Here is a 288,358-nt window from a genome sequence, read left to right as displayed (position 1 = left end):
CTGGAGTTGTGTACATAAGGAAGCTGAAAAACTGCAGAAGTTCATTGAGAGAGAAGGCTGGAGGAAGTTTCTTTGCAGCTAGCTATGGCCAAATGTTAATACCTATGGTGCAGGTCCTACAGCTTCATGTAGTATATATTGTTCAGGTTTCAAGCCCAGCAGAACTGAGCTATAATGAGAATTTGGGTTTAGTTAGTGATTATAGCTTTTCCCATTGATTTATTAGTAATAGAAGTATTAGTCACCTGTAGCAGTTGTATTTTAAGTACTGCTTTTCAGCTTTCTCAAAGTAATCTCATGTTTCCTTGTGAGACAAACAGTTCCTACCAAGGATGTGGATCATTCTAGTTGTAGATAGCTATTCCTTTCAGCTTTGTATTAGGGATCCTTGTTTGAGATGCATCTGAGTGCTTGTGAAACAGATGAACTTCCATCTTACTTAGGTCAAAATTTGGTTGATTAGATTGGCAGGATGTTTTCCAGATGCTGGTGCTTCCATATTGGCATTACAATTAAACTGGACTGAGCAGTATACTGAGATTTTTCTGAAGAGAATGACATCAAGTTCTGTAATTTACAACAGCAAGCAGTGGTGGGTTCTTACATGGTTAAATAAACCCAACCTTTCAAAGCTGAAGGGGTTAACTCCTTTTTTTGTTGTACAGAATTCAAAGAAGCTTTTTCACTATTTGACAAGGATGGTGATGGCACTATAACTACAAAGGAGTTGGGGACAGTGATGAGATCGCTTGGTCAGAACCCCACAGAAGCAGAGCTACAGGATATGATCAATGAAGTAGATGCTGATGGTAAGGTTTTACTAATAACTAATGCAGTAACATGTCTAAAACTTGTTTTTATTAACAAAGTAACTGTCTTGCAGGCAATGGCACAATTGACTTTCCAGAGTTTCTGACAATGATGGCAAGAAAAATGAAGGATACAGATAGTGAAGAAGAAATTAGAGAAGCGTTCCGTGTGTTTGACAAGGTACTAAAATATTTACCTTAAATATTTGTTAATGAAGGCTCAGTGACTTCTAAGGAGCTTCCTCACTGAATTGAGAGGTATCTGCAATCCTGTGATCTAGAACCTCTAGGTTACCTAAAAACCCTGAAGTTCAAGTCTACTCTGGTCACCTGAGCATCAAAGGAGTCATCATGATAGTGAATGGTACTATTACACAGTCACTTGCTATGATACTAAAATACTTTTACAAGAATGGCAGGGAAATTGTTTAAATATTCTTAAAATGGTTCTCTTTCATAATATCAACACTTCGATATCTAGTGTCCCAGCTAGGATGTTATGCCTAAAAGTGGTTTCTGAAGGCCTTGTGGCTTTGTGCTGTCTGCCATCAATCAGGTGAATGAGCAGCCTGTGTTGTAAGAAATGGTGCTGGAACCAGTCAGTCACATGACTGAATAGGCATCTGTCACCTAAAAAGGCTTCAGAAGGTGCTGATTGCTTTGTCAGTGATCTCTACATACCTTGGATAGGACAGCCAGAGTAAAATGTGTTGGATAAGTTATTTTTAAAATGTCTTTTTAAGACTTAAGATCCTGAAAAATACCAAAGGTATGCTTACAGCTTCTGTTCGCTTTGTGCAGGTGCTAGTGTCTAAAGCTGTGTTAACTCCTTGATGTCCAACTTGCTCTACAATACTCTTAACCTACAGTTAAGTCACTAGGCCATAGGCAAGTCTATTCCAGTCTTCCTTTTTCTCCTCCCAGGATGGCAATGGTTACATTAGTGCTGCAGAACTCCGTCATGTGATGACAAATCTTGGAGAGAAGCTAACAGATGAAGAAGTTGATGAAATGATTAGGGAAGCAGACATTGATGGTGATGGTCAAGTAAACTATGAAGGTAAGGAGTTGTTAACATATTCTTTTTGCGTAGCGCTTTCCATGCCAGTGATTGTGTTGATGTTGATAGCCAAACCAAATTTAAACAGCGCAATGTTCAGATGAGATCTTCTCAACGCTTAGTGTTCCTTTAAGCTAATGTCTTTTAGTTTGTACACTTTGTACCTCTAAATAGCTTTAACCTTGAGTGCATTAATACCTTTGTGCCAAAGGCAAAAAATAACTATTCAGCTGTGTAAGAAATAACTTTCTAAATCTAATGATGTCTAATGACCATTAGAATAAGGAAGCTAGCTGAGATGTTCACGTACTGTTTTGTTCACTAATGAGCATTGATCTGAATGTAGGAAGTCACTCATTTTTCATTAATTCTCTTAAAATTTCCAGTTCAAGGGGGAAGGCTCCTAAAATACCCAGAAGACTTACTAAATGATTTCACACAAATTGGGTGCAGCATTTGCTTATTTTCATTTCCTCCTTTCTTCCTGGTATTGAAACTTGAATGAAGTCATGCAAGCAGGAGGAGTTCTGTTAGACAATTACTTGCAGCTCAGAAGGACTAGGCTTGGTTTCATTTTAACTTTCTGAGCATCTTACAGAAAGGACCTGGGGTGTTTTCAGGCAATACATTTACTGTTCCTGAGGGGTAGGTGTGGTTTCCTTTTAAGGCCTTTTCTGGTTGTGGCCTCAGGATGAGCACTCATCTGCAAGTGAAAGGCATTTTTATGAGCAAGGCTACTGCCTCATAACTGTACTTGCAGATAGACTGTTCAGAGGCTGGTACTAGAGAGGGCAGACATCCCTCTTCTTTCCAATTGCTCTTTTGAAACTTCAGCAACCAGTTAACTCCTCATAGATTCCTGGTTTCTTTTTGTTATTGTACCTAAAATTATAGTTCAGCAAGATGAGTGAAAAATCCTATTTTGTGGGATCTAACTTTCGTTTTGCTATGAATAAACAGTGATTCAGTTGCTTAAAGCTGGCCAGGTGAGATAGGAACACCTTGTGCTCTTCTGCTTTGAAAAACAAAAAAAAATAGAAACCTCTGCAGTGTCTTGGTTGTACACCTACTTAACTGATGGACACTTCAGCACAATTTCTACTGATCTTAGTCATTCTTGGGTATCATGTCCTTGTCTGTATGTCAGTGGGCAGGAGGACCCTGTGAAGTTTCATTCTTTGGAAGTAAGACAGTTCTCCAGTTTGAGGGACCAGCTCTTTTTGATAAAAGTAGAGGCATTTTGCCATTAAGACTAGGAGGAGTTTAAGATGTGATTGGTGGCTAAAGGGTACTGTCTTGAAGATGCTCTTTTGAATATAACCAGAAGTGTAGTATTGAAAATGTTAGCACTAGTAAGGCAGGTCACTTCTCAGATCTTGCAGTTCAGATTTTTCTTTGAATAACTCATGCAATTCTTTCCTTTTGCAGAGTTTGTACAAATGATGACAGCGAAGTGAAGACGTTGTACAGAATGTGTTAAATTTCTTGTACAAAATTGTTTATTTGCCTTTTCTCTGTTTGTAACTTATCTGTAAAAGGTTTTTCCCTTACTGTCAAAAGAATATGCATGTATAGTAATTAGAAGGCCATTCCTCCATGTTTTTCTCCTTTATCTTACTGTCATTGTTCTGATTTTTGGAAAATTGATCTAAGTAACAAATGTTGCATGTGGCTTACTCTGGATATTTAAGCCCTTCTGCACATCTGAAGTTAGATGGAGTTGGTTAACTGAGGGAACATCTGGGTTACCTGTTTTTAAAAAAAGTAGCTTTCTTTAGGAGATGTAGGTATGACTAGTGTTACAAGTTACATAAAGTAAGCTAGGGTTTACCATGCATTAGCAATTCCTTAGTTAAAGTGACATGCTGGTTCTATTTCTCCAGTATATAAAGGAGCTTATTCCGCTTTCTGTGATGGAGGATAAGGACTCTTGCAGCTAACTGCAGGATAAAACCATGTGACTAGTATATACACATGTGGCTAATGCACTGTAAAAATCATTCTCCTGGCTTGCTTCACAGTAACTTGTTTGTGGCCATACCTGTAACATGTTGTTGAAATGTGGAGTCTTAACATTGTGGACGATTGACAGTCAACAATATGAAACTTAAGTTGCACTAATGCAAAACGGGTGATTTATCCAGGTACTCGTACACAAGTTTTTTTTGTACTGCTGGTCCTGTACCAGAAAACATTTTCTCCTCTTGTTACTATGCTTTTTAAACTTTGTTTAGCCACTTATTTTAAAAAATCTGCTTCTGGCACGATTTGCCTCAAATCCATTCCAAGTTGTATATTTGTTTTCCAATAAAAAAATTACAATTTACCCATACTGTTTCAATGTATCCTTGAATTATTTACAAGAATTGTTCAATACCGTTGCTGCTCTGTGTTTCAGTATGTAGCAGTTTGGTTTGCTTATGCAAATGATTGGCTGTCTTAAAATAGCTTGGAAGGTGAAAACTTAGTCCTTAAACTCTGGCCCTTAATAGTATTGTTGACTTGAAGAAGCTTTCTTACTAGTAGTTTAAAATGTATTTTACAGTCTTGTGTGGAGCTCGGTGCTTCAATAAACTTACCGTAGTGACTGGCTATGCCCACTATCTGTAGACATTGTGAACTGGATGTTGACCTAGTTCAATAGTTGACCTAAAATTAAAATTCCTTGTTCAGACAACTAAACCTGTTTGCTTTCTTTTAATTATTTTGGAGTTTATTCCATGTCAGCTGCTACATGGGGGTAACTTAGTCTCACACCTGGACTTTACTGGAGCTCATGTCTGAGTTGCCATTCAGGATGCAGTCACTTCAAAGTACAGAAGGAAGACATTTTCTTACTGATAGCTAATGTGCATGATTGTGCTTCTAGCACTGATTTTTGTCAAGGTTTAGTTTCTTTTTAAGTGGAAAACAAGCCTGGTTTTAACCAAGGACAAATCCAAGACTCAGAAGAATGCCAGGGGCTGTTTGTGCCCTTTGCTTCTAGTCCTGACAAGAGCTGACTGGTGTTACATAGGCAGCTATATGGTTATCTTGTCTGGGGATTCTGGTTGCCTTTAAGTGTTGGCCCCTGCATCTGGTCACACTCACTGGTCCCAACAGAGCAGTTACCTAATGCTTTAAAACTGTTTTAATAATCTGAGATATTTATAATTACAGTGAAGGTGTAAAACTAGAACAGCTGATGAACCTGGATTCAGAAACACTTGATCAAATGCTTGTAGTCATAAATCTCAAAGTCATGTTTGAATTGCTGGGATCAGAATTCCTTAGAATTGTTGCTTGTGCACTGGCACTCTGATTCAGGAAGCTTACACAGTCTAAATGTTCTAGCAGTTAGGGTCTGCCCTCTACAAAATGAGTGACCAGACAAACATTTGCTGTCCAGTCTTCATCCTGTGGCCTAGGAGCTAGTGGATGAAACATAGGTGCTTAAACTGGCACAGAATGAGAATTTTGTAGAACCATCAGAAGAACCATGTGAAATCCTGAATTGCAGGAGCATTGGAAGTCTCATTTTTAGAGGTAAGTAACACAGACAAGGATCTGACAAGAATTTGTATTTACCAGTCTTGTGCCTCGAGTTTCAGTAGGCTGGGAATTGCACATCCATCCAGAGTCTTCTGCTCCAACTCAGCGTGCATGTGGAAGCATCTGACTAGTGCAGAAAGGTCTTCTCCGCTATGGAAGACTGCCTTGGCTGAGATAATTCCCTTTCATAAAAGGAATGAATGAAGAATGGGTGGCAAGGCCACCTTTATTTACTGCGTTTTAGCTGCTCACTGATGAGAGTGTCTAAGTCACAGGAAAAGCTGCTGGTTTTGTTTAGTGTGTCTGATGCTGTTAATTAAATGAAATGCCTGATGTCTAGGTTGATACTGAAATCTTATAACTTTGTTTACATAATGTTTAACTGCAGAATGGTAACTTTTTAGTATCATTCCAGTACTTCCAGTACTTTCTGCTGGTGGAAGAATGTCTCCTGAGGCACAGTCGGTGAAGCAGTGTGGAAGTTCATGACAGCAGTCACTAAACTTGAACCTTTTGACTGAGGTCACTTGCAAGTACTTTTGCTATTCTGAAATAGGTAGTTCTTGGGTCATTCTAAGTATGTAGGAGTACTTTATAACTGTAAGTTAGAGCTTCTGGTAGCTTGCTAAGATACAATCCCTCATTGTGCCTGTTAAATATGGTGGAGGTTCTTATTCTATATGGTAATAGTAAGAACAAGTAGTACAACATTGCAGTAAAACACCTGGTGGTGCTGTTCTAAAATTGGGGATAAGGTGGGAGATGTGCCTGAAGATTGCTGTTATCTTAATTTATAGGCTTAGGGGGAGATCCTGTCAATGTGTACAAAACCCTGATGGGAGGGAATGAAGACAGCTAGATTCATCTCAGTGGTGCCCACTGGCAGGATGAGGCAGTGGGCACATTAGAAAGATGATCTATTTGTACAGAAGGAAAGACTTTTTTACTATGAGGGTGTTCAAACACAGGTTGTGGAGCCTATGCAGATCCAGAACCTGGCTGAGGATGTGCTGGGCAAGTGGCTTTAGATGGCCCTGCTTGGGTAGGGAGTTGGACTAAGTGATCTCAAGAGGTCCCTTCTGACCTAACTGATCTGTGAAGTGAAAGCATCCCTGCCAGCTTCTACGTGTGCCATGGTGTGCAACAGTGTCTTCATGTGGTGGTCCTTCCCAGTGAAGGAAGATATGCAAGTCTACATTGAGCCTCATAAATTTTAAAGGATGTCTCTTAACTTGACCTACTAGTGTTGGATGTCACCAAGCAGGATTATAGAAGATGCTGTGTACCTCAAGGCTGTGAGCTGTCCTGAAAATACTACTTCCCTAATCACTTGTAACTGTGGAATTTTGGTGGGGAAATGTATCACTGGATGAGGAATAGTAGCTGGGTGGCCCCTTTCAGGCACTGTTTGGTAACATCCTGGACAATAAGCAGCAAAATGACTGTATTCTTATTTATATCATTTATTATATGACTATACTGTGTTTCTTGGGCAGAAACAGTCCAGTTAAGAGAGAAGCTGTGTTGAACTGTTTTACTGTTGTGTAGGTAAGGGAAGCTTCCATAGTTCAGAATTGTCATTGCTGGCCATTTCCAGTGGGGGTGGGTGAAAACACTAGGGAGGCTTCCAAAATTCTCCTTGGTCCACTGAATTTAAAGCCAGTCTTCCACTGAAGTCTTCATGTTGTAGTGGATACTGAAGAAAGTTTAATTCAGAGCCAGTCTGTCGAGAGATAGACTTTTCAGCTAAAAATAGTTTAGCAAAGAATATCTGTAAAAATACATCTTGAAAAGCCATATTCCCCCCCCCAAGTCCAAGTGAGAAAAGTAGGTATTTGAGATGACTGTGTATATGAATACACTGGGGTTTTCTGGTCCAACTATAAAAATAGGTCACGTTCAGCCAAAAGGGACAACACTGAAAAACTTGGTTACTGCATAACCAATCTACGCTTAACTTTGAAAAGGAGATAGATTCTTCATTCGGACAGAGGGAACTGATTTGGGAGCTTGTTGGAGTAAGTGTATTTTTATATCGGCATTTCTTCAGTCACCTTTTTCCCTACTTACACCTACCTACACAGGCTTAACTGTTCTCACACTGCATCCACTCCAGTGTCTGATTTTGCAAAGTGTTCTTCCTCTCTAAGAACAGTCGCAGTTTGTCAGGTATCTGTTTACTCTGGTTTTGAAGAATTGAGTCTGGTATCTGTGTATTCATACGTTAAAAAAAATGGATTTTTAGGAGCTTACACTACATTTACAAAGAAAAAAGTAAATATTGGGGTGGGGATGAGGACCTCTAATTTTCTGGTGTCCCTAAGAGCAGGTCTAATGCCAAGTGGCAGTACTTGAAATTCATACCTAGCTGCTCCTTAGGAAAATACTTCCTATGGCTTTTTTTAATATGATGTATGGAGAAGATGGCATTTATTTCAGTGTCTCTAAACTTGAGTCCTGAATACTGTTTCAGAAATTGCGGACAGATTTAGTCCAACTGGAATACCTTAAGGTGAGATTCATCAAAAGATGCAGGTCACTTAATGGGAACAGCTTAAAGATGGGGCATATTCACTGCAAAACTCTGATTGGATGATACAGTGCAGTAATTCCTGCGCTTCAGAGCACTATGCAAAGTTTCAGTAGGCTATGGAAGAATGCCTCTGCATTTTACTGGATGCTTTGTGTATCAGAATCTGAGAATGGTTTGGGCTGGAAGGGGCTTTAAGGATCATCCAGTTCCACCCCCCCAGGAAAGAAAAGGGACAGGAGAAAGAGGATGAAAGAATACAAATCGGGAGAATAATGTGGGAGGAAAAGGTGAGTTTGATGTAAGCATCCAATAATTGAAGCAAGACAAAGCCTGACACTGTTCCTGGAATTCCTGCCTTGCTTCTTCAGGTTGGTTTCAAATGGTGTCTGAGTTCACTGATATGTTTCTAGTGCCCCACCACAGCTAGGATATTCAGATTGTTCCAGCTGCATAATTCTAATTTACCTTTAGGCAGGCATGTATGTGCTCGGAAGTTAAACTTCCTTATTGATAAACCAGTACTTCCATTAGTAGTAATGGAGGCCTTGATCAGCCAACAATAGTGGCTCTCCCTCAGCCACCCCTCTTGTAGCTACTGAGATAGCCACCATCTTGTGCTGCTGGCTGGCTCCTTTCATGACAAGGCAAACTGACACGTATTCCTCTTCCTTCTGGGTCTGATAAGTTCAGATCAGTTGCTGCATGTATCATTGCAGCAGTATGTCCCTGGTCCTGGGGTACCTTCTTGAAAGGCTTTCTGGCAGTCAGAAAAATGCCACTAATGGTCCTTGAGGGAAGGAATTTCTTCGAGCTTTCTACGTTGGCAGGATTGTAGAAAAGCTGTTTGTTTCTGGAGTGAGAGCTTTTGAATTTATTTGTTTCTTAAACCCAACTAAATGAGTTCTTTCACATAGCTATGATAACTGATATTGAAACAAAAAGCAAGGAAAGATTTGTCTCTTGCCCTGCCCCCAATCTGTTATTAATTGTGAAGCATTAAGTGATTAGTAACACCAGGCAGGCTGTGGGGTTTCTCAGATCCCTCTCTTTCTGAAGTATTCTAAAGCATCTGACTACCATAAACGTATTATTCTCCTAAACATCCACTGTCTTTCTAATATTAACTAAACTTTGAAAGCCTTCGAAAGACTTCTGATGCTCCCTGTGTCTAAAGTATAATTGCTCTTTTGTTGCTGCCAAATCATTCACATTGAACAGGAAAACCATAATTCAAGGTCTACTCTAAAGGTCTGTGGTCAGTGTAGTCTTTACATTGACTCAAAAGGCCTTGAATATGCTTAGAAGTAAAGCTGCTTAATGGATTAGAATGTGTGAAAACTTCCAGTAATTTGGAGTTGATTCACAAAGCAGTGTAATGTTAGATGATTTTTTCTTTTTTTTTAAGTTGGTAGAATTAAGATGGATTTAATTCTGTTTTCAACTCTGAGAATAAGAGGCGTTTTTCCATGCAATTAATATTGGCATTTATTTATTTGCATTACATTGAAAAGGCTGCCAAGACAGCGCTTAGGGGATTGTCTTCTATTGCCTTTCCCTGTGAGGAGGCCATCCCACCAGGTATGTTGACAGGCAAGTTTGCAAGATCACCTGAAAACAAGAGCAAACGAGCACTTTGAGCAATTCTTCCTGTTTTAATCATCTGTTATTCTACCAGTGGGACAAGTTCTCTTCATTTTCTGAAATGGGCTGTGATGCCCAGGTTAAACAGGCAGGGAAGTTAAGCCTCTCTGCCAGTATTTCCATTCCATTGTAGCATCCTATCTGGATTTCTGCAGGCAGTGGCTTCCCTAAAACCTTTTAAAATCCTGTGGTTCTTTACTGGGTTTTGGAAGAAATGCTACCAAAAAAATCTCATTTACTTCTGGCAGCTGTTTCTTTCCCTTGAATTTGCCTGTTTTAACCTTCCCTAAGGAAGCATTAGCTAGGGAGACATATCTCGTGCCCTGAAGAGATCTCCACGTGATCCAAGCTGGAGGTCCCTTGCAGAATGGCTCAAACTGCTGTGCTGTAGTTTCATCATTTATCTGGCATAAATTGGACTTGAGGGTGGGTTTTATTGCTATGGTTCTGATAAATTCTCTTTGGCTACTGAAAAGAGGTATAAAATACTTGTTTTATTAGAGAGTAATCTTCACTATGAAAGCAATGAAATCAGGGGAGATTATATGGGGGCAGAAGGTTTCATATTCACGGTCCTTGCTTTCTTGGCTGCTTCTATCTAAAGCCTGCCTGCCAGGTTAGCAGTTAAAAAGGTAAAAAACAGTCATTTGCTTGTGAAGCAGATTGGAAGCATCTACATCAATCCCAAAACCTTATTCCTCATCTGCATCCGAGAGAAAAGCACCTCCTTGCAATCTGTGAAGTGTAGGCACGCTGCTATTGAGGTAACTTGCTAAATAGTCTTAAGCAAACTGGTGGTTTTCAGAGAACATCTGATGCAATTACATTTTATATCAGAAGCATGGGGAAAGTGCATCCAGTATTCAAATGTATGTTTGTTTCTTCAGCCCTCACCCAAGCACCTAGCCAAAGTAGGATGCTTTCACCAAAAGTGCTGATAGTTATATCCGTTCAATGTTGGCACAGTAGGATGAAAGGAGTTGTATAAATGGTATCTGCTACTTCAGCTGCCCTTTGTTTCCTCAAAGGGGAGAAGCAGAGACCCTACCTTGCCAATCATGCTGAAGGGCAAAATTTCACTGCTAGTATACCTCTGGGGAATGCTCTGGAGCCTTTCCAGACAAGAGGTTTCTCTTAGCTTGTAAACATGTCCTTAGCGCTGGGTGGATCAGCTATTTCAGTAATTTTCATCAGAATCTCCCCTCTCCTATTTCTAGTAATTTCACTGGTGAAATACTGGTTTGTGCTTTCTTAACTTGTAACTAAAATACGGGCAAATTGAAATGAGAGTTTACATTTCCAGTATGCCTGCAGACAATAAACTGCACAAGGAAATCAACTTGCATCCCTAAGCAGCCAGTGCTAATAGGAGGTAGTTAGGTAGTGTGAGATCTTCCTCGAGAAACCTGGCTCAGCTGAGTGAAGCCCACCCACAGTTTTAAAGGAGAAGGGAGAGCATCTATCTAACCCAAAAGTCAGCATCTTGCTACCAAGTGCTTCTATGTACTTTCTTCCTGCTTCTGTAGATTTGATAGGAGAAATAACATGCTTAAAGCACCATGAAGAAGTACCAGTGCCTGATGCTTTGAAGACAAGGTGTTTCTTGAATACGTAGGAGAGAGAAACAATAGCTGCGACTTGCTTTCAGAATGTAAGTGGGTGAAGGCTCTAGGGATCGCTGTTCTGTAGGTAATACATGACCCGTATTGTCTACTTCGCCTGAGCGTTAAAATATGTTCCTCAGAATATCTTGCTTCTGTGTTTTCACACTTTTCATGTACAAAAAATATGTATTTTTTTTTATTCCCCTCAGGCAAAATTTGATTTGTGTAGTCCAAGATCCACATTTTTACATACTCATCCCATTTCCTTAGTTCTTACCACCAGTCTCCCCTTTGTGGATGCAAGCAATCCCAATATGAACTTGCACATAACTTCATCTTGCTAACAGAGCTACTCTTCTCTGCTCAAAAGTTGTCTTCTCTGTACCCTGTTGGGCAGTACTTTTGTCCTGAATCTCTGGGCTTGAGATAGCATGGGGAACAGGAGACTGTGTAGTATGATAGGTACCCAGCAACAAAGCTTTGCACCTCTTGAACAGAGGTTTTTATCTCTTCAGGGAAGCTTAGAAACCTGTTCAGGGCACCTGCAGAGAACCTTGGAATATAGCCCATGTAAACCTGTTGCCAGGCAGAAAACAGCTCTAGTTTAGATGCTTAATACTGCTCGTGATACCTGTATATGATAATTCCCTCATGGGGAGGGCCCATCTTCTCTGCCCCCAAAGCACATCCTAGCCAGGAAGCCCTGTTCCAGACTTGCTCTTTAGCACAGGAACCTCAGTGATGTGGGATGAAAAGTGGCACATGAACTTTAAACCATTCAGTCAAGCTACCCTGCAGAAACAACTATGACAATCCCAAGCTCAAATTAACTTACTGAAGAGGTTTTAGGATTTTGCCACCTATATCTTTTTTTTTTTCCTTGAAAATGTATTTTTTATCCTATTTTTCCCCGAATGTCCTCCACTATTCAGAGCATTTCTGTGAGATTATTCACTGTGGAAAAGCGTTGAAGCCTCAGGTTGATGGGGAGCTGTGCTTAGACGTGATCGGAACCTTGAATGATACCTGTGCAAAACAATGTGCCATACTTGTGAGTCAGGTTCTACCTTCAGTTCCACCATACTGTTCTCTGTGGTGTGGGAGTACGAGAAGAATCAGCAGCTTGAAGGTCCTCTCATCCTCCTGTCTGTGCTGACTTTTCCTTCCAGCTACAGCAGGATGCTAAGTCCTCAGCTCTTTCAGCTCCCGGATTTGCATGTAAGTAAATGAGATGAAAATTACATGATAGAAAACTGATTTATGTATCCCAACATTGAAGCACACCTGTGACTGCCATTTATATGCTTCAACCAAAGGCCACTGAAATCTCCTATTAATTTCAGTGGTATCTGGATCAAGCCCTTGGTATCTTGACCATCTGGGGGGTAGGTCCCGATACAACACATTTTTATTGATATGCTTAGTTCCATCCCCATTTAATAAAGCATTTAAGTGTGTGATTAACGTCAGTAAGATGTTGAAGCCTGTGCTGAAAGTCAAGCATGAACTCAGCTGCATTTACACTAGAGTGTCTGGGAAGAAAAAAGGCTGTCTGCTTATGCAGACACACAGTCCTAGTAGATACCATTGTGGTGACAGATCTTTCAGGCTAGAGCTGCCTAAAATCCAGCCACTTTGAGGAAGAAATAACCCACTCTGGCTTGTTTGTGCTCAGTCATGTAAGCAGGTCCTCCATTTCACAGTAAACTTGGTTATGCTGCCTGAGGGCATTCATAATGAAAACCAGCTATTTTTGAAGTGAAAACTGATAGAAACTATTGAAGTAAAAACCCAACCCAGAAACAGTGCCCGCAGTGCCTAAACTCACCATAATTCCTTCTGTCTCAATGTCCAAGCAGTTTGTTTTGTTCTGCTATCAGGAGGTCCTCAAAAATGTACTTCATTCCAGTAAGTACCATGCAAATGAGTATTTCCACTAATAAAATATGCATGGCCATCTGAAATGCAAAACGCACATAAATTGCCCCGTGTTTTTGAGGTGCAGGAGCTGGATGTATGGCCTGAGCACATGTGAAGTACTTCAAATCAGCTTAGCCCTCTGGACACCAGCTCAGCTGCGGTGATGAGGGGCTGCCTCACTTGAGCAGACTCATGCTGATAGACTAGAGATACTGGAAAATGGGATCCAGTGAATCTCTGTGCTGCCTTAAGGACCCCAGCTGTTGGCTGATGGTCTTGTCTTGGAGGTTCCTCCCTTCCACGGCAAAGCTAGCAGAACAAAATGTGTGCTCTGCTCAGGTGCTTTATTGCTGCAGTCCTTATCTATTGCTTATTGCTCCTTACTTCAAACTGCAGGTGAAGCAAAATCAAAACTAAACCTATAGACTTTGCACTGAAGCTGTTGAGGCACTATTTTATCTTCTTTTTACTTCACAGTGAGTATTATATGGAAGTAGGAACTCTCTATTGCAGAAAGGCACAATGTGCTCATCTATTACCGCACCAACAATCAACAGTAACTTCATCTAAACCAGTGCCTGAGTCCCTGTTACCCTCATGACCATTTATTCCTCTGCCTGTGGCCTCTGTAGCACACCAGCTTGTAAGCAGTTTGTGAAGAACTGTATTGCAGGAATTGTCTTTTTAATGGCAACAAGGCTGCTGCTGGAAGAAAGGTGACACATCTGGTCACGGTCACAGGATTTTGGCCAAGATGTCTTCAGAAGGCTACGGAACCACTTCAGCTTGCTCTTTGTGATTAGTCAATCCTGAAGGCCCTTTATGGTATGCAGAGTGAAAAGCAATGTATACTGCTGCTATTGCCAACCATCCTCTAAGAAATAGACAAGATACAAAGCATTTATTTATTCCCTTGTAAGGGTTTAAAAGAACTAAGAGTATCTGCCACATGTAGAAGGAGGTGTGTTTTGGCTGTGCGGCTAAGACAGATTCAGACTGTAGATGAGCCAAAGTACGAATATTTCAGTAGCTGAAAGCAGGAGTGAGTGCATTGGATGCATATTATGCCTGTGTGGTAGAAAAAATGATTTCTAAAATTCCTCTCTTGCTTAGATTACAATTCCATGAAATTCTAAATGCCTTCAGCCCTTTCAGTATTGAGGCTGATGCCAGTGGCTTCAGGAGCAGCGTGACTTCTGTAGCACAATTCCTGATTTACTGCAAGAGAGTAAACTCAAGGCCACTGCAGCTCCGTTTTACTGTCACTCAATATATTCTGGATGTTGTTTATGAGAGTGCCAGCTATTGCTGCACAGGCAATACCAACCCTTGTAACTCTGAGCGAGCTACGCTTCCCGTCTGAAGGGCCCTCTAGCCACACAGCTTGCAGTAGAACAACAAAAAAGCCAGTTTGATGTATCCTCACTGAGGACTGCTCAAGACTCTGCCACTGGACTGTTACCAAAGGGGCAATCACGGAGTCGCTGAGACTGAAAAGCTGTTTTCCCTGACTGAATTTGCTGAATCGGACATGGGAGTGTTACTGCAGTCCGGTTCTTCCGGCAGGACTAGACGATGGGCCGTGCTGAGCAGCTGGGAATCAGTGAAGTCTCCAGTCAGTGCCACGCTTCACAACCGAACATCTGTCATGGCCTGAGCACGGCACCTTAAGGGCATCCCTCCATGATCTTCTGTGGGACAGCTTGGGTTTTCTCTGCCCACATCCCAAGCAGGTGCAGGCTCCAGGCTGGAGAGGAGCCGAGCAGCCGTGTTAGGGCGGCGATAAGCATGAGTTAATGCTCCCAGCCTCCCAGCAGGATTACTGCATCAGGTTTGGCACTCTGCTGATGGGGACTACGCTCCTGGCTCCAAGTGGCTCATGTCCGGGAGACGTGGCTCAGCGGAACCAGCATACAACAGGTAGGATCTGTGGGACAGGCAGCCAAAGTATTGCTTGACCCAAGCGCTTCACCTCCCACGCCCCAGCGTGCTGTGGACTGTAAATCTGATTCCCAAGTACTTAATTCCCCTCATTCACTTGGTAGGGTTGATAGGCACCTAACTCCGCGTTGTGGATGGCAGCATTGCTTTTACTTTGAGGTATGGCATTAGTGAGCGTTATGACATCCAACATGGACGAGGCTGTGAGTATATCTGTGTGTTATTTTAGATCTTCCCTAATGAGCATCATTTGATTTTTAAATCGTATTTTATTAGGAAATGTGTTTAGGGGTCTGTTAATCTAGCTGACACCCAAACCTGCAGCAATTTGTTACACCACCAGTAAATCTGGTGCTTTAACTATGGAATGCCAGCTCTCGCTCCTCTGTTGTGAAGCGAACGCAGAGTCATTGCTGGTTTCTATTTTTGCATGAAAATGATTCACAATGTAGAATGTACTGTACTACAAAAGGGATGGAAGAAAATAGTTCCATGATATATGTTGAGAGACAGAAGCAATGGCTTGCTGCTGTGATTCACGCTTGTACTGCCCAGGCATTCCAAAAATGGCTTTCTTCACAATTAGCCACAAAATCTGTAAACCATAAAAGGAAAACCATTGGTCTAACAGCAAGTGATCCTGGCTGGCTGCTTGAAATGAAGGAAGGCGATAATTCAGAGGGCAGGTGAAACGTCAAAACGCACTGGACATCTTCTGCTGATCAACTTCATAACCAAGCAGCCCAAACTGGCAGTCTTTGCTCTTACACTGAAAAGACTTGCTGTGCTTCAAAGATCAATATGGTCTGATGAGAACCCATCACTGATGCTTATAAATAGCTTAATTATGGCATCAGTGCCCTGGGCACAGCCACTTGTTGAGGACAAGGGTACCAAAGGGATGGCTGAACTGCAGCCCTGCTCCTCGGGCGAGTTGAGGGGCTGCTGCCCACATCCTCCCCATGGAACAGGCTTGGCAGAAAGAAGGCAGTGAGTAGGCTGAGCCCTGGCAGATTGCTCTTCCCCCAGCACAGCTGAAAAGCCAAAACAACACTGCAGAGAGCACTCAGCTGGATGTCAGCTGAAAGAGGAAAACGTGGGTGTTGCTTCCCTCAACACGTCTGCGGTTTTGGGACCCCCTTGAGCTTGGCATAATCGGGTACATCTCAAGGACAACGTGCCCCTTCCAAGGCCTTTTATGAGATCTGAGGATCTGCTGTCTGTGGCTGGAAGCTTGGAGGTGGGGTGAACTCCAGCTATAGCAGACAATGACCTTCTTATAATTTATAAGCAGGATATTTATTAACACACGCTTCCAGGGAGCCTTTGACAGGCACTTGGGAATGACTCCAGGAAAATACATATGCACAAATATAAGTACAGAAGCTCCTGCTGGAAAAGGCAATTTATTACAGCTGCTAATGTCCTTTTTTAAAACCAGAACCAGCAGCGATAATGCTTGTATACATTTTGCCCTCTGATTGCCAGGAATTCACACCTAACTCAGCCATGGTCTTGCCTGTATTTCTCACTGTAGGCAGGTCTTTTTCCTTTTGGGGGCTGAATCTTTTTGCTGATCTCAAGGTACTGGTAATTTATAGATGATAGCTAATAGAAATGAGCAAAGTTGGGTTGTTTTTTTTTATCCTGCAAACCAAATGATTTGTGCTTTATCTGCCACATTCGTTTCAGAAGGAAAGGGATCTTTAAGAAGTAAAATAAACGCTGAGGAATGGTACTGATGTTTATTGGAAAGTACAGCAAAGGACTGTATTAGTACCAATTGTCACGGGACAGACTTTGTCAGTTAAGTAAATACTAACCTTTGATTTGAAAATCCTTTAGGATCTCATTAACTGTTCCATGCCAGGTGGCCTGTTGTTGTAGGAGAGCCTTTCTAAGTAAACAGCAACTCTTAAATGAGTTATACCTCCTGCTATTGTACAGTGGTTTGCAACAAATGATCTGCAGCACCCTTTAGAACTGCACTTGCAGCCTTGGAATTTCAGCCTGAACCTGGTGTGCTTTATTGACAGACCTGCTGGTATGGAGAACAGCTTTACATCTACTGTTTATCTTGCTACGTAACTGTTCTGTGCCAGAAGCATTCTTGTTTGACCTCAAGCTAGCTGCTAGTTATATATGATCAGGTTTTTGATCATATACCCTAAGTAATCCCATAAGCAACTGCTCCCCTTCGAAATTTCATCATTATAATGATGATACAATCTGATGCACTCATGCAGTGCCGCTGTCAATGGGGACTACCTTTTCAGTTGCATGAATTCACATCCTGTGAATGGCTTAAAATACAGTTACAGTCAGGAAAAGGGTTTTGTAAAAGCAATGTCTCTGTGCTCTATATTAATTCTGAATTATAAACATAGCAGAATATACACAAGTCCTACTTTCCAGAGGTATTTTTTTATCCGGGTATTAACTGTCAGGAGAAAGCTCTATGCTGTTAACACTCATGTCTATTGCTAAGTGTCAGCTTCTCCACATATAAGAGTATCTTTTTTGTCACCTCCATATTTCCAACATTCACTGTGTTTTCAACATTCAAAGTGGTTTTAATAGTGATGATCCTGGAGATCTGTAATTGTCAGGATTAAAGACTCCTCTTTGTTGTTTTTTTGGGGGTTGTTTTGGTTTTGGGGTTTTCTTCCCTGGAGTCCTGACCATGAAGAAAACACCTTTCCCATCAATCACCTTTTCTTAACTAAGCATCCCTAAGTCAAGTTTGCTAAGCTTACAGATAAGGGCCCCATCTTTTGTTAGCTGTTAGGAAGCCACAGCAGTTCTCAGTTTATCTCGGTGAGAAGATCACAGGCCTCCAAACCCCATTTGGTTATGCTTTTCCCCTTCCCCACTGTCAATCACTGAAAGCCTAACCAGTTCTCTCAATCTGCCTTGTTTCAGGACAGCCTTGCAGTTGATGATGAGAGTCAGAACCAGCATGATCCCAGAGGTGGAGGCTGACACCATCCAGAAGGCTGCTGGCTTCATCTTCTACCTTCAGCCCCCTCTTCCCTTCCCCGTAGTTATGACAGGTTATAGCTGTCATACTTGTGAGGTTTCTGCCTCAAGCATTTCTGCAAAGCTTTGAAGCTTGTCTTTGTAGTGCTCAGTCACTGCAGTGTTTGCTTCACCCCTTCAGTGGTACATTGGCTTGTGGTTTACATCTGTGACTGTCTTCCTTCAGTAGCTCTGCTGCTTACTTTCCCCAACACACCAGAAACTTGAGTTCAGCAGGAAACCTTCTTACTCTTCCTCATTCTAAAAGCAGAAAGTAATTTGTCTCCCCCGTAGCCTTGCCTGACCAATCGGTCTTCTATTTGATGAAGGAGAAAACACAAATAATTTCAGAGCCATTCCCACATGGCATGACAACATCCAGACAAGTGGATTTGTTTGTATTTCCCTCTGACCAGAGTATTTGACTGTGCCAAATGTATCTACAAATGTCTCTTGCAGCATAGGAGCACCATAGCAAACCTTGCCACTTCTCTGGGAGGCTGCTGCAAGCCTGTTTCTATCTGCAGCTATTGGGAGTGGTATTAAAGTGCTTGTACCTTCTTTCTTATATCTCTTTTACAGCATACTTCATAGTTATTATGAACTATCAGCAACTGAATCCTTGTCCTAGAATAATAACCCGTCAATGGAATGGTTGTAGAATGGGAATGGCAGTATTTGTAATGACAGGGTGCGGCATGTGCTGGCTAGCTTGTAGGCTGGCACATGCTTTACCTACTACCACAGCCAGCTGAGGTCAAAATGCTTCAAGAGCCAAGAGAAATCTATTAATATAATTTTAAATACTGTGGCTAATATCCAGGTAAGGAGAGCCTCAAGAAGGTATCTAAAGAAGCAAAATGCTTTATTTCCCATCTATTATAAAATCTAATAATCTGCTTTTATGTGTAGTCCTTTGAATGGTCACTGAGTCAGAATCGGTGTGGTCTACCTGCTGTGCAAGTAATGGTAACTGTGCATGAGAGATCTGCCAAAACTCTGGTCTGTTTTGGAGAGCTGACTTTTCAGAATGCTTTTCATTCATAAGCCTTCTTTTCTTTGTCATCTGCCACCTGCACCATGCTTTTCCCATATTGCTTTTTCTTTTATCCTCTTCTCTGTCTTGTCCATAGTATTGTTCTTAGCTTGATACTCATTTTTATTTCAAACATACCAACTTTGGTCTATCTGATCTCTTATTCTAAATAATGGACATGAGACAAATTATGACAAAAAGCTAGGGAAAATGCTGCTGAAGTTTAAGAAAGCAATCCAGTAAGCTTGCTTCTTGTGTTTATTGTATTTTGTATTTCACTATTTGTCATAAAGGTGTTCTTTAGGATACGGGAGTCTGAGCTTTCCATCCTAAACGATAGTAGTATCTGATGGCATGTTCAGATACTCAAACTGATGAAGGCTATCTCTTTGTTATGCTGCAAAGGGAAGACATCATGGAATTTTTTTACTGTGCACCTCGTGGCATATCAGATTTAAATGGGTATTACGTGGTTCCTGAATTGGCCTTAAATCATCTACATGCTGCCAATGAGCATTTTCTTAACAGCTGATCTTTCCTTTAGTTAATTACTTAATGCTCCATCCCTGGCAGTGTTCAAAGCCAGGTTGGATGAAGCCTTGGGTGACATGGTTTAGTGCGAGGTGTCCCTGCCCATGGCAGGGGGGTGGGAACTGGGTGATCTTAAGGTCCTTTCTAACCCTAACTATTCTATGGTTCTAAATGTCAAAATGTGATGGCTGAGCAAAATGCCTTGTTACCTGCACGAGCCTGAACTTCACAATCATTGTCTGTAGACAAACAGAAAGAAGCAGTACATGAAAAAACATGAGATGTTGTGACCGCACAAAAGCTTCATTTTTATGCCTACCTAAAGCTGACAATCAAAAATAAGGGAGGGGAGCAGGGAGAATTAATCAATATACGTTACCCTACCTCATGGCTCTGAACAGGCTTAGGCTGGACCACAGCTGTTAAAGACCAAGTTGGGTGATTTGTGGTGGGTTTTGTTTTGTTAGTCTTTTTTTCTTTTCTGGAGACAAATTTGACAAGCCTTTTATGGAAGATTCTAACTCAAAATTGGCTTGTGGAAGTTTCTGAGGCTTTTTTAGCGGAGTGTTCCAAAATCCACTTGGTTTGTGCAGCAAAATGTATGTTTTCATTCAAGACGGGTGTCATAACCTAAAGCTTCTGGAGATGCAGGCACAGCTGTTATAATTGACCCCTATTACCTACATCTGCTATGGCTATAAAGTTGTTATTTGGTTTTGGTTTGGAACGGGATTGAGGATTGAATAATCCATTAAAAAATGTAGACTCCAGCTCCCTTCTCAGTAAAAAAACATTACATGGCTATTAGAAAGAAATACAAAGAAAATGCATTACAGAATATGCTAGGGCTATTTTCGGTGTTTTTTCTCCCCACAGAGTTGTGATACATTTTCTTAATGGCTGAGATCAACTTCCTAATATAACTAGGAATGCCTTTTCTGGATTGCTTTTGATTGCTTTGATTGCAGAAATCTCAAGTTTGGCCTTAAAAATTAGATGGGAATGTGTAGATGAAAGTTTGATTTATGGAGTAGCTTATGGTCTGTGTCTACAAATAAGTGATAAGGATAGGACTTCAGTGTGGTGTCAGGAAGAACTCCCCTAAATACCACTCCTAGTTAGCTCTCCACTAACCCTGAAATGGGTTGCCCAGGGAGGTTGTGAATGCTCCATCCCTGGAGGTGTTCAAGGCCAGGTTGGACAGAGCCTTGGGTGGCATGGTTTAGTGTGAGGTGTCCCTGCCCACGGCAGGGGGGGTTGGAACTGAATGATCTTAAGGTCCTTTCAAACCCTAACTATTCTATGGTCCTGTATAACAGGAGATGCTGAAATAATGGGAGAGTTTTATACTCGCAAAATGTGAGTATAACTCCCTGGAGAGGGAGAAGCAAGAAAGTAACATAATAATGGTCTATAGCCTCACCAGTCATTCACAACACCAAGGGGGGAAACTGAGGTAAAGGTTTATTGTCCGCAGTGCTGTAAGCAGTCATGTTTTCCTATGATTTTACATAAAACCAAGAGTTTATTTATCAGTCTTTCAGTCCTTTTCCCTCAATCTAACTTCTTTACTTGTTGGAGGGAAGCATGGCCTGTCTTGGGAGTTCAGGGACGATATTTTCTTTTCCAATGCCCCAAGCAAGTGTTTCAACTGGTAACAAAGGACAGTTGAAACTTTTGTTTCCTTTTGTTGCTAATTATACCTAAGAAAACAGTTGCATTTACTGTTTATAAGTAGCAAGTTATTCTGTGCAATCTGAATGCAGTCTAAACAATGATGAAATATTTAGAAATTACTTGGTGGTGATGCACCAGCAGATACTGGAGTTCTCAGCTTCCTGTTTACATTACAGCATCCATTTGTAACGCCTGATAATGTATTTGCTGTGGCATTGGCATTATTATCTGCATCGGTTAAAATGAGTGTTAATTTATGATCAACTGAGATTGGAATATTGTTCCACAGCACTGAATTATTCACAACAAGGAATGTTCCGTTAATCAATCTAAGAGACTAAAGGATTTAGGGAGGAAAAAAAAGAGTGTTTAGGTACCTAGAGAGGCTAATAGTGTTCTTGGGCTCTTTTTTTAAGTCCTGGCATACAGTGAGCTACTCACTGCTGAAGTGTCTTCTAAATACCCTCTTATTCTGAAACCAGTACTCATAAGAAGTTTCTTCCTTGGGCATTGGTTTCTTTTAAAGTGCTTGCATCAGTAAAAAGCCATAAGTAATATGGAGGGCTCAACAATTAGGGTATTCTTTTAAAGAGCTAGTTGGGAATTAGAGACTTCTGAACTAAGAAACAACTATCTCCTTTTACTTCTGGAAATGATAATTCGGCATATAGGCTGCAGAATGCTTTTCCTCGGCTACATGCTCTTTCTATGAGCTGCACTGAGGATGTGCTGGTTGTGCAGCACTCTGTAAAGCCAGGAAACTGAATGCATGAAGCAAAAACTCTGCCAGGGTCTGTGCTCATTCCTTACTGCTTGACTGGGACCATATTGCAGTTTCTCAGAGCTATTAGGCATGCTGTTTATTTAAAAGGATGAGATGGCAACAAACAAACTTTCAGTGTGTTGAGATGATTCACATCACAGCTACTAGTGCCCAAAATAGCGAGCTACATATGTTAAAGAATACAATTGAAGGGCATTTACCTAACTCCAAATGGCTTTTGCTGTTGGTGGGCAACGTAAGGTCCGTGATTCACCCACCACACTTATTCACTGTGGCTAATAACTGGAGGAGCTTCCCACAGAAGCAGATGTGTAATGTCGACTTTAATAGATCCTTGCCCAAGCCTACCCTTTTCCATGACGTGAGGGCTATCTCCTAGTATCTCTGCCTCATGACAACTCTGATGGCTTCATTGTGAATGAAACATGGGATATTATGAAAGCCTGACTCCACCAAAGATAGTGATGAAATACACATTGTGTGAGGTGAGGATATCACCTTCAAGGTCTCATTCTGCTCAGCTCTGGCAACTGAGAGATGAGGATCATGGCACCAGTGTCTTCTCGTGTCCTCACTCGGTGAACAGGGTGAAATGCTTGCCAGCCAAACTGACAGCAGTCTTGAATGCAGAGGGTACTTCTTTATGTCTTTGAGTCTCAGGTGCTTTCTGTCGGCTTACACAACCTGTCTCTTTTATACCTCAGGCTGAATCCTGCTTTCAACCAAGTATTTCCACCAAGTCAGTGGGAGCTCCAATCCCTGCTTCCAATCTGACAGGATAGGGTTATGAAAGCAAATCTTGCAACCACTGCAGTGAGACATGCAGAAGAAGTGCCAAGTTCTGCCTAGCTGACTTTCCACTGTATAGTGAGGGAGGCTGTGTATGCCCCTTGGGAGGGCTTACATTAATTTGGCAGAGCAAAACACCTGGCGCAGGATTCCTGCTGCCTGCAGCTCACTTGCTAGATAGGCCTTGCAGTGCTGTGACTCAGCTGGTTTTATTTGTGGCAGAACTGTAAATATCTGGGCTACCAGGCAGGAGAAGCTACACGAGAAGCTTTGAGCTCAGCAGGCTTAGGAACCTGAAGCTGCCACTGTGTTCAGGCACATAAGCCCCTGTGTAAATTCGATTCAGATTTGACTCCTAGCTGGGGTTGTTCATCCCCTCTGTGAATGAATCCACCTTATTTGGGTAGCCAGTATAGGTTTAGAGGACTAATAATAGACACACACACACACACCCCAGGTTAGGAAACTTCGACCTCAAATTTTATTTAGGATGTAGGACTTTTATGCAAATTGCAGCACAGAGTGTGTGTGTGTGTGGGAAATGCAACATCTGGTCTGTGTTTATAGCTTCTTTTCTAATGCACGGTGGCAAATCCATTTAACTAAGCTGTACAGAAACAGCATCACTTCTGCTTAATTATAAATCTGTTGCATATCATTTTGGTCTTTGAAAATGAAGATGGATAAACAGACTTACCTCTAATCTATATTGATCTCTATCAAGTGATGAACAGATGATGAACTTAAACCATCCAGTTCTATGCCGTTCCCCATGCATCTCCCATCTGTACAGACATGGAAAGATGTTTATTGTAACTAAGACCAAACACTTCAAGTAAACGATTATTGTAGTAAGTTTAAAAAATAATAAAGACAAGAAAAAAAGGTAAAGAGCAAAACCACACACGAGAAAATGTCTTTCCATACTGCCAAGGTCATTTGATGTCAGGATACAGAGGAAATATGGTCGTCATTTTGAATAATGGGTGGTGTTCTTCCTTTTAGCAAAATGCATGAAGGTGAGCATACTGCTTTATATCTATGTGCTTGTTTCCTCACAGATGGGGACAATAGCTCTCTGAAATGGATCTGAGAACACTCTAAAAGCAGCTGGCTTGTTTTTGTCCTGGTACTGTGTTAGTCAGAAGCAGCAATCACTAATCTTCCCTGTCCATCACTAGATCAGGAAGGAGAAGTGATAACATTCAAACATGCTGTTACGGGAGGCAAATGATGCCCATCATGAACTGCAAAGGCTAAACCTTAATTCCTCAGGGGAAGATCCTTGCTGGATTAGGTTTATAAATATCTTGAAATGGTACCTTGAAATTCCTGTCTCCAGGAAAGCATTTAGGGGATGAAGAACCCCTTGTTAGGATAGTGGAATTTCAGTTCCAGAGCAGTATGTGACCCGGTTGGCACTTGTGATTCCTGTAATCCATAACTCACACCTGCCTAGATTTGGGGGAAAAATATCTTTATTTCATCTTTCTACTCATCACTTTTCTGATGTAACTTCTACATAAAGTTATCTGAACAGCAAGCAACTTAACGCAGTGACCATAGGGATATTCATCCAGAGATGATAAAACTCAGTCACAATGGGCTTAGGGCTACTTAGCCAATTGTGAGAAGGAAATATGAACAAGGGCAAGACTGGTTTCAGTTTACCCAAGTGTAGGAACAATGAAGTCTTCCTTATCAGCTATGCCTTAAATTCTCACAGGTGTCATGATATTCTGGCTAGCCCTGGGGCCAATTAGCATGTGCTGTACCCTGCACTTCTGAATGGCCCTTTGTTTGATGAATGTTATTTAGAAAACTACAAAATGCAGCACAATGATTCTCTCTCCAGGGACAAGAATCATCGCAGTACATTTATTTCTTCCTTGAAGAAGGAAATATATCCACAGCTTTTCTTTCTTCTTAATTTCTGAAGCTGCAGGAGATTGTTATCTTACTTCAATGTCCTATTCCAATTACACTCTGTTTTATAATCCTATAAAATTCAAGCTAACATGAAAAATCCTTATATACCTATATAGACCTAGGAGTGTTATATGTATAAGGCTTTGCACATTTAAAACCAAGCAGTTTAAAAAGAAATCCAACGTCGTTTATTTGTGCTTGCTTACTTGCGTTACTTTTCAGCTTGGATAATGACAATTAGGTGGTTTATGATTATTTCCCACTGAATTTCTCTCCAGGCTCCCTGTGCACAGCTCTTCAGTGGATCGGTGGTTGCAAATCCTGCGGGGAAAAAGTTTATTTCTCTGTTGGAAGATAGTTTCTTTTGGAATTGTTTTAAATTGTTGCTACCTCTTGATCAGTCCTGTTTTTTTTTTTTCACAGACTCATTAACATTTTGGCCCTGGTACTGTAATAGATCCAGGCAAACCCTGGATCTGGCTTGGAAATCCTTGTGATGCCAAAGAATTAAATCCCGCACCCACCGAGTTCCAGGAGTGAGGAATTGAGTAAAAGAGCAGAAGTTTAAAAATACACGTAACTGAAGTAAGAATTTGTGCTTACTGAGTTATCCAAGAGCCCAGGAATCCCAGCCTGGTGCATTGCTCTCATACAGAGTGATTGCTGTGCTCCCTTGGCACATAACGCACCACGGTCCGGTCACTAGTTCTGCCAAGAAGGTGCCAAATGGGTGCTTGCTTCTTAAAATTAGCACATTCTTATCCTGGATCTCAAACTTAGCCCTTGATTTTGTGGAGATCGGTGCCTGCACTTGGGCAACACGTTTCTTCCTTTGGTGTTTTGGCTTCCCTACCCATCTGGAGGGATAACAACACGTTTTCTCACCTGGGATAAGCGAGGCGGTGGTTGGGAGTAACTGCAAACAAAGAGGGAGTTACGGGCCATGAGTTTCAGGACAAGGAAAAGTATTCAGGGAAGGGAGGAAGCAACTGAAAAATTCCTTTACAAGAACAGAGCATCCCTCTGGCAGGACAAGTAGAGATAAACCTCATGACAAGGAACTGAAAGTTAATCAGAAAAGAAAGCTCTAGAGGTAAGGGGATGTTGTTCTTGATAGAAGAAGGTGCAAATACTGGAAGTTTTATTTTCTAGCCCGATTTTAGGTCAAAGTATAATTCAAGGTATTGACTTCAGTGGGAATATTTGTGCTCAGAGAGACGTGTGTGTTACATATCTGTTGAGGAAGCGGCTCTGGCAGGAGTGGTGCACTGTGCTGGGCAACATCGCTAAAGTGCTCCTTCTCCAGTGCTTACAATTGCTTACAGCTTCCTGAACCTTCATGTGCTGAGCTGAACTCTTCCAGATGGTTTCCTTTTGAAACTGGTTTCATGCATGTGGGCTCGAGGGGAAACCAGTTCAGCCATTTAAAATCAGGAATGGCCTTTCTTTCCACGTGCTGGCTCTAACCATTTCAGAAATGCTTTCTAACCCAAGTTGTTTTCAGTTAGAGGTCAGCCTTGCAAGGTGTAAGAACCATCTTTCCTGAGACTTGTAGGACTGAACACATCATAGAGATGTAAAGTTCTCCTTTTATAGTTATCTTTTGGTTTTTACTAGTTTTCTTGAGGTAGTCTTAAAAAGTCATAATGCCTTTTTCATAAGATGATGCAGTGTGCTGTGTTCCCACTTAGGTGAAGTAATTAACTGGGCAAGGAAAATTAACTGGGCCAAGCTTCCTAAACCAGGGTATATAAGCTCCCAATGTATTTAAATCATCACCGTTGCTTTTGCTAAAATTTAATAATCTTACATCTGTGGATTTCTTCTCTATGTGAGGCTGAGCAAAGTCTTGGAAAACCTTGCATTAACAGAGAGGGATTGGTAGGACAAGGTATGTCTTTGCTGATGGCAAGCAAGACCTTCCCAGAGGTGTTTTATTTATGTGGTTCCTGGTAATAATAGAATCATAGAATGGTTTGGGTTGGAAAGGACCTTAAGATCATCAAGTTCCAACCTCCCTGCCATGCTCAGGGACACCTCACACTAAACCATGCCACCCAAGGCTCTGTCCAACCTGGTCTTGAACACTGCCAGGGATGGAGCATTCACAACCTCCCTGGGCAACCCATTCCAGTGCCTCACCACCCTAACAGGAAAGAATTTCCTCCTTATATCCAATCTAAACTTCCCCTGTTTAAGTTGTAACCCATTACCCCTTGTCCTATCACTGCAGTCCCTAATGAAGAGTCCCTCCCCAGCATCCTTATAGGCCCCTCTCAGATACTGGAAGGCTGCTATGAGGTCTCCATGGAGACTTCTCTGATCCTCAGGCAGGAAAAGCTTTTCACAAAGTGCTGTGGCTGAGACTCACTCAGGAGATGCTGAACTGCTTTTGAGAGGCTGTAAAAAGTTCTGCTCTTCATTTGGTGGTCAAACCTCTCTGGTGGCTCTGGTGTCCTGTGTATGCCCGCCTCATCTGCTGACTGGTGCTAGTGGTGCTTGTACTAGTGTGCTGTGCTAGGAAATTGCCTGGCTGCTGAGATAACATCCCTTCTTGTCTCAGCTGATGCTTTGTATCCTTCTCTTCTCTTAGCAGTGGTGAAAATGACCCGTATCAGCCTGGTACTCCAGTGAAATGGCAAGAACTTGGATGCCGCAGCATGGTGTGTCCTTGGGCCGCCATCCAAAGGGTGCTGAGATGCCCTTGGGAGCAGAAAGGTGAGTGTGGCCAGCGTTTGTGTTGTGAAACAGCCATGGCATCACAGAAACGTCTCTCCCTTATTCCATGTCTCTATCACAGCTTTCCTAAATCTTCTTACCCCTGGAGTTCCTCTTGGCTGGTGTGGTGCTTTCCACCTAGCCAGGAGTGCAGGTGGGTCCCCCGATACACCCAAGGGGAAAAGAATGTTGTTGTGTGTTGTTTCTTTCCCTTATGGAAAGACACAGCAGGAGGAGGGTGGAGCAGATGGGTGTACCTGCTCAAAGGAGAGTAAGGACAAATGGAGAAACATAGGTGTGGGAGAGTTTATGAACCCTTATCAGGCTTCATAAACCTCTCTTATTGAGGCACATCAAAGCAGAAAGCTTTGATATCTTCTGGTTTTGCTTGCTTTAGGAAGACTTCAGAAGAGTTGGGGAATCCCTGAGCAGACTCATCCCCAGTATCAGGTGGGACTGGTAAATGCTCCTGTCCCTGGGATGAACAATGTCTTTACAGCCTGTGGCATATCTGTAGTGGTGTTAGTGGTCCTGGTAATCAGTAACTAAGGGTATGAGATAAAATAGAGTGGTTTACTGCACCTAAGCACATGAGAGCCATTTTAGACACTGAAATTAATGTGGTCTAGAGCATATCAACTGGTTCTGCCTGTGCCCTGCTTGCAGGCTTGCAGCACAAAGGGAAGGGGCAAGGGAAGGCACTTGCTGCTGGGTTCTACATGCTTCCTGGCTGTTCTGTGTCAGTATTAAGGGAACACAACTTGTATTTCAGCCCCCCATTCTCTGTTGGCAAGCTCAGGAATTGCTTAGGTCGTAAACACTGGGAGAAAGGCTCCTGTGGCTTTACAGCTCCTAGCTCAGAGGGAATCCGATCTCGGATCAGACTTTGGACTTTCTTGAAATCTGAATGGTTCTAAAGGTCGCTGCTCCTGTGGAGGTTGGGAGCAGCATGCACCCAAAGGAGGGGGAGAGCTTAGGCAGCCATCTGCTTCTGTGTTGTGCGCACTTGTAGCATGCCGGCTTCCTGACACCAACCCACCAACCCCAGTTTATGTTAATCCCTGTAAGTAATAGATTGCTCCGCGCTCCCTCTAAATGCTTGGGACAAAGTGCATGTAGCACAGTCTGATTACACGCACGTGGCCTTCTAGGCAGATAAATTATATGCCTTTCCTTAGCATTGGGAAGTGCAGAGGTTTCTTGATGTGCTTTTACTGCACCATGTCAGATCTGCCAACCAAGCTGCCGATAGGACAGGTCTGCCCAGGGAAACTTGTGCTCCTCATGCTAGTCCAGGAAAGGCATGGAGTCCCAGTGGTGCAGCCAACCTGACCTTTTCCTTGCTTACAGGGGTGTTAGCTAGGTGAGCCCTCTCTGTGGTCAGCAGTGAGTTAGCACTGCCAGAGGGGAGAGGAGATCCAAGCATATGCTCCCTGCCTGCTGCTTAGTGCAGCATCCAGCATCCCACTGCTGTCCTTTCTCTCACGTGTCCTTGTGCTTGACTTAGTTTTCTAGGAAAGGTCCTAAGTAAGATCCCAGTTCTGAAGCCCTCCAACCACTCTGCTTGCCCCAGTGTGGAGAAGTCAGTAGTTTGCATGCTCGTGCCCTACCACTGACACTCCAGCTATTGTCCACCAAAGACTTGTGTCAGGTTCAGGGCTAGCCTTTGCTCTCAGGTTACTGTGAAAGGATCTGATTTAATGAGTCTCTGAGAAGCGGTTACACTGTCCTCTCCTTTCTGAATGGAAGGAAAAGACTGATGAATAACTCAACCCTGCAACCTGATCTGGTTTTTGCCACCCATTGTGTTTCTGCTGGTGTAACCCTGGGGTTCCCCTTCGAGTGGGTGACGTGGTTCTGCTGTTTCCTTATCTCCCCTTTGAAAACAAACCTCGTGGTCTGTGATACTGGAATTTCCACTGTGTTGTGGAAAAAAACATCCTCTAATGGGTTTAAAATAAACAGGTATTTATATGAAACAGTAGTGCTCAGTAGAAATGGTGCCTGTGAGCATGGTACATTCAACCTCCCTGTGTTGCTGTTTGTCTGAACATGACTCCCATTGTACTGGCACAGCTGCGTGGCAGGTAGCAGGCGACGCATGGCTGAGTTTTCTTTATAGATGCTTTCAAATATTTATCTGCAGGAGATAATGGCAGAGCTGTTTCCTCTTGTCGTCAGAATTTCAGAAAGGGATTTAATCCCCCCTGCTCCTTGTGCTTACAGAGCCCTGACAAAAATGGGTTGGTCCAGCTGGCACAGGACCCTTTCTTCCCCTCTGCCCCCTGCAGGGATGTGCTCTGTTTTAGGCTAGCAGCATACCAGCAAAGTATCTATGTTTGGAAACTCAGTTGAATCTGCTTTTCTGGGCTACAGAGCACAATCAATGAGATCTAACAAGGGCTCCCTGCCCTTTCTCCTTTTCTGTGTTCCTCCATTCCCCCTTTTAACTGGTGAGAAAGTGAGCGAAGCTGGAGGATGTGCATTTCTGACTCCAGTGCGAGATGTAGGTGCCCAGCGAGCACCAGAACCGAGCACTGATTTCACTCTTGCCAGCATTGCCGTTGATGTGAGCACATCTTAAGATAATGCAGACCAAACTGCAGCTTCTAAGGGCTTACAACTTAAAAAGGGTCTCAAAAGAATCGTTTAAAACCTGGATTAAAACCTTAAAAGCTGCTGCAAGTCTGATATATTGCTCAGTTTTAAGTCAGCGCTGAGATGCCATTTACAATAGGGCTGTCCACAGGGACTGCCTTAACATGCTGCTTGTTGCTGTTTACTGCTTCATATTTCCTCCAGTCTGAAGGTCTTCCGTTCCTTTGCTGTAGCTCTGACCATGCATTAAGTGTTTTATTGTGTCTTAGGAAGTACCCAGCACTGTGGCAGCCAGAGCACCAGTGTGCCTGGCCTTTGAGATAATGATGGTGTGACAGGCTATGTGCTAACGAAGATAAGGATCTCATAGGGTTGCCTTCTGCCTCCCCAAGCCCTCGGGGTGATGATGTAAGCGCTTATAACAGTGTGAAATATAGTCCAGCAATCATTGTGAAACTGGGAGAAAACCTTATGCTGAACAACCTGTCGCCCTGCTTCTCACTCTGCCCTTCTTGCAAGGTGCTGTGATGCTGGTGCACAGGGGACAGGGTGTGCGCAGTGAAGCACAGCGATGTGCGTATTGCTGTGCTGTGATACACCACACATACACCCCCCTGTTTTCATACAGCATGCGAGAAGAGGGGCTGCAGCTTCCTCACCTGCATGCCTGCACACCAAAGCTGGGTGTTTCACAGCTGCCGCCAACCCTGTATTCAATGCACTTCACCCCTGCTCTAGGCAGGATCATAGACTCATAGAACAGTTTGGATTGTAAGGGACCTGCAAAGCTCATCCAGTCCAACCCACTGCAATGAGCAGGGACATCTTCAACTGGATGATGAACCACATCCAGCCGGCCTTGAGTGTTTCCATGGATGGGGCATCCACCACCTCTCTGTTCAGCCTGCGCTGGTGTTTTACCACCCTCAGTGTAAGGAATTTCTTCCTCACATCCAGCCTGAATCTCCTCTCTTTCAGTTTAAAACCATCACCTCTCATACTAGTGCAACAGGCTCTGCTGAAAAGTCTTTCCCTGCTGTTAGGAAAGTGATTTTTCCCCCCTGAGCCCAGACATGAAGTAACAGAAACTCTGCAAAGGAAAGGATCCTTTAGCTGCAGAGAGCCACTGTGATCTCTCCCCAGGACACAATCGCCATACAGATGAGTGTTACGTTTGCATGGTGGCTTGTAGTGGTAAAGTACTGACGACTGGAAGGGAAACAAGTCCTCTGTAATGTAACTGAGAGTGCAACCTTGGACTGCAGGCTGCAGTCCAGTTTGAGGTACAGTGCTGGTGTTAAGCTTTGCCCTATTAACCGCTTGATAGAACAGGCGGGTTGGTAGATATCAAGATGGTATCTAAAGTCATGGTTAGGATGGGGTGGGGTTCTTTTTCCACAACAGGGCTGTTCATTAGTATGTGCACACATAGCAGCGTGTCAGGGGGACACCTAATGCTTGCTGGATCAACGTGTACATAGCTCCTCTTCATGTGGCAGGAGCAGCCACAGAGCTGCAACGCACTGAGTCCTGCTGGGTGCTGGTCCCTCTGCAACCTACTTGGTATGCAAAAATACCTTTCTGCAGTGAAAAGGCTTTGATTCACCCAGGTCGAGATCACTTTATTAGCACTGCAAAAACACCAAGAGCCTATACAGCTGATTGATAACCTCCTGCTCAGCTTGATCATCTGCCACATATGTGATGCTAGCAGAGATAATGTGGAAAGGTGTGTTTATTGCTTTGCACTTAGCAGATATGGATATGCCTGTCAGTTTCACAAACATGTCCTTGGTTAAAGGCTGTTGCTAAGCAATAGTCTAAGATAAGGAATACATACAAATCCCCACATGCTCAGTTTTGGGTCTAGAGGCACTCGTAGGAGAGAGGTTTAGCAACACCCTGCTCTTGTCCAGAGCACCCAAAAGAAATGTTAATCTTTGTTAGACTGAGAACAGTGTTAAATTGCAAGGTACTGCAGTATGTCCCCCTCCTGCAGCCAGCTGCAGGGCAGAATAAACAGGTCAGAGGAGTAACCAGCTGTATTCCCCGTCTGAGGTGACAAGGTACAGAGAAAGGACAACTCCTTCTACCTGTGCCTTTATTTATGGCACACTTTTGCACAGGGAGAGAGACAGAACTTTATGCTTTTTATCCTTCTTTCTGCTTCTGTGCATGCCACTTGTATGGTCCTGGTAGCCAGAAGACACCTCGGTAGCACATCTGTCGCCCACATTGCCTCCTGCCCATCAGCCAGTGAGTCGCTTCACAAGCAGAGGGGAGCTCTCCAGTGGTGGTTCTCTGCTGCTCATGTCTCGTGGGTCACATCGCAGACTTGGCCTGGTGTTTACCTAAAATTGGACCTACTGCATTCTCCACCTGCCCTATAGCTTTAAGCCATGCAGTTTCCATTTGTGCCCCCTGGGCAGTTTTCTCTGCTTTCCAGCCCGCCTTTGGTGGACCCATGCAACGCTGCAAGGGCAGGAGGCGAGCCCCATCCCTGCATCTCGGCAGAAGCCTCATGGAAAGCCTTCTTGTTTTCTGCTCTCCCTGTTTTCCCAGTGCCTGTGAGGGAAAAGCTAGTAGCTGCAGGAGCTTGGCAGCAGCTGTGGGCTCGAGCTGAACTGACACGTTGGGTGCAAATGGAGTCATGAAGTATATGTGGCAGTGTGATGCATATTAAAGCGATTTGCAGGGTAATGTTTCCCTGACTATATTCTTAGTAACAGAAAGCAGCGATCTTCCCACCTTAGCTGCAGGCACGTTGCAACACCCACCAAAGAGGCTGTCAGAAGCTGGATGCAGGGCTGGCTCCAGAAGACCTTCACAGCCTGGGTTTACAAAGGCTTTACATGGCCAGCCTGTGCCCTGCAACTCTGCTCTAAACCCACAAGCAAGCACATGCTGTCTCCTGCTCCTGGCTCTCAGTGGCATGTATAAAAACATGCCCAAGGAATGACTGCGTTCCCTTAGGAATAAGGAAGGACCAGCCTAGCTAAAACGAGAGGAGAAAGTTTCATGTCCATGCAGTTACCAACTCTTTATTTGGGAAAGCAGACTGCTTGCCTGGTGCTTCTCGGACCTTTGGCATAACACTAAAATGACCTTCGCACAAACCTTCTCCAGCTGCTTCCCAGAGGAGAAGACAGATGTTTTATTTTCTTTCCATCAGCTCTTGCTTCAGAGCAGGGGCTTAAAGACTGGGCTGCAGCTGCCCTCTCCAGTGAGGCCACAAGTGAAGCAACTGCACATTGGCTGGGGAGATGTTAACCCCTTGCTCTGCAGGGAGGGTCACTAAAACACCAGCTGGCGAGAGCTCTAGGAGCTTCCCAAATGTAGGTCCTAAAGCAAGGGGTCTTCCTTCTCTGCTGTCCTTTCCAGGCCTGAGAGCTCTGAAGCTCTGACCGTGGGATTGCCTTCTCCTCTCTCCCAGTGTGCTAGCACAGAAGGTGTGCGTTGGGCTGGGAGGAACTGGGAAGAAGGAAAAGCAGCTCTTTTCTTTTGGTATATCTGCATGGTTTCCCCAAAGCCTGCTGCCAGACACTGGCAACATAATCTTCTGCCTGTGGCCTTGCTTTGCGAGCTTCCCTTTCACAGAATCACAGCGTGGTTGAGGTTTGAATGTGCGTCTGGAAACCGCCAGGTCTAACCCTGCTCACCAGGCAGGGGGCAATCAGAGCAGCTTGCTGTCTGATGGGATTTTGTGTATTTCTATGGGCGTCCGTTCCTCAGCCTCTATGGGGAATCCGCTCCTGTGCTTCAGCACCCTCACCAAAGCAAGTTAGGTTTCATGGAATTTCAATGGAATTTCTGATATTTCACTACTGCCATCAAATCCTCCTCTGAGCCAGGCCAGGAGTTCCTGCTGTCAGGTATCTGCTCAGAGAAGGAAGCACTGTCTTCCTTCATGCGCTCTTTCTGGGATGCTACATTTGTTCCCATGTCAACCAGCTGCACTTGTCTCTTCCAAGCCGAAGGAAGTGGCAGAAACCAACCTCCTCTTGGTTTCCAATACATCTGAAAGTCTGCTGAGATGTTTCTTACAGATGTATGAAGTCATAAGTGCAAAACCTAACTTGAAACACAAGCTCATCTACTTAGTATGTGCTTTACAGCTTCCAGTGATGGCGCTCTGGACCACCATTGTGCTTTGCTGCTGATGTGAATGAAAGCATCTTGAGGCTGTGTCCTACCTTTTCTGTAAGTAACTTTTTAACCTGATAAGAATATTGTTATCATATAGCCTCTAAAGCCCCAAAACACAAATACCTGGGCTGCTGTAGCAAACATGGCAAGAGCTTTCCTGCGTATTGTCCTTGGAGGGTTTGATCATGGAGGTTACTTTTGTTATACTAAATTTGACTAAATCTATCTCCAATTTTCCTGTCTCTACATCAAATGTTACATGTTCAGGAGCCTAGAATGGCATCTGCTGCCAGTCATGTTAACTGAGAGGAGCACAAGACACTGGAGCGTCTAGTTTCTCATCACTTACGGGATGGATAAAAGTATCTGTTGTACTGACTAGTCCATCAAATATGAATGATGCAGATAGGGTGGCTGTTTACACGCAGCCTTCTATTTTAGTTAAATGGAGAAACACGCACAGGGGAGTGTTTCAGCTTTGTGGATAGAAAACACTGGCGGTGCTTTTTGTTGCGTCTTTTCCTTTCCCCAGTGACAATTAGTGCTCAGGGCTGCCCAGGTTGTGGCTGGGAGAGGATGAGCTCTGCCTCTAGGATGAAGATCAGGATATTGTTAGTTAGCCAACCAAACCTCACGAAACCAAAGATGAGGTGCTTGTCCCCCTTTATCATTCTAATTTTACCCAAATACTCGTCTCTTTTGTACTGTGTTAACATAAGCATTTACAAAGCCTGTCCCTCTGGAGGATGACAGCAATTGTTTTGCTTAATGGTTAATGGCTTCCTCTCCCTCTGGACTCTGTGCCAGTGCATATTGTAATGAACAAGCTCTGGAAGAATATTATAACCTCACTTCATCTATTAGGACACTTTACATGGAAATCTATTTTGCACTGCCATGAATTATATAAGCACACAAATTAAAGATACATACGCAATAACTGCTTGCAGAGCGCATTGTCTGCAGCAAACTCATTAGGCGAATGAATTACTCTGTAGAAAATCACTTAACCTTTGTGGATTTCCTGGTACTGTGTTTATTAATGCCCTTGCTTTGTTTTGAAGTGATTTCTCTGGGTTATCTGAAAACATGCTCCAGGTTTGAAAATTAATGTACGACATTAAGGGTTCCTCTGGACATACTAATTATAGAGAACGCAGAATGAGAGGTCTCGTTCTGCTTTCCTGCATCCGTGGATAGAAGAGTCCAGATGCGTCTCCCTGTGCAAAGACTTTGGAATCAGATCCAAATGGTGCAGGGCTAAACTCCTTCAGAGAAGGAAAAGAAAGAAGGGCCTTGGTTTCCATGGGCAAACGTTGATTACAAGCAGAAAGCTTCACTGAATGGCCTTTCTCAGGGGTTGTGCACAGGGCTCAGTGGCTAATGTTTTGCTTTGGAAAATATTTCTCCAACAGCAAATGGAGATGAGGGGAAAATAGCAGACTAACTTTCTGGCAAAGGTCTACTTTGGTTGGAAAAACAATGCTCCACATGCACATGCTGCTGCCGGGAAGGCTGCTAGCAGCAATACGGCAGCTCTAGTAATTCTGCAAGTAGTAAAAGCAGGATGCATCAGGAATAGCACACTTGGGACAGAGTAACCCCCTCAGAAGTACTGCGGCAGGAAGCAGCGTGTGTGCAGAGACCTGCACCGGTTAGATATTTGCAGTGGCGAAGCATCACTGAAGCTGTATATAGTGTTTTTGCAATAACAAAAGATAGTGATTAGTCACTGAAAACATGAAGTGACCTCGGTAACCCCCGTTCTGACTCGCCCTGTGCCAAGACGGCCTGTTCTGTTTGTTGGGAGAGCTCGGGAGAAGCTGCTGCAGATGCATGTCAGGGTGACTCACTCTCCATCTCGCTGCCGAGTGCATGGACGTGTGGTGCTGTGCAATGAAGGCAATGGAAAAACCTGGTTTGGTAGGTCTCAAGTCCGTAGCCTTATTTCAGGAACATAGTAACGGAAATGAAAGCAGGCAGGGACACTGATGACTACTGGAGCAGACTGACATCATTACTTAAATCTGTTGTATTTGGGATTTGTGGGTTTGATTTCGCTGCTGTGGCACAGAGTTGCTTCTACATTTGCTGGAGAAGTACATATTGCTGTATGCATGCTATGTCATGCTTGTGTCTTCTATAGCTGTAATTATAGCCCTGCAGAGCAAGTCAGTAGAGAGCAAAGGTTATTGACTTCCCCTGATACGCTCCAGGTGATACTAATACAAATAGAATAAAACCTTGGCCTTGAGTGGAAAGCTTCACTGAAAGGTTGCATGCAATAATTAAACCTATCATACAAGCCATGTCATACTGAAATGGATTGACAAGCAGTATTAACCTGACTGAAACTCCTGACAGGTCTGAAGCCCTGGCACTGACTGAAAAGGCTGGCATGGGGTGGGATGGGGGAGAGTGGTTCTGAGGACAAACATGCTCTAGCTGGCAGCATACTCAAGTCTTGCAATTACTTAACTATAGAGTAAGAAAAATAAAATCTGATTTTTGCTGCTTCTGCAGATCAGCATCATCTACTGCTTTCTCACTTGCATGTTGTGAATTTGGTATGAAATAGTTGTGGCAGGGAAAGGAGGGCTGGATACTGGGGGGTTTGCTGATACTCCCTGTAAGGTAAGTAGAAGACCTAGAAGGGAGCAGGAGGAGGAATCAATGTGGTGGAGAGAGAAGGATCTGAATTCCTGCAGTTTTGTGGTCTGGTATTTCCACCTTAGAAAAGGAACAGCTTGTCAGAAACTGCTAATTTAGATAGGTTATGGATCAACAGACTTCACTCTTATGAAATAAGTGAACAGTCCTATTTATTGCTGGAGGTTATAAGTTAACCCTGCATCTTGGGATTGTAAGATTTCTCAAGAGCAAATCAAAGTGTTTCACACATGGGCTGAACAACTGAAGTATCTGGTCTGTAAAGGCTCCTGATCCAAACACTGGAATTTGCAAAGACAGGTGAAGCAAGGTTACTTATTTCTGGTGGAGACTTACAGGAACATGGCTTGTATTTGGATTTTTCCTCCTAGGAGAGGCAAGGAAAAGATGATATTACAGTAGATTAGTGGTGTATTGTACTGTTTTGTAAGAACAGCCAATGAATTTTGGAACTGTACTTTCTAGTGAAACCAAAACAGATCTGATTTCGAAACCAACTTCATTGCCCTGGAGCTATATTACAATGGTTTGTAAGCTGAAACTAGAAAATAACTTTGTGTATCTGATCAGCATTATCTGATCACAAATGAGAATTTCCTAACTACAGCTGTGGAATTCAACTCTTTAACAGAAAATGCTTCCTGGACACTGAACGTCTCTTTGTGTTTTAGGTTTTGCATCATGAAGTTACAGGACCCACTGTATGTTCATGAAGTTTTCTATTTTCATAGTAGATTGGTAACAACATCTTTCTCCCATGTGGGATGACTGGAAGCACAGCTGCTTAGTTAGCGTTTTAGCTTTCCTGGTAATAGTTATGTACATACATGGATTCGAGTGGACAGACTCAAATCCATTGATTAAATGTTCAGAGATAAAAGCTGAAGATGTTTTTCAATGCTCTAAGAAAGACAGCCATTATTCTCTAACTTATTAGTGAATGGTGAGCCCACAGCGATGAATCCTCTAACTGCTCTTTTGCAAACCATGGATGCTCCTTGTTTTAACAGATGATTTGGGGTGGGGGGTTTGTTTTCTCTGAAAGCTCTTCAACATGCACACATTCTCATCTCCCACTTCACTCTTCTAAACGCAATCATCTCTGTGCATGATTGACCTAAGTGATCACTATGGTTTCCAATTCAATTCAGGTCCCCAAAGACGTCTTTTAATTAAGAAGCTCTAATAGAATCTCAGAGAAAACTCCTAAGTCCCCAGTCTTCAGGCTGTGAGCTACAGGTCCCAGGAGTGTCTGTGGCCAACTAGTACAGGACCCTTTCCTTTTGGAAAGGTCATATCCTATGCAGAAGTTTGGATTAGTAAATCTTACAGATGTAGACATCCCATGGAAAATTCCTATGGATCACATAAGGCTGCAAAGCGCTGTAGTAGGCTGCTATTCAGCAGCAAGTAGTGACTGAGGGAGGGCGAGCTGCAAGCAGGAGCACACAGACATGTCTCGGTGTGAAGCTCTATCTACAGTTTGTGTAAGGTACTTGCCCAATTTGTTTAAGAACTAATTTTTACCTAGAGTGTGTCTGAGCCAGCCGCAGACTTTAACCACCATCACCTGAACTGCAGATGTGTGCATGGGTGGGATTTCTGAAGTACTTGGGGTTCGTCTGTAATCATAGAACCATGGAATGGTTTGGGTTGAGACCTTAAAGCTCATCCAGTTCCAGCCCCCCTGCCATCGGCAGGGACACCTTCCACTAGACCAGGTTGCTCCAAGCCCCATCCAACCTGGCCTTGAACACTGCCAGGGATGGGGCAGCCACAGCTTCTCTGGGCACCCTGTGCCAGCTCCTCAGCATGCTCACATTAAAGAATCCTTTCCCAATATCTAGTCTAAATCTATGTTCTTACAGCTTAAACCCATTCCCCCTTGTCCTATCACTACAAGCCCTTATAAAAAGCCCCTCTCCAGGTTTCCTGTAGCCCCTTTAGGCACTGGAGCTGCTTTAAGGTCTCCCCTTAAGAAGCCTTCTCTTCTTCAGGCTGAACCAGCCCAGCTGTCCCGGTGGGACAACTCCACTGTGTGTGTACACATGAGTGCAGAGCAGCGTGTGCTGGTGTTCACCCAACAGCTCGTACTCATCTCCAGGGAACAACCTGTGCTGGCTGGACTGCAGATGCAGCGTTTGGTAAGTGTTGTGCAGAAGCACTTGAGAATGCTTTGACACTCCAGCATTAGCCATGTGTGAGAACAAGAAGTGGGGCTGGAAAACATTGCTAAGCCTTTTCGACTATGGTATTTGCTGGAAAGCAAAGTTCCAGAAAACTGGAGCCACTTATAAACTTGAGATAACTTTGGTGAACAGTTCTTGGCTGGCAGACAAAAAGGAAAATTTAAGTGTTCTGTGTAGATTGTTTCAGGACTAAACATCTTGAATTTCTGTTTCAAAACACTCTCCCTTCTGGCAATTCTCTCAGAACTTCTGGTCATATAAATCTGAGTTACTGAAGACACGACCTGAGGACTCCTGTCAGAACAATGTTTTGTTTAATTGGAGGTTTTTAAGCTCTTTATTTAGTAGGAAATTTCTGAAGTTTCCCTTTGGAACGTAGCTTGAAACGAGTTCTGTTCTTTTCCAGCTTATTGTATAGCCGGCTGAACAGAAAGCACTTTGCATGTAACCATGAGGAGACGATGGGAAAAGAAAGGAAATAACTCAAAGCCTTGGGTGGGATAAGTCACAGCAGCCCTCCGAGACCAGACCCGGACCACATGTGCAGAAGCACCTGTACCTTTCCGTACCTTGTAGCTGCAGCAAGGCATGTCTAATGTGAGCCACTGTAGATTTATAGAAGTCGTATGTACTGCATTAATTCATGAGTGGAAACTTCCCTTAGCTCCATAGAAGAAACCTGAAAAGGGGGGTTGCAGGAGGACCGCACCACGCTGTGACTACAGCGTGGTGGTCACTGGTGGGAGGCAGACGGTAGAAAGGAGCAAATCCCAAGCCACAGTAATTTAACCAGTTCTGCACAGAAAAACACCCCTCTCTTGGCTCCACTGCAGACTTGCTTTTCCATCTGGTGAAAAATGAGGATGAGCTACTTCCCTTGCTACCGTCTGAGAAACACTTTAATACCCTCCAAGGAGAGGTAAGAGCAGCATCATTATAAGTGGGAAATGAATTGCTCTCTTGCTGGATTTAACAGCTTCCTGTTTTGGGAATCTGAGACACCATCTCACATTTCTGTTTGTTGTCAGGCTAGAAGAAGTGACTCCAAGGCTGCAAAGCCTCTGGTGGGGCAGTGGTTCATTTGCTAATTGTCTCTGCCAGACAATGCCATTTACACTGAGCACAAAATCACCTCTAACCTCCACTGACCAGAAAATCATTATATCCTTGAACTCCCATCCTTCAAAAACAGGACCCAGCATTGCAAGCAGGGGCTGCGTGTGTCAGCTCCTCTGACAGGTCAACAAAACACAGGAGTGCTTATACACATCCCTGTTTCCAGACCTAATTATGGTACCGTAAGCAACTCCATTATGAAAAAGCTGTCTGATTTGTCATACATAATGTAATGAACCTTTTGCTCCAAGGACCGCGCTGTCCTTTGGGAGGTGATGGGAGCTGGGCGCAGGATTGGCATCACTATAAGCACACTGTGGAAGGGTCTGGCCCCCCTGCTCTCAGGCTGGGTTGGGGGCTCTGATTGTGGCACAGGGCAGAGGCAGCACTAAGGTCCAGAGAGGGCTTTGCAGGCAGGAGGCTGGAGAGGGGCTGCTCTACGTTTGCTCTTACTGTCACAGATTGGGGTTTTTTATATGTTTCTGTCAAAAGCTGGTGAAGCTGGGTTTTGCCTCTCTGAGAGCTTTTCAGTAGAGAAAATGTCTCCTCTTTTAGAGTTTTCACTGCTCATTTGCTTTTTTAGGACATGTTACAATGCTTGCCATTATTGCTGTATAAATTTGAGATGCTCTGCCTGCCTGCTTCTCTTCCTCCATCAGCTGGATAATTACATCAGTTCTAAATGGGATCAGATGTGAAAATGGCATTCAGTTGGAATGACCTGTAAGGTTTCTGTCCTCCATAATTTAATACCTGCTTAACTTGGAACACGCAGGAAACCTTTGGATGTTGCTCTTCAGTTGGGGACGGTTTTGGCTGTGTTATGCTGCTCTTTGTTTTGGAGACAACGCAGCAGAGGACACTGGCTTGACCGTCACAGCTCAGTTAAATGCCACAGTGACTGCTAATGGCAACAGAATAAGCCAGTGATACGTAGGTTTAATTTCCCAACACCAGTCTTTAAAGGTTACATGTGTGTTCTTTCTTTATTTCAAAGACTGGTTCAGGCACATCTGACTGGGATGTGACACCTCCGGAGGGATGCGGTTAAAGACAGGCAACGTCAGCAATGCTGCTTTGGTGAATCCCCAAAAGCCTGACAGCCAGAGCCTGCGATGGAGGTGAGCACCTGGGCAGAACCAATGCTTCCCAGCTCTTCCCTTACTGTTCATGGGGTCGCTAAATATCTGGGAATCACATGAGGCATGAATATACTGTATCTATCTGAGTTGGTTTTACTCATTTTGCAGCACAAAGACAGAAGTGGAGGTGTGAATAAATTATTAAAAATTATATAGAATATATATTATTAAAAATCATTAAATTATTCCTAATGGCCTTTCAAGAACATCATGTTAGGATTACCACTGAAATATTACTTGGTTCTGTGCAAGGCAAGAAGTGATTCTGAATTGAGTGGAGTACCCTAATGATCTGGAGCTCCTCCCAGCAAAAAAGAGGGTTAAAAAGGCTTATTTTCTTCCTATTTAAATGGAAAGGGAATATTAAACCCCTGTGTGATGCAGAGAGGGTAGCAGGCAGTGTACCATTAGGATGGAAGCAAAGATGTGAATGGTCTCTCCTGAGCAGTGAAGTTCCCCAGTTTTCATTGGGATTCAGTGGTATTCCTCCACTTGGGCTCCTGCACAGAGGGGCAGTGGCAGCCTTCTTCCTCCCTCCTCACCTCCAGCCACCCCACAGAAACCCCACACCACTGTTTCACTTCTCTGTATCATGGGAAAGGGTGGGGGGAAAGTCAGAGCTAGTGTTTTGTTTGCTTTAATTTCCAGTTTTTAAGGCTTTGTCCTAACAGCTGAAGGGCTTAATTCTGCTACTGCTGCAGCAGAACCTTGTTCTGCTTGAGTTATACTGAACACACTCGTACACGAGTCACAGTCGGGAAGGAATTCTCTCCTTTCATACTCTCATTTGAGTATGAAATTAAAGGGCCGGCTTTTTAAGAAGGCCCTTTTGAAGCTTGCCCCGAAAGATTAATGTACAAGTGCAAAGAATGCTCTGGAAGCTCTTCAATGGAGACATTTCATTCCCAAATAACCACAGGAGTACTGTTTGCAGCAATAAGATGATTTAATGGCGTTGTGGCCACAAGAAGGTGAGTCCCTTAACTTGATGGCATAGTATTTGCATATTACCTCCGCGTTAGAGTTTCTCACACTACCTTTGTTTATTTTTACTGGAGGAAGCACAAGAAAAGCACGATGCTCACTTAAATCTCCGCAAATCCAAACATTTGAAGCTACATTACTCCTCTTTCCTGGCTCTGTTCCTCTCTGAAAGCACGCCACTTGCATGCTCACTCTCCTTTTTCCCATGAACTACAGGGTGTAGGCCAAAATACCCTTTGCAACTGGTAACTTGCTAGGCAGAGTAGGTTCCAGTTAATACAACAAACGGTCATTTCATAATGCTTGAAGTATCTGTGGCATGATTATATTAAAAGTCCTGAAATTGGCAGGAAATACGAGGAGCATTTTTTGTTTTTCACAGGGTCAATTTTATTCATCTGCTGGAAACTTCTTACCATGACAAAAAAAATTCAGTTACACGGAAAACTGATTCCAACTGGATTAATGGTATTCAAGTGGCAGGTAGGAAACACTTGGATGTGTGATGCTGAGAACTTCTCTGTGTACCAGCTTGGGGAGGTTCTGGCCTGTATCACCGCAGGCTGCATCACCGTGGTGTCATGTCCCTGTCAGTGGTTTTAGCTCCAGGCTGGACTGCATTTCTATGGGGAAACTGTGAGGGTGGTGAGGCACTGGAATGGGTTGCCCAGGGAGGTTGTGAATGCTCCATCCCAAGCATTCAAGGCCAGGTTGGACAGAGCCTTGGGTGACATGGTTTAGTGTGAGGTGTCTCTGCCCATGGCAGGGGGTTGGAACTGGATGATCTTAAGGTCCTTTCCAACCCTAACTGTTCTATGACTCTATGAAATGAGCTGGACCTTCTCGCATCCAGTGCCTTGGGAACCTGCCTTGGTTTGCTGGAGCTGAAGGCACGAGCCAGGTCATGGAAGGCAAAGTTGGAGGAACCATCATCCTGGCAGCTGCTGGGTCAATGATTCTTCCTCCTGCCAACATCACCAAACCAATGGGTGTTTCAGCTTCTCATTTCTAACAGAACAACTCTCTAGCTGGCCATGCACTGATAACCTTTAGCACTGAACCACAACTTCACAGCAGGGAGACCATCACCCGGCGCCAGGGCTAGGGAACAGGCAGGGACTGTTTAAGCCAGCTCGAGTGAGGAGGTGCTGGTGGGCACCCAGACGGGCACTGCAGTTGTCCCTTTGGGCATAAAGCAGCTCTCCTTTGCCACATACGGCAGAGGCATCTCAGCTGCACACGCTCCTTGAACAACTGTCAAATACACCTGTAATACAATTCGGTCAGAGGCAGTTACCGCTGCAGCGCGGTGGCTCTGGCAAGCCTTGCTCTCCTAGGCTGAACTGTAACTATCAAATCTCTGTTGGTTTGGCTGAAAAAAGATCACGGCAGTGATGTCTTTTCACTAAAGAGGGCTGTTTCCCACTCTACTGTCATTAAAGTGAAACATAAACTAGCCAAAGTCTGTCTTCACCAAAACTCTCCGAACATGGAACGTTTTGGGGGGATAAAATAATTCTAACTGCAGCAGTCAGTGCTGTGCCTACTTTGGTACCCAGCCAGTGAATTTTAAAGTAAACACCCTCCAGGACTGTTCTCCATTTGGATTTATTAGTCATTACCAAGAAAAGATAATTAGCACTTCTGAAGCATTGTGATATTCAGTAGCATGAACTGTTTCCCATAGAAACGGACCGGGGTACTCGTGCAGTGCAGGAATACGGCAGCTCCGTTGGACTCCCTGTACAGAACGAGTACACTGGTGGGCAGATCCTCAGCTGGAGGAAATGCTCATACTACCAACAGCTCCAGTGGAGCTAATGACAGTTTATATGGGGTAAGGCAGGGAGAGGAGTTGCTCCCTGGCCTCATAGGCTTCTCTTTCTGTACCCTGGAGGCACAGCCATTTTGGTTACAATAGACAAACCTTCTTGTGGGTCAAAGGCAACAGCAAACACTACTCCTCTACTGCACAATAGGAGAATAGAAAGTAATTACTTTTCTTTCCTGTGCACAAAAAAGAAAATAGCCTTGTGGTGGAACAAGAGGATCCTGGGTGTAAACCAGCATCCTTAAGGCAACGATGCCTTTTTCTCTTTCTAAACTAAGAAAACTCTGTTGGACTCAAGTCAGTGCTAAAACCTGCAGAACTGGTTTTTCACTTATTGTTCCCCTCGCTTCCATTACTTACAATCATTGGTAATAATCATATGAGGGATCGGATGTAAATCTTATGTTTAGTCTCAAACCCTGAACGTTAAGCATGCCAGGCTCCCTGCTATGCAAAGAAGTATTACCCACTGAGTTCAAGGAAGTAGGTCTTTAGATTTATTAGTGTTGCTGTTTAAACAAATAACTACAATGCATAGGCTTGTCCAAAGTAGTTGTCCTTGTTTTTCTCTAACTGGAAGCATGACCAAAATCTGTGCTGAATAACAGAGGTAGCATGTAAGCTTGGAAACGAAGGCCTCTGTTTTGAGGAGCACTAATAACAAATGTAGCTAGAGGATTTACCCTGAAATACTTGCAAGTCTGCAACAACCACTCTTTTGCACTGTACAGGGGGGTTTAGGCCAGTGTAACACCTCTCCAGCCAACAGGTACTTTGTATACTCTGGGAAGCATGCAGCAAATCTTGGGGTTGAGTACAGTATGGATCCAAAATAGTTTGCAATTGATGCAGGGGCTGTGCTGTGCTGTGCCGGTAAATGGGTACCTTACCAATGTCACGCCTATTGATGCTGATGGCATTTACTCATGTCAGTCTTCCTTGCCACACCTGAGGCAGAGGCTCTTAGGATTGCAATTCCAAAGCCAGTAATGACTGTTAATACACACAAAATCCACGGGACCACCCTGCCAACATCCCACAGGCTGATGCACTCAAAGTACTTGTGCACGTCTGCGCCTCTCCTAGCAGGATGACTGCTGTGGCAAGTCCGATTATCACCAAGGTGAAGCGATGGCAACAAATGTGATGGGCTGCTGGTTGTTTACCAGCTACGCTTGCAGAAGTAAATGGGTCTGTGAGTGTTTGCTTTTCAGCTGCTGCTGGGAAACAGGCACCCTCCTGCCAGGTCACAGGCCAGCTACGTTACAGGCCTCGTAACGCGGTTCCTTGGTTGCAGAGGTGGATGCATAGCTGGTACTCAAATAGCTCTCCGGATGCATAGCTTGTACTCAAATAGCTGTCCAGTACACAGAAGTTGCTAAGGCAGTGCTTTACAGGAATACGTTGCACAAGAAAGCAGTGATGTCAGACCACACTGACTCTCCCACCCTGGGAACCACAACAAATATCGGAATATAATATCTATATATTTATATATATAGATCTACTTAAGTAATTGTCAGACTGCATCCCACTGTGAGCTGAGTTTAAAACACCTGGGTAACAATTTCCAAACTTTGTCAACAACAACATCTCTCCTTCCCACTTTCCCACCTGCAGTGCAGAGCAAGCCGACCTCATAGCATCCTCCACAGTAAAATGAGTCTCTGCTGCATCTTTCTGTCTTCATGAAACTCATTTAATTCTGATACTTTAACACCTACTTCTTTCTCTGCTGCTGGTGCTGCTGCAAAGGAGAAATGTGGCCAGTAACACTGTCTCCTTGGAAACCTGCCTCTGGCCTAAAAAGCCCGATTTGGTGCCTGTGTGACACTGGAAAACCAGAGCCCCTGAAAGGGCTGAGCACCTTTCACAGCAGTAGTGCTTTCACTCCAGACCCCTCAGTGGATAAATAAGGTGGGTTATTGCAATGCTAAAACTTGCAGAGGAAGTTTAGTTGGGAAAATTCAATGGGAAAAATGCAAGATATTGGTCAGGGAGTGCAAGAGGCTGCTGGGAGCAGCCTGAGGGCAGTGTGCTTCCCGTGGCTGGGGGCAAGAGCTCTTCGATGGTGTGGGTTGGGAGCATCACGAGGCACCCACCTCTCCGTTAGCCCGCAGGTCTCCATGTAATTGTAAACAATGCTGACTTCAAGTCTGCTGCCAGAGCCTTGGGCTCTTTAAGAAATAACCCCATCTCATTTATTGCCTGAGGATATTCTTATCTCCAGAATGAACTAGTTGCGGATCACAATACTGGGCAGAATTGTAGTACAAAGTGTGTTCTAGCGCAAACCTACTTATGAAGTAGTCACAAATCTCCTTTGGACAGAAACGGGCACAGAGCCCCAACCTTTTGTGTTGAAAAGTGCCTGCAGCTCCTTTCTGCACCATCTTCATCTTGGGACTGGTCTGGCTCTCATGTGTCATGGCACATAGAGCTCTACCTCAGTGCCAAGGCCCCGAGGAGGTGGCACACAGCTAAGGAGCAGCTTAGCAGGGGGTATGCCAGCTGTGGCCCCGGCCGTGCCAGCATGGGGAGGCTGCGTGGATTAGGGTTATCCACTCTTCCATCTGATACAACAGGCAAAATAATGCTGCGCTGCTGAAGGCTTAGCTCCTTACCTCCGATGTGAGATTTCTACAGACAATCCAAAGATTTGGTTTTAAGAAACAAGTAATTCATACATACACACACTGCCTTCAGCATAATTTCCCTTAAAAGACTGCTGCTGTCTTTTGTATCATGAAAAGATGGATATGAAAATGTTTTGTGCCAGGAATGGTAATGCAGTAGAGCACAAAGTTCAGTCACAATACACTGGTAATCACTATATTCCTCATTCAAAGTGATGCAATAGGTGATTAATCAGCACAAAGCTCAGAATTCATAACCAGCTATTTCATGTAAGGCCTTTCAATAAATATGCAAGTGGAGATACATATAGGTTTTTAATATAGTTCAAGTGTGAACTGATTTGGTCTTTGGTCTTTGGTCTTTCTGCTTTTGTGACTCATACTGCAATAGCAGCTTTTGAGGAAAAAAAAAAGGTATTTTTAATTTAAATTGGTCTAGGCAAGAGCCACACTAAATATAGTGAGCATATGCAGCATGTAAAAGCAAGGCAGGAGAAAGGATTATCAAAATAACTGGAATAGTTTTGTAAGCGGCATGTACTGTAAGTCTGTATGGTTTAATTGTCATTCCCATCCCTGTCAGAGCTGTGTGGAGGCAGCCACATGTTTAAGCACAACTTGGTCAAGTTAGTTGGTGCATTTACTCCTGTTCAGAGCTGGTCTGGGCTTTAGTTAAAGCCTGAGGGGCATGGGGGGGGCTTGGTGTTTATAATGAAAATTGAAAGGTGCAAGTGCTTTGGACAGCTGTACTCTAGCATGAGCTTTCTACAGTCACCTTGACCCAACACTCTGAAATAAGCCTCGCTATTAACTGGAACAGGAGATTTGCCAGGCACCTGTGAAGAACAAGGCAGTCTCTGTTTCTGCCTGTTGCAAATTCTTCTGCAGTTAGGCTTGTCTCAGCTAAGCGGGAAGACCTGAGTCCCATCCTGGAATTGTTTCTCCCGGTTCCAGGTTACAATGGCACTTTGCTGTTGGGCTTTTTCTTTGTTTGTTTGTTTGGTTTTGGTGTCTGTCCGCGAATGAAGGTGCTCAGTTGCTGAGCACAGCTTCAGAGCTCCCTGGGTATGACAGTGAAGGGGATGACAGGACTGCTGGATTCGAGGTCCAGGGCGGTGAGGAAGCATTCGATGGCTGCTTCGTTTTTCCCCTGAGCTTGCAAGACCTCTCCAAGGCTGTTCCAGGCCCTGTGACTGGTGGTCTGGATCCGGATGGCATCTCTGAGGACCTTCTGGGCCAGGTCCCTCCGCTCAAGTCTGCTCAGCACCAGGCCCTGTCAACAAACAAGTGACGAGCAGTTAATGACACGAAACAAGAGAATGGAGCGCTCCAAGTCCAGTGCAGGCGCAGAAGTGCTATGATGAGGGATCGCCACCTATTTCTGTAGAAGAGGAGCAATCAGCTGTTAAGTTCTGTTTTTTTTTTTAACTGCAATGTGTAATTTAAAAAGCAATTATGAATTAGTTCTTTTCTTTAAACACAGGGACTGATCCAGCTCAGAAGTGCTCCTGCTGTGTGTTACTGTGGCAGCATATACTGGTGCTACACAGAGAAAAGGCTACAGGCCCTTGAAGCATCCCTCTCTCCTTGAGTGGCTTACACTGGATTCTAATCCCCAAGGAAAATATACACAGGTTCAGTTACACCCAGCATCTAAATTAACTCTCACACACCTGGAATATCCAGCTGAGGTCAAGTCTGTCAGCTCCTACATCCTGACCGTATAGACAGATCTTTCTCCTTAACAAATGGGGCTAGAGGGATGCAGCTCCCTTCCACGCTTCTAGGGGCAGGCGGTATGAAACAGCATGGGGCCCTCTGTCCTCCTGCACTCCAATGTAGATCCTAAAGCAGCGTGGGGGAGCAGAAGGATGGAGGAACCTTGTTGAAAAAGCTGTCCTTAGGGTAAGAAAAGACACGAGTGGGTGTAACCATCTGGAAGGAACAGGAGGAGGAGGATGAAAGAAGTGGTAGGAAGAACATGTTTTCCTATAGGGCTCGCATGGATGTGTCTGAACCCACAATGCATCTAATGAGCCAGGCTCCCTTTTAATTATACAGCAGCCAACCACACCGAGCCCAGATGGTCATGTGGGCCTCGCAGGCCACAAGGCATCAGTGGCATTTTCCTGCTTCCTCCTGAAGGTGCGCGCACCGGGATGAACCTCCCACCGCTTCCATCCAGTGTGGCCTATGGAGGAAGCAGCCAACGCGTTCATGTCGCCTAGCCAAGAGCTGCATGGCCTCTGCCTGCACTCACCCGTGGAAACGGTGGAAAGCGAGAAGACTGCCTGGCTTCGTGCTTTCCCTGGCACTACGTGCTATGTGGATGCATATATATATATATATATATATATATATATATATAAAGGAAAGCTTCACCTTTAATGTGTCTACTTGCCCTTAGTTGATATGAAAAGCCATAAGAAACCTGGAATCTCTCGCAATGAGAACCCAAGTGAATTTCTGACCAAAGAACGGTGATGCTTCTGGAAGTGGTGAAGATTTTTCCTTTGTTTTGTTTTGTTTTGTTTTTCCAAAATTGCCATTAGATGCAGGGTGCATCAGCATGACTAAGACCCTACCATGACATGACTAGCCTGTTATAGTGCTCACACCTACAGAAACACATTACTTCGCCTGCAAGAAACAATGAGAAATGTCAATTTAATGAAGTATCAGCAGTACAGTGAAAAGTTTCATTGCCTTTTTCTTGCCTGTAACCTTGACCTGAATAATCAACTCGGTGTGAAATCTGATCATTCAGAGGTGCAGTGGGGATGTATTTTCTTTAGGCTTCTCTTTCCTGCTGGAGAATGGCGAGGCAACGGGGCCTGATCTCCCTGTCCCCCTGTGAGCAGGCAGAGGTGGCACAGAGGCACCCCGATGGGACAGGCTGGTTCCTCTGGAGGCAGCTGCAGGCGCGTCCCTACAAACGGTAAGGAATTTGTGCAATTATAACCTGAGTCACCCTCCTGACAGGGATAATGAGGCCCACAAAGGGCAAGCAGTGTGGCTATAGCAGCTCTGCTGCTGAGCCAAGAATAGACAGGAGCTATCTCGGCTCAAGCTAGTCCTCAACCACAAAACCACCCTTCCTGTTGCGCTGACCGGGCAGAGCCGACCGTGCTCTCTGGTGGCCGGGGACCCACTGCAGTCCTTATCCTGACACTAAGCAGCATCAAGCCTCTGGATGCTCCGGAGCCTATGCAGCTGCTGCCTGTCATCCCGCTCCAGCAAGGAGGGGAATTCCCTCCCCGGCTGCCATCTCGCACCTCCCAACAATGCTGCAGTGAAATCCACCTCATCGTCAACCACTCGTGCAGCACAGCTCCCTTGTCTGCCCCAGCACCATTGCTGGGCAAGGACCAGAGCCTGGCATGGCTTCCCCACCGTGGAGCTGCTCCATTTATTGTGCCCGTGCCTGAGGTCCTTTGCAGCCCTGGGAGGAGGCTGTACACAAACCCAGGTACTGTGTTCACCTGGGGAGGTGCTGAAGCCGATGCCCACCAGGAAGAACACTCGCTCCTTGGTATTCGGTGCTTCCAAGCATCCTGGTTTAGCTGCAAAAAAAAATCTCAGAAAGGGCGATCTGAGGATCCCTACAGCTTCCTGTTGATGCTGCAATATCCTGTATGAGTGAAAAACTACGTTTATGGAGAGAAATACAGGAGGAGATAGTCGCTAAAGGAGGCAACGGTTTCCTGCCTTCTCCTCGCTTACATGCACCACTGCTAGTGCCAAAGGCTGCCTGGGTCCATAGCCCTTCCCAGGGGTGCTTCCCTCTTCTGACCAGCAACAGCCCTGTGTCTCCTTGCCCACACGCCTGCATTTCCATGTGCTCTGGGCAGAAGACCCCGTTCCTCAGGCCTCAGCCCAAGTGGAGGCTGGGGTGTTGCCAACCTGATCTCCAACCCAGAGCCTGCCAACGCTCCCGAACCCCAGCACGGAGACCTATCCAGAGCGAGCGGTGACAGATGGTGTCAGCCTTCCCAGGGAGGCTTAACTGAACCGGCAGAAATATGCTGCTGTGTGCTTAAGGGACAGGTTGAACATCATTAACTCTGCGTGCACGAAAGCTTCTTGCTTTGGGTTTCCTCTCCCCGCTCCTCCCCACCCTGCTCCTTGCAAACCACAAGCGTTTCCTGAGAGCTGGAGGCTGCACGGTCCCCAAGCCTCACCAAGACGCAGCACTGAGCACTTCAGCTTTTTGCTTCCCTGAGGTATTTGCACTTGAGAGCTTCTCCTTGCTACTGAATTTCTTATTTCCCCATGGAGTCTGGCTTGCTATAAACAATGCCTGCATGTTGTTGCTATGTAGGTCCAGCTGGAATCTGCCTACAGTGCAAAGGAAAAACATTATATATAAATTCAGAAAGCCACCCACTGACAGGCAATTTGCATTTTTATCTGGAAGACTTTTATTTTATCTTAAAGATTTTTTCCTAATGAAAGTTCAGTTCCTGAGTTTCTATGGAAACTCATCTGCTTGGTGTGCATGCATCATTTCACCAAGTCAGATCTCAGGAAGATAAGCAATTAGTATAAATGCAAGCAGGAATGTGATTAAGGGTTTCATCCTCTTATTCCTGAAGATGGAGGGTGGGGTTGGGTTTTGCTGCCTTGGTTCCTGTTTGTGTTTTTGCCAAACACCCGTATACAAGGTAGCCTGGCTCCTCTGCCACCTCCTGGCTAGCACTGGCACTTCTGGTTTTGCCTGCTTATTTTCCTCCCAAAGATGATGAGTACCCCTAAGCAAGGTCTTTGTCAGCGTTGGTACTGAGTCAGGTAAAGAGCAATGAGGACAGGCTTCTTTTTAAACTCAAGCATATTATTAATAGTACAAAACCCCAAACCAAACTGAAAGGTGCGTGGGAATCATCCTGCTTTTGAGCTCCTGTGGGCAGCACATTGCTGGGGCTCACACCAGTGCTAGCCACACACAGGCACCTCATGTGCTGCATGTTATACTAGCATGCAAGTTATGCTAGCGTTAGTATAACTGTGTTGTGCTTGGATGCTAACTCAACCACTCGCTCGCTGAGGTCCAGGGGTAACTTGATTCATTTTCCTCTTTAGGCCTGAAGACATCAGATGCTGCAAACAGAGGCACTGAAGTGAAGCCAGGCTACGAGCCAGACTGCAAAAGGCAGCACTGAAACCGCTGGAAGAAACTCATCTGAGGTGAGGGGCAGCCACACAGTGAAGCTGGTACTGTCCAGCGGTGCATGAAGGCAGAGAGCAAATTTGGTTTGCTGATTCAGGGTGCCTTATGCTGGCAACTGGACTCCTGGATATATTGGGTTTGGTTTCAGGGACAGGGGGAGCTTTTCCAAAGGTATTTTTGACCTTGTCCATATGCAAAAGAAACAAAACCTAAACCACTTCTATAGTGACACTGGGTTGGACTCCCTTGCTTTAAGTGATGTGGTACTTAGTAATTGATACTTGAGTGAGGCCAGTTTTGGTTCAGGAGAGACATATCTCAATTAAAGTTAGATGGGCAAAAAGTGACTTGTTTTCCATTTCCACTAATAAATAAAGTGGACATAAGCCCCACTTAAAGTCCCACTTCAGAAGGTCATGAAATTTCTGAATTGTGCCTTTATTTCCTTCGAGACAAAACCTCTTAAGGGTTGTTAGCAAAAACAAAATTCCCAGAAAATAGTTCAGAAAAGTTATGATGGAAGCCCCAAGTACAAGCTGCAGTTTATTTTTAGTAATGGAAGTCAAAACTTCCTTTGCAAATGTTTAGTTCAGCACCTGATGAGCTTCAGGGAGTTATCCTGAGTCCTGACACACCTGTCTCCTTCCACTAAGGTGGCACAGATTTACTCTTCTTTCTTCTGGTGCTTGTATTGGAAAGAGATTTCCCAGAAAAACATTCTATGTCATTCCTGGGAGATTGCTTTTCGTTTTGTTTGCATGGCCATCTCATTCTTGGAGAGTACGTATAGATAGAATGGACTCTGTCCTTCACAAATTGATTTTAAGAATTACTTTAAATGAGGTTTCTTTCTTTCTTTGCACTCTTGGATGTCTCTGATGTTTTTCTCAACTGCACAAAGCATTTTTGCTCATTACTGTCCAAATACCATAAGAAATTTCCAGAAGAAACTAGACTTTGCAGACTTGCTGTTGGGCTTCTGCTAGTGCACTATTTAATTCATTTCAAGGTAAACGGGGTACCCTTACTGCTACTCCGAGATGTAATACGGACATGTCACTAGTGGTTAGTAGGAGGGCAGTCAGCAGCTGGCAAGATCAGGGCATGCTGCAGAAAAGTACTCGTTCAGAACTGTGCTAACTCAGCAGAACGCTACAAAAAGCCTTTCAAGATGCATTTGGCACTTGGTGATAACAGTCTCATGTAACAGAAAAATCCGCACTGCTACAGGGCAACATACGCTTCTGTAATTATTTAGCAATCAGAGTAAGCTGTAAGCAAAATCTGCTGCATAAACCACGGAATGTATCAGAGTCTTTTTGGACAATGGCAAAGATTAACCCCTGGAAATCCTAGGTCTCCAGCTGATTTCTCTGTGATTCTTCCCCACTACATTCATGACCTGTGCATTTCTGAGGAGCCGGTACTTTTTTAAGCTGTTGCTGAGCAGTGCAGTGAGTTCTGGTTGTGCTGCCACTCAGCTAGCTAACCATCCATTTTGCTGATTCAGTCCAGGTTGTGGCGGACCTGAGCTATACATCTGAGCTCTGTCCTCTGAGAATGCACTGTAGGAATACACGGAGCAGGCAGGGTCTGCATGCCAAACACTCCGCATTAGAGATCCTATCCTAATTTCCTGCCCTAACAAAGGGTGTCTGGATCCAGTTCTGGAGGGAAGCTTGCCTTTCAGTGTTTCTGCCACCTCTTTTGTTGAGAGCAGCTTTTCCTTTTCTTCCTTCCCTCTCTCCATCTCCTCCACCGAAGCTGCTGCATCCCCTGTCAGTCAGTGACGCTTGAGTGCTGCATTTGATAGAGCAGAGGAGGGGAAGGAGAAGGGAGGAGAGGGAAGGCAGGCAGGGCCACTGCAAAACAGAGCATAAGGAAAAATGATGGAACAGCACCAACTGACAAGTACTGGGGAAAAGCAAAAACCTGAGTTTGCATCAGGATTTGTAGTGCTTGTGCACTGCCTGTGGGTTTCAACTCACAGATTCAACACAGAGATTACAGCTCTGGTACTGTAGGCTGCAAAGGCAGCCTAGCAGCAGAGTGCTGCTTAAACCTCACTGCAGCATCTTCATGTGCTACAGATGAGTGTGAGGTAAGAGAAGAAATGAGACTGTAAGGAGGTATCAGGAGAGGCAGACTAGCCAAGCATGAAGACAGAGATGTCTTAAACCCTCCACAGAGCTGGGCATGCAGATATGCTTTACTAACCATAACGAAGGTGGTTCTGGCAGGGAGAAAAGAAAAAGCAAAAGAGAAAGAAGATTAGAAGGTGAAGTCCTGAACAGAAGGACATTTCCTTCCCTGGCTTGTCAATGCGTTTTCCAAGGCACTGTGTAATTGTAAAGGCACCATCATGCCCAGGCCCCACCGTGGGGCCAAGGCAAGTCCCCCTGCAGAAGGGAAGCACTGTGCCATTTTGCATGCTGCCCTCTGCCCATGCTTGCTGTCTCCTTTTGAGTTCATCAAATGTTAGCAGGGATGTTCGTATTGTGTTTGAACCTTAAATGTGGTAAAACATTTATTGACATAAAAAGCAAAGCCTAAGGCAGCATTTCAAACCTGGAGGCTCTGATGTCTTCACAGTGAGGCTCATACAAGCCTGGAAAGGATGAGTTTATCTGCCTTGTTGGAGTGTCGACACTTAAGCTTTATCCAAAGCAGACTTGTCTGCGGCATGCTGAATATTCTCGAGATAGTTCTTCCCTTGCTGAGACCTACAATGGAGGTGAAGCAGTAAGCAAGGAAATGGAACAGGATGCCTCAAACCCATGTTTGAGACTAACTAAATGCAGTATTTGTTTCACACTCTCTTTTCTGAGGGAAGGAAAGATTTCTCCCAGCCCTGATCTCAGCAGTTGTCATAGTAATGTTGCAGTAGAGCGCACAGTAGCTTCAACTAGGACTCAGGCTTGCAGTGTCATCTGTTAAAAACAGACACCAAGAGAAGGTCCCAAACGAGCAAGAAACAGTAAATTAGAATACATAATTTATAAGTTAAGGCCTCAATTCTGTTGTGCACTGTACCTGCTTTCCTGGCAGAAAGCCTGCTCTAAATTAGTGAGATTCATCCTAGATATATGCAAGTATTTCACAGTACTTGCAGAATCGAGACTGATCAGCACCAGCAGTGAGAGAAAAGACATGCAGGATGCTGAAAAGCAGCAGGTTTTCTGTCTAAAGCACATGACTAGAAAGTGTTTGCTGTGCTTCACTGGCTGCTAATGCATTTCACATTGAATAATCTGCCATTGCTCAGGAACAATTCAGAGAGCAGGAACAGAGTCAAGGGACAAACTATGGGAGGCAGTAGTCCTGGGTTTAAGTGTTCTCAGGCTAAAGAGGGTTGAGAACTTGCCTCTCATGTGCCCAGGGGGTGCATGCTTCTAGTTACTTCTAGTTAATATTTGTAAGAAGTTAGGGCAGCAGTAAAGCATCCCCATCACCCCCAGGGGCAGAAACAGCTCTTTCTTTGCCTCTCTTTTGATAGTGAGCAGGTGCCTGTGTTCTGTTGCACATAACAAGATGTTGCTGCATATAGCAGGGGAATGTCTAGGCTTAAGACTTGGACACCCAATGCCCGGAGTGTGCTGTGGCTGATGAGCAAGGGATTTCTGACTGCTAGGTTTCCTCCAGTGCCAGTGCTGGATCTTTCCCCAGTTCTTAATGCACTGCTTTGCAACAAAGGAGGGGCTGATGTGCACATTTCCCATGTGTGTTATCTCCCCCCTCTCTGTACGTGTGAGGTTCTCCGAGACAGCAGCTTGAGGATCTCCATGAACTGCAGTCCTACAGAACTAATGGCCAGAGCAGGCACCGCACGTAGCGCGGTGAAGCCACGGCTGACAGAAGCACACAGAATGCCAGCGGAGATTACAGCAGATGTCTTCTGAAAGGAGAGCCGAGATATGTAAAAAATCTTAATTTGCTTACTTTTCCACTCCTGGCAGCCTCTGGGATAGCATGTGATTAATGACATCCTCCGCACAGCTACAGCCGCAGCCTCCCAGTGCAGGATCACAGCTGGGCGCTACGCTAGCCGAGCTGCTGGGAAACACAGCACGAGCTGGGCAGGAATGTGCTGCTGCGGGTCCAGCCAGTGCCTCTGCTTCTGCTCCGGTGCCTCCCACCCCGCAAGGAGCATGTTTCCTTACCGCCTCTCCATGCAAAGTCTGCCACAAATCACGAACCTCCGCGCACAAAGAGGTTTTGCTGGGTTACAGATAGCATTTTCTGTTACATGCTCAAAAGAGAGGGGAGGAGGAAACTCATTGAGAAGATAAATAAGTAAAGACTTTTGATAAATACTGCACATAACATGAGTGTAAATGGAAGCTCCACCGACACTGGAGAGCTGTGATGTTTACATGCTTCCCATTTGTTTGGCAAGAAGGGACTTGTCCTTCCTCCTCTTGACTGTGGCCAGCTCACTGTATTGGGATAGCTTGTTGAAAACCTGGAAGTCTTGCTAGTTCCCACCCCTCTTTCTGTGCAGCTGTGTCTTACGTACCAGAAGGCAACATATTCTGTTACTGTGCTACACACTGTTTGTTATTACTGCAGCCTATCACTCTGGCCTGTCTCTGGTGCAGTAACAGACAGCTTAAATAGCACAAAATTTAAAGTAATTATAACTGGTTTCCTTGTTTGTGAGAGCCTGTTTGAAGGTTGAAGTATAAAGGGGACAGTGATTCTACCCCTTCTCCCTTCTGCCAGGTCCCTGAGCACTTTCTGAAGCACCATTTATGAGTTCAGCTGTAGACCAACCCGGCAACTACAATTTCTAGGCTTTAACTTGATCTCAGAGCAAAGCACAGCATATACAGGACAATACTGATTAGTAGAGCTGCAGCTGTATCTCGAGGGCTGTGGATGGAAACCACAACTAAAGCTAGCCATCTTCTGGAAGATCAGGCTGGAGCTCAGCAGAGGGGCATCTGCTGCAGGGAGAGATCAGGCCAAGGGTAATGTCTTGAGGCCTGGATGCAAGTTTTATTCTGCAGAGATGACTGAACCATCCCAGGAACTCGAGGGGTGTAAGGAATGTGTCAGGTTCTTCTCTCGGAAGGTGTTACACACACTCTAGAGCAGAGATCAGAGCCGAGCTGGGGAGTTTTGTCCTTCAGGGATTTATTTGGTTTCTAAAGTTACGTAAACAGAGCCTGAATAATGTGGTAATGAGCACCTCAGGGACATGGAGAATAACTTACCACAACAGAGGAGTGCAAATGATTGGCACATATAAACAGGATATACAGATTCCCTGGAAACCGGGATAATCCACCTCTGAGAAGCAGAGCACCAGTCCTGCCACTAATGGACTGAAATCTCTGCGCTGCACAGTGGATCAGATTTGCCTCATCAAGTGACCCCAAACACCTCAGCAGGTCCAGTCTCCTGCTTGTGAGGGAAATGAGCAGTTCTCCCAGGAGAGGAAGGGGCCACTCATGGTGTCTAAGTGATGGCTTCAGTGTCAGAGAACCACTTATCACCTTGTTTGTGATGGCTCCCCTGTCTCATCTGGATGCAGGAAGGAAGCCTGGCAACCGCAGAGGAAGACAGCAGGCAACAAACCTGCAAAACAACCCTGTGGGCTCCTGACTGGTGCTCAGGAGCTGTGATTTGGATGCACAGTCAGGGATTTGCTCCATTGCTGGGCTACTCAAGCCACCAGCTAACTAGTGGATTTGCAGGGAGGATGGCTCTGCCGCAAACAGAAATGAGGAGAACAAAGTGTTTGCAATTCTTTGAACAGTGAATGAGCTGACACACTAACTTATTAATGTGAGCATCCAAAATGCTCATTTCTCCTGTGGGAGCCAGTGACTAGAGGCAAAGACAAGTTCCCTCCCTCAAGCTCAGCTGCTTCAACACAAAAAAATTGAGCTAAGAGGCTGCCCTAAGGACTGCTTTTCCCCAAGGAGAGCTTGGAGCAGTTATTTTGGGATATCTGAAGCACAGGAACATTCTTGGGATTCTGCAATGAGCCTCAGAGTTGGGAAAACAGAATCTGCTAACCAGCCATGGTTTGGAAAGAGGCCCCCAGTCATCTCCAAAAGCTAAATGTTGCTTTACCATTGCCATTTACCACTGTTACCCATCTCTGGTGAACCTGCAAGAGGTACACGCCAGAGAGGCATAACAGCCTTTATAACAGGACTTCTCTTAGGGTCAGACAGAATTCGTTTTGATCGCTCTCTCCTCCCAGCCCATAACCTATCTGGGACTTGCAGAGTACCACTGCCATCCTGATGGGCAGAAAGCAGCTGCCCTGATTACAGTCAGCGCTACCAGGGATGCTTCCTGCAACTGCAGCCTCGTGCACGAGGAGTGTGTGATCACTTGACGGGGAATTCCAGCGGAGAGCACCGTCCCACAGAAGGCTGTGCTGATGGTCCACCAGCAAGTGCTGCGCTGCTGACGTGCCATTTCGGGGAGGAGGTGTAACTCGCTATGTCACCCTGCGGAGCAGGCTGAAAATAGGACTGCACTCACTGTGCCATGTGGCTCAGTGGTATGTCAGGACATGTATTTTTAGGAAATTCCTCCTTTGGGCAGAAAGGGTGAAGTGCTTGGCCTGGTTTGCAGTCTGCTGGCTTTGCCCACATCTTTCATGCTGGAGTGTGGGAGCATGTTAGCCACCAGTCTGCAGATGCCCTTAGTGCCTGCGTACAGTGCTAATCCTAGTTACCTGTTCATTGGGGTGGACGTGGAAGGGTAAAATACAGCTGGTCTGCTGCTGTGCTGTTCTTTCAATGCATGCGTGCTTGCTCTCTGGTGCTGGTGCTTTTTAGAGAGGGAACTGACTTCCAACAGAGGAGGGATGCAGAAAATAATTCGGGAAGATCAATGCCTTGGGAAGAATATGGTCTCTGGGGAGCAGCAATAAAAATGTACCTTGCAGAATGAATGTGAGGCAAAGAGGGAACTCGGAGAAGATAGCTCATGCAGAGAAGAAAGACAGAAAGAAGGAAAACCAGACAGTAAATAGGGGATTTAAATAACCTTCTGTAGAGGCAAAATGGGGTCTGACGAGGTGAGGTACTTTTTGGGTGCACCATAGTGAAAAAATGCCATGCATCTCCATGCCCGGCCAGTTACTGACGCATAGACAGTGCTGCGACTGGTCTGACCCCAGGAGAAGGACGAGGTAAGGCAGTGCTGGACTCAGAATCAAATTCTTCTCTGGCAGACACTTGCTGGCTTCCTCTTTCCCCCAGAACATCATTCCGATCAGGCAGCATGTGTTCAGCTCCAGCATCTGGGTTTTGATTTTCTGGCAGCTGCACAAAATCTCTGCTATTAAATCCCACCTGCCAGTCTCATGTCTGCTCCCACAGACCTCTGCCTGTTAGCAAATGCTTCAAAATCCCGCTGCCAGGCACAGCACATCCTTCTGCCATCCTGCCTCGGGCAAAAACCCTTGCGCAAGGACTCCTTTTAACTTCAGTGGGCTGCAGGAGGGAAGGCTAGAGGAGAGGCCTCTGGATAACAGGCAGAAATGTTAATTTAGGTCATGGCTTGCACCGCATTCTTTTCAGCACTAATGTAAACCAGCCATTTTCCCCCTGAATTATTTGAATAATACTATTTTGTGTGTGACATTTTAAGAAGCTTTCTTTTAAAATATGCTCCGTGCTGTAGCTGTGCAGTGGAAGAATTTGTGAACTTTGTTCATCAATTTCTGCTTATGTGAAGTTGTTTTTCCCTTCCTTACAAATTCTTCCTTTCCCTTCTATTGCTTCTTAGCAGCCCCAGCTAAGCAATGCCACCAATATAACACGCACACAGTGCGTCTCGCTTTATTGTTGGAACAGCATTAGTAAACCAAATGCTGAAATACAGCTTGCACATCTACCCTGGATAAGAGATCTATCCATAGAAATAACTGCAATGTTTAATTCTGTATGGGGAGAAAGGACTCAAATTTCCACATTAACCTGGGCAGTAAGGCTGCCCTTTTCGTGCAAGGACAGTATCTCTTGGAGATGGTCTAAGCTGCTTGATTATGGTATCCCTAAAACTGCAAACAAAAGAGACAATCAGTGCTTTTTTGCTGTGGACATCTGTCAGCAGAGGAGCAACTGCTAATTGTCATGTAATAACTACAGCAGACGCTTCCATAGCAGTCATCTTTCAGGAAGTCAAGCATGACAAAACCTGTTACTTGTCCAAGCACCAAGATCTGGCTGCATTTCTGAAACTGTTTAAAAAGTGACATGATGCTCTGCTATAGACTGATACTTGAGATCAAAATGTTTAGCCAAAATATAGCAGTCTGCGATCGTTTTTGTTGGCATGTGATTAAGGTATTTAGCTTTATACTCTAATACTTGCATTTTAATTTTAGAACTGTATGTATACACCGAGGAAAGGTGCTGATACTGTCACATAAATACAAGCACATGGGATTTGTAGAGAACGGGTTCGGCAGCAGAAATGCCTTGTTGCACTTCACCATTCAGAGATGTCCTTGCTCCTACTGCAGCACCGCAGGAGCTGTCAGGTTGGCAGGTACACAGCTCTACATGAGCTCTGAACAATGTTAAAGCAGTACAGTGCTGCCTAAAGCCATGTGCGAGGAGGAATAGCTAATTCTCTTTTTATGAAAGGATTGACTCTAGGCAGCCTGCCATCTACTGAAACCATACGTGTGGTTTCTTAAGGCATCTGCATACCTCCTTTAAAGTCACAGGCTAATCAGCCCATCACTTAAATGAAGAGAATGGAAAAACAGTTGCAACCTTTCCAGAGACAACACATAAGGAGATGACTTCTAATGACTAGGAACCTGACTCAGCTTTGAACCAACCAAAAACTTCTGTGCTCTGTTGTTTAGGTGGCACCAGAGCTGTCTGCGCTACAGACCAGTTATTCTGCTGATTTTACATTGTTTGGCAGTAGTCTAATGATGGATACTGTATTTGGAGGAGGGAAAAACGAATTTTCTTGAGAACTGCCAGAGGAAAAACACCGGATCATCAGGAAAGAGGATAAAACAGTCTCTGATGATTTTCAGTAAGTAAACAGTGAAAAAACCCTCAACTGCCTCAATGTAATGAACTGGGTAACTGCTGCAGTCTCATAGACATACACGTAAGACACAGTTCAGTGCTGCCCACAGACCTAGGCAAAAAAAAAAAAGGAAGTTAAAATTAAATCACAAACATTATGAGTCTTTTTAATCCATATGGAGTGAAAAGGATATTTACAGAGCAGTACAACCCCTAGCATTGCACCCATTCCCAAGTCTAGCAAAGCCCTTTCACATCAGTGAGGAGGAACGGCCGTGGGTATGGTTAAATGAACCAGCCTGCATATGTGAGATGCCAAGGAAGGCAGTAACATGGAGAAGACCCACCGTGTAGCAGTATGACATGAATCCTGTGCTCCTGTGTCTGGGGTGCAGAGGAGACAGCCAGGGAAGGAGATGCTCACCTTCAGCTGTACTTGTATCAAAGCCTCACCAAAACAGAGGCTCCAGCAGCATTCCCTGACGGGGTGATCTCCTTGTAAGACATTTACACTTCCAGCAGGATGTTTCTAATTAAACTCAATTGGTTTGCACACCTGCTGGGAGTGACTGCTCTGCACCTCGTCTCCCCCTCCTCCTGGAGCACAAAGAAGATGTGACAGCCTATGCTACCTCATAGCACTGTGTTCCTTTTGTGCGCTGACACTAATGGAGGAAATGGATGGCAACAGCGTGCTTTGTGTTTGCTGCTGTTCTAGGAAGCTCTTCCTTTTCTTCTCTTTTTTGTTCCTTTCCCCAGAGCGTAAGAGTGCTCAGGTTTTACAGCCCTTTTTTCAAGAGTGGGGGACTGGCAGGGCTTTCTGTAGTTTTGACTGTAGGGCATCACGATCGATGCTGATAATGAACCCCTCAGGACGGAGGAAAGTACCCGTAAGGATCCTGACTACGATGGATGGGGAAAGGATGGGACTGAAGCATGCTATGGTTAGTAGTGCAAGGCACAACAGCCTGCTGTCCCCTACTGAACGCTTCTTAGCCTGTCTTACAAGCATAGCCTGACCTGAATGTTTTAAGAAGGGGTTTTATTGATACTGTGTTATCTTGTCTGAGGTATTTATGGGTTTGCCCAGAGAGGTCTCAGACAGCCAAACCTTGAGAGAAAGCTGCTGAATTGTGTGGATGGCCAGCATGACTTCTGGTTTGTGACTGCTGTTCTAGGCTCCCTTTCTTCATCTTTAGGGAGCCAGCACTTGTCAATGAGATGTAAGTCATGCCTTAAAAGAATGCTTGAATGTATTTGCCTTGTTGTAGTGCGGCATTGCCCTGCTGTGCAATGAGAAAAATGCATTCTGTGTGCTGTGGCAGCAGGTCAGCATCCCAAATGTTCTCCCCTCCAACGAGCTCACTGGGTCAGAATAATTCTGTTTTGGATTGTACAGGACAGTCTCCCCGGTAACACGCTTCACAGCAAATGCTCGGGGGGAACACGCCCTTGAATGCAAGGCAGTCAATGAGATTTATAATTACTGTGTTTTATAACCCTGCTCATTCAGGCAGGGGAGGATGCTGCTGAGGAGGTCTCAAACAAGAGGAATGATACATTTGCAGCTACATAAATAGCAGTCATTAATATGATCTGAAACCAAAAAACACTCTTTTGTCCACTGCGCTGTCCGGCGTAACACAAACAATGCACGGACTGGGTTTAAACCAAGCAGGGCATAAACCCGGGACTCCCGGAGGAGGGGATGTGGAATCCACTCTGTATCACCAAAATCTTCTCATTGCATTAAGCAAGGTCCTGGCTGAAGGCCAGATCCCAGCTGTCCTTGTAGTGATAATGACCGCGCTCCCTCGGGGTGCTGAGCATGGGCAGAATCCAGCTGCATTCGCACACGTGTAAATTGAGAGAACGCGGCGGTGTTAATGCTTGTGGGATGACAACCCGAACCTATGGATGTCTCATCAGCAGCTAGCTCCAAGCAGAGCGTGTTTGATTTGCAAAAGAGCCCGGAGGTGAAAAAAAAACCACCCAACATCTCCTGGTACAGTTTATCTGATGCTTTGTTTTTGAGCGTCCTTGATGCATAACAGCATGCTATCATCTCTAAAGATTAAAAACAATCCCTTCTTATTGCTCTGCTGGGTATTTTTCAAAGAAATCCATGCACGGATGAAAACAAACAAATACAGTGCCCAATGGCTCTGCTGAGATTCTTGGCCTCTAGTTTCAGGTAGTCTAGAGACAATTTTAAACAAACATGGACCTCTTAAATCCTTGGCTACAGCTCCAGTGAGGACGTGTTGGAAGGACTTCAGTAGCTTTAATGGGTTGAGGCTGGTAGAGGATTTTCATCATCATCATCTCCATTCTGTGATTTTTAGGGTACAGATTAACTAAGATCTGGAGTTTTACCACGTGCAATACTGGATTTTCACTATTTTTTAAACCGGAGCTTCAAGTTAAATAACAACACCTTTGTTCAGGCTTGGTTTAAACAAAAATTCCAAGTGCCTATGTTGGTTTTCATGCTGTTAAGGCCTGGGGTTTTTGATGGACTAAAGCACAAGTGGAAAAAGCCACCCTCCAATCATCAGCGCAGGACTGGGGCCCAAAATGACAGAATTAAATACAGCATAATCTGAGAGAGCCTCAGGCACTGACGAAGGAACAGCTCAGCTCGCTTCACTTAACATGTCTTTTGCTTTTACCCACTTGGCTTTATTGTTCAGAGGATCTGGCCCAGTGCAAGAATGAAATCCCTCCCCCAGCCCTAGTTCTGCTTCCAGCCTTTGCTGCTGGCTAGCTCTGATGGACAGCTGCAGGAGTTCCTTACGAAGACATCTATGTGACACTGCTGCACTTAGAAAAAACCTGAAAACAGGCTTTTTTCTTCACTTCCGCTTAGACAAACTTCAGTCTGGCTTTTGCTAAGACTGAAAACCACTCTGCAAACGTATACCTGAGGGTCTGGTTTTGAAGGGCTGGGCAAACTCATTCACAACATCACTTGTGAGGGAAAATAACTCCAGGGAGAACCAGCACAAGGTGCAAATATTGATTTAGGGGTGCTGGTGGTATGGAGGATAACAGAGGTAATGTCGAATACAAAACCATGCTCTGAGGCTGATAAACAGCCCCACAATGCAACCCATCAGAAGGGAAGGAAGCCCCAGCAGGTCACGTTCAGGCTGTACCTGCTGCACAGTTTCATCCTAGTTTTAAAAGATCTCTCTTTCATTTTAAAGTTAACTTTTAGTTAACTTAAAGTTAACTTTAAAGTTAACTACACGTTGCCCACTTGCTTTACCGCAGTGGAAGGTTGTTTGCTCTTCAGTCTGTATGCTGGCAGGGTGTTGAAACTGCCCTCAAGATTTTAGACAGCAATAGCCAAAAAAGTCCTCCCATGGCCCCTTCACCCTCTTTAAGGCATTAAACTTATTTTGGCTGCTTATCAAATACTTTGTCCCTGTTAACCTTGGCCTTCCCCTATCCTTTGTTGTGGGGCCGGGGCTGCTGACCACAACTACTATTAGTCAGTAGGAGCACTAGCAACAGCACTACCATGTCGCAGGATATGCTGTCACAGATACCTAAAAACCATCATAGCTCCTTTTAATTTGAAAGGTTTCACCTTTCACCATCAGCTCTGTGGTACCTGAGCAAGGGAAGTCTTTGCTAAAGGCACCTCTCTTCTAACGGGAGATGCAGAGAAGCAGTCCCTCTGGTTCTGCTCAAACTGCGACAACTGACCACTGAGATGGAAAAAGTTTGCAAGTCGTCTAGTTCAAAGTATGCAAAAATAGCAGGGCTGCACTTCCAACAAGGCTGCTTTTCTGCCCCTGTTTGATGCCAGCTTGTGAAGGTGAAATTGAGTAGTGCAAGACTATCGAGATTTAATCCATTTATGGAACTTCAGTTGTTTGAAGCTGATCTGAAAGGGTTTGTGCTACATGTATATATCATGACTTGCCATAGCTGCCTGCATTGACGCTACGTTACGTGAGCATTCTTATTGCAGAGACCAGCTACATTGATAAAATCAGTTAGTACAGCTGACCAAGGTAAAAATAGATTTACAAAAAGCAGGCTGCCTTTTGGCTCAAGGATCTCACATATAAGCTGTTTTTACTTTGTGACGCTGCTATTTTCGATGCTGCTGTTTTGTATTTGCTGGTTTGGGAGAGCTGATATTAAACAATGTGTTACTTCCAGACCATTTCCTTTGATTGTTCTTCATTCACTGTTCAAAGTAAGAGATTAGTTAGAAACGGTGTATGCTTCCAGTCTGACCTGCTGTTGTCAGCCACCAAATAATAGAGAGCTCCTCAGAGAATGCAAACTCTATGAGCTGAGCAAGTCTTCTGTGGAAATGTGACATGAACACTTACCTCAAATACTTGCACAATCATTTATCATAAGTGAAAAGCAGTTCTGAGCGTTCAGGATTGCTTGTTTGACCTATTTGTGGTATTCTAGGAACAACAGCAAGAAATCCTAAAGTGAGGGTTTCTGCTCCCGAAGCCTGGAAATCTCAAGGGCCTGTGGGTTTTATTTACTTTTCTTGCTCTCAAGGCAAGACACTTTTCAGGCAAACAGGACAGCAAATGGTCCATGGACCTGGTGCTGAAGATACTGCAGGCAATTTTGGTCTTAATATGCATGAAATGTGTGCAGAATCTCTTACTGTCACTGCAGTCACAGGAAGAACTGTTATCTGCTGTACTGCAGAAGCCTGTCCTGAACTATCCTCATGTATGTAATCTCAGTCCAGAAAAGACCTAAATGCTGTGGGGTTTGGCTGTATGTTAACAAGTCTATAAGCTCACCTACAACATCAAGCTTTGAGCCCACAAGGGGATCATATAGGGCATTAGAAATGCTTTACTGTGGTATTTGTTTAATTTTTCCTAGCTTCATTTGTCTGTATTAGTCACTCCTGTGCTCTGCCGAGCAAGCGACAGCCTCAGAGAGAAAACACCACCGCTTGCCAACCTGGCACAAAATTCACTACAACTAGAAGCTCACAAACTCTGTAGACTTTTAGATGTGAGGGAATAATACTGCTCTCTTATTAAAAACCATACAACCCCATAAAAGTGCCAAACCTGCTTGCCATTAGCTGCTTTGGGAAACACTGCCCAGGGGACTATTTACAGAAGGATGAAGCTAAACTTTCTCCTTGTTTAAAAGAAATAATCACAAGCTCATGGCTGCTTAAGAATTTATTTTAAATGCAATTAATAGTTCATCCTTCACTACCAATTAGGCTGGCGGGGCTGGTATGGTATGTGTAAATGTGCTGAACGAGTGCTGTAAGGAAGGAGAAGCAATGGGGTAGCCTGGTATGTTAGGAAGTGTTTTGATTGTATAGAGCTTAATGATGGTGACAATAGGGTTGAGTGTTTATGGGTATGATCAGGGGGAAGGCCAATAAGTCAGGTATCATGGTGTCAGTCTGTTACAGACCACCCAACCAGGCTGAAAAGCAAGATGAAGTATTCTATAGGCAGCTGAGAGAAGTCTGACATTAGGTAATGCATCTCAGCAGACTGAAAGTAACTATTTCCTGCTATTTGGTGTAGATCTGGAGTGCTGTCACCAGTTTTGAGTTCTCCAGTGCCAGAAAGATGATGACAAACTGGAGAAAGGCACGTGGAGGGGCACTGACATGGCTGGGGGGACCACGATATGAAGAGTCTGAGATGAACATGTATTCAGCCTTTCCCTCTCCAGGCTGAGAAGGTATCCAATTGCCATCTTCAGCTACCCAACAGATAACTGGAAAAGATGGTACCAATCTTTTCTCAGAGGTGCTTGGCTGCAACAGATTAAGGCACAGCAAGGGAAATTCTGGTTGTTAGCTATCACAAGGAGAAGTGCAGCATCAGAACTCAGGCACAGAGAGATGGTGCAATATTCATCCTCGGAAATGAATGTCCAGCTATGTCAAAGCTCAGCTGGACATAGTCCTGAGCAACCTGCTCTATATTTGAACTCTGTGAGCAGGAGGTGGGACCAGATGACCTCCAGAGGAAAGGTCGTTTCTCACCTACATTCTTCTGTGATTCTAATGTGCCTCATGACATGTGCGCTAAGATATTAAGCTCACTTAATATATCATCACTGGTGTCAGGTGTCATCAACACTCTCATCAGTGGGAACGCTGCCGAGCTGACTCAAATACTGTACATCTTGTCTAAATGCAATTAAAAAGGCACATGGCAGTTTCTGTGTATCTCAATTAGCCTGGTACCATGCACGCTGACATTCAAAATTAGCTGACTTGGAGGCCTGTTCCCCACTCAGTTCAGGGATTACATTGAGCTTGCCTGGTCTGTTGTAAAACTTACTCAGGCTCACAACGTAACACCCTCCTTCAGAGTCACATTAGCTGCAATTTGTATTTTAGAGGAATCAAAGCAAAGCTCACACAGTACCAGTCTAATGAATCAAACCCTAAAAGATTAACGTTCCCGAGTAAAGCAGCAAACCTCACATAGAGCTCCACAGACCTGCCTCCCCTTTTATTGCTCTGCTTTTAGGATGTAAGAAGAGCAGCGGGCAATGACGTCTCTCCCACACTGGCATCTATCATTGTAATGTTAAGTGCTAGCTCCTATCACCCCCGTAATCCTGTTTGGGAAGCTCTGCTACAGCATTCACATCCTTATCTTTGTTTAGACAATGCTGGCAAATAAAAGCATAAGCAAATAATCTCCGCTGTACAGCCTGGCACTACTGAGATGCTGCCATTTGTGTTCCAGTTGACTTTTATTTGCAGTCTCTTATGCCAGTGACAATCTTGGAAAGCAGATGCAGCCCAGTAAGTGACGCAACTGTAAAACTGATGCTTCTATGAGCCTACTCTTTGTATTAAAATGAATGCTGAACAGGTGAACACAGGCAATGGGGCTAAATATGAAAGCATCAGTGCAGTAATTTCTCTGGAACAAGTCAGTGTAATTTCATCTCATCTCATTTCCTGCCTTAGGCCATGTACTAGGAGATACTCAGCTGCCTCATGTGATTAATTTAAAGAGGTACGAGATCTATACAAACATAAGCACCCACTTTAATTGCACAGTCTCCCTGTACCCCCCAGGGGAAGAATAGAGGTAGACTCTCCACAGAGAGAGAAGAGCAGGAGCCTAAGAGAAGGAGCTCTGCACCAACCTCGGAGAAGTCCCTTTCTCTGGGCAACACATGAAGAGAGTGACCAACTCATCTACCTAAGCTAAAGGCTGAGAACTAGGCACCGTGAGTCTTCACCTATGACTTACAAGTACTTAAAATGGAACTGCCACCTCAGACTCTCAAAAGCAAATAGGAAGTACGAAGGCCCATTGCTTTGTTCACTTCTTACAAAGCTGAGGGCTATTAAGTAAGGCATGACAGAAAAATTACTACCCACCCAACTTCCAAAAATACTAGTAACCAGGACCGATTTAGGCAAACAATTATATCTGACAAAGCCAGTGAACTGCATGACTCCAGAGAGCAACTGCAAGACAGAGATGTTCGAGCCTGTTTCTGATTAAGCAGCTCCCAGTTGGTATGCTGTGCCCAGCGACTGTCTCCAGTCTGTGCCCTTCATGATGGAAGGAAGGCTCAGCTCACTACACCGGTCATAAATCTCCCCACTGAAAGGTGATTAGCTTGAAAATCCCTTGTTGTTCTGTCAGGGAGCCATACAGAAGAGGTGCAAATCCATTAAATTACAACTTGCAGATATGTATTCAAGGAGAATACATGGCATTTGGTGATAGATGGAAACTACCGCATTACACCTTCAGACACCTTATACGAGTATCTGCCCCAAATTAACATTCTTACCATCTGATTCTCATTAGACTCATTCAAATGTACTGTTAATCTTGTATTTTTCCTCCCAAGGGATTAACAGTGATTTTTTTCTCTTGTGCACACACAGGATGCTCATACTGTTTCCTGCAGGGTGGATTCATTCAATAAGGAGCTATGCTATTAAACCTGACTTGACGTTATTGTCAATAGAGCTGAGCTGCCAAAATGCTGCTTATTTTTAAGAGAACTTCAATGCAAATCTCCTGTGAGTCCAGCTACATCCATCATTTCACTCCACGATACTCACAAGTCACTTGACAACTCATTAAAAATATATATAGAAAGCTGGAGGTCAGGGCTGTGTTCCAGGGAGGCCTTACCAACAGTCAAACTCCACCTCTAATCTAAAGAATAATAAAGCTAAAAATAATTACAGAATGCTTCTGGGAATAGAAGTTCTTCAACAGAAAAAGCACACAGGAAGGCAGGACAGCAGGTGGGCCTGTAAGACATTATTAGGGGGACACTCTGGTTTCAGGTCACAAGTATGGTCACAGTATGAATTCAGTTACTGGTAGTCTGGGGAAGGCAGGCTGCATGCCTGCACGGGCTGTCACTCTTTTGGGTTTGCTTAAATCCTACTTACAGAGACCTTTGGGACTGCTTCCCCCGTCCCTGGTAAACAGATCAAGCTCCAGTATCATAGGGGTCAGATTGTTTCTCCCACATCTCATCCTGGAAGGCTGCTCCAGAACCTCTCTGCACCAATAGCCAGGAGCCCTCTTCAATTTCCAACACCAATTTACAGCAGATAAAGCTGCATCCTTTTCGTTGATGCAGCTTTTCTCTCCCCATATTAGTTTCCAAACATACCTGCAGAGACCAAATGTATCCCTTCCCAGTCTTTGTTTTGCTGCCCTGACAAGTCAGGCTCTTTCCTGCCCACCCCTGACCCAAACATGGGCAGTTTGGGTTTATTTCCTCTGCCCTGCTTCCACCTGGGAATTCTCTTTTGAGCACTTTTGGCAGCATTAGCAGTATTAAACAGCAGCTCATTGATAAAGAGTGGAGCTTTATAGAAGCATGAGAAAGGACAAGAGGAAAGGGGCAAGAGCAGTGTTTCCAACATGTAAAAAATGCACAAGTTTAGATGTCACAAAGAACAAACAGGAAACCTATATTAAGTTCTTGCCTCAGGAGTCGAATTTTCCAAAGGGCTGAGGAGCTCCTCCCAATTTCTTGGTCCTGGATTGATTGTTCTGTTGTTTTCAGACACTCCTTCAACACCACTGGAACAAGCTTCTGACCTAAGTGCACTTTCAGATTCTTCGCAGTGAATTTTACCTTTCTTGGATAAAATAGCAAATAAATGGCATTGAAAGAGCTTTCTGGGGCAAATCAAGCTTAGGTTCATCTCCTCCAAAAAAATCTACAAGGCAGAGAGGGATGGAAAAGGAAGAAACAACCTGCTGCATGGCTAACGGTAGAGAAAAGAAGTGATTTTAACTGTTTCTGAGTCGTCAATGCTTTACCTTGGTATTTTAAAGTAAGCAGCAGTCTTTGCTGTCTCTTCCATGTCCCTTCCATTTCTTTCCCCTCCCCTTCTCGCTTATACTCTATATACCTACAGATCACCATTTGCCTGCACTGGGGAAATGCAGTGCACTGAACGGAAAAGAACCTGAGAAAACCTGTTAGCAGTCTATAGGGATTTCCCCACATCAAGGTAAAACTTATGGGGTGGCCTGAACCGTTTAAGCATTCTGTAGTGTCAGAGTAGTCCAAAAATATCCTGCTGGAGACTAGGGCTTAGCAAATTCATCCTTCCAGTGTTTTCTTGTACACTCCATATTAGGTAGACCTAAGAGAGCCCCAGAGTCTATTGCTCTCCCGGCTGCATCACAGAAGACGTCACTGCTCTTCCTTTGGGTTGCTAGAATCTCCTGTTGACTGTCACTGTTACTTAATTAAGAAAGAAGGGGGGAAAAAAAAGGCACTTTGTTCAAGGTTGCTCCATTTTTGGAAAGGCTTGCAATGACTGTCTGCTCCAATGCTCTTCCTACCTTTAGGTCTGTCGTGTCTCCCTTAAAAATCCAACCCCCTTCTCACCAGGGGAAGCTGCAGAACTGTACTGGTACAAAGACGCTCTGCACACACTGAATTTGCAGAGCAGAAGGATATATTCACTGTCAGAGAAAGGAAGCTCCCTCCCTCCCTTCCTCCCCCCCCCCCCCCTTGCAAAAAGCTATTTTTTGCAGGCGTTGTCATATCTTATTCCCAGGAAGAGAAGAGGGCTGTGCTAGAAAGTCATCGGATTCACATTTGCTTCTGTTTTACTCTGTCCTTCACAGCACTGCTCTAACAATTTATCAATACAATGGAGGGCAAGGCACAACACACAGGCAAGGCAGACTCCTCTAATGAAAACAAATCTTTGCTAGAGAGGAAATAGTTCATAGATTTGCCTCCTAAATCCCACTCCCACTGCAATAATGTTTTCATCACTACTTACATTTAGGGACATAAGGGTACTCAGAGCTATAAAGCACATCATTTGTGCCGAACAGTCGCAGTACTTTGCCCAAAATAATTTGTGGTCCAAAAGCCCAAATGAATAAAGCACCACAGGAATCAAGACGTATAATTACAATAAATAAGATCTTGCGCTTACAGAGCGCCTGTCATCTCAAAGTACGCGCAGATATTAATTAAGCTCCACAAACCCCAGATGAAGTAGATTAGTAGCTTCATCCCTGTTTCACAGAGGTTTAGTGTAAAGTGTGACACATAATCACAGCTGAAAGTGCAGCGGAGCTGGCAGTGCTGGGGATGGAGGGAGCCAGGGCTCCACCTCCTCTCCAGCCCTCTTCAGTGAATTGCCTTCAATGGAAAATGACTGAGTTGCGGTTCTGCGCTCTCTGGAAGAGGAAGGACCCACCCTGTTGCACAACAGCAGCAAAGCCCTCGCCTGAAGTGCTTTGATAAATGCCATGGAACGGTGCTGGGTTTGGGGAGGGAAATCAGGAGCTCGCTTGCTCCCTCCTGCATATTGCCTCTGGGTGCTCAATCTCGCTCCTAAAATGCCAAGAGATCACCTCTGTGTCAGCACCCCAATAACATGGCTCGAGGCTTCACGGGTTTGGAGGACACGGCATACATTATATCTTCAGCACTGTAACCTGTGATGTTGGCTTTTACCTTTCTATTTCTGCGCATCTTACTATGCTGTAACTCAGAAGCCACGCAGACCTAGGATCACACAGACACAATGTAATTAAAAGCTATAGTAAGTCTAAACCTTACAAACAACTCCCTCTTGAAGCAAGTTTCACATACAGAAATTCTGGATAAGAAACAGAAATCATAAACAAATCTGTTGCCATCCAAAAATATTTAATATAACGAATGTACTGTATATACATACTTAAGAAAAACCTTAAAAACAGTGTTACTAGTAAAGCTTCAATTGTTCTGTATGTTAAAGAACAGTTACAAATTCATTTTGCTATCATTATCTACTGAAATTCAAGTTCTTATGACAGCAGTTTCTCAAAGATTCCCTTTAAATGATAGCTGTGATTATGTAAAATATTTTCAGTATCACAACAGTAACCGTCCACTTCATCAAAATTACCCAGTCCCTAATTCTGCTTATCACCTTTGCCAAAAGTAGAGCAAAGGGAGCATCAAATGCAGCTAGGAAGAAATATCTCCAAAACACGTCGCTCATTGTGACTCTAGATACAATTATCCACCTAATTACACTCAGGACAAATGCACAGTTGTCCTAAACTACTTGGGGATGCTTTAATTGTGATGTTCAATTCTCTGTATACAAATGCCAAAAAAACCTGAGCAAGAAATGTCACCAGAAAATGGAAACAGAGCACGGTGTACTTATCTACAAAACAGCTGACAAACTGGATAAACTATGGACATAAAGCAGCTCCTCAGATGATAAATAACTCTTAATGTGAAAACTATGCTCTTTTGTTCCCACATTTAAGCACAGAATGCATTCTAACTTCAGCTTTCAATGTAAAAATGCTTTTAATTAGGGTCCTAGCCACCTTACAAGACATAGAGACGATGGAGTTATAATAGTTTACCCATGCTGAGAATCTGCCCCATGATTTATATGATTACTTCATGGCAGCGTGAAACAAATCCCCAAGGAAGTAATGCATGCCATCCTTGAAAATATTAAGCAATCAAGCTATGTTTTTATTATGTGAATGGATGCCTTTGAAAACAAGGATGCATGCACCATACTGTGAGGTAAAATGAGATAAATGAACAGAAATAATTCATTTCCATGTTCTACTCAGGGGAAACTGTAGTCTTCAAATTATCCTGATGCTACCAAATGAGAGTCTGGAGACAATAGGTTGACTCTTCTTCTAAAATGAACATGAAATTGCATCCTAAGTACATGATGAAGGCCAAATTAAACAGCCCAGGACCCTTTGTAAAGGCTCTTTCTTTTTATTCAGCCCTTGCATCCAACTAAACAATTAAGAGCGGTAGATTTAAACAAATCATCATATAGTTTTTAAGCTCTCAAATCTAATCAAAAGGACAAAAGGAACATCATAAAAAACCCTTCTCTCAATCAAGCTCTTCAGCTTCTAGCATTACCAGCAGAGAGAAATTTGTGCTCCTCATCTGAAAGGATGTCTCTAGCAAGCAGAATGAAGAATACATATCAAAGACTAGAGCTGCAGGCTTCTTGTCTGTGTTGTATTCAGACCCGGAGACTGACATCTCTGCAAGGACCCAAGACAACACCGTTACACTGCTCCTTGATATTATAAATCACAATGCATTCAATCAGAGGTGCTGACCATTCAGAAAATAATATAGACCCTGCAGGCACGAGAAGATGGGAACAGCTGTGATAATGAGGTCAGGTTAATACAAAAGATTTCAAATAGAATGTATACAAAAGATTTCAAATAGAATGTTGTATTTGTATGAAAATGTATATAGGTAATAATTATATGAGAAGACCATGGGATGGTGAGAGGTTTATTGATACTGAGACTACACCACTACCTTTGAAGCTAAGCTAGTTTATTCTAGGAGCATTATTTGCTCTAGTCTTCTTACCTTAATAAGAACTGTTAAAAGTTCAGAGAGAGGCAACAGCAATAATGAAAGGAATAGGACAGGTCTGGTGATAGATATCTATAAAATCATTAATGGAAGGGGGATGATTAAGAATCACTGATGTGTTATGTCTTCCAGAATAAGACCTAGGTGCATCGTGTCTTCCAGAATAAGACCTAGGTGCATCAGTTTGGCTAAGGAAAAGCTGCATCCAGAGAACATAAAGTTTGGCAGCTGTTTGTACAACAGAAAGCAGACCTGTGTGTCTCCTTGCCAAAGAGTACTGTCAATGCTGAAAGACAACAGGCTCAAGACAAGTTCATGAAGGAGAAATCCACTGTGAATTATTAAGCAAGTAGAACCTGCATCTACTTCAGGATGTCCCTGACCCAAATCATAACCTCAGAAGTACCGCATTCGCCTGCCCTCACTTTGTGGGTATGACTGGATGGAAAGCAGCTTTGCAGAGAAGGCCCTGATGGACAACAAGCTGGCCATGAGCCAGCAATGTGCCCTTGCTGCAAAGGCAGCTAATGGCATCCTGGACTGCACAAGGAATAGTGTTGCCACACGTCTGAGGGAGGCAATCCTTCCTCTTTACTGGTGAGGCCACACCTGGAGTGCTCCTCAGTAGGAGGAGGACATGGACTTACTGGAGAGAGTCCAGTAAAGGGCCACTGGGATCATTAAGGGGCTGGAGCATCTGTCATACAAGGAGAAGCTGAGATAGCTGGGACTGTAAATGTAGAATAGAAGCCTCAGGTGGTACCTTACCAATATGGTTAAATATCTGATGGTAAGGTGTAAAGAAGATGGAACCAGATTGTCTTGTGACTGGATGTGCACAAACCGAAAGAGAAAAAAATTCCATTTAAACATGAGGTTAAGCTTTGTTTGTTGTAAGGATGATCAAACACTGGAGGAAGCTGCCCAGGGAGGCTGTAGAGCCTCCATCCTTGGAGATATTCAAACTTCAGCTGGACACAGTCCTGGTACCCTGCTTTAGCTGAACCTGCTTGAGCAGTGGGCTGGATTACATGCTCTCCCAAGATCCTTCACAACCTCCACCATTCCATGACTCTGCTATGTGGCTGACACCTCCCAAACTGCATTCACCATAGGAACTTCTTCAAAAAATAACCAGGCCTTCTTGGGGAAAGGCCAAAATCTACAAATCTCAGAAAACAAGGGTCACAAAACAGCCTACAGTCAATTTGTTGGCTCAGCTGAGGTGACTTAAACCCAGATGTGTGGGAAGCTAGGTTTTCCTACTTTGGTTAGAGGTAGGACTGCACAGTATACAGCTGTAAAGCCCTTCTGCATGGCTGCCAATCCAGTCATGTTTGGTGGTACAGACTACTGTCTCTCTAAGAAAAAGCAGAACTCTCCCAATTAGCACAACTGGTGTTACCTGTATATTCTATTTAACTTGATTACAGAACAAATCAAACTCATTTTTGCTAGATTGTATTTGCCACACATTTCTGTGGTCACAACAGAACACAGAATCACTTTATAAAGAATGCTTTCCCATTTAGCTTCCGGAAAAAAACACCAAACAAAGCCCAATACACATTTCATTTCATTTTGCTATCGAGCATAGGGATGAGGCAGTGCAGGCAGCTACATGGCACTCTGATAAAAACCTTATCATCTTTGCCCCAGCCTTTGACAGAAGTGAGGAACCATTACCATCTTCTACTGCAATCAGTAAGACTTAAGAATGATTCAAGCAATTTTAATTCGGCTTGATGGTATTTTTTGTTGTTTTCATTACATCTGGCACAGTGAAGGAGATCAGACTGCCCATTTTTTTCCCCTTTAAATACATTATTCTCTTTCTTCTTCCCTGAACTAAAACATGTTGAGAATTGTTCTAACTCGACAAAGTCCTATGTGAGATGCATGCTGGGCAGGAGTCTTCTGAATATCTCAGCATGTTTCTAGTTTTTCTTGCAATAGTTATGTATGGAGCTTTAGGACTCAAATTCAACATGCTGGCTTTGATTTTCTCCTCCTCTGAATCAAAGGGAGAATGATACTGAATGCACTGTGGCTGGGAACTAGCAAATCTCAATTTCTCTAGCGACATACAGGTAGGTGGATTTGTTTCTTGCTTTACAAGGAGGTGTCATCTGCTCCAGCTTATATTTTATGACTTGGTTGGGCACATGTCAGTTTTGTTACCACCATCCCAAAGCTGTGTGTATCGTGATGTTATATAACCAAATTTGGAATCCACTGGAAGAAGCATCTGGCATGGCTGACTAGTCACAGTGTAAGACAAGGGATACAGGCTACACTCTTGTTCCTGGACCACTGAATATACCCACTCAGTGGAATGTCCATCAGCCCCTTTGGAAGGGAGAAGGGCTCTATAGTCCTTGTAAGCAGGCTCCAGAAAGGCAAAGAAGAAAAGAACAGGGCCGTTCTAATAAAGGGAGCTAAGACAGGAACAGGTTAGACAGAATGAGGAGAAATGTGGAAAATAAACCTCTAGCAAGTTGTATTTCTTAAAGAGAGCTGTGGTCTTACAGCATGCACAGTTTCTAAGGGCCAAGACAAGCTAATTGTTTCTGACAGCAGAGTTGTTCAACCAAAGGAGTAGCTCCACACCTCATCAGGAGCCCTTTGGTACATAAGAATGTTCCCAAGAGCTCGCTAAACTGATTCTATTTTCCAAATGAAAACAGAACTCCTCAACAAATGTGCTTCTTTAGATTAGGTATTAGCCAGTAGTATTTACTTTGCAAAGGCCATTGGTGGATTCTTAATACAGGCTTAAGGATCCTGTGGCATCACTTAAAAAGTGTAAGTGCTATCAAGAAGCAGCACAACTATGTAGTATTTTCAGTGTGCCTGTGGCTTCCTAACCACAGTATTGGACACCAAGTGCCAACAGCCCTTGCAATGAAGCAGTGTGTGGTACCCACCTCATCAGATGCATTCAGTACTGCAGTCCTGCTGTATAGTGCTGCTCTTCCATGCAGCAGCATCCTTTATATGGAAAGCACCCTGATTTGACAGCTATTGTAAACACCCTACAGTCCCAGTAAACCACAGCATTTTCAGCTAGAGAAAGAGCTTGTGTTTATTATGGTTGTGACTCTACCCTGTGTAAAAGTGAAGCTATTGACACCTGATGGACTCATTCATTGCTAAATTCGTGTCCTTCATTTAAAGCCAGCAGTGCTCTTCAGGTTGGAATTTTCCAAATATAGCCTTGACAACCCAGTTCTGAGAGCCCAGGGGAAGGGACATGGCTACTTTGCTAATTGATGCTGATACACCAGAGAGAACCGGCACTGTCTACAGCAGAGTTTTCCCTTAAAGTGGACTAGGTCGGCTGGATGGCAGCTGCACTAAATCAAACAGCAACCCTCATAACCAGATCCTCTTTCCCTGAATTATTACACATCCACAACAGCATTGCTACAGTGGGAAAACTACGTACTCAAATGTTTGGGGAGACCAGCACTGAAACAGCATGTGTGAACTGAATTTCAGCTGCCTGTGTGTCTTCCATAGTTTCAAGCCACTTGGAACTAGCTGATAATCCTGTCTGGCCTCTTGCATAATCCAAGACATAGATGTCCCTCTGGAAGGAAACTGAACATACCGTGCTCAAAGAACTTGTATTTTTAATAACAGTACAGCTAGTACTTACCTATTACATACATTTCAAAAAGGTATCAATCCTTCTGATGGCCTTGAGGACATGCAGAATTTAACACTTGTTATATTACAACCTCAATTGCATAAACCCAGTGTTAAGGTCTTCATGGGGACACTGTCTCATTCAGTACACAGGACAAAATCCCTTAGCCACTCAATATTTTATTTTTGCCCTTTTTGTCTGATGCATAGCCCTAAAAGCCTTGTTTACTGCACAGTATTCCAAGCTCTGTTCTGAAGGCAGAATGATTAATTTCTTTACAGGCTTTTCTATAGTGCTCATCAGATGCTTTTAACTTGTTATGTGCAATTTCCTAGCTTTTGGAAAAATATACAAGGGAATGCCATTATGTGGCATCCTAGAAGTACTGCCACGATTCATGTCAGCAGGGATAGACCAAACCTTTGCTATCTTAGCTAACAGGTGTAAAACACAGGCTGCTAGCATGGCCAAGCTACAGGAGATGAGGCACATGCTTAACTAAGCGAGTCATTTTCACCGGTATTTACTGGCACTAGGATGGGAAGATTCAGAATTTTAAGGAGACTGAAGGCTATGGAGTGACTAACTTATAGGTTCATGCTCCTTTGAATGCCTCATAAGATCGACCTCTTTAACTCATCCTTTCCAACATGCCCACCCCCCAGCTCATGTGTCTTGGCCTGTTTCCTTACTCTAATCCCATTCTTCTTATCTACCCAGTCTTATGCAGTATTACCTATCTCAATTCCTACCTATCCTTATTTCTCTTGTTTTGTTACCAAGTTTATCTTTCCTCTTCCCGACCTGCTCACAGACTGAGTCTCTGCCCCCAGCCTCTCCTCAATTTTACTTCTACTCCTTGACTAAGAGATGATGTAGCTTACTGGGGTTTGAGGGGAATGAGCATTCACAGATTCCTTAGAGATTTCAGAAATACCTGCCTACTAAGTGCATATAAAATGTGGGGTTTTAAAGGTTATAACTTGGGTAACCTAGGAAGGATTTTCTTAGGGATGGTAAAAAGCACATGACAAAGATTACCTATTCCTGACAAAACCCAGAGGCACTAAAGCACAGTAAATAAGATGCCACAGAAGCCTTTAAGGTCTCTTCTTTAGCTGCATTTTCAGAAACAGTTAAGCCATGTTGGGTGACATTTTCCAAAGTAAACTGGGCCAGAGCAGATGTGCATCTCAGAAATTTTTACTCCAAATGACTACAGTTTCAGAAAATTGAAATGAGAAGACACAGTATGTGGTTCTGCCCATAAAATGAGACAAAACCGAAAGCTATTAGTATCATGTTGGCATCTAACTTGATGGCTGCTCTGATACTAGCAACTTGTCTGAAATCATGACACTACCTGAACAAAGAATGCATTCTATCTCGCCGAGTTTTTACTGCCTGATTTTCTAAAGGTTAGATTACAGCAACAAAGTAATGTTATTGCCCCATATAAGCCTGATATATGCGTAACTATTTTGTAACCTTCCCCTGACATATTGTCATGGTTTAAGCCCAGCTGTAACTCAGACCCACGCAGTCTCTCTCTCACTCCCCCCTGACCCCACCTCCCCGGAGGGATGGGGACAAGAAGCAAAAGAATGTAACTCCCACGGGTTGAGATAAGAACAGTCCAGTAACTAAGGTATAACACAAACCACTGCTGCTACCACCAATAATAATAATAATGATGATAAGGGAAATAACAAGGGAAGAGAACACAACCGCTCACCACCCGCCGACAGATACCCAGCCCGACCGAGCAGTGATTTAGCCCTTCCAGGTAACTGCCCCCAGTTTATACAGTGGGCATGACGTGATGTGGTATGGAATACCTGTTTGGTCAGTTTGGGTCAGGTGTCCTGTCTCGGCTTCCTCCCAGCTTCCCCTCCTCCCTGGCAGAGCATGAGACTCACAAAGTCCTTGGTCAGACTAAACATTACTGAGCAGCAACTAAAAACATCGGTGTTATCAGCGCTGTTCCCAGGCTGAAAGTCAAAAACACAGCACTGCACCAGCTACTAAGAAGGAGAAAAAATGACTGCTACTGCTGAACCCAGGACACATATGCACCAGCTATTCATTTGCTAGTTTTGCACTGAACATTCAGGATTAAAAATATCTTGTTCCTTGCCTGTAGGTTCTACTCTTTTCTCTCAATTATAACTTCACTTTACATTTGTCCTGTTGTGCGTTGACACCGCTTCAGTTTTGGAGTTGCCTGCAAACCTCACCAGGACCAAATTTATGCCAGGAAATACAAATCTGCTAGCAAAGACACAAAGCAGTCACACGGGTATAGAATTCCTGTAAAAATTACATTAGCCAAGAAAGACTTCTAAAACCCCAGACGGGCGTAGTAAGGCTTTCAGTTAAGATGAGACATCATGATGAAGTATGATTAACTGTTCTGATTTTGTAAGATAAGTGGGTTTTGGTCTTCCACAAAGCTCCCTGTATTATTGTTATTAAGCTCTGTAAGTAAGTTTGTTTTGGGGATGGTGCAACGGAAACATACTTGCTGGGTAGGAATGTTTCCAAAAAGACCCACAAATGTGGAGTCACTGCCCCTACACAAGGCTGGAGCTAAGCCGCAGCTTAAGACAACAACAGATTAGTTTTACTGTAAACTCACAGTTTATCTTGATTTGAGTAGACACAAGACTCTGAGCATATACATGGCGTACCATATATACACGGTATACATTTGTACCCATGGGGTACAAACCCCATATATATCTACATTCTATAGTTACTTGATTGAGATTTTTCAAACATCAGTGTACTGTTAATTTAAAACGTATAACAGTTAGTATGAAAAGCAGCAAAGACAAACAATGAGTTGACTTCCAAAACCATCAGTAAAATATTTACTTTTGACACAAGTCCTAATTAGTTAAAAACATTTAATCCAGTCTTAAAATAGAGGTTCAAGCTACCCAGTTTATTCTTGGAACAGTCACTTGCTCTCAGGATTAGGAAGACAATGAAACCCAGAGCAAGCACGAGCCCTCTTTCCTCTTATTACAATTAATCAGGAACATAAATACTATAATGGAGCTGAGCCCCTGCAAACTCACCAGGCTGTGCATAATTTCCACTCCAGCTGGATTCACTGTGAGCGCTTCATCATACAATTGCTTCGCCTCCTCCAAATTGCCTTTCATCTCTGCAAGCTTCCCACGCATGTACAGTACAGCATGAGATGTGGGGAAAAGACTAGCTGCCTCCTGGATACAAAAGCCTGCTTCTTTGAGATGCTGCTGTTCCATGAAGAGTTCAGCTAAAAAAAAACCACAAACACAATAACCAAAACCCACCCCACCATTAGCTGAAATAAGTCAGAGACCTTTCTTCACATTAACTACACATCATCTCCCTTAAGCATATTAAGACATGATGCCATGATGCTGCACAATGCTTACTACTACAGTTCGTGCTTACTATCACAAGTGGATTTACTGAATGGTTCTTTTTTTAATGCTAAGGGCTCTATACAGACATTCATGGAAACCTTTAGGTGGTGCCCTGACAGAGGATGGCCTTAAGGATTAGTCAATCAGGAATGTAAACAGGGCTGAACTGAGCCCTAAGGAAGAAGGTCCGGTAGCCACTTGGAGCCATCATACGTATTTCCAAATAATCTGAAGGAAAAAGAAGAGAATAAGCCATCACTGTCTGCTGAGAACTTTAAACATGCCAGAGGCATGGGATACATCTGACGGAGCTGGGCATCAGATAACTTATTTAAAAGAGTATTTCCACATTTTAAAAGATTATTAGAAGTGTTTCTGCTTATTTGTCTAGTTTATGAGATAGCGGTCCCTTAACTTTTCAGAGTCTATTAAAATCAAAAGGCTTTTATCATAGAGAATTACTTATATTGTGTATTCCCATATTTACTTCCTCATACATATGGCACAGAAAAAAATGAGAACTCTTGGAACAGACTGCTTAGTCATTTACTTTCTTCAACTACCAGCAACTATCTTAGTGGTTTTCTTAGGAAAAAAATAAGTAACAGGCACCCTGATATGCTCAATTGTTCATTTTTACATAAAATGAATTTCTCACGTTAAACAGATTTCATAACATATCTCATGGTTAAACATTAACACTTCTCAGGATTTGGACCAGAACATCACTGGACTAGATGATTGCTCTAGGACCCTTCCAACTGAAATAGTGAATTCTAATTTTAGATTTATTATGCATCCTATCCTTGCAAAAGGCTTCAAAAGCGATACTCAATTTTCACTGCCACACATAACTAAATAGGGAAACTGTTTTTAGAAACACATATATGCATGTATAGAATCACAGAATGGTTTGGGTTGGAGGGAACCTTACAGCTCATCCAGTTCCAACCCCCTGCCATAGGCAGGGACACCTTCCACTACAGCAGGTTGCTCCAAGCCCTGTCCAACCTGGCTTTGAACACTGCCAGGGATGGGGCAGCCACAGCTTCTCTGGGCACCCTGAGCCAGTGCTTTACTACCCTCATAGTGAAGAATTTCTTCCAATAACTTCTTCCTAATGTATACATGTGTATACATATATATATATATACACACAAAAAGTAGTTCTCTCAATATAGCAGCCATTGCTCCTTGGTCTATAACCTGTTTGTGTTCCACATGGTACGACTGGAAAAGCTCAAAGTCTTCTTTCTTTTTTAGCTGATGTGGTAATGCAGTAACTATTGACAGTTCAAGAGTCCCATTCGAAATGACTACTTCATGCTCCAGATTTAGATAAATAATTCTGAAATTAGACATAACCTTAAATGCCCTGGCTTTTAAGGGTAGTGAATATTCTCAGGAAGTCCCTGTGAGGGGGGAAATTAGCCTGAAAATTCTTCTTAACAAGCTTTGAAACTCTGCCAGTTTCAAGCTGCTGTGAGACCCAGATGACTGTGGGGACTTGGCTTGCTGACACGGAGCTTGCTGGGTAGAGGTGAGCAGGAAAGCATCTCAAAAGCAGTCCTGCCTGAACATAGAAAGGCTCCTCCTTGGCCTGTCTGACACGAGACTCGGACCGAAAACAGCACTTCTACTGGTGCACTGAAAACGATAGCATGGCTGAACACCCTTCCTCTTCTGAGGTGGTCCTTCCAGAAGGAGAGTGAGACATCGTCCAGAAAACAGTCAAATATCTTTTAGCCATCCCTAGGTTGTGCTACAGATAAATGTCATTCTCCAAGGCTGCCAACATAAGCAAGACATTAGTTCCTTGGTGAGAGCTATACTCTCTGAGTGACTCATCGACATTTCTCTCTGGTTAATCATTATGAAATCTCAGCATGTACCCCTTCCCTTGGCTCCAAGAGGCTGCAGCTCTCTGTAATAACAGAAAGCAAGGCCGTGTACCTTGTCAAGCTGAGTATGCGTGCAGCTTATTCAAAAGTTTGTGGGAGGACAGTATTTTACTTGCACTTCCCAAGGAACACAGCATTTTCCTGCCAAGTGCTGCATAACAGCTGATGCTGTGCATGTGACAATAATGAGGATGGGGATGTGCAAAACAACGATTCACAGCCTGAAGATGAACACTTCATTTGCAAAGTTAGCGCAAACTTAGCAGTGAAGGGGTGAAATCCTGGTACTGTGCAAAGTCAGAGCAAGTTCTGGATGCTGCCATGTTAGAAGCCCTATTAGCAACTAACAGCATACCGTGACTTGTTTCATTACAGAAAAGAACCAGGAGCAGGAGAGTTTAGATGTGGAATCATGCAGAGCCAGTGTTTCGGTGCATACAAAATGGAGAGTACTTATTTCAATGGTGCCTGTAAATCTTCATCAGTAATAACAATTATTTAGAGGAAGTGCAGCAACACAGAATCTAAATAAGATCTCCAAATTGTATTTTATGATATGGTAATGTAGCATATTAAAGTTCAGTCCATTTCTTCGCAGGCTCAGGGTCAATAAAACACGATTTAATGGTGTGGGAGGCCTAATTTGCATGAAAACAGAATGAGTGAGGTGCCTTTGGGTTACCAAAGGAAAGGACTGCACCCACCCGGCTAAAAATAGCCAGTAAAGGAAATCATTTCGGCATGCATTAAAATGTGTTTTCTGTAAGCTCATTTTTCACTTCTATCACATACTCACTTTATTTACAGATTAACAAAATACTCTTATGCAACACAGAATAAAACCACAGCTAGAGACATAAATCAACCCCCCCAAACCAAGGACTCATTAAATTTATCATGGTAATACTACAGCCGCCTCAATGCTACTGAAAGTACTGAAACACCTGCCTTTGTGTTACCTGGGTTGGCAGCCTCCTATCCACTGCATTATTCAGCACATCTCCTTATGTCACCTAATTATGCTGCAAATAGACATCTAACCAAATTAGCAGCCTTCATGAGGAAGTTCTCTTATAGGGATGTGGCATCCAATTCCACTCCAAAGCACAGGGTATCTCCTCGGGCTGACAGAGATACAGAAGATACGTAATTCTTATCCCATGGAAGATTCAATGCTTCAAGGAAGCCACTTATAAACCTCCAGCTGCTGGACTGCATCATTCTTGGTAATGACATACTTCGTATCTTTGAATCTCAAGGCCATGTTTGCAAGCTTCCTGCTCTTTCTCACTTATCACCATCTTCATAAAAACAAATTTACATCTGTTTTGAACTAAGTACCACCAAATGCTCTCCAAATGCTACTGAGCAAAGAGATGTACCACCTCCTCTATCTGCTGACTACAAAGTCTAGCCTAGCATGCTCCATTTCTTTCTCATATTCACCCACCCTATGCTTCCCATCTGTGCTCTCTTGCAGAACTTTCCAGCCTACTCTGTTGTTCTTCCAAACAGCTGTCAACACCTCTTTTGTCTATAGCCTCCTTTGTCTTGACTTGCAACTAGACTTCCACTGATACACTGGTCTTAATGCTGGACCCAGGCTGTGAGAGCAACATACATCTCCAGTCAGGCTATCATTAGCTCCTAATATGAGCTCCTCGTTCTTCCAGCTGCTTCTGCTAGCATTTAAGCTCATCTACTGTGAGGACCCTTAATCAAGGGAGAATTGCCAGATGCCTATCATCTACTTGCTCTCCAAAGACCAGAGACAAACCCGCAGACTGAGAGCACTCCCCAGAACATTGACAAAATTGTGTCTCCTACAGTCAGGCTCCTTTTGTTGTCTCCAAGGTTGATTATTGACAAGGCTCTGTTAAGGAGTCCACCAGAGGAGTAACAACAGTGTAATCTAGTCACGTCTGCATCAGAGCGCTACTCTGAGGAACAGGGTTGCTTGCCATCACCTTGAACACTGATTCTGTTCTCGGTTTCCTAGGTGTTTCAAAGCAGTGTCAGGAGTGATTGTGCTTGTCACCATGGAAGCTGCAACAACTGTAATTCTAGCAAAAAAAAACCAAATAAATCAAACTGATGTGAAATGTATTCCTGCAGTGTGAACAAGCCAAGAGTTAAAGCCCCATTCCTTGTGAATCACGTCTGGTGTTACCCCAGACGCAGCACTTAAACTCCCACAAGCAGACTGCTCCACACCACTTAGTTGTGTGTGCCTGCCAGATCTAAAGCACTTGTCTACTCTTGTCCACCCAAAAAATGCTACTGCACAGTGACATGGCCAGCGCAATGCAGTCAGATGCCCAGCAGGGTGGTACAGCGGGGAGCAGCACTTCACGCTTTAGAAAGGTGACAGCACCTGTGAGGATGTGTAGGGAGGTGATTTCTGTTTCACATCATCTGCCTTCAGGATTGTAACTTGCTTGTAACTGCGGCAGCCCTTAGCCAGCTGGAAAGACCCGCTCCTCTGAGACAGCTCTGCCTTCAGCAGTGAGTACAGAGCTGTTACTGCCACAAAGGATTCTCCCCCAACACTTTACTTTCCGATAGATGAGGTTTAGTCACTGTTCCATGTTACGGCACCACCCTGCATGCAGGAGCTTGGCAATTTGTGGGTAGATTAGATGGAACATTCCTCAAGCTGTATCCTGACTGCAATCATTTCATTTGATGAAAACCTGCGATACAGAAATGAAGAAGAGAAACTGCCACATGTTCCCATCCACCTGAGCTCAGACACTCTTTTGAAAGAGGCAACAGACTTACATCCTCAAAGGCTATCTCTGCATGCAAACTGGTAGTTAACTGGAGGCCAGGGACCCACTTTGAGTGTCCAAGCTTTGGGTTTCACAGGGGCTGAAATGGCCACTATCTTCTTTATTTACTAATTAGAGTGAAAGTTTCTGGAAGCAACACAGAACCACCACAAGCTATATTCTACACTAAATGGCATGGTCAAGCCATTATTTGAAATACTAAGAAAAAGCTGGTTCCTTTCTGTGAAGTAAGGCCTGCTCACTGGTGAGGAAACAGCTGTTTCACAGCTGGGAGATGCAATAAGGCCAACACCAATAAGGGTGACATAAAAATGATTCCATTAGAAGGGCACCTTTTGGGTTTTCCTGTGCCCTCTTTCAAAACATGTATTACTGGCTGTAGCCAAAGAAAGGACTCCTAAGTCTTCATATTCCAACCCAGTTAAGTATAAATTCCTATTTTCTGTCTTTGGCATGAATAAATGTCCTGATTCCTTCTTCTTGAGTGTCCACACTTGCCCAAAATTTACTGAGAAGCTGAGGAAATATGAGTATTTGGTACCCTCTGTTGTTCTCTGGGCACTACTGGCACTGCAACAGGTTCCTCTGCATCTCTTGGCAAAGGATCCACAGACTGCTTAACAAAGAGCATTGCTAGCTGCTGGCCGTGTCCTTCTCAAGTGAGTGCTCAACACACACGTACATGTTTGCATGTCCCAGATTTGGAGAAATGGCATGTGCTCTTTGAAGACCGCCCATGCCAACGGATTATCAGTCCACAGCATTTCATGTCCTGCTCCAGCAATGAGCAATATCCAGAAGCCTCAGGAATGGGGGAAGCAATCCAAAAATGCCCGATACTGATGTAGGGCCAAGACTCCTTTTGACTTTTTAGATTCACTGCTGATAGAAAACACAATAAACCAACCTGGAGAATGTAGATCAAAACCTAGCATCTCCCCCCTAAGGACATTCACGTGAAGAGATACAGGGAATTTGGTGGTCCTTAGCCAGCACCAGAAAAGCCTCGGACAGAGCTTGCTAAACCAGGAGGCTTCTTAGCTTCACCAACAGCACTTCAAAGTGGACCAAACCTGCTCACTTTACCATTTCTACCTCTGGTGCTAAGTGTTCCTAATCCCTCCTAGTGAGCAAACACTGCAGGGCAGCCATTGTTGCAGTACAGCTTTATTACACAGCTATCGCTGAGGAGAATAAAGGACCCTCTCCTGCTTGCTCTTGCAGGCTCCAACTTCTCATACTGCTTTGTGTCACTGTAGAGAGCCACAAAAACCAGCAGCGCTTACGGAGCTCAACAACTTAAAGCAGTGAATGGGGACATTCTGAATTTGAAATTCTAAAATTTGAAAGCACTTAAAAAAAAACCAACAAATAAGAAGACAGAAAAATATTAGAATTGCTCCAACAACCAACGCTGCATCATGGGACAGCATCTGATCCCAGCTATTCTGGCAATGTCAGTGAAGATGTTTCCCAGCTCTGATGAATGCCTTTAATATCAGTGCTAATAACTTGAGGGGGCTTAGGATGGCTGAAAGGGAAGGAGGAGCATGTAAGCACCCACGTGAACACAAGCTGGGCACCTGCTGTGCAGCACGGGACAGCCAGGGTTGAGATTGCAGCCTACTGGCCCTTAGACACAGCCCATCTCCTCCAACACGGCTTTTTCCCAGGAACTGGCCCGTATGGAATAAAATAAATAAATCACAGGCATTTTGTGAAGGGAAAAAAGAAAGTTCCTGCTGTCCCTAGCTCAGGGGAGCAGATGTTTTTCCATTAGCTCACTGCTCTCTGCTGCACTGCCTCTCTTTGCGTTTTTCATCCATGGCATGTTCATTACAGTATTTTTTCCCTAGGGTAAACTCAAGACAGCAGGTAGCCCACTCCAGCCCCACTGCGAGCACATGGAATAGTTATCCTAGCCATTTTCCTTTAAGTGCTCCTTTAAATTAGCCGCAGGTCTACCTGGTGAGTTTTGCAGACTGCGCTTAGCAGGCATTTAGCCAAACTTAGATCAAATTACCAGACCTACTTTGCTGTGAGTGGCCATATTTGGTAAAGTATTGGGTTAGTCAAGAAGCTAAATTGTCAGATATAAAGTACTAGTGAAGACAGAGTGGACATTGTAGTTAAAAGTAAAGCTTACAATAATATAGCAACAGGAGCTGGGATATTAGAACTTTTATTAAAACTGGCTTGCAGCAGTCTAAAATGCTCCATATAAATAGAGCATACTGTTATTATTGCCTGGAAATATAATCACACGTACTTCAGATAAGAAATCACTCCGGTTACCCAAACAGCCTTAAAACTATTAAAACTATTTCTTTTCAGTACTGACACACTTTCCTCTCTGGGTCAAAAGTGATCTTATAAAACTGTTGAAAGAAGGTAAATTTTGGCCATCAATTTGAACTATTTCAAGTACATTTCCCTTCGCCAAACAGCATGACTGTATTCTCTGAACAGAAAGGAAGAGTACTGGCATGATTTTATAAAGGAAATAAGGGGTAGAAATAGTTCCTAGGTCAGACATTCCTCTTGGTAACACAAGCAGTAATGTCTAGGATTCCCCTTGCAGCTCCTCCTGCAACAAGAGGTAGGAGTTAACAAGCTTTATCAACGCTACAGAAGTTTCTTCTCTCCTCTCAAAGTTGAATTCAAGTTCTCAGACATGAAAAGAAGAACAAAGAGGAGAAATGAGCGTAAGGATTGCATAAAGACCACCTCTCCTGGAGCTGCATGACCACGGCAAGCGCACTGCAGCATCCTTCCTGAGTACTCCACGAAATGAGCTGTTTCTCAGATTTGTGGCCAAGAACAACATTTGGGCTTATTAATGTTAAACTTAATGAGATGGCTCCCTTTTAAGAGTCACTGCTCTTCAAGAGGACTGGAAGAAGGGTTATTGATGAAAGAGACCAGACAAGCTGTGTTAACAGTCTTTGCTGCAGAACACTCACAAACAGAATATGCCTATTAGCATTCCAAGCATGCTAGCTGTCAGGAGTGGACAACCTCGCTAGTCTTTGGGGACAGCAGACCTTGTACTCTTCCAAAGTTAACTGTGACTACCTGCAGGGAAAACAGGAAGATACAGAAGCCTACCAAGAAACGTGCCAAGTTCCCTGCTGCAGATGACTGTACTTGCAGCTGGTCCTGCAAGAGAAGGCTGGACATAAGATTAACAGTGAGAATTCGCAGTTCTATTTGGATGTGTGAAAGAGAAGAGTGCTCCTTCTAGCAACCACAGACCCACCAAGTAGCAATGTGGTCACTTACAGGAAGCTAAAAAAGTACTTAACTTGCTAAAATTCACCAGGCATTGCTGCAGAGAACAAGGTGCAGCATCCATTATAGTGCAGCACATCTGGATTTAGCAGCTGCACTTCCAAAGCTGCTGCTTTATTATCTTCCCTACATAACTGTGCTGGTCATAAACCCAGAAAAGTTACAGATAAAAACACTAAGTCTATGCCCTCGTATGCATAAGACAATCTCTTTTGTGTTGTGATAAAGATACTTAACTATTTGCACAGGGTTCACAGCCACGGTTAAAGGATGCACATATTCTCAGGCATTAATTGTGAGACCTATTAGGAGTGCAGCAAGGGCTCTCCAGCTCCAAGGGACTGAGGATGCTTCTGCGATAGGCAGGAACTCCAATTGCAGCTGCAGGTGGAGAATGACACTGCAAGGATTCCCCTCTGTAAGCACCATCTGAGAGCTACCACCCGCTAACAGGCCCTTTTGCAGGAGTATGTGCTGGCTCTGTGGCCTGGCCTGGCTGCTGGAGGGCTGCAGGAACAGCCTCACACAGCTGTGGGATAGCTGGCTTAGTATACCCCTTTCCAATTTAAGTGCTCCAACTCCATCACTTGGTTCATCACATTCATTTTCATGCCTTGGGATATGAAGAGGCACAGGAACTGTAACGGCTATAATGGAACCCAGACACGATTGCAGCCTGTGCTATAAATTCATACCCACACACAGACACATGGACAGCTGCGTCCTGTTCGTGTCTGAAAAGGACAGATGCTTTGTTATAAATTTGCCGTTAGTATGAGGTTAGGAAATAATTGTAATAATTTTATCATCTAAAGATTTATGATTCATGTAAAAAGGTTAAAGCATTAATGACACCAAACCCAACAATACACAAGCCATTTCCTAAAGGCAGATTAACACTTTTTCCCCTTTAGAGATAGGACACTGAGGTATGAAAAAGTTAGGCAACTTGCCTAGAGCCACAAGATTAGTCGTTGACTGAAAAAGAACAAGCCCAAGCTAAACTTGATAGAAATCTACAGTGTACTGGTGCAGCTCTTTCATTAATATGAAGGGACTCCAGATGCAGGTGTCAGACTGTTATCGCCTGTTGCTTTCCACAGCTGTTAATTTTGGGGTGAGCTGTAATGCGAAAGCATGTGACTTCCTCAACTGGTTCTGACCGCACATCTCTGTTTAATTCGTTGTTTATAAAATGCCTCTGTTTTGGAAGTTATTAACTTCTTATGGGAAAGATTCTAGCACAGAGGGTCAGTGATGATACCCTTTTGGACTATTCCACTCGCTAAGCCTAGTGTTAGATCCAACCCACTTCAAAGAAGTCCTCTAATTATTCAGGTGCTGTGCCCTTGTCTGCAGAGAGTAAAGACTACCTCAAAATACCTGCATCTCTCCTCATCTCTCAGGATGCAGCGACTTCCACACTACTGCGAGAAGACAATGGGCAGCATCTCACCAAGAGCTCATTAAGCTGCATCCATAACAATAACTGACTTCAGTAAGGACATTACAAAGCAGTCGCAGTATGTACTTTCAGAATATCAATTCTGATTCAAGTACAGCTAGAAGTAAGCATGAAACAAAGACTTAAAAAATGATAGGACAAAAAAGTTACAGCTTCTAAGAATAAATTCTATCGAAAAGAATTAATTAACACCTTTGAGAAAGGCACTGGATTTACACTGAAAAGTAATCACAGCAATTCACAGCTAGGGCACAGCAAGCACTAGGTCTTTATTGCTTTTGTCTTTTCACACAGCAGCAAAACGTCTACTGCCTACAGCTATCTGTAGGATGATGGACAACAGACATCTGACTTATCGCAATAAACTCAGGGTTTTTTCTCCACACCAGCCTCCTCTGCAGCCTTAAATCAGGAGCATAAACTGAATAAAGCAAAATATTGTGAGGAACTTTGAAGCCCGAAGCACATCACTGAAATTTACGTACATGCAAGCCATGTAAATGTATGTGAACACTTAAAAGGATGATGCACTCCATAAGGTAGCTTCTTCTGTTCTTTAACAGTTAAGTCAAATCATAACAAAAAAGAAAGTCACGTATTTTGTACCAGAACCGAAGTCTAATTGGTAAGAAATGGCCCACAAAAACAGCTATAAAAATCTTTGCGGAGAAGTAGGGTGAGACTGCCAGGTTTTATGTGAGAATTGCCAATTGCACAGATTAGTGAAATGAGACTTTGAAAGGTTCTCCTGCATACAGAATAGCAAATTAGCAGCAAGGTTCCAGTGGGCTCTGCTTTTTGCTGTTGTAGAGAAGCAATCACAGCACTCAAATGTAAGTTCAGGTGCATAGCTATAGGCCCAGCTGTGGGAGAAAAGCTGCGTCTCTTGAGAGCAAAACTGCAGGGTCAGAACATTTCCTATCAGTCCTGAAATGTTGGAATGCAAATGGCAGAATGTGCTGGGCAGCTTTGATCCTCACCAACTGTCCTACATAAAACCCTTTCATGAGTCTGGAGATCGCCTCTGGGTAGAGCTTGATCTCACTGCTCCCTTTATGTGCTCTGCTGTAGCATCTCTGCATGAGTGTCTCAAACTGACATGCAACCTACAAGTCCTTGGGAAAATCAAACAGCCTAGGATAAATGAGTGGAGGACTTGCTCTTTTAAAAACTTTTCACTTAAAACTCTGCAAGGTTGGAAAGTTCCCAGTCTCAATAACATTTAATATGTGGTTTGCCCAGTGTTATTACAGGGAAGCACACAGGAAAAGGAGAATGAAAATAAATGTCCCTACCAACTACAATCCCTTACTGAAGAACTGCCTACTCTCTTCTTTGAAAAATATATTTCAATGATGACTCAAGTTTTCTGTGTATTATGGAAAAATAGAGGTGAGCTGAAAAAAAATCACACTACTCCTGTATTCTTTTTTTTTTTTGGGGGGTGGGGGGTGTGTTATACAGAATCAAGTAAATGGTATCTCAAAAACCAGCCAGGATAGATAAGCAGATTTTCTGCTGGAATAAGTGAATTTCAACTCCTGGTTTCAACTATTTCACTAATACTTTAGCATCTCATTCATCACTGGAGGGAAAAAGGAACTCCAGGTGGTCCAGGACTTACCAGCTTGTAGCCAGATTTGTTCAAGAGCTGTCCACAGCTGCATAGGTCCTTGCTTCATTGCGCTGCTCTGCATAGTTATTTCAGACATGGCTTGTTCCAGTCTTGATGCAGCAAGTGAAGAGGCTCGCTGTGATCCTACAGACCAAACAAACAAGAACAATAATGCACTGTATACTTCTATGGGATATTTCTTTGACTCATTAAGGCTGCAGGTCTGGTTCTCCACTCACTGCATCGGTCTGACGTAGTAAGAATTCTGCTGTGACCAACTGGGGAGATATGTTTTATAAAAGGTTAATTTACTGAAAAAAAAACCACTAAATTACCCAAGGGCTGCGGCTCAAACAAGCGAATTAAGAGACAGACAGTAATGTTGTAAAGGTCTGCTTAGCATTTATCACGGAAGCAACTGTATTTTGCTCATGTGGGAAACAGAACTCTACCATCAAATATTTCCTCCAAAGACTTCTTAGTAACCAGTGTTATCAGCACACTGTCCCCATACAATCACAAAGCATGTCCCGCTAATGTAAAATCTTAGCACAGCATTACGCAGCAGCTTGGCACCGTTCACACAGCACACACATTTCAAGTGACATCAATATTGTTCTACTGGTTTAGAGGCAGTGAGGGTTTTCATTTAACCCCGGGGAGCAGAGAGCTCGGTGCTTTGACTGTATTAACCTTTAGTGTGTGCTGTAACATTTACGCAAGAATCAAGTACTTGGCGCTTGCACGTCTGGGATAAAACATCACATCAGAGCTGCTCCCAGGAAGAACGCATGGGCAGAGACCACCTCCTCCAGTACAGCACGTGGGTTTATACTGGTGAGCCGATCTCTCAGATGGGTACCAAGAGGATGGTAATAAAACAAGAAGCTACAAAATGAGATTTCAGAGTTGGCTTCATAAAGCTTTGGGAAATAAGTATTTCCAATATGCATAGGTTTAATGTCACTTTAAGGTTGATAAGCTCTTTCTCTGGAGAGCTGCTGGGACTGAAAGCACTTGTGCTGATTAGCATTGCTCTTCAACCTATCCTTACAAGCTCACCTCGCAGACCACAAGATCCCATAGTCAAAATGCCACTTTCTCTTACTGCAGCCACCCTGAGGGAGCAGCAGAGCCTAGGAACAGGAGGAGCTGGAATGGCTTTGGGCAAGGGAAGGGCAGAAGGGCAAAAAGCCTGTCATGGGGCATATGCATTAAGCGCTCTCTGAGAGGGCTGGCTTCTCTGGATGCTGAGCAGGGACCCAGCCTTCCGCCAGGCACAAGAGGAAGCACATTTCCACCCCATGCTCCTTCACAAAGACATCTGTGTGGTGCAGGGCAGGATACAGGCTGCAGCTTTTGCCTAACCTGGGGCAGCAGTGTGTGCCCCAAGAGGGTCATGGCTAGCAAGAGGCCACGAGTGCAACTGGAAGCCTAAAACTGCTATGGTAAATATGTGTCCCATTATCTCACTGCTAACCAATGTCACTCATTTTAAGCAGGAGAACTTCAGAACAGCCCTGCAACGCAGGCACCTCCCACAGCTCCCCTGGAAAACGCAAATGTGCTCTTCCTAGATGCATTTCTTAAATAATTCCTATGTATTTTTGGACATTCCTGATCTCACGTTCCAAGAGATGACAGTGCAGTAATGTAGCAATCACGGCTTTAACGGTACAGTAAAAGCCATTCTGCTTCGTGCAGAGGATTTATCATGTTTAACAGATCCATCTTCAGCCTGTTTCACTGCATGGGATTCCTCCTCCTGCCCTGCCCACTCACACTCCTCTCCCCGATCCCTGCCTCTGGGAAAAACCCCACAGAAGCTCCCAGGAGTTCAAGTCAGACAATGGATGTTGGATAGAGGGAAAACAGCCACTCAAAACACAGCTTCCTTGCAGTGCAGAGGCAACAAGAAAACGGCCACGTGAGCACCCAGCGGTGTTATCAGGGGCACTTTGAAGTTAGGGGCAGACCCCTTGCCTTTTACATGGCACACTTGGAAAAGATGACATGGGATTTGGGGAGTTCGCAGTCAGCCTAACCAGATCCTTACATCAGCCCTCCCGGTCACGTTAGCAGGCTCTGAAAGCAACTTCCAGCATTGCACTTCTCTGCCAAGACTGCCCTCTTTCAGAGAGTCTGTCTGGAACTGTGTCTTGCAAGCACCCATGTGTAACGCTGGTGTGTCTGCATTAGGTGGGCAGAAGGGCTGGTGTTTTATTCCCATCCTCACAGAAATCAGTGAAATCCTCTTTTCCTTGCAAGTCAACCCAAGGACGCTTTGACACTGTAAGGCACCTTAGTGCATTTTGGAGAGGTTCACACACGGCTGTGAGGCTGAACAGCCACTTAGGAACTACTAAAGCATCCTCCCCTTGCAAAGCAGGTTTTATAGGGATACTACTCAGATGAACATGAGTTAGCCCCTTCTCCTCTCCATTAGCCGGGTAGTTGCCACGAGGGAGAGCCTAGCTTTTGAGGCTGATCTCGCCCAGTGGTGTGGGCTTCAATCTGCACAGCCATAAGAAAGGAACCCAAGTTACTGAGCAATTTACAGTGGAGGCTCTTTGTGTTTAACAGCCTCTGGCGTTCCAGTCCTTTGGTGTTTATTTTCTTTTCCATTTCAGCTTGCACGAGGAAGCAAACCATCCTACCAGGCAGAGACCACCCAACCCCTTCTCATCCCTGCCCAGCCTCAGGACAGATATATTCCTTGACACACACGTCCCAGATGAAAAGGCTGTCCCTACCCAGCCCATACCTGCATGCTTGCTGCTGCTGTTCCTACCCATCCCTGCAGGACCGCTCACAGGAATACTCCTTAAACCTTGTCTGCTCAAATAAACTCTGGAAGAGAAGGTCTTTGCCAAACTGGTCCCTCTGGACTGAAAGGGGCTCAGCCACAGCTCTGAACCCTGGGTGAGCAATATGGGGTGGGCTGAAGGCTTCTGGAGCCAGAAAAGAGTATACTTCTAGCACACTCTGCCTCCCGAGAGAGGAGGCAGGCACATATTGCACAGGTTATCACTGACCTCAGGGTGGAAAACTGCAAGCAACATTAAAAGAAATGTCTCTGAATGTCTCATTATAAAAGATATCCTCCTAAAGAAATGTAGGTCTTTATATGCTAAAAAACCACCACAAAAGCTGTCTCGCAGAGCTTTAATGTCATGCCTCAAAATACATAAAAATGTTGGCATAAGAAGATATCACATCAATTCGTTATTTTAGTGCCGTCTCTTCCTCTTTTTAACAGCTCCACTCGACAGAATATAAACTTCCCATTTTACAATAAAGCCCTCCAAACGTTTTGGAAATACATCATAAATATAACAAAATTGATTCTGTCATGACGAGCTCTGTGTATAAGCCACACAAAATACATCTGAATAATTTCAAAGCACTGTTCTAGGTTTGTTATAAGAGCAAGAAGGACCGAGTTTAATATTTTGCATCTAGGAAAAAACTGCTATCAAAATAGAAATGTACCTCAGTAGATTTACGAGGCTTGTAAGAAACACAGAACTCCCCAGCCTAAATCACTTCAGGCAAGAGCATTATAAGATAAGAGTAAATCAGAACAAGAATGAAATTGCAAGGCAGCTGACCGGTATCAGTGAATTTAGTTAGGAACATTGCTTCAGTTCGGAGAAGATGAAGAAAATAAAGAGGAATTAATCTCCCTGGCAGCAAACCTAGAATTCTGGCACAGCAAATAATCTCATTGTGGTCTAAGCGAGGGGGAGGCCGGTGTCAAACCCAGCCGCAGTAATCCCCCCCTTCAGTGACGAGTCTGAAGATCACAGAGTGCCTGTGCATTGCAGCGATGCTGCCGCACGCTCCCAGGGGATTTCAGGATGGAAACTGAAGCCTGGTCCAGAATGGTGCAAAAAACATCAGACACACTCCCCCCGCCCCGCCTTCAGAGCAGCCAGCCATAGCCGCAGCTCTGGGGAGGCACAAGGGCAAGGGGGGATAGACAGGTACTCTCCAGTCTCCCCCCCCACTGCCTCAAAGGGGCTCCCAACCAGGACAGCAGACCCAGCTGCCTCCCTTCTGCAGATGGAGAACAGCAGCACCTAGAGCCTGCAGAGCAGCGAGCACAGACCCTTGCTGGAATCAGTCCTGCGCTAAGGCGGGTGGTAGGATTTCAGTACCAGCCCCATCCTTACAGGCGTTTTGGGTGCAGGCACGTTAGCATGGAAACCTACATTCTTGAAGTGGAGGAGGAATAAATTTCTTGGCTAAAACCAAGCTGCATTCAGTGCAAATCACTTCATGTGTGGGAAAAGCTGGCTTACAGCTTGTGCTTTACATGAATTTGCTTTCTGGCAGCAGTACCGTGGCACAGAGCGCTTTCTGCAGCATCACAGCTACTCCATTGCATGTTGGCTGCTAGAACCAGGCGAAGAGCATGCTGAAGCAGGTACCCAACCCAGGTGCGTTTCGAGGAGGGCACTACACAAAGAGCTGAGCAGAGGAGTGAGCAGGAGACAGGAGTGAGCTCTTAGCAGGGTGGCATAGCAGCACATCAAACTGTTACAGGCTCTGCTGGTGACAGTTTGGTCTCAAGACCTCGTTGTGAAGTGGGTGTAGCCCAAACCTGGCCACTCTCCTTTCTTCAACTACAAAGCAAGGCAAAGGATGTCCAGAAGAGTGAGAATGCCTTTATGATGCATTAAGCACAGCTAGACTTGAAGGGGCAGGGATCAGTCCACACTCAGCCCCCCAGTCTAGGCACCATAAGCCACTTCCCTGTTTCAGCAGAAGAGTGGGAATTGGATGGATAACAAAAGTAGTGTGGCAAATAATATTTTGGGGGTTTTACTGCTTTCCTAGTAATGCCCAATGCCTGATGGATTCTGCAAACCACCTATGGTGTTTTCCAAATCATTTTCATATATTCACTGAAAGTCCATTTTACTGCCCAGCATTTGGGACAATAACACATATTCCACAAATCTTCACAATTATCTTCAATTAATAACTATCCTAAACAACTTTGTATCACCAGGAATTGTTCATGTCCTATCCACTCCAGTTTTCAGACCATTTTTAATATGCCAAACAGCACATATGTATTTAGTATATCTTCTTCGTCTATCTGTGCTAAACTTGGTCTGTCTCTTTAATGAAGCTGAAGACTATAGAACACTGCCATATAAACAACGAGAAAAAGGATCCATACAAAATACAGAGTCATCTCAGCAAAGAGTAATAAAAATGGATTAAACAGATTAAAAGTTACACAGATACGTGTCTACAGAATAAGGAAGATTATTATGTCATAAACACAGACCCTAAGGGTTTAACACTACAAACGAAAGAGCAGACACACTGAATAGTGTTTTGATGTTTGAATGTTTGTATGCTCAAGACACAACCTTGCAATGCTTTTTAAACATCGGTGGGTGTAAATAAACACTCATAATTTAATGCAAGTCATGTACTTAACACAGAAGAGCTTGTCTTCCATCTCATATGTGAGCATGTGATCAGCTTTACCAGTTCCTAACAATCATGATTAAAACTCGAACAAACCCTAATTCCCTTACCCCAAAGCGTGAGACTTAAGTGTTATGGTTTCTAAAATGAAGCTTTTATAGTCTCCTTGTCCAATTTCTCAGTCTGTGAGGATCACCCTTTTACGTCCACAAGGGTAGAAAGTCGCTTCTCCAAGTTACAAGGCAAGTTTCTCACATAATCATCTGATTTTGAGTGAGGGTTTTAAAGGAAGCACCAAATGTCACGAGACTTAAGATAAAAATCACAAGTCAGCAGCACTCTCTGAAAGCTTCCTTTCCCCTTCCTGCCAAGATTAGCTTTGATGTCTCAGTTATTTCCATCTGACTATATCTGCTACTGTAAATGTGTACTTACCATACAATAAAGCATCACAAGGTTCATGTACAAATCCCAAAGCAAATCACCTTCTAATAAGAACTGACACTCACTCAGCTTTCCAAAACCACAAGAATAAAAGGCTTGATCAGGACAAATAAAAAGGATTAAATATGGGGGAAGGGAGGTAAAAGGAGGAGGAGGGGAAAAAAGAACTGAATTATCCAGTTCTTGCAGAAGCATAGTGAACTCCCGTCTAATTCCTTATATGCTCATCTAAGAGAGCTTTGTAAAAGGAAGCAGGAATGAATCACTGTTTTCTGCATGGGAAAGCCAGGTACAGCCAAACCACAGTGCATGTTGTGCAGGAGAGATGGCCCTGGAGACAGATCTGGACCTCCTGACCACCGGCCCAGCAACACACTTGCACACAGCCTCCCACCCCTGCCAAAGAAAACAAAACATTCCTCTCTCACAAAAGCATTTAGGATGGGAAAGAACAAATCTTGTTTCCTCACCAGAATCGGTATCGTGAGCATCTGGGAGCGTGAGATGCAGTCCATTATGCTTTTTGATCACTGGGGTTTCGGTGACACTACTTCCTTTCTCAGAGCCACTGTAAAGAAACAAAACCATGTCACCCGGCCGCTCTTCAGCAGAGAGACAACACTGCCCTTGAAGCTGGCAACAGTCTCATCTAGCTGCCACTGGACCTGAAAACTGAAGCTCTCCACTCCACTTCAGCCTCCTGAATGTGTTTTAACACCACCACCCTGCCCACGGAAGGAAGCTCAGAGACACGGTGCCCAGCAAGGGCTCCAGGGCACATGCCAGTATCACTTTATTTGGCTATTGGGACTCGATGAGGAACGTATTGGCAGCTAGGAGCCAGACAGGAGGAGGCCAACCAGCAGCCCGATGCCCAGGAAGAACCACCATCCATTGGGCTCATGTGCAGAAGGATTTGTTCGCAGCCCTGCTGTGATGATCCGTTTGAAACAAACCAATTACCACCTTCCACCCAGGTGCTAATTCCTTCATTTCAAAGGGATTATTTTCTCCTCTCCCACCTGCATTCTGTTCAAACGGAGGAGGAGGATTAAAGGTACCACACAGCACTCTTTATGAAAGGAGGACTACCCGGTCTGCTCTTCTGTCCTCACTGCAGAGGTCTTACAGAGAGAAACTCACAGAAAACAACCACCAAAAAAACCCTCATGAAGAATCACTTAACACATGTCTCCTGAGCCTTCCTGTCACCACATAGCCTGCCATCCCCCCAGGATCACATGGTGATGAAATCTCCTCTCATCATCCATTAAGGGACAAAATATCAAAAGGAAAAGCGACTGCCCTGGCTACTTTTTCTGGCACGCTCCCAAGCCTGCAGCTCAGGCTTTGGACAATCTTCCTCCCAGGAAACAAGCTCTCATGATTGCTGTAGATGCCCCATCTTCCAATCTGATCAGTCCTTTGGTAGGGATTGCACAGGATTCCCTTGAATTTGCATTAATCTAGCAGAAGAATTAGCTTGGGATGGCTATTTGGTTTTAAACGTGATTAATCTGTTATCACAGAAAACAATAGCAAAAAATAAACAATGTCTTGTCCTTCTCAGCTAAAAATCTAGTACTGAAAGCCACTCACTGTTGTTCATCATAGCGGTAATTATATTTACAATAGCTAATTAACATTTTACTTGGGCTTTGGGATCACACATTTTGGTTTCCGTTAATGGCTGCTGTATTCTTGAGCATTCGACTGCACAAATGCACTGATACCCCATTTCCAACTAACATGTGGTGACAGATACAAAGGAAAAGTAAATCCTCTATCCTCTACCTAGCCAGGATTAACCTGAGTGTAAGTGCCCTGCCTGGGGGCTGCTGCTGGAACCATAGGGGCATTTCTGTCTTACTGGTGCATTGCACATGCAGGAAAACAGAAGCTGCACTTCAAAACATCGCTCCCATGAGGCAAGCACTGCTTTGATGCAGCAGCCATCACCACAGAATCACTGCTCAGACACATGGCTGGACACTGGCTTGTATGCTGTTGTCCTGGTTTCAGCTGGGTTAGAGTCCATTTTCTTCCTAGGGCTGCTACAGTGCTATGGTTTTTAATTTAATCTGAGAATAATGCTGACAACACACCAATGGTTTTAGTTGTTGTTAAGGTGTGGTTTCCCTAATCGAGGGCTTTTCAGTCTCATGCTCTGCCAGAGGGAGCAGAGACAGGACACCTGACCCAAACTACCCAAAGGGGTATTCCATACCACAGCACATCATGCCCAGTGTATAAACTGGGGGCAGTTACCCAGAAGGGGCTGACTGATGCTTGGGGATGTGCTGGGCATTGGTCAGTCGGTGGTGAGCACTGCATTATGCATCACTTATCTTTTATTTGGTGGGGGGGGAGGGAGGAGTGTTCTTTCTCTTTTTGTTGTCTCCCTTTTCATTATAATTATTAATATATTTTATTCCCATTATTAAACTGTTCTTATCTCAGACCACAGGCTTTACCTTCTTCTTGATTCTCCTCCCCATCCCACTGTGGGTAGGTGATGCGCAAGTGGATGTGTGGTGCTTAGTTGCTGGCTGAGGTTAAACCATGGCAGCTGCGCTTCTACCCAAAGGAGGCTGGGGGATGGCATAAGTGAGGACACAGTAAAACTGCAGGAGAGCAGCATTCAGAGGTGGTTTGGTGATAGGACCTCAGTTAACAGGACATACCTCAGTACAGTCCACAGCAGGGCCTTTTAACTGGGAAAACAAAGTGAAAACCCAGCCTGAAAACTAAGTGGAGTGCATTGTGCAAAAACCCCACTCCCAGTGGCTTTATTTGCTATCCTGGACAAGGGCTGGAAATGAACTACTTCTTCAAAGCTGCAGTACGAGGCCTTCAGCCAAGAAAGCTTTTCCAGGCATCACAGAAGGGACAGTAGCCAGATGATTTGCCTTCTGCACACAGCACTGGAAAGGCTGACAGCGGGACACACTGCCACTCCACCCAGTGTAACTAAAGTGCAATTTAATTGTGTATGCGATTAGCTGCTTATTGAGCTAGTACAGAATACTGGGTCCAACAGCTCTCAACTTCATCTTAAGAAATACAGGCTTCTCTCTTCCCAGAAGCCCTAAAAAATGCCTGTGCCCAAGTCTCGCTGGACAGAATTCCCCTTAAGCTCCTCTGCAAGGCCAACCCCGAATATTTGGCATATTTGTTAGCTGATACTGCTGCAATCTGCTTAATACACGGGGCTTCCTGTGTCACTGAATCCAGCCTAAAACTGCAGGTACCAAGCTCATTCTTGTTACCTTTCAAGCAGCACTTCCCAGGAGAAAATGCTTTATGACCTGTTTTTTGAGAAAGCCACAAAGTCCCACCGGGAATAGCAGTGGCATACACATTAGAGTTCCTAAAAGCAAAAGCAAAGCAACTTGTCTTGTTCAGGCTTCTATGGCCAAAGCTTATCAAAAGCCTCTAAAGCTATCACATCTTGTTTTTTTGAGTATAACAGCCAAGCAGAGCATGGGATCCGAATGCAGTCCAAATGGCTGAACTACTTGTCTGTTTTGCAATGTACTCTCTGCAGTCTCAGGCCTGCAGTCCCCCCTTGCAATTGTCTTAAGTGTTCACTGTGGATTTGATCAGCTTCATGAGGACTACTCATGGATAGAAAGATTATTCATGTGAGAGGTGCATGATTGAATCCTTAGCTAAAGAGACTAAGGTTTAAGGAAATCAATGATTCCAGCCTGTAAGAGCCCACTTCTCTGCTGCTATGTAAATATCTTGATTTTTGTGTTTAGTCTGCTGCTCATTAGCTAAACCAACAAGGAATTACTAATAAACCCTCAAGGACAACTTGTATATAGACATGCATCACTCTGTACATACACTTCTGGTGTTTGTAAAGCTTATGGAAATGCATACAGAAGCTGGGAACAATACAGGCTTCATCAGTCTGCTGTCGTGACTGTTGCCATCAGGAATGCTGTCCTCAAACACAACCTCTACAGACATCACAGGTAAGTGATAACATTCCCAAGACAGTAGTTGCACAGTGGTATCATGACTAGGACAATATTCAAAGGGTGTGAGAAGGAAGAAAACCCAACCTGGTAACTTTCACACTTTCTAAACTTCTCCTTTTGGAGGGGAAGCGGATGAGAGAAGGAACAAACAGGGAACCTAGCACTATTTAAACGCAGATTTACTAAGACAAGAGGAGGGAGAAAGACTACATCCTTCACTCCTTTCCTTGCCCGGTTAGCACCAGGCTATGCAATCAGCATGCAACCACAGCACATGACAGAGTCTTGGCTATGTGCTTTTCCTTGGCTTACTCAGTTCAGGGCTGTATCACCCCCACACATTCCTGGGCAGTGCCAACTGCTGCAGACTGTGAACAATAGTTGATGGATGCTCAGCAAAATCTGCCCTCTGTTCTGGACATCTGAATATGGATAGAGTTTTTTAGACATCCAGACTAGAAACTCTTTGTTGAAACTGCTGCTTCAAGCTTAAAATCTTGAGGGTTTCTTTCTTTGTTGGGGTTTCTGTTTGTCTGTTTCATTAGGGTTTTTTTGGTGGTTTTTTTTTGACTTTTGATTATTTTTTAAATCTTGGATATTAAAATCTTTTGGTTTTTTTTTTTTTTTTGTTTTAATCACAACTAGAAATACTACATGTGTGCCTGTTTAAAGTGTACTGTTTATTATCCCTTTTGCAAAATAACTATCTAGACAACTAAAGAAGATAGCTGCATCTCCAACTTGCTAGTGGAGAAAGCTTACCTGTGCTGTAAAACATTATATACCATCTGCCACATCTGCAACATATGTCTGCACGTCACCAGAGCCTCTTCGGGTCCTTTATGTATCCATTCCAGTTTTACTTTGGTGAACAGTAAACTGCAAGATAAAAAGTAATAACTTGTGTTTTATTGGCACCTCATAAACGTGGAGAATCACCATTGCCCTGGCGAGATCCTGGCAGCCAGCGTTTTTACTTGCATTGTATGAGCAGCAATGAAAACAAACACCATAGCACAAAACACTGCATTTGGCTCAACTCCGATGCCCCACAAGGAGATGAGAGGATTAACAATATTCCTCAGCTGCAGTCAAATTTGCGTCACAAAGCTGGCAGGACAGTGTTAAAAGCAATGCACTGCCAAGCTAACAAGGTGAAGCACACAGCGATTCTCATTTCACGTTGCACAGCGTTAAAAACAGAACGAAGAGAGAACTGCCATAGTACATGTGCCAGACTGTTTTCTTAGTCTGGCATCTTCTCATAGCACTGGCTTATATAATAAACCTCAGACAAAAGCCCCAACACACTTAACATAGGCGGATAATTATGTAATGCCCCACAGGAAGGAAATGCCTTTTCTTAACCCCCAGCCAGCGATCATCTTATGCCTGCAGGCAAGACAGCTGATAGCCCTTGGACATTCTTTCTCCAGGCAGAGTAGCTGCTGCTACTATTCTTACACCTAGAGAGCACATACTTGCACAGACCACTGGAATTCAGGAGAATTAGGTCAAGCAGAGGTTAGGAGACAGATTCAGCAGTGACACAACCTACTTGCTGTTAGCATGGCTTTTAACACCATCCTTCACAACACCCGTTCTATTGCTTTGCCTAGTCGCCAAGATGATTGAATGTATTTATTTACTACCGTAAATTTACTTCTCTGCTTTAAATGTTTTAATGAAGACCACGACCTACACATTCTGAATTACACGTTTATGTGCATACAACATGAACAGCTGAGCGTTAAAAATCCTAAAGCCAGTTTTGTGAATGCGACCTGCAGGCTCCTGAGGAATCCAAACAACTTCAGAAAGAGACAACAGCAACTGCACAGATGATGTTAGAAAAGACTCTGCAACTGAATAAGAGATCCTTTGCTTGCAGTAATTAGGAATCTGCAGTCAATGCTGTGGTATCTACAGTAATGTGCTAAACTGGCAGTGCCAGTCTGCACTAACCAACGTTAGTGGGGTTTTTCTTGGGGGGTGAAGTTGCCAAAATGTAGCCCAACTGTATGAACCGCTATAGGGAAGTCTTCTCATGGCTGCTGCTACAGTTTGACCTCACAGGACAAGTATTCAACTAAATTCCCCACGTACAAACTTAGGCTCTTTAGAGATGCTGACCCCCTAACTGAAAGGAAGTGCTATTACTATGATTCAGGTAGCTATTTTGGGGCTAGATCTGTGAATTGATCAAAAATTTTGCTGGGACAAAGAACAGTGGACACGCACTAAAACCATGTCTGAATTCAAATGAGTGGTTAGCAATGGAAGCTGGCCAGTGATGCATGCTGCTCTCTATCCCTTAGTTAAATGGGCTCATATGAATGACACTTGTTTTAATGCAACACAATCCAGAATCAATCACTTAAGAGCAAGGAATATATATCACACCACAAAGATGGGAGGTTATACCCTGGAGTGCAATGGTATCATAAAAGATCACAAATGTGAAGTTCCTGAACAACAATGCAGTTAAGAGGTCGAGCAACCCTTAGCATCCATATACGGAAGCACAATCAAGTAGGAGCTGGAAGATGTGGTTATTCCCGTTTACAGCATCAGCAAGACATTATAATCCTGTTTCTAACTCTTGCTCTTTAATTACAAAAGATGACTAAAAATGGGATGAGGTTCAGAAAAAGGTTATGCAAGTGATCAGAGGGTTAGAAAAGCCTATTTTATCAGCAGCTTAAGAGGCTCAGTTTATTTGGTTTAACTGAGAAGCAGCAAAGAAATCATTTTGCTCCAGTCTGCAAGAACCTACATGGAGAATTATCTAATTGTGAGTCTTTGATCTAAAGGGAAAAAAAGGCATCAGAAACTCCAAGTTGCTGGAAGCTGAAAGTAGTCAAACAGAGATTTGCAAGTAAATGCAGACACGTAACTATCAAAGAAAATTATCTTTGAAGCAACCTCCTTGTATGCACAAGAGATTCTGTAGCCTTTAAATGCTTTTCAGCAAGACAGGATAGCATCCGGAAAGCAATGGTAATGCACAAATGGAAGATATGGGTTTGATGCAAAGACTCTCAAGCAAGCTTCTTTGGAGCTGAGGCTGCATCATCACCCTCCTTCTGGCAATTACCCTGTTACAAATATTCTACTGGTCCAAAAAACAACCACTCTGAACTGGTTTTAGTATACAGAGTATTATACAAACCTTCAAAATTAAAGACCTAAAGCACTGTAGGACCCTCCTTGCAGCAGAAGAGGTGGTGGTCAAGGAGCCCAAGGCTTAGAGAACAGTCATATTAACATCCCTCAAGAAGTCCACACTTTTGAATGCTGTAAGGTATCATTCAATATTAATGAAATAGAAGGACATAAGAAAGAAGAACCTATTAACAGTCAAACTGCTACAGGAGGGATATATCAAAGGTACTTTCTCCCTTTCATACTACTAGGGATATATATGGCATAGTTATCAAAGGCAATTACAATCACTACATAGTACATATAAACATTGCAGTTAAACATTAAAAAGACAAAGAATTCAAATTCTTCTCTCCATTAGTCTGCCATTTACTGTTTACAGAGAGAGTATGTCAACTTCTTTGGCTGAAGGCGCAATGTCCTATCTCAGAACAGAACAACTAGTGAAACATAGGGAAAAATTCAATCTCACAAAACCATAACGTATGTTCCAGCACAATATTGTCACCAGTCATAAGGCACAGGCACACAAAGGTTAACATAGTTAAATCATGCAACTTTAGCAACTGTCTCTGCAGTGCAACCCTACCAGATCTCGAAGATACTACACGCTGTTAGCTGTTGTATAATTTACCTTTGGAACTGCATAATAATAAAATACATAAATAAAATAATGTAATAACAAAATCAACCAAACTAAAAGGAAAATATATGGGAATATAAGTGGCAAAAGGAATCAAAACCATACTGAGAGCAGAAATAAACAATGCAATTAAATATGATACTAAAAGGTGGAAATACAATCAGGACATCAGGCTGTATGTGCTGTTTGCTCTATGTATATCTCAGCTTCTAATAGGTTTTCTAACAGAAAACCCAGATAAACAAAACTATAGGGAAAACACTGAAGTAGTAGCACTTATCTTGATCTTACAATTTTATTACCGAGACAGCACTCTTGCTACAAATAAATCTAATGAGCATGGTGTCACTGTCTGCACACAGCTCTTAGGGGCATACGTAAAAATTACGTATGCTCAGATCTCACCTTATTTTATTTCCTTAATATCATTTTACTGTCCTTTTGCATGCCTGAGGTATTCAGCACAGCAGACTATTAAAGTGATTCAACATACAAAAATAGCCCCAAGATTGTCAATATAGTCGTTGGCAATTTTGTTAGCCTCTGAAAATGAAAACAGATTTGGGCTAAAGCAAACGTATAAATTGCTACTTCATCAGCATAAAAGAGAAAAAAATTTGCAAATCATTCCTGTAACAATGGGCAAGGGACAGTAGCAACAGAAAATAACCAGTGCTGACTCTGGATACCTGACTCTAAGCCCCCGCTTGGAAAAGGTTTTATCTTGTATGTGGACAGTATGCAAAGCTTTCTATTCCCTGATGTAACATCGGGTTATTGCCGCAAACACACACAAACGTTAACCCTGGCAAATTAACATCTGTATACAGCTGACTCTGCTGAGATACGAAGCTCTGAGAATTCAAAGTTAGGTTGCCAGGTATCAAAATGCCACTAGTACAAATGACTTAAATACCACTATAATACGCCATGCACTGACAGAAAAGGATGGACTAGAATACTGGAAAGCCTAGGAAGATATTCAGCAGCAAGCAGGCTAATTTGATTGATTTAAGGAGGAATTCAACATCTGTCTTCATAAAGACTGATTTCAGTTGCTGATACTCGCCATGTCTCAAGGCTGGCCAAACCCACCTACCAAGCCTTCCTGAAAGTCTTCTAATCCTACATGGCTAAATGCTCAGCCTTTCAGTTCTGTAATATTAATAATGAGGAAAAGAGGCAGTTCTTTTGTATCGTTGACAATCTACCAAGGTTTAATAGTTAATACTTATCATCAGAAGGTTTCCCATGTGCGTATGGTATACCATAAATGCTTACGAGCACATATGTGGAAGAAGTTGTCAGTTGCTATGTTTAATAATAACCTATTGACTACTTTACGGATGCTCTACGACTGTATAAAGATTTATTGATCAGTTAATTATTGGGACTTTTTCAAGCTGCTTTAAAAAGCTGCTCTAAAAAGTTTTTAGCCCTTTAAGTACACATTTATACAGCAACACAATGGGATCTCTGTGCCCTATCATCTGACAAGCAATAAATAATGCTACTACTATAACAAACAATAACACATTCCACTCATTTCAAGGTTGAGAGACTAAATTAGGAAGCAGGAGCATTATGTAGTCATTTATCTCTATGTTTTGCCATACACTGGCTGCTTATAACCCCTCCAGTTTTTCAGAGCTTGTCAGCAGCTGCTCAAAGATCTTCAAGCTCTACCAAATTGGGGCCATCATTCCTCAGTGTCATTCATTATTTACCCAGATTTGCCTATCTACACACATAGCTGCTAGGTTATTTTGGATTTTGAATACAAAAGGAAACAAAACACCCAAACCAGCAGCAATGTGTCCCAATTCAGAGAGACAATCTGAATGTAGTGTGAAGATACTGAACTTCTAGAACTAATGTGCACTTTGTTCCTTTGTTTTATTAAATAAGAGGATGCATGTGTCTGTCTGTGTGTTCTTACAAACATTTGCCTGGAGAGAGAAACCAGAATCCCAGTCACAGCTCCAAGGACAGCAAATGCACTTTATCCAGTGAGTGACTGATGGCGTGCTGAAGCAGCATGCAAGTGCCACTGGACCCAATGCTCACCCTCCTACCTCTCTGAATCCCAGATAAATATTGTGCAGCAGCTCCAATGAAAAGCCACAGCTTGGATGGGTAGATGGCCAAGGAAGCGAGGCATGAATTAAAACCCCCAACGTTTTGATCACTGAACTCTTGAATTAGTTTCTGCCTTTTTAAGGTAATAGATGCAAAAGGAGAATATAGCTGGGTGCAGGACATGAACTGAACTAACAGAGCTGGAAAGAAGATGGAGGAGACAAGAACGATAGAAGATTTGGAACACTCTTGATATATGGAGATAATAGACCAACTTCTCAGCCTGGAAAAGAGGCTGAGACAAGAGATGACAGATTTATGAAATCATTAATTACATGAAGAAGATCGGGAAATCAAAGCAGTCTGTGCTGTTTCAATGAAAGAAGGAATATCCAAGAAATCAATCAAGAAATGGATTTAAAATGAGCACATTAAATGCTTTTTCATACAGCACAAGTGCAAGCCCCATTGCTACAGGATGTTCTGAGGAGACACATAAATAGGTTCAGAAAGGGATTAAATTCATGGATGGCAGTCCCATCAAGGCATTAAACACAACCTAGCGCAATCTCTGGCTCCAAAAGCCTCTGAACCCCTCAGCTGACAGCAGCAGGGATGACACACGAGGGGTAGGATCACCCTGCTGCCACGTTTCTACATGCTTTTCCCTGTGTGTTCATGAGATGCCCTGCTGAAGCCCTTAGGTTTGATCAGGAATGGCCACTCTTACATTTTGATGCAGTAGAGACAAGACTGCAGCCCATGTTCTTTTTATAACTCAGATTCTCCGGTCTTGTTTTCTCTGCCAACATGAGAGGACAGTGTATCTGGAACTGTAGTATCTTCACAGCAAATCAGCTGCTCAGTTTATCAGTCACTGAGTTTAGTTTCAGCCCTGAGTCACCCATACAAACCAATTAGTTAATGCATAGTCTTTCACCATAACCATTATGGTTTCATTAACCTTCCCAGAGCACCTGCGCAATCCCTGAGTCACGTTATCAATAAGAAATAAAGTTGGCCAAATTGGAGAGCTACTCTTAATCTCCTGCATTTTTGTTGATAACATCAACATCAAAGTTGCTGTCTTCTCAAATAACTCAGCGCTTCCCGCAGTCTCCTGACATTTAAGGGCACATTCTCCAGTTAAAGTAATGCCAGCAACGCTGACTGCAACCTCCTTTTATAACTTCATGCTGTGCCATGTTATCTATCACTTTCCCTACAAAAATAAATTGATCATATACTTTTACAGACACAGAGTCCTCTTTTTTTTTTTATGGCTCCCTGCTCATTTACCCCCCAGCATGAATAAAAAATAAAACCAAGAAGCCTGTATTATATCCAAAGAGCTGTTGGTTTCATTTTCCAAGCTCAGGAAAATTAGCAGCTGGTATCTCCTTTAGAAAAATGCCCTGCTCAGAACCCCAGTCTTGCACGGCACCAGCAATTTAACTAACATTGCTGCATGACCTATGAATGCAACAGCACAGCATAGGGTGAGAACAGCTTCCAGAGAGGTAGTCTCTATGCTATTTAAAAGCTCACATGAAAAGACAGTTTGCTAGGCTTAGCCTCATGACAAAAAGCACCTACAAGGCTCTTGCTCATCCAGTAGGAGGGAAACAGAAAAAGATGTGTTCAGAAAAGCCAGGGCTGCAGCCCAACCTGTCAGAGACTACACAACAAAACCAAAGGGGCAGCCACTGGCTCACAAACCTATTCCAGCGTTCAGGTCCCTCAGATTCACTTATAACACAGAGATCATCTGTGAGACAATATATGAGTCAATAATGATGTGGCCCACCCAAAAAATGCCACGTGCACTGGAAGGAGGTCTTGAAACAAACACCCTTTATCTGCTAAACCCAGATAAGTCACTGGAAGGGAAAAAAACACCCCAACTAATAATGCACTGAATGAAAAAGCGCACTGATTTGCTGCAGGAAAAAAATCCCAATGCACTGAAAGTCTGTCTTGTCTTCACCCTTCTTCAGCATCGAGCCATATCTAGTCATAGCCAAGAAAAGAAGGCACCAAAAAAGAGTGATCGGAATTACTGTCTTCCTTCAGCTAGATCATCCACTTTGAATCCCAGGCTTGTGGTATTTTGCTTTTCCTTAAGAACACAGAAATGAAGCAAACTGTTAACAGAGCTGATAAAAACCCTTCTCTCACCCTGTGTTACATAGGATCATTTGGGTGATTCACCTGAAAAGAGTTCTCATCTTTCTCCAACCCTGATGAACTGGCAACAAAACAATTTTGTGCCATCACAAATCATTTGTGTATTTCAGTCTTTATCTGCCCTGAGTAAAGACAAAAATAATCTTCACAATTACAAGTTTTGCTATGCAGAGTATTTACACCAACTTTTTACATGCCATTTCCCTCTGTAAGAACAGTGTATGAGACTTTCCTTTGCGACTCTTCCAAAGATGTTAAACTAAGGTGTAATTTGCAAGTGTCTCCACACATTGTTTTGTGATTTGTTTTTTTCTCTGACAGGTTCCAACTACACTAAGTAGTTCCCATTGCACTGGACACCGCACGAGCACACCTGGAAACCAGGGCTAGGTCTCAAGCATCCAAGGCTAGGAGCTTAGATGTCTACCTCCCATTTAACGTTGATTATGAATTCAGTGGGAGCTCAATGTAGAACTTCTCCAGCAGATGTGAGCCCTGGCACTTAAATTCAGGTGACTCCGTGCTGCAGTATCTCATTTGTGCTTGGGAACAGTCACTTACATTGCAATCTCAGAGATGTACTGGAAACCATGTCCCACTGTATTTTGACTGCAGTGGCAGTGTGGTCAATATCTTATAGCTAGGGCTGGGGACATGGAAGAGTCATGCTCCATTTCCTGCTCTCTGATGGCTTCTTGGCCTGTCTTGGTCAAGTCATTTCAGCTCCCTGTGCTTCAGTTCTAACTGCAAAGCAGCTAACAGGAATGACCTTTGCAAAGCATTTGGAGAGCTACATTCTTCAACACTGCCTTCCAACATAGCCTTTACATTTGATCTCTTGATACTGGTGCTCTCAACTTCAGAGCTATCTGTGTGCAGGAAGGAAAGCAGGTTGAGTTCCTCTCTAACTAACATCACTTCCAAACCATTTTTTCATCTGTTGGGCCTCATTCTGCAGAATTTCATCAGCTGTGCCCCCAGGTAAATCCAGCCCTGATGAAATAAGAATTCATTTGGAAGGGCAGAACTAAGAACTATCATGCTGCCACAACCACTGTAATAACTTTTGATTTACAGAAATGGAAAAGGAAACCAGGCCTAGGGTCTCTAATTGCTGAGCTGAGGTCCTGCCAGACATGAAAAGAGCATTAACAGGACTAAGCTGAAGTACTTAATATGCTGCCAATACTCCCTATCCCCAAAGACTGCAGAACTGGATGCTTCACTTACACTTCTAACTGCTGTATTTTTCAGAGAAGCTTCTAGGATGTTCTAGGATTAGGCAGCTTTTAAAGGAAAGGATTCCAGAATTCTGGCTAAAAAAGTACCATTGACAGCAACTTCCAAGAACACACCTTCTGTCTGGAAAGCTATGTCAGAATCCTGATTCACATATCCGAATGCCTCCTAATTAACCTAGTGTCAAGGTCATAAACAGTGATAGCAGCCCACTCATAGTGGTATGAATCATGCAACAAAATATGGTAAAGCAGAACCCCCCCAACAGGATTAATAAAACATTTCTCCCCAACTTGACATATTTATGAAGTCTTACAGGCTGCTGCTACTTGAAGCCAACAGCCTGAAACTGCATCGCACCTCCACTGTCCTAGTAAAGTGGAACCACACAAATCTGGCTTTGCTATAAAACAATAGGCTCAGGGTAAAATAAGTTCTCTCTTTCAAACTGCATTATGCAATGCTGTTAAAACAGATCTCACTCTTGCTATCATTTTATTTTGGGGCAATATAATTTCTGCCACTTTGGCACTACTCCAGCAAAGCACTTAGAAAAGGTCTTCACCTTTAAGTCTTGCTGAAGTCAACAAGAAGTCAGTTCTTCCTCTCCTTCAAACTAAGCATGCGCTTAGGAACCTCAGTAGATTCAGCTCCTCATGAGGAGAAGGATTAGGAATCTCTCTTAACTGCTTAACTTTGCAAAGGACAAAGTACAAATATGACTAACACATGAAGGGCCAGAGTCTGCCGATACACAGCATTCACTGTCTGCATGTCTCAAGGGAGGTGAAGAAGAGGGAAATCAACCTGCCAAAACCACTGAGTTTCACTACAGGATACTGGTTCTGGGGTGTATGTGGGCATGTTTCAACCTTTGTTCTGGCTAAGACAACTCACCATATACTTATGGCAGTTCAGAGGCACTGCTTTTTATAAGGTGAGCTCGTTCAGTAAGATCCAGAGGAGCAAGTTTCTATACCAGCCTAAAAAAAGGATGGTGAAAGACATGCTTAAAGGTGAAAGCAGAGACAGAAGCGAAGACAGACAAAAGCTCCTTCACTTCAGAAGGAAAAAAACCCACCTAATCTAGAACAAACCTGGGTTGTGATAAACAGAAAACTGGTGGCTTCACCAAGGAAAATCCTAGAGAAAGAAACGGGTATATTGCTACTAGCAGGAACTGTATTTGTCTAAGTCTGCAAAGCAAAACCATGATGTAATTGCAGTCTGTGTCAGCACCAGCGCCAGCTGAACACAGCACAGTTAGCAGCAGGAACACACAGGAGCCTGACCTTTAATGCAGAGCTAAAAATCAGCGTACAGACCCAGGTCTCCACTTCAAGAGGCAGATGTGCTGAAGACTGTGCTACAGCAGTTTCACTCAGTCCTTCCCTGGCACGATTAAGTTAACCTAACAAAACCTGTCCTTACCATTTGGCTCGACAGAGCACACTGCCTTGCAGAAACCAGACAAAATGATGTTCATGTTTCTGGAGATGCACTGTATTTCCTTATACAGCTCCTTCATAGTTCTGTTTCATGCTGCACAAAGCTGATTGCAGGGTCAGGACTTGCAGCCCTTAACCCCTGCCAGGTTGAGACCACGCAGCCTGGCTGTGGCAATGACAGCACTGTTTGTCATGTTGTTACCCTCACACATGGTATGGGTTCCCCACGGATATCGAGCTAGCCAGATGAACTGATACTGTGATAGCTCCCCTTAACCATTACACTGAGACAAAATCAAACTCAGGGTATAACAGTGAACAGCTCTGTATGTTCACAGTCATACTGAAAGGGGTCACCGTGATTTCAACACACACTGGAAGCACAGCCCAACCAACTCTATTTTGTAATAAATCCAGCTTCTTCAATATATGTAGAAACACTGTGTGTGCTGCCGCTTACGCATTCCACTTTAACCTAAATATTCTTTGTTTCTTCAGCACAAATATGATTAAACATAAACCAATTTTCTATATTTTCTTCCTAAACCACATAACAACTATACACACCAAGTGCCTACTTGTAGAACCCAGCTCCACAGCTTGCATCCTTGACTACTACTTCAGGACAAGGCTTTTTCCTAGCAGAGAGCTGTGCCCGGTTCAGCTGAGCACTAATGTAGACCAGGATCTTGCAGGCTGTAATTCAAATGTGAAGCTTCATTTCTTACCCTTGCTGGAAATCGTAACCTCACTATTGCACGTATGACTCGAGCAAACACACCTTACACTGTACAAAAGAGCTGAGTCACTGCTTATGAGTAACAAAGAAAAAGCAGCAGCCTCTCAACCTGTCAGAAATACCCAGCTCGTTTCAATTAGAACTGCCAACAAGAACTAAAAGCCTCAAGAGAAAGGTGAGAAATACATGAATGGTTAAAAAAAAAACAGGAATAAAGAGAGAATCCATGGCAGATTGAGCCTAAAATCAGATTAATGGATTATTCTTCTGCAGTATCTATTACACCCCAACGTGACAGATCTTCCAGATGTGCTGGGAAAAGATGACACAACGCCACAGCTCCCAAGCACTGCACATGTGATTAAAGAAAATCCTCTGGGAAAACATGCAATTAGGACATTTTAAGCGTTGAAAAAGAGCAGTATTTGGCCTTTCAATAATAGCCTGAAAACACACCTCAGTGTAAAACTGCGAACAGAACTGAAAAGCTGGATAGAAGGAAACTGTTGAAAACCAGGTCTAATTTATGCCGTACAGTGCAGGTGACAGGACCAGCATTTTTTGGCTTAACTTTTGGGCTCCTCACCCACAGATTACTGGAAAGCTTTTTCTTTTGGAGAAACAGCCCAGCACTTAGCAACCACTGACCTTTACGTGTTTTTAATGTCACAGTGCTTTTAAAACCTGAAATTTGCTCCACAACTTCGCGCTAATAGCTGCAATGAAGCAGGCAAAAGGAACTAAACATTCAGGGCCAGACAGCGAGCTGAAGGGAACTGGCTCTGTTCAGCTGAAATGAATGGATTTCCATCTTCTTAAATGAGCTGGGGATCTGGCACTCCAGATTCAAGTCAGAAAAGCTCAGGCAGGCTGTCTGCAGCTCCCTAAAAATGAGCATGCATCAGATAAACACAGAAATGAAGCGCAGGGTCAGTGCAGTTTGATCAGCTTGTACCTGCTGGCTTCCTACTTTATCCCTTCAAATAAACTATTCATTTGCAGAATTCTAGCCTGCAAATTAGAACGAAAAAGAGAAAAAAATGAAAAAGAGAAGTGTTGTTTTTAACACTCCCAGTGACTCACAAAAAGACCCCAAAACAACCCACAAACCTGTTCAGCTCTTCCATAAGCATCCTGCAACTGAAAAGAAGTGAACAGCAGTGATGATGAATAACAAGCCCTACCTTTTCATACAGAACAGACTTAATACTTTCTCTTCTCCTGAGCGAAGGAGAGAAACCCCATGGGGAAGCGCCTGGCCTCTGCAGGGCTGCCGGCACCAACTGGCACAACAGGCCTGCAGCAGAGCTCCAAGGTGCTCCGGGTCAGATCCGCATCTCCACATCTCAGAAGGGGGGCAGGAGGAGGCTGGACTGAACCGTGCAGCCGTTCCTGCTGACAGGACACAGTGAAACCCCTGTGTTTATTCTGTTTCACGGACCCTGTTAGTTCAGGATAAATCAGAATCGTATATTTATAATCTCTGCCTTCTCATAAGGTAGCAGCATGTACCAGCTTTTCCTTGAAATAAGCCTGAAGGGGAGGAACAGATGTCAACCTGAAAGCATGAAACCGTCCTGTGTTTTACCATTAGGCATAAACAACACTTTGCATTCATGTTTGCCTCCACTTTCCCTCTTAAAAGGCCATTGTGCAAGCAAGCTGTAATTCAGAGCACATGATCTCAGTTTTATTTCCTTTTCTGTCTAAGCCAATCTATACGAAACACAGGTAGAGTGTTCCTTTCCATTCCCACCACACTGAAGGAATTATACCTGCATTACTATATCCACACCTTTCCTCAAGTAACTTACTGAAAGGATACCAAAGTGGCTGCGCAGAACTTACTCCAAGGCAACTGAAAGCACTCAGGCTCTCTGGTGACCTGATTGGCAGTTTTGCCTCCGGAAGGCTTAACAGAGCCTGTCATTATGTATGTGATATATCCTACCATAATTAATTCCCTCAGGGAATGACATCCAGAGGAAGCACAGTTCAAATACACAGCGTGCGCCTGGAATTTGACATTTTGAATCAGATTCCCAACACCAAGATGCAGCCGTGGAAGAGCTGACATTCTTATTTTCTTTGACTGTAGATACATGGCATAAACTAAATCCTGCCATAAAGAGACTGGCTTAAAAACTGTTGAAAGACACAGATAAAAACCAGTGTTCTTTGTTCTTGAACAGATTTAATACATTCCAAATCCAGAAGGTGTTTAGAATTACCATGTGCTATTTAATATAAGATGAAGTAATGGCCTCCTTCAGCCTTAGCAGGAAAGACTCAGAGCTGTAATCCTTTGTCAAATAATTACCCTGTTCATCAGGCTTCAGCACAAGATGACTCCAAGCAGCAGAGAAACCAGCTATGAAAGTCTCAGTATATACACATACTATATACACATACTAAGCTGTATGGTGATGAGAGCCCTTTGCAGGCATTTGTCACATCACAGGCCTGAATTACACTAAAATTGGAACCACAAGAGAAGGGCAAGAGCATATGAAAGTATCTAATCCATCTACCATATACAAGGGTCTTTGGAGGAAAAAGCCCCAGGGAGGGTGGGTAGGGATGCCGACTGGGTGAGACAGCTCTGCAAAGCTACAGCAGTGAATTCAGGCTTTCACACACACAACCTGTGGTTTTGACTCAGCCATGAGCTGCTCTGTGTGGCTCAGGAAATGAGCCCAGGGAAAGGAGCTTATAGAGAAGGGGAAGCTGGTGACTGACATAAACAGCTGGCCCAGCTTACCGCTACCTCGCTTCAGGAGGCACGGATGAGTATTTCATTTGTGCAACTCCAGGACAGTGCAACTCTACCCTTACTCAAGGTAACTACAGCGTTTGCTACCCAGTGCTCAAGGAAATCCTGCATCAGCTTGCACGAATGATTCTCTCCAACAGAAATGGCAACACAAAATCCAACATGCTGAGTAAACAGTACTGTAAATTCCATCCTCGAGGTCAATTTCTGCACAGAGTACTCAGGACAACAGTCAATAAACTTCTTGGGCATCTTTTTCCCGAATGCCCTAGAGAAGTTAGTAAAAGCACAGACAAGTGAGCTGCAATGCACTTTTAGCATGAATGAGACAGAGAATGAATTAATTCGGAGAAACACCAGCTCTGCTGGAAGCTGACAGATTCCTCAGTGCATCAGATTTGTGATTGCTTATGGCATGACTGACTTTTCCCCCCTCGTGTGTTTTTCTTCCACTTTGTTCCCGATTTAAAAAGGTTCTACGGCAGCCAGATCTGGCAGATTTGATATAGGTACAGTTCTTTCCATTCAATTTTCCCCAATCCCCTTCTCCTTCCACTCCATGCCAAGATCACAGCTCTGTCGGGTCTCTCCAGGTATAAACTTATTTTTCGGGCAACACCTGCCATCAGTCAGCCTCAACGCAGAATTTGTAGTGTGATTCCAGTTACCCAAACAGCTTCATTTCTCCACTGAAAACTGTAAATAATAATGAATCTGCTTCAGCAAACCCTGCAGATTTATGTATTCCAGATTGCTCAGAAGAGATGACAGCTTGACGTTTCCAATGGATACAAATTCCGGTATTTATATTCAGGATACAACAAATGGACAACTGAAGCCCCAAGTACAAAAATATCACTTTTGCAAAGCCACTACATGATAAGAACCATAGCACATAAATTCCCCAAGTCCATAAAAGCTATCAGCTAGGCAACTACTTAAGTCACAGAACACATCATCGAGCTGGTTTGCTCTGTAACATAGCCCTGTAGGAGTTAACCCAGCAAAGACTACCCCAGGAAATGGATTAAGCCAGTGACACATTTCACCTCTCCGTGTAAGCTGTGTGCTGTTCCCTCTTGCTAAACCAGCTAATCGCAAGCCTGGTGTGGCTTGGTACATCTCTGCACCACCGTGAACCGCTCCATCCCCACTCAAGGTACCCCGCTTCACTGCAGGCAGCACATGCAGCAGCAGACAGGAGAGGCTCTGTTCACGTATACCAGCCCTCCATGCCTAAACTGCGTAGCTGTGAAACTCCCTATGTAACCAAGAAAACGCAGCCAGGGCGCTGGACTCATCCCTCCCTCTCCTCTCCCCATGGGCTGCGCGTGGGAACACATCCATGTGACACATTTTTCTGCCGCTGCCATAAATAAAAGTTAAACTGCAACTCACCTTGTCAAATGAGTCATTCCATGGTTTATTATTGCTGCTCAGGAAGCAGGCCTAAATTACAACAGTGAAAGAAATAGTGTGACTGTTGTGTCTCCACTTGGGTCCTCGGCCAATTTTCCTTCAGCTTTAGAGTGCAGACCAGTCCCCAAAGCACCTGTGACTACTTTTTATGAGCACCGTAGGCTGGCAGAAGAAGGAAAGAACAACCTCAGTAGTGATTACACCTGAGTCTCAGGTCCCTTTATCCATAGAACTGAGCTATGCAATCTGTTTTGAACACTGCCACCATCCTGCAGGGAACTGTGATGTTCAGTCTTGGGAATTTTGTTCTTAACAATCCAAAGGATGAACCTGTCTAATCCACCACAAATCAAGAGCACAGTTATGCAGGAAACACCATGAAGAAACTGCTGTGCTCTTATTAGAGTTGTTACACAACACCACAAAGTTAAATGCTCTTGGGAAAACAACACAAACTGACATTATGTAGAATATAGTCTGAAACTTACTGCATCCGTTAACTCATCCTATTACTGATTTAATAAAAGAGAGAAGGCAAAAGTTGAGTTTTTCATCAATAACCCTAACCAGAACTGTGCAGCAAAGACAGCAAAAACAGCCAGTTCTACTAATTTTAGAATGTTTCTATTATGGCATTTAGTGCTGTAGCTGATTTAGGGGAGTAAAAAATATCTTTCTAACCACCAACTGAAAGAGATGCATTTAGTCATATTTGGCCAGCTTCCCTTAACACTTTAAATTAGCTTTTATTTGGGTCTTTTAGGATTACATTTGCCCCCTTAACATTCATCATTTTTAATACCCATCCCATAAATGAAGTCTAAATCCCAAGTTTTCATTAACTGAAGATAGGAAGGAGCCGAAGTCACATTTTTACAGGATCACAGGTGTTAGGCCATTATAGTATGGTAAAACCCCAACTTTGGTCTCTACATCCTGCCTCTCTACAGCCACCTCCCCAACTTGAACTGGCAGATTACTCCTCCAGACTTCCCAGCCTAACCTGGTACATGCTATTGTTATTGCCTGTTAAAGAGCTGCTCTACTCCTCAATCACAGCTGCATTTCAGTGCTGTACAAAATGATTACGAAACGTTTGATCCATCACAGGGCCACTGGGAGGTTCAAACGGAGTTTCACTGCAAGGAGTCTGTGGCTGAAATGGTTTACTGCAGTTACTCACCATCTAGGAAATGTGCTTTTGCAAGAGAACTGCTTTTCTGTTTCCTGTCTGCTGGTGGACAGGCAAGCATCTGACTGTGCAGAAAAGATAAATCACTAGATGGGAATGACCCCATAAAACTGAGTAAGAGCTTGAAATGAATTTTCTACCTTCCCTCAAGTCCAAACACCAAATGTTGGCTTCCCCTCACTGTTTTCCCTTCTATTTTCCACACCTCCACTTCCTTGCCTGGTGCTCCAAATACTCCACCACCAAATGGCTACAAGCCAGAAGCTGTTGCTTGAAAGAGGAAATACATGGAATGGGAGAGTCCACTCCAGGGCGGCAATGCATTTAGTTTTATTGGAGGCTCCTCATGTGAATTTATGTGTCATCCATTTGAGTGGAAAGTTACTGAACTTCAGAAAACACAATTATTCACAGACAATAGAAGAGAAGGTCAGGGATCTCTTTAAAAACTAGCGCTTTCTTAATTTACGAAGCCAGGATAAGGAAACTCGCACACAGAGTGTCCAAACACCATCACAGCTTTGGGGCCAATAACTGTGTTTTCAGCTTGCTTCAGCAAATGCCATGCTTCCCTTAAAAATGTCTTACTGCTCCTCATAAACCATGGGTTTGGCAACAGAAAAGCTCCCCACTGAAGTTTTATGAGACCTTTTTATTAAGGGAATAATAATTCTTTTGGCCCTTATTTAACCAGGCTGCTGCTTTCAGGTTAGGATTCCTGTGAAAACCTAACAGAGGTTTCCAAGGGAGGCTGAGTCCTGCAGACCATGCTGAGACCCCAGACTTCTACCGCACCTCCAACGTGTGCAAGCTTGGTTTTGGTTAAGCTGTACTGAGTACCACTTGCAGCATCCCTCATTACCTTCCTTACTCATTCTGCGATCACTTGTTACACATGCAAATGAGCATGTAAGACATAGAAACAGCAGGTATTTATATACTCTTCACTGAAATGCAACAAGCTGTCCCTTCCCAAGTGGTATGAAACTCCATCCTGCTGGCACTGCTAACCCCAGCACAGCACGGCTCGGCTCTGCCTGGCCCCTCCAGCCTCGACTCAACCAGCTCTTCTTAGGAAACCTGCAGAAACTTCATTATCACGCTGCAAAACTTGTTTTAAATCAGCCAATAGTTCCAAAAGTGCTCAGATTATAAAAAGCCCAACTGCAAAACTGCCATTTCTTTAGGAAAACAAGTTTAAAAAGCAGGAATATAATTAGAACATTTCCATTTGAAAGCAAAAGGAACAAATCCCTCCATAGGTTTTAGGAATACAAATAAAAAATGAAACAAAAAAAAAAAACCCACCCCAAAAGCAAACAAATGGAAACATCTAAATAGCTTTGAAAATAGAGTAGCAGCTATTAAAATAGCGCTGCCCACAAAACTGATAAATAAGCATATTTCAGGGGCTGGATCAGACACTGATGTCCTGCTCATTGGAAATATTCCTTCGCTAGCTAGAAACTTTGTTTTGTTACTATAGCTACCCTCACTACAAGTGGCCCTGACTAAGGCAGGAGGCATTTGTTATATAAAACCTCGACACAACTGCAGCCTTAAACTTCACAAAGCACCGGCTCTGCGCACAGTCCCCGTTGCAAATCCTATTCCAAGCCCAACTCAAAGTGCCTCACGCTGATTAGGGCACACAGTTTAATGGCACTGTTTAAGTGCTGAACTCGTAATCAACATTGTTCATGATATAGGCTAAAACTGTGAAGGAATGTAGATGGACTGAGTAAGACAAGCAGTGACTTCCTCCCTGGACAATTACGCTGTTGGCAGTGGCTGTCGTGTACAGGAGGAATTGGCAATTGAGTTTAATAACATTTGCTGAGAGGCCATTGAATTTGATGGGAGAAAAATGCCTGTAGCCAGTTCGGAAAGCACTGGGTAGAAAACACACATCCTGCAGAACTGCAGGGTTTTGCTTTGTTAAGTTTCATCAAACGAAGCTGATAAAAATGCAACATCAAGTAAGAAAATAAAAGAAACACCCTCCCTTCCTTGGCCTTTAATGTATTCTGATTTTACAGAGATTCTTTTCTTGTTCTTCTGGGGGATATTTTCAGCCAGACAAACTGCTATTATGCATAATCTTGGAAAAGTGGTTTATGAGATCCCCAGTGAAAACAGGGAGATGACAGGGCCTCACTTTTTAAGGTAGTCATCTGATGCTGATACTCCGGTACTGTGTGCCAGTCCGACTCGGGCCATCTGCACCGTTCTCAGCTCTGCTTTTTCCCCTACTTGGGTAGGGTAAAACAGTGTGGCTTTCCTTCCCTTCAGCTTGAAACCCAGGCACTAAGCTTTCTCTTAAAAGGCCATCAGCCCAAACAGAACCTGCTCAGAAGCAATGATAAGCACTTACAAATACCAAGGTCAGAAAATCCATGTCTGTACACTTGTTTTCCTGCAGTAAAAGCATCGCTTAGGCTGGGGCCAAGCCAATGACTAGGGGTTTCTCTGACACAGGGCTATATAGTTCATTTCCGAAATGGAAGATGCAGCCATTTAGGCTACACGGTTTCAGCTTTAAGCAATCTGAATGCTGGAGAAGACTCTTTCCCTTCCTCCCTCGGTGCTGACACCCTGTACTATTCTTAGTGTGCAGAAATCAGTGGTGTTAATTTTGGCGTTCACACATCAGAGGAAGCATTTAGAATTTATTCATTCATCTGTGAGAACCTGTATGTGGCTTTGTCCTTAATGGCAGAGCAACACTTCTCGGTTTTAGCTGTGACATTATTTGCAACCCCTCTTTCAGCTTATTAACAGCCTCCTAAGTGCTGAAGAGCCAATCTGCCCTATCCTGTAAGAAACAAGATTTCCTTAAGGTGCTGTTTGGATACAGAATTGCTTCACTGGTTCTTCCCTGTACTCACAGAGACACCTAAAACCATGATTTCTCTCTCTCCCACGACTTGGCAACTAATCCCACACTAATGGCCTAGTCTATGTAGGCACATAATGAGTACCTGCTGGAACACAGAATTTGTGAGCGCTGCTTCTAGCTTTTTGTGGCCTGGCAACTTTACACTGTACTGTCGCTTATGCTGTGTTGAGAAAAGATTAAGTTATTTTTCAGCTAGGATATTGCTTACATCCAGAATTCAAGGCACGTACTGTTATAACTTGCAAAATGAGACACCGGCTCCGCTGTGTGCAAGGGCCCCTTATATGAGATCAGAAGTGGATATTGCCATGTCTAAAACACATCTTTTTGCAATAGAAGTCTGCAGGAGAACTAGGTGGAGAAATGAGCAAAGTCTAAACTAATACCTGATGCACATCCAATGACAAAAGTGTATTGCAAGGATTAGGAATGTTCTGAGCGGGTGAGGCATCTGAAGGAGATATTTCATTCTTGTAAGACCAGTTTTACCTCTAGAACATCACAAATCTGTACTAGAACCCTTTACATGCTTTCCAATGTAGCTATCACAAATAACAAGCCGCATACAACATTCCTTCCTGCATCTTATTTCATAGAATCATAGAATAGTTAGGGTTGGAAAGGACCTTAAGATCATCAAGTTCCAACCCCCCCCTGCCATGGCCTTCACAATATCATCATAGGGCTTAAAGAACAGAACTAACATTGCAGAAGTTTAACATGTGCTTGTTTTTACACTCCCTAAGAAACACACAGACACCCACTTGGACATCACCACCCTACAGTGTCTCCCTTCCTCTTCTGCTCAGGGCTATGCCCCTGCTTGACAGGGAAGCAGCAGGCAATTGCTGGCTGTCACTGAGAAGGAAGCAACGTAATCCCAGAGCTGCTGTTAGAGCAGGTTTCAACACCTTTTGTGTTGGAAAAATCACCTGGTATAGAGGCTCCAAAGAGTACATCTATTATATTTTGTTTTTCCTGTTTTTAAAGGGGATTTGAAAAACCAAACCTTTTTCCAGTAGCAATTTCCAAACTGACAATGTGCAGCCTCATGATTAAGGGGGGGACATAGATTGCACCCCTGGCAACAAAAGATTCTCCAGCATTTCCATCGGCTTTAATACTAGAGCAATAAACAAGAAATGTACCATACAGTTTAGTTTCAAGGGAATGTTTTTGATTGAAAGATAATTTAGTATATGTACCCTGACTCCTACATGCAATTGTGTAAGAAAAAGCATTAATTCACACAAGCGCTTTGGATGCAAAAAAAACCCCTCCAAATCATTAACTCTCAGTACCATGGTGCACAACTCTAAAGTAGTCGATGCCCAGCTGAAAAGCTGCTGCACGGTCCAAGGCAGCCCATGGGGTCTGCAAGGCTCAAGAGTGTGAGCACAAGCAGCACAGATCCACATCTCTATGGAGACTGCCAGCAGCAGCCCAAGGAGATGGGATGAATCCAGCCCAGCCATATCCCCACGAGGAGCAGCCCCAGCAGGATGGACATACCCTTTGCAACTGGTGCACCAGCTCTTTCTCACTCCCACTCAGGATGGCCCAGCAGCCAGCATCTATCTTTCTGCATCCTTACGTGTCAGGGAGCACCTCGCTCCTGGTGGGGCCATGGATGCTGGCATGGGCACCTGGGGCTGGGCAGATGTCCCACATTCCTCACCTAAAGTGCCATTTTTGCAGTACAGCCTCTCCAAGCACTTCCACTGCAATAGTATGGGAAGGGCTGGAAAAGACTCCAAAGATGATCCTCATCCCTCTATTGTATCCCTTTGTTTCACGTCATGTCATTCTTACTTTGCTAGGCTGCACACTTAAGTATTACCACAATTTATTAAGCCAAGCTTTCTACCCAACACAGCAAATATCTAATTTCTGAAGAACCAGACAGAATGACTGATTACTGAAACTCATGGGGTGGGAGGCACAGATTCCTCTTTCACTCAGTAGCACTCCTTGCAGCTCCCTTTGCCCACTGGCCATCTCTCCTGTTCATTACACTGACTGCAGTGGCACGCTATAGTCTCAGCTGGGTTCAGAGAACCACTGTGCTAAATGCCAACAACAGAAGGACATTGACCTTGTCCTGAGAAAATAAAAAGAAAAGCTACAGAATAACCTCAAGTCATTTCATGTGCTCAGATGGCAGACATGAAGGGCCAGATTCTGGGACAAAAAGGTTAAAAAAAGATGTTCAGGAGTCTCTTCACTCTGAATTCCAGCAGCACAACTGCTTATAGATATGACCTTCATTTCAGGTGGTAGTTATCACCTTCTTGACACTTGTCCACCTGATAGAGGCATATGGAGCAGAGGTCACTGCACTCATTTCCTGACCTGCAAGATTTCCATCAGTTCACATTTCCAGCCACAGGGCTTAGAAACACAATTCTACATTTACTTTTGTAGTTCTGGGTTGAATTTTCTGTCGGTGTATGTAGGAAGAATTCTGTTACTGACTGCGAACTTGGTTAGACCATATAGGTCTCAATCCTTGTTTTCACCCTTCCTCCTGAAATAGTCTTAAAACAAACTTACTGCTGAGCTACGTGCAGAACAGGAAGCTTCAAGCCAAGGTGAAAATGAATAAAGGAAAGACAAAAATTATTCATATTATCTGCTTGGTGTTGCAAAAATGTTAGCATATTGCAAAATGTATGTGAGCATTTTAAAAGACATGTTGGCAATGCAGAACTTCTACGTCAGTCTCATCTTCGATTATAACCTCTCCATTCATCCTTCTTTTTCCTTGACTAACAAAAACTAAACCATTCAGTAACATGAGCACTGACTAATATCAAATACTACGACTATGCCTGCTTACATACTTGGTTCTGCAGACATTCGTGTCAATAGTACACTTCTTCAATGAGAAGTACACTTACCATCTAAGATGCAATTATTGCCAGTGTTTCTGGGACAGGGAAGAGCAAGGGCTTTCCTTATTTTCAGAAGTGAAAAACCACACCTGTGCCTGAAAAGTTACTATATTCAGCTTCTGTTCCCTGGTGAGTTCTTCAGCAAGTCTGAACATATCCCCCCTCCCTCCTCTTTTTGAGGAGGAAAATAATGAAACCCAAAACATTTTGTACTCATCAGACAAATAAATACTCCTAGGACCTTAGAGCAGAAGTCACCTGAGTCTGAAATTTCCAGCTGGAGATGAAAAAAAAGCCAACCCTTTCATTGAGTGATCAGAGATTTATACTCATCTGAGACACAACACGGCTTGACCGCACTGTGATTTCTTGGAAAGTCATTTACTGCGCTGAAAAACAATTTGCTAAGCGTTAACATCCGTGCCTCTCCCTGTTTCAGGGCCTGTGTTTTCCAGAAATGATTATCATCAGCAATTCTCAGTAAATGCTAACAAAGCTGACATTCTGCACATTGAAAAACGAATTCTCAATCAAGAAACGACTCCTGATCATCCTTGCATTTGAGGGGTTTTAAAGGTCTCAGAAAATCCAGGAATGCCTAAGAAAAAAAAAAACACATAAAAAAATGACACAACCAAACCCCCAAACCATCTTCCTCCATTCCTCTGGCGCCTTTGAGTGCCTCAGGAAACAATTTCAGAGTATCAGATCTGTACGTTTGACAGCAGACTCCCCACAGCCTTCACCTTCACTAGATGTACAGACACGAAAAACAGCGAAACAGGGCGTTTTGCTTTCTCCTTTACTCATATAATGAAAAAGCCCTGAAGGAGCTCAGATCAAGAGGTTCCAACCGTGTTTTCCAGCAGAATTAACATCTGAAGCTGCTAACAAATGGTGGTACCCTATGCAGCCCCCTCCGTATCCGTGTGTGGTCCCATAGCAGGAAGGGAAGGTTTAGAGCTGGGCTTCCCACACCAACACCACCTTTCCCCCTTGGTTCTCTCTTTGATTTCCAGGCAGGAAGCATGCCTCAGGTCCTCCTTCTGGTCTCAGTGACCCAGGTGTACCTTTGGAGGTCACAAACCTGCCAGGTAGAAACACTGATCCCCATCACCAAGTCCCTCCTCACACTGGGTAACCCCTACATGCATGGACTACAGCTGAACGCTGTAACTCACAGAGTTCCTACTGCCAACTTGACTCTGCTGCCCAGACAATATACACATCTTGTCTTTCAATATATCCCATCATTCAATATAGACAGTGAGGGCTCCCAAACACTTCCTTTGAATATAAAGCAGAACACCCAGCAGCTGTTTGAAAGACAGTGGCACTTAGCAGGGAGAAACGTGCATGGTGGGGGACCAACTCACTGATATGGCAGGTATCTACAGTGCCCTGAAGTGAGCCAGCAGGAACCAAAAAGCATCTTCTCCCCATCGGGGTGAGAAAGTACTGGCAAGAAGTTAATTGCATAAGATAAATGCAAGTAGAAGAATATAAAATTGACATTTTGCTCTTTCAAAAAGCAGCAGTGCTGACGGATCAGACTTTATTCCATTAAGGCCTGACTCATCAAAGAAACACAAATTTTAAAGATCAACAAATAACTTAGCCAGTTATTACTGCCACAAAGCGGTTTGCAGGTTTCATTTTCCTCTGGGTTATCAGTAGTCATTAAGCCTTAAATGTCACGTCAATGCAAGCCAGCAGCCCCAACAAATGCACAGCAGGGATCTACACCAGGGCATGCAAAATCCGAGCTTAAAATCCCAAACACAAATTTACTGATGCTCCCTTATGGAACTTCTTGCTTTTACACAAATAAATCTGATTAGCAACTATCTCATCTCAAATCAGCCATATTCATCAGCCAATTCCTGCACTGTGGAATTTATTCTTAAATTTCTGAAGTGAAGCCTATGCATTTGCAGTACTTGTGTTACCTCTCAATGCCAAAACTAGCATCTGGAAGCACTGCTGCTCGCTGTAAAGGTCTTAAATGAATAGAGGCAGTAGCCATTTACTCAGGTGGCAGGAACAAAGTTATTATGAAGTAAAATTGATCTTTCATCTGGAGGAAAGACTCGAACCATTGCCACTAAGGTTGCAAAACTGCAGAGCTGTTCCTTCTTTTCACACTAAGAAAATAAGTCTGCAACAGGTTTCCTGTCTAAGCTCTGGTTTATTCCTTTTATTCATATCCTGAACCCTGTTCTATGAGGGAATGGAATCCTCCTCAGGTACCACTGAATCCACACATATAATTTTAAGATTGACACATATACTAACACAAATCTATTCCTGGCACAAACAGCCATGAGCCAGCTAGGGAGATATTTCTTCCCACTGCATTAAGATGGTGGATAGGAAGCTTATCATGCTCATCTGCTGAATTTTTGGTTTAGATCAGGCTGTGACCCTTAGAAAGGGATGCTTATATCTGTTTCAACTTGCCAAAATAAGAATCCAGTCTTGGATATGTGTTATGATGAATAAAAGTCAGAAGACTAGCTTGAAGCTCTCCTTTAGTATATCAGTACCATTACCTGTTCCACAGAGGATAGACCTGATTATTGCAATGTATCACCAAGGGTTTTTTTTTTGTTAGTTTTATAAAATGAACAAGGCATCATAACATGCCAACAAAAGCAAACATTCATGGTTGCTATAGCACAAAGCCCAATTTCAAACTTTCTAAATCTACATAATACATCTCTTTTTTAAAGTGAAGCATGTATTCTGAAAACAGAATACGTTTTGTACTCTTGTAGCACAGTACTGTCACATCACCTAAGTACGTACTTCCATCTTTTATTATTCTTATTATTGTCTTGGGCATCAGCAGAGAGATAAACACGTTTGTGGGTCACTCTCACCAGCCAGTGTGTGGACACACCACTATAAGAAGTCAGCTTACAAGAGGCCCATCCTTAAGAGTTCTGAATATCCTATTTATAAAACTTGTCTAGTATGATGAAATGCTACAGCCAAAATATTAACTTATACTTGTTTCAGATCCTCAGATCTTGCCTCCTTGAGGAATTCAAGCAAAACAATATCCTGAGAACTTTAACAAGTTTGTTTTATCACCGTGTCTGCTGACAAGATGCACCAGACTTCCTTGCTTCTTGCCTAACGATGAACTGCAATCATATAGGCAGGCTGAGCTGGCTCTCTAAAGCCAAGCGAAGTCACCACCACCTCTGTGGTAGAACCGTTCTCCAGCACACACAGTGACATTACCTGGGGGTAGTAGAGACTAGGCCTAAGACAAAGGTTTGCAAACCATCCACTGAGAGGCAAGCGACTCCTTCTTATTGATGATTATAGGAAAGATGACAGTTCTACTTTATGGCTGTCAATGATATTATAGTTCTCCACCAATTCCCACAAAGATATTGCTCAAAGAAGACAAGAGATGCTTATTTTCAACATACAAGAAACAGCTTGATAAGTAATGGAAAAACATAAACTAAACTGGAGATGCCAGTTTAATCATGAGTTTTGAGATTCTGATTTTGCACTGGGGATTCTCCACAGCAAATGGAAGCACCTGGTAAATAGCATCGCTTATATACCACAGAATGGCTCTCCCCACAGCAAGTCTGCACCACACTATGACAAATAAATCTTGCCAGATGATTACTGCACACATCCTTAACAAAATTAATGCAGCAGTGATGAAGTCAAGGACATTTGCTATCTGTAAACCACTTCTAGAAGAGGATTTTGTATTTTGAGGGCTGGCTGTAGGAAAAACACCACAAATCTCTCTGCTAATATAACACACAATTCCCCATGCAAAATTTACTTACTTTATTTTATTGAGGGTCTCCAAGACATACATTTAACATTTCTTTGACTTCTGAGCTTTCTTTGCACTACATTTACAGTAATTATTTTCATGATAGCAAATATCTGGGTAGAACAAACGCATTTGACAGCTATGCTGCTCTAAAACACCAGCCCACCTGCTTCTTTTTGAGTCTTTATTTGCAGAATAGCAGCCCTTTCTAAAAGTTTTCAGTTATTTCTCTTTAAAACTAGTTTTGAGACTCAAAGCAACAGAATAGTGACTTTACACTTTAGGAAGGAAGAGAAGGAAGTGGCTATTCACTTCAGAGTTACGAGTCCTGTACCACATGCAGAACTGTTACAAAGACATGATAATTTAATGTAACATTCACCATCACATTCAGCAGCAATTAGAAGCTGTTGCACTTATGCCAGAAGAATGTATTCTTGTAACTTAAAGGGAAGCTGTCCAGGAGACAAAAAACAAACTAGCAAACAACAGAACATGTTTTGATAAGCAGTCTGGGAGCAATTATAAAGCAATGGAATACCCATAATATTGATAATCCTATTTCCAACTTCAGGGTAGGTACAGCCCTTAATCCTTCAATGCAGGGAGCTAACCAAATAGAGATAAAAGATGACCAGAGAGCAAAACAGGCCCTGGTAGAGTGGGTGAGTCCAGAGGACAAAGTCAATCTTACACAGGAAACAGGAAGGAGGAAATATTACTACCTGAAGATAAAGCATCATGTCAGAGAGGCTCTGTGGTGAGCTCCGCAGGCTGCCAGACCTATGGGACTTCTGCATGGAACACTGTGAGGTGTGAATACACGCTTTAAAAGGGGAAATTCTTTCTGTCTAGAAAAACAAGCACTATCTTAAGAAGAACACCTGGAGGGCAAGAGGGGTAGCTCACGAATATTATTTCTTCCAGGTAAAAAGATCTATCCCCAAAACAAGCCTGGGGAGGTAATGACAGCCAGTCCCAGGCAGAACACTGCCCAAAAGGGTGGTCTTTGAGTTTGAAAAAAATTGAAGGAATCCATCTTAAAAAAGCCTTGAAAACAGAATAACTGACCTAGAGGGGAGACAGCTGATGCTATTAGGAGTCTTCTCTCCCAAATTAAGCTTAAGACAGTGCTTTGAAATATATACCAAACCTAACTGCTGATGCTGCATTTACTAACTTCTTTTAAAAGCATACTAACATTTGACAGGATGGACAAGCATGAAGTTTTACCATTGGCAGCCTGCCTCCACAGGAGCCAGGGCTTTTTCAGGTGAAAAACCTGAAAAATACAGACAATACCTCCCATGTAAAGATTGCTATTAGTTCTATCTTTTATATTCATGGCAATGAATATAAAATCAGTGTATTTCTACTGGTTCATCCCATCTTGCAACATGCCTAACATAGCTAGCTCTCATTCTTCCTCTATCCAGTCTTCCTCCACCATTGCTTGACAGCGCATCTAAGTGCTCAAATTCAGCCATTCACTGATTAATGGAATGTATTTGTTACTACATGCTGCCTTTCAATCAGAAGTGATCTTCCCAAGTTCTTTTTTCTTTTTGGAACAATTTGTGCTTTTGCATATCCAGCTGTTCTTCAACATTCTTCACCAACAGCTTGATCCAAAGCACTCCCTTTCTCACTGTACTCAGTGCCTAGCTTTCGTATCCCTCCTCCCTATGCATCAAACCAACCACTGAAATGCGAAGTACACGTTTAAGTTTAAACAACACTCCAACAAGCAGCCCTTACAGACACATTCGGGGCAGTGTTACGTGGCTCATGCCAAAGGATGCTATGTGTTAGCTGAGCAATGCAGTGTATTTTTTCCAGCTGCTTCAGCCACTAACCAACTACGTGACACTGTGAACGATCGCTTCTTTAAAATATACAATGAAAGAATTCAATATGAAAATAAAAAGCGAGAACAAACCTTAATTACATACAGAGAGCAACAAAACAGTATGAGATGTCCACAGTTTGGCCAGCTAAGACCTTAATTTTTAATGTATTATTCTTTCTTTTGTTTAGGATATACACCCAGTCAATGCTTTAATTTTTTGTCATCTACAGAGTCGTAAAGTCCTTTAATGCAGCTTTCACTTTCTTTTCTTGATACATGCCATCAAACTTTGCTTCCAAAAAGAGCGGCCATTAGGAAGGAAGCCCTCAGGCACCACATTACACAGTTGCCTGGTTCATATCAATGTGAATTGGGAAAAATAATCAACCTCTTCTAAATACACCTTTAAACTCACGCAGTTGAACTTGCCTATACTATTTACATGAAATATCCTGTAGTCATTCCACATAGTGGTAAAAATTCCTACAGTTTTTCTATAAGGCAATAACAACTGGAGATACACAATAGCATCAGGTTTTTCTTCCTTCCCAGAGGTTTTACAAAGCACTAAAGCCCTCCCAGCATAAACTGTACTTCAGACCTCTAGAGAGTCTGAAGCAGTTGCAGATTTGATGCAAACTACAGATGCAGTCTGTAGTCTTCTTGCTCCTGCCCCCCTCCCACTGGATTCCCGTTCTTCTCTTTCTTCAGAAATGCTTGTTAAAATTTTCATTCCATGTTTTTTCTGTCACACTGTTTCTCCATTCCCTCACTCACCACTTATTTGCTGGCTGGTTTAGAGAAAGACACACACAGACAGACTGCTGATAGCAGCAGGCAAGAAGCCAGCCGCTATTCTTGCATCCATGTGTACCTGTGAACAAGTCTCACTGCCAACTGTGTTACGTACCACAGTGAACGCAGGGAGCTAAGAGGGGTTCTTCCAAGAGCACACACTCTAGAAAGTCTGTGTCTAGGAATAAGCATGAACCTGTGGCTTTCGCTACCAATATTAATCATTTCTATCAGAGACAACCTATTCCGCTGCTCCTTCCTTGCAAGGTCCTTCCGCACATGAAGAATGGTAGTGACAGAAGCATAGGATGTAATATTGTTTCCCACTTTGGGGCAATCAGATTACCAGACAGCACCAGGGAATCCACCCCGAAGTCCTCCAAGCTGCTTTGCACACACTGTGTTTTGTTCTCCCCCAAAACATAAATTATCCGTAAAGTGCTAGAGGAAAGATCCAGGACTTGATGGACCGGTTGGTTGATCTGACAAGACAAATACTCTTCTCCTCATATAAATAATGATCTTTTTCTTCCTCTTTCTTATCTATCTTTGAGTGTTTGAGGTCCTCAATGAATATCTGGCCTTTGACTGTAAGACATGAGGTTTTTTACTATGCCTATTACTTTCAAACCACAAAACACAATTTAGCAGCCACTGGAGTGTTTCCTGTTTCAGTCACACCCATGTTCACACTCTGAAGAGACACTGGCATCATTTTAAAAGCTTCTCCATTACTAATTTTCATTTCATTCTCAAAGATGTGCACAGACAGTCTTAGCTCCTCACATACGCAAAGTAACTAACTTCAAAAACTCAGTCAGCAGAGCTATTTTAAATGCCAGCATGCAGTTTACAATCAAAAGCATTATATGCTGATACAGCACCATAGTTCTTAAAAGACCCTAGAGCATTCAAGCTCGCATTTAGATAGGCTTAGTCTCACTTGGGACATTCTCATGCTCTGGTTTAGACAAAGTCCCAGTCAGCTGCTGGACAACACCTGTGGAGGATGCTCCCTCTCTCCAGAGAAAACAGGCTGTCTAAAGGCAATGCTGCATGGGTTTAAAACATCAGTTAAAAAGTTGGTCTTGAGCATCGCAACAGGAGTTTCTGCAGTTTGGCTGCAAAACTCAGCCAGTATGCAATGACCAGAGAGTATTGCAGTAGCTTGTTTTTTTTTGCACAGAACAGACAAATTCATTGTTTTGAAAGGTCATGAAAATAAATTGCAAGGAATTCAATTTATCTCCCTTGGATGGATGAAGGACTGAGTCAAACACAGAACAGTGGAAATCTCTGGCTCCAAGAAGTCTGTGCTGTTTCAAGCCTGCTCTTAGGCAGCGAAACCACCCTTTCAGCTACATGTTATTACAACTTGTGACTTTCAACTGATATTTTTCCCTAACTGTGATGTTGCAGCAAATTGTGTCGTACATGAGCATCAAAAGAATGGTCAATAAAATGAAGAATTTGTTTGTCTTTAACCACGGAGTTTACCACATACAAAATGCTTTGTGATACCAACAAACATCATCGTAGAAGCCTCACACTCATTTTTCCATGTGTAAAGTGACATATGAAAAAGTAAAGGGAGATACATGGGAGAAAACGCCATCAACACAATACACAGAGACAAATACTGGAAAAGCAAACAAGCACAAAGATTAATTTTGAAAGCCTATGAAGGCAGAAAATCAAAAGAATACCCTGAGCTTCACAGGTTTTAGCTTCACAGTACACCCAGGAGAGTGGCACAGCAGTAGCACACCTGATTTAACAGGGCTAGTGCGCAGATCATTCCTGCCTGGATGTCCCACGTCATGCTGTAACTCTTACCTAAAGCTTTCTGGGTACTCAACCACAGCCATGTTGATAACATCCAGTGCATGCTGATAGTGCTTCTGAGCTGAAAAGAGGAGGGCCAGTAGATGAAGTGAATTCATGTCATCTTTGCACAGTTGCAGTGCTTCTTGAAGATGTTCTATAGCATCAGAAATCTGGGAAGAGATGGGGGTAGAAATAAAGAGAACACATTTCTCCTTCAGTCACATGTTGTATCTCAAAGGTAAGAAAAAACACAGTCATTAGGAATTACAAAGAAATCCTACTTAGGCACCTATGAGAAAGAGTTCTACCATCTGAATAGACTGCCAAGATTAACAGACTGTGCTGCCTGAAGAAAAACCACACATTCTACAGAACGGAATCTGCAGCGTTACTATATCACTGCTTATAAACAGGAGAAGCAGACCTTATCCCATCAACCCCCTCTTACTTTGACATGGTGCTTCTGTGCTGTGAACATCTCCACTACAACGGCCCTATTCTCAACCCCATTTCTAAGATGGGTGGCTGCTCTTCACCTCAGGGAAAGCACTACACATCTCTGCTTCATTTTGTCTCTTGTGATGGCTGTACAAGGTCTTTCATGGCTCAGATCAAGAACACAAAAACTGGACTGTTCAAGGGTAAAAGGGTCAATATAAAAGAGTCAAATAAAGAGTCAAATGCTGTCAGAAAAAGAAATATCTTTGCTAGCAGCTATGTAAAGAGCAGTCCCAACACTCACAGCAGCAGCATGCCATTAGAATAAAGTCTCACTTGGCAGAAAACTTAACATCTATAATGCATGCAAGTATATCACATGCTCTTCGTGATCTAATACCCTATTTTAGGCTATCTGTCTGTTCAGAAGGGAACTTCTTTAGTAGATTTTCTTGCCTTTGGCTACCAGTAAGTTTTATACGGAGGACTTTTTATCAGGTTCTCTAGCATCTGAAAACCCTGTTACTCAGGTTATTCCAGATCTGTGTTTGCCCCTGGACGCCTGCAGAAAGCAAGACAGAAAATGAATATATTTCTTTTCCTCATATATATTTCCTTCCCCCCCCCCCCCCTTCCCTTAAGGGATGGAGAATATATTTCCTTCTTTCCTACTATGAGAACTTCCCACCTAGCAAAGCTCTGCAGACACTGGCATACCACCAGCATGACTTCCCACCACCTCCACAGATCACCCAGAAAAACAGGTAGCACGTAACTAAGGAAAGCACAATGACACTGCCTGCTGTTACAACAGAGGTTGCTGGTTTTGTAGATGCCAGGTGTCCCTCAGGGAGCATGGTACATATGCTGTTCATAGCGCAACTTAATCCTAACATGCAAGTGACATTTCTCTCTCACTGAGCATACGCAAGCCAAGTTACTCAACTACTCTATTACTGGTGACTACATGCAAGTCTGGAGATCAGTGCAACTGCTCCAAAGACATAACCCCAAACTGGCCTTTGCCCAAAGCTTCCAAACTGCCCAATGTCCTGGCTTACATTCAGGTTGGCATATATGACTGAGTGCTCAGCTTTACTGAATTACTGCTTGTCAGTGGAGCTACCTGAACCACATGCGTTATAGCCCACTGCAAAGCTAAACACTCTGGCTTAAGTCACTAATGTTCCCATAGCAGCTCCCTAGGGCACATTTTCTTACAATGTAAAAACACTAACAATGAAAGGACAACTTGGAACAAGGACAACAGGCATGAGACTGTGGTGGGCCCAGATCTCCCCATCCATGGAGCTCTTCAGTAGGTATACCAGAGGTATCTAATGTTTGGTCTGCTATCCTCAGGGTATCTATCCTGATAGATCTATCTAGCTGCTATCCTAAGGCTCTCCTCAGGACTAAGACACCTTATTTTTTCCATTCTTTTGTTTCAGACCTACAAACCAAACAACTGGAGGGAGCTTTGAGCAACCTGTCCCAGCTGACCCTGCTTCGAGCAGGGATTGGACTGGATGATCTCCAGAGGTGCCTGCTGAACTCCACTGTTCTATGATTCGATTCAAAGACTTGGGAAGGTGATCCTAATTTGCTAGTATGAATCAGAGAAAGAATAATACTTACAAGTAGTGTCTTTACTGAGGGGCTTTGAAACTGTAAGGATACTTGACCTTACTTGCACATCCACATACAAAGTCACTGAGGCTGCTTTATATGTGTAGCTGTCTGATGATCACGCAGCTGCAAGCTCATACCCCTGACACAGGTCAGCTATCAAAGAAGCTCCCCAGTTCTGTTGCAACATACATGAAACAAATACATGTGAAAGAAAGCATCACAAAAGTGAGCCGTGGCCAGCCCTGCAAACTACTGTAATAGATGCAACCTAAGTTAATTTCCCCCTGTTCTGCAGAATAAGGCTTGCAATGGTAATATTTCATTGCAGTGCTTCACTCTAGTGCCAGAGTCACAGGCACTGGCTGGTTTTGAAAGTTAATCATGCATCCCTGACACCTGATTGTTTAACTTGAGCTCAAATGGATTCCTTATAGTGCTGTAACACCGTTAGTAGCCTACACAGTATTGCTGCTTAATTAGAAACGGCAAACACCACAGAGATAAGAAAAAATAACCTTTAATAATATGATGAGACTCTATTCTTTACGGGAAGCATTATACAAAATAACAACCTGCAACAGACCAGATGCAACAAAACACAAACTAAATTTCTAGAACAATAAGAGCAAGATATTTGGCAGAAGTCAACATAAACTTCTTTTGAAGAGCAGAGATCATCAACCTATTGACAGATGCCACAGCCTGCTTATTTAAGTAACTCTGTAATATGAGAAAGATGGAAGCTGGCAGCCCAGATGGCACCCTGAAACTTCAGGGCTGTATCAGAGGTAGGCTGCCAGTTTAAATTCCCTACAAGTGCTGTGCTCAGAAGTAATCTTATTTCAGCTAGGCTGCAAGTCCGAGCGGGGCCTGCAATTAGAAGATGCTACCCTTCTCCGATTCATCTTTCTGTTAATAAATATACCACACGTCTTCTGTATGGCAACACAGGTATATTCAGATCACACTGATCAGGAAGCAAAGATACTGCAGTAAGCCAGAAATAGCATCCTGCAGCATTACCAAAATAATGCCACAATATGGATTGCTTAGGCTGCCTCTTATATAACAGGATTTATATCAATAATGCTATATGCTTCCTTAAAAACAATGCTGGGATGTTACAACTGTAGGTATAAAAAGGAAAGGAGCATGAGTGTTAAAAATAATTCCCAGCAGTAGAATTCGCTTGCATGTTTAGGATGGTAAATGAAATGGGATCTCATAAGAGGGGTTTTCAGGCCTTATAATTCCGCATCAGTTGAGATATAGTTAATTAACCATTAAAATTATCCCCTCCCTCTCTTTTTATAGCATGGAGATTGCAGAAAAGAGACAGTTTTATTGACTGGGAAGAGTTTCCACTGAAAACAGACTTGCTACAGTCCACCAGGGCTTCAGGAAAGCAGGGGCGAACATATCCGTGACTTAAGTTATTACTTAATTCTTACCTCAACTTGGTTTTGAGCCTAAGTAAAATCTAGGCCAGGACCTAGACAGAAAAGCAGTGTTCTGCTGTTCAGCAGGGGAGGAACACACAGAAACACAGACCAGAACTACCCACATCCAGCTGAAATAAGCACCTCTCAATACCTGCTAAACCAGAGCTCCCCTCCTGGGGCAAAGGCAAGGCAGCAGACTCGCCTTCTTGAAACCAGACTAAAAACTGTGGGGAAAACAGATTAAATATTTTCTCTGGTACCTTAACTGATGTTTATCTTATTTTTACATCCAGTCACTCTGGAAGGCAGTAAGTGTTTTTTGGATATTGCCACTTGAAACTTCAGGTCTGCTGGCAGCCCACAGATGAAATTGATAAGTGAGACCTCTAATTCTCAGCTGCTGGCCCCTGGCTGTCTTTCCCTTCCTATTTTCATGCAAAGAAAGGTCAAATCAAATCAAGTATTAAAATGGTACTAAACACCCATATGTTGTTTTTATGTACCCAATACTGATTTACATGGCATTCAAGGTCAAAAACAACACCACCACCCAAAGCGAGAAGAAGAGCAGCATTTAAAATTAACAAGAGCGCTGACTCTCTACAGTCATTTCCATAGAAACCGGCCTGCTAAAAAACAAGGCAAGGCATTAAAATCAGTGAGCTTTAAAACGTTCATTCTACCTTGTTTCTGCTGATCCAAATGCTGTTACCACAGAAACAGGGGAAGCAGCCGAACCGGCCACCGGGAGCTGGGAGTTACAAGTCTCATTTGTCGCTGGGCTCGGCCGGCTGCCAGCCAGGCGCTGCAGGTGGGAGAGAACCACTGCAGCAAACACTGACCCGGTCTCATGGCACTACAGCTTTGGGGGAAATAGAGTCAGAGCCTCCTTACACATAGGGCATTCTACCTGCCTGTTGCTGAAAATCCACCCTCAAGTGCTGTGGGGCTGACCTTGACCCCCTGAGTCACTGCAGTCCTGCCTGCGACTCCAGTGGTCTTTAAGACACAGATCCACAGACACAAGCACGAAGCACATCATCATCATCATCATCTTTCATTTTGGTTGCTGGTGGTTTGCAGTTGTGAAAACCTTTTATAACCATTTGTCATCTTGTCACGTCCTCATCGCATGTCAGAGGGAAGCTGATGCTTTTCCATTTCCACTTTCCCTTGCCCTGTGCTGACAGAGACAAGTGCCGGTGGAAGTATTCTAGAGTCTTCCAAGGAAGATGAATTGCTTCAGCTTCGCTTGGCTCTCTACTGGTCAGCTGCCTCTCTTGCTTTGTTCCATGAAAATGCTGTTATCTATGCAAACTGATACCTAGATTTTTCAGTGCTGGGTAAGGTTACTGCATTTATTGACCTTTACCATGGAAACAAAAAGGCCCGTTTGTTGAGATTAACATTCAGGTATTATATTATAACCTACATTTGTTGGTACTGTAGCATTGCCTGATGTAAGCCCTACCTGACATTCAATAGTTAATGCAATCCATCAAAAAAAGGTATCATTTATCTTTCAATTAATCAGAAAGAATATATTAGATACTTTAAATAATTAAGGAAATTAAAAATGCATTACCAAATTATCATTAAGTAAACTGGCAAAAGGAGAGCAGGATATTTTACAGCAGTCTAAAAATAAAGATGTCTCAGGTATCTCCTCTCTCTCCAAGTATGCATTAAAGATTTATATCTCACTAGATGGAGAAGAGCAGGAGCAGCATCGTAGGGGTCAGGCTGACGCTACATAACACTAAGATCTATCATAGCAGGGGCAACTGACAGAACATCAAGGATGAAAATACAGAGGTGAGGTAGACAAAAAGAGAAAGTGAACTTGAGGACAGGAGTCTGAATGGAAAGAACAGGAGGGAAGGGAAATGATGAAAGGAGACCTATGAAACAACACTGTAAAGACAGGCTTCAACTGGAGAAAAAGAAAGGGTAATGAGTTAAAATGCAGTGGACCGGTAAGAGCGAAAACAACAAAGAACCAATGACCACAAAAATCCTGACTTTAAGGATAGCAGCTGAAAAGCTGTAATGCTTTTACTCATGGCAAGAAGGCAGCAGATCAGACAACCTCCCCAAGATGCAAAAGCTGTGAGAGAAAGACGGGTAGCTGGATATTTTTTAATGAAAGACCCTGAGCAAACTGCACCATAAAGCAGCCAGTAGGCAGATGAGAATATTAAATAAGCCATTTTAATAATCCTTTCTTATCACAGGCTACCTCACAACACACTGCTCTCATTATGAAAGGGTTACAGAAGTGACATTATCAAGAGTGTGCTCTCCTGGAACAATGAGTTTAACCTAATGAACACACAGCTCCCCTAATTAGCTCAGGAAAGTAAGAAGTATCCAACTGTCTGGCTCTGTAGTGTAGACTAAGGAGAGGAAACTGCAGCAAGCAGCAAGCCTGCCAAAGAAGGAAACTGTGATGATGAAATTTCACATCTAGCTAGAGAAGCATTTAAAAAATAGGGGCCGCTCCAATGAAGACTTTGGCTTTTAAACAGAAGGGACAGAGAAACAGAACACGTCCCAATTATATAAAAGGAAGGGATAGAAAAATACAGCCTGGCCCAAATGTTTTTCCTGAAAGGCAGTGCGGTGTATTTTCTGATCAGCTTAATTTTTATGAGTTAACACCTGCAGCAGCACTCAAATGCCAACTAATCCCACTCGCTGCAGAGCTCCAGCGCCCGTCAAAGCCTAACGCCAAACGTGCCCAAGTATGGAATAAACCAATCCCCAGCGCAGAGGGCATGCGATCTGTGTGATACAGAACCGGGCAGTAACGGGAGAGCCTCCGGAGCGGCGGGACACGGCGTGATTCCCAGGGAACAGGAATAAACACACCTCGCTCGCCCCGCACAAAGTTGCTCCAAGTGGGAACAGCGCTGCTCAGGGGTGAAGAGCTGAATGCATGCCTTACGGAAGGTCATTCCATGTGCTACAGGATTACTATTTTTAAAAGTAATAATAAAAGTTAACAAAAATAACAATAAAAATAATAAAAACATCTTACATAAATATAGTCTGGCTGCTTGCTATTGATTACAACGAAGGAAGGGACCCTGCTGAGCAAGTCTGGGTCTTACAGAATCATAGAATAGTTAGGCTTGGAAAGGACCTTTAGATCATCAAGTTCCAACCCCCCTGCCATGGGCAGGGACACCTCACACTAAACCATCTCACCCAAGGCTTTGTCCAACCTGGTCTTGAACACTGCCAGGGATGGAGCATTCACAATGTCCCTGGGCAGCCCATTCCAGTGCCTCGCCGCCCTAAGAGGTCTTGTTCAACAGGATTACCCTTTGCCCACCCTCTCATGGCTCAGTGGTTGCCAGTTATTGCACATACCTGTCTGACAAGAGCCAGCTGCAGTGATAAGTAGAGGATGATTTGGTGATCTTCCGGGGCCAACTCACGTGCTCTTTAAGGACGACCACGCAATACAAAAAGAAAAGTGACTGTTAGATTGTACTCTGCAGAACTCCTGTGCCATGAGTCACACACGAAAGCACAGAACAAAACCCAGTCCTCTCCTACAGAAAACTAGTCCAGTTATGGGGGAGAACACAAAAAACTAGACAAAAAAGCAGATCAGTGCTGGCCTGATTAAGCCAGGCTCAAAGGGATGGGATATTATACAACTTACATGCTCCTTCATTAAATGACACTTAATGTTTTGGAACTTGGGTAACTGATATGGGTAAAGCAGCTCTTAGCTCAATACAAAACGATTAAAGCATTATTTTAAGTAATTTAGGTGAGGGGGATAGTTGTCCAACTTGTTTCTTTATGTGAGCTCGTGCTCAAACACACATCCTCCACCCTGCAGCTTCTAGTCTAATTGCTGACAGTAGACCCCTCATTCGGGAAGGGAAGATGCTGAGGAAAGGACAGGATTTGATGGCAGGAGCTGAGACTGGACCACAGCCAAGGCTCTCAGCTCCCAAGCTTAGACCTGTTAGATACTACCTTCTAGCGCACAGCAGGCAACAGTGCTCACTGCAGTGATGGTTCAGCTAGTGAAGGATGCAGTGTCTCCAGAACCAGATGTGGAAGCCCTTGGCAAAGGCTTGTGCAAGGCAGGGAAAAGGGATGGACGACTAGGACAGAACTATCCCTCTCCAACTACACCAAGCATGAAACTGCAGTCTGAGCTTCCTGGTTTGTGGAGAAGCCCTTAACCAAGGGCAACATGAAGATGTGTTTTGGGGACCTTAACCTAGGAGCAACATGGGGGCACTGGCTCATGCCATGCTGGCAGCCTAGCCCAGGCACCAGCGGATTACTCCCCTTGCTGACCTACAGACTAAGCTCTGCAGCATGGGGAATTCATTTCACATGGGAGAGACAGGGAAGAGGAAAGTCGCTTGTAGTCAACTGACATTCCTGACCTCTTTCTGGGCTGCATTCCAGGACACCAGGGAAGCCTGCACCTGCATTGCCCTGCCCAGAGCAAGCACGATTAACATCTTTATGAGGGAGAGACGATGGCTGACAAGGCTGGTGGTTAAAAACCCTGCCAAAACTATACCTTTGCTGGTAACAAACAAACAAAAATCAAACCACACACCATTTTAATGGCAGCCACCTCTCAAATGCCATCCTGGCCTGCAAGCAAGAAGCTGCTGGGAGCGGACTTTTATAACTAATGGCTGTAGAATGAATTAATTCAATAAGGACTGAATGTGCCCTGTAACTCTGCAAATGAAGGTAGCGTCTGAAACAATGCCAAAGACATCAAGATGGAATTAGTACAGGCAAGTCACTAATTTCTCCATCCAATTGGGAAAAACAGAAACAACAGCCTCCCCCTCCCAAAAAACAAAACAAAACAAAAAACACCAAAAAAAAAAACCCCAAACCCACACCACAAAACAAACCAAAATCAACCAACCAAGCAAAAACCCCAAACCAAACAAGTCTCCACAAGGTAGAACCCAGCTTTGCCCTAAGCTGTTGGAGCAGCTGTTGCAAAAGCAACCTCCTTCAACCAGCTTGTATGATACCTTCAATAGCCTCCCCAATACCAGGTAAAAGAGAAAAGTCTACATGGGTGAATGGGACAAGAGACTAATGGAAACAAAGGTTATTACTTTACTGCTTGGTTTCCTCAAAAGGTATTAGAAAAATATTTGCTCTGATCTTCCAGCTGAAAAGGCCACTTACAAAGATGGCTACAGGGCAAACCACAGCCTGAGAGACCACACATGTACTTTAAGACCAGGTGAAAACCAAGGAAAAATAAAAGAAGAAAGAAACCAAACTCAGGCATTTAAGATGACACTGGTAACCTGGGCAATAGCAGAAGTACTACATTTTAGTGCAGGAGCTAGTGTGACTGAAAGGGCATTCCTCATCTAAAAAGGGATTGAATAAATGGCTTTTCCAAATTTATCTTTCAGATCTCCACAGAATACATATCCAAAACTACATCTGTGGTTTCAGCTCACTGCTGAAGTGCTCTTGCAACCACTGCAAAACCAGTGCAAGACAAACACACTGGACTCCCTGCTGAGCATCAAAAACCCAGCTAAGATCCAGTAACATGCTCAACCTGCTGTATTTGTACTTTGAGACACCAGAGATCTCAATTTTTTTTCACTTTTGTAATGCATTCATGACCACACCAAACCCAGAACTAGGTACTTCAGCCCAAAACACAGATGATATAAACTTCATTTAGTTCTGTAGGCATCTACATTTACAATGTTAACTGCCCAAACACTACCTCGTGTATTTTGGGTGGTGTAACTTAGTTGTAACAGGGTCAGGAAGCTCATACCTCACCTCTTTCCCACACCAGTGCTGGCAAAAAGGGTTTTTAACCCAAGCAGTTTTACCTGAGGTAACTGTAATTGCAGAGTTTAATCCGCAGATACTTTCAGGCCAAAGCCATTGGATCAGAATCCCCCCCAAAATACAGTGGTGAAGAACAGGGGAGTAGTGACTGCTTTGTACCACTAGTTCTAAAGTCCCCTTTTCATACAACAGCTCATGTAAACACTCATTAGGACAGCCACCATCCTCTCCCTGTTACACGCACTGATGCCAGGTCATCTCATAGCAGCCTACACCCTGTGATGGTGAAGGTACTTTACCACCATGAGGGAAACAGGAGTTGAAGCCAGCTTCACACAGGAATGGAAACAAAACTAGCTTTCCACATTTGCCTGCTGGCATCACTTGAGGAAGCTGCATCTCCCAGCACCTTTTATCTCATTGCAGCTGAGGCTATTTCTGTTTAGCGGCAGAACAGGTACTCTTACCTTGGATATTCATCTAAATATTGGATTTAGCCATCACAGGAAATGGGTTTGATAGACTATTGCTGAAATCTACTGAACTGTTTCTAAGCTTTCAGGCAAGGAAGCCTTACACAGAAGAAAATGAAAACCAGCAATTATTCTGAATTCATCCAAAGGAATGGACAATGCAAGTATCTGCAAGATTCCTACTCACCTCTCTAAAGCCTGAAGCGCTTTCTTGTTCAATTCATCCTGAGTGCCCTTCACAGTAGCTGTAGGAGAAGATACAATGCCATTTGAGAGTTGAATTCAGCATTTCAGATTGAATAAATAGCTACACATGCACAGAGTATTTCAAACTGGGAGCATAAAAACTGTGGACATCTGGTGGTATGAGTGTTCATGGCTGGAAAAGGTGCCATTTTGTCTGTAAAGCAGCACAAAACCAGCATTTTCACTTGAATTCTCAATTTCATCTATATTAAAGACTCTTCCAACTTCCTTGTCTGAAATGTCAAGGCGTTTTTTATTTACATATGCCAGTGAAAGGGTCTGGGAGGAGAAGGGCCCACAGCATAACTAGATACACTAAGCACAAAACAAGCCTTCTGCCAGGTTGGTGTATATGCTTAAAAGCAGTAACTAGCAGCATATTCTGACTCAGACACAGCCCGTCCCCACCACCATCTTCACGTAGGAGGGTGCTGCAGGTTGAACAGGGAACACCAAGAGGCAAACTGACAGCTTTATGACAACACACCATCTCCCCTGAGACCAACAACAGTCTTTCAGGCTACTTCTATGCAACCTTCATGTGCGGCATTAGCCACTAATGCCCTCCTTCCAGTCTCTAATTGCTTGACTAAAGGATCCTGCCCATTAGGCTCACTTCTCAAATGTGTGAATTAATTCCTAACCAAAACCATAAAAGGAGAAGAAGAATCAAGTTGTTGTTATGCAGCATGTCATCAGATATCATGATGAAGAGCACGGGGAAGGAAGGAATTGCTTAGAGAAGCACGACTCCTCAGATCCAAAATATCTGGAAAGCTAGCAGTACTCTTCAGAAGCACACTGGCTGTCTTGTTCTGGATCTTAGTTTTTAGGATTTGCATAACAGTTCCTTCTTGTTCTGCCCATCTTGAATTTGAAAGCCACAGAGAGACAGTACAAAGAACTGATGAGTAGTTAATCCATCAGCAAACATGCACCTATGAACATATTTGACTTCATATATCAAGTCAGTGTAAGTTCCAGAACAGAAAGTAAGTAGTATGTAATTAAACAACAAACCCAGATAAAATTCAAGTAGTCTTAAAAGTTTAGAGGAGAGATTTGTGCTCTACAAGATGTACAAAGATTCTCTGGATCCTGCAATACGCCACTGAGTGAAGCTTTGGAAGTAATTTATTTTGCCAAAGTAGCTATGGTGATCAGACCTTTCTTTATTCCTACATATTCCAAGTTCTCCAAAACACCAGGTTCGTTTGGGGGAAACAGCAACCTTTAGGATTTCCCACATCACAAAGATCGAAAATTGCTTATGGCACAAAATCTACTCTAAGTAGTAAAAAATGAACAAAAATCTTGCAGTTTGAAGAATAAATTTGAAGATATGGAGTTTCATGCAAAATGCAGCATTTGTTAGAATACACTCTCCTTAACCTTAAATTGAGTATTCACATCCATTGCCAAATACTGGGAAAAGGTAACAGAGGAGGAAAATTAAAAGTATCAAGCCTGATTTAAACATAAAAATGCTTGAGGAGACACCGGGAAGGATTTCATCATAGCTATAAACAGTCATCCAGAAAAATACATCAGATTCTGTTTCTCATGGAAACTACAAGACTCCTTATGTAAGTTACAAAGCAGTTCTGGAGATGCCATACAATTGGGAAGACTGAAAGGAATCTTACTATTTGCCACCCCCTAAATAAACATCAAACGGAAAAGCTAGGACTTTCAGGTTCCATCTGGTAAGGCATTTGACTGACATTCAGCTTGTAGTCAGAAAGAGCACAAAATATGTGATGGAAATGCAGTTATTACAGCTTGTCAGCTTTGCCCCTGCACTCCTGGGAAACAGCATGCGAGTCCCACCTCCCACAATATGAACTGCATCTTCAGCTACAGCTCAGTTGGAGATCTGGTTGTTCATCTCTAGATTTGTGTCTGACTTGAACAAACACACTGAAATTCATGTTTCACAAGACTGAGGGCTGATGCTGCAAGTTAACCATGCTATTTAAAGGGCCTTCGGAGCTAAAGGAGATAAATCAGAAAAAGGGAGGGATACATAAGAAGCAACTTGGCCAGCAGGGTGAGAGAGGATATTCTCCCCCTCTACTCCTAGAGCACCTCTCCTATGGAGACAGGCTGACAACTGGGCTTGTTCATCCTGGAGAAGAGAAGGCTCTGGGGAGACCTTAGAGCAGCCTTTCAATACTCCAAGGGGACTTATAAGAAAGATGAAGAGATGGATTTTTTTACCAGGACCTGTAGTAATACGACAAGGGGTAATGGCTTTAAACTAAAAGAGGGAAGATTTAGTTAGATATGAGGAAGAAATTATTTCCAGAGTGTGGCAAGATATTGAAACTGGTTGCCCAGAGATACTGGCAGAAATGCCCTACCTCTGGGATTGTTCAAGAGGTCATCACTGCAACCTACTTGTATTGCTGAAAAGCTCAAAGAAAAGTTTACACCAAGCAGACGGAATCAGGTGGGTTTGGCTAAACTGCTAAAAGTCATGCTCCATTTTCTGATGTTGGCAGCACTAATGCATTCTTCAGCCTTTACCCAACTTTACTCACCAGGAGCATGGCTGTTGCAGTTCTACCACCTCAAATGCAGTGACTTAATCACCTGGATTAAAACAAACTGCAAAGCAGTCTTACCACAGTGATGCAGAAAGCACAGGGGAGTTTAAGTTTCTGAAACCTCAGCAGTTAGTTATTCCTGTAAGACACACTACTTTCGCAAATGCCACCTTAGGAACCCAAGATTTATTGTATAAAGCACTCCAGGCTTTTAAAGGACCTTAAGCCTTACCAAAAGTCAACAGGATCCTCCACGATATTTTAGTACCTAAATACAAAACCCCTAAAGTCACGTTTGAAAACAGAGAAGGGCAAGTTCTGTGCTAGCAAGCAGATGTAGCACAGTAAGTGTGAATGCATGGAGTGAAACGCTTAATGCTGAGGATCCTTACATCAGCCCTACAAACATGGAGACAGGGGTCTACTTCTAGTCTTGTCCCACAGACTGAACACCCATTTGCAGCTGCAGCATAATCAGGTCTATTTATCTAGTGCATTAGTTTTAAGGGAAAGAAGTCAGTTTGTGTTGTGCAAAACTGTTCCATTATGAGACTCACAACATAAGTGGGGATGATGGAAAGACTGGCTTCAAAAATACATTCCTGATCCAAACTAAAAACACCAATGGTTATGCATCCTTTGGCAGATATCATTGGGTTTCAAATAAACATTCATCTGTGCCAAGACACCTAACATGGCAAGGTGTACAGTTTTAGCACCCAGAATTATCATTAAAGATTGAATGTGTTGAGTTATCTCCAGAAGCAAAAATGATGGATATGTTCACTAATAAGCAATGTCTACTGTTGTTTTTTAACCACTGCTGTCAGCATACTATTTATAAAATCCACAATGACCAACAGAAAGTTTCCAATTCAGCCCCTGATCTGTGGCCTTATGCTCAAGATAAGTATTACACCAAAATTCTAAATGAAGATACAGCACATTCTCTCATCTCTGAAAGGATGAGGGTCTGTTAAATCTACAGGGATTTCACAAGATGTGAGGTGGTGCTGTTAAATCAGAAGTGCACTTGTATTTCACAATGCATTCTCAAGCTGTTGTTTCCTCTTTTGCCTTCGTTAAATCCATCTCACCTTCCCCTGTCTTCAATGGATTCTTCACCAGACCTGAGGGAGGCAAAGATGACAATACAGCTGATGTCAAAACTGGAATTACAAGAGGAAGAGAAAGGTCTGCTACTGACATTGACCCATTGGGAACAAGTCTGTAGAAAAGTTGGATAGCAACAGACAGATGTTGTGAATGAACAGGAGATTTGCACTTCAAAGAGTGAGGCAAAAGTGGCAGTGATTTCCTCTGAGGACACACCTTTCTGATAGTTCAATAAGACTTATTCCAAGAAACATGTAATTAGACATTAAGAACAAGGAAGCCATGTACACTGCTACCTAGCATAAGTCGCAGGAAGTCTTATTTTATCCAGGAGTAAATGTAGTCATTGTAAAGTGACTTTTTATCAAAGGCTCCCATAAGTTCTTTGAAGCATCATTCAGTAGGGTTCTCCCTCTTCTGACTCTACTTTATAGAATGTGCTTTTTGCAGGTCACAAAGAAAAGGCTTTAATACAGCTCCTCAGTGCCTTTGTCACACAGGAAGAGAAATATTTACTGAAAGGATGTACTAAATTAGAAAGCTTAACCTTGGATGGAAGTCATCTTGATATATTGCTGTAAGCTTTACAAGGCAATTGGTCAAATGTCCCTAAAACGCTTAGCTGCCATTGAGAATGCTGACTCCCCAAAAGTCAACTCAAGTGGAAAGTTACGGAAATCACATATATATGCACAGATGTGCGACTGTGTGCCTGCATATGTCACTATGAACTGGTTTAAACACAATGATAAACAAGATTGACAGAATGAGGCAGGATTACACAGGGGAGTTGCTGTCTTCCTTTCAGCATGTTCTGCTCTTTCTTCGTCACTGTGATAAGGATGCTAATGAAAAACAGCTTGTTAGTGCAAATTTGACATTTTCTAGTAAAATGCTATCCCACATTCATTATCATTGTAAGTATGCTTTTGAAGGACTTAATCCATTTTATTAAAATATAACCTGAAACATGGAAATACACTCCTCAAATTTCCCTCAGAAAGCCCTAATGACTTAAATGCCAGAGATATGAGGAGAAGGCAGATATTCCACTGTTTCACAACATGAATCAGATGCTAACCTGGAAAAAAGATCAAAGAGAGCTGCTGTGAAGCCTGCTTCTTTTACACTAAAAAGGACGCTTATTACAACATCTGAACTAATTGAAAACTCAAAAGATTTCTCTTCCAGAAGCAGTTTCCAACTCACATTTTGGTGCACCAAAGTATTTTTAGAGCCAGAGTACAGTACACGCCCCTACAACTCCATTCTTTAGAAACCACTTTCTTTCCATACAGAGGATAAACAAATAGATCATAATGGACTAACACATAAAACCTCTATCTCTGAAAATAGTCTCTGGGATCTTGTATAGCTTTAGGGATGGTTTAAACAAAACCTAGGCAAAATGCCCTAAAAAGCCAGGCTGTTAAGCGGAACTCAACGCTGAATGAACTTTATATATCTCTCTATATATAGAGAGAGATATATGCGTGTGTGTGTGTGTATATATATATATATATATATATATATATATATATATATATATGAGAAAGTCCAGGCTAAAAAGGACGCATGTTTTTTGACATGAACTTTCTAGGGGATGCTATTCTGAGACAGAGAAATGAAGAAATGAGGAGAGCTACCGTGCCTTTAGCCTCTGTTCTGGAAAGCAGTTCTCAGAACAGCTGATCTGATACAGCTGGCTGAAAAAACACACTGACATGTACTAGAGAAGAGCACAAGCCCCTTCCACATACATGCCTTGCAGAATTCTGGTGTAACTTGCAAGGCCAGCGTGCATACCATACAGTCAGCTTTATCTCAGGTTCATTTGTTGGAAGAAGTTGGTTTATTTCTATGGGACCCATCTGGCAGAGATCCCATTGCTTGCACGTGGGCAGGACTGCCCAAATGAGTATGAAACACACTAGCTTTGCCATTATTCAAAGAAACTGTGTTAGAAGGCCTTCTACCTATGTTAGAAGTTGTGAAAGAAACAAAAACTATTCTCACCTGTGAGTCTGATGAATGTCAGAGCTAGAACCTAGAACTCTCCCAAAGACAAGGACTTCAAGCCCTTCTGGCTACCCAGCACCAAATCTGCAGGAGGCCATTGTCCAGTCATTCGAAACCCAAGCAAGCAGCATTAAAATGAAATACTTCTCACATTCAGTGTCTGTATCTAGTCAACATCCACACGTACCAGTGAGGTAGGTATTTTTATCTTGTTTACTTCTTAAGCAGAGAAAGAAACAACATGACAGAGAGGTTCAATCTCTGTGGGGAATCAGTATCATGCCAAGAGCTAAAGTCAGGCATTTCTGGCTCCAGTTCTTGGATTGTATTTCTCTATGTGAGTTACGAGTGGGTGACAAAGATATGAAAATAGATGGCAAGTTTGACTTTTTTGTTGTGTAAATAAGTGAAATAAATGTATTAGAAACACTCATGTAAAACACACCAAGCATTGTCGACTACAGTCAGATTAACACCTCCTAAGTAATGATTCGCCTTTCTTCCTTTACCTAAAAGCTTCACTTTCATTACCACAGAAGACAGTTCCCTGAGCAACTGAACAGTCCCCATTTGTCTTGTGATATGATTATTTTCCATGTCCAACCAGCACTAAAGGCAGATTTTCTAATAGATTTATTTCCATCTATGCTTGCACTGAAGACTTTGAACAGATGCTGTCCATACAATATACTTGACCAACAGGATAACTCACCATCAGTAGCTTGAAGACTGTATGTCAGGCCCAGAGCCAGGTAACCCTTTGCTAGGGACTCTCCAGCATCCTCACCCAAGTCTATCACCATTTTAGCAAAGTATTCTCCTTCTTCCAGCTGCAAAAGAGTTAGGTTGAGACTTGTAGGCATTTCCTCTGTACTTGCTTCAATAAAATTATCCTGTTAAACTTACCTGTAAGTGATGGGAGAATCATTCATACAAGGGTTTTCAGTGATCACAGTAAACACCCATAGAAAGGAGAATGTAGAAGGTCAGATTAGCAGACCTTGGTGAACAAGCACAGTTTTGAGAAAAGTTTTGGTTTTGTTTTAAACGCCAAAATGTTGCCACATGTTTAAGGTTAATGATGGACACTATCTTATTTTTAATTGCCCTTCAGGGGCAATGCCCACTCATGCAACCTTAAATACAAATGTCAGACCAACCAACTACTTATATACTATCCTAGCAGTACATTCAAAGGTCTAACAAGTTTCCTCTTTCAAAGAAAGACCACCTAGTTTTGCTCTACAATGTCTTTAAAGCTAAGCAAATTCTACTTCATTTTAAAAAATTACAAGGGTAAAACAAGAAAGTAAAACTCCACTGCAAGGATGTTCAGCTGCTGCTCCCAGTTCTGCTGCCACAAGGAGGAGGCAGCAAATTCAGGACACACGTTTTGAGCTGAAATACCACACTACTTCGGTAGGTCATGCTGCAGCAGCCCCATCCTTCACCTTTTGCAAAGAGAAAATTTCCTTGAAAATGCATTTTATATTACAGATTGTGATGGGAAGAGAAGGCAGTCACAACCTCTCAGTATCAGCCTCTGAAATGGTGAAATAAGCTGGTCTCTGCTGACTGCTCCCCCAACCTTCCTTTCCAGCTGATCACACTGATCTGAGTCTAATGAAAATATGAAGCTTTAGTGCCTCTAAAATCCAAGTTAATGATAATTTTAAACAAAATAATTATTTGAGTATTTTATTACAGAATAGAGTGTTCCTCATTTCTAACCTTAAAACTCTCATTAACATCATCCATTATAAGTAGAAAAGACTAAGACCTTTATAGTTTATGTATGTGGAAAGATGTAGGCTGGAGAGGTACAGGCAAAAACTCTACGTAATGCTTGAAAGACACTGAGCCTACAGGGATATCTCTTTTCAAGTAGTGATAGTCTGCAGATCCTGTCAACCCTAACCAGAATCATCCCTAATCAAGAACCAGGCATCATTACACTATCCCAAAATACTCCTTTCAGAAACTTTCATTACGTGACAGATGACTTTCTGGGATAGGGTTGTTTCATTTTGAAGAAATACATTTTTGTTTGAAGTCCATCTGGTTTAGACACAAGAACTGCAGATGCAACTGAAATGCTCTCCTAATGCATAACTTTGTCAGACTTCAGCACCTCATAGTTCATTAACAGCTATATGGAGTCAGCAGTAATGAGCTGAAATCAAAAGGTACCAGCAGATAAGTGATCTGCAGTGATCTGTTAATATGCTACCTCTGAACAGAATCTACTTGAACTGATAAACTACCCTGTCAATGGGCCTCCTGGTCATATCACTTGAAGACATTCAGGCGACAACATTTACTAACAGCTCCACAAACAAAGGAGCTGGTATTTATTAGATTATATCAAACATAATGTAAGCATGAAGAAAGACTGAAGAGTGCAAGCTAAGCAGCAATCTCCATGGCTTGGGTCTTCTCCTTACTTGTACAGCTCACTGAGGTCAGTACCATTCAAACCAGATGCAGACCAATAGTTCCCAAATGTCTGAAACCAGTGACAAGTACGTGTTCTATCATCAACCTTTTCCCTGGAAGCACTATGAAAGCATTACAGTCTTGCTGATTGCCTAATCAACTGTCAATCTGGAGATTACTAATCGAAACAGGCATACCTCTGGGGGCATACTTAGGGCTACAAATAAATTGCAAGGACTGTCATTGACAGCATAATCCAACGTCTACCGAACACACTAGAAACAGTCCTACTGACTTCTGCGATGCTCAGATGAGACCCTTTGAACTCTGACCCCATCAGGAAGACTGAGTTGCTCTAAGAGACTTCTTAATTCTGTCAGTAGCCTTACTTCCAGCCAGACTTCCCTGCCACATACCGGAGCGTGTTCTGGAACAGAGCCTAGGACAATGGAAGTAAAATATGTCCCATGACTTGCCACACAAAAAAAACCCCAAACAACAACAAAAGAAGAACCCCTTCCCATGAAACAATAACTGAATTCTTCAGCTCTCAGGAACTTTTATGTAAGACATGAAATCTCTGCAGCCAGAAAATTAAGCATGAACCTCTTTTGCCACCATAAACAGCCATTTCCCCACTCTCTTTCTTCATTGTTTCTCCTCTTCTCATGCTTTCGTCTAAGAAGTCTCCATTAGATGAAGAAAAGAACTATACAAGGAACTCTAATGACTACTGACAAGGGTAAGGGTGGGTAGAGTGTCTGAAAAAAGAGATTAAATGAAAGGTTTGGAGTTGAAATAGAGACACCTAAAATTGGCGAGATTTTGCTCCATTGTTTCTCTGAACGGTCACCTGATGGTGTTCCCAGTCTCTGACTGATGGCCTATGCTGCATAAATCAGCAGCCCACTATTCAACTTTCTCACGTGCCAGTTACCCAGGGCCACCTGTGAGTGGCAGATTAATCTATTGCACAAATAAAACTTTTCAGAATGGCCGAAACAGCACTTCTAGCACAAACATTCTTGTAAACATTTACTCAAACTAAACGCCAATGGCACTCTGACCAGCCACAAAGATTCTCACGAACGCAAACTTGGGTCAGCGGAAGGCTGCTTTGAAAACGAGTGGCCTTGCAAACTGAAGCACAGCTGGTTCTGTTTATGAGAGCATTTACTTTTCCTTTTTACAGCACTCACGCACTTCCCCTGCCAGCCCTGCTGCGGCTGCCATCTGCCCCCTCTTCTCCCATTCTCCTACTCTTCAATCAGTCTGGGCAAGTGTGAAGAACCAAACCTTTCCCTCACATCGCCCACTGTGAGGTTTCAACTCTCCAGTGCATCAGTCTTGCTGACTGCCTAAGGCAACCATGAATCTGAAGCTACCAACTGAAACAGGAATACTCCCTTAAGGCATACTTGGGGCTACCAACTAAACTGCTAGGACTACCAGATTGATGAAAATCCCTTCTCTGTACACCTTAGGGATGGACTAATAGTGAACCTGAGCTGGGATCTGCCAGTAAAGCTATGTCCGTGGGGGTCTGTAAGCATGTGAGATGTCTCCACTCCATGCTGTAGTGATGGGAAGCAGGGGAAGGCCTCCAAATGAGGCATTGAGCCCTCTGGAGTCCCACCAGATACAGCCATTCCCACCTCCTTCATGCTGCTGCATGACCTGAAGCAGCAGGAGCTGCTTCCCCTTCCTCCTCTGCCCATGTGGTGCCGGCGAGACTCCTACAAGTTGTGAGCTCAAGGCTCGCAGAAGTGAGCTAAGAGCAGAAAGCTTATCAGGAGAATCAAGACATTCCTACTCCTACTGCAGAGCCAGAGGCCAGCCTGAGTATGGAGGGAACCTAAACAGTTCCTTCACTTCAGAGAACTCCAACCTTAGACTCATAGAACAGTCTGGGTTGGAAGGGACCTTCAACGATCACCTTGTCCAACCCCTCTGCAATAAGCAGGGACATTTTCAACTAAATCAGGCTGCCCAGAAACCACATCCAGCCTGGCCCTGAATGTCTCCATGGATGGGGCTCCCACCACCTCTCTGGGCAACCTGTGCCAGTGTTTCACCACCCTCATCGTAAAGAATGACGTTCCTCACGTCCAGCCTGAATCTCCCCTCTTTGAGTTTAAAAACATCACCCTTGATCCTATCCCAACAAGGCCTGCTATGCAGTCTTTCTCCATCTTTCTTGATGGAGAATCATTTGGGAACGCACAGTGTACTGCTGTTACCTGGCTGCTAGCAGCTGCCACAGCATCTCCCAGCACTACAGAAAACGTATTTATTTCATCTTTCTTTTGGGCATCAAGTGTGCTGGTAGCAGCTTGAATTCAGTTTCCTTAGAATCACTACGTATTATTCTCTCAGAAGCAGGAAAAAACAAGTCTCAAAGCCACACAGATACAGCTCTGATTTAGCCCTTAATGTCCTTATGTTCTTGTTCACGCTTTGCACTGAAGAGCTGTTGCAGAGAAGGGCAGCACCACAGGTTGCAAGAGAGGTTCCCTGCCTCCAAGACCAGCATGGAAGAAAGCTCAGAAAGCAGGCATGGGGGAAAACAACCTAAAAGGAATACAGAAGTATTTTGAACTCAAGCTGTATAAGCTGTCAGGAGGCACTTGGAAGCAGGAGCTAAACAACCTCTCCAGCCCACCAGAAACAGCACAGACCTGGAGAGAGACAGGCTGCCAAACTGTGAGCTAACACCAATAACACTGCAATACGGTGGAGCTGCTCCTCCCCATCACCTTTGATGCTAAAAGAACAGTTGTTAGCTCTGTAACCCTGTTGCAGCCACCCTTGTTATTGGACCACAGGTTTTGGTGTGTGCTTGAGCCAAGTCCAGGGCACACTGACAAGGGATAGTGAGCAGCAGATGCTGTCCCATGGCCTGTCACCACCCAGCTTGTGTTTAGAGAAGTTCAAGCCCTACCCCGCTGCATCAACACCTTCTGAGGCTGTAAGTGGGAGCTGCAATTCTCACCAGCGTGGATTTAGAGCAACTGAGGACAAGCAAATCCATGATGTGCTGCAGCGTGGAAATGGCACCTTACTGTGGCAAAACGGAGGAGGCAGGAAACACATCAAGTGACACAGGACTTAAGAGAGCAGACAAAGTTAGTGGAGCAGGGGAGTCTGGACACCAGGGAGACTGGGTGATACCCAAGAGCGTAGAGACCCAAATCCTACAGAAGGGGCATCTATGCAGAATTATGCATAGTATTAACTAGTTGAATTGACCTCTTCTTATAATTTTAATTACATTGGGTATGGAGACAAGTTCAAAGAACAGAAAAAAAATTGGGAAAAAGAGAATAAGAAGAGGAAAAGTGCATAGGAAGAAAGTGGTCATTAAGGCAGAGAGTAATAGAAAGGCTTTGTCCCACAGCTGTTTATAGCATATAAAGCAATTTGTAGGATTGCTAGGGTTAGAAAGGACCTTAAGATCATCCCAGATCCTGTGCTTTCTATTGCTGATCTAGTCAGCATTTTCCCTGTCACCAGTGCTAAGCCCACCAACTTAGTCTGCATGTATGCTCAGCCCCTAGCATTTAGATGTAATTTTGGGCCTTTCCTCCACTGTAGCAGGATTGATTTGTCCACAAATTCTTGGTCATTTTAGATGCCTGAAACCCTCAGAACTGCCCCAGTAAGAGCAGCTGTGATGTAAGCAAGAATGTCTTTTAAAAGACAGAAGAAATCTCTATTAGCCCCTTACCATTCACTGCTTTCTTGGTAGCTTCTTGCCCTAGTCATATTGGTCCTCTACAGCGTCCACTCAGCAGGCAGAATAACTCCAATAATGGGACTAGATTTCATCTTTCAATGTTATTCATACTGCAATAAGACCTAAGCTTTTCTATGAGACTCCAGGGCTCCTAGGTGACTGGGTAGCACATGCACTGCATTTATTATCTACAGTGACAGGGTCAACAACGGACAGAAGGAGAGAGAAGCACTCTCGGATTAAGTGGTCTGTGAACGCAATGAATGATAAGCTGTCACCTCAGAAGCATGCAGCTCTGAACGTACATCCTCCCAGCCTCCCCACACCACACACACCATGACGTAGTCACCTCATGGTATGCCTTACTCACTTTTTATGACCCCAGGCATGGTCTGGCCTGGCCTGACCCCACTCTCTCCTCCTTTTCCCTGACTGATGGCATGATCTCTGCCTTCCCTGCAAAGGGCTGAAGCAGAGCACTTCACTGCGCACACTGGGATCGGCAAGCTAACAGAAATGAGGGAAATGTCCCATCTTGTGCTGCAGTTTTTGCCATGGAGTAGAGTCCATGCTAGCTGGTAATACTGGCATCCTTTGGTATACACAAGCTTATCACAACACCATTATTTCTGTTCTGTCAACCTGGGGGCAATGAAAATAGTGAGAACATGCCTCGTGTTCTCCTACTCTATCAGACTAAAGTCCTTTTGTCTCTATATACAAAGTTTTCAACATGCCTCCACTGAAATCAATGGAGTAAAAGGCTCAAGAAAACATCACAGCAACTCTAAATGCCTTCAAATAATACTTCATAAAATGGAGAAATTCAGTATATAACACTCGCCTGTAGGCAGAAGTTCTGGTTCTAGTATTTTCACATCTGCCATTAACAGGGTCCTGGAGAAGTATTGAAATTAACAGCACTGTACTACTGAAATATTAAAAACAACTACTCATGCAGCAACTCCAAGTCACTGCCAAAACAGGCAAGTGAGCATTCACAGCTGAGGCTTTGCCAGGGGAGGCTGAGTGAATGAGGAAATCACAGCAAGCCTTTTAGTTAAGTGGAACTCTGGATTTATAGTGGACCAAGGCAGGAAAACCTCATTACGGACATATTCCACTGTAAGATACATCAACTTTGCTATGAAAAATTAAAACAATGCTCTGAACTTTAGTAGTCAAAAACTTCACAGCGCATTCCAGAAAGCTAAAAGACAGATAGCTAAACATAAATGGGCTTTAGGTTCACTTGCTAGAATCATTCACATGTGAGTTCAGCAAACCTACGTGCTGATACCCCAGCAAAATAGAAGGCTAGGCAGCATGATGCCTCAAACGTAATTCTGAGCCCAATAAAAAGGCATTAAGATATCTGTATTATGGGCTAGGTACAGTATAAAAGTTCCAGCTTTGCTGAAAACCTTTCGTATCTCACAAACTTCATTCAGCACGGGTCCAACCTCACCCTGACCAGACGAGTGTGGTCGATATAGGTACACTACTGTTGGAGCTTTTGACTATTGGGTTTTGGTTGGTTGGTTGTTGTGTTTGGCTTGCTTTGGTTGGCTGGGTTTGTTTGTTTGATGGATTAGTTTTTAATGTGTGAAAGAATGTACTTCTGAAAAAGGTAACCAAAACATTGCTTATGTCATTCTCTTGTTTACTGCAGGCCCCAGGCAGAGAGCTAGTGGTTGATAGGGCAAAATCATCTGCTGATGTAAGCCAGCATAGTGCCAGTAATATGCCAGTGGAGTAGTGCCAGTTTATATCAGCTAATAATCTGGTCATAATGCCACAACAGAAGCTCAGGGTGTTAGCTCTTTCCCACATCAGGCTGTTAGATATTGATTTGCACGGCACAGCATGAATGCATGCATGTTTTCATACCTCAATTTCTTCTGAATATTTCATAGATGGGATCAGCATCCTCAATGCTGTAAATCACTACATTTCAATTCATGTTTTGTTTTCCCTGGTCCTAAAAGTATGCCAAGACATCATGTACAAAGCCAGCAAAACAGGAAAAATGACCACTAGATTAATCTGTGCTCCTCATGACATTCTGCAATTACCCAGTTGCAGAAATGTTTTGGCTTTGTTTTGTTTTTTATTGCTAGTAACTGAAATAAGACTGAAGTACTGCTTGTCCTTGGGCCATAAACAAACTGAGTATAATACTGCACCAAAAGCACACAGTAGACAGATGCAGGATGTATAAATTTGCTGTTTCATTTGGATAAACGATGATTTATTTTCACCCTGTGCCTGCCTAGCCAGCAGTCAAGTACATTGATATATTTCCCATTTGAGAAATTAATCATATTTGATATGTTCTGAAAAGTAAGATGTATCTGAGTATTTGTAACTGTTAATATTTGCCCATTAGACCGTTCCTGCGCCATGTCTATCCTCCTTTCTATTTATACTGGCATTGATCAGCTTGTTCACTTCCAGTTTAAATGATTCAATTCCGATCTGATTGCCATGTAATTTAAATGCAGATAATTACTGTAAGGATGACATTTAGAAAAACAGCTCTGCTAAGCAGGAAGGTCTTTATTAGGCACCAGAATTTGCCAGTAATGTCAGAAGCTTCCCTTTGACTGCGAGATGTGGGAACCTATCATTTCAGTTCTTCTAAAAGATGCTCTGATTTCCCTCTGGCTCCCCTTAACTAAAACTCTTCTATACCACCATCAAGTTCAGTACCAGGGTAGAGCCACAGAGTGAAATGAACAGGGGAGAGGAATATTTTTAACTGGGTTTTAGTTCATAAGCTTGTGCTCTAGATAACTCCAGTGAGATTACCCTCTTGTGAAATCATGTTTGCATCTCATACTACACCCCAGTTCTGAGTCAGAGTCTGAGGGAATAACACTGAAAAGTGCTTCACACAGTGAAAAAGCAGTAGATAGAGGGGAAAGAAACCACCAACCTCTAAGTATGCAATACCCAAAATCAGCTCATTTTTCCTTTACTTGTTCTATATTTTAGGGTGAGATCGTTGCTTTATCATCTCTGCCATATATAAGAGGTCCAGAGATACTGGATTGCCCAAGAACAGAGTCAGAACTGAATTCAGTCTCACTGTCTTTTCTAAGTGTGTTTATAACAAGGTGGGTTTTCTATACGCTAGCTATGCTAGGGATCTGAAAAGATTTTGGGGAGGAACACTAATAAGAAGGACAAATCCTGACTGCCCATTTCCTGGCATAGCATCATCTTCAATTTGGGTTCATAATTTAACATCCATCATAGTCAGCAGACTTTAATGGCACCATATGAAACCTCATCACTGAGAGCTGCATAAACACCAGGGTAACACATGAAAGCAAAGGGATCCTACGCCAGGGATCTTGATTTTAGCCTGGAATCTCACAAGATGCAGTCACTGTATTTCAATTTTGTCCAAACAGTAGTTATGGCAGAGATCACACGTTCAGCAGGCAGCAAGAGACCACAGCCTTCCTGAAGGCACTGTGTTTAGAAGTGGACAAAGTCAGTCAAAGCATGTCTGAATAGACCATTCTACTATGTGCCTTGTTGCCCTCTCCCAGGATCCTGAACTTTACCACCTCACAGTCAGTGCAGTCAAGGCTGCCCCACACTTCACATTCCCAACCACTTCTTCCTTGTTTGCAAGCAGCAGATCCAACAGAGCATCCTCCCTCATTGGCTTCAAAGCTCCAATGCCTCCCCCTTGTTGGATGCATGTTCACAGAGCACAAAGACAGAAGTGTAAAAGATTCATTTGCAATATGGAGATCCCAAGTTTGTCTCCTATACTAAAATTCAGACTCCTTGGCAAAAACTAGCTTGATCTCAGAGGAAGATTTTCTTCACGTTTAACGTGACTGTTCTGCTGGGTTGGGTTTTTTGGGTTGTTTTTTTTTGCCTCGTGGCAGAATTGCCAGGGGAAGCTGCCAGGGGCATGCAGTACCCTGCTATTGCTCCAAGTGAATGCAGGAATTTAGCCCATGAAGTTCATCCAGATTCAGAGCATACAGAGTAAAAATTATCAATCTACTTGCTGATGTTTTAGACTGATGAAAAGTTAATCTTGCTTTGAAAACTTCATCAGAGATATCAGTAAGAATGTTCAAACAGCTGTAACGCCTATGTTTCGTATTGTTTTAATATCTTTGAGAATTAGGAAGAAAACCCAACTTATTAACTTTACTAAAAAAACAACTTCCACTGTGAATGTTATTTTATAATCACTGAAAAGCTTTCAGCCCTCCGAATTTGGACACTGAGCTAAGGGTACAAGAGAGTTAAAATTGCTCTATACAGAGAACAGAGGTAGGTTGGGTAGTTTAGCAAGAATTCCCTCAAGGCCCCCAGACCTGATTTTTCCTAGAAAAAGGTACTTCCCAGTTTTTGCTGACTCACATATAAGTTTAACCATTAGAGCCTGAACAGCATAATTCATTCAAAAATATCTATAACCAGATCTCTTTGCCAACAATAGCATAAGCCAATACATCTCAGTTAAGTTTAACTGAATACCAACTGTCACCCGCTAGGGATATAGATGATGGAGAGGCAGGGGGTAGGGTGACAACAGCAGCAAATCCAGCCCTTACAATTCTTCACCGAAATCTGGGCAGATTCTTCTGGTTTCTTCCTTCATGCTTTCCTCACGTCTTTGCTTTACTTACATTAGCAATTATAACCCTTCAGTGACTGCAGGGACACCTCGTGGTGAGGACAGGTGAAAACAGCAGGCTGCCATTCAATTAATTAAATCAAGCAGCAAAAGACTGACAGATGTTTCTGCTCCTTGGGATAATCAGAATTTCACAGGCACAGACTTCCACTCCCACTCTGCTTCTGGGGCGTACATTAACACATCCCGAACAGAAAGCACTGATACAGCACCTTCAGGAACAAAGGACTGAGTCGTCCAGCAGACCTGAACTGTTTAATGGTCCGCTTATTATTATTAACTTTAGTCTTCCAGGGGGCTACACGAGTGGCCAATTCAACTCGACACTCAGCTGAAGAAGCAGTTCCCAGAATGGCTGTTATGGCTTTCCCCCTTCTTCCTTTGTTTAATGTGCCAGCAAAACGTATTCCAGTGACTCACTGCAAAATGTCTTGCTGGGATTTTTTTAATCTTTTCTTTAAGGGCACGCATGTGTGTATGATTTCTTACAGGGATTCCCTTTCTCCCCACTGCAACCGCACTGTGGCACTGTCACTGCTGAACCTGCTCCATTAGGTAAGAACTGCATCAGCTTGCTTACCCAGTGCAGCGACCCAATGCAGACCTTGGCAGCCAGAAGAGGAACGGTGGGATCCGTAGGTCGCAGTTTAGCACACTCTTTAAGCACTGACACTGCATATGCCGACTGGAGGAGGAGGGGGAGAGAGGAGCAGGAAATAAAAAAGGCTAATTAGACAGTGTTGTTACAGAGTCCCCACAAGGTATTTCAGTGCTATGAAGGAAAAAAATCACGTCAGCAACAAGTTAGCAACTTTATTCCCACCTCCACACACGCAGACACATGTGCGCGCACATGCGCGGGCAAGCACATACTCTTCCTACACCCGGAGGAAACGTGCCAAAGAACCAGCCCTGGCTGTGCACTTTACAAAGAACAGTTTTCCTCAGCTGTTAATTCACTGGTTATTTTAACTCTGCCCCTCCAATTCACAAGCATTCTGCTGTAGTTTTCCTTGCACACAACCACCTTCCAGTAAGCCAGAAAAGATCATAAATAGCTTAACCTCCAGTATGCTAACATTTCACGCCAGCTCTATTCAGAGAGAGGTTTGTGCAGCTAAAGTAATTGCTCTGGGTATTGTTTTGAGTCTTCTCCAGTTCCAGAACATACGAGAATACAGCTGGGATCCCACCATTCAAAGGGTGGAGCAAGCAATTGCACAGCAATACCCTGTTCAGCGGGTGGTCTGACTAGCATGTGTTAGAATGAAAGCCCATAAAACTATTGCTGTCTTTCTGGTGTTAAGTTACCATGAATGATGTTTATTAAGAACAGCAGTTAACATAGCCCTTGTGCTCTACAAACATTCTTGTTTTTTATAGCACATATTCACGGCTGAAGGTTTAAAGAAGAATGAGGAAAGCGCTGGTCTGAGATGCTAGCGAGAAGATCTGGTCAAGACAATGAGGAGGTGACAGCAGCTGCCCTGCACAGCCCACCCCACTTGGACCACAGTTGCTTTCCAGCTTCCACTCCACTCACTACTGACCCCTGACCCCCCCTAAGTTCTCTCATCCTTGAGCTCAAGGTGTAGTTTTCTTCTCCCAGAATGTCTCCTTGCATGCCCCATTCCCCACAAACTCTTCCCAAGACACACACCGGCCTCTCTGGTTGTGTTTCCTCTCATAGGCACATTAGATAGTCATGGCCTTTTATATTCCAGGAGAGCAGCAACAGAAGCTTGCAGAATCAAAGCCAACCACTATTTGTACCAGGTCCTGGGCATCCTCTCCTGACCCTGACCCCCAGGGGCTCCCCCCAGAACTCTGACCATCACAGGCAGCTCCAAGTCCTGCAGCCCCACATTGCAGCTTCACGCTCCCACTGTCCATCAGCACTTCCCCTCCTCACAAACCAAAGCAACCTGAGCCTGTTACTTCCTTTCTCCACAGAACTGAAGGTCCACTTCTTGCTATAGAATACAAAAGCCTGGTTAGGAATTTGCTTGGGAGGAAGCCTGGGAAAAGGGAAAACCAGATGTACAGCAGCCCTGCCCATGCTCAGACAAAGATGGGTTTCATAACCAAAGAGGCGAGCTCTGCAGCTGCAGAGAGCAAACCCTTCTGCTTGAGAAGTTTTGGGTACCTGCTGCATAGTCCAAAGAGCAACAGCATACCCTACATTCTCCAGGCTGCTCCCACCTACCTAAAGCATCCGGTATCGTCAATGAAAGTAAGGAAATAATTGGTATTTTACAACTCCAAATGCACCATTTGCCTAAAGCCAGAAGGAAGCCTGTCTCAAAGATGGGAATCAACAAACTTTGTCCTGGAGCTTAACCTGTTACCTTACCTCTCTTGGAAACAAAAAGACTTGGGTAATTCAACCCTGAGGTACAGGAAGAAACACATCACTGCACTGTGCTGTCCCGAGGTGACTAGCATCCCTCAGAATGAACCTCCCTGACACCTATTTGCTCAGAACAAGTACTGTCTCAAGTTTTAATGGCATCTTATTCCTCTCTCTCACAGAACACTACCTGCACTATAGGCACCTAATATTCCCAGTAGCACTGCTGAACACACTGGAAATGAAAGCACAACCCCATAGGGGTCCTAGCCTGGCACATCATCTTCTTGCCTCCTGCCTATATTCCAGCTCCACGGGTGTTTCCAGACAAGAGAAACCAAAGAGAGGAGCAGGACAACATGTACCCTGCCGGCTGGTGTATCTGCAGCTGAACAGCCCCAAACCCTTGTCATCTCACCATGCAAGTGACTGAAAAGGCCAGATGTGTAACTGACCATACATTGCTCAGTGCTTTCAGAGCGAGATTCAACCTGACCCCAGCGGTGGTTTCTCAGCTCACCATCGGCAGCATGACTGGAGGGAAGGCAGGAGGCATCTGGGAGCTGTAAGAGCTGCCCCACAGGCCAGCACTAGCACAAACCAGAGCTGAGAGAGGGCTGTCCCAATTTGGGACACAGTTGAGGGACCTTCCAGGGTCTACACCATGAGAAAAGTGATACAACCCGACTCTTCACCAGTCCCTCTTGAGCTCTGCTCCATCCCTGTCTGCAGTCTGCCCACTGAGTAAGGCTGGTCACTGGGACACACCAACCCTGCAGTCTCCAATAGCCTCAGACCACAGGGCAATTCTCATGCCTGCCCTAAGCCTGTTCAGGGGCAACTGCAAAACAGCGACTACCAACTGCTGCAAAGCAAAGTCCCACCCTGTGCCTACAGCCAAACACCTCACATGTGGAGTCACTTCACCACATGCACTCTGGAGCTTCTAAACACGCATTCACAGAGCGAGACCACAGTTTCAATGCTGCTTCTAAACCACTTACAAAGTTATGTCACTCTAAAAGGAGTTATACAATTCCCAATTAAACAGCTGGAGCAGAAGTGGCTTTAGAAACAGGGTGACACGAAGCCTTTCTCCCCCCCAGCCTTTCAAAAACTCAAGAGATCTCTGTAATTTCACCTTGAAAACTTTACTCAGCAGAAATTATCTACAGACGATGGAAAGGTTATCCAAGGAATGACAGGAGAAAGACTATCCCACTCCCACAGCGACCTTACCCCAGGGACACTGGCGTGTCATAGAACATCCAGGTGTTCTAAAGATACTCACCGCAGACATTAATAGGCAGGGAACAACCATCATGCACTCAGTACTGAATGCAGATGTCACTGGTTTGTAACAATATTTAATAGGAAGCAGCGTTTGTGGAACATTGAAATAATCTGATAATTAAAATGTACATATTCTTGCACTTCGCGTGGGTGGACCAGGCAGCCGAGCGCATTGTTTGTGAGATTCACTGCAAAGCAGTAATAATAATTAGATTTATTGGTGAGGCATGTTTGAGAAGAGCAGAGCTTGAACTCCAAATGAGTGCATGCTTCCTACTCGCAATTCTGAGCTTCACAAGGGCTCACAGCAAAATCAAGCCAGGGTTTAAGTTCTCTCTGTTGAGCTTGCTAATTGCTAGGTTATAACGAGTGCACTGGAACCAGCTCCCAAGGACTTCAGAAAGCCAGCGATTTGCCTCTGGGTCTCATTTGGCCTCTCTCTGGCAGAACTACTTTTAAGTCCTCCCAAACACACACAGACCCATTAAACGGGCATGGTTTAAAGGAATGGCAAGCTTGCCAACAGCTGCCTCATGGGGGGTTCCGCTTTGTCTACGGGAGGTCTGACGTAGGAGTTCTCAGCCTTGACCCTCATCGGGTTGAAGGAGATGCATGACCATCCTCCCTTTGTTATGACCAACAAAGCACAGAACTCAAATCTGGTTGTGGAGTGAAAACACTGCATTAATTGGTATGTTAAGCCATCAAAACCAAAATCACAGACCAACAACTCTGTGGGGTTTTCGCAGTGGATAAAGGGAAGGATAAGGCACTGCTGTTCCACATTGCAATCACGGAATGGCTTGGGTTGGAAAGAACCTTAAGATCCATCCAGTTCCAACCCCAATGCCACGTGCAGGGACACCTTCCATTAAACCAGGTTGCTCCAAGCCCTGCCCAGCCTGGCCTTGAACACTGCCAGAAGGAGCAAACACAACTCCCTTGGGCAACCTGTTCCAGTGCCTCACCACCCTCACAACGAAGAACTCATTCCTTATAGCCAACCTAAATTCAGTAGTATCTATAGGAAGCTGGTTTTCTTTGTCAATTTTTTCCTCACCTAATCTACTTACATACAGTATTTTTCTTCTACAGAGATCGCAAACAACTATTTATGAGAAGAAAATTAGGAAAGGCAGTTTCCAGGAAGCAGCAATTAATACTGGCAAATGGCTGCTTTCAGTACAGACTACTGAAGGAGCTCTATGTACCACATCCAATATGTGGAGGGCAATTCTCAGTATGCAGCAAGAAATCACAAAGAAACCATGGGGAAGGAGAAGAACAGAGAGGGCACCTCCCCCTAAGTAATTACAGCAGTGACACCTTTGAATCCTATAAGGGAGTAAAATGTAAAGAAAAACTTCTATCCAAATACAAAACAACTCCCACTGCCCATTTACTAATTATAGAACAAAGCATGCAAGCATATTCCTCAAACATGCTTGCACATGAACAGTACAGAAAGAAGAACAGGCTATAGTTAGTTCTCTTCCTTATTTTCCCAAAAGGCTCGAGGGATCTTGCCATCAATTATGGTAAATGCACAGATGCTGCCCAAATGCTGGTTTTCCAGCTCACTCCACCACAATTTTCTTCTCCCCCCTCTTTTCTCTCACCATACCAAAGCAGCAAAAGGACGTCAGAGATTAGTTTCATATTTAGAAGATAAAGAAACCACAAAGGTAGGTAAAAGGAAGAAGAATTTTCAGACAGTAAATCATGCCAGGCAGACTTGACACACCATAAACAGTTGCTTGTCTCTTGCAAAGGTTCCAAAAACCCTCCCTGCTTTTTTGCTTCTTTGGTAATACTTCTCAGCCAGAGGGAAAAATGTTCCTCAAGGTGGCAGTTGTGGTAGACAACCTCATTCCCAATTCACCTGGCACTTTAGTGCATAAATGAATCCCTACAACGAGCACTGCTTTATTTCCCTGGCATCATCCCGTCTGATTGTAAAAACGACACCGTTTCAAAGGGATTGTGAGGAAGTGGGAGGGGAATCTTTCATGATTATGCAAGAATTAACATTCCCTGTACTCTGGGATTCACAGCAATCTAGCTATAAATGACCTTGAACCAACAGAGGAGATGAGCCACAATTGAGAACCCTGGAATTAGTTGTTTTGGTGTTAGCTTTCAGCTGAATTTCCAGATTCCCGTGAATCCCTCAGCATGAACATTCCTTCCCCAAGGCAATTACATCTCTCAACGCAGGCAGCAATTCTTCCCCTTTTCTTTTACCTTCCGTTGAGCAGATGAGAGCATTGGAGTGAAGCAGCTTTAAACATTCACTTTTTAAAGTGACTCTTAAATTCTAAACCCTATACGGACAAATTTGTCCTTGCTAACGTGGCAAATCTCTCACTTGGCACCTTCTGTCAAGAACAGAGAGTAGAGCCTGAAGGCAATTATAAAGCCCACCCAGGTGTTCTGCTCCACACTCAGGCACCTTTGGAAGCTTCCATTTCTTGTACTATCTACAGCACCCAGGCACACTCCCTTCTAATCTTTCCTTTGCACCAAAAGAAACCAAACTATTGAATATCCCCTGGAGAGCTGACCTTTGTAACAGGATCTTTCACCAATGAATGTTCAATATTGTAACTTTCACTCCCCAGCAATGCTATTTAAGGAGCCATCCGAGGCCTCTGCTGCTCCCAAGGTTTCTGCCTGCAATGCAATGAGAAATGTACTCTTTTTTTTATGTCAGTTGCCTAGCAACCTCCCTAAGCTTTTGCAAGGAAACCAAGAGGAGGAACAGCCTAAAATCATAAAATTCGTCTGCTGTTGCTGCAGAATTATGTATTAAATATATCTATAAATTTCCTTCTAACCTTCTGGAAAGCTGTATGTTGGCAGTACAGGCATGGCTGAGTCAAACTTGAAAGCTCCTCAAAGCTGCTACAGACATCTGCTTTTGCTGCACTGTTTAAGTATGAGGAAGTATTCCTTTTTCTGGGTGCAACAGAGATATGAGCAGCTCGGGCATTAGCTTGTCATTATTTGGCTGTTACCAGTATGTATCAGCAACTTGCAAAGGGCTCCAAAAATCAGAGTTCATGTCTGTGTAAGACTGGTTTCAAAACCCTAAATACGCTGCCAGCACAAGCCCTGGGCAGGGCTGCAGTATCTCGAGCCTCTGAGCAGCCAAGGGGAACACAGTGACACTGCAAGACTGGCTCTGGTAAGAGCTGCAGCCTACTCCCCCCTAAAAACAGCTGAATGACAGACACCAAGAAGGATGCGACTATTTCCCTTTGTATAACACCAGGCACCTCCTGAAGCAGTATGTTAATAAGAAATCCATTCAGGTAGACAAGTATGACTCTTTCTTTCCCTTTGCCTTAAAGATGAGCAAACATAAGGGGTAAGAGCAGAGAAGACCATTATGTGTAGCTGAAAAAAGCTTTAACTGCCTGGGTTTGTGAAGTACCACACTTGGAGCTTAAATGCCCCTACTGCCAACCCTAATGATACTGGTAACGTTGACCACTATCCCTGTGGTGTCCTCAGCATTGGGCTAGCAGGGTCAGGGTCAGCAACAATGCAGTTGTTCTTAAAATGAAGCAATTAATGCCCTAAGGGCAAGCACTGGACTGATGGTGTTCCGTCACCACAGGCTGGGAGGGGCTGGACAACTGCATTCCAGGCACCCCAGAACACTTAACCACCATCAGCAATCCCAGAGCAAGGCCTGCTGAGGACAGCCCTTGACTCCAGCTCCACTGGGCTCTCAGAGAGGCTCTTCCCAACAGCCCCTTGAAATGGCCCTGAGCTCTCCTTTCATGCACTTTTTGCTGCACTTCATCCCCTAAATGAGTACCCAGGGTGAGGGGTAACAGCACATTATCCTCTCCTATCAGGTGCTCCAGACTTCCCTCAGCCTGGAGTGAGCTCCCTCTGACTGTATCTCTCCCTCTCCTTCCTCTCAAGAAGTACACATGCTAAAGCTTTTAATTCACTAACCAAGTTGTGCTGTGGGTTTCTAGCGGGGGGACAGAAACACTAAATATGAGCATGAAAATGGGTTTATGCACTGCATAGACTAACAATAAACATCCACTGGACAGTATAGATCAGTATAAGGCTGCTGCAAGTTGAATGGCCCAATTAGGGTATCCACCTAAGCACTTCCAGACTAAGTGGACTCAGTGTTCACAGAGTAATTTCTCAGCTATCCTTGAGGAATTTCTCCCTCATCACCTTTAGGAAAATGGCACATCATTATCACTAAGTACAGATCTTGTCTCCTTGGTCGGTAGGGTAGGTAGGGAGGCATCAATGTTGCCTCATGTTCAAAGCCACATAAGTGCATCAGCTACCTTAAGCAGTATGACACACTGTAGTTCTAGAAGACTTTCTCAAGTATTGTCAATTTAAGCTAGAGCCTGATCCCATAATGCACTTCTAAGCCTCTGCTCCAAGAGAGCTCCAGTGACACTTTGGGACACCCAGGCTGGGTCCCGTGTCAGGCTGTTAGGTGGAGAAAGGGACAGAAATTTGAACAAGGGAACATGTAACTGATCCAAATGGTGCGAGGCCAGGGAAATGCTTGCAAGTGCACAGGGACCCTATTTCACACCCCTTGTGCTTGTAATACATCATCTAGACACTATGACAATTTTGCCTCCAACTTCAGATACGTCAGTAGAGCTAGCCTAGTCTGCAGAGTGCTGGCAGCCTCCACAACCCCCAGTGACAGCTCTGCAGCTAAAGCAGCAGAAGAGACCAAGTCTGCCCCGAAACAACCGTGCCTGTCTTCACCACTGCCAAGACAGCATAGAGAAGACTTTGTAGTCTATGTTTGTCCCTTCCTTTCCCCGTTCTGCTGAATGCAGGTCACTTTTTCAAACTCTTGAGACAAGCAGATGCAACCTCCTGCACTGGTTTTACTGCGGCAGCAGGATGGTGGCTCATCTCAGTGCCCGAGGACTCTGCCAGATGGCATCCGGCTATCACACCACTCGCCACTCAGATTCCAGCCTGTCTATGCATGGCAGCAGAGCCAGGGAGCTGCTATGCCCACTCAGCCTCTAGCTGTTGTATTAACACATTGCAAAGGTTATTACCAGCAGAAGCAATTTAAAGCAGCTGTGAAGAGTTCAGCATTCAGTTTTACAGCCCCAGTTCAGAACAGGGGTGCTGTGTTAGACCAATTTAAACCTTTCTCTTGAGTATCCAGAACTGCACTTCGTGACGCAAGGCATCTCTCTCATTATGTCCTTACCATTGTCTAGGCTTTCCCACCATCTCACTTAAAATTTTCTGCAAAAGCCTTTTGAATTTCATGGTGGATTTTAACCATATAAATAAACATGCTTCTTCTGTTGATGAAATACACAGCCCACTATAAACGCATCCTGAGGAATGGGTTAAAGAACAACCAGACCACAACACCTTTTTCATTATGCAACCTGTTGAGAAGCACAGCAAAGTGAAATTGCTGTCACGCCATTATTTCCACTGCTTAAGTGGCTAAGAAGACAGAGAGGAAGGTTATGCTTCTCTGAGCTTTTATATTCACTGTTGTATGAAACAGCCTTAGCCTCACTTGCTCTGTAAGAACCTACTGAAGTGATGTCCCCAGTTTTGTTAGGACACATGCCTTTCAGAATAACATGTAAACTCAAGCCTGTAGACAGTAATGAGACTGGGTGGCTGGCTTGACATTCAGACTGATCACTTGTGAAACGTGGCAGTTGCCATTTGGCAACTTTCTGGCTGGCAGAAGAAGAAAACAATTTGAAATGCACCTTGATTGACTTAACCTGAAGAAGATGAACACACAAAATAACAGCACTCAAACGTGGTGCAGAATAGAAAGCAAGGATTTTACAGCGCTTGTAAGGTCAGAGTCTGCAGACCCAAAAATGTGTTAAAAAATAAAGAGACCAGAGCATTCCAGCATTTGCAGGTTGATAAAACTGTTCCTGTCATACACAAGATTTACGAGCATGATGTGCTGTACTGCAGAACAAGTAACCCTGCAGGATATGAGATTTCATTACCCAGAAATGAGATCAGGAATTGGCTGTGACCAAGACAGGTGAAAACAGATCTTTTACCTATAAAAGCTCAAGGGTACTCTGCATTCTGCAGTCGAGACAAACCACACTGTTTTCTCATCGGTTCCTTCTGCTACGCTGGAACACTTACTTTTAAATGAACTCTGTCCTGCCATCAAGCTGTGAAGCAGTATAAAAATGTATGCCACATCTCCCATTAGCAAGATGACGCATTGCAGAGTATACGACAGGAATCCTAAGGGAATACTTTGGGATTAGAAGTGAAATACTGCACAGATGGGCTTGTTGGGTAAGGGAATTCCCTCTGCCCCATACAGGGCTCAGAACATTTAGAGCTTTTACATCAGTAGGCAAGATCAGGCCATTTTACTTTGTAAATATTTAAAATACAGGCAGAAAGACATGGCATATGTGAAAATCTGAAAGGATAGGACAGAGAGATACAGATACTTGTGTTGCTCTTATTTTATCTTCTCTTAAGCATCAAATATTCAGTAACTTCTCAGGAAGGTGAACAAGTATGCAAACATGTGAGGACAGTTCTCATGCAAAGTGTTATATGCTGGATAACAGCCCTTATTTCTCTCCTCCATGCTAACCTAAGATCAAACCACAATTACTCTCTGGATACACTCACTCTCTCAACCATCAGCAGTTAAAATCAAGGTTTGCTCTCTAGCAGATCAGTAGAGCTACCGCACTGAATGCTGTTGGGAAGCAGGTAACACAACCTGTAAAACCAATAAAGCTCTCAGACAAACCCTGTGTTTATGGGAAGATAATGCACCTTCCCATCATAGCCTATCTATCCAGTCATTGTTGGTCTCAGTATTAAAGAGATCAGGTATCTGGAGGATTTGCAAAGGAACAGAGGGCACACATGTGTTAACTCCAGCTGAATGCCAAGGGGAGCTGGCTTGTAAACCCTGCACCTGATGGAGGCCAGCACACAGTATTAACACCATGGGACCAAGATCATTGTTTAAGTATTCCATCCGCAGCTTCAGGTTTCCCTATACATGATCGAGTCTAGCCATCATTTTCACACTTGGAATTGGATTCTGAAATGCTTGTACTGAACTCCTGTAAGAATTTGTGAGCCTCTTTCTCAGTACACATTTCCCTTCAGCTCCCTGATGATCTAATATGCTTTGTTGAAGTTTTGATGTCTCCTTTTCATTATAACATGTCCAGATACCATTCCCCTTACTTTTTTTGCCTCTTAATAGAGAAACACGAACTTGCATTACTGTACTACCTAGCATAAGACAGGATTAACCCCTGCCTCAAAGAGCTCTTGAAGATCTGTTTCTTTTGGACTTTTTCCCCCCTTTAAGACAAAAAAAAAAAAATCAATTCTATCACTCTTTCCACAGTCCTGTTTACTGTACTCTTAATTGTCCTTAATGCTCTTTATTAGACTTCCTCTTGTTGTTCTACCATTTTATTGAAGTATAATGCATAACAACAGTCTTCCAAGATAAGGCTTTGTCTATTCTCACAGAAGTGAAGGAATTTCTTCAGACACCTTCTGAGCTTTGCTGTCACTCATATCTCACAATATGACAATTTCTTTGCAAAAGCATGACACAGTAGATTAATTTCCCATTTCCACACCAAAGCCATTCTCTCCAGCTCAGCTTATAGCCACAAAAAGCCAGTAGTAGTTATCATTTGGCATATGACTGCTAGTTGCTGTTCTCTGCCCAGGCCCAGATGGATTCCACTTCACTCCAGGGGCACGGAATATAGGACCATATTAAGTGGTCTGCTACCACACAGCATTAATTTGCTTACACCTCCTAAAAGCGGAGATGGAAACCCCCAGAATGAAAGGCTGAATTTTGTACCATCCATGTCTCCTCTAGGAAGCCCACTCGTTTAAGGCTAATAAAGGGAAGTTCCTGCTGCTTCTGCCTAATGTTCTCAACCAGACTTCAGCCATCTCAGTGCTTAACTGGTAACTTTGACAAACACTATGCTCACTTAAAACAGAACGAAAAACCCAACAAAAGAACTCACAACACCAAACTTGCACTAAAACACACGTCCATGAAAACATTCACACATCATTTCTTTCTCTACAGTGTTTTTTGCACCCAGCACTTCAAAAACATTAATCCTCACAAGTTCTCTATGAGAAAGCATTAACATTTCCTTGATCAGATTGAGAAACCACAGTTTAAAAAGAGGTTAAGTCAGCTTCCCAAAGACACAGTGAGGTGATGACAGTTTTAGTCATGAGTATCTTTGTTATACTAAGCACATTTATGTTGAACCTGCAGAAAACTGACAGCTGCATAATGCTTTTCAATCCACAGCTATATACAAAATCAGTTTCCCCTTGATAATGAGAAGCAAACACTACATGGAAAGAACAGTACTCAATCCACTCAATGCATACACCTGATCACAAAGTGCAGCTCAAGTCTAAAAGGAAAGAACTGGCCTTCCATGTAGCTGACGGCACCTACTCCCACATTCAAACAAATAAGCTAGATACAAACTGCCATAGGAAAACATGCTCTTTCTAAGTCCTTTGGGTTGAACCTTACCTTTCCACAAGCCACCATGGACAGGGCAAGCTGGTACCAGAGGTGAAATTCATCAAATGCAAATTTCATGGCTCTCTCCAAGCACTGGGAAATAAATGTTGGGAGAAATATCAGGCTTTAAAAAAAACCAATATCTATATCTATAGATCTATATCAATACATATCTTTTGTTAAAACTGCAGCTTGGCTCAGTAATGAAGTCAAGGGAAACAACCTGTTGTGGCCCAGGTGTGTTTTACTTTTTCTTATGACATTTTCCTCTTCTCAGTGAATGGGGCTAGCTCATATACACCAGCACTTTAAATAACAGCCACTTCGCTCAAGAGCCTACATATAAGTTATTTTAATGCCTCAAACAGCTCTGCGTACATTCCTGGCCTGCGCTGCCATAGATCTGCAGCTATTTCTACTAATTGCCAATTAGCGAGCTTCATTTCCACCTTCCCCGACAAGTTTCTGCGAAGAGGGGTTCTGCTTGCACATTCCGAAGGGAAGTTTCCAGCAGAAGCCGGGAGAAAGTACCTCGGAAAGCATGACATACTGCCCTCTTCTGCCCAGCGTGATGCTGAGGAGGTCGTAGACTGCAGAAGCATCCTGGAGGCTGACAGCACGGTCATCCTGCTGGTCTGGGGCTCGGCTGATCACTGCATCCCGGTTTGCCTGGGCACAGACACAAATGAAGCATCAGACCCGAAAAGGGCAAGAGAGAACCGACTCCTCCATTCCTACTACCAATGGCATTTTGTTTAAAACCCTCGTGAGATTTACAGCTTTTTAAACTCATCCCAGTGTAAGGAAGGTGTTTCCATAACAGAAGCAGACTCAAGAAGATAGCTGTACCTACAGAGAGGAACTGCTAGGAACACTTCATCTCTATTTGTTTCACAGAATTGAAGCATTAAGAAACAGAACTACCAGATCCCATTTCCTCAAAAATTGGAAATTCAAGGCCATCCTTAAACCATATTCCTTATTACTTCAATTGCCTGCAACTGTGATAACTGCTTCCATAGTTGACATTTTACCTTCCGGGTCTGCACTTGATTTCTTCTCATCACCACATATTTTTATTCTTTTTTGCTATTCACATTTTGGTTTTTAATTTGACCAGGTTGCCTCAGTAATCAGATTTGCCTGTCATCAATATAATGTAATTAGAGGTCTGGGCAACGCAATACTAAATAATTAAAAACTAATAATCTTATAAGTGTTCGTTTTGCATAATCTATCACTGCATTGCTCAGCCTAGATCAACAAGAAACATTACTTTTGACAGTCTGGCAAGAATGTCCCAAAAAAACGCAGACTCAGGTTTGTCTCAAGATCCCAGCCTCTGTTTCCTGACCACAAAGAGGGAGATTTCAATCCCATAGTAAATGGGAAAGTCCCTCTGATTTCCCAGTGAAGAAGACTTCACCCCAATGGCCTAACTTCTGAGAGAGGCAGTCATGGATGCCAATGAGCACTAGCATGAACTGACAGCACAGCCACATTACCCTGGGCTCCCCAGCTGAAAGGGGTGCCAATGTCAGACTAGGTCTAGACATCTAAAAGAGCAGAAAAACTAAAGCAGATTGCCAGCAGTTTCACCTGGGGCAAAGACAAACAAAAAGTTCCTCCCTGAACGAGGAAGGTTATGAGATTTCTTTTATAGTATTTATTACTGTAATCTTGCATCGATTTCTTCCTAATTGCAGGGAGATTTTTTCCCTAAAAAGGTTAAACATGGGGATTAAGCATAATAAAAATTTCCAGAATATGGAGCCCTTACAGCCCACACATATTTCATTATGATTAAGCTGCAGCTGTTTCATCATGATATTATCTGTGTAATGCCCCAGTTCCAAGCACTCTTCATCACAGCCTCCAGCCGAGACAGCAAACACAATTACTGACAACTAACATAATCACAACCAAGAGCTAAACGGGGACTGCAGTTAAAGGCAAACTGATAGGTCAGACTCAGCCTAGTGCTTGCACAAATAAACTTACACCAACTCTTATGGCCACGAAAGTGTTTTTCATGTTACTGCAAAAGACCCGATTTGTGATTTTAAAAAACACAGCTCAGAACAATAGGTTGCATGAGAGGATGAAACCAACTTGGCAGAGAAAATTGTGGAACCAGACTACAGAAGGATAGCTTGTCTACCTTCCCTAGCGGAATAAAGAAGACTGAAATAATTAAATAGATATTTCAGCTCTGTTTGGATTTAACCCAAAACTGCTACTTTAAAAAGAGAATAAAAAAAAAAACCAAACAGGCATTACAGGCATATCCAGAACAGTTTTAAGATTGCTACATCAGAGAGTTAAAGCAAAGCATCTACAGAACAATCCTTACTGCGAGTGAATCCTCCTACGGATACACAACAGCATTAACAATTTTTTCTGTACCAGTTACATTGTTATGACAATTGTTTGTAGAAAATAGCTACTGAGATAGCACCCCCATGCTCTGTAATCTCGCCATCAACCTCCCATTAGAGTCAGCTACAGCCTGATGCTTTTTTGGGTACCCATCTAGTACCAAGCTATGATTTCTAAATTGATGCATTAGCACAGATAGAAAACTAAGCAGAACTGGTGAGTTCTGGCCCATTACTGACTGCCAACAGAGAGTGGTACTAGAGGGAAGGACGTGCCCAAATGCTACAATAAGGAGGAATGTGACATATTGCAAGGATGCAACATTCTAAAATTGCAGTCATACTGAACATATTGTACTTTACCCAAGCAGACAGCAGTTAAAAACAACATATGCATAGGCATGAGTAATATTCTTTCCAAGAAGGCCATAAACCTGATCATTTTGTTCAAGCTTTCAAATCGGAAAGCCATAGAAGGTCTCTGCAGTCCATCACTCTCTATACTTGCACGCATAAAAGTCGCCACTGAACAAACTAATCGCCACTTCTACCCCAACAATTTTAATGCTGAACCTATTTCCAATTGCTAATTCCAGCTGCCCTTGATAAAATCATTCAAGAAGTTCCCACCTAATCACAGATAGATAGATATATATGATATAAATACAAACAAACCCGCAAACCACAAACCAAAACCAACCAACAAAACCAAAAGGTCATAACAAACTGACTGAACAACAGCAAGAATGTGGAGTGCATCTAACACAATAATGCGAGTCATCATCCCAAGGCTGCTGCGGTTACATACAGGAGGGCAGGGAAGGGAATGTCTTCTACACAGAAGGAAGTTGTCTTCTACACAGTGTGAACCACTCTTTCTTGAAACCCACTTAGGAAACTGGCATGTTTCTGTAGCCTGCCTCTCCCAGAAGGAAGGGACCCAGATCACCATTAGGCAACTTGTTTGTCCTTGACTTAGTTTATGTTTTTCTGAACTTCAGTTTGGCAGTGAGAAATCCTGACTGTCATGAGTGAGTACAGGTGTAAAGTAGTTGTAGAGTTCCTGAAACACAGTATACACCAATTCTGTTGGATGGGCAATTTTACTTACTGAAACTTACAGAGAGATGCTTCATTTTGCATTTGAGACTGTATGAATTCTAAGTCATTTACACCAACATTTTTTCAATACCTGTGTTTCTGTTCTTTCAGACCACTAACCTTCCTGAACACATACAGAAAAAGTTTTTTTTTGTAGAACACTGATTTCCAAACAGCATGTCAATAAACAAGCAGCAATTCCAATCTATCCTACCGCATCACCTCCTCCTTCTCCGCTGTAAGCAGCAGTAAAACATAAGCTACAAACACATTTTCAACACCCCCTTTAAACTTCTTCCCTTTAAGCTGTTCCCATTGTCACACAGACATGCCTCACAGCACACAAGCAACATGGAGAGAGATGGTGAGTCACACCATGAAGAGAACCCGTTCAAGGCTGTTGTGTGGGATGGAGGTCACTAATGCTATCAACAAGAGTTAGCATAACTTTGCATTATACAGTGCAAAAATCATACAGTCAATGCCCTTTTACTTAAGGTACTCCTAGGTAATGAAGCAACCCACAGATGCATAGCATTATCATATTTTGGGATGCGTTAGTCGCAATTAGCTGTGTATGCAAGGGGCTCAGACATGACCAATCCTATCTGGAGAGAGAAAACATCCTGCGGTCAGCCCAGACTGAGCAGCACACAGGGTAGCGAGCGCCTTCAGCCCTCCCTTTCCACAGCCCAGGGACACAGCCCAACTGCAGGCCACATGTGCCTAAAAGGCTCCAGCACAGGCTGGAACCTCCAAGCTGACCCAGCACTCAGCCACTGTATTGTCTCTGTATCATGCTTGAAGCTCAATGAAGACGTTCAGCCCGAGTGGACTCACTCAGAACAGCTGGGGTTCAGCAGGGCTTTTTAGGTCTGGCTCCAAATCACAGCAATGCAACAGTGTGGGACTTTCAGACCCACACTGGCTATGACAGCAGGGAAGAGATCTGCCTTTCTGGAGATCTGCAACTTAACTAACAGCCCTGCTGAGCTACAGACAGCTTGTGCCTTCCTATCCTTCCTATCATATACAACACACTTACCTGCAAACGAGATAAGCCATCCATCCATGGAGGATTTGCTCTACATCAATGACTCTGATAACTACAGCTTACTCATGACATGCTTATTTCATGTAGAAAGAAGAGCCACAACAAATCCCAAAAGCCATTACTTCAGCAGTTATTACACATGCAGTTACACTGCAGAAAATTAAATCTTACCACTGTACAAAGATGTGCTTCTTAATAAAACGTCAAGCAATCGTATGAATTACAATAAAGCATATTCCATGTAGCAGCCCCTTCTCTCAGCAATTAGCTATGAAGTATTCTTTAATTGCTCACTTTGAAACATGTCTCCCCCTGCTTTTTTCCCAAAGAAGAAAAAGAAAGCAATTAAAATCTTTAATGAGCGCCTGCTGCCTGCCCCCTAATTCATGGGCATTCTAATGTTCAACTTGTGTCTTTTCATAATAGACATAATTGCCAGATCCACTGCAACCCATCTATACAGAACGGCAGCATGTTTTACACAGTGTACTGTAATAATATAATTGGTGTGATTCAATACTAGCATTAAGAGAGAAAAACAAATGCTACGTGTGTGATAGATTGACAACAAGCCTTTGAAACCATGCAATTGATGCCTATATTGCTAAGAGCTGGGAAATATTTAGCCTATATCCTTTGGGTCTCTATTGTGGCTGTTTGCCTCTACTGCCAACAAAATGAATGAATTCTTTGTAATGGCAAGGACCCATTCACACTGAAGAGGCTACAGACCTAGCACCTAAGTTACTGATGGTCTCCACACAGCACTTGTGGGTTCCCGTCCCTAACATATTCAGGGTTGACTGCAAAGCTGGTGTGAAAACGGGAAGCAGGTGGAACAAAGAGGAAATACCATACTCCAGCCACTCACAAAACCCCTCCTACAGAGATACTACAGCTTCCTTTACTTAGGACCAGAACCACAGCTAAGGAAGACTTACTGCCTTGTGAACTGTGTGGCATCCTTCTCATTTACAGTAAGGAAGAGATAACAAATTACTGGTACCCCATTCAGATGTCTCAGCAAACTTGCCCATTGTCACTGGTTATCAAATATGATGATATAGATATATCGCATGACTGTGATTTGGCAGAAACCAGAGCAGGCAATCCTATCCCCAGCTGCCATGGTCTAAGAGACTTCAAGAAAATACTCATGATGGCTGTTCAGCTGCTGTTATCATCACTGGGCTTGGTGTCATTAAGGAAAAAAAACCCTACATAAGCAATAAGAGATTCTTCCCCTTTGCCAGCCTATTTGTTGGACAGCATTATTTTATAGATGGCAAGTGTAGAGCTAAGAGGTTTTAATTATGCCTGTGCTTAAAAACACACGGGTTTAACCTTACTCTGCTGAAGGCCTGCTCGCAGCCATAAGTTTGCTCTCACCAGTAAAAAGAACAGGACAAGTCCCAGTATTTTTCTCCCCCCATCTGTTCTGTGCTCTCAGGCTCTCCAAGGTCAAATTGCATTTAGGGATTCGAATCAGAGATAAGATGGGGATGACATTTCTAATGTGTTTGGTTTTGTTTTGTTTTTTTTTCCTTTTTACACAGGCACAGAATTTATTAGTTTTGGATAGAAGGAGCTTCATTTCCAGTATGACTGAAGTGAACACAGAGCAAAAAAAACAATAATTATATATATACACACATATATACACCTGTTACCTGGCTTGTTTTTTGCGCCACATCAGCCACAGCCCCCAGTTGTAAGGACCAGGGCTGAACAAAGGGATTTTTGATAGTACATTGGACCTCAGACTCAAGAAGGGAAGATTTTTAAAGAACTTTTTTAAAAACAAACAAACAAAAACCTAAAACACACACATAAAAAAACCCCAACAAACCTCAAAAGTAAGCAGAAAAAGTAACAGAAATTCTCAGTTCCACGCCTGGCTCTGAGACATCTGTCTAGCTTTAAGGGGCAGTGCAGGCAACTCAGAATACTCCTGAGAATGGTTATTAAAATAAACAAAACTGCAGCTAGGGCTTAGTCCTGCCAAACCTCCCCTGCCTATGCCCTGCACCCCAAAGCAGCAGAATCCCTGATGGTGGAACCAGCACCACTCCCACCAGCAACGTGATGCAGAGAAATCACACTGCAGTGAGTAACTGTATGACCTCAGTCCTCCCCACACAGAGTGCCACTGGTTTGGATGGGTTAAATGCAGTAAGAGGACCAGTGGTTTAAAAACAGACCAGTCCATTTTTCCACCATGTGAGAGGAATGCATCATTCTACCACCGCCTGAGCGTGTAAAGGTGGTCACTAGCTGGCCTTCTCCTTAGTCTGAAGGAGAGCATTTTCCCCCTTCTCACAAACACAGCCCACCCATACCACAACTGAGGCTATGCAAAAGGAATGAGAATTTAGCCAAGAGGCCACAAACAGCCCTGACTGTGGTAATTGTTAGGCTGCCTGATTTGTTTCGCTAGATTCCTTCATGAGAACCCCGCAGCCAACCACCATGACTAAGTAACAGCTGGCACGGAGGAGAGGCACTTGCCAAACTCAACAACTGGGATGCTTCTCATTGTTTACTGAGATGCCTTCGCTTATGAAAACAGGTTCCCATTTTCAGCGGCACAGAAGGAATACAGAAGGCAACACTCAAGAATGAAGCACCTTCAAATCTATGAAAGAGGGAACCATGTTACTTGGTCACCTGTAATAATTTACGTACTTTGGCTTGAGGCAGAGTGAGAGAAACACTGAAGGAAACCTTAATGCCCCACTTAGAAGACAGTCTCACTTCATCCCACCAGAACACCCAAAGAGGCTCCCTTCCAATGCACGGTAAAGGGATACGAAGAAAAGCTGGGACAGCATCACAACCCAGAACACAGCACCCCTAAGAGCCAGCGAAGGTTGTTGGAATGTAGGGTCTGCCTCACTACACCACCTTAAAGGTGGTTTCTTTTCTCCATTTCCCCCTTACAGGAACAGTTCCCGTAACACCCATAACATCTTCTGGGGAGTTGCACAGATGTTAGCTTCACCTTAGGAAGGCAAGACAAGCAGAAAACCACTGAATTTCAGCTGCAATCCACCTAGCATTGATCTCCTCCCTCCCTGTATGATCCAGGAGTGGGACAAAACCCCAGGTGTTCCACATGTGTAGATGTATACTTCTTGAAAAAGCTATCATGTCTCCTTTTCATCAATATTTACCACGTATTTACTTTGAGGTTTGTCCTGGGTTCAGCAGTAGCAGTCATTTTTCTCCTTCTTAGCAGCTGGTGCAGTGCTGTGTTTTTGACTTTCAGCCTGGGAACAGCGCTGATAACACCGATGTTTTTAGTTGCTGCTCAGTAATGTTTACTCTGACCAAGGACTTTCTGAGTCTCATGCTCTGCCAGGGAGGAGGGGAAGCTGGGAGGAAGCAGAGACAGGACACCTGACCCAAACTGACCAAACAGGTATTCCATACCACAGCACATCATGCCCACTATACAAACTGGGGGCAGTTACCTGGAAGGGCTAGATCACTGCTCAGTCAGGCTGGGTATCGGTCGGCGGGTGGTGAGCGGTTGTGTTTTCTTCCCTTGTTATTTCCCTTATCGTCATTATTGGTGGTAGCAGCAGTGGTTTGTGTTATACCTTAGTTACTGGACTGCTCTTATCTCAACCCATGGGAGTTACATTCTTTTGATCCTCCTCCCCATCCCTCCGGGAGCAAGGAAGAAGGAGGGGCAGTGAGCAAAGGCTGCATGGTTCTGAGTTACAGCCGGGCTTAAAATACGACAAGGTTCTCTGATGATTTATGCTCCTCCAGCACATCTTTGCTCTGTGTCCCCTCCATGTGCTGATGATTCTTCTGTCCTTCCTGCTCCCCAGTTTTGCCCCCCTTGAGACCACTTTGGAATGCCAAAAGTCAGGAACAGGCATGTGGAGCACCTGTGTGGCTTTAGAGTCCTGCAAAAACTTATAATGGCATGGTTGCTCTTTTGTCTACTTAAAAACCCAACAGGAAAAGTACCTTTTCAGTGAGTTTTGCTCTGACAGAGCAATTGAAGCGTCAGAGAAGCTGGAGAGCTCCCAGCAAGCCAACTGAATTTATACTTGTTTCATTTTAAGGAGTTCATAACTGTAAATACTGAAAGACTGCCTAATCCAGCCAAAATCCAGGAACACCAACTATGTTGCTTACTGGCCTACAACAACATACCATTACTGTTTGCCACTAACACTCTCTCCAGGAAGGAAAATATGTTTTATTCAGTCATTAACACTATATCATTAGGGAGACCTCAACTGGAAATCTGCTGCTTGCTAACTCATTTTCCATAAGCTTCAGCAAGTTCTGAAAAACAAAACAAAACACTTCAAACAAGCAACAAACCTGCACATGAGAAAACTCATTAGCCTACAACAAAGCTGTTATGGAAAAGATGTCTTGTCATAAGTTAAAGACATTTTCCCTTTCTTAGTACCAGAGCAGTTAAACTACAGGGAAAATATTTATGGATTACAAACAGATTGTTCCTTCTGTTCCCTCACTTAGGAAGGATGTTACTGTGGTTCCTAAGTATATTTCTATATGCAGATGTATTGCTATGCACTTGTATTTATTGCTAATACAAGAGTAAGGCTCAGATGTTCCATGTCCCAAAAATCAGAAAGACAGCTAGGGTTCCCACAGCATTCTACCACAGGATTTTTCTATTATTAGGTGTTTTATATGCAGCAGATCAAAATGCTCTGCATCTACCTCCAGGTATAAAGACAACAGCACTTAAGCAAGCACAAGCTTACTTATTTAACCATAAAGTCAGCACAACCATCCAGTTCCTATGAACAGCATTTTCACGCTGCTCCATCCATAGCTTAGTTACAGGACCCGTTCATCTTTTCACACGCTACTGAATAAAACTTTCCTTCTCCTCAGCAGAACAAGATTATGGAGTCCAAGGTCCCACAAGGCCTTTCTGACTGCAAGCCCATACCCAGAATAGGCTGGAATGGCCGTTACTGTCACTGCTCCAGACCCCTGATCCTCCTCCACTTGGATCAGCCCTGACAAGCCAAGCTAACACGAGTTCTGATTTTAACAGAAGCTCATGTGGTGTTCTACAAGCCCTTGCTCCTGGAATCTTCACTTCCAACTACAAAAGGCCCTTTCAACTGCAGAAAAACCCTTGAAAACACAAAGCAGATGTAATGTAGAGGCTTAATCTAGAAAGCAATAAAACCCACAAAGTATAATAACACTCAGATGTACTTGACTTTAAAGCCAACTTAAAATAGTCCGGAGTGGTTCTGCCTCTTCAATTTCTCCTCTAGTTTTGAAAGTGAACACTATTAGATTTCATGTTCTGAAGAAGTCTGCAGGAATGAGAAAGGACTTGAGCCAGAAGAACCAAAGAAAGCAAATTAAGAAACCAAAACAAAGTTTCCACAGTATCTCTTTTCAACTTGTCTGAAAGCTGTTCCACAGCTCCAAAGAGGCCATGGATGCTCCAAGGCCTTCAAATCTCACTTTGAGCTACAAGTGATCACCCAGTATTTAAAGCAAAATAACTTTCTTGACACATTTTCAGAGAACATTCCTTACGCATTTTCTATATGCGTGCATCTTTTCAGAAGAAGAAAACAACCGAAGGTTACAGTTTTGCATGCAGTTGTTTTTCCTCCACCTTTTTCCCTTTCTCTTGAAGGAATTTTTAATAGGGGTTATAAATAGAAGAAATCTAATTATTTCACTGTAGTTCATTACGGATGTTTCCACATGCAACAAAACTTCCTGTATCATCAACTTCAGAAACAGTCAAAGATCACACAGGACTGAAACAGCTAAAATACTGTCCCTGCAGACTAAGGAATGCAAGCAGGATATTGTACCATGCAAGTGCCAAACAATAGGTCCCACCATCACTCCTGGCTTTAGGCAAAGCTCCATTCCTCTCATTCTTGATCCATAAATCCACACAGCTGTTTTGAATGGAAACAACTGGCTACTATCAATGTATCTGGATGTCAGAACCTGTATGCAGCTATGGTGAATCCAGTCACTTCTTCGTAATTCCCCAAAACCCTTCTCTGATGTCCTATCTAATAAAAGCGATGCCACTAAAGGAATAAATAGCATTTCCTGTTCAACAGCCAAATCCTTGCTTCTTGTTTCTCTAGGGAAGATTCTGTAAACAAAACCAACCAGAAGACTTTGACGCAGAAACACTAGGTATTCCTTTGTCCTTTTGGTACTACAAACCCATTTTTGGCTTACCATGGATTCACTGATTAAGAGGAGAAGAAGAGCCTCTTCTACGTTGTCTTGAGGGCAGTAGGCACTGAAAGACAGAACGCATTTTTCTGAGGAAGGTCAAGAGTTAACCCTGTCAGCCTCCTTTCTCATTTCACAAGAGCAGCAGTAACTTGACACATTTCATGCATAATTCATTTGCTAGGCAATACCTTCTTTTGCAGGTTCGCACAATTAAAAGCTCTGCAATATATCCTAAATGAGCTATACCGACCCATAAACAGGTTATTTCAGTGAAGACAGCTGTTAGGTTAGACTTTCTTCCTTCTTGTGAAAAAATCAAGTACTCCAGGCTCAATGTTTTATTTTTCCAGCAGCCCTTTTGATGGGAGGTTAAAAAGAACACAATGGGAGGTTAAAAAGAACACAATACTACTGCATGAATCAGTGACATAATTAGAAGTACCAAAGAGTGTCCAAACAGCCTCCTTCCTCCTTCCAATAAACAGAAACAAAACAGAATGCTTACTTCTCTTCCATGTACAGCTCGGGCCTCCGACAAAGAAGATTGCTAACGTAAGACTGATCTTCCTTGTTCATGAACTCAGGAAGAGGATCAGATAAAGGGCTCCAGTAACAGTCTTCACTGAGGGAATGGAGAAGTATTTGGGCTAGCTGTTTGGCTGCAGTCTAGAGAGCAGTGAACAGTACAGAAAAAGACACATCAATGAAGTCTTCTCCAACACAGACGTTTCACCACTCCCCACGTTATACCTTGGGAAGGAGATGTACCAATAACATCACATCACCACTTTTCAGAAAGCCAGAGTAGCTAAAAATGCTGCTAAAACATCTACAGCAGTGGCAATTTCTTCCCTCCTATGGAAGGGCCAGCCTCCTGCATCTACGTGGTCTTGTTGTAATGCTGTATGGAAGAAATACCCAACAGGCCTGACAGCAAGAGACCCTTTGGTAAATGAAGACAACTGATTGTCTCAGCAGTGCTTGTGGCAATCTCACAAATGCCACAAATACAATATTACAGTACGATGGCACTCAGCCTCAGAATTTTGTATGCAAGTCTCAGCCAAGAGGCTACTTTTGTATTAGGTTTACAAGATCAACACTTTATCTGTCAGTATTGCTCTTCCTGCAGCCTTCTATAGCTTCACCTTGGTACAGCTTCTCTCTTTTGCTTGCGATAACAAAGGGAGGAGAGAAGAGGGTTTGTAACTGTATGTCAGACAGCAACATCACATACACGTTACTGACCATTAAGCGGTCAAGGATCCTTAAACACTTGCCTTCTTTGGATTTTGTCCTTGTCCCCCACCCAACAAGCCTCTGATTTTTTTGCACTGTAAGTAGATGAACAAGCACACAAGCACAGAGACATCAAAATGGATGCTATCTGGTGTGAATTCTAAGCAGCACAGCACTCTAAGTTGTAAAGTAAATACTGTACTGAACAGAGGCAGGCTGAAGTATCTGTCCTGGTACTTGTAAATACTATTTTGGAACTTCTCTGACTACTGCATATGTATTTTATATGCAATTTACATTTAGAGATACATTATGAGGCCACCAAGAGTAATTTTTCTTTTAAATAGCAGGATAGGTAAAACCGATAAACTGAATTACTACTCCACTTGAGTTATGGCATCTATATAAACCATACTGAGCTTAAAATTCCTATTATTAGACTCAGAAAAATAACTTAGCTTGATGAAAGGCTCTTTACTTTCCTCTACCTCACCACACATTCACTGCATTAGCCTAAACTGCAACCGCAGTAGCACGTGCCGTTTCTTAAAACACCAGAAAAGGAGGTTTCATAGAGGTGCCTAACAAACAGCAAAGCAATCTGTATGTACGATGGTGCCTCAAAGAAACACTGCCACACACAGCTCCTTGGAAATCCCAAGACCTTCCATGCGCTCCTACCAGCAAGTTAGAGAAAGCCGCCTGTTTCTAACTAGGCTTTTCTATGCTTTTTATAGCAAGTAACCATGAGCAAAATGGCCTAGGGCCTTGCAACATTAGCCAGTACCATTTTATCATCTCAGTGTGTAATTATTTAGTCAGTTTTACCCCGAGGAGCTAACTCTCCTATATTTTTTCCTACAGTCTTAAAGGGAAGGGAAAAATTACATGCCAGCAACAGGAAGATCTCTCCTGGTTCACACAGAAGTAGGAGTACAGTTTGCGATAAACCTTTCAAAAGGCAAGCACTAAATACTTCTAGTGTCTTGGATTTTACCATACAGTACAGTAGCTGTGTAAATTAGCTTCGCTCTTGTTTTGAATAAAGCCAAACAAACCAGAACAGGCCAAGACTCTGATTTATGTTATTACTGCCTTTGGCTAAAAAAAAACCATCATTATGCTTGAAGAACACAGTGATCCCACAAATTAGATTAAAAAAAAAACAAACCATGTGTTTCATGCTTGGAAAACTTGTTTAATTAAGCACGTTCCTCTCTTTGCCCTCTTGACAGCTCTTTAAAAATAAGTAAGGAAATAAAAATGCTACTTCCAGTAAGATGGAAATCCCAGCAAAATTTATTGGATGATAACCTTCAGATATCCCCTTAGGAATAAATCCCCTGTGAGTGTTGCAAAGCTCTTCCCAGTTGCACAGGGAGAGTATCTGAGTGTCACGTTCTGTCATGGTATAGGAAAAGCAGATGGTTAGTCTCATTTCAGCAAAATGATAAAACAGGCGAGCAAGAAAACCCCCTGAACCTGATCTCAATCTGGAAAAGGATGCAGCCATTGGAGTGTTACTATTTAAGTCACCTCTTCCCTGCATAAACTTCCACACACATCTGTAGTCTGAATTAGGCATATAACACGGTCCCAAGGCAATGAGAAGATTAATTTTCAGAACAGAAAGTCCAAACCACGCAGGTCTGAGGAACCTAGGCAAGAAAGCACCCAGGATATTGTTTCTGCTTGCACCTTCAATTTAGCTCTACACTTATACGTGAGTTAAACACACAGTCAGTGCATCCATTGGAACCCAGCAATCTCCAAAATGCTATGCAAACCCATGCCCACCTCCCTTGCCAAACTTCCCAGGAATGACACAAAACACAAAGCTGAAGCAAGCACAAAACAAGTTCAGCTGAATCAATATCAGTGCTTTTAGGGCTGAAAAATTTTCATTCATGCTCTCAAGGCTCCTATTCTCCATGCTGTTGACCTCCTCACCTCCTGAGTAACTTCAGCACAAGATCTCTTAAAGGGGAGACAGGGAAGAACCAGTTAAACGTCTAAGAAGTTAAACAGGCACATAAATAGCTTTTCCCATTATTTCTTTATGAAAGGCACTCAGGATAACAGAACGCAGCACGCCAACATCAACAAAACATTAAAATCACTCTGTACTGTATTGAAGGGAGTTTCACAGAAAGAACACCAAAACACTTGAGTCTTAAATAGCACTGCTTCTTGCAAGAGCCAGAAGTACTTGATGCTTCTACATGCACACTGAGAAAGGTATGCATGCACACACTGAAAAGCAAGAAAGAAAACAAGACGCAATCACCTGAAGACAGCACTGTCAAACTAAATACATCCCTATTTCTACCAGGGCTAGAAAACACACTTAAAAAAAATCCCAAACCTAAAAGTAACCAAGTCTGAAGGCTCGGAGGTTCCAACTGGGCAGGTCTAGGTCACTTCCAAAAAACCCCAAACAAAAGGCAGCAATCAATCGAGTGAGGACAAATCCATTTTACATTTTTGTTCTACTAGACTGCTCAATAAACAGAGAGAACCCTTACACAGGGCATTATCCCATCCTCCCAGCTCCCATCCCCTTACCATTTTAAAGGTCTGCGTAGCTTTTGTTTCCACCGTCCGTAGTATTTCTCGCAGAATCCTCATTCCTTTCACAATATTTCTATGGGGAAGACAAACAAAAAAAAATAATTGTAAAAAAAAAAAATCCCCAAAACACACCTTGGCACACTGGAGACAAAATATTTTTATGATTTGCCAAAGCCTGACAACAAACTTGACATTCAAACAAACCCATGAAACAATCGCTGAGTGTGCATAGCGAGACAAGTCACTCTGAGGCACAGATAGGACAATGGCACTGAGTGAGGCAGCGACTGTAGCATGCCTACTCCAGATGGCTTCCTAAGAGAAGATCACATTCACATTTGACGAACAGAGGGGACATTTGGAAGCCTTTCGTAGCTCATATTTATAAAGCAGATGCTTCTTCTTAAAAGCATCCACATTTCCTCTTCATACACACAGATTGCACTTGTTTGAATTACATTGAGCTTACGTGATGCTTTTAAATGACGATTCCTTTGAGGTGGTGCTTAAATGCCTTGTGTCTGATGGTCCAGACACATGATGAAATTACAGTGGTTTACACAGTTTATTATCAGACAGCTAAGTTGCACTAACTGTCTTCAAGCACAGCCTGATGGGCAATAAAAGAGGGTTAGCATACCAGTTGCCAAATGGTATCTTACTCATATGACTGAGCACCAAGAGAGATTCGGAAAGGACATGCTAGCTAGATACTTGCAGTCTGTAAGTTCTTCAAGGCTAAGGACATGGCCCTACCACCACAGTAACTACAAAAAAGTTCAGTGCACTTTCATTCTAGGGTGGAAGCTACTCACAGAAAATACAAGCTATCAAGAAAAGGAGCAGTGCTGTACTGAAATAAAGACAACCAGACAAGCACTTGCACCGGTACACTGACTGCCATTTCACAGAATCATAGAATCATAGAATATTTAAGGTTGGAAAGGACCTTAAGATCATCAAGTTCCAACCCCCCTGCCATGGGCAGGGACACCTCACACTAAACCATCTCACCCAAGGCCTCCTCCAACCTGGCCTTGAACACTGCCAGGGATGGACCATTCACAACCTCCCTGGGCAACCCATTCCAGTGCCTCGCCACCCTAACAGGAAAGAACTTCTTCCTTATATCTAATCTAAACTTCCCCTGTTTAAGTTTGAACCCATTACCCCTTGTCCTGCCACTACAGTCTCTAATGAAGAGTCCCTCCCCAGCACCCCTATAGGCCCCCTTCAGATACTGGCAGGCTGCTCTGAGGTCTCCACGCAGCCTTCTCTTCTCCAGCCTGAACAGCCCCAACTTTCTCAGCCTATCTTCATACGGGAGGTGCTCCAGTCCCCTGACCATCCTCGTGGCCTCCTCTGGACTTGTTCCAACAGTTCCATGTCCTTTTTATGTTGAGGACACCAGAACTGCACACAATACTCCAGGTGAGGTCTCACAAGAGCAGAGTAGAGGGGCAGGATCACCTCTTCGACCTGCTGGTCACGCTCTTTTTGATGCGGCCCAGGATACGGCAGGTTTTCTTCAGTTTTCACTTCAGTTTATTCCAGGAGAATTTTCTGTGCAGACAAAACCTAGTTCTCATAAAACAGTAACAAAGAGAAGCCATACACCTTAACAACCTCTTCTGTCAATCTGATTAAACCTTGAAGTAGGACAGACTGCGCTTGTGTCCAGGTAAATGCAAACCTTCTTGGCACTCCAGATGTGAGCATGCATACCATGAATATTGGCCGCATAAGATGCCACCCTCAAGCTTATGGTCACCAAGTCACAGAATGCAAATGCATGTGGCTTACTTCCAGTCAGTATTCATCTCCAAATTTCAAGCTCTGAAGCAATCTGAAGATTACCTAATTATGGCCAATCTACAGACAAGCAACAAAGTAAGGCAAGAGAAGGAACACCGCAGATTTGCCTCTGTAGAGAAAGTCAGATGCTGTCTTTTTCCTTCCACTTTCCTCTAAGTAAAAGATGTGCTTTGAATTTATCAAGGGAAAAAAAACTCAAGGAAGTTTTTGTAAATTGGACTTCAATGCTTTATCAAGCTCTCCGATTACAGGGCCAAGACATGAGGTGCGTTTCTGTGGGTCTAGGAAAGAATATACCCGCAATGATGCAGTTCTGGACCTTAAACTGAGGAAAACCATAAAGCACAAGGCAATACTTACACACGACTAGTCACACCAAATCCAACAGAGTCATTCACATGCTATGTACTATCAGAGAGTCAAAATCAGCAAATTCCCCCACCTAAACAAAATGCCTCTGCCCAACTGCTCTGTCAGTTCCTCAAAACTACTGGCATTTCATGTGCTTCCTTGGGCTCCTTAAGAGGCTGGACAGAAGAGATAGAGTGTATAACAGTTCTACATTTTCAAAAATGCATACATTTTGATTTCTTGTTAGGATAATGGTATTTGTCTTAATAAGGTGTCAATGAACTCCATTAACTAGCATCAGAAAGACTAGTGATCCCTCGCAAAGCCAATTAATTCCACGTTTGGCACACACTTCAAAGACAAAATCCAAGGAAAGGTGCTTAAAAGGGACAGCTTTGTTCCTAGAGAACTGAAGCATCATTTCAGTTACACTTTGTAGAGACAAGGCCATAAACCAAGTTAAGCTCCATGGCAGAAACACCCTGCTCTGGGGGCAAGGGGAAAGGAAGAGGAAGGAATATTGACACACTGAAGTGAATGAAAGAATAAACAGAAAATTGCCACCCATCTGCAAGAAATCAGAGTTGAAACCATGAGCCACATGAGAGGTGCCTAGAACACCTTCAACAGGAGGTGGCATTTCAAAATGGGCAGGACTCATCACCTCGCAGACAGCAATTGTGTGGTCAGCTTGTCTCAGAGAGCACCTGCTTTACGCTCTGAGATCTCCACTTAAACATGCAACGCACCCATCAACAATACCTGTTCTACAGGACCCAGGATTTGGTTTGGCAGCTTTTCTATTGTGAACTTCATAGAACATTATTGGGCTGTGACAGGAGAGAGATCACACCTGCCAGCAGTCCGCAAACAAACCTCACTAAGGGAGTTTGTCTTTCCAGTCTACTGTTCCAAGCCAGAAGGCCATCTGAGCACACATTTCATATTAAGCACATGAATTGCTCTACCCATAATAAGGAACTTACTGTTCCATTAATAGATGTCCTTCATATACTAAATGTGCACTTTCTTAAATTAGGACCTGAAGAAGTTAAAAAAATAGGAGTATTTGAACAGAAATATGTGTACATAGATTAGTGGATGAGGATCCAAACCTAAACCCTCTGGAAATCCATTGTGAATCCATTTGATCTTGTCTAGATCAGAAACTAAGCAATCTTGAGCTCTGCAGGACTTGGATACAAGACTATCTGTAAATCTCAGGTAGTGTTGCCTCAAGCCAGAGCATCACAAGTGACCATCAAATCATGGAAATTAAATGAGTTGAAAGAGTCCATAGGCCCCTATTGCACTGCTAAGACACCAGAAAAAGAAATAAGGAAGAACAGGATGTGAAAAGCACATGGGCATTAAACTGCCTTGGTTTTAGCCACGAAAGTGCCAAGAGAGGCATTAAAATAAAAAGAAACAAATGCCATTTAGGATTCAATTACAGCTAATCTAATAAAGAGGAACACAACAAATTGTGGGCACAAACTGTGACAAAGAGGCCTGTCGGTCTGGCTTGGCATAAAAATGTGTTTTGTTTGTACGAGTACCCTGCTAATACAGGGTAATTAATTACCAGTCCATGAATCAAAGCAGTCATATCACATTTATGGCATGTTGTTCAGTTAACTACAAACAATTTTAAGGTAAGAGCAAATAAATACATTGTTTTCCATACAAACTGCTGGGGAAAAATATTAATAGTGAACCAGAGTGGACCATGGTGACGGAGGTGTGCAAAGACAGTCCCCCAACAACATGGGCACTAGAGCATCATGCTCCTCTCCTTATCCATTAACAGTGAGCCACTAACAGATGGAGGAGACCATTTGTGAGATGACGACGTGGCAGTCTGCAGAGCCACCTCTCCAGAAGAAAGCAGTACCTGAAGCCCCCAAACAGCAGCAGCATCACTGCCTCTGCCCAGCTCCTTTTGGCCAGGTTTCTAAAAAAATCCACGCTCTGTCCTTACAAAGCTGGTCATGCATAGGCACAAAACACACCTGAAGAAGTAAGCCTCAGATTCGCAGCCTCCTATGAATGAAGACACAAGACATTAACTATAAGGCCTATTACGGTGTCCTAATGGCAGCCTAACAGAAGTAGGGTACTCAATAAAAACCCCTCAACAAACCCAATACAAAACAGAAGCATAGCACTTATCTAGATCCATCCAGCAGGCAATAAGACTCACTCCTCCAAAATCACCAGCCGCAACGTCCCGGGATAAGGTCCTAGATTGTGGGACTGAAAGGAGAAACCACAAGAAAGCCCACACATTCCTCAGAAGAGATGAACAGGCTGGCAGAGGCCATCCTGTCTGCCTCTGTACATCAGATTCTACTGTAAAAGAACATACGTATGAAGTTACTCTTTCAGAAAGTGCCCTTGCAACAGAAGCCCACAAAATTTGAAAGAGGGACCTGAGCACTTTAGAAAACTGATAGGAGAGGAGAAGAGAAAGAATTCTGTAAGCTTTCCCTACTAGGCATTTTCATCAGGGTTTTCCAAAGTAATTCAGGTCCTCACTTGAGGAATCAGAAGGAAATCCAATTTCTAGTAAGTGTTTAAGTATTTGTTTTTCAGAAATTCATCTTCTTCTAAAGTGTCCCATCCAGAGCTTCCAAACCCAACCACATCCTCTAGAAAGCTCCGAGTTTGTTTTGCCTGTGGAACCTCACACGTCCTTCAAGTGCCATTAAGAGAACAGCATGAATAAAACCATTACTTCACATGGCTGAAGCCTGTTTGCCCTAAGAAAACACTAAGAGCATCTTGCCCAAAGCCCCCATAACAGTGTAAAGTAATAATACCTGTTCAATACTCTGAAAGGAAAGGCAGTAAGAAATGAGCCTAATCTTCACACATCCACATCAGAGAAAATAGACCACCGGTTGCCTCCTATAGTATGACAACATCTGCCTGCCTACATTTTGCTATTCTGCATCCGCAGCATCAGCATCACTCACTGAAGAAATAAAATACCTTTTCTTTGGGATGCATTAAGGCAAACAACTGCAGGAAATGTGTCTTCAGCCACACAGCATTTTTAAGTAAACATATTATTAAAAGCATCTGGGACTTCCACAGCTGCAGGGATTGCTGGTCCTTAGAGCTGGCAGCTCAATATTTGAAAGGGAAACCAGACCTTTGTTTTGTACTGCTTTCCTTCCACTGCACACTGCAAGAGAAAAGGGCATCCCTGCCTGTGATCTGAGAAGAGCTTGCCTGTTCCTCAGCAGGAACAACAGCATGACAATACCACTCGCATCCCTCAGTTTTTCTACCTGGTAAGAGAAGAATAAAGCAATCACTGTTTCTTCTGTACACATGTGCTGCTAGGGAAGGACACCCCACCTGACAGGACTTACTGCTGACAGCCTGAGCATTCCTCATCCAAACCTTATTTCCTACTTGAATATGCTGGAAGCAGTAAGAACAAAAGTGTTTCTTTGAGCTGTTCAACATCAGGTGGAGAAATTTATTATACTCAGGAAGCATCCTAAAAAGCTTCTTCCCTCTTCCCTGCTCTTTCCTTAATATATCCCAATGCTACTTATGCCCTCTCGTGGCAGAAATCACACATTAATACCAGCTGGGGGGGGCAGAGACAAGCTGCAGAGTCCCACCAGCCTCCTTCCCCCCACACTGAACCTTTCATTTCCCTGGCTGGTGTTTCTCACTTGCACTAGAGGAGGTGAGGAGCGCGTGGGACTCCATGCCCATTCCTGCCACGGGAGCTCCATCACACCAACTGGGATGCTCTTTCATCAGAGACAGCTAGAGAGAACATTTTACTGCTATCGCAGCAATTCAGCTTATAATCAAAGTGCTGCTTAATTCACACATCTATTCTGATTCCAAAACGTTTTCCTGTGCGAGTTTTGTTGGGGTTTTTGAAGGCTGTCATTAAAATAACATAAGAAGGGAGCAAGCAGGGCCCACAGTAATAGCTTAAACAATACACTGGATATATTGAACTGAAGAAGACTGCATTTTAAATGTTGCTGAATAAAATGAACATGAGTTTGATATTCAAAAGGTGCCATATGTTCTAAACGAGATTTTATTACACAGTTAATGAGTTTACTGGCAAGACCCGAGCTTTCTGTTCACCGTGAGAATGGCAGAAGACTAGGAAAGTACACTGTGCCACAGCTGGTCAACGACCAGCTCACCTGGGAAAACCACATACCCAACCCCTACTGACAAGATGATACTGCTACTATGCCTTACACTTACAAGGCCATTTCTTTACACTTAAGCTTGTAACGACCTGGGTCATGTCATGCCATTTGGGCTTGGTGTGTTTGTAAGCCTTTAGGTTAAACAAGGCCCACCTCTCATGGATATGCTTATGAGTACAGCTTCACTGTGCATGCAGGCTTTTAATGAAAGAATGGGGAACAGAGGCTGTTGGCAGCTGCATTTAAATGTATTGTTGGGGGATTAAAAAATTTAGCAAAAAAGCCTTAAAAAAAAAAAGTGAAAAAAAAAGTATCAATTTTTCTATAGAAGAATTTAAACATATTTTTGCTGGGATTTCCCCCCCCTAGTTTTCTTCCTTTCAACCTCCCCTCACTTACTGCTTCCTTCTCCACTTTACACAGCAGGAAGAGGAGAAGTTATGAAAATGAGATAATATTTCTGACTGGGGATGAAGGTAAAGTACCCAGCCAAAATAAATTCTTTCAAATATGGCTTGCTTATAGTTTATGAAGTTTTGACCAGCAATATCAGCCAGAGCCATGAGAAATTCAGTATCAGATTCCTTGAGAACAAATGGGATAATATGGTACAGGAAGAGCACAAGGGAAGGATGGATTCTTATGAGTACTGTTTACATATATTGAAGAGACACTCTCCCTACGTGGCAATCTCTCCATCAGCTAAATACAGTTGATTATGCTTTGAAGACATGTCCTGCTTTAGGCAACTGTGCCCTCACTGATGCCTTTACTGTTGCTCTTGAGAAGGTTTTCCTCAGCTGAAATGCACTGTAGGCTTGCAGATGGCAACTCCTCCTCCCCTACCAAGGTTCACTGGGAGCTGTATTTCAGAGGCATAACACATACCCTGGAGCAGCATTGCTCTCACATGTATTCTCTCTAGTAAAGCCACACAGATTTGGGGTATTGATCAGGACATTTAAGACCTTAAACAAACAAAAGAAAGAAACTACCCTTAAGACTTCACTGAGCTCTAAACCAGGCCCTGTGGCTGAATATGTTAAAAGCAGGCAGCAGTGTAAAACTCGCTCTTCAGTCAAGCTCCCCCCATCTCCACAGGGAACAGAGCTGAGTCAAGACAAAAACATTGTTCTGCTCCACCCTACTGTGGGTCTGGAAAAACAAGGTTTAGCACTCTTAAGAGAGGCAGAGAAGGACAAATGGCATAGGAGAGAGGGAAGGACACTGAAGGGATGTGAGGTGAGCCAGCTGCAAAAACATCACAACAGAACACATACGAAGAAATAAGCCTTCATCTATTCTGAGACAGAACATGCAAAATGATCTATTTTTCTTAACATCTGCATCCACCTACCCCTTCTTTAAATGAGTCACGTAGGCACTCTGTAGAGCTGCTTCCAGGAAGTAGGAAAGTTCAAACTCGGAGTAAGTCACATTGCTGCCCTTGATACTCCTTGAGTGCGTGTTGTTTAAGGTCTGTGAGGGGAGGAAAGAAATACCCAGGGTTACAGACAGCTGTTTAAACCAGTCAGTTCCTCATGAGCCAGAGACATCTTCAACAGTAAAATGTGAGCTTCTGCCATCAGATTCCTCCTCAGGCTGCTTGAAAACTTACCTTCACCAGCTAGTGAAAACCCTTTCAAAGTCAACCAAAATAAACCATACAGTGACTTCCATTAAATATCCTGCATGCAATATGGTATTTGAAACACCATCCCTCATCACTTCCCAACCTTTAATAAAATAGACAGCTACACATTAATGCCAAGGGCTTCAGAAGTACTACTCTAACCACACAGATCCAGCATCCCACACAGTTTGAGTAGGTATGTCTGTCTTAACAGAGCTTAAATATTACAAGTTAGTGGGCTACCAGGAGTCCTGATGGAAGGATCTTAGGCTTTCTTCTGTCTGTGCTCTCAAACCTTTCCTGATTTTGCTTCCTTACTGGTAAGGTAAGCCCTGTGCGGACTCTCCAAAGAAGAGTTTTTTACATCCAGGACTGGAGGAGGCCTATGGACTTTTTTATGGGCATCTCCCAGTGTTGCTGCATCCTTGTCTCTGTGCCCAAAAGATGAATGAATTACAGTTCAAAATCCTTCCCTTCTTTGCAGACACATGCTGTTGATAAAAAACATTTACAGTGTCCAATACTGGCAGGAACTCATCCTTCCAAAAGGGAAGGACAGTACTTAATTTTAAATAAAAAAGCAATCCAGCTTTTTCTGACAAAGAAACACACGGGACTATTTGTTAGCTGCCGTTCTTAACGAACTTATACATGCACCAAGCTCTATTTATTTGTTTTTTCTTAGATTAAAACCTGCAACAGATACCTTCACACCTTTGCTGCTGAGAATAGCATTAAAATCGCATCAGAAGGTCAAAGGCCATTAAGCTACAGAAGAACAAGTAACATGTATTGCCATCAGTGCTGCTGGTGTCCAGCGTAACACGTGGCAAAGGAATGGCATGGAAGTGTATGGTGTGCTCTGTTAAACTCAGCTAGGTGGAGTTTCAGAGATAGAGACCACTAAGCATGTACCAGCAAATCAGGGGCATGTATTAAAGTTCCATGGAGGGCTCACAGTACGCATCTTACTCAGCATCCTAGCCAACCATTGACTATAAGCAGTTACTTGCTACCAATGAGCTAGGTTCTTCCAGTTTCACTTGGAGAAGGTGAAGTACTAGCAATTAAAGTGCTATGGCTGACCCAAAAAGGTTACTTGCAGCCTGTTAGGGATCTCAATACTGTGTATCATTTACATGGCAGGTATGATCTTGAATTCCTTCGTGCTAGCACTTGCTATGCAAAGTTGTAGTGCCCAAGAGCTAAACTGGAGGTACAACTCGTGCATTTCTGAAATATTTAGTGCTTTACCACAGGCAAAACTAGTTTCCAGACCTCATTCTCAAGGAAAACAAGCAGACACCAGATAAACTGCTGTTTTGCAACTGATTATACCGAGACACCTCACTCCTTCCAACTTGTTCCCATCTTCCTTGATGTCACTCGCATTTCCCCATCGTTTTTGCTGCCACAACCCCAAAATTCCACCCAGACCACCAGTTAACACCCTTCTTACACACTTCTTCTCACCTTTTCAAGCTCCTGCAAGTACACCTGGGCAACGACACACGCTGTCTCAAAGCAAGCCATGACCTCCTCCTCCCTTTCACACAGCCGAGCACGCGAGGCAATCGAGTTGGTTGAGCGCTCCAGCGACAGACCTGCAAAATGGTAACACCTTCTTTAACCAGAGCCCATCAACAGCAGCACGGCCGTGCTATTCCTTCATTTACTATCTGATAGGAAAGCTTTTCCATAGGTGGGTTTCCCCCTTGTTTTAGGGACTTTCAGGAAAAGATGCCTGGGGAAATGTAATTCCTACACATGCAAGGCAATTTTATCATGCTTCTCTAACACAGTGCCAGATGCTTTATGAAGAAAGGATTTACAGTTGCTCTGGTAGGGATGAGCAAGCAGGGAAATTAAGGCCTATATTTCTAAAGACACCTATAGGCTTTGGGTGCTGAAACAGCCCTTGTGTTGAAGAAATACCCTGGCACTAGATTGGATAATTTCTAAGCATCCATTACTCCAAGTGAAGCTTTCAATAAACAGCAGTTTTGAGGGGAGGAAAAAAAAAATAATCCAAAACAAAAAACTGGAAAATGATCCCAAAGCAAAGTCAGAGAATTTGAGGCTCCACTTGGAAAATCCTAGCACATGCACACTGCACATGGACACACAGCAAGCTCTTGGCAAGGCACAAGAGAGCCTTAACCACAAGATCACTCCCTTTTCCAAAGAAATTACAAAGCCCTGGGGTTTTTACTACTAAAATTCTTTCTGGCATCATCATCATCCAACCCAACTTCCAAACAAAACCAAGGTCAATTGAAGACCCACAACTACTGTCCCACACGGAAATCCTTCAAAAAATTACCAGATCCTTGTCTGGCACCACACTATGGCATCCTTTATACCTCTGAATCTATGTGGAGAGGCTACACATCCACATACCCATTTCACTCTGATCCATGTCTATACATATGCTGCACTGGATCTCTACGGTACATGACTGCTTGGCAATTCAGGTCTTCTGCACCTGCACTGATGCTCAAGTAGCCCCACACAGGTTGTAAGGAGTTCAGCACATGCTTCCCAGTAACAACATTCCCTAATACCAGTGAAAAATGTACACGATGTAACACAGAATCCGAGTGCTCCCAACAGATCCACAGAGGTAACAAAAGATGAGAGCTCAGCTGTGGGGACAGCCCCTCCAAGGAAGTGATTGAGACTGCTGCAGCATATGGCAAAGGATTTTGCTCCATGTGAGGAGCCATGGCATGTACCAGGAGCCACGCTTTCCTGGCCCCAGAATCATGGGGGGCACAACACCACAGCACAGTTCACTTCAGGAGCCTGACAGCAAGCTGCTATGAGGCAGCAATGGGGAGCCAGGTTTCCTCATGATGAATGATGCGGGATAAGCACTGATGCTGGAGGATGTGGTTCCTAGGCAGTCTTAGCTTTGTTTACTTCTCATGTTCAATGTTTGTGTTTTGTCCCCTTGGTTACTCTTCTAGGACAGTTCCCCTGTCTCACACTGTACATTTTAGGCAGACACGAGCAGTCAGTTCAGTGGCCTGAGAAGATGCCACATTGGTGCGAGCTCAGAAGGTGGCTCCTCGCTCCTCTCTCAAGTCAAAGCGCACAGCACATTCCCTCAAGGACTTAAACCTTGAAGGAACACACGTCAGTACCTTTCACCTTTGAAAATCCTGGCCAGAACAGAGCAAGAGGAATGCATTTACTCCAAACTGACAGTGTAGGGGGGACAGGCACGATGACCATTTTGCTGTTTTTAACCAGCACCCATTCTGTGTTCTCTCCTTTCTACTCACATACACCTTGTACAGCATCCAACATACAGAATATTTTTGTCTTCTAGACCATCTGTGAAGTTGCTTTGCTATTATTTCAAAGCTTCCATTTCCTGTTACTCCTGATACGATGGAATGAAGGAGAAAAGAGTACATTGACTATACAGCGAAAGAAACCACCTGGTGCTGAAGCCAGAACAATCAGCCTACAGGTATTCTTCTTAGAGTCTTTGTCTCAGTTTTATCTAACTCTGAATTTCTAGTCATTGCCCTCGATTTAAAATAAATTTTAACAAGTGGTGGCATTGCAGAGTCACCATTCCCGTAAGTACAAAGTGGTGCTGAGGGCCCTGAAAGAAACCCAGTACAATCCACTGACATTCATACACATGCAGCATATAATCAAGCTGCAAGAACCATCCCAGCACAGTCTGTATGCGGGTGGTTATCGTGGGAGATGTCACACACAGAGAACGGGCTGATAAAAAGCCATTTACATACATGCTACAGCCCACTGCAAGAAGCTACTATCTCTAAGCTCTGATGTGGGGGAAGAGGGCAAGTAGCCTTTGCCAGCACCAAGCACTGACAACAAGCGTTCCCATCCGTGCAGTCAGGAAAACAGAGCTGGGGTTGATCACAGGCAGGGGAACGAATGCCTCCAAAAAGGGTTCTTGCCACTGTTAAGTACAGAGCAATATACAGTGTATTAAAACAGATTGGGTGCTACACTGCACACTTCTTTCTACTTGTAAAGGGCATATAGTGTGACATTAGTCATGGCTCTTTCTGCTACTGCCATATGCACTGACCTGATGTCATCAGATACAAGATCTTCCACAGAATCCAAACACAGCTATTCTTCCCTACCACAGAAATGCAACGAAAATGGAAGTTAGAGCAAGCAGACTCCAACCCCGGCAGACCAAGTGAAAAGCAGAAGAATAACAACAGAAGTTCCCTACTCTTGCAAGCACCAGTTCAGTTCTCACAGAGCAAAGCCCCAACAATTACAGATTTGCTTTAGGTGCAGTTGGGCAACACCATTTACAAGCCCTCCACTCCCGAGATCACAAGTCCCCTAACTCCTCTCCATCCCCAAGTTGGCAGCACAGAAAAAACTTTGCATCCCAACATACATTTTAAATTCAACTCTACTCCCCAAAATGTCAAAAGCCACGAAAGAGCATGCTACTTCCACACTGGATTTAGCAAGGGAAGTGTTGCTCTTGCTAAGACAGAATGAGCTTCCGAGTAAAGCGTAAAGCAGTATGTTTTCTTGATAACTTGTTAAGGTAAGGGGACTTGGTTATTTTTCACAACCAGTTATTGTGAGATAATAGCAACTTACAGCTATGCTGAGATTTTCCTCATATGAATTGGGTGCCCAAGTTTAAATATATACATACATATATACATACATACTATAAGAACATTTTATGTAGTGAAGATGCAGATTTCTGACGGAGTGTGGCCCAAGCTCAAGATTTAGAGAGACATGCTTCCAGATTATCCTTTTAAAAGGACACACTCTCTCTACCCACTTCAGAGGCAGTAACTTTCTATGTATAGAACCACTGCTTTTCTTTCCTGCATAAAGATAGAGCTTCCATTCACTTCCTCCGGTTCTCCCAAAGATTAACCTCTGGCTCTTGATTCCTCCATAATCTTTGTCCCTTCTTCTCACCTTCTAAAGCTAATCTGCATTTATGTCAGGAAAAAAAACAAACCCATAAGGTTTGTAAGAAGTGTCACTGAATTTGGTCTTCCTAGAGCTGAAACACACTGCTTGCACTTACGGAAACCTGAAAGAAGAGGTTTTATGAAGACTTATTTCCACTTCCATCTCACTCAGTCCTTGGAAAGGGAAGACATCACATCATGTAGCTCCAGTGCTCTGAGGCGATGCTATTACCAGAACTGGAACACAAATGTGCACACGGACACGCAGTATCAGGTCTCAGCAAGATAAATGAGACAAAAATCCATGCTGGAAGGGATCCTAGGAGATCCATGGTCCACCATCCTGTTTAAAGCAGGGCCAGCTCAGGGCATTACCCAGCCTGGTCTTGAAAGCCTCAGCATATAAATGGAGATTGCACAACCACCAGGGAGAAAATAAGACTAAGGTGGCACCTTCTTTTCCTCGGTTAATGAACTAGTTCATCAAATAGCAGCATTCCTGCTTCCAAGTAGGAGGAATATACCAATCCACTCACAGGTTCTCTTCATTCTCCTTTTTTACCCAGACCTCAGGCCTCCTGTATTTGCAGAAACTTGCACAGCTGGGGAATGGTGAGTTCATAGGTGCAACAATCCAGGGTCAACAGCAGCACGCTACTTTCACCAACAAGTGATAGCCTGCAGCTGCTAAAGCCCTATAACCCAGGAGCATCAGAGCTAGCTGGCAACCTAAGGAAGAAATCAAAGAAACACAAAACCACACCAAGCTGCGTTGTGTCCAGGTGCTACACCCACACTGAACACAGCTATGGCAACTTGAAGCAAAAGACATCTTAAGCTGGAACTTGCAGCACTATCAAAAGCATCAGCCCCAGTCTCCAGAGCAAGGTTACAGCACCTATGCTCTTGTGCCACCCAGACAGCCCACCCTGGCCAGTGTGCTGCTAAGCTAAGTGCATGCAATCGTTTTACTCTAGCAACAGGAAGATAAGTAAGGCAACTGCTGCAAGGAAACTGGTTGTGTGCACATTCTCACTCCATGGCAAAAAACACATCACTCCGGGTAGGTATCCCCAAGGGGAGGGTGCACTTCATCTCTAGCACATGGCCTTAACGCCTAGTTCAGGAGCATGGCTCTAAAAAGAATCTGTTAGCATTGAAACAAGGCTATTTTTCAGACTAGCTGACTAATCAAAGATCAGCAGAATACTAACCATTTTTCAAAGGTAAAATCCAAAAGCACAACCAAACCATTTTAGAGATGGCATTACGACCAGCCTGGCCCCTCAGCTAAAGCTTGAATTTAAGAGCGCAGCCCTCAATCAAACTATCACATTACAACGTCTTAGAAAGCAACAAGCCAAAGCAGCAGCCAGGATTAGGTTGACATAGGCAAGACCCAGCACTACAAGTTATTTCTGCCACAATTCACAGCGGTTTAAATAATCCACATCATGGGTCTTGACATCCATCTCCGCAGCAATTATGATTTTGCAGTAGGATTTATGTGGAATGCAAACAGAAGAAGAGGGATAAGAAAGGCCTACAAGCCTTTGTTTCTGAACATATTCATTCATACTGCACCACATGAATGGCGAAGAGGAAGAACTTAGGTGGAGAAACATCTTTCATCATTGCTTCTTATTGTACAGGATTATCATATACTCACACCAATCTGCCATAATTTGGAGATATTTTTCATGTAAGAGTCTCAAAGGCAGAAAATTCCAGTAACCTTAAATAAAATTACCCGAAGACCTTTCTGTCCCTAAAATGGGAACAGAGCCCAAAAACTTATGTAACTTGTGCAAGGCTTCTTTGAAGTTGCAGCAAAGCAGAACTCAAGACCCCTACTCCCAGCCTTCCCCTAGATGCAATAAACCAATGCCAACAACGTTACTCCAATTACTTTTAAGTTCAGAACTCTACCTGGTTACACTTGTCATTACAGCTAAAGCTGACTGTTAAAGGGGCAGCCTTTTGACTTGAGTGGCTGTGAACCAGATGGTAGTAAGCACTCTCTGAGATGCAGCCTCAGTCCCCTACCCCTGATCAACGCTGTGTGGGCTCTGCATCACGCTGCGCATCTTACCGCACAGCGGAAATCAGCAACCTTAACCCAAAGATGCTCATTTTCCTGAGCATATCAAGACCAGCTGCCTGTCAATTGACTGCTCTTAAGCTTAATGGCAAATCTTTGAGCCTCAGGTTTAATGTTAATATGGTGATCTCCAAACATTTTGATATACTCCTATGAGTAAAAACAAAATAGATTCAGGACCATGCACAACCATATAGTTACATACACACTGCTTTACAGTGTGTTTACTATATATTTATGTGCTTATTTTGTCAGAGATACCTTCTAGGTAGCATGCTACTGACAGCCATCTGTCACCACAGAAAGGCCTGCAAATTCAGAACACTCGATGCTTTGTAAAAGCAAGAGGCATAATTCATCTTTGACAACTTCTCTAAGCATTTTGCCAACAGATAACCAGTGATCTCTGGTGTGGTACAGAGCTTTTCCATGGTCACTCACCATCTCATTACAAAGTATTGCAAAGATTCTATTCACAAATCTTGTGTTTATAACACTAACCCCATTAATGACATCCTACAGCCCTTTGTGTGCTTCTGGGTCCCACTTTGCTGCTAAGTAGTTCTTGGTGTATTTCCTTATTGAACCAGAATACAGCAAACTCCTTAAGCTAAGTTAGAAGCATCTGTACTATCGTGCAACTGCAGAGCAAACCTCATATGCTGTTTGCACACATGCTAAGAGTACCTGCAATTGTGTGGAGAAAGGAGTGGAAGACTAACAACACTTTACTATCACAGAAACCCAATCACATCAACAAAAAGAACACTACGTTATTCTCTTCTTCCACTTTCCAAACTCCAGTTACTTACATTCAGTGGCCTGCAGCTAACTCTCCTCATAAACCTGAAGTCGCTCCCATGCTGCTTCTGTGCAGAGCAGATTGGGCTAAATAAACTATTTCCAAAATGCACAGAGGAAAAGAAGTAAACTGTCTGATCCAACAGCAGAGAAGAGCCCATGGAGTGCAACAGCAAAGCCTAAATGTACACCAAGAATGCCAAGGCTGGGCTTGACAACCCTTTCACATTCAAGCCAGAAAGCACTGGCAACGAAGCACACAATTCACCAACATGGGAGTTTCTAAGTAATCACTGTTATAACATAAGAGCTACTCCAAACTCTCCAATTTCTGTTGTGAAAACCCAGATAAGATGTACTAACACTAGGCCCTTTTATCAAGACATCAGCCCCTACAAACTGGGGCTTTCACCTACCAGACAGGTACTGCGATGCCAACATGAATCAACAGCATGCTTCCTGTCCAGCTGTCAGAACTGTGAAAACCAGCACTTTGAAGTGCATAGCAGGTAGAGAACAAAGTGCCTTTCTGATGGGGATTAACATTTAAAAGATGCAGCTTTTATCAAGCAAAAGTGAAAACAGGTTCTGCCAACAAAATCACCCTCAGTTAGTTTTAACGCTGCATTGCATCATACATCCTTGTGGCTGGGACTCAGTTCTTCCAATAGCCAGGCAGAAAACTAGTTTTACTATGTAGGCTCTGTTTAAAGGAACCCATTTCCCCACAGATCTCCATGCTCAGAAAGATGAATCTGACCCCTTTTTAGTCATCAGAGAAGGATTCCAACAAAAGAATTTGTGCCCTGCCCCTGACAGACCCTTAGAAAAAGGCAAACGCATTTCTTCTTCCATTGCACTTCTACTTGGTCACAGCAGAAGCTGAGAAGTTGAAAGTAGCCTCACTGAGTCGCTGCCAGTAGAAGAAACAGACGATAAGGAATAGGAGGACAGTGTATCATCTCAAAAACAACACACAGGTTAACACAGCTACAAGGCTAACACAGTGTCAATTATCCTCACAAAGCCCATTATCGCCCAAGATCAATATCGTTGTATGAAAAAAGTGAAAGCAAAGGTTTAGGTAATTTTTGCCCTCAATTTTCACCCAAACCTATGTTTTTCTCATCTTAGCTTTGTGTCCAGCATAATTGTGGCTCTTCACAATCAAGAAACTTTCCTAAAGACTGTAAGAATGCTGGTGTTGTCTTTGGAAAAGACTTAGCTACCCTCCTAACACTGCAAGATGTTTAAGCGCCTCAGCCATCTTTATTGCTTCCAAGGTGGGCAGGTTCCAGACAGGGGTGAACCGGGACCCCAGGGAATTCAGCACCCTTTAAAATAACAACCCTCCTGGTATAAACAGGATTATTAGGATAGAAAAGATTTAGACTCTTGAGTAAAAACCTACAGTAAGCATGCCATGATGTCAGCTGTGCCTAAACAACATCATAATTGATGATGAAACTAATGGGGAGAGATAAAGAGAGTTCAGGCTCTTAAGGGTTTTCTTCTCTGCCCCTTTTTACCTATTGCCCATTTCTGCTAAATGGGTACGTGATTGCATGTTGCCCTCATGCCGGTCAGTACTAGCAATGCAGGCACAATGAAAACTCAGCTTTTGGAAGGGAGGCTCTGTTGTGCTGAAGGAAGGGAGGAAGAGCTGGGTTCCCTCTTTTTTCACTCCTAGCAGATCTGGATATTTTCCTTGTAGTCATGTAGTTATTTTCCATGTAATCAAGTCAGAATTATTATTCTGAACAATAATACAGAAATAGACCATCTTTATCTTGACGTGGAACTACAACATGCTTTCACTTCTCCCCATCCCCCCCCTTAATGCCCAGAGGATAAATAAATAAAATTACTTATGTGAACATGGAATAAAACACCATCAACCTTCCATTAATCCATTTCCTACACTTGTCCCAGTTGACAAGACATGGTATATCCTTACACAGTAAGATCCCCTCACACTATCTCTTTCTTGGTATTACAGCAAAGTTTTCTTAGAGAACTTCAAGAAGCCTTAAAATCCAGCCCGTAGAAAAGATCCCAAGCACAAAAGTATGCATAACCCCAGGGAGGGGATTTTGGCATCCAGGAGGCAGGAGGTATTCCAAACACACATCTGGAAAAAGGATAACGCACCTTGCAAAATGTTATGCTCTCTGAAGGGAGGAGCAGGCTCACAAAGCGCACACACAGCCTGTTAACAGGTTCATAAAACATGACCTCAATTAAAAATGCTTCCTGCAAAAAGAAGTTAAAAGTTTCATGTTCCAAAGAAAACAAAATGAAATCAATTACGACCCTGCAAAGCTACACAATGCTTCCAAACTCATTTATCTGTACTTGAAATTGTTCAAACTGCTGCCGATTCCACACAGTATGCATTCCAGTCCACCCAATAGTCTTGCTACTGTCATTTCACTTACCATAAGCTACGTGGACAAAAATCTCATCCCAGAGAAGCTAACTGGAAACTCTGCTTTCAGGACTCTATTTCAAAGTATGGCTGCTTAAGTTAAGCCCATAACACACACTAAGCCATTAGCATTACTCTAATGGAATATACCTTTGCACTATGGGATCAGCAGCATTTAGTTAAAGTAACTACCTTAGGATCCAAAATACAAGTTTGATGAAATACTTAAATTAGTCCTTAAAACAGAGATGCTCTCTTTCAGGGAGGACAAAACCAATCCCCATCTTTCAAGTTCTCTCCAATAATTTAGTTCAGTGATTAGCTTTTCAGAGGTGATGAACCAACAAAGTTTTGACTAAATCAAACCAATCGGGAAAGCTTATTTATCCCATTTAATTCTATACATTAAAAAAATGCACACATGACAAGAAACTTAGCAGCTTTAACACTTACCAGAAACACTGAGCAAGTGAAACTGATTTAACTGAAAAGAATTGCTAATCAAATTCTTTAAAGAAGAGGAAAAAATAGATTTATCAGAACTTAGTTTTGAAATAAAGCTATCTTTTAACTGCATACTTTATTCTCATTTCCAAAGAAGTGCAGCTGAGCACAAATCTCACCTAGGAAATCAACCATCACATAGAAAACCGTATTAGAAAAATCACACACAAGCAGATACCAAAATGAAAGACTCCAATGAAGTGTATTAACAAGTGGGCGATACACGCTTTGACTAGCTAGTACGAACAACTTTAATACCAGACATATGTTTACTGAATGCAAACCTGCAAGTTGTTAACAGTTCTGCAAACCAACAAAGTAAGAATTAATGAAGTGGCACAAGCATAAAGGAAGTTTCAAGTAGATTAATCAAATTTTGAGGCTTCGGTTGGTCAGTTTAAAATCATGACTAAAACCAAGCAGGCAGCCAGTGCTCAAACCACTTAAGGTCAGTTAGGTTTATCTGTTCATTATCTCTGTGTGATATCAGCATTTTCCTTTCAGTACACCAGCAGAACCTCCAAACAACCACTTCCAGCATTACAAGCCCAAGACAAAGATTTCACACGGGGAGCAAGCAGAACAATTTACTTCAAGCAATAGTGACATCCTTATCATTAGAGTTTTGAAAGATACAATCACAAAAGAAACAGGAAAACACATGAGCTCAGTCACCTGTCCTAAAAATGAACCAAAACCCTCCTAAAAAAACATAAACTGGACTGAACCCAGAACCCTGGGTGCAGGCTTCAGGCTGTTTATCAAGCTCAGGAAAAACCTTCACATGGTGGATTTAGGGTTTTGCTTTCAGCAATAGCATTCACAGCTCTTAGGAGGGCTCTAAAGACTAGGGTCTCAATCCAGCAGAGTTTGTCCCATGATCTTAACAGGTTTTTCTGCTAGTGTCACACTACAGATCTTAAATGGCTTTAAATGATTTAAATGGATTTAAGAACAAAATAAAGATTGCTCTGAGCCACTGAACTAACAAAGACTCAAGTCACAGAAGTACAAGGAAACGTTTGTTAGAACAAAACGCAGACTATGATCAAAGCTTCTTACAGGTGGCATTACCTTGCTCTCTTCCACATGGATTTTTCTCTAATCTAAAGAGGCTGAGCTCACACTGCAGTCTTTTGATATAACAATTCTCTTTTCTAAAGTTCAGAAGGAAAACAAAATGAACAAAAGCAACCCCCCCAAAAAAAAACAAAAAACCAAAACCACCACCAAATAAAAACCAATCAAATACACTTTTAGCAACAAATTTACAAGGGACTCATCTCACCCATCTTTAGACACCCACAAGTTAGTCTGCAGCTTCCTCTCACAGTCACAAAAGAGGAGGCTGTATTGTACAACACTGTTATACTTCATGTCAAAAACCACCTGAGGAGGTGACGAATCGCCCCAGAATGGCCAGCTTCTGACTGTACAGAGAGTTCAGACTGGAGCTGCACAAATTAAACCCACCCTGAGCTGAAAAAAGGCCAACAACAACACAAACATCACTGCAGGATGGACTGGTAGAAAAGGGCAAACTACTACAGAGGCATCTGAGCCGAGCTCCAAATGAAGCTGGCTCTAGCCAATGAGTCAGCTTCATCTGGAGCTCAGCTCAGATGCCTCTATACAAATGCCTGTAATATGGGGAATAAACAAGAGGAATGAGAGATGTGTGCACAGCTGCAGGGATATGATATCATTGGTATCACAGAAACATGGTGGGATGGCTCCTATGACTGGAGTGTTGGAATGGAAGGTTACAGGCTCTTTAGAAAAGACAGGCAGGGAGAGGGAGTTGCTCTTTATGTTAGGGATAGGCTGGAGAGTATGGAACTCTGCCTGGGGACAGGTGAGCAGTCCACAGAGAGTTTGTGGGTCAGGGTTAAAGGGAGAACAGCGATGGGAGACATTACTGAGGGGATATGTCACAGACCGCCTGATCAAGGAGAACCTGTGGGTGAAGCACTCTATAGACAGATGGGAACAGCCTCACGCTCGCAGGCCCTTGTTCTCATGGGAGACTTCAACCACCCTGACATCTGCTGGAAGGAGGGTACGGCCCGGCACAAGCAATCCAGGAGGTTCCTCAACTGTGTGGAAGCCGCCAGTGTGTGCTCACAGCCCAGAAAGCCAGCCGTATCCTGGGCTGCATCAAAAGGAGTGTGACCAGCAGGTCCAAGGAGGTGATCCTGCCCCTTTGCTCTTATGAGACCTCACCTGGAGCATTGTGTGCAGTTCTGGTGTCCTCAACATAAAAAGGACATGGAACTGTTGGAACAAGTCCAGAGGAGGCCACGAGGACGATCAGGGGACTGGAGCACCTCCCGTATGAAGACAGGCTGAGGAAGTTGGGGCTGTTCAGCCTGGAGAAGAGAAGGCTGCGTGGAGACCTCAGAGCAGCTTCCAGTATCTGAAGGGGGCCTATAGGGATGCTGGAGAGGGACTCTTCATTAGGGACTGTAGTGGTAGGACAAGGGGTAACGGGTTCAAACTTAAACAGGGGAAGTTTACATTGGATATAAGGAGGAAATTCTTTCCTGTGAGGGTGGTGAGGCACTGGAATGGGTTGCCCAAGGAAGTTGTGAATGCTCCATCCCTGGAGGTGTTCAAGGCCAGGCTGGACAGAGCCTTGGGTGAGATGGTTTAGTGTGAGGTGTCCCTGCCCATGGCAGGGGGGATGGAACTTGATGATCTTAAGGTCCTTTCCAACCCTAACTATTCTATGATTCTTTGACAAAAAGAAGCAGTGGGAGTATTAAAGCTTTAACTCACTAGAAAACCAGATAGATACCATCTGCAACCCTGTCATCACTGCACAGATTTAGATAGCTATGTATCTCCAGGCTACCCCACTCCAGATGGAGGAAGACTACTGCCTGGCCTGACAGATGACATGGTGGACACAGGGAGCTCCTCCACGCCAGACTCACTGTTTTATGCAACCAACAGTACTGCTTGCATCAGAGATTGCCGAGTACTGTGAACCGAGCAGAGGTTTTAAGGAATTAACTTCACAGAAGATGATGAGGAAGGAGACGAGTACAGACCAATCACCTATTAACTAACTACAGAGGTTAAGATTAGTCATAATGACAAATCAAACTGTCGTCACAGCTCTACTTACAGCACACACAGAACTTCTCCTCTCTTCTCAATGCAGGGATTTAGAAACAAGCAGAAGCAGTCAGTCGAGAAACTGGAACAGCCTTGCCCTCTGCCATTTCTCCTGTGACTTGTCTACTGCTCAAATTCCTCCATTTGTAAAGAACCTCAACACTTACTGCTTGCTACTGACCATGGGTGGAAGTCTGCTGAGCAAGACGAGCAAGAAATTTTTCCTTCTGCAGTCCAATTACAAGGGTGCAAACGCTCATTGCTTCTTACCATAAGATGAACCTATTACATGCTATGGCCCTTCAGAGGAAGACCCCAGAGATTTAGCTCAATATCCAACCTTCAGTACTGTGGAGCTTAAAAGCAAACTCAGTTTTGCTGGTTCACATCTCATTTCTATCACCGACTTCATCTGTAGAGAGCTCTTCTTCACAGTAAAAGTGTTAGTACCTCTGGTTTCACTTTTCTTTCTTCCATGACCTCTCCAGCATAACCCCGAGTGTTTGAGAACCTACTGCCATTCTTCACGTACACACAATGCAGCGGTACTAGCTACACAAAACCAAGGTTGTTTCAGGTTTATACTATAAGTGATACAAAGTTCTGGTGTTTAATTCTGGATGAACAGGGATATTGTATTAAACCAACTGCTTTCTTCCATTACTGAAAATGGGAATAAGCAATTAAGTGGAGAACCTAAGCTCTGCCTTGAAATAAAGCCTGGACTGTAGCTTTCCTGGATTGCTGCCTAAACAATCCCTGCAAAAATTTTACTAACAGCGACGTTCAAGAGCATCTTCAAAGAAGGTTTCAGCTTGTGTAAGCAACCAGTAGTTCAACCAAAGGCAGTAATATTGTATGGATCAATAAGAAAAAGCTTCAGCATAAATGAATTTTAAATGATTCAACTGTGTGCTGTTACTTGCCCTGCAAGCTGTAGCCTGGACAGACACGTTTTGAAATGAAAATGTAAATCCACACTTGTATTACCATAGTTACCTGCACAAATTTCTAACACTTAAGGGCTTATTTCTCCAAGACTGTAAGGCTGAGCACACGGCATTTGGGAACAGTGATGCTAGCAGTGAGCACCCTCTCCAAACTCAGCTGGACAAGCTCTACTCTGCCTGACTTTCCTCTGTCAGAAACTTTGACACCATATTGAGTGACTTACTATACCTTTGAGATCTTGACTAATCTGAAAATAATCATCACGGAGAATACAAACCGTGGAACAGTAAGAGCACTAAGGTTGCTCTGCAATGGCAGGGGCTCCTTACGGTTTATCCACAAACACAGGGACAACACAATAGTTACATTCCATGCTAAAACACGCAGGAGAAAGAAATTACAGCCTGGTCCTCTGAGGCAAACACCTCCACCCCCGGTATCTCCATATACAAATGAGGCAGCCAACAGCATAGAAGAGACCTCACAGGAACAGTGTTATTCCATCAGTGATCACGCATACCTTATCATTGTATTCACACCTCACCAAGGGCTTTCTGCAGTTCCTAGCGAAGACAGTGCATCTCCTTCAGACTCTGGAGTGCACCAACAGGTACTCTAAAATGCACTGCTATGAATGCACTAGCAGTTACTTGCTCCTCTGCACCGTGCAAATGTTAGTGTGAGCTACAAGTAAATTAGCCTTGCTCCACAGAAGCTCATTAATGAAGCAGATTCAACCAGTGCCACAGAAAACAAAAATCAAAGCAAGCAAAGCAGCGCTAACAGGTTTTTAAAAGAGCTGAATGATTGTGTGAGATCATGAAACACCCAAATTATTATCAGCAAAACTAGCAGCCTAGTCAAACAGTATTTTGGGTTGATTTTGGGTTTCACTCTTTTACATACCAGTTGAAGGTATCTGATCATCAGAGCTCTCATTCACCTAAATAGCTGGTGGACATGCTGAAAAGAGTAGAAAGCAGTAGATAGGTAGCAGTACTTGAGCAACATTTATAAAGGAACTGAAAGCAAATGAAGGAGAAGATTACTGATCTTTTTTCCCCCCAGGCAAAAAAAAATGACTAGGGTTTTCCTTTCCACCCCCACTCAAAATGGAAACGCAATTTCACTACCCATAGAGGCAGCTTTTATTAGGATCTCTCAAACACTGCAATGTCTGTAGAATTACAAGGGGGAGGAGAGATTCCTGTTTGCACATAAGGTCTGGTACTGTGTGACATGCACTGCAAAAATATACTACCTGCTTTGAAAGCACATATTCTGTTAGCCCAGAGTTTAAAACTTGGAAACACCATTCTTGCTTTATTCGCAGAAGTCATAAAGATTATCAAATAGATGAACTCTTCCAAATATAAAGGATAGGCCCCAATTCTGATAGGTTCCTGATTTAGATTTTCCCACAAGCTCAAGTGTGTTGCTGACTTACAGTCAACAGTTACCACAAGATTTCCAATTTCAAGCTTTTCTTTACAAGCCAGCCAAGTTTAAAAACCATGGACTAAGACTCCACAATGCCTTTGAGTTTAAACTACAAACCACACACAGTAGGATTTTCTAAAGCATACAACATTGCCCTACTTCTGCTCCAACCAAATCAGAAACCACCTTCAATTTCAATCTAAACACAGCACATTTCCAATACACACACGTGGTCTTTTACCTTTAATAACAAAGGCCTCAGTTACCAAACGCAGCATGTACAGAGGTTCATCTTTTGTTGAGAGGTCGTCAATTCCTGCTCTTGCATACATGCTGATGGCATCTCTGTAGCATCCCTCCACATAATGAAGCTTTCCTATGATCAGCATAGCTTCTGTCATATACTTAGGCTGAAAGAGAGTGGGGAAAAGGAAAAGAGTGTTTACATGGTAAAATACCAGACAACACAAGAATGAGGTACTTCAGAACAAATCAAGCAGATTTATAATGCCTTCCTCTCAACACTGCTGGAGTAGGCCAGAACAGGAAGGATTTAAGTGGAGAGCTTAGGGCTATGCCCATGAGAACAGCAAGCAACAAAGGTCAGGCAACTACTCTGAAGCTCAGTTTGCAAACACACATCTTGCAAGCCACCTCTCTGGTTTCATATGAACTACTCTATCGATTCACCAGCCACAGGTAGCACATAAAAGCCTGGCATTGTCAGAACTAGCTATATACACATCAAGAAATTCCCCCGCTTTTAAGCTAGGCAGAAGGCATCATTTTGTAGTCAAGTGCTCCCCTTTCCACTGTATATTTAATTTGTATAGCAAGAAAGCACTCAAATTTCCTTAAGTTATCAAAAGAATTTTCAGGCAAAGGTAGAAAAAACAGAAGACATGCCTGCTATTCCTAACATTTATTCAATTTCTTAAGGAGTGAAAATATGCTTGCACATTTGTGTAACAAAAAATATTTCACTAAAATACATCCGTTCAGACCCTTTTTCTGTTTCAGAAAGACTCCATACTCCTTTTTTTTTCCAATACATGCAGTCAAGACAGGGTCAATGCTGCATGAGTAGCCCAGTCACCCCTAACAAAGAAATAGTAATGGCAATTCATGCAGCCAAACTTAACAGTAAAACCTGGAAGAATTCAGTCATTCTGTATCGCTGAGGCTAAACTATTAAGAAAGAGGGTTGGACGGACTCCTCTTCCTCCCCCCTCTCCTTTTTACTTCTGAAATACATCGACTTTCAAGAAGTTAAGAACAAGCAACTCTCCCAGAAGAAGCTGCTGCACACTTGCTTCCTGGAAATTAACATGGTGAAAGTACAGATACACATCCAAGCTAACTAGGCTGTAGGTTTCGGGACCGAAAGTAACACAAGTCTAAAACGGACTGCTGTAATTCACGATCATTTTAAAACCAGTTATGCAACTGTGTGTCCAAGAACACCAACACAGCAGGAGGCAAACTCTTAAAACACTCCTGGAGATCCACGACCGAGCTGCACCCAGGCCACAAAATAAACGCGTAACTTTGTGTAACTTCTCTGGCACAGACTGAAAGCAGCACAAGGCTGCAGTCCTGAACTCACACCACAACCTGAAGTGCCTGACAGCAGCTTGCTGTATGCTTTACCTCTGATGTGGAGCTGACACAATTCCCTCAGACCGGGAGCAGCAGTAGACCATTGAGCTGTGCTAGCCTGACAGCACCGTTACACAGCCATGCCCTACCACCCCAGGGAAGTCCTCAATATTTATCCTGCTTCTTTCTAACAAAAGAAATAAACTGAATAGGTAACAAAACAAATAAATTAGATGCATAAAAATAAATAAATTGGATCCATAACAAAACAAATAAACTGGATACATACTTGCAGCAGATAATTTGTTTGCATACGAAAAAAGCAAGCATCCCAACAGAAGACACTGCCAAGAGGTACTGAATTACCAATCCATTAGTAATACCTACAATATAGCGCTGTACATACAGAGACATGAACAGGCAACACCAACACTTTGTATCAGACTAATAATCACATGAAAGAAGCATCCAGGTGGCAGGAATTACAGAGCCTGCTTACTCTTAGTTTTCCTCTGCTTAAGATATTGGTCAGATGCTGTTTAGCTTCACTCAGTTTTGGCTCATTCTTCTCTGTCAGTGGAATGGAGTCCTTCAGTTTGGCAAAGTTTTCCTTCAGACATTCTTCCAGCAGAGCCTCTGCAAGTAGCATATTCCCATAGTCCTCTGAAAGCACATACCAACAGACAAGAAACATTGCTTACTGTCATACTGCTGATAAATAGCCTTACGAAAACAAAACAACACACAAATAGTAACTCAAATGAGAGGATAAAGAAGAACTCGCAGAAAAAGTTCCATTAGCTTCTTGCTATTGGAAACAGTACGTTTCTGTGAAAAAATTAAATGGCATTTCCTTTTAACTTGAAAATTTTCCCTAACAAATCCTTTGATCCTCTGACAGCACAGTTAATTTTGGTTATAACAATTAAGAATTTTCATCACAAAACTCACTTTCAAAACTGTAAGGCCACTCTTTGCAAACATTTAAGTGCACGCTCTAGATTTATAAATATACAGGTATGAAACACATGCTTTGGACTACAGATAAGGCATGGATTTCACTGCAGAACAGTAACCACAGCAGAAACTTTAAAGATCTTCCTGAAAGTTCACAAAAAGTATAAAAATAGAGAATTTCAACACATTTTACATATCCATGACTAAAGACACACAAAGCTTGATCCAGTGACATAACTAACACACCACGTAAAATACTTTCTACGCTAAAATCCCTTCCTGTTTACTGTTCCAGTGTGAAGAGAAACTCAGACTCAGGTAGTAGCAGGATACTGGGTGAAGCATCATGCGATGTTGCAATCATATGCTGGAAAAAGAAGTTTCATCTGCCAGTGCACTTGGAGTTCCTGTATGATGAGTCCAGTTCTGCAGTTCTTTTATTCATAATAGTACCTCAATCAGCTGACTAGTGAGTCAACAAGGGCAAGCAAATCTTCATAAATCAAAGAGCCAAGCCCTACATTTCATGTATGCTTCACATTTCAAAGTCTAGAACTGCAGAATGCAGGAAACATGACAGTGGATCTATCTATTTCTATATTATCAGTCCATGGGACAACATATCCCCACTTACTACCTACATGTTATATTTGGCATTAAGAATCACCTTGGCAGTGCTTTAGATTTCCTTGCTGAGGCATGTTTAGCTGCGTATCAAATAAGAACCACAGCTCTTCCTGCCCAATTGCAGCTCTACGACTAACTTGTACAAAGTATAGGTACCTGAAACAGGAAGTGTAAATATCCAAGCATATTTCTCCTCCACCTCACACGCAATCATTTCTATACAACACTGAAGAGCTTTCAAAGCTTTCAGGTAATCAAAAACTTAAGGACTTACACGAGACCATGTGTAATTGAGAGATAAAAATACAGTTTCTCAATGCAAATCCAACTACTAAAAAAACCCCATCAAGACACACCGCTGTGTTTCTAGAAACACAAAACTGCTGCTAGTCCCTTGCTGGAAGGGATGCTCTGTAAGAACAGCAAAGCATTACTCTTTCATAACTAGCATGTTATGATGACATAGCAGCAATTTAACAAACGATGTTTTTACAGCAATCAGAATGTTGTTGTGCACGCTAATTACAAGTGACCAACTAATAGGAACTCTTCAACTATTACTGCCCCCAAACCGCATGATGATCTCTGCACCTGGGAAGCGCTGATGAAACCTGACTAAAGTTCAGTTTAGCTGTGTTGTTCTCAGCACAGGGTTTGATCTGTGGCACGTAGACACTTGGGAAGCCTCGTAAATAACCGTGTTCTAAGCTAACAACATCTTCCCAAGGTTCAGTTAATGCTAAGGCCACATGCTAGAAACACTCCTCTGAAGAAGTGGGTTATTCATAGAAATAGCTCCTCTGACTTCAGCGGCAGAGACTCTTGTACCAATACAATAGTGAGGATCTGGTCCTTTCACAACTTAACTGCTGTTGACTACAGAGTTTTATATTTCTATCAGTTAGAAAGTTAGGCTGCCTTACTTTGTACAACTGGTTTCATTTAAAAGGAAGCAAAGTAATGTGCTGTCACAGGCAAAAAAAGATAATAATACATTTATTTATGAAATGTCTTACATGTGAAAGGATGCTCGGATGAGCCTAAGCCTTTGCATAAATCAGTTCCCTTCAGAAATGGAGGGATATAAAGCAAAGGCACCCAGAGCAGGGTGGGAAAGGGAGCCAGAGGGACTCGGCATCACGCACATCGAGATGATAAAGAGAAACAAAAAGGATTTCGGTGGGGACCCGAGGATGCTAAACCCAAGAGAACCACCGAGCGCAGCAGCACGGCACCGAGAAAACGCTGCCTCCCTTTTCTCCCCTCCGGCACCCCCAAGCACTGCGCTTCCCCTCGCAGCCCTGCGGGCTCGGAAGCACTGACACGAGGAAACAGCGTTATCCTCCTGAACGCGGCTTCCTGGGCTCCCGCAGCGCGGGCAGGGAGCCTACGGGGGGACACCGGGCAACACCCCGCAACCCGCGCCAGCACCTCCTTGCCCTCTCCCGCAACCCTGGGACGCGGGGCAGCCGCAGCTCCCGCCCGCATCAGGCACACAGTCACCAGCCACCGCACGCCCGGGGGGTTGCGGTAACAGCAGCCGCTCTGCCCCGCTCCGCCCGCCCGCCCCCCGCTTACCGGCGTCCTGCGCGCCCCCCGCCGCCTTGCGCGGAGGCCGAGCCGGCGGCAGCAGCTGCTGCTGGGCCAGGTGCCGGAGCTGCGCCCACTGCCCCTCCGCCCGGCACCGCTCGATCTCCCCCTCCAGCTTCACGTGGGAGTGCAACCCCCTGGCCGCCATCTTAATGCCGCGCCCTCCCCGCCCCGCCCGGCGGCGGCACCGAGGAGGTGCGTGCGGCGGTCCGGGACCGCCTTACCGGGTGCCCGGTGGCTCCTAAACACTCGGGCTGCCCCGGCACGGCGACCTGTTACGGGGGCGGCCCCCAGCCGGCTGCCCTCAGGCCTGCGGGGTCTGAGAAGCGCTCGGTGCGGGAAGGACTTGGGGAGCTGCTCCCCGGTTAAGGCTCTCGGGAGCCGACTGAACGCCAGACCCCCGTCGGTACCGACTTCGAGCCCCCTGCCGTGTGGTGAGAGGGGAAAGCGAACAGAACAGTATGCGAAGAACGGAGGGTAACAGCGGAGCGGCGCACGGGGCTCGGCCGCTCCTTCGGGAAGGGCCGGGCCGGGCCTGGCCTGGCAAGGCAGTGACCGGTGCCCCGTGCCCGGTGCTGGCGGGGCAGGGCGGGGCGATCCCCCGATGGCTCCGCCACGGCTCCACGTGGAGCTCCCGGAGCGGTGGGGCCGACCCCGCCCGGCGGGAGGGGCGCAACCAATGGGCGGGCGGGGCGGGAGCGCGCGCGTGCGTGCGTGCGCCGGGTCAGAGGTGACGCCGGGCATGGTGGCCTGGCTCGTCCGCGCTCTGCTCCGCCGCACCGACACAGCGGTGCACCGGCCCCGGCCCCGCCAACCACGGTGCGTACCCTGCCGGCGGGGTACGGGGAGCCACGGCGGCCGGGGCCGTGTGCGCTGCGGCATGGGGGGGCGGGAGGTCAGCGCCGCAGTGGCGGCTGTCAGGGGCCTGCGGCACCGCTTCAGCGGGTGTGCCCGGGACAGAGAAGGCGGGCCTGCGATCGCTGCTTTACTCGCCCCGCTGACGTGCTTTAACGAGTCTCTCGCCCGGGAAGCGGGGGCTGCAATGACCTTTCTCAAGCTGTGTGTTGTTTAGTGCAGGCTTAATAGGTCCACTAATACGATGCAGCCCCTTTGATGCCGCAAGCGGCCTTTGCTGCCACAGCTGCGGGGCTGGCACGGTTGGCTGGCTGGAAGCTGTTTGAAGACGCAGGCATGGTTAAAGATGGGAAAGAAAGTCTTTCTCTGAAAATTACGGCGTACTTCTTAGAAATAGGAACACATGGAGATTCTTATTGGAGCTCTTTGGTTTTCTACTTGCTATTAAGTGCTTGAAATGGAGAAAGTCCTCTAGTAATAGGGTTATTTCTAAGCAGTCAGTAAATCTGCTGAAAATAGATTGCATTTTTCACCTGTTTTCTTTGGGGGGGGGGGTTAATGTTTTCCTATTTATAGGAGATCATGATGGCCCAAAGGACTTTTAGAATACCTTTGCTGTTCTCCATTCTGGCTGCATTCGTCATCTCTGCCCTAGCTGAGCAACACGTAGCAGAGAGTCAACATGGAAATATTCGCCTGGATAAGAACTTGGTACAAGATAAAGAGTATGTGTTCTGTGTTCTAAAAATGTAAACTTTGCTTCTTAATGATTTGCTTATCTCTTAAGTCTTGTTATGCAAGTTGGACATAAGCCTAGGGCACCCTTTTCCCCAGGATCTTGTATGACTGGCTAGAGTCAAATGTGAGACATGCTTGTTTGGTAAGTTTGTAGAGATACCAGACTTAGAAAGGTCTCTCTGAACCCTTTAGCCTTAATCATACTATAAAGATTTTTTCACAGGAATCCTGCTTACATTGATCAACATAATTTGGACAAAAATCACATTCTGAACAGGTAGAGCGAGAGGGGTTTTTTTCATTTACTTCTTCATACAGACAAAACAGTGGCGGCAGCAGCAAGTCAAAATCCCTGAATACTGTGTGTTTCACTGGGAAAGATCTTCCTCCAGTTCCTGATCTTTGGAAGGCAGTCAGAGGAGATTCTGGGCACTGCTTCAGTTGTTTTGATAACCTGCTAAGTAGGCCAGAAGAAATAGAAATAGCTATCTAAAGCACTAGAGGCTACTACAGCGCCTGTAACAACCAACCTTTGTACCCCCTTCATCATAGTATAAAACAGCAGTGTTCGGTTGTCCTGGTTGTCCATGGTGCTTTTAGAGATACAATGTTTCCTGTGTAAGTGACTGTCTGATCAAAGACTAAATTTGATGTAAACAGAGCATTAAATATTAACTGATGGCTATGTTATGAGGTTTGTTTGGTTTTCTTCTTAGCCACATCATGGAACATTTGGAAGGTGTTATTGAGAAACCAGAATCTGAGATGTCTCCACAGGAACTGCAGCTTCATTACTTCAAAATGCATGATTATGATGGCAATAATTTGTTAGATGGGTTAGAACTTGCTACTGCTATATCACACGTCCACAAAGAGGTAGGTGAAATTTTGTATTGGCATGTGTATTTGGTAACAGTTCTGACTCTCTGTAAGTGGTTTAAGGTAGAACAGTTACAGCACATCTTCAGTGCAGTTACAGTTTTGCCTGAAAGTTAGGTTATTTCCCCTATTGTTTTGATTTATGAATGTGCTAACTTTATCACAGTTTTCATGGCACATGGCAGTTTTCCAGAAGTCTCCATTGTAGTTTAAGCTTTGGAGTGGGGAAGGACTGTAAAGTGAACATGGTTTGTCAGAGGGGATATTTTGGTATGCAGGGATGGGAGGAAAGAAGAAATAATCCAAAATGGGGTGATGCTCACAATGGCTTATAGAAATAGCATGTGATATAATGCTGTTTGAGGTTCTAAGGCTGCTGTTCTCAACTCCAAACTGTTACTTCTGAGATTACACAAACCACAAACCATTTAAACATGAATTCTCTTTCCAGCTAGGAACATCTAAGGACAAGGTAGGAAGATACAATCATTAGGAAGACATGACTAACCCACCATCTCATACTGACTTTTTGGAAGTTACAATTCAGGCTAACATAGCTTCCTGTTTACACCTGTGGCAAAACCCAAGAACAGAATAATGACTTGCTGTTCCATGTGTAAAGGCACATCTTTGTCTTCCCTTCGCTTGCAGGGAATGTTACTAAGAATTTTACTGACTTCGAGCTAGTGTTGGATTTTTTCACTACTCTGTTACTGTCCAGCTCTGCATTTTGCAAGTTCTGTCACACAGGAAGATGTTTCTGTGCTGTATAGAATCTATAGTGTATGTACTACACCAAGAGCCAAAGAAAGAATACATCTCTTAGATTATTATCTGTCATTATACTCTCTGCTATTCAGCTTTCAGAACTTTGGCTAAGCATACTAACTAGGTACAGAGTGCTTGTTCTGAAGCACAGAGAACTTGGACTTCATAGGCTTGCACCTGGTAAAAGTTGCTTATCCTGGTATAAATGATTACATAAAATGTGATGCTGAATTAGACGCCAAACATGAATAGCTTAACAAAAAATTAGTTGTCAGTAACCTGTCACATGTGTCACTAGACGGGAAACACTGTTAAACTGTTCCATGTGGTTTTGGTTTTTGTAGGAAGGTGGTGAGCATACCCAGGCAATGAAAGAAGAGGAGCTGATTAGTCTAATAGATGATGTCTTAAGAGACGATGACAAGAACAACGATGGATACATTGACTATGCAGAATTTGCAAAATCACTGGAATAGGGTTTTGCAGGTGGCTTGTTTCCCCTTCTGACTACATAGAAATGTGAACCAGTCTAATGTGATTCATACTGTCTCATATCAACCTCTGCGCTGTGAGAAGGAGAGGTGGACCAGTTCCAGATGAATTTATTTGAAAGTTGTGTGTGTTAAGAGATTGGCTGACTCAGAGCAAGAGCCATGTTTGACTTTGAATCTTCATCTTTGATGTTTTGAATTGAAGCATCAACAGTACTCACATAGGGTGCCACTGGCAAACTCTGAAGTAGCTGTGTATGAATACTAAGGAGATCACATACAATCTTAAGTTTATATTTTTGTGTCATTGGGTTATATAGTACTTTCTTGCTTACATCTTCCATTTAAACTTACTAAATGCCCAGTAAGCAAGAGAGGATTATTGCGTATAGTTGTATTTCAAGGACAAATGTTTTTACGTTCCCACTGTTTCCAAGGAAGTTTGCCCATAAGTACAGGTGCTTGAAACAGCAATTTTAGAGGAAAAGTGAATGTCATTTCTATTTGAGGTCCACATGATACCTATGGACTTCTAACACAGTCTTTGAAGAAATTCAGTATTTTGAGATATCCGTACTTCCTAGCATACCCTTGTATTTCACATATAAATATATATACACGTTTTTCATTTTTTTCTCATCCTTCACAGATTTATTTTTTATGTCTTAATTTACTGATTTTTTTTTTTTTTTCCTCTACCTTCCCTGGTATTTGCTTAAGAAAATGAAAGTATTTTTATTACGTTTATATGTTGTATTAATGCTGCATAGCATTTACTAGAGTAGCTTCTGCTGTCTCATTTTGAAGGTCACAGTAACAGTAAATCAGTTTAATACAAGAGTTTCTGTTCCATTTGGTTTTTACAGTATTAGCCAGCAGGATAATCTAGGTGAGAAAGTAATGCTGCCTTGTTAAGGTTTAAGTCCATATTCCTTGACACTTAAATTATGGTATTAATTTCAGGAGGTGTTTCATAACTAAAGAGTTTCAGGGTACTTGAGTGTTTGCAAATTTACATGGTTCTAGGAAAGTTTTCGCTGTCTTGAGTCAATATTCAGTAAATCAAGCAGTGTAAGGATATTTGGGAAGTGATGTATTGCTGTGCTATTGGCATTTGGTGACTATAAAACATAACCAAAATCTTAAATTGCATTCAATCAATCATTATCCATTAATAGAAAATCTAAATGTCAATGTATTTCTGTAATATGTATAAAGAGCTATTTTCTGTACAAAATTATTCTTATACAAGAGAAACACATTTGTAAAAGAAATTATTTCCTCTGTTTAAATGTTTGTGCAATGGCTCTTAAGTGTCAGACTTTTTTCTTGAACTAATTATTTATTTTGATGCCTTTTGGGGGGCATGTACAAGCAGGGTTCATGCACTCTGGTCCTAGACACAGAAGGCTGGAAGTACTAGTGAGGAATGTACTTAATTTTCTGATCTGTTTTTAGGTCAGTCTCTGTAGCAGTCATCTTAAAAACAAAAGTTCTTTCAGTTAAATTTTGTTTTAAATATCTCTTTTCAGGGTAATTGATCTGGAGTGAGTGTTGAAGCAGAAGAAAGTATAGAAAATGGCTCGGGGTAGGAGGGAAAAGACTAAGCTCCTTGGCTTCCAGCACTCAAAGCAGGTTGCCTGTAGATCTGCTTGAGTCTTACATGCTTATTGCGTAAGCCTCTGAGGTTTGGATTATTTGGGATGAGAGAGCAAGACAAAGAAACTGACTTTTATGCACTACTAAAAGTTGTGTTTGTCTTATCAAACGCAGTCTGTAAACTTAGTCCAGCATCCACCTGTGGGGCACTTTCACATACATATGCTGTATTTATATGCGTATTTATTAACTGGTATCCTGTGTGACAAGACATGCACCATAGAAGCTTTATATCACAAGTAATTATGATAAAGGTAGGTAATGTTTACCAGCTATTTTAAACTTGGTTTAAAGGGTTCAGAAAAACCCTTATGTATAAATAGAAGAATTATTTACCAAGAATGTAGAGCAGAATTGTCACCTTGGATTTCATGATGCATGAAGAAACACCAAAACAAAATTTCTTCTTTCCTGGAAAGAACAGTCCAAGAAATACCACCCAAGCTGAAACCTGCGTCATCCCATCTTTACTCAGCCTCCTAAACCAAATACACCTACTTAATTAAGTGCACTTAAAGATAAATGGTTTAACAGCTGTCCAGGGAGCTTTCTCCATTACTAAGGAGCAAAGTGCAAAATTGCTGAGAGCAATGGTGAGTCAGACTTTTTATTTTTTAATGTAACTAATCGTGTGCTAGTTGCACCCTAAATATACTGGTACAGGTCATATATAGATATATATAGTATTTTCTATTTCATATATATAATACAGGAAATACAGCTGAAGTACTCATCAACTATAAAGCTGTTTTAGCTTCCACAGAGCAGTACTATCTCAATTTCACAGATAAATAACACAGCAGAAGGCTATATAATTTACTGAAGGTCAATTACATCCCTGGCAGAAACAGAAAAGGGGCAGAATGCTCCTGTGCATGATCTTCACCTCTTCCTAGACTATGATCCCAAGGAAGGGATTAGTTTTCTGCACTAGAAAAGAACACACCTGGCCCTCCGTTACTGTGTACTATGTGCCCGGGCTGAAGTATACAGCTTACCTGCTTTTGTCTCACAAAATATTGCATAATCTAGCAGCTAAAGAAAATGCTGAAACAGGCTCTTGATGCACTCCGAAACTGAGCAGGTTTTTATTAGGTAATCTAGATCATCGTCTGTATGTGAAGGAGAAAAATCAACTGCTTACCCAGTGCCTGTCAGGATGCTGTTAATGACAAGAATGACTGCCCAGCACCAGTTTTAATGGCATATCCACGCAGACTTAGCTACTTTTCTTTTGTTATTACATGAATCACCTATAGCCTCAAACTGTCTTAGGTTCATTAAGGAACGGTTAAACACTTAACAAATCCTTATTTTGTCTAAAGTACTTTTTAATACTACAATTCGCAAGCAGAACAGGAATGCAGGAAAATGTCATAATCGGTACAGCCACTAGATAGCGTACTAACACCGCACATTCGTTCCCTGTGGTACCTAGCTAACCTGAAGTAGGTATCTAACCCGCCTGATTGCAGGCAACGCTTGCTCCTTCGTCTTCCGACACCACATTGCCAGTAGGATGCCCACGTTTTTATTTACGCCTGTCATAAAAATTGCCCATGCCCGCGGACTCGTTACTGGCAATTTTCAATGCTTAGGGAATCCAAATGGACTTGAAGTGATCGTAAACAAACTGGCATCGTAATATTGTGAGTAAAAATAGCTGTGCAACAAGGCTTTCTAATAGAAGCACCAGGCTTGGCCTGACTTTCTTGACCATCTGTGGTTGACCTATGAGAGGGTCCACGAGGTATCTGCAGCGGTCTCAAACAATATTACAGAGCCTTGGGTGGCATGGTCTAGTTTGAGGCATCCTTGCCCATGGCAGGGGGTTTGGAACTAGATGATCTTAAGGTTCTTTCCAACCCAAACCGTGATATGAGGAGTCTAGGAGGAGCTGAAGTCGTACAAGTTTTGCATTAGATGTCAGTAAGAGCTCCTGTTGCTGTTCTTACAAGGCATAGGTCCAGTGTGGTCTGCTCAGCCATTTTTGCTTAAGGTGAAGTTTATTGCTTTTTTCTTCCTCTCCCCCATTACTGTCTCACTGCCTATTGTGCCATGAAACAGCTGCATAATGTTCTAAGGTTTTAGTAAAAAATGATAGGGCAAGGATCATTTCATACCCTAGTCTGGATTATCTATTATCAGAAAATATTTACGTTCTGGACTTTTCATCTGCACAGATCCACGTCGCGTGAGATCCGTTATAATGGTAGTTATTAACTTACAGATGGGTTCTCTGAAGTTACACTTTTCTTCCTATTCTTTATGCTAAATTCTGAACGGCAGCTTAAGTCTTACAGGCTAAGACACACTGTAATTGTCAGTGCCTTCCTCAGCTGAGCAGCACCTACACGTAGGTAGAGGGCAGTGTAACATACGACTCAAAGCCTGCTGCCCGATATGACATTTTACAAGGAATCAGTACTGCACTGAACACAGTGTCAACTTCTGCCACTTGATCTGAGTGACTGACAGCACGAGATTTCAAGAAGGCAGATGTCAAGAAAGTCAGGGAATGGGTAGGGAAGCTCTCATAAGAGGCTAATTAAGTGAAAACCAAATTATGGACAGCTGTCATTTCCTTGAAGAAATGCTAGTGAGAAACTAAGTACAACCTCTGCCATTGTAGGGGAAAGTAAGGAAATTCAGCAGAACTCAGCTAATTCATAACCATTTAATTGACCACGAGCATAAGAGAGAAAGAAATCTGGAAAGCAGAGACTAGGTCAGCTGGTTGAGAACCCAGCACAATACTCCATAAACTGGGGGAGGATGGTGCAAGCAGTTAGTAAAGATACAATGCACAAGATGCAACCTGCAAAACTTAACAGAAGTAAATTTTACAGCTAAGGTGGCAAGAGGAAAACAAAGGGAAGTTTGGACCACTACCCAAGGATGGGGGGGGGTACCAGCAGCAGAGGACATTAAGGAAGCCAAAAAGTTTAATATCCTTCTTTTCCCCCCTCCCTTTTTCACCAATCTTTACTAAAAAGGTCAACATGAAACAATTATTATCAGGAAAAAGGAATAACATTTCAGCCTAAAGTCTGCAAAACCTGCTTAGAGAGTAACTAGTGAAGTTAGATGTTTTCCAGTTGCCGAACTCTGATCCGCTTCACTCTAGAAGTCTTAAAAGAGGGTGGAATCATGGCTGCAGATGTCACATAGCTTGAAGTTATTTATTTAATTGAATTTTTTGCAAGGCCTTTAGCTGTATTTCCTATAATATCCTCATGAGCAGGCTAGTGAACTGTGATCTAAATGAAACTGCTGTGGGAAGGGGCAGGAGGTCAAGTCTAGTTGGATAGTTGTATCCATGGGGTAATTCCTTCATGATCTCTCAAAGTACATGTTTTGCAAGGAATACTGTGGGCCTTGGTCCCATATCAAGTTTTAGTTGATGTTCTTTCATTGAAGGCATAGAAGATGGAACATGAAGTATGATTATTAAAGGAAGGACTGCAGATTTTATAGACGGTAAAAGATCAGAATTTAAAATGATATATTTAGAGAAGTCACCTGAAATTGATGGAAATGCCATTATGCAAAATACCATGTTTACACAGAAATAGTAACCTGGTTTTGCCTGCCTAGGTACCAGTCACAAGAGAAAAATCCAGGGACTACAGTGGAACAAGCTGAATACGAATGGCAAAGCCCTCACATTGGGATGTCAAAGGGGTCTTAAAGATGACTGAAAGAGTCCATGTGGGCTGCTCCCCACTGTTAAAGTTTCACCTGGGAGACCATGCCCTGTTTAGTGCACCTCACTTAAGAAAGATGTGAAGTAGTTGGCAAGAGGCCAGAGGAAATCAGCAAAAGTGGATAAAGGTCCAGAAAACATAAGGGAAGATTGAAAGAAATGCAGGGATTTTGCTGAAGAGGTAACAACTGAGAAGAAGGAAGGTTAATAGTCTTCAACTAAAAAGCTATCATAAAGAATAAGAAACTAATATGTTCTTGGTGGAAAGATCAGGAAGAATAAAATAGAGAAGCATAAACCAAACCACTTAGGAGATTTAGGTTAGACATTGGCCAAAACGTCAATATTAACAGTAAGATACTGTGGCTTGGGGTGACATGATTGTAACTTGATCTTGGGATAGAAAGGTAGAGCTAATGACTTCCCTAGATCCCCTCCTTGAAAGCCTGTCTCTCAGTGACTGTGACTGTCAGTGTCTGTGTGGACTTGTACGGGGAGGAGAAGTATCTTACGATGGGTTCCACAGCTGAGAGCTGAACACAGGAAGCCTGTGAGCAGCTTCTCGGAGAAGTCTTCTCCAAGATGACAAACCATCCTCCTCTCCCCCTGCTGTAAGCCTTTCCTCTTCTCCTTATCATCTTTGTAGACACTTACTGAGCCAGCTGTATTCCAGTTTTCTCCTAATCCATACAGATGTCAGTTTTACATCTTACCATCCTAATCCATTTTCCTGCTTGAAAGCCCCTGAAAACTTGTTGTTCACCTCTGCCTTCCAATCGGGCAGTCCTTCAGTCCCAGAACACAATGGCTTTTTGGACAGTCCTGTTACACTCACTTCCTGTACTGCATGGCAGAGCAGTACGCAAAGAGCAATGATGTCCTGCTCAGGGTATGTTCATGTCAACAGCATCCAAGTGCAAAACCTCACCAAGTTCCTACTGAGCATGTTTCAAGATGTGGTTGTCAGCAGCCAGAAGTGAACACTTTGAAGAAGAACAAGGGGAAAAAGAGCTTATCTCTGACTCCGAGATAATGGTTTGCTTAGGATGCAAGTCCTAGCTCCAGGGCACAGGGACACCGAAGCTGCTTCACAAAAAAGAACAGTAAAAACATTGTTAAGCATCCATAAAATGACAAAGTGAATTCCTAGCCCTGTTTTCAGCAAGTAGCCAACTATTTTTGTTGGCACTGAGAGCACAGTGTAAAAGCATCCACAGAGTCAAGACAAAGGTTCATCTAGCCCAAGAGCTTGCTTCAAATGGTGGCCAAGAGCAGATAGTGATGGAATAATAAACACAGAAAGCATGGTGTCATATCCTCCCAAATACACAGGCCACAGCAATTTGACTTCAGCAACAATAAAAACAACAGAAGTCAGGAGCTCAGAAAGATCAAGGCTTAAGTGTTAAAGCTTTCAGCATTATTAACTAAAAACAAGGTCTCATGGGACATGGGCAGTGTCCCCTGGTCAGTGGCACATGCTGGATAGACTTCACTGTTGAGGTTGCTATGCTATAACCCTCAATACAAGCCAAGGGAATGATGCAGTGAGCAAGTAATGATCCCAGGAGACCACAGTAATGCAGTGGTATAGCACAACTATACTGCTTCCAGATGTCACATTCTTCTTAAAGTGAGAGAATCTGGAAACTGTCTAATGAATAGTTATTTGTAATTTATAAATTATAAATATGTGTTGTATTACAAATATTAATTGTAAATTATAGTAATTTGCCTCTGGTTTTGGTCACACTTCAAGAGCCATCTTTAAAAATGACCCAATTGTGAGAGAGCCCTCTCTCAAATAAATCCTCTTTAAGAAGAGAACCTTATACCTCGGAACTTATTTTGTCATAAAACCAGAAATAAGCCACAAAATGTATATGCTGAAAAATAATATTGACTGAAGTCTCATCATGTGTGGCCCGTAGCCGTCGGAGACTGACATATTGGCACAAGTCATGACAGGTACGATTTCTTTTTTTGACCCAGGAAAGAGCATTGGAATGATTAAAATGATATTTGAACTCTGTTCCATTTGGGAGAGGTCTCCAGGGACTGTGCAGAAGGGACTGCAAAGGCATGTTGTTAACCTCAGCACAGATTGCATGTGAATCAGGAAACACCCAGCTGAGGATTTTAGACAGCAGCAAATGCAGATAGGAAAAGTCTCAGGGAAGGAATATGTCTGTTTAGCATCCATGAAGGGTTGTATAGAAACCTTACATATGCCACCATAAATCTATGAGCACACTGGCACTGACTAGTTAAGATCTCAAAGATCCCATAACCCATATACGTACACACAGTGAGGCAGGAACCACTTTCAGTAACCAAATAATTCTGTCACCAGACAGCCTAAAACTATTCAAAGGCACCATTTCTAGCCAAGACCAACAGATCTGAAATATTTCTTGAATCTCGAGGCAAATGAATTTTCAGGATATGACAAGCCAAAAAGGCTGTAGGAAAATCTCCAAGCAGATGATCTCATTTTTTTAGCCATCATCTCTCTTAAACACCTTGACCAGTTTCCTTCAACTCTTCCAAAAAAAATGTGTCCCAGAATAAGATTAAGCCTGTGAAGTCGTAGGTGTATAGGGCTAATTTTGGCAAAGGGAGGGATAGGAATAAAATCAAGTTTATAATGGAAACTTAAGGACATCTGCAGTTTACTGAATACTGTTCCGTGTGATCTCTGTAATGCATGATCTTTCCATTGTAGCAAAAATATAAAGTGCTTTTATTACCACCAAGGGGAAAGATCACTTCCTCCATATGAAGTCCTACCTATGAGACAAAAAGACCTGGCAGGTCATGCAAGCATTTTTGCTTCCTGCCCTAAAATGTTCATAAGATCCAGATTCATTTCCTAAGGTCTGGCTGGAGGATTTGTGCCGAGTATTACACCATGTTGGCAGTGCGGAATGATGGCCATTTCTGACTGCAGATGTGCCTCTACCACAGACCCTATTAAAATTACAGCATGGATTGACATACCCAACTAGCTTTAAATTAGGCAGCTAAGGTACTGCTGGCACCATGGCAATGCCACTGCAGAATACAGCACAACTGCAGAACTGTAAAAGCAGAGCACAGTAAATGGTCAGATATTTTTTGCAGGCCAACCTGAACACTGTCTTCCTGGGATAATGACGCTAAATGGACCTAAGCTATCTAGTTCAATGGGATAGGTTTGTCACAGCTCTAAAACATCTGAAGGCCCAGTAGTGTGGGTAGTTAGATTATTCAGGGTGATTATAAAGTCTGCCTCTAGATAATTCCTAGCCAATAGCTCCTGCAATTCACATTGATGCCCAGTTTGGGAACGCACAACACACACACACAGAGTTTTTACCGAGATTTGGAAATCTTCTGAGTTGCACAATGGTTAAGGAAAAACTCCCCTAGGGACCTTACACAAGCCCTCTCAGATCCCTGTGGCAGTTAGAGGTCCTTTCTAGGGGCTTGTAAACCTCACTCTGATATAAGTATCTGTAGGGAAAGAGTTATACAGGCTGCAGATCAGAGAGCACATTTCCACCCAATGTGCAATCGAGCTGTCATCCGTGGGTACTATTCCCAGCAACAGCGTGTTACTTTAGATCTGCTCAACCCCATCTCACCCCTGACCTGCATCCATGCCATTTAGTTCTGGTCGTCAAACCGCCTTCCAACACAACCGTCTCACCTGGGGACAACTCAGTTCAGCCTGAAAGTGGTTCCTGTTGACCTCTCCAGCATTGCTTTGAAATGTGAAGGAAAAAAACCCTGATTCATTGGACCAAATTAAAGTCATCTAAAAGCCACCAAACTAACTCATCTCCAGGAATGAGCAGCTGGAGCCTGGTGTTCAGACCAGCAAGGACATCTGAAAAACTGCTCCTGAGGATCAGGATGTGACAGGGAACACCGGTGAGAAATACAACTGGACAGCAGTGGAGAAGGTAAAGGATGAGCAACGGAGAGCTATTAAGCCACCATACACATCCAAACCTGAGATGTGCTCAAGCCTAAGCCATTAGGGCCCTCTTCCCTAATTGTGCTCCCTAGTGGCATAATCTTAGTCTGCTTAACACAGCTTCTGTCAAGAGCATGGGTTACAGTATGGGACTAAATATGTCAGTGGACCAAAGTGCAGCCTCAAAAGACATCAGCCATTATGGAAAAGGTTAAAGCTGTCAAGAATGTCTACCCAGCTGAGAGCATTGGATGTGGAACCTCATACATTCAACTGTTTATCTGCAGCTCCAGCTTCAGCCTGAGCACCAACCACTGGGGAGCATCTAACTGCAGATGCTTTTCCTGCTCCCTCAAGAAATGAGAAATGTACAGTTTCTGTCTCAAAATTTGTGTGGAAGCGGCTTTTCAGTGATGCATGAGAATGGAAACACCATGATTATTCATCTAGGCATGAATACCACACACTTCAGTTGCTGGTGACACATGGCATGGGAAATTTCAGCTCAAGCAGCTGAAAGCCTGGCAAAATGATAAACAATCAAAGACAAGGCCTTCTAATGGAAACTGTTGGACAGCATTAGCTATTGGGCCACTGTCATCTTCACTGCCAGAAAGTGATTTAATCTGTCAGTTATGGGAGCACTAGGAGTGATGAATAGGTCTTTGTATTCATCCACAGCAAATATGCACCCAAGATGACATATGATGTGGGGTTTTTTGTCCATACTCCACTGGATCTCTAGAGAGCCATGAGTCCAGAAAGAGGGACTCCCAGGTTGCTGACTAGTGTCCTTCCTCCCCAGCTTGATTTGTCCATCTTTACCTACACAACCTAAAAGCCCCATAAGTTTGCCCAGTTTTTCCCTTGGTTTTAGCCATCCCCGATGGCCACATTTATGACCTAGGTGGCACAGGGGCCAAATGCATCTTGTCCTTGGCTGCCAGCACAAGGTAGTGCAGCCACAGGGCTCCTCTGCAGAGCCATGCTACTTAGACCTGGGCAGGGCCACACTAGCAGCTCAGAGTTGTAGGGTGACCACACTCCAAGAGGCACTCAGCTGTGCTGGCAGCATGGGGAGCAGAGCAGGGGCACAGGGCTGACCAAGCCAAATGACTCCTTTGCAGAATGACTTCCTGCATTATTAGTGAGTGCACTTCTCTGACTCCTTTTGTTGCTGCAGCAGCACAAAAGGACCAGAACAAGGCCAGCAACTAATATCATGGTTTTACCTGCTGTAACTGAAAGCAGAGTACGCTCTATCAAATGTTAAAATAACATTTTAACAGGGAAGATGTGAATGCTCCATCCCTGGCAGTGTTCAAAGCCAGGTTGAACAGAGCCTTGGGTGACGTGGGTTAGTGGGAGGTGTCCCTGCCCATGGCAGGGGGGTTGGAACTTGATGATCTTAAGGTCCTTTCCTATTCTATGATTCTATCATTCTATAAATGGAGCTTTACATAAAGCCAGTTACAGCTCTGCCAAGCTCTGGTGGACACAGCGGTCCACTCTTCCCTGGCAGCTGGCTGGGCTGGAAACTGGATGGAAAGAGCCACAGCAGGACAAGAGTGAGGTTTACCATCTGGTCAAGGTCATTTATTAGCTTGGTTTTTCTAATCCTTGGGAAGCCAGTGGCAACTAGTCCTAAGCCAAACTCCTTCATTGCCATAGGTAAAAATGCTCAACAATTCAAGTGAAATGAGATGATTGCAAAGCTTCCAAGGATATTCCCAAGTGCCAGCCAAAACCTCTCTGAAAGGTCTCAGTTTAAGATAGATTACTACATACTACCTCTACAACCCCTCCTCCCAGGGCAGGTACAGCTTTTGAGCTAGTCTGTGTTGTAACTGGTGTGAACAACTGGAGTCTATCACTGGCCACACTTCAGCACATTCCATTTCATTTTGGCACCACCCCCAAAGATTATTTCTGCTGTTCAGATGAATAGGGTCTATTTATTTTTAATCTTATTCTTGTGATCAGTTATTTCTTAGCACTTGATCCCATTGTGAACAAGGTGCTCAGACTCCGTTATCTCAGGCAGACCTTAAACAACATGAATGATGTTTTTCCTCTCTCTTTTCCCTTATTGAGCTACCCTTAAACATACATACTCTTGACTCTTAAGGGAGAGCTCACACCCTTAAGGAGTGAGGCACAGCAGAGAAGAGATCAGTGTGAGTGACTGGGGATGGCGGTGCAGGATTTGGAAAGGATGGGGCAGAGCTGCCTCCACCAGATCTGTGCTGGGGAATTGACATATTATAGCCACAGCGCACAGGCTTGATTCCCTGCTGTGCTGCTGGGATGTCCTGTCCCAGAAGAGCGGGATGCTACCAGTGGGCCACAAACAGACAAAGTGGGGGAATCTTTCCTTTCCCCATTTTCCTGCAGGCCAGACCTGGGTTTCTGGAGAGCACATTTCCTCCATCCTCAGTGAGCAGCTGGACGGAGGGCCCCGTCAATCTCTACTTTGGCGTACTGTGAAGGTTTGAGTGGTGGTGGCCATCACTACCAGAAAGCAAGCCATGCGCCCAGGAGCAGGACTGGCAGGGCTGCCTCCTAACTTTTATCTTATCTTGCCATTGCAAAAGAACCTGTTGAAGTGCTGGAAAGCCATGAACTCTGACTAGGCACTTAAATCCATCTCTGTTCAATGAAATGACAGGAATGAAGTGCTTAGAGCTAAGTGTGTGCTTAAGTGCTTCACTGAAAGGCATAAACCTTAAACAGAGGCAGTTGTCAGAGGATGGGAGATAAGGGAAGAAGGGTACATTCACCTACAGCCATTACTTCTGAAGGCACAAGAAGGGGTCTACTGTGCAATGTGAGTGAAGCCAGCTGCATTTGGGAACCATCAGACCAGAGCTGAAGTTAGCCTGGGACACTACACAGGAATACCTTTTGCCATTTGAACATGACAGAGAAAGACCATGCAGTACCATACCTGTGAACATGCACGTCACTTCAGGTGCCTCACAGGTTCATTGAACAGCCATCAACCCAGATAGTTAGAGAGAAGGTACCATCCTCTCGGTGTGTTCTCTCCTTTTGATCAATGGCTCCCAGAAGCCATGCATGATTTTCATAAGGCGAGATAACAAGCTGTCAGTTGTAGGAAGCCTAAGAGTGAACCACAGAGAAAATCAACATGGTCTGAAAACAAGAAACATGTCAAACTGTAAAAACAGATTCCTTCTTTAAAGGTAAAATAAGGGGGTGATTTGACTAAGCAAGCTTTGATTTACAAGTAATCCTGTAGCCATCAACAAAATAGGATGAAAGTATCTATTCGTGCGCTCCCAGAGTAATTTGATGGGAAACAACTGAATTACCTCTTGCTGTGAATTTGCCCTGTGTTATGCCTTGCCTTCCAGGCTGCATGACATCTTCCCTGTAGACATCAAGTTAGAGAGAACAAGGAGGAGAAAGGAAAATTGCAGGAGAGTGAAGTGGGAGAAAATCACAGAGGAACACAGTATGTCATAGTTCTGTATGATGTGTCCCATATATCATATATGTGTTTTGACTCTCAATAAATAGACTTACATATTTACTTACATAAGTGACAGGGAAGACTTAGATGGTCATTTAGGTACTGGAATGTTGTTCTCTGCCACTGGGGCTCCGGGTGATTCACATCCTAGCTACCTCCAGCAGTTTTGGAGTCAATCCAGCACTGCTGGTAAAGAGAGAATGTAAATTCCATTACCCAGATCCACATGGTGGAGTTGCTCAAAGCAGGATGGGAACCGTTAGCCATGAAAAGCCCCAGCACCTCCATTCCTAGCAATGGGGAAGAACAGGATTTCCATGGTTCAGCAGAAGGAAGGACCAACTTGAGTCAAGCGCTGTCATCCTCCCCTGCTCCTCTGCTCTTATCCCACTCTGGGCCTGCCCATGACAGCACTTCCCAAGTGGGGAGAGGGGGAAACCTGAGGCCATTGCTGCCTTCTCAACATAGTGTTTGCCTTGAGGAGGCTGAGCCACCTGGGTTCACTCAGGTGGAATACTCTGGATGGGGCCTCCATTGACTATATTCTTTTTCCTTTCCAGCAGAGTCTAAAAGTTGTCAGCAAGAGACAGACAGTTTGGGATGCTGGGCTTCAGTGGGGTTTATTTTTCTCCCTTTGGCTATTTGTGCCAACTGTTACTTCATGCATACGAAACACACAACTTCCAGCCTTTCCTCACTGGTGTGGAGTAAGAGTTTGGCACATGCTGAACACAACAAGCAGAAGTGAACTTGCTCCCTCCTATCTTCAATGTCAATACCCACCAGTAATTGCTTGGAGAGTTAGACACGTAGTCGTCTTGCCGTCACCTTAATTCTCCACATTAAGAAAGGATTATATAACAAATTACCCTGATTTAGTCTGTCTTCCAGGGACTTACCCAGTGGTTCGCTCTTCTTTATTAAATTAGCAAAGAAGCTTTTGGCTTTCAGGCATGTTACAAAATCCTTCCCCAGTTCAGACCACCAGTGCTAGGGATTACTGAAGCACTCACTGCTCTGGAACCACCTCCTTGGTATTTGCAGAGCCTGAACTCCAGCTGACCCATCACACAGTGGAAACCTGTGCGTGGACACAAGTAAACTGACCTTCTGACATTCACCTTCCAGCTCAGAGAAACTGATGCCCCAAATGGACGGGGTCATAGAGCCTGAAGACTCTTCCCTGTGCCCTTTTAAATATAACCCAAAGTTCAGACATGCGGTATGTGCCAATGGAGTCTCTGCTAATTTTCTCTCTGGTGATGGCTTAGTGGGAAGCAGCAGTTGCAAAGCCCAGCTAGATGCCTTTTCACCAGTTGTGCAAGAACATTTCCATTGCCTTCAGTGACGGGGATGTCTGCTGACCAGAAGGGTAAGTCACAAAGACACAGAGCATCTTATTCCTCCTCAGCTGACTGTACATTGGAGAACTAATGCTTCTTTGATACCGAATTACACAGAAGGGAGTCTTCTGATTGCTAGTCATCTGAAGGCCTGATGCAACGCCCACTGAAGCCAAAGGCTGTTTTTCTTCTGGCTTTGCAGGCTTTGGACCATTGCCTTACCCAAAACACTAAACCTTTGAGTATTTCAAGCTTTAGGGTCAAACCCCCTTTCTTTCTGCATTCTCTGCTTTTAGCTGTAACGGGTCTATGTCACCACCGCAGTGCTAGATTTGGTGGCAAACAGATGTGTGAATCAGTACAGAAACAATCATATCATCCTTTTTTTTCCCCCCTTTCCTTTCTTCAACTTCTCCCTTGAGGGTATAAACCAAATGGCTCCAGATAGGCCTTTCTCATACTCCTTGGAGTTGCAACACCATGTTTTACTGTGCTAGAATGAGATAAACATATTAACAGGGCCAACAGATGACTTCTGCTGAGACTTACAAATATTAGATGCTACTGCTTGATTTTAAGCAACAATTCCCAGGCTTCTTAAAAAAACAAACCAAACCAAAGTTTCTTACCTATCTCAAAGAAAAATGCCCAACAAAACCAAAATACACAATAAAGAAAACTATACTGTGATTTTTCCAAGACTAGACAGCAAGCCTGACCTCCTGTACACATCTTCTTATTAGTCTGTGTTGCATGCCTTTGCAATTGATCCTGAATTGCTTGTGAAAGGTGCTGGCCTGAAATGTGGGGTACCTGAGCTTACCCATATATCTGCATTGCCTTTACAGCCCAGGCAGAGAAAGGGTGCCTGTCCTCACTGTTCTTGAAGCAGATGCCTGAAGAAGTCCTAAGGGGCTGACTGCTGATGACAGCTCTCAGTGCTGCCCATCACCGGGGTTTTCACATTGCAGACATGCACTCATGGGTATCTCATGCAGGACTTCAGAGGGTGGTTAGGTGACCTCAGCTTTTTGCCACCACTGTTGGAGGCCAGGGGTGAGCCAGAGGTGGAGGAATCTGTGCTCCACTAACGATGAATTCCCCATGCAGTAGACAAAACAGAACCTGAAGAAAATATAATCCTCTGTTTTCAGAGTCACTGATACTTACAGCTACTGGTTGTGACAAGTAAGTGTTCCGGTTAAACGTGACCTATACTGCAGCATGCAGTTCTTGACTGGCAAGGTTTGATGTGACCACTGTGGGTCTAAAAAACCCATCCCGCTTAGTTCTGATTCCTGTCATTCTCTGCTATATCTTTCTTGCCCATGCAGTCACCTCATGACCTGTTAACCCACATTGTTTTGAGAAAGCCCAGTTAAGAAAAATTCTATATAAAGCCACATTTTCCTCCAGTACTCTCATGCTCTGCCTACCACAGTTGTAAAAGAATGGTGTTTATCCAGCTGCACAAATTATCAGTAATGTTCAACAGAAGTTTCTCTTCAAAAAGTTTTTATGTGGAATCATAGAATCATAGAATCGTTAGGGTTGGAAAGGACTTAAGATCATCCAGTTCCAACCCCCTGCCATGGGCAGGGACACCTCACACTAAACCATGCCACCCAAGGCTCTGTCCAGCCTGGCCTTTAACACCACCAGGGATGGAGCATTCACAACTTCCTCAGGCAACCCATTCCAGTGCCTCACCACCCTCACAGGAAAGAATTTCCTCCTTGTATTCAATCTAAACTTCTCCTGTTTAAGTTTTAACCCGTTACCCCTTGTCCTATCACTACAGTCCCTAATGAAGAGTCCCTCCCCAGCATCCCTATAGCCCCCCTTTCAAATACTGGATGCTTTTTTTCTTTTTTCTTAATGAAAACCCGATTCTGTCAGATGCTTTGTTTTATTCCCAACAGCCTCTGACTTAAGAACTGCTAAACATTGCCATGGGAGGAACACATTGTACACTGCCTCAATATTCATCAAAGTAATTAAGGTCACCCAAAGAGGAAGGTCCTAAAACTAAACTATGGAACAATAAGGTAATATTTCATCTGAAGTTGGTCACAGTAAGGAAAAACTATGTGCAGACGTGCAATCTGTGATCAAAACTCCATGTACTTGTTAAGGAGTGATGGCTTACAGCAGAGAAGCTGGGTAAATAAAAAACCCCAACCCTCAAGTGACAAACCACATGGGTAGCAATAGCAGTTCCTGCTGCCTTTGGGGATCTTCACATCCAGAAATGGAAGGCTTTGCAGTAATTGTCTGTCCAAACATGCTATAGTGTGAAAATAGCTTCTTTCAAAACCCCTCCCATCAAAAACTAAAGGCGTCCCACTCTGAGTAGATGTATAAAATAAAAAGGATGCTTTACGGAAATGGACAGGGATAAAATAAAAACCTATTTCTATCAAAAGCATTTCTACACGTATCAAAGTAACAACTCACTAGTTTGACAATGGACTTTTTCCTCATTTTCACAACTTTTCAGTATTTTATAATGCCGATTTAAACATCTCCAGTTCTACAGCCTACATGCAACATGTCCCGCCGGTGTTGTGAACCACGTGCTCCCCCCTGCCAATGCACACAGCTTTAGTTCCAAGTGCAGCAGCCTGAACTTTTCCATCTAAATACTTCTGCTTTGGTCCCCAGTGTCAGGCAGTATTGTAATAGTTCAGTGTAATACTGAAAACATGACATTAAAAATGTCTCCTGTTCTATGCACGTCACTGGTCCTGTCCAAGTGAGACCCTGATAACTCAACAGGAGGCAAAACAATCGGATGTTGGCAATTTCTACAGGATATTTGTGACCTTCATTTTCAGTGCAGCAGAACTGAAACGGACAGGGTGGAATTGCATTGGCAAGCCACACACTTGTCAAATAATGTCAGAACTGCCCCCCGACACACACGTAGTTACATGGGATTCAAAACACCACGAACAACTTCCGAACTCTCTGAGCAGTGATCACTCCCAATCATGGCATTCTGCAAAGTGGAAAAACAAACAAGTAATAATAATAATAATAATAATAAAAACTAAAGAAAACTATTTTATACAAACCTCCACACTGTTTTTCAAAGGAAGAGCCAAGTGGCTATGCATTAGATATCTGCCTCAGAGAGACTTCCTACCCCACTCAAAAAACAACCCCAAGCAAACCAAATTATCCACTTTAATGTCTTTTCTGTGATGGTTTGCTTTTAAAGACTAAAGGAGAGAAGTCTGAGTTGAAGACTGAAAAAAAGGAAGAGGAAATCCTATTCCAAAGTGCTGAGGGACTTACTGCTCAGTAAGGGATGTATATGGAGAGGTTTCATGGAAGTTCCTCTCATGAAGCCTGTTGGCAGCCAGCAAAACTACCATCTTGTTGCTTCTGGGCTTCGTTCTGCAGGATTGTCACAAAACACCAGAGCAATGCCTTGTAGAAACAATAATAGAACAATTCTAGAGTACTTAGGAGTGAAACTGAAGAGAATAACAAGCAGGTTTTAAGAGTAATATATCAGGAAGAAGACAGGAGCAGTGAAAAAATGGAAGGAGGAAACCCCTTCAAACCCATGAAGTGCTAAAAGATTCATTCAGAATCTTCTGTCTTCTCCGAAAGAAAACGTTCCTGCTGCCTCACTTCACTGACAGCCCCATTTCCACAGGGTCTGGAATTTGATCTGGCACATCTAATTCACAGAAGCTTATAGAATTTGCCTCCTATAACAGCACACAAACAATGATGTACTATGGATTTTACATGAGTATTTTACTTTTCCACAGAAGCCAATAAAGCCATGCCAGCAAAAAACTTGGCTTTACATTCCTGTTAAATATTTCATCCCAAAGAACAATAGAAACTCTAATCATACTGCATCAGACTTAATATTGTTACAAACTTCAATTAATCTATTCAGACGGAAAAACCATACTAGCTTTTGACTGAGAGGCATGTCATTATATTTCTGAGCTGTTTACATGTAATGCAACATGACAGGAATTTGTGCGGAGATGGAAGAAAATGAGCTATTTGAAATTAACTGTTTGGAATCCTGTCTATGGCTGTTTACAGTCTACAGTGGGTTGGCAGGGCTGATTACAGGGATTCGTGTGGGATTTGTAGGGAAATTCCTCACGGTGAGTTGTTCTTTAAGGAACTCTTGGTGAGAACTAACCGTGCCTTTGGGTGTTTAGGTCTAAGAAGCAAGGAAGTCAGCATTAAAACCTTTGGTTTCTAGCAAGAGTAAATAATAAATCTAAAACTAAGAAATATGTGAATTGTGTTAAGTAGGACAGGTAAAAAGTAGTGTGAATCATACCTTATATGTGAAGCATAGCAGTTACCTCCCCCAGTCCTTTTACCATAGGATGCTGAGACAGATGATGAAGCCCTGCACAACAACTGGGCGAAAAGCAGCAGCTGGGTACCACAGTGTTCCACACATGATCACAGGAGATGCTGGGCAGAAAGACAGGGAGGGGAAGACTTGCGTTAGGTAAGTACAGAAGAAAACCTGCCCAGATGCCTGTACAGTGACTAGCTGATGTTAGCTTGGATGTAGAGAGTCAAGGTGAGAACAGGATCGGCTCTGTGCTCAGACCTGGGCTGTAGGCAGATATATCCTATTTAGGAATGTTCCTTAGTTGTGCAATACATTTTAACTCCTTAGCCCAGCCAGTTACATAGGAAGCAAGTCAGGAAGGAAATCTTCTCTCTTCAAAAGCCAGAAAGAATTAGATTGAAAACATGTACCATGAAAGTTCAGAAAACAGGAAGCAATTCAATAAGATCCAAGTATTTGCTTGTTTGTTTGTTTGTTTGTTTGTTTTAAACTTCATGCTCTGCAGCTCTCCGTCAACCTTTGGATCTGTGGCAGAGGCAGAAGTTCAGGAATGAGATTTTTAATGTCAGAGATTTTGGGTCAAAACTGTGTGATGATCTTGTATGCCAGTTAAGAATACCTCAAATAAATAACCTCAGGGATCAGGGGGCAGGTACCCAGCATTTGTTGTCACTTTGCACTGTTCCAAACTTAGTACTTGAAATATTAAGGACCCTAAAACACCAGGCACCTCTTAAATCTTCATTTACAACCTGTTCCGTGTCAGAGAAGAATATTTTTCCTCCAGAGAACCAGCTCCCCATCATCTGGGAAAGTGTGTTTGATGATGGGAAGAGGAGGAGGAAAACTCATTAGACTAATCAAGAAGGAGACTGGAAAAACTGAATTCATTCTCAAAAACTCAATACGCTCACGGAAAACCAGCTGAATGTTAGGGCTCCAAACGAGTCCAGTTTGGAAGAGGAAGCAATTATATTGGTGGTGTTAAAAAGACAACTCTTGAGACAGATGTCATCATTTCTTCCACTGGCAAAGAGGTGCTGTGATGAGAGCAGTCACCCTTGGCGGGTCCCACTGCCCTGGCAAGTGGTGTAACTGCTCTCTGGCACAGAAGGATGCTGCGGTGCCTCTGCCTACCCCAGCAGCCCAGCTACCTTTCCTGCAGGTGCCTTGCTGGTCTCCAAGCTGCTGGTGGCCTGTGCCCAGTCACTTCACTGTGACACTGGACCAGCCATCAGGGGTTTGCTCAAGACACGTTACTTACCTTCACCCAAGAGCCCTCGTGGTGCATGGGCTGAAGGGTGACATGCTTTGCCTTATTTACTTCCATTGGTTGCTTTTAGAGAACTGGGTTAGCTACTGGATTTTCTCAAGGATTTGCTATTATTTACAACTACTGACACAGAGCAGCTATTCCTCATCATCCTCAGCAAACGCACTCCAAAGCAAGCAAGCATCTTTTGCTGGAGATGGTTCCCACATACAGAAAAAATACAGAAGTCTGAGAAGGAACCACAGAGAGAAACAAACACAGAGCAAAAGTCCTGCTCATCTCTAGACTAGTTGTGCCTCAGTTAAGTAATTAGATACGTAAGAGACTGGAAATGCCTCTACAAAGATAGCGAGATAACCCTTCACCATGCCTCAGACACTGAAGGAAGACAGGTTCAGTAAAGCCAGTGGAAAATTAAGAAGTGCTTTATGTGCTGCTCCTGTTTCTCCCTCTAGCTCATTCTTGCTGTGTGCCTTATCTGAGTTACAACAACCAGATCTGTAAGTATAAATATTGCATTTCTAGCTTCATGCTTACTTTGAAGCTTGAGTCCAGTAAGTGAAGACCAGTGAATTTATAAAGCATATTCAAGCTAGTCCATAGAGACAAGTTTATGAGAGTCTGAACCTCTGGCAAGCATCTGCATCTGTTCTATTTACTCAGATAACACAAGAGAGGCCACACTACTAATACACAGCATAAATGAGTTACTAAATTAGGTCATTCAGCCCCGCATTAAGATTGGTAGTGATTACATATTGGTTTATTTTATTAATGTAGGCAGTTACCTCTCTAATGGGACTCAGATGAGGATGTTCCTGCTAGTAATGGGAAAAATAATAATCTCTTTTAGTACTTACTGCCTCCTCCCATCTCACGATGTATCTGCAATGGCTGAAATCCAATGGCTTCTGAAAATGTAGCCTCTAAAACTGTACTTTCTTAAAAACAAATAAAAGCAAATAAGACAAATAAAATATTCCCCTGACCAACTAAAAAAGAAAACAAAACTTGGACCATAGGCAATACTGTGAAAAGCCTTCTCTCTAAACAGTTCCTCCGATGAATATAATGATGGAAGGAAACAGTACATTGAACGAAATCTATCCCATGTTAATTACATTGCTTTTTTTCCCTTAGGAGAGAGCGTTGGCTGTATGGCAGAACACAAACGGCTGGAAATTAAAATGTGCTGCAGAACAGGAATCTTGTTAGTCTCTGCTTAATGTTTAGCCTTTCACTCACGAGCTGGGATGAGATGGCAGTACGTGTAGGAAACACCATGTCTCTGCCAGGCTGTGCATGACAGGAGTGATCAAACAGTCTGCACGCAGTGCACACACATGCACTTGTTCATGCCAAGGCAAGAAAATGTTTTTGGGGCACAACCATAGAAGCAGCTGCTGCAGCAATCTGAGGTATTGTTGTCACTGCCTCCAACCTCCTTTCTGTGCTATGGAAATGCAAAGAAAACTACATCTCCACGAAATTCTGCATTTTTAATATAACTGAAATAGGGATTTTTGTCCAAATTGAGCTGCTCCTTTGTTAGTGGCACTTGTCCAGCTAGATAATGAGAAGTCCACTTACTCTTCAGTTATAAAAAGCTGTTATAGGTACATCATATGGTTAACACATCTACAGCTGAGCTTAATGCATGAAATTGTCACTCTCAGTTTTGAAATGCTGTGTGATGTACAAGAGTCCCAGACATACCAGGGTATGAATTATGGGCATCAGTGACCACGTTCCCACCTAAAGCAGATAAAATACCAGAGCAGCTCCTTGATTTTTGCTTTCCAGCAGAGAATATTGATGTAAACAGTAATCCACCAACTCATCCACTGCAACCTAGTGCATTGCTGTTGCAACGAAGAACCAACAGACAGCTTTGTCCCCAGAGCATCCCAAGAAGTAGGGTGTAGCTCAGAGCATTCACTTTGATCCATCCAGCTACATTTGCTTGAAGCTTTTTGTCTGCAGACCAAGTTTCAGCAGAGGAACAGGAGGCTTTGAAAGTTTGGGTCAGGGCATGAATGGAAAAGGCATTTTCAAGGGAAATAATCTTCTGCTCTGGTCCAAAGCATCATGAAAAGTTCAAAGGGACCATGTGCCAGTGCTGGACAGGATAAATACCAGTATTTATTAGTGGTATGAGTCAGTAAGTAATTTCTTGCCTTGCATCGTCAAAAAGTTTGTAGCTGTCAGGCTCCCCATAAAATCTGACACACAGTCATGAAATACACTGGATTCATCAGCCTATTCTTCCAGCCTAGACGTCAGGCAGACTCACACTATACCATCCTCAAGCATGATAGCCAAGGTCCTTCTATTCAGCTGTAAGAGCTGAATCAGAATCACAGATTAATTCAGGCTGGAAGGGACCTCTGCGGGTTATTTGGAGCAACCACTTGCCCAGAGTAGGGCCTGCTGAGGTCATGTTTGTTCAGGGTCTTGTCCAGACAAGATTCAGGTAGCTCTGAAGTCGTAGATCCCACAGACTCTGGGTATCCGTTCCAGAGCTGTACCACCATCCCAGTAAGGAAAGAAAGAGTCATCCTAATAATGAATGAGAATTTCCCACACTGCAACCTGTTGCTGCATTCCCCTCAGAGGAATCTAGATTCAACTTCATACACGGGTTAGTTTCTCTTGCTGCCTCGAAGTCTCCTCACATCCTCCATCCTCAGACAAACTGCTTTCTCTCTAAAAGACTCAGTGAAGATGACCAAGGTCTTCCTTGCTATCATCTTCATTCACGATTTGCAGTCTTCCTTCATCCCTCATTGGAGCCACACTCACTTCACTACCTTGACCAGTGAATGAGTTCAATGCTGAAACAGAGCCTTTGTCTCTTTTATTAAAGAAGCCAGGCAATCAGCATGCTTTTCTGAAACAAATGCACAGGCTCAGTCATTTGGGTAGCAGGATCCAAAGTTCCTCAAGCCAGAAGGCTCAGGCCAAACTTGATTAAGCCTTCAGCAGAAGAGGTCATGCTCCTTCCTTGACACTTTTCCCTCCAGGCACTTAAAATGCACTCCTTGCTCTCTCTGTAAACTTTTCCTCAACCTGTGTTTCCTAGGCAGCTCATGCCAGTGGGAATGATTTCTGTAATGCCAATGTTCCTTTGTTGACTCTGCCTCAGCTTCAGGCTGAAGAGTATGGCCCTATTCAAGACTGAAAGGCTGTTCTGCACCACATCAGATTGAAAAGCACAAATATTCTTGTATCTTCCTGTCTTTCAGCATAATGAAACTCTTACCTATTTCCTCCCCTTCTAAAAAGTATGTTTAAATGTGGGAAAGGAAAAGCACGCCAGCAGTATGAAAGGATTACAAAGCATAATCTCATTCTGCTTACTGACACTCCAGTCACGATCAGATTTTGATGTACACAATAGGGAATGTGTATGTATCACGAAGATTTATCTGCAGTGAAGTTAGTAGGATGGAGTTTGCATGCCCTGAGGTAAAAAACTGCTGCAGTAATCTACCCCGAGACTAAAGTGTCATGTCTCACAAGCTGAGGCCTAGTGAAGACATCAATATACTTGTGAGATAAGCAGTATCTACGCAAAGCACTGCTACTAGTCACTATATCACAGGCTTGTTCTGTATCTCTGAGCCACTAAGATTAGGTTCACTTACTCTATTAAATTTTACACGGTGACTTCTTGCTTTAAAAATGATTTTTCAGGATCTGAGAGTAGAATTTTCCTCTCTAGCTTTCAGGTCTCACCCAGCCCGTATTTTGGTCCCAGAATGGCAGGACTTACTTATCTTGTCATTACAAAATTGAAATGGTTTTCATTGTCATTTCTAGCAGCCGGGACTTGATGGTGTCGATCGATCAGATCATTATTATTGGAAGTAACCATTCTGACTGTAAGCCAAAGCCTGCATTACAGCCTTGAGGATGCTTTCGTGCAGCAAAAGCTCTGGAAAACATTTGGGTGGCTTATGAGATTTCCACATGACTCCAGGGAACAGATATTAAGGAAACTCTGCAACCTTTTGAGAGAACATTGCTCATTTCTCCTTCTTTCTCCTCGCAGTTCTAGCCTGTGAGGTTTCGTAATCAAAGCCTCAGCTCACCCCAAACCATAAGGGAATCACCCACCACTCTACGCTGACATCAAGATCTCATTCCCCACAGTTTTTGGCTGGTGACTGGATGGAGGTACAGGGGTAAAGCAATGCTCATTCAGCCCTGTGGAAACCTAGTCTGAAGCTCTTCACACTTCAGCAAATCCTAAGGCTAATTATATGCTTTGCTGAACCACTCTAAGTTCAGCCTTTAGACTGGAAAGAACATGGAAATCAGCAGGACTCAAAACATCAACTCCCCATAGCTAACCACTGCAAAGCTCACAGGGGATCAGTGGTCACAGGCTCCATTTATGCTCTACCTGCTAGAGTGTTCCTAAAGGTACTTTGATGTTGAAGATCTCCAGCATCTGACAGACAGATTTTCTCAGCCTCAGCTTGGGCTGACTATAAATTCATGTGCTGACCATGACATGTCAGGGCCCTTTGGAAAGGCCCAAGTTCCTTGCCAGGTAGGATCTGGGTAACTAATCCTTTCTGCCAAGGATTGTCACTGCAAGACCAGGAAGGACAGTGGGGAACTGCACTAAGCAAGTGCCACGTCCTCATCAGCCCTCATGCAGCAAACTGTTGAGTCCAGACTATAAGGAGGCACAGCACCCAGAAAGATTTGAGATTATGTGCTCCAGCAGGCAGCTTTATTCCTCCCATTTCTCTTACTGGCTCTAGATTGTTGCTGTTTTGATAATTAGAAACTTTCTAATTGCTGATTTGTTTGTATGCCTTTTGCTTAAACAGGCTTTTTTTTCCCCCCATCGTTTATGTCGCTAATGTTCTCTTAGAGAGATGTGACCTTGACTTGGGCAGCTAATCCCAATCTTCTCACCCTGCTGGATGTAGACTAGAAATACCCATTTTCCTGTGGTTTCCTTGCTCCCCGGTATTGCCTCTGGATCTGACTGCTTCCCTCCCTAGTGGAGACATCCCTCCAGGAAAAAGATTCAAGGGAGGAGGACACACAGTAGTAGCAAAGGCCAAGGTCCTCCTGTTTCCCAGCCCCATTAAGCTGATATACTCACAGCAGTGCTATGATGATGCTTTATCAACGCTTCTCTCCCTTCCTGGGGAGCACTGCTCTTGCTTGTATTCTTCCTTCTTGTCTAAATAGAAGGCACATCACCAAGTGTTGTTGCTTATTCAGGGAAAAATGCTATTATCCTTTTTATATGAAACAGGTCAATATACCACAGACTCGGAGCAACGTGGATTAGAAAGTAATAGGAAAAAATCAGGACGATGAAGAGCAAAAAATCCCCAAATCACAAATTAAAAACCCCTGCCCCCAATCTTACATGTCAGCCAGCAAATATATTAAAACTTGCCTTTAACTTGTAAGTATTGGCAAGCAAAGTCAATCCTAGAGCAATCACAGACCAATAAAACAGCAGCCGTAAAAACCAGATTGGATACTGTGACAGAAACTCCTGCACATCCATTTAATTAATAACTGCCAGAATAATTGAAATTCATTTAGGAGTTAGAATCAAATCGTAAATCAGTCTTCAACCATGTGTTAAACAACAAATACCAATTCTAACATAGAATTGCTGAGTGCAGCATTAGTAATTGCAAGGAGTGTTGCTAATACGGATGCTTATCCCTAAGGGTTGCTTACAGTATTACGTACACATTTTGCACTAACATTTTGTCCCCAGTGGTGTCACATACCATGGTATTTATTCCCCGGGTAGCATATTACTACTTGCTTATTTCCGTGAACCTACTCAGCCTATTGCTCAATGGACTTCTGCCATATCATTCACCCAGCAATCACGTACACGGCTAGCAGCCCTTCTTTAGAGCCTCACCAGGCTGCAGCAGTGAGTTCCTGTGATGATAGAGCAGCTCTTGAGTACCACTGATTATTGTCACGACAAACTAAATCACACGCATGATGTCTGTTTGTAAACCTGTAGGGCCTTAATATGCATAGCTGCAAGGCTCAACCCCCATTAAAGGTTTTACTTACACTGCAATACTCTGGGCTCACATCTTGTGCCAGAAGAGAGGGAACGTGCCGCTCCGTGACAGACATGCAGTTTGCCTGCTTGCTTCTTCTGAGCAGCTGTGATGAGGATGAGGCAAGGGGTCATGCCCATCTCCCCCTGCTCTTTCTCTGCTTGCTTATGGCAGGTATGGCATACTGCCTCCCTGCCTTCATCTTTTGCAGCTCAATGTAGTGAGTCTTAATGACTTTTCTGTCCCCCTAGATAAGACTTGGGAATGATCCAGAAATTAATTTTATGACCATATTCACCTCGAGAGTAAAACCAGCTGCTTCCTCCCTCTTATTGCTATAACCCTCATGCAGAACAAGGCTGAGGGTTAGTGGAATTCTTGTGTCTCTGGATCTGAGGTAATTGTTCTTCAAAAAATAGAAAGTCCCATAGCATATGCAATATTCACGCACCATGGGGGATTTCTTCTGCTTCACTGAGCTTTGGATCAAGCTTCATATCACTTGAAACTTCCCACGGTCTCAGACCTTATCATTATTGGCCTCTTCTACAAGCCTGCAAGGGACCTAGGGGCTCCCCAGCTATCTTCCCAACAGGATTTCAATTACCTTATCTCCATCTTAATTTACCAGCTGATCTAATGATGTTTTGAGTGAGGCCTGTTCCGCGTTTCCTCATCAATACTGCATCGCACACCTCAGCCCTAGAGATTTCTGTATTTATCTTGCCTGACATTACAGGGAGGATGGAAGGAAACTGTAAATAGTTTGCACCATTCTTCTTGACTTATCTTCTGGTATGGAATAGGGTGATGGCTGTTTTGAAACCAGCTTGCAAAACAAGCTTACTTACAGACAGCGATATCAAGTGTCAATACAATACAATATGTGATATCATACAATCATAGGATAGTTAGGGTTGGAAAGGACTATCATACAATTAATATAATAGAAAATAGGTGGAAAATGTTTTGCTTACATTTGTTTACATGTTACCTAATTGTAAGATTACTGTGCAGGGAAAAGCAAGAAGAGTGTTCTATACCATTTTCCTGATGAAAGTACGTAGGTACATCTAGTGCACATCTACTATGAGTAACACTTCATGCATGCCGTGCAATAATCTGTATTTCAGGTAAAATCTATAGGACACAACTGAGAGCTTGAAACACGTATTCCACCTCTTTTTTCCTTTGGGATTGTTCTGGATTATGCTATCTTGTTATTTTGCCTTTATAGGATACAGTTTTAAAGCATTTACTTGGACAGCTATCAAGCCTCCTTTAAGACTCCCACAGATGGAGAAGCAGATGCACTGTAACCATCTGGGGCCAGAACTATGATTAACTTTCATGTCAGTGTGCCTGTAAGAATGGACTGCATGTTAGAAATGTTTCTTCCACTTCAACCAGAAAAAAAAACAAAACAAGGTTTAAAAGTGGCCTCTGGAGTTGGGTGCCCAGCGTGAGAAATGTTTTCTGTTAGGCATATGAAAGTCAGTGATACTTCCAAAACTGTGGAAGCTGGTGGTCTCCTGTCCCTAAACCAACAGGGACTCTCCCTCCCTGCTACAGTGGTGACTGAATTACATTCACAGCTCTCACAGAAACACCTCTTGGTTGCCACACAGGAATTATCACTATAGCCCTTTGTAACATTACGACCTGCCTTTCCCACAGGAATAGACTATTTTTAGTATCATTAACCTGCAGGTTTTGATTTCATTGATTTTATCTGCTGCTTCAATTTACAAAGGAATGAAACCAAGACAGGTACCTCAGCCAGTTAGAGAGATCGGGATGGGTAATTGCTCTTCAGCTGCCCAGGAACTTCTTCAGCTATTTCTGCCATTCTGTGTGAACGTCCAGCAACTTCAAGGATTATGACCTATATTTGCAGGCTTTCCTGATCCCACAAGCCGACAGCTCCATGATCCCATGAAAACAGATTTTCTTCATTGCTGGACAGAGAGCACCTCCTACAGTAGCAGCCTGCATGCTTGTACCCCTGAACATCCCACCTTCTCACACCTCACACACATCCCTCTAGGCCTACCAGTACACCAGTTACCCTCACCATCACCAACCATATCCATTTGAGCTTTCAGCAAAGCACCAAAGGAATCTCCTTCCCTACCTCCCCCTGCCCAGTTATCACATTTGATTACCTTTTCGTTTTCAAGTTAATTCAGAGGAATACAAGGTCTGTAGGTGGGTGGTAGGAGTCCATGAATGAAAATAGGGTGGGTGAAGTCCAAGTAATGACTATGTAGCCACAGGTGGACTGGCCCAAAGAAGACCCTTCCTAAGTGACTTCATGTACAACTTGTGCTTAGGTTGGGAATAGTGTCAGTGCCTTGAGAAATGTGAGAAATCTTGTTTCTAACATATCCCTTTTTAGCCCTCTGAACTTTTCTCTTTTTCCCTCAAATCCAGTTTCAGTCAGAGATTACTCGTGTGCTAGCTTGGATTGGATGCAATAGAAGGGGCCGTATGGAAACAACATAAGCTCCACAAATGTTAGTTGTGTGGTTAACAGATGAGCCAAGCACTGGGCAGCACAGGTGAGGTGTGGGTCTGCAGATGTTCCCTGGCTCCTAGAACCTCTGTGGGAATGGTGGGACTGAGGACAGGGTTCTGTTGTCTCAGGCTGTGTCAAATAGATGTGAGGGCATCTTATACCTTTGTCTCAAGAGCCCTTGCCAACTTTTGGCAGGAATTTGGCTCATCACTCTCAGCACCCACATGCTATGGAAATGGTAGCAGGTGTCTTCGATGTTGAAAATAAACTGGCGTTTTGCAGCTGCCTACTCTTGTATGCCCAAAGTGCCAAGGAGAAACAGATCTTCTGTGGGGAGGAAAGGACCCCCTTTAGCCACACTGGTGTTATGCAGGCAGTGGGGTAGCAGGGCAGTGGAGTGGCTGTGTGACTGCAGCTCCCTCATTGGCACCACAGCCTTAGCGAGCCTGAGAGCCAGCCATCTAGTGAGGCTGTTGGTGGGCATGAAGAGCACAGCGTCCTAAGGCAAACTTCCCAAAACTGTGACGATGCCTAGATGAAGGGAGAAGGAAAAAGTGGGTCTTTGGGCTGTCTCTGGCTTGAATTGGGATGAAGAACTTCAGTTAACACAAAACATAGAAGCTTGTATACACATAGCTTCTCTTACAGAGACTCCTGCTAAAGTATCAGAGGGTGTAAAGTGTCATTATCATTATACTTAGCGATAGGATTTTCAGACAGGAATGTCCGAGTGCTTTGTAATCTTTAGCTAATTAATCTGAATTATTTCTGGGAAACAGAAAGGTCACACAGACATGGATCACTTCACCCAAGCCCTGAAGCGTAGTCACCACTGGAGTAGAGAATGTCAGCTACGTACTTGCAATGTTATCTTCTCCAGTTTAAAAGGAAGCGAAGACAATCACCTCTAGTTCAATTCCATGAGGAGTGTGGGAGGCCAGGAAGTTGTGTGCAAGCACTCAAGCTGGACCTGGCGAGGGTAAGGCTTGCTTTGCAAAGCAGCCATCGCTGTCAGAACAGCGTTGCTCAGGACAGACAGCGAGCAGGGCAGCGAGGCACATCAGGGTCCATGCATTGCAAGAGCTTTGGCTTCTCTGTCAACAGCTGGATCAGCCTGGAAATAATAAACCTTAAGGAAATAAACCTTAAGGAAAATCCTTCTCACCCTGCCAGGGAGCTCACACGCTGGACCAAGCACTGCCTGTTTGCACTGTGTTCCTTCCCTGCCAGCACACCTATCCTCACTCTGACAGTAGGAGAAACCTCTGGTCAGCCCTTCCCTGTTTAGGGCAATATTTAAGCATGTGCTTTGCTGAAAGCCAGTTACAATGCTAATTCCAATGCTTCCCATCTTGGCTCAATAATTTCTGTAACAGCAGCAGATGAAGACTCACAAAGAGATTAATGAAATCAGCACTCCCTCACACGACTGACAGTGATCCCTCTTCAGTCGGTGAAGAAACCCAGCAGAAAAATTCTTCTGCACCTAAGGATCCAGGATATGACAACTCCTACCTTCCCAAGTGAGCACACGCATTGAATCCATTCACCTCAGGGACGGGGAAGGCAGAATAGAAAGCGTTAATTATTCTTAGTGGGATGAATGAAATGCACTGTACAATTAGCACCTTCTGTGCTCCCGCCTAATGACAGGCTTAACTTCAGAGAATTCTCTGCGCTGTCCTACGTATCCCCTTTCCTCTGACATTATCTTCCTTTTCTTGGCTCTCTCCATAGAATTTTAATGAGATCTTAATTGTTTTTCCATCAGCTGCAAGGATTTCAAACCCAAGTCATATGTTGGTTGTCATTCTGCAGAAGGTGGTATGAGGAGCTGTAGAGATGTTCTCTTGCTAAAAAGGAGCAGGAGGCAGCCCCCACACCTCCCACTGCATCCCAGGGAAGGGCTGTCTATATTTCCATGCAGGCCTGGAGGCTCCAGCTCGGTATTTCTGCAGTTACACCATGGGGACTGGAAAAATCAGTCATGCAATTGACCCTCACCACCTCCCTGCAGCTCCACTGGTTGCAAGGAGGTTTGTGGTGCTGGTTTCTGCTCCTGCCTCACTAGTGCTCACTTGGGAGCAGCACAACACAGCCCTCAACACAGCTGGAGGACTTGAAGGTGCTCAGTGAGCTGTACATCAGCCTCCTGTTTTTTGTCCTTTGCCATCTGCTAGTCACCTGTAAACTCTTACCTTTTGCTTCATCATCCAAGTCATTTTCAGTAATGTAACCTATTTAAAGCATAGATTTACTACTTCTCTTGAGCCTTTTCAAAGGTGCTTCCCAAGACATTACAGAATCTCTGAAGCATCATGGGGAAAATAGGACATTGCAAGAGCAGCTCACCATATGTACTGACCACTGGGAGCGCGAAGGGTTCTGCAGATACAGGCACCCATGGTGCTGTGCTGTCATGGAAAGAGATGCTACATGGCAGGATTACTCTTTATGGTCATCAGACTGCATGAAGGTTAACTTATGACAGAGCAGCTGCCCTAGGGTTTGTTACAGAGCCATTTCATCAGCTGATACTGCCTGCAGGAGCCTGGTACTAGGTGTGAGTGTGCAGGCAGGAGCGCTTGCCTGGGAGCAGTGGGGTGACAGCCAGGGTGGCACCGCAGGCAGGCAAGCCCTGAGCACCATCGTGATTCATTAATATCTCAGGCTTCCGTAGCTATTCACTCCAGGGTCCTAATATAACTTGTAATCAATACATGACAATAGTCTGGGGATTGTGTTAGCAAAACCCAGCATTTTAGAGATGAAGAAACTGAGGCACATGCTGCTGGTCTAGAATATGAAATCAGTGGAAAATAAGAAATGCTGAGGCTTTAGAGAAAAGTCATTTCAGGGACAGGAGGAAAACCTCATCTTTCACTTCTTAATCCTGTCTTCCTCAGCTGGACAATGCTGCACAGGGTAGCCAGGTATGTTTAATTAATGCTTACGTATTTTAGTTATTCAACAATGAACTTAATGTTTATTAAAATATCTCTAACTCCATTTCAATGCATGAAGTAGGGCAATGATGGTTTCCATGTAGCTGTCTCCTGTAATCACATCTTCTGCCCTCCCAAGATACCTCTCTGCCACGTGGGAAACAGTATGGAAGCAATACCATCTTTTATGTCATAGCTGCTGTGTGACAACTGTGTGGTTTCCATCCACACCTTACGCTCATTATAGACATTCACTTTTTGACAGCTGGATTCTTCCCTTTGGGGCTTTGGTGCCAATCCAAATCTCAGTAAAGTATGAGCAAACAAATTAATTAGCAGTCACTGGAGAGTCTGAATATTGCCCTATGTGAATGTGAACTAAATACGCCAAGCCTGTAATGCTCATAATGTGATTGAAGCCGGTTTTTGTGGCAACAACAGAGCTCCTGCACCAGTTTGCAATGGGCAGTTCTGCAGCTGGAAGCACGGCCAGAGCTCTGCCCTGCATCTTTCTGCACACCAGGTATGTCTCCCACTCCACTTACATCTGACAACAGGAAAGTACCTCAGCACAGAATCGGGGCATATATATGTAGGCACTATACATTTGATCAATTGCTATAAGCAAGACAGGCCAGACTCCCACGTTAACGTCCAAGGCTGTTAGATAACTGCATGAAGTGAAATTCCCTTAGCGAAGGACTGCTACCCACATTGCCATCCATAGAACCTCATAGCCATTCATACAGGGCTGTATTTTTGACCACAAATAGGAAGAAGACACGAGCAAGCTGGTGGGACCTGAGTAACTTGCTTTGCTCTCTCTCACTCAGGCTATCTTTCATTAACCGTGACAAGTATTTAAATTAAAGCAAACACTGCAGACATGAGGGAATGTTTAATTCACTGACAAGAAATGCTGCCTTCAGGACCTCTTTCATTTCCATTATAAATAGAAAGCCATAGCACTGCAAGACCAAAAGCAGTGCTGACAGTCCAGCTCTTGCCTTCTTTAAAGAAGTTGCCCAAATGTGCAAAACTTTAAACATTCAGAGAGATAACACACTGTTACGAGTCAGTAACACTCCATCGAGTGCTGCTACTGGAGCAGAACAAAGTACATTCCTGTTGCATCATAAAAGGGGGACTGCTGAGTCCAGAACTGGAATGTAAAGATGCAGGCAGGAGCTGATGCGTTCATCGTTCCTTATATTTGTGGGTGAACTCCTCTTTCAAAGCATAGCTGTACTCCTGAACTTGGGAGATATGCAATAGCATCAGCTCTGGCTCACACCACCAGACAGTTTCATCCCTCCTTCCACTATAAAAAGTGATACTTCATGTAAAAAGCAAAATCCAAACAATTTCAGTTTCTCTGAATGTCTTATGACGACTGTGGTTTAACTCATGCTCCCCATTCTCCTTTGCACACCTTACTCCCTCTCCCAGTTACGTTTCCTGGTGCTGTACACCTTTGAACCAGAAGGAAGGATGCTCAGCTTCTTCTAACATCAAAAAGCTCTCAGCAACCTCCTGAAAGCAGACACAGCTCACAACCAACCCCAAATTAAACTGGAAAACAGTCCCACTTAAAAAGCAAGCAAGCAAACAAAAACCCATGAAAGTCTCTGAACAAGCCTCATCTTGAGAGCAAATGACCCAGCACCGGATTGAGGGCATGATTAAGCAGTGATAACCCCAGGGGCTGGAAAGCTTCCCAAGGAATTAAAAGCTCTTCAAACATCATTCACCCTGCAATTGAAACCAAAATCTGAACTTAGTTCTTTGGAAGTGAAACTTCAGTCTGCTCACCCCAGCGACCTCACGTTAAGGCACCATGTGAAGTGCCTGCCTTTCCAGGCTAAGGCTTTCTAGTCTGTGGATGGAGAGCTGCAACACGGATGGTGCCTGTATGAGGAGCTGGGAGGCCTCTGAAGGAGGCAATTAGCAGCAAGCTGATGCCTGCTGATACCTGCACGCTGCGTGAGGGTGAAAACGCAGGTAACAACCCAGGTAACATGAATGGAGTGGGAGCCCACGCACATAGGAGGGGCTGTGGGCTAATGAGGCACAGGCAGCTATGGAAATGCCCTCTGGCACTGCCTGCATGCAGGGCCACGCAGCAAGGATACCCACCCCGGGCACCCATCACAGCTCATCCATCAGGATCCATCCCCAGGAAATGTATGGACAGTTGGGGTGTGTTTGATCACACGCAGAAGTATATCTAGCTATACGCATGCGTGTGGAGTCCCCCGGCTGAGGATGAAGATGGTGTGTATGGATCTCATAATCAAATGGGGTGTATAAAGGCACATGTGGTTCCCATGTGCTTTCCTCCACATGACACGCAGGGCTTGTGGTCTCTGTATGTGCCTTACCTGGCTTTATGAGAAGCTGCATAGATCGCTTTGGGAAAGTGCTTGGGATCCTCAGCTTCAAATGAAGGAAGGGAGAAAATCTCCATCAGATCTGGGGTTTTGGATAGCTGCTAGACCCACTTAAAGTAAAACACACCACAAAACAGTGAATACGGCACTTTTCTTCCATGATTTCTGAAAAGGGCAATTAATGTCTTTGCCTGTGCTGCAGGAAAGTCTGAGACAAATCTACCCTTCAGGTCACAGGAAGCGGTGACACAGAGGCAAACGCAAACCAGCTTTCCACTCAGTTCACATCTGTGTGGCTCCCAGCGCTAGAGCCCAGAATGTATTTTTCCCCTTTAGTTTTAATCATGCATGCAGAAAATGAGAACTATGTAGCACACTCTTTCCAAGACAGAGTGACAGACACCCTGTCTCCTCTTCCCAATGGCCTTCTGGGGCCACACCATTCCTGACCGCTCAAAGAGCGCAGCCTTGCTGACACCGTACACGACTTGACAAGTAACAAGTACAAGATGGTGAAGGAATTTCCTTTTCTCTACTCCCCCTTCTTTTTTTTTCTTCCCCTTTTAGTTGCGCTGGATCTATATAAACAAATTATATCACTGGCTTTGCCAGCAGATGAGTTTTTCCATCTGGGAATATTTCATTTAAAATAAGGGATTGGAAGCCAGTCACAAGAGATGGGCAAAACTAACATGGACATATCATTCTAAAATAAACTGTAAAAGAGCCAAACCAAAACAAAACACAAGATAGAGAGTGAGAGAGAGACACTGACTAAGGGACCTACAAGAGCTTTACCATTTCTAGCTGCTCTGGGCTTTCTTAGAGAGAAACCAGTTGCTGTCTCCCAGAAGTGATGGAAACCCAGGCTTTGCCCTGGTGTATCTTGATGCTGGGAGAATCTGGATGGGTGAAATAAATTACAATCACTTACTGATCTCTCTCCCCCCCCTTATTTCAAGTAAAATGTTCCTCACAGGACCCCTCTGTGGCTCCCCAGCAGCCAGGACCAGGCAGGGATAGCAGTTAGGGGAGGGGGGCTTAAACCCACTGCATAGTCCTCATGCATCCATGTAGGTGCAGTAGTCCCTGGGGGGATTTCATGGGGAACTGCTAGATCCCCAGGACAGACATGGGCCACCTTGGGCTGACCACAGAGAGGGGAATACAGAAGAAGGTTACAAGGTCATTTACAAGCCAATAGCTTGTAGGAAAGGGGAAAGGGGCAGTCATTTTTTCCTACCAATACTTTGTATGAATTCAGTGAAACAACTGCACTTTACTTTCAGTCAATATACAAGCTCTTTGTATGTTTTTCTCCGGGGGGGGAGCCTGAAATTGCCTAATTTTACTGATTCAATCCATCTTCTGCCAGTCAACAAGAGCTTTCAGCCTAGACAAAGACTAAAATAAAGCATACCAAATAAAACCCATGGACATATAATTGTCATTTCCCAAAATGCTTCTTTCAGTCCCAGCTTCTCAGAAAATTACCCGAGCATTAAAGCTGCTGCTTCTCAGGGAAACTAATTATAACTCACCAAAAAAAAAAGTGGAAAAAAAAAAAGAAAGGAAAAAAAGCCAACCCACACGTCTAACTGAATACATAAAGGATAATTATGTCATTAAAACTAACAACGTTTCAGATGGCGAAAGAATCACAAGGCAAGAATGGCTGTGTTGGACACCATCAGGCTCCCATCAGGTTGTTCACAATGAAAACGCAGCCGCCACCAGAAGAATCTGATCCTTGTGTGTTTCCAGTGATAGGGCTCAGATGTGCACGCTGGTATTTCTGAGCCCTAGCAGAGCTGAAAGTGTCAGCAGTTCATTGTTTGCTGTCTGGACTGAATTGATTCTTCAAGCTCCTTAATGATACACAGGCGGCCGATGCTTCATCTACCAAGGCATGTTGATTGCCATCCAAGTAAGTATAAGCTTTCACATAGCTGTAAAGAAGGATCCTCCTCACATGGGCCAAGGAACTGCTCACAAAGGCTCTATTTAATCAGCGCAGCTCCATCTTAGTGGCATGGGCACAGCAAAACAATCATCCTTTTAAGAAAAACTGAGTCCTGGAATTGAAGAAACCCAGTGAGGGCTGTGAGGAACGCAGGCAGCAGAGCGTAGGTATGCTTTTTGGCCTCAACTTATCATGAAAAAGAGTTGCTATCTCTATCAGTACCACTGCGCAACCCCAAAGAAATCGTAAGAGCGTGTCTTCTGAATAACTTCAGTCATTCCCTAGCCTAACATTGCAAACAGAGAGCTTGATAAAACAAGTTCTTCTTTGAGCAGCTGAGCGAATGAAAGTTTCATACAGATTTCTGTTATGTACCCCCGCTGTATCACCAAAATTAGCCCATGGCAGCCCAGTATACACCCTTGGGTTTATTCTGCACCCCTCAGCCCTCCTTCCTGCCATGGTATTCTCAGGTTTTCTTATATTTGCTTCAAAAATAGTCATGTCCTTGAAAAACTGACAGTGTGTGACACTTCCTAGGCATCCCTCCCTTGATGCAGTCACCTATTCACCACAGTGGTCTCACTTATTTCTGTTTCCCATCTGACACCCTGCAGTTCCCCTCCAATCCCTTACAGGTCTTCAGTGAGAAAACCTTTGCTTTTCCATTGCTTTGGGGTGAGCAAGAAACAGCCCCTGCTGTGGCTGGTTTAAAGCAGGTGGGGTTTGTACATTGTTTGTATGCTGGGGCAAATGGAAAGGGCAATGGCTGACGGATCACAGCTTTACCTTGAGGGGACACTAATCAAACCTTTGGAAAACTCCCACCAGTCTTTGTGAAGCTCCTAAAAATGGTAACGTCTTTGGGAGGGTTCCCTTTCATTCCAGATTGGATGAAATTTGCTGACAGTTTGAAAGTTGCAGGGAGAACCAACAGATGGACAGACAGCCACCGCGACGGCATAAGCCCCATTTCCTTAGAAAACCAGACTAAAAATAGAAGAAAATACACTGGCTGAGAGATTTAATTAACATAAACATACAAGGGGTTTAGTCCATTAACCTACTTACGGATCTAACAATTGCATGAGGGGTTCTGTTGCCTTTTCTGATAGAAAATAACTCGGCGCTGCAGCTTTCTGGCTGAAAAGAGTTCCTCAGACTCTGAATTCCTGAGCAAAAGACACCCTTTCCCGCTGCTTCTTGGCATTATTCAAGAGTCGCCTCTAACAGACACACAGAAATCTCTTCAACTTGTCATGTGGGTTTTTCTCCTTCTCTCTGTTTATTCGTATTTAACTTGGAAGAGCTGCAGACTGGATAAGGATGTTAAGACTCACATTTGAAACAATGCGTTATGTATTAAGGGCATAAATCAAAGCAATGATGTCAGTGGAAAGACTCTCATCAAATTCAATCAGTTTGGAGTGTCAGTTAATAGAGCTTCATAAACCGTTGGTGAGAAAGTGTCAGAGCATCTCATGTGACTGAGGTCCTCCAGGCAGCTCGGCTGGGCCACTCTTTCTCTGCTGGAACCGGATCCACACAGCACAATGCAGTGACTTGCAGGAATACTAACCACAAGAAAGCCCTCCAGTAAAAGCCCTATCCCTCCAGCTGATAGGGATGCTTCTAGCATTAGTGCAGACTGTGGTACCTCTGCTTTCAAAGGATACAGTCTGCAAAAGGTGCATGCCCTGATAACATGAAAATTAACAAGAAACTTCCTTTGATCAAGCTCTTCTTTTGGGATTAATATTCCTGGGTTTATCCATTCAGGCTGGGTGATAGCTGGGATGTCTGTCTGAATGCTGCCTTGACCACACATCAGACAGATCTTTCTTCAGTAATTCCACACAACCTTTAAGTCACTCCCTTGTCTATTAAATGACCCACTAGAGGAACCTGTCCAAGTGAAATGGAATTTACCCAATGGAAAAAGCCAGTACGAGTCCCATCTAAAATTCACCTTAAAATGTCTTTGGTAAAGTGGTGAGCAGACCCACTTTGGGCAGGGGTATGGAATTAATTCCATCTAAATATCAGAGGTGCTCGTTCTATGAAATAGTGACATATCACACGTACACAGATTTAGCATTTTTTGGTTGAACTGTTAGTAACCCTTTTAGCTCTGTGATGGCAGTAGGGCTACTGAGACACTGCACTGATAATTGCAGCACTATGCAAGGACAGCAGAAACTAAAATCGCTCTAATTCGTTTAAAAGTGCCTAATCTTCTGCCCAAGGAAATTAATGTCATAGAAGAAGATTATCTGAGATAGGATACTGCTGGGAGAGCTCAAATCTCTTTTGATCTGCTGCCCTGCTCCAGGCAGGCTGTTTTTTCAGCCTATGCAGTGCAATCACACAGAGGAGTTCTTGAACTTTTCATGACCCTAAAATTTGTCCCTTTATTTGCTTTTCCAGATGCAGTCATCTTACAAGGACCCTGGCCTTCCTTCACCAGGGGTCTTGCGGGCAGACACCACAGCCCTACAGAGACTTACGGTCACCCTTGCAGGCTCACCAGTTTGGGTTAGAGCTCTGACAAACGCTCCAGAAGCGGTCACCTCCTCCTTTTGTGCATCAGCACCTACATCTATACCCACCTACATCTATTCCCAATGTGCCAGGGTGCCAGCTTGCGGTCCTCAGAGCAGTGTTCTTCAAAGCTTCCTCTTTGCTGATCCTCCCGCAAAGCACTGCCTATGGGGAATGAATGGAGAGATGTCAAGGTCAGCCCATGGCTGACAGTCAACAGCTTTGATTTCTCCTCCCTTGCTCACTCTTGCTCTGTTACAGTCAGTTTAGCCTTTCCACAGATGTTAATTTTGTTGACTGTTCCACCTTGACATACATTTGGACTGTGAAATTTTGAAGGCAGGCCTGTCTTCTTGGCTATTTGCAGATCTCCAATACACATAGACCCTACAACAACAAAAATACAGGTCAGCAGCCAAGTCAGTGACGTGGGACTGCTAGCGAACAGCGTTCACATGAGATACGTGAGAAATTCAGTATCTTGCAGAGATTTTTGTGATGATGAATAAATTTAACCCCATCAAAGCTACCTTCTGCTGTAAGAATTTCAGTGGCACAGTCACTTCAGAAAATCATTTTTGTTTTTCTCTGGTCTTTGGATGTTTTTCCCACAAATACGATGTAAAAACTCGCACTTTGTTTCTACAAACTTCTTGATGCAGGCAGGAAGAAAACGCGAACAGCTTAAGTACTTGTGAGATCTGCCTGGGGGATGAGATGAAACAAAAACAAGAGCTAAACTTAGCTATGGAAAAGGAAACAGGCTATCAGGTGCAGAGGAACCTCTTGGGAGTTGCAAGGGCTTGGTCTTTCCAAAAGGAGAAGTGTAAGCACTTAGAAGAATAGCCATAACAGTATTAATGTTTAAGGAAATGGATGAATCCTCAACTTTCTAGGTTTCAGAAACCTGGAATGAGACAGCTGTATGTTTTCAGAGCTTGTGTTTGGGTAGTTACGCACCAGAGATAGTTGCATTTTAGTGACACTGTGAGGATACAAGAAACACTCATTTTCCACAGGTATCAATCACAAGTGTCTTCCACCTACCTCTTTCTCAGCACATTCACTGGGTGGTACATAGTGAGGACAACTATTCAGGATAAGCATGGAGATGGCAGAGAAGTTTCTGTTACAGCAAGTTGGTGTGGGTTTGGCTGTTCAGAAGGAACCTAAATCTACCTAGAAGGCACCCAGATGCTGGAAATGAAAGCAGGAGGTGTCAGTGGGCTAGAGGGGAGCCTGTTGCTCCCAGAGGTGTGCATCCCAAAAGCACCTTGACAAAGCTCCCTAACTACTCAGCAGCCAGAAGATGCTAAAACTAACTGAAAAGCTGAGGGGGAAGGTGGTGCAGGAGAAGAGAGACATTTGCACCTTATGCAAGTGGGCGCTGGATGGACATTTCACCAGAAACCTCACCACGTTTCCCCTTGATGAATGCTCAGACCAGCTCCACGGGCAATGCTGTAAGATGAGGCAGCCTCTACCTTTAAATGACTTTTTACATCAAAATCCCAGGTAACGCCAGCAGCTCTACAAAGCCCCTTTGAGAGCCCTCACTGAGGCAGAAACTTTCATCTCAGAGCAGAGCCAGGAGCAGGAGTTCCTGCAATAAATGCCAAAAACAGTTTCCTCACAAACAGCAGTAATATCAGAGAGTCTCCTGGACCTCAAAGAGAAACCAGTGGGCCAAGGACCTGGGCGCTGGGCTGCCCCGGTCCAGGGGATGCTGCTCAGGATATGAATCATGGAAACAGGACAGTCACATCCTGTTATGAGAACGCTGTTTATTTTCCCTGCTCCTTCAGCCCTGGACCTCTCTGCTGTGCCTGCCACCAAGGCTGCCAGCTGCAGAGGTTGTAAGGTGGACGCCTGTCAACAGGAACTGAGCTATAATCACTGATTCATTCCACAGCGGCTCCTGAAGCAACCATCAGCTGGCAGCCATGCTCCGAGAGCAGCCAGGAACCTGCAGGTCAAAAGCTTTTCCTGATACTGAATGGTTATTTGCTGTCAAAGCAAAGCATGGGAAGGTTCTATTCAGATTTGGTAACCTCTCCATAGCCACTAGCCTTACCTAGAGGTAAATGGTTGGCCAAAACCAGCAGCTGGAACAGGCTCCCTCCCTGGTACACACCAGCTCTGACCTAGTTTTGGTATGTAAAAATCTGTTGGCTAAGAAGACCAGCTCTGCCTCCATATCAGTCCTTAACATTCTGCGATCAGCTCTGGAGCAACACACATTGACTTTACAAACTTACTTTGTAGGTGATTTTCTGGTCAAAGACAACAGGACAGTGACAAGCACAGTAGTTAAACTGCATGACAAAAAGGAAGACCTGCAGCCCCCACTTGTGCTGCTCATCTCATGCTCCTCAGCCAAAGACTAAATGAGGAAGCCCTGGCTTACTTAAGCACAGTAGGAACGTTACCAGTGCCTTCTATGGGAGCAGAGTTTCATTGCACAGCTATACTATATAGCTGCAATTAAAAGTGCAATACTGGAACTCCCAAGACTGCGTCCTCATTGCTGCAGGATGCTGGGCCTGCGGGTATTTAAGGGACTCATCTTCCTTTGTCAAGATCTTCTTAAAAAATGGGATTAATGTTTAAAAAGCTTCCCTCTTGTGTAAAATTAGCCATTTAGAGCAGAAAGGCAGTGGGACTTGTACAAGCAAGCACGTTCCATCACAAGCAAACCTTAGGTTAATTGCCACGCACAGTAGAGCGCTGGATAAGGCCAGAGGAAATAATTGTACAAGATATCTCCTCTAAAACATATTAAGATCCTGTCTTCCTGCCATGGACATAATTCCCCCTGACCTCAGCAGGACTGAGCTCAGAGGGTGCTCACCTTGCAGAGCCCTTCTGCTCCCCTCGCTGTAGAAAGCAGGAGCAGCCCCAGGTCCAGGCATTCAGGGACATCCTGCGATGCCTGTGGCTTCCCATGGGACCCAGAGAGCCACCAGGCAGAGAGGTGGCATAGCAAAATACTACATTTGCATTAAGCCAGAATCACCCCCATCAGACAATTTCACAGGTGTCTTTTTGTCACTCTCGCTGTTAAGTCATCACTATTTGAAGCCTGGTTCAGCACAAAACACACAAGGCAGTCTTTACATGTGCCAGGTCATCTTCAAGTCACTGGAAGAAGCACTGGCCCAGGATAGCAAGAGACACTTCCATTGCCCAGGCACTGAGCTGCTCCCAAAGTGAGGGTCATGACTCCATGTAAATAACTCCATAAAGAGTGTTTACAAGGCTGATTAAAGTTCAGTTTCATACAATGCTAGTGCTACAGACCCAGTCATCCAGACCCACAGGGAAACAACTGCTTCCCATTCCACTGGAAGCAGGGTTCCCTCTTATAAGTCTACCTGTCCATTTTCAAGCAAGCTGAAGAAGCAGGCAGAGTAACATTGCATTTCTAGCATCTACTCCTCAAAACTTGTGTTACTATAAAAAAAAGATCCCAAGTTACTTCAAATTCGCATCAGTATTTCCTGTATCTCAGCAAGTGCTTTATCTAGGAGAGTGAATAGGAGAAAATTTGGTTCCCTTCATGCTGTTAATACAGTTGAATGATTTGGCAGGTGAAAAAAGCGGCTTTACAGGTAGCACAACCTCCCTCAAAGAAATCACAAGGAGCATAGATGTTATTAGGAGCAAATAAATACAATTTCCCTATCAAGGAGCTGTAGAACTCCTCTCTGAAGCAACTGCCTGTGGCCATATGACAGCAATGTTCTTAAAAGCAAAATGCTCTGGTGGGGAGCAGGTAAAACAAACATTAGATGAAGGATCAACATCTCCCTGCAGGAATTAACGCATGGAGCCAGAAATTCTTTATGTGCCAGGCCTGTTGGGAACACACTCTTTTTTATAAACATTCCCTGATAACAGCTTAACGCTAAATAATCCAAAGTCTGTAGAGCTGCCTTTCACTCTCTGGTTTGCCTTAGTGAAGTCTCATTACTCAGTTTGCACAATGGAGATGGATGGTACAGAGAAATGAGGAAATGGGAAGAAAATAGGAAAAACCTGAGATGAGAAGGGTATTTCTGGCAGCTGCCTTCATTCCCTAGGAATAAGGAAGCAGCAGCACTACAGGTGGAGCAATAACAAGACCCCAAATCCTTTTTGCTTTTGTAGTGTGCTTCAAAAAGCTGTCATTGTCTTTAACTAACACAGCTCCAGAATGGCCAAATGAAATCCTCCCCAAAATTATTCATCCGCTTTTCTATGTCAGCTATATACTACAACTATGCTACAGTTAGTTTTTCCACATGAGGATCTCCTTGGAAGACAGGCAGGTGTGATTACACATGTTTATGGATCCCTGAGACCACCAGGATGCTTCCATGTGACCCTGCTAAAAGGAATTCTTCCATGCTCCTTGGAGGGGAAGCAATCAGGGATCCTAAGTGCAGCACAAGGCTTTGTCTTTATGAAGGGATTTGTCCATGAAATTCACACAGACATATGGAGACCATGCTGATACTACAGCCAGGAGCCCTCATTCGTCACTTTCTTCTCTAATTTGAAATAATTCACAGCAAATTATACATCCTAGACAGTTTCCCCTGTGCTTGTCACTTTAAATCAGTTCAAGCCTGTAAATAACTGACACAGATGCAGAAGAGGGCTGAACACTGCTGGGAAAGAAAGACTTGTGCTACTCAAACAGGCAAGAACCACCCTCACCAGTACCAGCGGTGAGTGACAAAGATTCAGTGCCTCATCTGCTACAAACATAGATTCAACAGAAGTTTAGGAAGAGTGCATGGGGCTAAGCACAAGGTCGGGCACAACTCCAATGTCCTTCTAGGTTTTAAAACTCACTCATAACAGGGCGAGACAGAAGCAGGGCTGCAACCTCTTCTAGGTGATGCTGGAGAAGGCATCCTGGAATTATCCTGGAGACAGGCTGCTGCACACGGAGCCAAAGCAGGCAAGAGCTTGATGGTACTAACTAATCCAAAAAGGGAAATAGAAAAGATATAAATCAAAGATAAGTGACAGCTTTGGAAATCAGCTAGTCCATTGCATCCTGCCAGCCCCAAAAAAACCTGTATCTCCTCAAACCCAGAGGAACTGTCAAAGTCATTATTGAATAACTATGGAGAACAAAATATTGACTTCAAGTCCTTTGTGCTCATAAATTGCAGGGTTCATTTTCCAAGCGGCAACAGTTTCCTTGCTTATGTGAAAGCAATACCTCAGGAAGTCTTTCCCCACCAGTTTGTTCATGCCCACGGCCATTCTGGTGGCCATACAAAGTACCCCTGTTGTCCGAATTTCCTTTAGCAAAAAAACCTCAATTTTTCTTGATTATTGTGTCCGCCCTTAAAAAATACAAAAATAAAAGTCAACCAAACCAATTATTTCCCCATTCATTTTGTTTCATTCTGGTCTCCACACTCATTTCCTGCACAAACATACAAAATGAACAAGCTACTTAAAATCTAGGGTCACGCAAACACTGGTGCAAATCTTGGGTCCAAAGGCTGAATTATTAATCCAGCAAAACACCTTCTGTGCTTCTATTGTTAGTTTGAGCCACCATCTGCAGCATGAAGGTAGAAGCACTAGGAGAGGAGTCTGGAACAGAACTTATCTGTGAGGAAGCACAGATGTAATCCCGCTAATGCAAACAGGTCTTCTTGTATTGATGGTAAATTTAATCCACAATACTGATTTCATTCCCCTCGGGGGTCCAGATAACCATCTGGTATAAATCAGTCTGGTTCTTCTGACTTCAGCAGGATTATAATGCTCAAAGCCAGTGAAAAATCTCACCCAATGACTAAGGGATATTTACTCATTTTCACTTAAAGCTGGCAAACACTGTTAGTTTCAGTTTCCGACCGAAGGCAGAGGGGAGGTGTAGAAAAAATACTCCTAAACAATGCAAAAAGCAAAACCAGACATTATTTCAGGTCAGCCTGAAACATTTAGCTCAAATTAAAATGAAAAGGCTTAGAATTACAGATGTAGAACAAAAGTTAAGAACTTTCTGTCAAAAAAAAAAAAGAAAACCAAAACCCAGCCAACAGGAGGAGGATGACGGCACATGAATCTGAATGTTTAACAGTATGGTGTCAAAATAGAAAGGCAAAGTTTGGGTTCAAAACCACTGAAATTAATAATTTAATTTAGGAAACTAATATCTATTTCTATGATCTACTAGTAGAACAGGGCCAGTTCTACTCTTTGTTACGTGTCATTCTTCAAAACCTCACTGTTTTCAGGCTCAGGATGACCTGCCCAGGGGGGTACAAATGCTTCCTCTCAAGCAGTAGCTAGTTTGTATTTTTTGTGACAATAGCAGTAAGGGAACCCCACAGTCTCATTCATCTCAGCTGCTCTGCTTGCAGAGTCTGCCCATTGCCTTTGATCCCTTTGTATCATGAAATAATCTTGCAGCAATCTAACATTAGCAAATATTGGACCAAGGAGAGTCCTGGTTTCCTATAGCTGAGCTGTATTTGATAAAGACATGAGAGACAGACCTGTTCACATGCAATTGCATAGGAAGTTGTGTGTTTAGCTATTGCATTCACCTCCTGCATCACCAGTTGTGTCACCAGGTACTTGCATACATCACTCTGACTGCAATCACAGGATGCACAGCAGTGCACAGCTGGCAATAAGAGCATAGCTCTGTCTCCAGACTAGGTCACCTGGGGACGCAGGTTCAACCAGCACCAAAACACAGACCCCTTACAGTTCAGCAGCATCAGGAATAGACCTTTATATCTGCTGTGAGCTAAAGGCTATTCAAAACCTTTTATTCTCTGTGAGGGACCTGAATGCCTGGCTCTTTCATTAGCTTCTAACACCTGACAAGCAGAGCTAAAGTGCTGCTTCAGAGTGAGGAGACCTTTGGAAAGTACAGCTGTTGAAATCACATTCCCAATCCAGCCTACCTGTGGTGTGCCCTGCTCTCAGCTTCTGCTACCTCCCCTGTTCATAGCCCATGTGGTTCACTGTACCCATCTTTCCCACCTCCTCCTCATGCACCTCCTCGGGTCACAACCAGACATTTCTGCTGGAAAACCAGCTCCTGCTTGCTCCCCATTACCTGCCTTCCCTGCTTCTTGCCTCTATTTACTAACATCAAAAGGATAGGATGTCCCTGTACATCATGGTAAACACAGATTGTCAACATAGAAACATAACACAAACATAAAAACAACTGCATAACAGAAAAAACTGAAATTATTTAAAATGAGATGATATTTGGATAAACACAATCTCTCACCTTGCAGAGTCTGCCATGGATTCTCTTGAAGTGCTGTGAGTTCTTGCCTCCAGGGAAGACATACCCAGTGTCCAAATGAGTTTTGGCTCCTCCTTGGTGTTACTTGACAAAGGATTCACTCCTACCAAAATAACACTCCTTTTGGTTCATGCTGCACACTGTGATGGTGGTCAGAAGGAGGATACTCATACTAGGGACTAGCATGAGTATCCTAGACCCTGGATGTGCACGGCCCTTAAAACCAGCTGAATTCAGCAGACACATAACCCTCAAGTGCAGCAATAGCAACTTGGCACTGCCTGTTTCTTTTCAAAAGCAGAGGTTATTGCCTCCTCACAGCTGGTGCCTGGGTGGTATCAGCCTTCTGGAGCCTGGACTTCTTTCTAGGAGCTTTGTTTTACCGGTCACAGTTCCATTTGCTCTTCAGAGTCAGAAAGTGAAAACCAAGAGTGAAGTCTGCTCCAGGATCCTCCAGTTGGTGCTTCCCATTCAACTGCTATCCCCTCTGATTTTGTTGCCAGGAGTTTAACTTCATAACGGATGGGTTTGATATTGCCTTTCCAGAGCTGTTTTCTGGAAAGGAATTTTAATTAGAGGTGATTTGTGCAGAATTCCAGTGGGAGTGATCCTGAGAAGTGCTCAATAGGGGCATAGTTGACTCTCCCAGCAGAAAAAGACCATCATTTTCAACATGTGAGGCAAGCAAAGACAGAAGCACCAGCTTTTAGCCCTACGAGATTCTGATTTTCAGTAGAAAGAAAGTAAAATTTGGCATCAGCTTTGAGACATAAAAGTAGTATCTACTTATTCATTAAATACGTTTCATGTTCAACTAAATGGGAATCACCCTGTTCAAGGACAACAGATTTGTGTTAGCTGGACAGTCAGAGCAGACCTAAAGGTACCTTCCTTTTTGGGGGAGGTGGGGGGGATTGGATTTTTTTGCTTTAGAGAATGGCTCAGCCATGGCCCAAGCCGTTTTATGATTATTTTCCAATATAAAGAGACATTCCAAGCCCCAGATGTGGGAAACTGAGAGGGACTAGACCAAAGAAACAAGAGGGTTGCCACCCACCAGAGCTTTCAGATAGATAAACGAGCTTTAAAAGCAATATATATCCAGTGTCCATCCTAGTTCCATAAAATACACCTGGGTTGGGAGCACTGGTTTTACCACCCAGGTTTCAGACATGGGTGGTTATTCCAGCAGAGTGCAAAGGTAACCTGGCAAACATCTGCCTGCTGGGGGAACAATGTCACCCAACCTGTCTGATCTCTGGGTGCATCACGCACTGTAAGTCATTATCCAAAGGGCTGACCCACTTAAACTCACTGTTGAGTTGTCCAGTCTTCACACATCTCATGTCCGTAGTATTGCTGGTCTTTTCCTACCACTGTCTTACACTTTCCTGTATAATAATCATATATAACTGCCTAGTATGTGTATGCAAAGTGAGACAAATGACATTTCCTTGCAGTTGCAAATCACATACTTGTAGCTATATGACTTTTGATGCAAGGCTTTGCTTTTCCCTTTGTTTTTCCCAATATCAGGGTCCTGTGAGGAAGAGTTCCGAGGAAAATCTGTAAATTTGTTATTAGTGACTCACCTTTACTATGCCCCATCCAGACTGTTCTTATATAAGGCTGAGTCATTCATTAGCAGAACCCTTGCAAAGAAAGAAGAAAATAAGGGTTTTTTCAACAAACCTTCAGGCCTCAGTTTTCTCTGTTCTAGAAACACAGGTTATGGCCTTGACAGATCTCAGATTTGATTCCCTGTGACTTCCCTGTTTCTCTAGTATTTCTTTTATACTGCAGCATCCTTACACCACTGAACTGACTTCTGTTTTGGGCTACCACATAATACCCTTTCAAGTGAAATTGGTTCTCTTGGAACATCATCTTCCATTTCATATGCTCTGGGCATTTCGTATTTACTTTCCAAAGCCCCAACAACACACATGTCACCAAGATGTATTTGCTTCCCTGTGCATATAAATGCTGTTGTTTGGGAAGTTATTGCTAGTTTAGACCTTCGACTTGCATTGCCTTATATACAGCCATCACCCACTAGCTGCCCAGCCTGCCTGATTTGAGGAAGCAGAGCAGACATATGCATCTGCCAACCTACTGTGAACTTGAACAAGTCCCCTGGGGGCTAAGATTCCTGCAGAACTCCTCTCCAGATCTTTTCTGCCAAAAAGGCCCTATAAATCCAACCCATTTGGAACAAGATGCTAGTGCTCTTCTGTTTCCAATCAAACCTTATTGCTGTCCATGACTTTATGTGGAATTAAATCATCATCTTCACACTACCTTTAATGTGGGGTTTCTTCATCTTTTGGGTTTGAAGCCCTCATATTTTGACAGGAGAAAACTGTGGTCCACAACATAGTTCCCTAGGCTTCAGTGGCAAATCTCGACTACAATGTTGATGAATACTACCTAAATGGCAAAATCTAAACCAAATTTACCACTTTCCCAAGAGCAGGATTTAGGATCCCATGTGACTTCAGCCACCCTTTGAAAGGTGATCAAATAAAATAACCTGCCTTGGCTTTTTATAATTATATAGTAAAACACACTGCAGTGCTTTTGTCCAGTGGGAAAACAAAGTGAACACTTAAAGATGTGCTCATTAGGGACTGGCAATTACGTTATATGTGGTGAAGTGCAATTTATCTCTCACGAGGCTCTGATGTTTGTGTTTGTACTTACTTTGCTCAGTAGACAGCAGCGTAACTCTGTGCAAGCTTTTGTGTGTGGCAGCTGCCAATGAACATTTATTTGGAGGGAAAATCCCTGGGATTAGGCAGAGAATTCAAGCCCCACGTTTAGTTTGAACCTCAACCCTGCAGCTGGCTCCTACACTTCTGAGGTGCCCATCTATCAGATCATATCCACCTCTTCCCAGATGAGAAGCTGTCCCAAAGTAGCTGATCATCACTGTCATGTTTGCTCTCAGCCAAGAGCCAGTCAGGGACACACATCTAAGTCGTTTAAACGATGGTATCAAGTATCTCTGTTGATGGATGGACACCAAATACTTGGCTCCAAACAAGATGCTTCAGGCAGAAATACTCACCGTGAGGCCACAATTTCAGAGAGACTTTAAGCCAGGATGCACAAGTGGTCCCCTCCCCAGCCCAGCAGCCACGTCTCACGCCTGCCTCTCACCTACCTTTTGCTAGTGTTGCCCCAAGCATCCCTGCAGCCTCACAGTCCACAGGGTGAAAGAAGCGATCCAGTGAAAGACAACCTGACAACAACAAAAAGCAAAGGTAAGTCTCAGCATGGATGAGTGGTCTGACCCTCACCACTGCACAAGCCCAACAGCACATCCAAGGCCACCACGGGGAGGTGGCAGGGCAGGACTCTGTGGGAAGGAGCAGGATTGGTTCTCACAGTGACAGCTAATGCCAGAGGAAATTGCTGGAGACCTGTGGTCACAGCTGGGGAAGGCAGGCAAAGCACCTGGTGAAGGGTGAGACAGGAGAGCACCAGCCAGGCAGCACATTGAGATGGGTTCTCAAAGGTCCAAACATGTGTATGTTTTTTTCCATTGAAGTCTCACATGGATATCTGTGACAGTTTTTCCTACTGTAAATAAGTACTTCCCCTTGTGTTTTACCTTAGTCTTACTAAAATAACAGGGATTTCATCACAGCATGCAGACATTTCTTCTCCAAAGGATGCAGTGACGTGTAGTGAATCTGCAAGCTCTAGATCACCTTCAGAATTCCCCAAGCCCTGCATGGTGTTTTCCAGAGTACCCAAGGGGTACTGGAATGTGCCCCAAAGAAGTTGCACGAGGTGCTTTAAGAGATGGCACTGTGGGGAAGAAGAAGAAGGAATCTGAGCAGTGCCTGTCTGCACCCTGGGCATCGCAGAGTTCGACATGTCAACAGTGTCTTAGACTGAGGCAACCTGCAGCGTGAGGGGTTTCAGCCCCTCAGCATCGACACATCCAGTTAAGCTGAAAGCAGAAAGAATACACCAAATATTTACTTTGAAAACTGAAATCTGATCTGCCCGCAGCCAGTTTTGCACTTGCTTTTCTGTTGACACAAGAGAGTCAATATTTGCTATTCCCTGGTTCCTATGGGCTTGCCACAAATACATACTTACATGCAGCTCAGCACTACCAAGGTTTCTTGACAGTAAGCCAGAAAATGTACCCAAAGGTTTCACAAATGAGTGGGAAACCTCTCCCCAAACTCCTAATTCTCATGGACAATTGCTTAGAGGTATTTGCCTCACTTAAGCACTCTGTAAATATAACTTTGAAGAAAAAGATGCTGTATTTTAGCTCTCGATCAGCCTGAGCCACGCCATAGCTCGTGTTGAAATGAACTTCTGAAGAGAACCCCGTGACGACGATTTTGTCAAGCCAGGATCAGCTGAAGAAATGGGGATTACATCTGCCCCATCGAACCCTGTTATTATCATTATTACTTCACAGCTCATTTTTCCTTCCCGGCGCAAGGCTCTCCAAGCACAGGCATTCGCTGAGCTTCTGGTAAGTTGCCACGCACGCTAACAAAGCTGGCATTTACCACGGCTCGCCATTGCAGCCGCTGCGGTCCCGGTGCCTGCTTCTGGCTGGAAAACACAAAGGCAGGCACGGAGCAGGCACACACTCAATACTGCCTATTGCCCAAAACCCATTCCCTGCACCTTGCCTCTTTTCCCTTGCCCACATGCCTACTTAAGATAACCCTCCCGCAGCACAGGCTGGCAGTCTGCTCTCCCTCCTGCTGCCCACTTCCCACCTGCAAGCTCTGTTTCCCTGGCTGGTCTTTTCCACCCATTCCTGCACCCTATGGTGGCAAATACAAGTGCTGTGACTGGACCCACTGCTGACGGTCGGTGCTCACACCAAAGGCGATGTAGTACTGTAAGAAACAACTCTGACAAGCGCCAGAAGGATCTATTCATCACGTCCTAGAGCGGGCATCCCTCAGAGCTACCAGCTTTTGTGCAGGTTTATATGAAAAGAAAGGTTCGGAGCCTCTGTCAGCTCTGCTTCCCGGCTCAGCTGGCAAAGCCTGTGACATGTTAACGTATAAGTGAGCAGTCCAGCTTCTTGAAAGCTTCAAGCAGCAGCTTCTTTAGCTCATTTTTCCATTAATGAACCATAAGGTTTTTAAAGGTCATATTATCACGAGCTCTTGGTGCTTGCAGCACATCTAATTCCACAGAGGTGGCATTTGGTTTGGCTGGGGCTGCCCATCACAGAGTCTGCTCATTCTTTTCTTTTCTCCTGGCAGTATTAATGAGCTGATGGCTCACCTCCATATTCCTGGTGCTTTGCATTAACACACTTTGGAAAGAACTACATAGCTCCTAAAAGTGTTACAGAAACCTAAACCAGTCATGAAAAGAACTTACATGCTCAGAAATCAACTTACTCTTTCTTTGCCTCCTTAAGAGTTTCTTTGGTGACCCCTGAAGACAAGGCAATTCCTCCCGCTGACTAGCAACACGTTGAGTTTCTTTTTTAGGTACCCAGTAATGGGGAACAAACACCCAAAAATACCATGTCCCGTTGCCCAAGCTTCACTCTTCTATTGAGAGGCAGAGTGAAGTGTGGAGAAAGATGATAATTATTAATATAGCCAACTTTATACAAGGACTAAGGTCTACTATCGTCAAAGTAAAACCTGACTCTAAAGAAAGTGACTATTGCCAGCTTTTCCTTTGCATACATTAAATGAAGAATAAGAAAAGCAGATGGGAGAGGGAAAGGGGTCATCTCTCTTTCCTTCATTATGCCCCTCATTGAAGTGTAATTGGTGAAGTTGCTTGAAGACATTCTTATCCTCTTCAATCCTTTCTTTCCCACAGCAGCAACAGGCTGTGGTATTGGTGGGACAGTGGAGAGACCAGCCCAAAAACCCCATGAACAAGTATCTTGAGTTTCTTTCTGTTGGCAACTCCATGGACTTCTTCCTTTTTTTTCAGTTTATTTTTTACATTTACCTTAAAAATCTTGGATATGCAAAATACACAGGACAGCTCTCTTCTTCACCTTCATCTAGTGCTCAAGGCCAGGTTGGATGGGCCTTGGGTGACATGGTTTAGTGTGTGCTGTCCCTGCCCATGGCAGGGGGTTGGAATTGAGTGATCTTAAGGTCCTTTCCAACCCTAACTATTCTATGATTCTATGATACAGGCAGTATTTTTCCCACCTTCCCTGTCTTTAACAGTGCTTAAGTTTTTAATGGATGCTTTTCACCCTGCTGTTTTCCTTTCAGTTGAAGCATGGTAAAGCTCACATGTCCTCGTGGGCCAAGATTAGAGGATCCCACCACCCACCCTATCAGCCAGAGGAAGGACATTACCCTAACATGAGCTATCCTGTAAGTCAGCTCTGCATTCTCCTTTGAGTGCAGCTCCTGTGGGCTACGCAAACTCCATGAAGATTCGGGAGGAGTGGGAGACTGTTGGTGTCCAAAAGTACACCAAAAAGATGACTAATGGGATCTTCAGATATTCTCAACAGGCCCATTTCCAAAACCACATTCCTTCAGAAAACTGCACTGCTGTCACCTGCACTACTTGGCTTCTTGAAAAGCTTTAAACTTAGGAGCCCAAGCTTGGTGCAAAGAAGCTGTGATTTTTCCCTTTTTTGCCAGTCCTGTGACTGGGTCTCACATGCTGCTGAAACGAGAAGTGAGTTTTCCAGCCCCTTTCCTTGGCATGCAGCTTACCCTGTGCTTTAAATGACATGTTATTTATTCATTTTAACTCGCTCTGCCTACATCCTCAGAGCTTACCCAAACCATGCCAAGTATTCACTAGCATCCCAGAGCATGGTAAGCACCTTATCCCTGTACAGTCTGCATGTGTATGGATAACCTCACTGCGTGGTGCGGTTTGTGTTAGCGCAGGTAGGGTAAAGGCAAACCCTCACATACAAGGAAGAGCTGAGGTCCTACAGGGGCATTTCCCAAGGCTCCAAACAAGCCTGAAAAAGCTCTGCCTCTTGCTCAGATGAGCTCCATCACCACCACCAAGTACAGTGCTCTTATTGGGAAGGCCAGGGGTATTTTCTGCCCTGGGGCAACTAGGAGCACCCTGGAGGCAGTGCCAAGCTGAGACTGACAGTGTGATTCACTGCCTTGCAAGTGTGGCTGCCCACTGCCACCCTTCACCAACACATTTATGGCACAACTGCCAGCTCTTCTTTTAGAGATGCTCCTGCAGAAAAGGTCAGCACACCCTTTCCAGGCCAGGGCAGCCTCCATGCTCCCATCATCAATGGCTGCTGTCACTCTGCAGCCCCAAGGTCAGCCAGAGGGAAACTATCATAAGCACAATGAAGAATGGGCTGTTTTTATCCTGGTAGGCATTGACAGAGCACCCAACAGCAAAACGTACCTTTGGGATAGAAAAGAAGGAGAGGCTGCGCAGTCTGTCTGGAGTTACACACACAGCAATTCGGAACCCTAGGTAGCCCTCACTGCCACAACAGATACCACACTCCAAGGCAAATCCAGCTGCATGCGTCCTCACTGGAGCCTAAGATGTCCAGAGCAGTAAGTTTTGCCTTTTTTGTGCAAAAGAGGCTCTAATGTTAATCAAGGTATATCTCTAACCCTAAGCAAATCCACTTCAATATATATCCCCTTCCAGGAGGAAGAACATTCATTCTAAGGACTAAAAAGTGTTTTTAGACTTTAGTCCTTCATAGACTACTGTCTCTCTAGATTCCTCTCCATCATGAACTTAACTTCCTTATTAGTTCCTTGCATTTTCTAAGTGTTTGTTGGAGAAACTGGATGAAATAAGGTTGCTGACTACATGCACCCAATAATCCACACCTAGCATGCCTGTGATATATATAAAACACCCAGTAACATTAACAGGGCTGTACATTCTTGGGTGCATTGCCCACACTCTGTGAACTTAGAGAACAACATGGTAGGAGGTTAAAGTTTCAGGCTGAGGAATTCTAAGAAAGCTTACATTCATCCTGACATACTTATGAAATGCTTCACTTCCAAGCTTACAATTAACTTCAGATACACGTTGCATGTCTTGGGAATGAAGGACTGTCCATTTCTCACATCCACCCCGGCCTTTGCCCATTTTATAACCTGTGACCAGAAAAGATGCAGTTATAACAAACCATCTGCTGCAAAGGCAAAAGGCTAAATTGGACTTAGGGGGCGAAATTTAACACAATACTCTCACAGCTCTGACAGTCCTTTTTGCAACACCAAAGCTGGAAAACAGTGCTCTCGGCTCTCTGATGTTCGGTTTTATCCCTCCGTAAAAAGGGATTAATAGTACTTACCTAGCCCACAGACGTGTTGAGACAATTTGTCTACCACATTTTGAAGTCTGCATCTGAGAGATGCTTTACAAGAGCAGACTATTATTAAAAGCTCAGTCCTTTTGTAAAAGCAGTTAAAAATAATAAGTCACTTTTTTGAGTGTGTTCTGTAGTCTTGTTTGTTTGTTTCACTGCTGGTTTTCATTGAATATTTCTAGCACATTTTAAGAATTACGTGGCTGCAAAACAAATGACAGCTGCCTGAGAAGTCTTCATTCAAACAATACCAAAAAGTTGGGCAGATGAAGCAGAAGGAGGTCTTTGCCATCGCCTGGGTCTTTCTTTTCTCAGCAGGTACAAACCTAGAAGGCAATAAAATGAAGCACCATAAATCACAAATCTGCATGGCATTGTCTCACTTGATGCTTACTGCAGAGAACGTGCATTTTTTGGTACTAAGGATCGCCACTGGTGGCAAATTAATGTATGTGGATTCATTAAGTATGTTTCCCTCTGAACATGTGATTGTTTCACTTCCTCCTCCTCAGAATGCAAACACTGCTGTGCATCACCACAGTGTGAATCAGGAGGGCACTTCCAATCTGACAGGCACGTCCAGAAAACCAAAAATGGCACTGATCATTCTTTGTTGTTTTTTTTCCCCACAAGTTAAAAACATCTCAAAAGACATTTCTTTACAACGCACGGCCAGATTCTGATCTTAGCGTGAAGTAACAGCAGTTCTACAGAACAGAAGGAAATTATTCTGTACATCCCCTAGCAGAAGTGAGGACTTTGGTCCTCTGAAGATATTAAGCATGCATGAACCTTCCTCGGCATCCATCTCTTCCCTGCATTGTCCCAGCACCAGTGCAGGCTCCCCTTTCTCCCACTTGATGCTCTTCCAAACCAATAGCTGCCTTTCAGCTACCGCCTCTTCTCTGGCATCTTTTTACCTCATTTTCCCTGGCCAGATACACGCAGTCAGTTAGAGAGATCTTTACTTGATGTTAGACAACTACAGGACCTCTCTCCTCCAAAGGCAAGCTAGAAAACACAGTGGGTACGTTGGCTCCTGCCCCCAGATTTCATGACTTCCAAATCATCTCATGGTACCAGCTAAAGAAATGCCTCCCAGGCAGTTGTGAGTTACTGTGTGTCTGGTGTGGGCTTTACTTGTGGAAAGACAAACCATGACAATGGGCTGATAACGCAGAGTCAAGCGCAGCTCTGGATTTCCTGTCTGAGCTGTTGCTAGCTTGTGTCACAAACTCAGTACCTGTTCAAAACACCAAAACAACCCAAAACAACCCAACCAGCCAACCAAAACAAAACCAAAAATCAAACCAAACCAATCAACCCAAAATGCCCCAAACCCCCTTTCATCACATTTTCTATCAATCTTATAGTACTTACCCTGAAGATCAGAACGGTTCCTTGGGTAAGTTTGTAATTAGAAAGCTTTACAAGACAAGAGCAACCCCATCAGAGCCCTTCTGGTTTGTCAACTGCTTGAATCCCTACAATTAGGCTTTTTCGTTTTACTAGACAAGTCACGTTAGGAATCCACTGGAAAAGAGCAGCCTCAGCCCTAGTCAATGTATTCATTTGATGCTTATGTAGCGTGCCATTAATATTTTGAAATTATTGGATCTCAGATCTTTTTAGGAACAAAAGACAAATGACATCTCCCCATCAGCACCAACATGAGACATCAGGCTTTTTAAATACTGTTATTCCCCCTTCCTCCGTTTCTTAGAATATCTTAACAGTGACTGTATTGATGCATTTAAAATTACTAAGGAAAATGATTCCTTGGCTGTCACTTTGCCAAGTTTCACTGTGAAATGTGTTTTTAGAGCTCCATTATGAAACTGTAGAAGTTGGGAGCAAAGAGCAAAACTATATTGGGAGGGCTATTGAGCTGCAGCCACAGTCCAGCAAAGCAGTTCACTGTGGTTATAGTTCATCCGATCCTGCTCATTTGTGGTCCAGACATATGTGTTAGCTGAAAGACCAGGCAAAAGAATGAAGGAAGCTTTCTTGGAGACCGGTGTACCTGTGTGTGACTGCCTGTGCTTCACAGAGGCTGTAAGCTGGGCTGAGGATTCTGAAGAGCAGCAGTTGCAATATTGTGATAGTGCTCTATGGCACAGCCATCTTCTTTCACCTTAAATTCAGTCTGAGGTAAGACACTGAGGAGTCAAAAACTGTGATACCAAGTGTCCTACATGTAGTTAAGAATGCCTCTGTCACTTGCGTTTTCAGGAAGGTTTCTACACATAAGCAAAAAGCAAACTGTTCCACTGCAAAAAACATATAAGCCACTGCTTGCCTAAACCCTACTTTTCTTAACTTTAATCTCCAAAACCTGTTTGTTGTCTTAGAATGTTCAAAACCTTGTTGTCTTAGAATGTCTTAGAATGTTCAAAACCTTGTTGTCTTAGAATGTCTTAGAATGTTCAAAACCTTGTTGTCTTAGAATGGGATTGACACGATACGAGATGCACAAGCAATTATGAGAAATCTACTGTTTCTTGCTATATATCCTTGCTTCATTATTTCTCACTGTTGAACTTGGACCAACTTGGTGGAGTGAACAGATTTTCCAGCAGGTAATTGACTTCTAGAGAAGGCCTGGAATAATTCAAGCTGGCTGTCACACTGGGAATGAGTCTCCTTCCATTAATTAATGACTTGGGGGGGAATTTTTCTTTCTGAATAAACTCCTTATTTTTAAACATATGACATTTAGCTGTATAAATAAGCTCTAGAACTGTGATTTAAAATGTGTGCTAACTGCAGGCATGGCATGCCACGGATAGCAGAGCCTCCTCTGCATTTTCTGGAGTGACTGTATCTACTGATTACAAAGAAATGGTGCAGGGAAATGAACTGACTTGTGATTTCACCCACTTATTACCACAATTTTGTTTACTTGCATGACTGTTGCTTTTGAAGACATATGCAAGGAGACATCAGCTGTGTACCCAGGGAGGAACAAAGTGTACCCAAAGGAAAAAGAAGCGTGTTCAAAAAGGACAACCCCCAGCTAAATCTGAGAAAAGGATCTAATAAATCAGTCTTTCTAACACAGAGATGCTCCCTCTGGTTCAGAGGTTCTTTCATTCTAAAAGCTGGTTTTCACAGTACAAAGCTTGGGCAGATGTTCTCTTCTGAATCTGCTTTTAACACCTGAGGATATTACTGCCCATGTTTCTAACAAAAGGTTACAGTCTCACAGCTAATTTTATCTTCAGTTGACTGAGATTTCTTATCAGCAGAGCTGAGTGGAAGCCTGCCTCCAATGGAGAAGCCGATTTGAAAGAATAAATCCTCCTATTAAAGCAAACACTGAGTGCCTGGTAACACCTTCTGACCACAGGCTTAGAGAAAAGCCAAAGAACATTTTTCATACATTGAGCTATTAAAATGTGGAACTTGTTCCTATGTCTAAGGGAATGGGATTAGTCCTAGCGCTCATTGCCACAAAAGGTTGCGGTGGCAAGAGTTTTACCTGGAGTTCCAGAGGTGAAATACATTGATAGACAGTAGATCTATTGGAACTAGGTGATCTTAAGGTCCTTTCCAGCCCTAACTATTCTATTGTTTGCTGGACCATGATGGTCCAGATGCTGAGGTTAGAGCCTCTGATTGCTGAAAGGATATACATTGGTTCACCTTTAAGCATTCACTACCAGCCACAGTCACCTACAGGGCATTAGCCTGACCCAGTAGGGACATTCTTGCCCTGCCAGAGTTGCTCTGCATTAGTTATTCAGCAGCACCAGTAAGTGAATACTGTCTTCAAACTCAGTCTAGACGACTTGCTTTTGTCTTTTCTCTCCCTTTCTCCACTTTTTCCAAGTCTTCTTACAAAGGAAAACTTTACACACTAACAGTCCCCCACACCTATCCAGGCTCAATTCAACTCAGGGCAATGCTACTTCTACCAAAGAAGAAATATCATCAGTCACGGCACTATTAGTACTTCATTAGAAGTCACACAAGTACTTTCCATGCCCTGTATGTTAGCCCATGGCAGACAGCGTACATGGTTGGCAATGCATCCAGACCCTTTATTGACTAGCAGACAGGCAAAGCACTTGGCCCATTGGCTGCAAGTAGGGATGAAGCCATTAAAAATAAAGCCTCACTGCTTCCTCAGGTACATGAGATACACCAGAGCGTACGATTAGAACAAACATTAACATAATTGTGCTTTTTTAAGGGTCCCATTTTAAAGCAGCATTTTTCTAGTAACACCTCTTCAATGTCTCTCCTACATCCAACTACACACGAGGTATTAAACTGGGCTCAAGCCAGTAACAACAGCGGAGCCGTCCTGCCTGGCATTCCCAACAGTCTGCTCCATCAGTTCCCACAAGCCTATTGAGCAACACGTATAGGAAGAGAGCTGCAGCTGTAGCTCTGGCTGCACTTCACTCAGAAGGTACGCATTCACCATTCCAAAACATCCAGTGCTTTAATAAGCACTAGCTGAAAAAAAAAAGGGGGGGGAAAAAGAGAAAGAACCCCAAATTCATTAAATTCATTTAAACTTTTTTCAATCACCAGGGAAGCTCCAGTCTGCACAATGACTACAAAGGCAACGCATCTAACAGCCTTGCCAAGCAATTTGAATGTGTCTGTACAAGACAAAAATTCAAACCTTTTCTACTGGAGCTATCAATCAGAGTGAAGCTAAAATTACAGCTTAACGAGCAGGTATACATGTTTTAGTTAGCAAATGAGGCAAGCGGGGCACATTATTTTTAGTTGCAGTGGGGAGGAAAAGAGTGAAAAATAGAAGGAGGAAGGAAGGAAAAATGGTGTGTCTCAGTTTGGCTCAGGCTTCTGAAGTTTTAGCTAACATTGGCAGCATTTGGAAACGATACGTCTCCAAATGGCATTCAAGGAGTCTCTCGGACTGAACTGTTGCTGTGTGGGTAATTATATCCTAATTTGGGTTTTTAAAAAAAGGAGCTAGAAAAGAGCTCATTTGACTGAACTCGCCTCAAACTTGCAAATTAATTGTGGACTGTTTTATTAGGTGAGCACTATGGGGCCAGGATGACCATAAAGCACTGCTTTCTCAAGCAGATGCTCACCAAAATCCAATGTACGTCAACGTGCATTTTCTCCTTGACTCCAAATGCCTTTCAGCTGAACCCACAGGGAACTTTCAAATTCCTTATGACAAAATCTGGGTCAACAATGAGCTGATTTTCTCTCTCTTACATTATGGAAACAGTCTGCCCAAACACAGCCATCATTCATCTTCCCTAATACCATACAAAAATATGCCAGTTGCAGGATCGCTCATCGGACTCTTTAGTCTGGGCTCTTGGACCCAAAGTTAGCCAAGTTTCCATTCTCTGCATAGTATCAGCAAAACAGCTTCCCATAACACTGGGTGATGGAGGAAGACATCTAATTTATCTTGCAGGTACACCCACTGAACTCACTGTTGAACACATTAACAAAAGTCACAGATAATCCTTACCTTAATTTCAGCAGGGTTACATTTCCTGTTGTCTGGTTTTCCTAAGGGCTGTTTAGCAAAAGTGCTCACCCATACAGCTTTAACTCTGCCCCTGACATACAGTACCACAAACACAGTCACAATAGCATTAGGAAGAAACAAGTTCTTCCCAGCACTTCTTGATATGTAGAAGAGCACAACTGTGGATGCCAGAACTCTGTCCTGACCTCATCTTTTTACACATTTTGCTCCAAAATCCCAATCCTTCAACCTGGCTAAGGCATATCCATCTATGGCAGCACTGGATTCAGGTCACAGGAGCTGGACATTTTTGCTCGGTTTTGATTTAAACTAGAGTTGTCCTGCTAAATTGCTTATCATAAATGATGCAAGGCTGCCTCCTCAAAGAGATGTGGCAAAAACCTTTTTGCCAAAGACAAAAGGTCACCTGTGAAACATAAGCTGTTTTTCATAGTAAAACAATTCCTTCTTTTGTTAATGTGCAGTAGGAATGGAAGAAAAAGGCTCAAGGGCGCTGCTCAGTCCATTTTCAGGAGGATCTGCCAAACAAAACTGGAAGCAAAGGCTGTTTCATGATATCAGAATTTTCTGAATGCTGTCCTCATTGGTTTGATGGGGGAGGAAAGGGGGAAATATTTTTCCTTTCATAATTCATTCCTGAAGGAATAATTCCCCAAAGGAATTATTTAATCATAAAATACAGGCAGTACCTCACTGAAGAGTGAAAAGAAATCAGTCGCTAGTGAAGAAGAACCAACTTTCTGGCCCCAGCAGGGAACTGACACAAGCAGCTTTTTTCTATTCCTCTTTAGCCCATCCTGGGGTGTGACTCATTAGTGCCTTCATGCCTCATTGGGATGTTTTGGACAGTCTTTTAAGAACAGTCTGATCCAGTTTTCTGTTGCTTTCAGGGCACAGGCTGCATTTTCTTGCTGCTTCGAGCGCTCTCCTAAATGCCGCAGGTGCTTCAGGTTCAAGACTGCATTTGGGGTCAGAAAAAAGGGTCGCTGAGCCAAAAAGAACAACGTTGGTGAACAACAAAACCCAGAAATGAACCCAAAACTGCTGTTCAAGCAGACATATGAATGTCTGAGCAGCTGCCACCCCATGGGTGCCAGCGGATTCAGCAGGACAAGAGGGCCCCGCTGGAGAGGGTCTGGAGTATGGTGAGCAGATGAAAAGGCCCCAGGTTGTGTTTGCAGAACAGAAACTCAGGCAGGCTGGATCGCTGGTCTGACAGGAGGCAGTTTCACTGAAGTGTGATGTGTGCAGAGCAGTCTGGGGATGGGATAAAGCCGTTGTGTTTAACGACTTCGATGCAGTTTTGATGGGTTTTTGACTCAGGGATTGAGAGAGTTCAGCCATAACTGGCAAGTCCCCCAGAAAAAACAAACTTGTCCAATGGGTGTTAGTATAAACAGGTCCTCTCCCCAGTGAGAGCAACCCAGCAAGCAAACAGAATGGGCAAAATAGGAAAGTTTGAGAGTGAAGTCAGAGGTAGGAGTTGCTGGGGAATGGAAAAGTGACAGCTGAGAGCCAAGTAAACTGCCTGAAATAGTCAAAGGCCTCCATTACGTGACTCCTCACCCCCTATCTACCCAAGCATCATGTTTAAAGTGTTCCATTATCTTCTGAAACCTGGTGAGTTCACATCCTGGATAACAACTTTGACGGTGATTCTCACAGTTTCATGGGCCTTTTGTCCTGTGTTGCCTGTCTCTGTGTGGGAACAAAGCAAGTGTAAGCAGCGCCTGGGTAGAGAGAAGGACATAGAGGGGAAAGTGAGGGGCAGATTTTCAATGGAATCATATCACCATAGAATCATAGAACCATAGGTTTGGCTTGGAAGGGACCTTAAAGCTCATTGACCTTCCACCAGAGCAGGTTGCTCCAAGCCCCATCCAACCTGGCCTTGAACGCTGACAAGGATAGGGCAACCACAGCTTCTCTGGGCAACCTGGGCTATGTCCAGATAGAACCATAGAATGGTTAGGGTTGGAAAGGACCTTAAGGTCATCTAGTTCCAACTCCTCCTGCCATGGGGTTGAAGAGCTTGCAGAGAAGGTCAGAGAAGAGAAGGGTTTGATGTGGAAGACAAAAGAGAAGGCAGAAGAAGGGCAGGCTGTTGGACACAACAGGACTACCCCAAGACATGCCCTTGCAAGATTCAGAGATGCTAACTGGGGGGCTCACAGCTGACAGCCATGCTGCTGAACAGGCATTTGGAAGTGGATCAACCCAGAGACATCAGTGTTAGAGAGGAGCATTCCCCCAGGCAGGCCTATGCTGACTCAAAGACCAATGCAGAGGCTGCCTTGGGATTTTCCGGTCCAGTTGAATCCTCATGGTTGCAGGAAATTCTGTTACTAAGCTGCTCCAGCCACAAACCTTAATAGCAGTTATTGCACACATTTCCTCTACTACATTTCCTCTACTACAGCCTGGGAAATTGAGATGTGGGAAACAAGCAGTGCCATCCTATGCTCCACTGGGTCTTCCCCCTTAATATGGAGCATCACCAAAGACAGCTCCAATGAACAAGGAAAGAAAACTTGCTATTTCCACTGCAACCAAGCTCATTTATGCCCACTAAAAATATCACCTCTGGTACCACAAAAGCAGTTTACTTGAACTCATCATAGTTGGAAATAGATCTGTCCCTCAGGAAACAAAACTAGGCAAAAGAGCAAGGCATTTTACCTCTCTGCCCCACCTGCATTCCTACTGTTGGATGTTTTCAGGCACTCCAAAATAAGCACTGTTGCAATTATCATGGAGCCTGGTCCTCAGCGCTTCCTGCTCCCATTCCTTTTGCCAGGCTGTAACCACTTGATTTGAATCAACCACAAACACATCTCCGTTCAGCCTGATTTTTAATATATTTTTATATGTACTTTCAGCAAAATAGTTGGCCTGTTTCCAAAGCAGAAGCCACTGTTTGCAATTTTATACTTCTAAGATCCTTGCACAAGCATAACCACGTGCTCTGGAGCAAGGACCTGATGTTTATCACTGGCACTGCCTTTGCACCTAAAAATCAAAAACCCATGTGAAAAATTGCCCTAATTATGAGTCTTTGAAGAGGGAAGAAGAAACTGCAAACCCAAACCCTTCCTTTAATAGTTAACACGTGCTCTATAGAAGTTTCTAGAACAAATTCAAGTCCCCAAACTTCACCCATGTTTGGCATGTTCCTGTTCTTTCTGATGCTATGAAATACACAGAGGGCAATGGGGGCTCTGTGTCCAACAGACAGCAAGATAGAAAAGAAGGAAAGAGAGAGGAAGAGATTTTGCTTATCAGAAGATCACATGGCGCTACAAGCACACACAATGCACTAGGTGTGTACTCACTGACCTTTACAAACACATGTAAAACCAGCACGATGACTACAACATGAAGCAATTAACAGTGTTTCATTCTCCCTGGTTCTATGACATATTTCCAGCACCACAGCAGTTAAACAGGCAGCGACTGAGCTGAAGACAGGGATCAGTTGTTCGGATGTAAGACAATAGGCTACAGAGGGAGATGTGTGTGCCCTGTGATGTGGACTTGGAGAGAGTAGCAGGAAGAAAACAAAAGGCATAATAGCAAATTGTGGTACTTCAGGCTTTTCAAACTTGTGCAAACATTAACTGATGATATTAACTTGAAGGCAAATTCCAGATGAAGACAAGCATAGGTAAAGAAATGAGAGCAGAAGAACATTTAGCCAGCAACTGGAGAAAGGAATTTGCTCTGGAGAAAGGCTCTGCTGGCCATAAAGGGTCAACCCGTTCTGGTGCATGCCTTCAGACAGCTACTTCTGGGATTCTGCGGAGAAGCTGAGCACAGCAGTGGGAGGTTACAGGGGCCATAGGTCAGGCTCCTTTGCCAGCCACTGGAACAAGCAGGTTTCACATTTTGCTTTTAGAATAAGCAAAAGGTCCTGGACAAGGAGGTTGAAGAACCTTTGAACTGCCATTAGTGCAGATAAATGACCCGTTCGGTCTGCTATCCTGGGAACATCTCTCCCTGAACTCATAACTCTGTGTTAAGGGAACTTGCCATCATTAATCTTGGATTAACTTCCCCTCCCAACAGCTGCAGAAGGAAAGTTCTGACCTTGGTGTGCTGATGGAGTGGAAAACATCAGCACTGTTGTCTTCCCATCACCGGTGGGCTCCTGTATAACACTGGTGTTTCTTCCCATAGTAAATCTCTCTTTCTCCTCCCCTTTCCCTAACCTAAGGGTGACCTATCTATTAGGTTAACAGTACTTCAGTGGAGTGTGCAAACTGATTAGTTTGAACACTACATTGTCAAGAGAGGCATGTGCAAGTCAGAAGAATGGAAGAACAGTGTCGATGGGCTGATAATCTCAACACAAACAGGAAAGAAGGAGAGATACCTCTGTAAAAATACAGTATGCTTGGAGCCAGAACTCAGTGAGAATTTCTACTTTGGTTCACTCACTTCTGTGGTTTCACAGATGAAAGTCGGCTTTTTTTTGTAGAAACATCTGCAAAAAGGTGTTGATACCCTGCCTATTTTATGATGGTTATGAAAGAAGGTGCAGTGAAGGTTATGGAGAAGGTGGAATCTGATAGGAACTACAGATTTATATGGAGTATAACAGATAGAGGTAGGTTTGTCAGCTTGATAACTGTCCTGGGAAAATAGAGTTGGGGAAAGATTTATGTCAGGTTGACCTAAACTTATTTTCAGTTTTATCTCCCTACCAAAATAAAAATATCCAAAATTCTGAAAAACAGGAGAATTTCAGTCCAGAGTAGGAGCCAGAAGCTGACTTCCAAGCTGCTGAGCAGAGTTGCTGCACTGCCTGGTTTTGGCTTCTTGCCTAATGGGCACAAGAAAGGATTTATATGGAAAGCCATCACTAATACAAGTCATATTTTAAACATTTGATCAGCAATTAAAATTTGACTTCTCAAGAACTGACAACTAATTCACACTCTGCCCCAACAAACTCGGCGTTATTGAAAACACTCTAGGCTAACAATACCAATAATGTCACCAGCGTGGTTTCTGCTGTGCCAAGAGTTAGATTAAAAAGAAACCCATACATAACTGGGAACAAGAAGCATATGTAGGTCGTTTGGACACACACAATTGTTTGGGGGAGGTTTAGTTTGTTTTGTGATGTCTTCAATTATGAATCCATGGGAGATCCGTGCAAGTATCAAAATCATCATAATGAAATATTTCACTTCCTAGCTGGTTCAAGGGACAATCATGACAAGAAGATGCTGCCACATCCAATCTCTGAAGAAATCAAACAGTCATTGCATTGCTTGTCAGGCTGCAGCCTTCTTCTCTGAAACCAAATATCAGGAGAGACAAGTGAGAATGACGTGGCTGTTATGATCATGTTTATAAGAGAACTGAACATTAAGATGAAATGGGATTTTGCTTTACTAATTGCAGTCACTTGTCCTTCTACTGGGCTTTTCACTTGAAGATCAAAACCTTATTAAAAGCATTGCTAAATGAAGTCCCAGAGCACTCTAATGTGAAAGACAGCATAAAATCCTTTTCCTCGCCTCTGAAGTCAGGAAGCTCATAGAAGACAGGCAAGGTCTAAAATTAATTTGTTTCAACTTAGGTGGCACATGGGCTAATTCCAACAAAGGATAAGCACATTGTGTCATTGTGGATTATTTTGGCCCAACTGATCCTTCCATGGTCTTAGAGATGACAACACAATGTGCAGTTTGGAGCTGGAAAAAGTAAGGATCTGCCTTCACATTGAATGACCTCCTCTTATGAGGAGTTTTGCTTGCCTCTCCCAAGTCCTTCCAAGGGCTGAGCCCTGAACAAGGGAATGCTGATAACCTGCATATTCCCTTCCTTCCCTGTTTCTTCACCTACTCGTGTCACCTGCCTTGTACTGTGAACCATTATCCAGGCTGGTATCAAAACCAGACAGCAAATGGCCATGCAACAGGATGAAAGTCTGCATTTGTATCTAGTACTATAAAATCCAAAATGGAGCAAGCAGAGTCTTAAGGAATTAAGCACTTTTAAGAATGTGAGTTACTGAATAAAACTGTGATTATACCAAGCAATGCTTCTACTAATAAAGATTATCTATATTAACTCTGAAGTGTGACCTGCCTTTTAAAGGATGCTCTGCACCACATGAGCAGTGAATGGCATGCATGCACACACACCTGTTTGCACCCATGGGTGCCTTCAAGCACGCATATGCTTTCATGGAAACGAATGATGGTAAGACAGGAGCATTCTGATGACCGTGTACAAACCAGTGTCATGCTAATAGGGTGACAGCTTCACTCTGGCAAGGGGCTATGTACGAACAGTCGTGGTTGTACACATGCACAAAGAGGCTTTTTTGCTTTGGTAACAAAACCTGGTTTTGGTGCTTCTCATTCTGTCAAGCCTATGGGCAGCAACACCGAGGAGCTGCGCCCAGGCTCAGCTCCCAGAGCCTCAACCAAATCACAGCCAGCCATTAAAAAGTCCAACAGCTTTTCCGCTTGCACACAGAATCATCATAACACATCTCAAGAGACAAATCAGGGAGGGCCCAGGGTGCCCTGCTTGAAAGTCTCTTCAAGATTGCTTGGTAAAGATCTGCTCTCACTCCCTCTTCTGCGCAGAGAGCATGTTCCTGGATGCTTTAGTAAATGCAGCATCCCTGATCAGACACTGGTACCATCGGTGTTACTTGCAACTGGCACAGCCCCCCAGGCTGGATTACCCCCTATTCAGTACCAAGGAGAAGAAGAATGCATAGATAGGATGCATAGGATGGATAGAAGGATACATAGGAGGCTCACCCAGGATGTGTAGAGGGCAGACTTGGTCCTGCCTAGTGCTGCACATACTTGGCTATCACTAACCTCAGAGAGAACTGGAGGCACACTGTTGGGCTGTTTTAGTCTGAGCATGTGCTTTACACATTCAGCCCTTGGCTTGTTCTACTGCCTCTGAACTCTACTGTAGGACTGGCAGCTTTAGGAGTCTTCTATTCTGTGAGACAGCACTTGGACATCCTTTACCGCCTTTACAACCTCCACCTCTGTACCATGGGCTTTCCCCACCTCCTCATAAAAACCCAGTGCTACTCTTTCATTGTTTCAATATAATGAGGGGTTTCTTCTTCTCCTCTTACCTTGGTCTTTACACAGAAGATTCCTCATGAGGAAAAGAGGGGTAGAGAGTGGAGCAGTACAGGCTGGTGCAATAAAGCCCGAAGTACCAGTAACCATGAGCACTGGGAAAGTTCATGGGATGCTTTTCACAAAAAGCTTTTGTGGACATTGACACCTTTATTTTGATTTCTTTAGGTTCATCCTTTTTAAGTCTGAGCTGACTTGTTCACTCCGAATCCATCTGTTGGTCAATCAAGCAAGAGCAGGAGAGTAAACCATGCTTCTCCTCTGCAAAAAGAGAAAGCGCATTCCCAGTCTGTGAAAGCAACAGAGGCAGTGGGATTCAGAGCAGGAGTATGTTGTTAATGCACAGCACCCAACCAGGGTGGAGGCGATTTTATGATTTCCAGCATCCACTTATATACAGAACACGTAGACTTCTCAATAAACAATAATGCTCTTTCCTGTCTAACACACGCTTACCTAGGGTCAAAAATATCTTTCTCATGCACATCTCAATGTCTCTTCTCCTTTTGCACCTCGCAAGATTTAAATATATGTGCAGTTCACTGTGCACACTGTATAACAGGTGTTTGTGGGGAAAGCCAAAATGAGCTCATATGTGATAGTCCTTCCCATGAGCCCTTACACTGCGTCAGCTTGAGGTGCTGTTGAGTTGTGTGTTCTGCCAAATCACAGATGGACAGAGCACACCTGCAGTCTTTAACGGGCTTGCTTCTTGAACGTCTTAGGACAGCTTTGGTTCACCCACAGAACCATAGGATCCTAGAATAGTTAGGGTTGGAAAGGACCTTAAGATCATCAATTTCCAACCCCTGGGGACACAAAAAGGGACACACACACAAAAAAAAAAAAAGAAAAAAAGAAAGAAAAAAGAAAATTAAAAAAATAATTAATTAATATTAATTAATTAATTCTTGAGAAAGAAAAGAAACGTCTGGTGCGTACACCTAGGATAACCTCAGGATCTTAAGCTAATGCCTGTCAAAACATCTCTTCAGGTAGCTGCTGATGAGTGTCAATGTACAGCAGCTCATGAGACACTATACCTCAAGGATTCACATGTTCACTCCAGACTTGTTATACTTTATTGGAGTAGTCCTTAGGGTCATGTACAATCTTCCTGCACGGCAGACTTGAAAGGTCAAGGTAAATTTGATATTCAGAATCCTAATGAGTTAACTTCCCCCATTTGTACATTAGTAGCAAGTTTGAAAAGGTCAAGGCAAGTCGGAACTTTAGGGAATAATTGCTTAAAATAGTCTCTGGGTTATTGTGTTTCATTTGTGTAAGATAACTAGGCCAGAAGCTAGATTTTTACCTGATCTTCACATCAATATTTTTATCTGATTATCTTCCAATCAGCTGCTGTATGTATAATTTACAATGCTTTGTTCCAACACAAATTCTTCTGTCATTGTGAGACCATTTCTGAGTCACCTTTACTGATGTTTCAATCTGAAGTCTGTAAAACAATGTCCCAATTGATTTATAGGAAAAGACCCAATTATTCTTTTTGTCGATGCTGTGCCCATTTCGGCTCCTAACAGGATGTCTATTACTTTAAGTCTTCAAATACTCAGTATCTGCTCAAGGATTTTGACTGGATACTGTGATACACAGTTCACTGCACAGTACATTGCACTGATTTTGTCAGCAGTTACTTCTAAAGCCAGGCAAAACCCTGTAAGCTCCATTTCATTGACTCTTGTAGCCCCTTTTTACTCGTGGGTTTGAATGTATTAACTCTACCTCTGGTGCAGCCTGGAATGTCTTTGGGTGTCCCCAGACTACGTCTTTCAGTTCTGTACTAAAAATGATGCAGCCTACTTTTCTTCTCAGGACTCATCTCTACTGTGTGGAACAGAATCATTTACTCTGATGATGTTCTGGTAGGAAATTCCCAGCCAGTAAAAAGTAAAACCACAGAAGCAAGCCAGTGAAAGCAGAACTACATTCACCTTTAGCCCTACAGCCTCTAGACACAAAATATTGAGTCAATGATCCCCTAGCACTGCAATAAGGATGTCAATAAAAGAGGGCCGTTAAGAGGATCAATAACAACCTATAGGGAAGAATGGTGTTAGTCATCACTTTGTTGAAATGTTCTTATGATTCTCTCTCAGGTTTCTAAGAAACACATATTTTGCTGGCACTGAATACCATGCAGAAGGCACCTACATTATGAGAGATTTGATGGTAAGAAACCTGAAAAAAATCTCAGCTCATCACTTATCACAGGCAGGAAACATCATAACTCCAGTAAAATCCATAGGGCAGAAGCATTTGTATGGTTCACCACATCCATCAGCTGTATATTGCTCTAGTCAGAGAAGCCTGTCCTTGCCTCTAATCCTGTCGCTATGTACAATGTATCCTGCATGGGGCCCCTTTAGCTCGTTTTCCTTGATCACCTTTCCTTACTTGATGAAATTAAGGCAAAGTGACAGATACATAGATACTAAACATCACGACTGCGCTGGATCTCCAAAGGACATTCTGATAATGCTCTTTTCACCGAGTCAGCTTGTTTGAAGATGCAGCCACCTGGGAAGAAGCCCCTGAGTTTCATCATGTGGGTCCTTGGAGATGGCACAGCCTTTGCTTTCATATAGCCCTAAGCAGGAGCCTATAGAGTGATGCTACAGGAAATGGTGTTTGCGACTCAGCTTCCCCACAGTATCCACAACACCTCACTGCTTTGATGACCCCCACTCTCTGTGGCACTTGGCTTTTGGACCAGGGACAGTGCTGCCTGGTGGGGATCTCTCTGGGTGACCAGAGGCCAGGCATGATACCGGGTGGCTAATGGGAGCCCATGTCTCATTCCAGATTATGGGGCTCTCCCACCTCAGACCCTGAAATGTCCAGGGGTTGGAATTAAGAGCCTTGCTGCTCTTTGTATGTACCATATAG

At 43.5% G+C, this 288,358-nt stretch overlaps 3 protein-coding genes across 8 annotated transcripts in view; 2 read left to right on the top strand and 1 right to left on the bottom strand.

The window, feature by feature from the left end:
• Window positions 1–4,195, top strand: part of CALM2 (calmodulin 2) — an 8,635-nt gene extending 4,440 nt beyond the window's left edge. Inside the window, exons 2-5 of the mRNA XM_057396992.1 lie at window positions 666–809; window positions 884–990; window positions 1,734–1,869; window positions 3,298–4,195. Of these exons, the coding sequence (XP_057252975.1) occupies window positions 740–809; window positions 884–990; window positions 1,734–1,869; window positions 3,298–3,326 (342 nt within the window). The 5' untranslated portion in view covers window positions 666–739 and the 3' untranslated portion in view covers window positions 3,327–4,195. The remainder of the gene's footprint in view (window positions 1–665; window positions 810–883; window positions 991–1,733; window positions 1,870–3,297) is intronic.
• A 43,043-nt stretch (window positions 4,196–47,238) lies between these two features.
• Window positions 47,239–215,491, bottom strand: TTC7A (tetratricopeptide repeat domain 7A). Of its 6 annotated transcripts, none has more exons than XM_057396978.1 (20): window positions 215,302–215,491; window positions 212,639–212,802; window positions 210,782–210,950; window positions 195,720–195,850; window positions 193,971–194,092; window positions 186,246–186,324; window positions 182,947–183,107; window positions 182,442–182,505; window positions 172,212–172,349; window positions 171,690–171,773; window positions 160,043–160,147; window positions 149,331–149,448; window positions 142,876–142,933; window positions 139,765–139,837; window positions 132,887–133,047; window positions 102,681–102,797; window positions 98,400–98,497; window positions 92,047–92,181; window positions 80,638–80,840; window positions 47,239–48,106 (listed from the first exon to the last, which is right to left on the bottom strand). In XM_057396978.1, exons 1-20 carry the CDS (start codon window positions 215,459–215,461, stop codon window positions 47,885–47,887), a joined length of 2,562 nt encoding a protein of 853 aa, XP_057252961.1. In that variant the 5' UTR covers window positions 215,462–215,491; the 3' UTR covers window positions 47,239–47,884. The 6 variants fall into 6 exon arrangements, 4 of the variants coding, with proteins under 4 accessions (XP_057252961.1, XP_057252964.1, XP_057252963.1 ...); XR_008970572.1 differs by lacking the exon at window positions 80,638–80,840 and adding an exon at window positions 85,249–85,567 and having other exon boundaries at window positions 47,993–48,106; XM_057396979.1 differs by lacking the exon at window positions 47,239–48,106 and adding an exon at window positions 75,854–75,915.
• A 1,222-nt stretch (window positions 215,492–216,713) lies between these two features.
• MCFD2 (multiple coagulation factor deficiency 2, ER cargo receptor complex subunit) lies at window positions 216,714–220,349 on the top strand. The gene is made up of 3 exons (XM_057396990.1): window positions 216,714–216,893; window positions 217,623–217,782; window positions 218,898–220,349. Exons 1-3 carry the CDS (start codon window positions 216,751–216,753, stop codon window positions 219,027–219,029), a joined length of 435 nt encoding a protein of 144 aa, XP_057252973.1. The 5' UTR covers window positions 216,714–216,750; the 3' UTR covers window positions 219,030–220,349.
• Window positions 220,350–288,358: the final 68,009 nt, after the last annotated feature.

Source organism: Pezoporus wallicus, unplaced genomic scaffold (assembly GCF_028554395.1).
Source record: "Pezoporus wallicus isolate ANWC-B61680 ecotype Strahan unplaced genomic scaffold, APGP_CSIRO_Pwel_v1 contig_8791, whole genome shotgun sequence".
In the NCBI taxonomy this organism is placed as follows: Eukaryota; Metazoa; Chordata; class Aves; order Psittaciformes; family Psittacidae; genus Pezoporus; species Pezoporus wallicus.
The sequence above is the reverse complement of the archived record's forward strand: the minus strand, read 5'-3'. Positions and strand labels throughout refer to the sequence as shown.

Coding starts and splice junctions, on each gene's coding strand:
- MCFD2 (XM_057396990.1), top strand. CDS start 216,751: ATGATGGCCCAAAGGACTTTTAGAATACCTTTGCTGTTCTCCATTCTG. Junction 216,894..217,622: donor AACTTGGTACAAGATAAAGA/GTATGTGTTCTG, acceptor TTTTCTTCTTAG/CCACATCATGGAACATTTGG. Junction 217,783..218,897: donor TATCACACGTCCACAAAGAG/GTAGGTGAAATT, acceptor TGGTTTTTGTAG/GAAGGTGGTGAGCATACCCA.
- TTC7A (XM_057396978.1), bottom strand. CDS start 215,461: ATGGCGGCCAGGGGGTTGCACTCCCACGTGAAGCTGGAGGGGGAGATC. Junction 210,951..212,638: donor TAAGCAGAGGAAAACTAAGA/GTAAGCAGGCTC, acceptor ACTCTCTTTCAG/CCTAAGTATATGACAGAAGC. Junction 171,774..172,211: donor AGTATGTCATGCTTTCCGAG/GTACTTTCTCCC, acceptor TTTATTTCCCAG/TGCTTGGAGAGAGCCATGAA.